Source organism: Pteronotus mesoamericanus, unplaced genomic scaffold (genome assembly GCF_021234165.1).
Source record: "Pteronotus mesoamericanus isolate MK-2021 breed Mesoamerican mustached bat unplaced genomic scaffold, CSHL_Meso_final scaffold_651, whole genome shotgun sequence".
In the NCBI taxonomy this organism is placed as follows: domain Eukaryota; kingdom Metazoa; phylum Chordata; class Mammalia; order Chiroptera; family Mormoopidae; genus Pteronotus; species Pteronotus mesoamericanus.
The window spans coordinates 1-279,706 of NW_026555325.1; the positions used below are offsets into that span (position 1 = coordinate 1).

Consider the following 279,706-nt stretch of genomic DNA (forward strand, 5'->3'; position numbering starts at 1 on the left):
CCCTTGAGTGTTATGAAGTGTCCTTCTGTGTCTCTTTTTATAGCCCTTGTTTCCAGGTCTATTTTGTCTGATAGGAGTATTGCTACCCCGGCTTTCTTTTCCCGTCCCCTCGCTTGGAATATTTTTTTCCCCAACCCCTTTACTTGCAGTCTGTGTAGGTCTTTTGTTCTGAGGTGGGTCTCTTCTAGGCAGCATATGTGCGGGTCACGTTTTCTTGCCCATTGAGCTACCCTACGTCTGTCAGCTGGCGCGATGAACCGATCACATTAAAGGTGATTGCTCGTAGGTACTTATTCATTGCAATTTGACCTCCTTCGTCCCCGTGTTCCTCTCTCCCTCACTCTTTTCCTTCCTCGTCTGAAAGCAGTCCCTTTAGCACATCTTGCAGCGCTGGTTTGGTGGAGGTGTGTTCTTCCAGCCTTCCTTGGTCCGGGGAAGTCCTTCTTTCGCCCTCCATTTTAATTGAGAGCCTTGCTGCATAGAGTCTGGGTGGCAGGCCTTTGCTTTTCATGACTTGGAGTATTTCTTGCCATTCCCTTCTGGCTTGTGGTGTTTCTGTGGAGAAGTCAGCTGCAAGCCTTATCGGAGCTCCCCTTGTTGCTTCCCGTTTGTCCCTTGCTGCCTTTGAGATTCTCTCTTCATCTTTGAATTTTGCCGTTTCAATGATGATGTGTCTTGGAGTGGGCCTCTCTGGGTTCCTCTTGATTGGGACCCTCTGTGCTTCCTGGACTTATGTGACTTTTTCTCTCCCCCAATGAGGGAAGTTTTCCATCATGACTTTCTCCTACAGGCTCCCTATCCCTTGTTCTCCTTCTTCTCCTTCTGGTACCCGTCTCATACGGAGATTATTATGTTTCATATTGTTCTGCAGTTCCTTAACACCTGTTTTTTCTTTTTGATTCTGCTTCTTTTTCCTTTTCTTGCTCTTCCTGGGAATTTTCTTCTGCCTAGTCCTCCAGCTGGCTGATCACATCCCTCGGCTTCCTTTAGCCTGCTTTTGATTCCTTCGCTGTGTTTTTCAACTCAGAAATCGTATTCTTCATGTCCTCCCTGTTGATGGTCTCTGTGTTGAAAGAGCAGAGCCAACGAGAGTCTATGTTGACTCTTGCTGAGAGCTCCTATGCCCTGTCTCATGGCGATGTACTTTGCAGTGAGTTCCTTGTAGCTTCCCTCTAGTGTTCTTGTAATTCTCACCGAGCTCATTGAGCTTCCTTATAACCATTGTTTTGAACTCGTTGTCTGATAGCTTACTTGCCTCTGTTTCATGGAGCACCCTTTCTGGGGCTTCCTCCTTTCCTTGTGATTGGGGGTTCTTCCTTAGTCCTCCCATTTTGGGGAGACTCTCCTTGCGCGCGTCTGCTTCTTAAATTGCCCTGTTTTGACTCCCCTCCCTGCCTTTGTGGTGTGAACTTCTGTCGTAGGAGACCTGTGTGATTCAGTGGTGCAGCCTCCTTGATCTCTTGAACTTGATGCTCTTGGGATGCCCTTCATGCCGCTTCTGTTGGCTCTCTGCATGTAACTGGGTTGTGATTGTTGGTGGGTCGTTCTTTGGTGAGAGTCACTGCACCCGCCATGTCGAGTTGCTGTCATGCCGGTGCTGCCAGAAGAAAGCACAAAGCCCAGGAAACAAACCCACACCCGCCAAAACAACTCCCGCCCGCTATGCCGCTATCGACAGCAAAGGTTCCAGTATGAAAAAGGGTGTAAAGAGACTCCTATAAGAAGGGAGAGCAAATATGGGATGGCCTACTAAAAGAAAACTGATTTTGAGAGGGCAGAGAGGGGAGCACCGGTAAGAGTAGGGAATCGGAGCAACGGGAGGAGAGAGAGAGTGAAACTTACATCATGTAAAAAAGGGAATGAAGAAGGCGGAATGGGGTAAGAGAAGGGAAGCCGATCGTACTAGGTTTCAACGGAAATTGAAAAAAATAAAATAAGATCAAGTGAGAGAGAGAAAGGGAAAGGGGGGAAGTAAACAAGGAAGAACAAAATAGGAACCGAGTTGCAGTGAAAGATCCACCACAGAAGTATGAACAACAAATGAGCTAAAATCAATGTAGGTGGCATGGGAATAAGAGGGGGGAAAAGCAAGAAAAGTAAGCTTAAGAGAAGTCTAGAGGAAACGGAAGTGATTGTGAGATGATGGAGGGAGAGGGAATACAAAGAGTGAGGAACGAAAACCAGGGCACGACAGGGCAAAGTTAACATCTGAGATGAAAGAAAAGGGGGAAAAGGGCAGGATGAGAGAGAGGAAAAGAAAAGAAAAAAGCAGCCTAAGGCGGGGCAAAACTACATTTGGAGCCGTAACAAAGAGTCAGAGAGGGGAACGGTAAAATTTGAGATTTGAAATACAAAATTTGTGAGGGTCTACATATGAGATTGAAAGACTGCAAGAACAGCTACCCTATGCACAACCAACGAGCAAAGATTGCTAAAGGTGAGGAGAGGACACACGTATTTTAAGAGCGGGAAGATGAACGTGAGATGACCATTGACCAGAAAATTGGTTTGGAGAGGCTGGACGGGTAAGAGTGCACAATGGAAACAAGTCTCAGCAAGCGAGAAGACAAAACTAAAAGTGAAAGGAACCAAAGGACAGAAGGGGGGTACTGTGGGGTAAGAGAAGGGGTAAGATATGTGAACTGACATAGGTAAACTACAGTATGAAATCTAGTGACTTAAGACGCACAAACTCGAAGGACAAGAAATGAATGTTAGAAAGCTGTGCAGGAAAGAAGATATCAGAAATCACGGAGAAGACCACGGTGGATTTCGTCTGGGGGGCATCTAGTATGTCACGTTGTTTCTTCTTCCTGGACCTGCTTCCGGTGATGTCAGACGGTGACCCCGTGGGACCTCAGGCAGCCCGTTGGAGACTGCCAGCCATCTACTGTCTGTGGCTGACTCCTTCAGTTGTTAAGCTAGTCCCTCTGCACTCAGCAGCCAGGCTTAAGCACCAGAGGGCGGGGCGGGGCCCCTCCTGGGGTCGGGGCAATGGTTTCCCCCCAGGCTGCTGCCCCTCAGGGCAGTGGTCTGCCTGAGCACGATGGCTGCTGCTGTATGGGGGCGCGACTCAGCCCCGGGATCCCGGCAGCTACCCTCTCAGTTCTCTCCCCCAGAGCCTCCATCCCCAGTCTCTCCTCAAAGGTCTCTAGTCCACTCCGCCCACCCCCACCCCTTGCTGGAGCCCAGGGCCAGCAGCTGCCAATGAAAATATATGCGTTGGCCCTTTCAGTGGCCCTGTGCGTCTCCAGCCAGCCGTCTCTGCTAGAGAGAGTCCCCGCTGCTTTTCGCAGCTGGCTGTCATCTGTGTACTTTGTGGGCTCTGGTGCTCCAGGCTGGGAATCCCGGCTTAGCCTTTCGACACCACACTTCTCAGGGGGATCCGACCGGCCGCTTACATAGCCCTAGGGCACTTCAGCCGCCGACCTGGGTGCCCAGCCAGCCCTCTCGTGTCTCCACCGCACTCCCTGCCAGTCACGTCACGCCGAAGCAGATTCTTCTCTCTGTCCGAGGTTATGAGGCTTCTCTATCGCTCTTGCTCCGTTGTTTGTTCTGGGTGCGCTTGTTGTTCCTCCACCACCGAGTTGTAATTCCAGATTGGTCCTGGGAGGAGGTTAGCGCAACTTCCGCTCACTCCTCTGCCATCTTCGATCTCTCCTATTAGGAAGCTCTTAATAACTGCTTTGGGTGTATCCAATAACTGCCTTTCACAATAATCATTAATTCTCGCAGCATTTTATTCCGGCACCATCATTTTCCGGTACCTAAATCATACAATTCCCCGGTGGAAGCATCTGGGCCTGGAGCTTTCTTTGGTGTGGGGTGGTTACTTACTGAGTCACTCTCTTTGAATGTAACTATGCAGAGCACCTATTTCTCCTCGTGTGAGTTTCAGTAGGCTGTGCCTTTGGAGGAACTGGGCCATTTCATCTTAATTATCCAATTCATGGGTATAGGCTTTTAAATAATATTCCTTTCTTTTTCCTTTCAACCGCCATGGGATTAGTAGCAATTGTCCCTCTTTCTCTTCCCACCATAGCAACTGCTGTCTTCTCTTCTTGGTTACTCTGGCTAGAGGTCTGTCAATTTCATTGATTTTTTTTTTTTTTAAAGATCCAGCTTTTGGGCTTGTGTTGATCTTCTCTATTAATTTCCTGTTATCAATTTCATGGATTTCGGTTCCCCGTTTTGGGTTTGTTTTTTTTTGTTTGTTGGTTTCGTGTTTGTTTTTGTTCTTTTTGCATTTCTTCCGTTTCACATCAGCTGTTTGCTGTGGCTATATACTGTAATCTAACTTCTTCAGGTGGAAGGTCAGATTATTAATTTTAGATATTTCTCCTTTGCTAACAGGAGCATTCAATGCAATCCCTTTGTTTTAAGAACTGCTTTTGTTGCGGGCTGCAAATTTTGAGAATGTTCATTTTCATCTAAAATATTTTAAAATATTTTCAAAAGTGTTGTTTTCTTTTGAGCGGTACGTCATTTTACAATGTGTCGTTTAATCTTTAAATATTTTGGGATTTTGCAGCCACCTTGTTAAATTTCTAGTGTAATGCCATTGTGGTCTGAGAAGATAATTTCTATGATTTCTGTCCTTTTCAACCTGTTCGGATCTCCTTTATGGCCCAGAATGTGGTCTACCTTGGTGAATATTCCGTGTGAGCTCGAGAAGAATGTATATTCTGCTGTTGTTGGCCGAGGGACTCTATGACTGCCAGTTAGCACCAGTTCATTGACGATACTGTTCATCTTCACAACATCCCCACTGATCTTTTGCCTGCTGAATCGGTCATCTGCTGATGGAAGAGCGTCTCTCCCTCTTCTTACATCACCAACCACCCAGATTAAACATGACCTCCTCTGAACTGTTCACATCTTCAGTGATCCAAAATAAAAATGCGGTAACATTCTTAGGAAGTGGGGTGAAGACCTCAACACAGCCATCTTTTCGGACAGGGGGTGGGGGTTACAATTCCACCCACCGTGGCATCATTCACAAGCCATCCCCGCCGAGCGGGTGGTGGGCCATGGGGCCTGGTGTGTGAGAGAGGGCCTAGCTCCAGAGAGAGCAGATACAAGCCCCAGCCTTCTGACCCGCCATAAGACACTGCGCTGGTACCCAACGTCTTCCTCTGCCCAAACGGGACAAACGTAAGTGCCAGCCAGGTTAATACCAAAATGAAAGAACGTGTGAAGTGCCCGGCATGGCGCGTGCGTGGTGCAGGGTCCATCGGTGTCCAGATGACCTGGACTAAGCGGCTCAGTGGGGACGAGTGAATGATCCGCCGTTGGACACAGACTGCACCGTAAGGTGAGGACACATCCTACGAGCCAGCATTCGTAGCGACGACCACCCAAAGGCCCCGTAACGAGAAGGGTGACTTTGAGATCTACCATCTCATCAAGGGCAGTGTTTCCCTTGGATGCCTTTCCCCCAAGGGGTCCGTGGAGGTAGTTACACTTGAAGGCCGAGTGGCCTTTGGGGAGGCGAGGGCCTGAGGTGGGAAGAGTGCAGCGCGTGCCAGGCCGCGGGGCTCTGCCGCAGAGCCCCTCCGAGTCCGTGTCAGTGTGGCCGGGGCGTGGAGGGAGGAGGCTGGGGAGCGAGGCTGCTGCAGAAGCGACAGCCAGGCCAAGAGCCTCGCCTGCCCGTTGAGGACTTTGGCCCGTGCTGAGTGATGGCGCAGAAGCTCTGAAAGGACTTCGGTACAGGAACAGAGGAGCAAGACTGGAGGCCGAGCCACTGGGAGCTCCGGCGGTCAGTGCGGGGAACCCCGCAAGAGCGGGCCGTGGCTCTGACCCACAGTGGCGGCAGCGGGGTGAGATTCCGCAAGTGACGTTGGCAGGACTGGCCGAGCCCTGGACGCCCTGAGGGGTCAGCTGCTCTGTCGTGAGAGGGAAGCACCAGGCCCGGGACCTGTGGCACGTAATCAGCCCCAGCACGGCCGCCTGCACCCCCAGCAGCCCCCCAGAAAGAGCACGGCTCTGTGCCCCAGGGGGACCCACACCCTTCCTGGTAGGTGACGCAGGGTGGGACAGTGTTTCGAGAGGAAATGCCCGTGACCTTTCTGGCTCGTGGCAGAAGGAAGGAGACTGCAGCAGCACAGTGGCCATTCTTGTGCTCGGGGGAGGATATGGGGGCCTCGCTATCTGTTCGGACGTCTGCCTTTGTCACCAGGCAGCCAGCGCCTGTGGCTGAGACGATGTCTCCATTCTAGGCCGAGTGCGTTACACTCCTCAGTCCTTTTTACTCTGTGTGTGTGTGTGTGTGTGTGTATGTGTGTTGTTAAAGATTTCACGTACTTCTTTTTAGAGAGAAGGAAAGAGGGAGAAAGTGAGGGAGAGAAACATGGATCGGTTTCCTCTCACACAGCCCGAGCTGGGCACCTGGCCCACAACCCGGGCACGCGCCCTGGCTGGGAAGCGAACCTGTGACCTTCTGGGTTGCGGGCGGGTGCTCAGTCCACTGAGAGACACCAGCCAGGGCCCACAGCTCAGCTGTTAAACTCAGGTGTGATGGGCCCATCGCGTCTTCATTGGCTCCAGGGTTTCGTGTTTGCTTTGAGGGCACTTAGTGCAGGTTAACTCAGGAGTCTTGTCCTCTTTCCCCAGGATCACACGAGTGTGTCAGGTGGGGCTCCGGAGGGAGGGGCCCGGGCCCAGGGGCTTCGGTGCACGCGAGTCAACATGCGACACACGTGAGAGAGCCTAGCCTGACCAGGCCTGGGCCGGGAGCCCCGCGGGCCGTGCCGACCCAGCCACAGCCCTCTCTGCTTGGACCCTGACCTGCTTCCTCCCCCCTCACAGGCTCAGGGACCTTTCCCTGTCTCCTGAGGCAGAACCCCGCGGCCCGTCCCCCGAGCCCCAGCACTGCCCGGATGAGGTCTCTCATGGTTCCCCAGCGCCGCCAGGTGTGCAGGGGTCAGCCCGGAGCGCCCCCGCCAGGCTGGGCCAGTGGGCTCTCTGGGGAGCTCAGCGCACGGCCCCACCCTGCAGCTGGCCAGGGGGAGGGAGCGGCCCTTCTCGCTTTCCCGTCCCCGTGTCCTGCGCGGGGCTCCGTCACGCTCTCCCCACGGCCCTGGCGCCACGGGGCTGTGATTGGCCGGCACAGCGCCCCTTCCCCAGGACCCGCTGGCATCTTGGGATGTTGGCAAGGGAGCCTCCATAATAAGGGCGCGTGAGGCGGGGAGGGCAGGGCAGTGAAGAGCTGGCGGAATCACGGATGGCAGACGATGGAATGATCCCGAGAGTGGCTGGGATGGAGCCCTGGGGCACGTGGGGGCGGTGGCATCAGATGGAACGGACAGGAGGGAGGAGGTGTGACAGGACTGGACAGCCGCTCTGGGTGGCTCGATGGGGTTCAGGCTTTCTGGGGCATTTGCTTGGGGACAAAGCAGCACCTGGAGAAGACAAGGGGTCGCTGGATTGGGGAGGCGAGTCCACTAGGACTCCAGACCCCCAGGTTCCTTAGCCCCAGTTGTCACGCTCATGGAAGTTCTAGAAAAATCATTCAGTCACATGTCGGGGGTGGGGGGTGTGGATTGGCTCCTTTCTGTGTCAGGTGCGCTGAGTGTGGGGTCCAGTGCTCGGTGATTTCCACCGTTGTCCTGGGAAGCCCAGAGCTCTAGAATTCCCGGCTTCTGAAGTCACAGAGACGGACAAAGGAACAGAGGCAGACAACTCAGATTCTGGAACCGCGTGCTTGGGTCAGACGCTCATTCTCTGCGTTGGCAGCGAGTCTGGTTCTGTGCGTTGGCAGCGATGAAGAAGCGAGTCTCCTTTGCCCCCCTCCCCAGACCACGCTCTCCCACCCCTCTTTCCTCTGCCCGACCCCTCTCACCTGTCTCCCTGTCCCCCTGCCCTCCACAGACCCGCGCTTCGGGGCGCCGGCCTGTCCCTCCCCCTGGCCCCCCACCTCGCCCATCCAGGTTCCCATCTGGCAGCAGCGGGCCTCGTCCTCTCCTGGCGGCCCGCAGGGCCAGCAGCGTCCGCAGGGCCTCCGGCGTCCGCCGCACCCCCTGGCCTGCCGATCCCCCTTCCCCCCTCCCGTCAGCATTGCCCAAATGGTCTGCGACAGTGTTCGCCAGTGTCCTCTCCTCCCAAGACCCCCCACCCGTCCCCCTCTGGCCCGTGGCCCCCTGGCCACAGGGTTCGCGGGCCCTACCCCACCTCCTGCCGGGTCACCCCTTCCCACCATCGCCCCTCCATCGGGCCGTCCTGCAGACGCGCCCCGGGGCCAGGAGCCCCCGCCGCAGGGCACCCGTCTAAGACTCAGGGTTCTGATGCCTGCTGTGCAGTGGGAGCCGACTGTGGAGGGAAGCGGCCACAGGTAATGCGGGTGGGCCCCCAGAAACCGCACCCCCAACCCCGTGCCGGCTCCACACTGAGTTCTCGGACATTTGGGTGCCATGCCAGCCCATGTCAGCGGGCGCGTGTCCCTCCTGGGGACCGGCCCCTACCCCACGCCCCAAACCAGCCTCCCTGGGAGCGAGGGACCAGGGGCCCCTCTGCAGAGCAAAGGCTGTCTGGGCGGGAGGTGGGGCGGGGGCCCTGTGGCAGTGGGAAGAGAGGGGAAGCCCTGCCGCGCGGCCCCGGGGCCTGGAGGCTGGGGGAGGTCGGGGCGCCGGCTGGGGCCAAGCGCCGCGGTGGCTGCGGTCCTGGGCGCTGAGAGGGCGGTCGCGGAGCTCCGCAGCTGAGCGGGCCCCCGGCGTGGCGGGGTCAGGGCCCTGTTCCTGCAGCCCCCCTGCGGGCAGCCGTGGGCCTCCGGGGCTGTGGGAGGCTGTTGCGCCTGGAGGAGAGGGAGAGGGCTGTCTGGAGGGGCCTCGTGGAGGCGTCGGGGGACCCCCACACCATCCTCCCCTCCCTTCCCTGCAGGGCCCAGGACAGCCAGGGCTCCTCCCGTTTCCCGCCCCTGGGAGCAGCAAGCAGAGGCCCGAGGGGCCAGACGGTGGGGACCCCGCGACCCAACTCTTCCGTGCGCCCAGCTGGCCCAAGCGGCTCCAGATCGGAGCGCCAAAATTCGGCAGCCCCTGGCCCTAGGGAGGTGAGTCTTGGGAGCGCCCACTGAGCCTGAGCGTCGGGAGGAGGGCCCCTGAGGACTCCCAAACCACTCAGGCTGCCTGCCCCTCCAAGGGGGCACGTCCCGGGCTGGCTTTCCTGACCCCGGGCTGCTGCGCTCAGGGTCCAGGATTATGCCTCCTTTTGGCCCCTGTAGCCTTCTCAGTTCCGATCACCGCCCTCCGGCGGCGGCCGGCGGGCAGAAGTCCTGCGCTGAAGGCACACCCTGCCACCGGCGCCCCCTGGCCAGGAAGCACGGCCTTTGCGGGCCAGGGGAGCCAGGCCCCGCCTGCCGGTGGCCCCGAGAGGCGAAAAAGATCAAGCGAACGCAGCCTGCCCGGACCCCAGCCTCGAGCTCTGCTTCCTACTGCCAGGAGCAGATGGGCAGCCAGGCAGAGCTTGAGGACCCCCTGCACGAGGCCCTTCCGGAGCGGTCAGCCCCCTTGCTCACTCTGTGCACATCCTGGCGGGGGGTGGAGGGGGTGGGCAAGGGGCAGGTCCCACCCCGAGTGGAGCCTCTGCGGGGCCCTGGGCCAGGCCTAGGCCAGAAGCCAGGCCAGAAGCCCTGCTCCAGGCACAGGCCCAAAGCCCCAGGAGCGACCCGCCCTGCCCGCCGCGCCCAGCTCTCGCTCACACTCCTGCGCCTGACTTCTGGCCCCCAGACTCCTCCAGTCCGATCTCTCTCTCAGCACACACGCGGCCGGTCTCCAAATCAGATACGGGTCGCCTGGGTCCCCTTCGACCACTCACGGCTCTGCACCCGCCGTCCCTGCCCGCTCTTGATGGGGCACATGGACGCACTCGGGCCTGTGTTACTGCCAGAGACCCACCTGCTTCGGGGGCGGGGGCGAGAAGCCCTGGCGTGTCCAGCTGAGTGAGGAAGGAGACTGCGCGATGAGTGCCCACGGAGCCTGCCGTGCCAGGGCCCGGCTCCTACCGCCCGGGGGCGCCAGGCAGCCTGCAGGATGCGGCCGGTCCTGGAGGACCGCGGAGGTGGACGGCTTCTGTGAACACCTCCCTGGGCCGCACCCACCCTTTTGGGTTTGGAAGCTTTCGGGGCAGCGTCTGGGGCTCCTGAGGCGCCTGCCTTGTCTCCCCGCCCAGCCTCTCAGACAGGCCTGACCAAGGACAGAGCCGTGAAACGTCTACGCAAGACACCAACGGCCCAGCTCGTGGGGGCCGTGGGCCAGGAGCCTTGTCCCCAAGAGGTCCTCCGCCCCCAGCCCAGGGCAAAGGACAGACTGGGTTCTCGGAGGCTCAGCCCAGGCCCCAGGGCTGCAGGGCAGCGGCGAAACCTGGGCAAGAAGCTTGCGGGGAGGGTTCCTGCTAGGCCGGTCCCCTCGCTCTGTGTCTTGCACACTTGCCCTCTCAAGAGATGCACCCGGCCTGCAAGTGGGGAGGCGGGGGAGCCATGTCCTAGCCAACTTTGCTTCCCAAGTGCTACTCGCGGGCGACGTTTTAGGAGCTCTCAAGGGAGACCAGGCCCTTCTGTCATCACTGAGAGCTGTTGCTTTAAAAGAGACCCGAGACCCGGGAGACATGCCGCCGGAGTCCACGTTCCGCTGAACACGGGATCGGACTTGGAGGCTTCCTATCTCCCCACCCAGAAGGAATTGCTGCCATTTCCTGAGGGACGTGAAAAGGACGCAAGGTCGTGAGATGCCACGGGGAGCTCCAGGCTGCCCCAGCGCCAGGAGGGCGGGCGAGGGTGCCAGGGTTCAGGGCCCAGCGCCCGGAGGCCCCTCGGAGCCCTGCTGCTGGGGGTCCCAGACGGGTTCGCTTTTCCCAGAGCTGCTAGACTGCGGCCTCAAGAGTGCGGGCAATCTTCCCTGACTGTCCGCCTCAGCCCGGGCTCCCGGCAGGGGCGCCAGTCGGCCCCCCTCCTCCTTCTGCCTTTCCTCCAAGTGAGAGAAAATATCTGTTGAAACCCTTTCACAGAAACGCGGGCAGAAGGCCCTGTGTGCCGGCCTGGCTCTATCCCTTTTTCGTAACCTGGTTTCAGAGAGATGATTTGGATTGTTGTTCTGAATGTGTTGTATAATGAATAAACGGTATGACGTGGTCTTCTGTGGAGACGATTGACTCCGCCGGAAGCCCATCCTGCCAGCCTCACCTCCTCAAGTGGCAGCTCAGGGGGCCCCGGCCTGAGCTTTGACAGGACCCGCCCCGACCCTCAGTATGAGAGTGACTCCCCGAGCTTTCGAGCGTTCAAACCCCTTGCTCTGCTTGGTGCGTCTTCTCTCTTCTGCGTGGAGGCCCAAGAGCATCTGTGCGGCACAGCGTAGAATTCGAGACACTCGCACTCACGTTCCCCTAGAGGAGGCCTTTGCCACGTGATTGTTTTCTTCTGAATGAGCCAAGGCAAGACTTTTTTCAGTGGCTTCCATGTTGGCCCAGAATCCCCCAAACAGGGCTTTGCTAATTGTTACGTGCTCTATTTTTATGTAACGTTAAGTCATAAGGCCCAGACCGAAATCAGGGCCGTCTTCCTCAAGGAAACCAGTTTAAAACTTTGTTCGATTTGTGTCTGCTTTGTTCACACACGTTTTAAAAGGTATCGATAAACTCAGGAGACCAGGGACACAAAAGGAAGACCGGGGCAACATGTTTTTGGCCAAGGACATCCAGCTCAGTTTGGACTCAGGGATCGCCCCCTCCAATCCTCTCCGTGGCAGGTGAGAGGAGGCATCCTAAATCCTGACGACTCGCCACGTGTCCCCCGGCCAGGCCGCCAGTCAGCCCATGATGCTCGCCGACCCTTAGTCCCCGAGCTTCTGATTTGAACCATCCTGGCGTGTCGGAAGGGGGCAAAGTACACCCCTTTGGGCCAAAGCCCGAGATGTGCCGTCACCTGCCCTGATGGTGCCCTTTGGTCTCATGAGGCCACCTGAAGCCTCCACTCTCCTGTCAGTCGGGTGCGCCGGTGCTGCCTGCGCTGCCTTTCCAGCTAAGCTGGCGATCCTGCGATTCACACCTGCAGGAGAGGACTCCTGCTGTACACTCAGCAGGAGGTGGGCTGCGTGTTTGCAAAACATACAGACAAGCCAGGAAACAGAAAAGGTCCAAGAGTGAGAGCTTGCGAGCATGTAGCCCACTCACAATGTACTGTGCGGGTAGAGAAGAACAGAGGTGATGTGAACGTGGGGGAGGGGTGTGAAATACTCGAGGCAGGTGACCTTGAGGACCTTTGAAAGCTGCCCTACGTGTGCGGTGAGGGTGACCTGGCCCAGGCCTGGGCACCGAGGCCCCCTGAGGACACCCCATCCGCGGGGGAATCACCCTGCGCGGAGCAGCCCCAGCAGGGAAAATGTTCGTGCGGGCACCCGTTGTCTCGGGTCTTCGCGCCACAGAGGGCAGACCTTGGGGCCGGGGGGGCCCCAGTGCCAGAGCCCGAGACCGGGCCGGGGCGGGACTGACCACTGCGGGTACGGGAAAGGCACTCAGAGTGGCGCCAGTTCGCACGATGGCCAGGAAGCCAGTGAGGTTCTCGCTCCGTCCCTCGGCTCCGAGCCCCCGACGGACTCCTGGAAAAACCAAGGCACCGGCCACGGAGTTCACGCGGGGAGGGCCCAGGTACCTTTCCTTACGGCTGGTGCACGATTTGAGCTGCGGTGGTTTTTCAGGGTTGGCAGCCAAGAGCACACGTCAGTAGCATTCCTTCAGTGATCGAGGTTTCCTCTCATGTTGGCCTCTCGCCAGGTAAAGGACCAGCAGAGGCTGGAAGTGGACGGCCTCCAGCTGGTGGGCCAGGGAAGGCAGAGCAGATGAGGGGCCGTGGCGGGGCCTGCCTTCCAGGAGGGATGGCGTCGCGATGGCAGAGGCCGGGGGCGGGAGGTAAAGGTGTGTCCCTCGTGCACGTACGGGCGGCGGAGCCCCAGGCCAAAGGCGACTGGCCCAGAGTAGAATGGACTCCTGGGGTAAAACGGTACCTCTGGAATGCATCCAAAGTTTTATTTCAAAAGTCTCCTGGCTGCGTCTTAAAGGTGTGGGGCTTTGGGACAGAAATCCTTCTTCGTCGGCACTGCTGCCTGTGGGATTTCTTCCATAGTTGCTGCGCTGAGCGTTTGCCAGACGAAATTCTCGACTGAGGCAGGGGGATATTTCTCTCTGAGGCAGGAGCAGAATATTTGGGGGGCACCTGGGCTACCCGGGACCATCACATTTGTCCCCCCGCCCCCGGAGTGTCCCAGTTTGGACAGTGCCTTATGACCGTCGCTCTCACGACCGTGGATTGCGATTTATTTTCAAAATCGTTGTAGATCGTTCCGTTTGGACCAGGCGTACGGTGTGATGACTTTAAGTATATGCTCACTGCTGTGGCCCCGTCACTACCGTCCGTCCCCAGGACGCCCTTCCGCGTGCAGCACTGAAACTCTGTGCCCGTTGAGCATCAACGCCCCACCGCGCCGCCAGCTCCTGGCCGCCAGCATTCGGCCTTCTGTCTCTGACTTCTCTAGGCATCCCATGTGACGGTAGTCGATCTTACAGCATCTGTCCTTATTCTTACTGGCTTATTCCGTTTAGCATGGTGTTTCAAAGCGTCATCCACATCATAGCACACAGCGGTTTCCTCCCTTCTTAAGGCTTTATTGTGCCTACGCTGAAATTCCATGTCATTTATCCATTCATCTGTCGGCGGACACTCCGTTGTTCCCACCTGTGGGCCATTGTGAACATTTGTCATGTGGCTCCTTTCCAAATTTCTGCATCACGGGATTCTTCTGTTTTCAATTCTTTGAGCCCCTTCCCTCCTGTCTCTGTTAGTGGCTACACCATTTCACATCCCCATCAGAGCAGAAGCGTTCCAGTATCTCCACATCCTTGGCCATGCGTGCTTTCGGAAATGATAACAATCACAAGTCATCTTACTGGGTGTGAAGTGGCATCTCACTGTGGTTTTACTTTGCATTTCTCTGATGGCTAGCGATGCTGAGCGTCCTCTAGTATGCCTCTCGGCCCTCTGTATGTCCTCCTTGGAGAAGTGTCTGTTCAGTGTCTCTGCCCGGTTTTTGAGTCAACTGTCTGTCTTCCTCGCGTGGAGTTGGGTGAGTTCTTTCCATGTTTTGGAGCTCCAACCCCTGTCCGAGGTACCCTTGGCAAATATATTTTCCCATGTGGTTCGTTCCCTTTTCATTTTGCTGATGTTTTCTTTAGCCATGCAGAGGCTTTTAAATTTGGTTTTAGTAAATGTCTTTCTTCTTTCCTTTCTGTCCCTTGCTCTAGGGGACATAGCGATGAAAATACTGCTGTGTGGAATATCTGAGATTTCCCTGCCTATGTTCTCCTCTAGGACTCTCACGGCGTCGCAACTTATATTAAATCCTCCATCCAGCGTGAGCTTATTTTTGTGTATGGTGTAAGTTGTTGGTCGAGTTTCCGTTTTTCGCGTGTAGGTGTCCGGGTCTCCCCACACCGTTTGTTGGAGAGGTATTCTTACTCCATTTTATGCTTCTGTCCCCTTTGTCGAATGTTAATCCACCACAGAGACAGTTTATTTCTGGGCTCTCTATTCTGGTCCGTTGATCTATGTGTCCGTTCTTTTTGATTGGTGGTGGTGTTTTTTTTTAAGACGAGTTTGGGAGTCTTCCGTCTTCTGGAATCTTTTGGAATGCTCTGAGAAGGAGAGGGGTTAGCTCTTCCTGAAATGTTCTGTCGTCGACTCTCCTGTGAAGCTGTCCGGTCCAGGGCTTTTGTGTGCCAGGAGCTTCTCGACGACTGCTTCAATGTCACCAGCTGCTATCGGTCTGTTCAGGCTTTCTGCTTCTTCTTGATTCAGTTTTGGAGGATTATATGTTTCTAGGAACACGTCCGTTTCCCCTAGGTTTCCCAGTTCCTTGGCATAGAATTTTTCGGGTGATTTCTTACAATGCTTTGTATTTCTGTGGTGTTAGTTGTCATTTGTCCTCTTTCGTTTCTGATTTTATTTATTTGGGTCCTCCCTCTTTTTTTTTTTTTTTTTTTTTTCTTTTCTTGATGAGCCTGGTGGAAGGTTTGTCGGTTTTGTTTCTCTTGCAAAGAACCAGCTCTTTCTAATCGTGTTTCAGTCTTCATGTCTTTGAATTCGGCTCCGATCTTGATTCTTTCCTGTCTTCTGCTCGCTCTGGGCTTCGTTTATTGTTGTTCCTCCAGCTCTTGGAGACGGAGGGTGAGGGTGTTCGTTTGAAATGCTTCTATCTTTTTGAGGTAGGCCTGTATTGCTACGAACTTGCCTCTCAGGACTGCCTCGCTCTGTCCCATTATATAGGTCTTGGGCTGTTGTGTGTTCATTTTCATTCGTTTCCAGAACTTTTAAAGTTCTTTCTTTATCTCTCTATCAAGGCATCCATTGTGTAATAGCATGCTCTTCAGTCTCCATGAATCTGCACGTTTTTGAGCTTTTCCCTTGAGGTTGGTTTCTAGTTTCAAGCCGCTGTGGTCCGAGAAAATGCTTGATATGATTTCCGTTTTCTGGAATTTGTTGACGCTTGTTGCCTGTCCTATCCCGTGGTCTGTCTTTGGAAATGTTCCGTGTGCATTTGAAAAGAATGTGTATTTTGTTTGTTTGGGATGAAAGGTTCTATACGTATCAGTTGAGTCCACTAGGTCTCATGCTCCATTCAGTTCCACAACATCCTTCTTGATGTTTTGTTTGGAAGGCCTTTCCATTGTTGACAGTGGGGTGTCACTATCATCCCCTACCATAAGTGTGTTGCTGTCTATATCTTTCTTGAAGTCCTCCACGATTTTCCTTATATACTTGGGTGCTCCTGGTGGGGGCGATATATGTCTACAATACGTTTATCTTCCTGATGGGTTCTTCCCTTGAGTGTTATGAAGTGTCCTTCTGTGTCTCTTTTTATAGCCCTTGTTTCCAGGTCTATTTTGTCTGATAGGAGTATTGCTACCCCGGCTTTCTTTTCCCGTCCCCTCGCTTGGAATATTTTTTTCCCCAACCCTTTACTTGCAGTCTGTGTAGGTCTTTTGTTCTGAGGTGGGTCTCTTCTAGGCAGCATATGTGCGGGTCACGTTTTCTTGCCCATTGAGCTACCCTACGTCTGTCAGCTGGCGCGATGAACCGATCACATTAAAGGTGATTGCTCGTAGGTACTTATTCATTGCAATTTGACCTCCTTCGTCCCCGTGTTCCTCTCTCCCTCACTCTTTTCCTTCCTCGTCTGAAAGCAGTCCCTTTAGCACATCTTGCAGCGCTGGTTTGGTGGAGGTGTGTTCTTCCAGCCTTCCTTGGTCCGGGGAAGTCCTTCTTTCGCCCTCCATTTTAATTGAGAGCCTTGCTGCATAGAGTCTGGGTGGCAGGCCTTTGCTTTTCATGACTTGGAGTATTTCTTGCCATTCCCTTCTGGCTTGTGGTGTTTCTGTGGAGAAGTCAGCTGCAAGCCTTATCGGAGCTCCCTTGTTGCTTCCCGTTTGTCCCTTGCTGCCTTTGAGATTCTCTCTTCATCTTTGAATTTTGCCGTTTCAATGATGATGTGTCTTGGAGTGGGCCTCTCTGGGTTCCTCTTGATTGGGACCCTCTGTGCTTCCTGGACTTATGTGACTTTTTCTCTCCCCCAATGAGGGAAGTTTTCCATCATGACTTTCTCCTACAGGCTCCCTATCCCTTGTTCTCCTTCTTCTCCTTCTGGTACCCGTCTCATACGGAGATTATTATGTTTCATATTGTTCTGCAGTTCCTTAACACCTGTTTTTTCTTTTTGATTCTGCTTCTTTTTCCTTTTCTTGCTCTTCCTGGGAATTTTCTTCTGCCTAGTCCTCCAGCTGGCTGATCACATCCTCGGCTTCCTTTAGCCTGCTTTTGATTCCTTCGCTGTGTTTTTCAACTCAGAAATCGTATTCTTCATGTCCTCCCTGTTGATGGTCTCTGTGTTGAAAGAGCAGAGCCAACGAGAGTCTATGTTGACTCTTGCTGAGAGCTCCTATGCCCTGTCTCATGGCGATGTACTTTGCAGTGAGTTCCTTGTAGCTTCCCTCTAGTGTTCTTGTAATTCTCACCGAGCTCATTGAGCTTCCTTATAACCATTGTTTTGAACTCGTTGTCTGATAGCTTACTTGCCTCTGTTTCATGGAGCACCCTTTCTGGGGCTTCCTCCTTTCCTTGTGATTGGGGGTTCTTCCTTAGTCCTCCCATTTTGGGGGAGACTCTCCTTGCGCGCGTCTGCTTCTTAAATTGCCCTGTTTTGACTCCCTCCCTGCCTTTGTGGTGTGAACTTCTGTCGTAGGAGACCTGTGTGATTCAGTGGTGCAGCCTCCTTGATCTCTTGAACTTGATGCTCTTGGGATGCCCTTCATGCCGCTTCTGTTGGCTCTCTGCATGTAACTGGGTTGTGATTGTTGGTGGGTCGTTCTTTGGTGAGAGTCACTGCACCCGCCATGTCGAGTTGCTGTCATGCCGGTGCTGCCAGAAGAAAGCACAAAGCCCAGGAAACAAACCCACACCCGCCAAAACAACTCCCGCCCGCTATGCCGCTATCGACAGCAAAGGTTCCAGTATGAAAAAGGGTGTAAAGAGACTCCTATAAGAAGGGAGAGCAAATATGGGATGGCCTACTGAAAGAAAACTGATTTTGAGAGGGCAGAGAGGGGAGCACCGGTAAGAGTAGGGAATCGGAGCAACGGGAGGAGAGAGAGAGTGAAACTTACATCATGTAAAAAAGGGAATGAAGAAGGCGGAATGGGGTAAGAGAAGGGAAGCCGATCGTACTAGGTTTCAACGGAAATTGAAAAAAATAAAATAAGATCAAGTGAGAGAGAGAAAGGGAAAGGGGGGGAAGTAAACAAGGAAGAACAAAATAGGAACCGAGTTGCAGTGAAAGATCCACCACAGAAGTATGAACAACAAATGAGCTAAAATCAATGTAGGTGGCATGGGAATAAGAGGGGGGAAAAGCAAGAAAAGTAAGCTTAAGAGAAGTCTAGAGGAAACGGAAGTGATTGTGAGATGATGGAGGGAGAGGGAATACAAAGAGTGAGGAACGAAAACCAGGGCACGACAGGGCAAAGTTAACATCTGAGATGAAAGAAAAGGGGGAAAAGGGCAGGATGAGAGAGAGGAAAAGAAAAGAAAAAAGCAGCCTAAGGCGGGGCAAAACTACATTTGGAGCCGTAACAAAGAGTCAGAGAGGGGAACGGTAAAATTTGAGATTTGAAATACAAAATTTGTGAGGGTCTACATATGAGATTGAAAGACTGCAAGAACAGCTACCCTATGCACAACCAACGAGCAAAGATTGCTAAAGGTGAGGAGAGGACACACGTATTTTAAGAGCGGGAAGATGAACGTGAGATGACCATTGACCAGAAAATTGGTTTGGAGAGGCTGGACGGGTAAGAGTGCACAATGGAAACAAGTCTCAGCAAGCGAGAAGACAAAACTAAAAGTGAAAGGAACCAAAGGACAGAAGGGGGGTACTGTGGGGTAAGAGAAGGGGTAAGATATGTGAACTGACATAGGTAAACTACAGTATGAAATCTAGTGACTTAAGACGCACAAACTCGAAGGACAAGAAATGAATGTTAGAAAGCTGTGCAGGAAAGAAGATATCAGAAATCACGGAGAAGACCACGGTGGATTTCGTCTGGGGGGCATCTAGTATGTCACGTTGTTTCTTCTTCCTGGACCTGCTTCCGGTGATGTCAGACGGTGACCCCGTGGGACCTCAGGCAGCCCGTTGGAGACTGCCAGCCATCTACTGTCTGTGGCTGACTCCTTCAGTTGTTAAGCTAGTCCCTCTGCACTCAGCAGCCAGGCTTAAGCACCAGAGGGCGGGGCGGGGCCCCTCCTGGGGTCGGGGCAATGGTTTCCCCCCAGGCTGCTGCCCCTCAGGGCAGTGGTCTGCCTGAGCACGATGGCTGCTGCTGTATGGGGGCGCGACTCAGCCCCGGGATCCCGGCAGCTACCCTCTCAGTTCTCTCCCCAGAGCCTCCATCCCCAGTCTCTCCTCAAAGGTCTCTAGTCCACTCCGCCCACCCCCACCCCTTGCTGGAGCCCAGGGCCAGCAGCTGCCAATGAAAATATATGCGTTGGCCCTTTCAGTGGCCCTGTGCGTCTCCAGCCAGCCGTCTCTGCTAGAGAGAGTCCCCGCTGCTTTTCGCAGCTGGCTGTCATCTGTGTACTTTGTGGGCTCTGGTGCTCCAGGCTGGGAATCCCGGCTTAGCCTTTCGACACCACACTTCTCAGGGGGATCCGACCGGCCGCTTACATAGCCCTAGGGCACTTCAGCCGCCGACCTGGGTGCCCAGCCAGCCCTCTCGTGTCTCCACCGCACTCCCTGCCAGTCACGTCACGCCGAAGCAGATTCTTCTCTCTGTCCGAGGTTATGAGGCTTCTCTATCGCTCTTGCTCCGTTGTTTGTTCTGGGTGCGCTTGTTGTTCCTCCACCACCGAGTTGTAATTCCAGATTGGTCCTGGGAGGAGGTTAGCGCAACTTCCGCTCACTCCTCTGCCATCTTCGATCTCTCCTATTAGGAAGCTCTTAATAACTGCTTTGGGTGTATCCAATAACTGCCTTTCACAATAATCATTAATTCTCGCAGCATTTTATTCCGGCACCATCATTTTCCGGTACCTAAATCATACAATTCCCCGGTGGAAGCATCTGGGCCTGGAGCTTTCTTTGGTGTGGGGTGGTTACTTACTGAGTCACTCTCTTTGAATGTAACTATGCAGAGCACCTATTTCTCCTCGTGTGAGTTTCAGTAGGCTGTGCCTTTGGAGGAACTGGGCCATTTCATCTTAATTATCCAATTCATGGGTATAGGCTTTTAAATAATATTCCTTTCTTTTTCCTTTCAACCGCCATGGGATTAGTAGCAATTGTCCCTCTTTCTCTTCCCACCATAGCAACTGCTGTCTTCTCTTCTTGGTTACTCTGGCTAGAGGTCTGTCAATTTCATTGATTTTTTTTTTTTTTTAAAGATCCAGCTTTTGGGCTTGTGTTGATCTTCTCTATTAATTTCCTGTTATCAATTTCATGGATTTCGGTTCCCCGTTTTGGGTTTGTTTTTTTTTGTTTGTTGGTTTCGTGTTTGTTTTTGTTCTTTTTGCATTTCTTCCGTTTCACATCAGCTGTTTGCTGTGGCTATATACTGTAATCTAACTTCTTCAGGTGGAAGGTCAGATTATTAATTTTAGATATTTCTCCTTTGCTAACAGGAGCATTCAATGCAATCCCTTTGTTTTAAGAACTGCTTTTGTTGCGGGCTGCAAATTTTGAGAATGTTCATTTTCATCTAAAATATTTTAAAATATTTTCAAAAGTGTTGTTTTCTTTTGAGCGGTACGTCATTTTACAATGTGTCGTTTAATCTTTAAATATTTTGGGATTTTGCAGCCACCTTGTTAAATTTCTAGTGTAATGCCATTGTGGTCTGAGAAGATAATTTCTATGATTTCTGTCCTTTTCAACCTGTTCGGATCTCCTTTATGGCCCAGAATGTGGTCTACCTTGGTGAATATTCCGTGTGAGCTCGAGAAGAATGTATATTCTGCTGTTGTTGGCCGAGGGACTCTATGACTGCCAGTTAGCACCAGTTCATTGACGATACTGTTCATCTTCACAACATCCCCACTGATCTTTTGCCTGCTGAATCGGTCATCTGCTGATGGAAGAGCGTCTCTCCCTCTTCTTATGACATCAGCCACCCCGCTTCAGCATGACCTCTTCTGAACTGCTCACATCCGCAGTGACCCTATATCCAAACGAGGTCACGTTCTGAGGAAGTGGGGTGAGGACCTCAACACAGCCTTCTTTTCGGACAGGGGGTGGGGGTTACAATTCCACCCACCGTGGCATCATTCACAAGCCACCCCCGCCGAGCGGGTGGTGGGCCATGGAGCCTGGTGTGTGAGAGAGGGCCTAGCTCCAGAGAGAGCAGATGCAAGCCCCAGCCTTCTGACCCGCCATAAGACACTGCGCTGGTACCCAACGTCTTCCTCTGCCCAAACGGGACAAACGTAAGTGCCAGCCAGGTTAATACCAAAATGAAAGAACGTGTGAAGTGCCCGGCATGGCGCGTGCGTGGTGCAGGGTCCATCGGTGTCCAGATGACCTGGACTAAGCGGCTCAGTGGGGACGAGTGAATGATCCGCTGTTGGACACAGACTGCACCGTAAGGTGAGGACACATCCTACGAGCCAGCATTCGTAGCGACGACCACCCAAAGGCCCCGTAACGAGAAGGGTGACTTTGAGATCTACCATCTCATCAAGGGCAGTGTTTCCCTTGGATGCCTTTCCCCCAAGGGGTCCGTGGAGGTAGTTACACTTGAAGGCCGAGTGGCCTTTGGGGAGGCGAGGGCCTGAGGTGGGAAGAGTGCAGCGCGTGCCAGGCCGCGGGGCTCTGCCGCAGAGCCCCTCCGAGTCCGTGTCAGTGTGGCCGGGGCGTGGAGGGAGGAGGCTGGGGAGCGAGGCTGCTGCAGAAGCGACAGCCAGGCCAAGAGCCTCGCCTGCCCGTTGAGGACTTTGGCCCGTGCTGAGTGATGGCGCAGAAGCTCTGAAAGGACTTCGGTACAGGAACAGAGGAGCAAGACTGGAGGCCGAGCCACTGGGAGCTCCGGCGGTCAGTGCGGGGAACCCCGCAAGAGCGGGCCGTGGCTCTGACCCACGGTGGCGGCAGCGGGGTGAGATTCCGCAAGTGACGTTGGCAGGACTGGCCGAGCCCTGGACGCCCTGAGGGGTCAGCTGCTCTGTCGTGAGAGGGAAGCACCAGGCCCGGGACCTGTGGCACGTAATCAGCCCCAGCACGGCCGCCTGCACCCCCAGCAGCCCCCCAGAAAGAGCACGGCTCAGTCTGTGCCCCAGGGGGACCCACACCCTTCCTGGTAGGTGACGCAGGGTGGGACAGTGTTTCGAGAGGAAATGCCCGTGACCTTTCTGGCTCGTGGCAGAAGGAAGGAGACTGCAGCAGCACAGTGGCCATTCTTGTGCTCGGGGGAGGATATGGGGGCCTCGCTATCTGTTCGGACGTCTGCCTTTGTCACCAGGCAGCCAGCGCCTGTGGCTGAGACGATGTCTCCATTCTAGGCCGAGTGCGTTACACTCCTCAGTCCTTTTTACTCTGTGTGTGTGTGTGTGTGTGTGTGTATGTGTGTTGTTAAAGATTTCACGTACTTCTTTTTAGAGAGAAGGAAAGAGGGAGAAAGTGAGGGAGAGAAACATGGATCGGTTTCCTCTCACACAGCCCGAGCTGGGCACCTGGCCCACAACCCGGGCACGCGCCCTGGCTGGGAAGCGAACCTGTGACCTTCTGGGTTGCGGGCGGGTGCTCAGTCCACTGAGAGACACCAGCCAGGGCCCACAGCTCAGCTGTTAAACTCAGGTGTGATGGGCCCATCGCGTCTTCATTGGCTCCAGGGTTTCGTGTTTGCTTTGAGGGCACTTAGTGCAGGTTAACTCAGGAGTCTTGTCCTCTTTCCCCAGGATCACACGAGTGTGTCAGGTGGGGCTCCGGAGGGAGGGGCCCGGGCCCAGGGGCTTCGGTGCACGCGAGTCAACATGCGACACACGTGAGAGAGCCTAGCCTGACCAGGCCTGGGCCGGGAGCCCCGCGGGCCGTGCCGACCCAGCCACAGCCCTCTCTGCTTGGACCCTGACCTGCTTCCTCCCCCCTCACAGGCTCAGGGACCTTTCCCTGTCTCCTGAGGCAGAACCCCGCGGCCCGTCCCCCCGAGCCCCAGCACTGCCCGGATGAGGTCTCTCATGGTTCCCCAGCGCCGCCAGGTGTGCAGGGGTCAGCCCGGAGCGCCCCCGCCAGGCTGGGCCAGTGGGCTCTCTGGGGAGCTCAGCGCACGGCCCCACCCTGCAGCTGGCCAGGGGGAGGGAGCGGCCCTTCTCGCTTTCCCGTCCCCGTGTCCTGCGCGGGGCTCCGTCACGCTCTCCCCACGGCCCTGGCGCCACGGGGCTGTGATTGGCCGGCACAGCGCCCCTTCCCCAGGACCCGCTGGCATCTTGGGATGTTGGCAAGGGAGCCTCCATAATAAGGGCGCGTGAGGCGGGGAGGGCAGGGCAGTGAAGAGCTGGCGGAATCACGGATGGCAGACGATGGAATGATCCCGAGAGTGGCTGGGATGGAGCCCTGGGGCACGTGGGGGCGGTGGCATCAGATGGAACGGACAGGAGGGAGGAGGTGTGACAGGACTGGACAGCCGCTCTGGGTGGCTCGATGGGGTTCAGGCTTTCTGGGGCATTTGCTTGGGGACAAAGCAGCACCTGGAGAAGACAAGGGGTCGCTGGATTGGGGAGGCGAGTCCACTAGGACTCCAGACCCCCAGGTTCCTTAGCCCCAGTTGTCACGCTCATGGAAGTTCTAGAAAAATCATTCAGTCACATGTCGGGGGTGGGGGGTGTGGATTGGCTCCTTTCTGTGTCAGGTGCGCTGAGTGTGGGGTCCAGTGCTCGGTGATTTCCACCGTTGTCCTGGGAAGCCCAGAGCTCTAGAATTCCCGGCTTCTGAAGTCACAGAGACGGACAAAGGAACAGAGGCAGACAACTCAGATTCTGGAACCGCGTGCTTGGGTCAGACGCTCATTCTCTGCGTTGGCAGCGAGTCTGGTTCTGTGCGTTGGCAGCGATGAAGAAGCGAGTCTCCTTTGCCCCCCTCCCCAGACCACGCTCTCCCACCCCTCTTTCCTCTGCCCGACCCCTCTCACCTGTCTCCCTGTCCCCCTGCCCTCCACAGACCCGCGCTTCGGGGCGCCGGCCTGTCCCTCCCCCTGGCCCCCCACCTCGCCCATCCAGGTTCCCATCTGGCAGCAGCGGGCCTCGTCCTCTCCTGGCGGCCCGCAGGGCCAGCAGCGTCCGCAGGGCCTCCGGCGTCCGCCGCACCCCCTGGCCTGCCGATCCCCCCCCCCCCCTCCCGTCAGCATTGCCCAAATGGTCTGCGACAGTGTTCGCCAGTGTCCTCTCCTCCCAAGACCCCCCACCCGTCCCCCTCTGGCCCGTGGCCCCCTGGCCACAGGGTTCGCGGGCCCTACCCCACCTCCTGCCGGGTCACCCCTTCCCACCATCGCCCCTCCATCGGGCCGTCCTGCAGACGCGCCCCGGGGCCAGGAGCCCCCGCCGCAGGGCACCCGTCTAAGACTCAGGGTTCTGATGCCTGCTGTGCAGTGGGAGCCGACTGTGGAGGGAAGCGGCCACAGGTAATGCGGGTGGGCCCCCAGAAACCGCACCCCCAACCCCGTGCCAGCTCCACACTGAGTTCTCGGACATTTGGGTGCCATGCCAGCCCATGTCAGCGGGCGCGTGTCCCTCCTGGGGACCGGCCCCTACCCCACGCCCCAAACCAGCCTCCCTGGGAGCGAGGGACCAGGGGCCCCTCTGCAGAGCAAAGGCTGTCTGGGCGGGAGGTGGGGCGGGGGCCCTGTGGCAGTGGGAAGAGAGGGGAAGCCCTGCCGCGCGGCCCCGGGGCCTGGAGGCTGGGGGAGGTCGGGGCGCCGGCTGGGGCCAAGCGCCGCGGTGGCTGCGGTCCTGGGCGCTGAGAGGGCGGTCGCGGAGCTCCGCAGCTGAGCGGGCCCCCGGCGTGGCGGGGTCAGGGCCCTGTTCCTGCAGCCCCCTGCGGGCAGCCGTGGGCCTCCGGGGCTGTGGGAGGCTGTTGCGCCTGGAGGAGAGGGAGAGGGCTGTCTGGAGGGGCCTCGTGGAGGCGTCGGGGGACCCCCACACCATCCTCCCCTCCCTTCCCTGCAGGGCCCAGGACAGCCAGGGCTCCTCCCGTTTCCCGCCCCTGGGAGCAGCAAGCAGAGGCCCGAGGGGCCAGACGGTGGGGACCCCGCGACCCAACTCTTCCGTGCGCCCAGCTGGCCCAAGCGGCTCCAGATCGGAGCGCCAAAATTCGGCAGCCCCTGGCCCTAGGGAGGTGAGTCTTGGGAGCGCCCACTGAGCCTGAGCGTCGGGAGGAGGGCCCCTGAGGACTCCCAAACCACTCAGGCTGCCTGCCCCTCCAAGGGGGCACGTCCCGGGCTGGCTTTCCTGACCCCGGGCTGCTGCGCTCAGGGTCCAGGATTATGCCTCCTTTTGGCCCCTGTAGCCTTCTCAGTTCCGATCACCGCCCTCCGGCGGCGGCCGGCGGGCAGAAGTCCTGCGCTGAAGGCACACCCTGCCACCGGCGCCCCCTGGCCAGGAAGCACGGCCTTTGCGGGCCAGGGGAGCCAGGCCCCGCCTGCCGGTGGCCCCGAGAGGCGAAAAAGATCAAGCGAACGCAGCCTGCCCGGACCCCAGCCTCGAGCTCTGCTTCCTACTGCCAGGAGCAGATGGGCAGCCAGGCAGAGCTTGAGGACCCCCTGCACGAGGCCCTTCCGGAGCGGTCAGCCCCCTTGCTCACTCTGTGCACATCCTGGCGGGGGGTGGAGGGGGTGGGCAAGGGGCAGGTCCCACCCCGAGTGGAGCCTCTGCGGGGCCCTGGGCCAGGCCTAGGCCAGAAGCCAGGCCAGAAGCCCTGCTCCAGGCACAGGCCCAAAGCCCCAGGAGCGACCCGCCCTGCCCGCCGCGCCCAGCTCTCGCTCACACTCCTGCGCCTGACTTCTGGCCCCCAGACTCCTCCAGTCCGATCTCTCTCTCAGCACACACGCGGCCGGTCTCCAAATCAGATACGGGTCGCCTGGGTCCCCTTCGACCACTCACGGCTCTGCACCCGCCGTCCCTGCCCGCTCTTGATGGGGCACATGGACGCACTCGGGCCTGTGTTACTGCCAGAGACCCACCTGCTTCGGGGGCGGGGGCGAGAAGCCCTGGCGTGTCCAGCTGAGTGAGGAAGGAGACTGCGCGATGAGTGCCCACGGAGCCTGCCGTGCCAGGGCCCGGCTCCTACCGCCCGGGGGCGCCAGGCAGCCTGCAGGATGCGGCCGGTCCTGGAGGACCGCGGAGGTGGACGGCTTCTGTGAACACCTCCCTGGGCCGCACCCACCCTTTTGGGTTTGGAAGCTTTTCGGGGCAGCGTCTGGGGCTCCTGAGGCGCCTGCCTTGTCTCCCCGCCCAGCCTCTCAGACAGGCCTGACCAAGGACAGAGCCGTGAAACGTCTACGCAAGACACCAACGGCCCAGCTCGTGGGGGCCGTGGGCCAGGAGCCTTGTCCCCAAGAGGTCCTCCGCCCCCAGCCCAGGGCAAAGGACAGACTGGGTTCTCGGAGGCTCAGCCCAGGCCCCAGGGCTGCAGGGCAGCGGCGAAACCTGGGCAAGAAGCTTGCGGGGAGGGTTCCTGCTAGGCCGGTCCCCTCGCTCTGTGTCTTGCACACTTGCCCTCTCAAGAGATGCACCCGGCCTGCAAGTGGGGAGGCGGGGAGCCATGTCCTAGCCAACTTTGCTTCCCAAGTGCTACTCGCGGGCGACGTTTTAGGAGCTCTCAAGGGAGACCAGGCCCTTCTGTCATCACTGAGAGCTGTTGCTTTAAAAGAGACCCGAGACCCGGGAGACATGCCGCCGGAGTCCACGTTCCGCTGAACACGGGATCGGACTTGGAGGCTTCCTATCTCCCCACCCAGAAGGAATTGCTGCCATTTCCTGAGGGACGTGAAAAGGACGCAAGGTCGTGAGATGCCACGGGGAGCTCCAGGCTGCCCCAGCGCCAGGAGGGCGGGCGAGGGTGCCAGGGTTCAGGGCCCAGCGCCCGGAGGCCCCTCGGAGCCCTGCTGCTGGGGGTCCCAGACGGGTTCGCTGTTCCCAGAGCTGCTAGACTGCGGCCTCAAGAGTGCGGGCAATCTTCCCTGACTGTCCGCCTCAGCCCGGGCTCCCGGCAGGGGCGCCAGTCGGCCCCCCTCCTCCTTCTGCCTTTCCTCCAAGTGAGAGAAAATATCTGTTGAAACCCTTTCACAGAAACGCGGGCAGAAGGCCCTGTGTGCCGGCCTGGCTCTATCCCTTTTTCGTAACCTGGTTTCAGAGAGATGATTTGGATTGTTGTTCTGAATGTGTTGTATAATGAATAAACGGTATGACGTGGTCTTCTGTGGAGACGATTGACTCCGCCGGAAGCCCATCCTGCCAGCCTCACCTCCTCAAGTGGCAGCTCAGGGGGCCCCGGCCTGAGCTTTGACAGGACCCGCCCGACCCTCAGTATGAGAGTGACTCCCCGAGCTTTCGAGCGTTCAAACCCCTTGCTCTGCTTGGTGCGTCTTCTCTCTTCTGCGTGGAGGCCCAAGAGCATCTGTGCGGCACAGCGTAGAATTCGAGACACTCGCACTCACGTTCCCCTAGAGGAGGCCTTTGCCACGTGATTGTTTTCTTCTGAATGAGCCAAGGCAAGACTTTTTTCAGTGGCTTCCATGTTGGCCCAGAATCCCCCAAACAGGGCTTTGCTAATTGTTACGTGCTCTATTTTTATGTAACGTTAAGTCATAAGGCCCAGACCGAAATCAGGGCCGTCTTCCTCAAGGAAACCAGTTTAAAACTTTGTTCGATTTGTGTCTGCTTTGTTCACACACGTTTTAAAAGGTATCGATAAACTCAGGAGACCAGGGACACAAAAGGAAGACCGGGGCAACATGTTTTTGGCCAAGGACATCCAGCTCAGTTTGGACTCAGGGATCGCCCCCTCCAATCCTCTCCGTGGCAGGTGAGAGGAGGCATCCTAAATCCTGACGACTCGCCACGTGTCCCCCGGCCAGGCCGCCAGTCAGCCCATGATGCTCGCCGACCCTTAGTCCCCGAGCTTCTGATTTGAACCATCCTGGCGTGTCGGAAGGGGGCAAAGTACACCCCTTTGGGCCAAAGCCCGAGATGTGCCGTCACCTGCCCTGATGGTGCCCTTTGGTCTCATGAGGCCACCTGAAGCCTCCACTCTCCTGTCAGTCGGGTGCGCCGGTGCTGCCTGCGCTGCCTTTCCAGCTAAGCTGGCGATCCTGCGATTCACACCTGCAGGAGAGGACTCCTGCTGTACACTCAGCAGGAGGTGGGCTGCGTGTTTGCAAAACATACAGACAAGCCAGGAAACAGAAAAGGTCCAAGAGTGAGAGCTTGCGAGCATGTAGCCCACTCACAATGTACTGTGCGGGTAGAGAAGAACAGAGGTGATGTGAACGTGGGGGAGGGGTGTGAAATACTCGAGGCAGGTGACCTTGAGGACCTTTGAAAGCTGCCCTACGTGTGCGGTGAGGGTGACCTGGCCCAGGCCTGGGCACCGAGGCCCCCTGAGGACACCCCATCCGCGGGGGAATCACCCTGCGCGGAGCAGCCCCAGCAGGGAAAATGTTCGTGCGGGCACCCGTTGTCTCGGGTCTTCGCGCCACAGAGGGCAGACCTTGGGGCCGGGGGGCCCCAGTGCCAGAGCCCGAGACCGGGCCGGGGCGGGACTGACCACTGCGGGTACGGGAAAGGCACTCAGAGTGGCGCCAGTTCGCACGATGGCCAGGAAGCCAGTGAGGTTCTCGCTCCGTCCCTCGGCTCCGAGCCCCCGACGGACTCCTGGAAAAACCAAGGCACCGGCCACGGAGTTCACGCGGGGAGGGCCCAGGTACCTTTCCTTACGGCTGGTGCACGATTTGAGCTGCGGTGGTTTTTCAGGGTTGGCAGCCAAGAGCACACGTCAGTAGCATTCCTTCAGTGATCGAGGTTTCCTCTCATGTTGGCCTCTCGCCAGGTAAAGGACCAGCAGAGGCTGGAAGTGGACGGCCTCCAGCTGGTGGGCCAGGGAAGGCAGAGCAGATGAGGGGCCGTGGCGGGGCCTGCCTTCCAGGAGGGATGGCGTCGCGATGGCAGAGGCCGGGGGCGGGAGGTAAAGGTGTGTCCCTCGTGCACGTACGGGCGGCGGAGCCCCAGGCCAAAGGCGACTGGCCCAGAGTAGAATGGACTCCTGGGGTAAAACGGTACCTCTGGAATGCATCCAAAGTTTTATTTCAAAAGTCTCCTGGCTGCGTCTTACAGGTGTGGGGCTTTGGGACAGAAATCCTTCTTCGTCGGCACTGCTGCCTGTGGGATTTCTTCCATAGTTGCTGCGCTGAGCGTTTGCCAGACGAAATTCTCGACTGAGGCAGGGGGGATATTTCTCTCTGAGGCAGGAGCAGAATATTTGGGGGGCACCTGGGCTACCCGGGACCATCACATTTGTCCCCCGCCCCCGGAGTGTCCCAGTTTGGACAGTGCCTTATGACCGTCGCTCTCACGACCGTGGATTGCGATTTATTTTCAAAATCGTTGTAGATCGTTCCGTTTGGACCAGGCGTACGGTGTGATGACTTTAAGTATATGCTCACTGCTGTGGCCCCGTCACTACCGTCCGTCCCCAGGACGCCCTTCCGCGTGCAGCACTGAAACTCTGTGCCCGTTGAGCATCAACGCCCCACCGCGCCGCCAGCTCCTGGCCGCCAGCATTCGGCCTTCTGTCTCTGACTTCTCTAGGCATCCCATGTGACGGTAGTCGATCTTACAGCATCTGTCCTTATTCTTACTGGCTTATTCCGTTTAGCATGGTGTTTCAAAGCGTCATCCACATCATAGCACACAGCGGTTTCCTCCCTTCTTAAGGCTTTATTGTGCCTACGCTGAAATTCCATGTCATTTATCCATTCATCTGTCGGCGGACACTCCGTTGTTCCCACCTGTGGGCCATTGTGAACATTTGTCATGTGGCTCCTTTCCAAATTTCTGCATCACGGGATTCTTCTGTTTTCAATTCTTTGAGCCCCTTCCCTCCTGTCTCTGTTAGTGGCTACACCATTTCACATCCCCATCAGAGCAGAAGCGTTCCAGTATCTCCACATCCTTGGCCATGCGTGCTTTCGGAAATGATAACAATCACAAGTCATCTTACTGGGTGTGAAGTGGCATCTCACTGTGGTTTTACTTTGCATTTCTCTGATGGCTAGCGATGCTGAGCGTCCTCTAGTATGCCTCTCGGCCCTCTGTATGTCCTCCTTGGAGAAGTGTCTGTTCAGTGTCTCTGCCCGGTTTTTGAGTCAACTGTCTGTCTTCCTCGCGTGGAGTTGGGTGAGTTCTTTCCATGTTTTGGAGCTCCAACCCCTGTCCGAGGTACCCTTGGCAAATATATTTTCCCATGTGGTTCGTTCCCTTTTCATTTTGCTGATGTTTTCTTTAGCCATGCAGAGGCTTTTAAATTTGGTTTTAGTAAATGTCTTTCTTCTTTCCTTTCTGTCCCTTGCTCTAGGGGACATAGCGATGAAAATACTGCTGTGTGGAATATCTGAGATTTCCCTGCCTATGTTCTCCTCTAGGACTCTCACGGCGTCGCAACTTATATTAAATCCTCCATCCAGCGTGAGCTTATTTTTGTGTATGGTGTAAGTTGTTGGTCGAGTTTCCGTTTTTCGCGTGTAGGTGTCCGGGTCTCCCCACACCGTTTGTTGGAGAGGTATTCTTACTCCATTTTATGCTTCTGTCCCCTTTGTCGAATGTTAATCCACCACAGAGACAGTTTATTTCTGGGCTCTCTATTCTGGTCCGTTGATCTATGTGTCCGTTCTTTTTGATTGGTGGTGGTGTTTTTTTTTAAGACGAGTTTGGGAGTCTTCCGTCTTCTGGAATCTTTTGGAATGCTCTGAGAAGGAGAGGGGTTAGCTCTTCCTGAAATGTTCTGTCGTCGACTCTCCTGTGAAGCTGTCCGGTCCAGGGCTTTTGTGTGCCAGGAGCTTCTCGACGACTGCTTCAATGTCACCAGCTGCTATCGGTCTGTTCAGGCTTTCTGCTTCTTCTTGATTCAGTTTTGGAGGATTATATGTTTCTAGGAACACGTCCGTTTCCCCTAGGTTTCCCAGTTCCTTGGCATAGAATTTTTCGGGTGATTTCTTACAATGCTTTGTATTTCTGTGGTGTTAGTTGTCATTTGTCCTCTTTCGTTTCTGATTTTATTTATTTGGGTCCTCCCTCTTTTTTTTTTTTTTTTCTTTTCTTGATGAGCCGGGTGAAAGGTTTGTCGGTTTTGTTTCTCTTGCAAAGAACCAGCTCTTTCTAATCGTGTTTCAGTCTTCATGTCTTTGAATTCGGCTCCGATCTTGATTCTTTCCTGTCTTCTGCTCGCTCTGGGCTTCGTTTATTGTTGTTCCTCCAGCTCTTGGAGACGGAGGGTGAGGGTGTTCGTTTGAAATGCTTCTATCTTTTTGAGGTAGGCCTGTATTGCTACGAACTTGCCTCTCAGGACTGCCTCGCTCTGTCCCATTATATAGGTCTTGGGCTGTTGTGTGTTCATTTTCATTCGTTTCCAGAACTTTTAAAGTTCTTTCTTTATCTCTCTATCAAGGCATCCATTGTGTAATAGCATGCTCTTCAGTCTCCATGAATCTGCACGTTTTTGAGCTTTTCCCTTGAGGTTGGTTTCTAGTTTCAAGCCGCTGTGGTCCGAGAAAATGCTTGATATGATTTCCGTTTTCTGGAATTTGTTGACGCTTGTTGCCTGTCCTATCCCGTGGTCTGTCTTTGGAAATGTTCCGTGTGCATTTGAAAAGAATGTGTATTTTGTTTGTTTGGGATGAAAGGTTCTATACGTATCAGTTGAGTCCACTAGGTCTCATGCTCCATTCAGTTCCACAACATCCTTCTTGATGTTTTGTTTGGAAGGCCTTTCCATTGTTGACAGTGGGGTGTCGCTATCATCCCCTACCATAAGTGTGTTGCTGTCTATATCTTTCTTGAAGTCCTCCACGATTTTCCTTATATACTTGGGTGCTCCTGGTGGGGGCGATATATGTCTACAATACGTTTATCTTCCTGATGGGTGCTTCCCTTGAGTGTTATGAAGTGTCCTTCTGTGTCTCTTTTTATAGCCCTTGTTTCCAGGTCTATTTTGTCTGATAGGAGTATTGCTACCCCGGCTTTCTTTTCCCGTCCCCTCGCTTGGAATATTTTTTTCCCCAACCCTTTACTTGCAGTCTGTGTAGGTCTTTTGTTCTGAGGTGGGTCTCTTCTAGGCAGCATATGTGCGGGTCACGTTTTCTTGCCCATTGAGCTACCCTACGTCTGTCAGCTGGCGCGATGAACCGATCACATTAAAGGTGATTGCTCGTAGGTACTTATTCATTGCAATTTGACCTCCTTCGTCCCCGTGTTCCTCTCTCCCTCACTCTTTTCCTTCCTCGTCTGAAAGCAGTCCCTTTAGCACATCTTGCAGCGCTGGTTTGGTGGAGGTGTGTTCTTCCAGCCTTCCTTGGTCCGGGGAAGTCCTTCTTTCGCCCTCCATTTTAATTGAGAGCCTTGCTGCATAGAGTCTGGGTGGCAGGCCTTTGCTTTTCATGACTTGGAGTATTTCTTGCCATTCCCTTCTGGCTTGTGGTGTTTCTGTGGAGAAGTCAGCTGCAAGCCTTATCGGAGCTCCCTTGTTGCTTCCCGTTTGTCCCTTGCTGCCTTTGAGATTCTCTCTTCGTCTTTGAATTTTGCCGTTTCAATGATGATGTGTCTTGGAGTGGGCCTCTCTGGGTTCCTCTTGATTGGGACCCTCTGTGCTTCCTGGACTTATGTGACTTTTTCTCTCCCCCAATGAGGGAAGTTTTCCATCATGACTTTCTCCTACAGGCTCCCTATCCCTTGTTCCCCTTCTTCTCCTTCTGGTACCCGTCTCATACGGAGATTATTATGTTTCATATTGTTCTGCAGTTCCTTAACACCTGTTTTTTCTTTTTGATTCTGCTTCTTTTTCCTTTTCTTGCTCTTCCTGGGAATTTTCTTCTGCCTAGTCCTCCAGCTGGCTGATCACATCCTCGGCTTCCTTTAGCCTGCTTTTGATTCCTTCGCTGTGTTTTTCAACTCAGAAATCGTATTCTTCATGTCCTCCCTGTTGATGGTCTCTGTGTTGAAAGAGCAGAGCCAACGAGAGTCTATGTTGACTCTTGCTGAGAGCTCCTATGCCCTGTCTCATGGCGATGTACTTTGCAGTGAGTTCCTTGTAGCTTCCCTCTAGTGTTCTTGTAATTCTCACCGAGCTCATTGAGCTTCCTTATAACCATTGTTTTGAACTCGTTGTCTGATAGCTTACTTGCCTCTGTTTCATGGAGCACCCTTTCTGGGGCTTCCTCCTTTCCTTGTGATTGGGGGTTCTTCCTTAGTCCTCCCATTTTGGGGGAGACTCTCCTTGCGCGCGTCTGCTTCTTAAATTGCCCTGTTTTGACTCCCTCCCTGCCTTTGTGGTGTGAACTTCTGTCGTAGGAGACCTGTGTGATTCAGTGGTGCAGCCTCCTTGATCTCTTGAACTTGATGCTCTTGGGATGCCCTTCATGCCGCTTCTGTTGGCTCTCTGCATGTAACTGGGTTGTGATTGTTGGTGGGTCGTTCTTTGGTGAGAGTCACTGCACCCGCCATGTCGAGTTGCTGTCATGCCGGTGCTGCCAGAAGAAAGCACAAAGCCCAGGAAACAAACCCACACCCGCCAAAACAACTCCCGCCCGCTATGCCGCTATCGACAGCAAAGGTTCCAGTATGAAAAAGGGTGTAAAGAGACTCCTATAAGAAGGGAGAGCAAATATGGGATGGCCTACTGAAAGAAAACTGATTTTGAGCGGGCAGAGAGGGGAGCACCGGTAAGAGTAGGGAATCGGAGCAACGGGAGGAGAGAGAGAGTGAAACTTACATCATGTAAAAAAGGGAATGAAGAAGGCGGAATGGGGTAAGAGAAGGGAAGCCGATCGTACTAGGTTTCAACGGAAATTGAAAAAAATAAAATAAGATCAAGTGAGAGAGAGAAAGGGAAAGGGGGGGAAGTAAACAAGGAAGAACAAAATAGGAACCGAGTTGCAGTGAAAGATCCACCACAGAAGTATGAACAACAAATGAGCTAAAATCAATGTAGGTGGCATGGGAATAAGAGGGGGGAAAAGCAAGAAAAGTAAGCTTAAGAGAAGTCTAGAGGAAACGGAAGTGATTGTGAGATGATGGAGGGAGAGGGAATACAAAGAGTGAGGAACGAAAACCAGGGCACGACAGGGCAAAGTTAACATCTGAGATGAAAGAAAAGGGGGAAAAGGGCAGGATGAGAGAGAGGAAAAGAAAAGAAAAAAGCAGCCTAAGGCGGGGCAAAACTACATTTGGAGCCGTAACAAAGAGTCAGAGAGGGGAACGGTAAAATTTGAGATTTGAAATACAAAATTTGTGAGGGTCTACATATGAGATTGAAAGACTGCAACAACAGCTACCCTATGCACAACCAACGAGCAAAGATTGCTAAAGGTGAGGAGAGGACACACGTATTTTAAGAGCGGGAAGATGAACGTGAGATGACCATTGACCAGAAAATTGGTTTGGAGAGGCTGGACGGGTAAGAGTGCACAATGGAAACAAGTCTCAGCAAGCGAGAAGACAAAACTAAAAGTGAAAGGAACCAAAGGACAGAAGGGGGTACTGTGGGGTAAGAGAAGGGGTAAGATATGTGACCTGACATAGGTAAACTACAGTATGAAATCTAGTGACTTAAGACGCACAAACTCGAAGGACAAGAAATGAATGTTAGAAAGCTGTGCAGGAAAGAAGATATCAGAAATCACGGAGAAGACCACGGTGGATTTCGTCTGGGGGGCATCTAGTATGTCACGTTGTTTCTTCTTCCTGGACCTGCTTCCGGTGATGTCAGACGGTGACCCCGTGGGACCTCAGGCAGCCCGTTGGAGACTGCCAGCCATCTACTGTCTGTGGCTGACTCCTTCAGTTGTTAAGCTAGTCCCTCTGCACTCAGCAGCCAGGCTTAAGCACCAGAGGGCGGGGCGGGGCCCCTCCTGGGGTCGGGGCAATGGTTTCCCCCCAGGCTGCTGCCCCTCAGGGCAGTGGTCTGCCTGAGCACGATGGCTGCTGCAGTATGGGGGCGCGACTCAGCCCCGGGATCCCGGCAGCTACCCTCTCAGTTCTCTCCCCAGAGCCTCCATCCCCAGTCTCTCCTCAAAGGTCTCTAGTCCACTCCGCCCACCCCCACCCCTTGCTGGAGCCCAGGGCCAGCAGCTGCCAATGAAAATATATGCGTTGGCCCTTTCAGTGGCCCTGTGCGTCTCCAGCCAGCCGTCTCTGCTAGAGAGAGTCCCCGCTGCTTTTCGCAGCTGGCTGTCATCTGTGTACTTTGTGGGCTCTGGTGCTCCAGGCTGGGAATCCCGGCTTAGCCTTTCGACACCACACTTCTCAGGGGGATCCGACCGGCCGCTTACATAGCCCTAGGGCACTTCAGCCGCCGACCTGGGTGCCCAGCCAGCCCTCTCGTGTCTCCACCGCACTCCCTGCCAGTCACGTCACGCCGAAGCAGATTCTTCTCTCTGTCCGAGGTTATGAGGCTTCTCTATCGCTCTTGCTCCGTTGTTTGTTCTGGGTGCGCTTGTTGTTCCTCCACCACCGAGTTGTAATTCCAGATTGGTCCTGGGAGGAGGTTAGCGCAACTTCCGCTCACTCCTCTGCCATCTTCGATCTCTCCTATTAGGAAGCTCTTAATAACTGCTTTGGGTGTATCCAATAACTGCCTTTCACAATAATCATTAATTCTCGCAGCATTTGATTCCGGCACCATCATTTTCCGGTACCTAAATCATACAATTCCCCGGTGGAAGCATCTGGGCCTGGAGCTTTCTTTGGTGTGGGGTGGTTACTTACTGAGTCACTCTCTTTGAATGTAACTATGCAGAGCACCTATTTCTCCTCGTGTGAGTTTCAGTAGGCTGTGCCTTTGGAGGAACTGGGCCATTTCATCTTAATTATCCAATTCATGGGTATAGGCTTTTAAATAATATTCCTTTCTTTTTCCTTTCAACCGCCATGGGATTAGTAGCAATTGTCCCTCTTTCTCTTCCCACCATAGCAACTGCTGTCTTCTCTTCTTGGTTACTCTGGCTAGAGGTCTGTCAATTTCATTGATTTTTTTTTTTTTTTAAAGATCCAGCTTTTGGGCTTGTGTTGATCTTCTCTATTAATTTCCTGTTATCAATTTCATGGATTTCGGTTCCCCGTTTTGGGTTTGTTTTTTTTTGTTTGTTGGTTTCGTGTTTGTTTTTGTTCTTTTTGCATTTCTTCCGTTTCACATCAGCTGTTTGCTGTGGCTATATACTGTAATCTAACTTCTTCAGGTGGAAGGTCAGATTATTAATTTTAGATATTTCTCCTTTGCTAACAGGAGCATTCAATGCAATCCCTTTGTTTTAAGAACTGCTTTTGTTGCGGGCTGCAAATTTTGAGAATGTTCATTTTCATGTAAAATATTTTAAAATATTTTCAAAAGTGTTGTTTTCTTTTGAGCGGTACGTCATTTTACAATGTGTCGTTTAATCTTTAAATATTTTGGGATTTTGCAGCCACCTTGTTAAATTTCTAGTGTAATGCCATTGTGGTCTGAGAAGATAATTTCTATGATTTCTGTCCTTTTCAACCTGTTCGGATCTCCTTTATGGCCCAGAATGTGGTCTACCTTGGTGAATATTCCGTGTGAGCTCGAGAAGAATGTATATTCTGCTGTTGTTGGCCGAGGGACTCTATGACTGCCAGTTAGCACCAGTTCATTGACGATACTGTTCATCTTCACAACATCCCCACTGATCTTTTGCCTGCTGAATCGGTCATCTGCTGATGGAAGAGCGTCTCTCCCTCTTCTTATGACATCAGCCACCCCGCTTCAGCATGACCTCTTCTGAACTGCTCACATCCGCAGTGACCCTATATCCAAACGAGGTCACGTTCTGAGGAAGTGGGGTGAGGACCTCAACACAGCCTTCTTTTCGGACAGGGGGTGGGGGTTACAATTCCACCCACCGTGGCATCATTCACAAGCCACCCCCGCCGAGCGGGTGGTGGGCCATGGAGCCTGGTGTGTGAGAGAGGGCCTAGCTCCAGAGAGAGCAGATGCAAGCCCCAGCCTTCTGACCCGCCATAAGACACTGCGCTGGTACCCAACGTCTTCCTCTGCCCAAACGGGACAAACGTAAGTGCCAGCCAGGTTAATACCAAAATGAAAGAACGTGTGAAGTGCCCGGCATGGCGCGTGCGTGGTGCAGGGTCCATCGGTGTCCAGATGACCTGGACTAAGCGGCTCAGTGGGGACGAGTGAATGATCCGCTGTTGGACACAGACTGCACCGTAAGGTGAGGACACATCCTACGAGCCAGCATTCGTAGCGACGACCACCCAAAGGCCCCGTAACGAGAAGGGTGACTTTGAGATCTACCATCTCATCAAGGGCAGTGTTTCCCTTGGATGCCTTTCCCCCAAGGGGTCCGTGGAGGTAGTTACACTTGAAGGCCGAGTGGCCTTTGGGGAGGCGAGGGCCTGAGGTGGGAAGAGTGCAGCGCGTGCCAGGCCGCGGGGCTCTGCCGCAGAGCCCCTCCGAGTCCGTGTCAGTGTGGCCGGGGCGTGGAGGGAGGAGGCTGGGGAGCGAGGCTGCTGCAGAAGCGACAGCCAGGCCAAGAGCCTCGCCTGCCCGTTGAGGACTTTGGCCCGAGCTGAGTGATGGCGCAGAAGCTCTGAAAGGACTTCGGTACAGGAACAGAGGAGCAAGACTGGAGGCCGAGCCACTGGGAGCTCCGGCGGTCAGTGCGGGGAACCCCGCAAGAGCGGGCCGTGGCTCTGACCCACGGTGGCGGCAGCGGGGTGAGATTCCGCAAGTGACGTTGGCAGGACTGGCCGAGCCCTGGACGCCCTGAGGGGTCAGCTGCTCTGTCGTGAGAGGGAAGCACCAGGCCCGGGACCTGTGGCACGTAATCAGCCCCAGCACGGCCGCCTGCACCCCCAGCAGCCCCCCAGAAAGAGCACGGCTCAGTCTGTGCCCCAGGGGGACCCACACCCTTCCTGGTAGGTGACGCAGGGTGGGACAGTGTTTCGAGAGGAAATGCCCGTGACCTTTCTGGCTCGTGGCAGAAGGAAGGAGACTGCAGCAGCACAGTGGCCATTCTTGTGCTCGGGGGAGGATATGGGGGCCTCGCTATCTGTTCGGACGTCTGCCTTTGTCACCAGGCAGCCAGCGCCTGTGGCTGAGACGATGTCTCCATTCTAGGCCGAGTGCGTTACACTCCTCAGTCCTTTTTACTCGTGTGTGTGTGTGTGTGTGTGTGTGTATGTGTGTTGTTAAAGATTTCACGTACTTCTTTTTAGAGAGAAGGAAAGAGGGAGAAAGTGAGGGAGAGAAACATGGATCGGTTTCCTCTCACACAGCCCGAGCTGGGCACCTGGCCCACAACCCGGGCACGCGCCCTGGCTGGGAAGCGAACCTGTGACCTTCTGGGTTGCGGGCGGGTGCTCAGTCCACTGAGAGACACCAGCCAGGGCCCACAGCTCAGCTGTTAAACTCAGGTGTGATGGGCCCATCGCGTCTTCATTGGCTCCAGGGTTTCGTGTTTGCTTTGAGGGCACTTAGTGCAGGTTAACTCAGGAGTCTTGTCCTCTTTCCCCAGGATCACACGAGTGTGTCAGGTGGGGCTCCGGAGGGAGGGGCCCGGGCCCAGGGGCTTCGGTGCACGCGAGTCAACATGCGACACACGTGAGAGAGCCTAGCCTGACCAGGCCTGGGCCGGGAGCCCCGCGGGCCGTGCCGACCCAGCCACAGCCCTCTCTGCTTGGACCCTGACCTGCTTCCTCCCCCCTCACAGGCTCAGGGACCTTTCCCTGTCTCCTGAGGCAGAACCCCGCGGCCCGTCCCCCGAGCCCCAGCACTGCCCGGATGAGGTCTCTCATGGTTCCCCAGCGCCGCCAGGTGTGCAGGGGTCAGCCCGGAGCGCCCCCGCCAGGCTGGGCCAGTGGGCTCTCTGGGGAGCTCAGCGCACGGCCCCACCCTGCAGCTGGCCAGGGGGAGGGAGCGGCCCTTCTCGCTTTCCCGTCCCCATGTCCTGCGCGGGGCTCCGTCACGCTCTCCCCACGGCCCTGGCGCCACGGGGCTGTGATTGGCCGGCACAGCGCCCCTTCCCCAGGACCCGCTGGCATCTTGGGATGTTGGCAAGGGAGCCTCCATAATAAGGGCGCGTGAGGCGGGGAGGGCAGGGCAGTGAAGAGCTGGCGGAATCACGGATGGCAGACGATGGAATGATCCCGAGAGTGGCTGGGATGGAGCCCTGGGGCACGTGGGGGCGGTGGCATCAGATGGAACGGACAGGAGGGAGGAGGTGTGACAGGACTGGACAGCCGCTCTGGGTGGCTCGATGGGGTTCAGGCTTTCTGGGGCATTTGCTTGGGGACAAAGCAGCACCTGGAGAAGGCAAGGGGTCGCTGGATTGGGGAGGCGAGTCCACTAGGACTCCAGACCCCCAGGTTCCTTAGCCCCAGTTGTCACGCTCATGGAAGTTCTAGAAAAATCATTCAGTCACATGTCGGGGGTGGGGGGTGTGGATTGGCTCCTTTCCGTGTCAGGTGCGCTGAGTGTGGGGTCCAGTGCTCGGTGATTTCCACCGTTGTCCTGGGAAGCCCAGAGCTCTAGAATTCCCGGCTTCTGAAGTCACAGAGACGGACAAAGGAACAGAGGCAGACAACTCAGATTCTGGAACCGCGTGCTTGGGTCAGACGCTCATTCTCTGCGTTGGCAGCGAGTCTGGTTCTGTGCGTTGGCAGCGATGAAGAAGCGAGTCTCCTTTGCCCCCCTCCCCAGACCACGCTCTCCCACCCCTCTTTCCTCTGCCCGACCCCTCTCACCTGTCTCCCTGTCCCCCTGCCCTCCACAGACCCGCGCTTCGGGGCGCCGGCCTGTCCCTCCCCCTGGCCCCCCACCTCGCCCATCCAGGTTCCCATCTGGCAGCAGCGGGCCTCGTCCTCTCCTGGCGGCCCGCAGGGCCAGCAGCGTCCGCAGGGCCTCCGGCGTCCGCCGCACCCCCTGGCCTGCCGATCCCCCTTCCCCCCTCCCGTCAGCATTGCCCAAATGGTCTGCGACAGTGTTCGCCAGTGTCCTCTCCTCCCAAGACCCCCCACCCGTCCCCCTCTGGCCCGTGGCCCCCTGGCCACAGGGTTCGCGGGCCCTACCCCACCTCCTGCCGGGTCACCCCTTCCCACCATCGCCCCTCCATCGGGCCGTCCTGCAGACGCGCCCCGGGGCCAGGAGCCCCCGCCGCAGGGCACCCGTCTAAGACTCAGGGTTCTGATGCCTGCTGTGCAGTGGGAGCCGACTGTGGAGGGAAGCGGCCACAGGTAATGCGGGTGGGCCCCCAGAAACCGCACCCCCAACCCCGTGCCAGCTCCACACTGAGTTCTCGGACATTTGGGTGCCATGCCAGCCCATGTCAGCGGGCGCGTGTCCCTCCTGGGGACCGGCCCCTACCCCACGCCCCAAACCAGCCTCCCTGGGAGCGAGGGACCAGGGGCCCCTCTGCAGAGCAAAGGCTGTCTGGGCGGGAGGTGGGGCGGGGGCCCTGTGGCAGTGGGAAGAGAGGGGAAGGCCTGCCGCGCGGCCCCGGGGCCTGGAGGCTGGGGGAGGTCGGGGCGCCGGCTGGGGCCAAGCGCCGCGGTGGCTGCGGTCCTGGGCGCTGAGAGGGCGGTCGCGGAGCTCCGCAGCTGAGCGGGCCCCCAGCGTGGCGGGGTCAGGGCCCTGTTCCTGCAGCCCCGCTGCGGGCAGCCGTGGGCCTCCGGGGCTGTGGGAGGCTGTTGCGCCTGGAGGAGAGGGAGAGGGCTGTCTGGAGGGGCCTCGTGGAGGCGTCGGGGGGACCCCCACACCATCCTCCCCTCCCTTCCCTGCAGGGCCCAGGACAGCCAGGGCTCCTCCCGTTTCCCGCCCCTGGGAGCAGCAAGCAGAGGCCCGAGGGGCCAGACGGTGGGGACCCCGCGACCCAACTCTTCCGTGCGCCCAGCTGGCCCAAGCGGCTCCAGATCGGAGCGCCAAAATTCGGCAGCCCCTGGCCCTAGGGAGGTGAGTCTTGGGAGCGCCCACTGAGCCTGAGCGTCGGGAGGAGGGCCCCTGAGGACTCCCAAACCACTCAGGCTGCCTGCCCCTCCAAGGGGGCACGTCCCGGGCTGGCTTTCCTGACCCCGGGCTGCTGCGCTCAGGGTCCAGGATTATGCCTCCTTTTGGCCCCTGTAGCCTTCTCAGTTCCGATCACCGCCCTCCGGCGGCGGCCGGCGGGCAGAAGTCCTGCGCTGAAGGCACACCCTGCCACCGGCGCCCCCTGGCCAGGAAGCACGGCCTTTGCGGGCCAGGGGAGCCAGGCCCCGCCTGCCGGTGGCCCCGAGAGGCGAAAAAGATCAAGCGAACGCAGCCTGCCCGGACCCCAGCCTCGAGCTCTGCTTCCTACTGCCAGGAGCAGATGGGCAGCCAGGCAGAGCTTGAGGACCCCCTGCACGAGGCCCTTCCGGAGCGGTCAGCCCCCTTGCTCACTCTGTGCACATCCTGGCGGGGGGTGGAGGGGGGTGGGCAAGGGGCAGGTCCCACCCCGAGTGGAGCCTCTGCGGGGCCCTGGGCCAGGCCTAGGCCAGAAGCCAGGCCAGAAGCCCTGCTCCAGGCACAGGCCCAAAGCCCCAGGAGCGACCCGCCCTGCCCGCCGCGCCCAGCTCTCGCTCACACTCCTGCGCCTGACTTCTGGCCCCCAGACTCCTCCAGTCCGATCTCTCTCTCAGCACACACGCGGCCGGTCTCCAAATCAGATACGGGTCGCCTGGGTCCCCTTCGACCACTCACGGCTCTGCACCCGCCGTCCCTGCCCGCTCTTGATGGGGCACATGGACGCACTCGGGCCTGTGTTACTGCCAGAGACCCACCTGCTTCGGGGGCGGGGGCGAGAAGCCCTGGCGTGTCCAGCTGAGTGAGGAAGGAGACTGCGCGATGAGTGCCCACGGAGCCTGCCGTGCCAGGGCCCGGCTCCTACCGCCCGGGGGCGCCAGGCAGCCTGCAGGATGCGGCCGGTCCTGGAGGACCGCGGAGGTGGACGGCTTCTGTGAACACCTCCCTGGGCCGCACCCACCCTTTTGGGTTTGGAAGCTTTTCGGGGCAGCGTCTGGGGCTCCTGAGGCGCCTGCCTTGTCTCCCCGCCCAGCCTCTCAGACAGGCCTGACCAAGGACAGAGCCGTGAAACGTCTACGCAAGACACCAACGGCCCAGCTCGTGGGGGCCGTGGGCCAGGAGCCTTGTCCCCAAGAGGTCCTCCGCCCCCAGCCCAGGGCAAAGGACAGACTGGGTTCTCGGAGGCTCAGCCCAGGCCCCAGGGCTGCAGGGCAGCGGCGAAACCTGGGCAAGAAGCTTGCGGGGAGGGTTCCTGCTAGGCCGGTCCCCTCGCTCTGTGTCTTGCACACTTGCCCTCTCAAGAGATGCACCCGGCCTGCAAGTGGGGAGGCGGGGAGCCATGTCCTAGCCAACTTTGCTTCCCAAGTGCTACTCGCGGGCGACGTTTTAGGAGCTCTCAAGGGAGACCAGGCCCTTCTGTCATCACTGAGAGCTGTTGCTTTAAAAGAGACCCGAGACCCGGGAGACATGCCGCCGGAGTCCACGTTCCGCTGAACACGGGATCGGACTTGGAGGCTTCCTATCTCCCCACCCAGAAGGAATTGCTGCCATTTCCTGAGGGACGTGAAAAGGACGCAAGGTCGTGAGATGCCACGGGGAGCTCCAGGCTGCCCCAGCGCCAGGAGGGCGGGCGAGGGTGCCAGGGTTCAGGGCCCAGCGCCCGGAGGCCCCTCGGAGCCCTGCTGCTGGGGGTCCCAGACGGGTTCGCTTTTCCCAGAGCTGCTAGACTGCGGCCTCAAGAGTGCGGGCAATCTTCCCTGACTGTCCGCCTCAGCCCGGGCTCCCGGCAGGGGCGCCAGTCGGCCCCCCTCCTCCTTCTGCCTTTCCTCCAAGTGAGAGAAAATATCTGTTGAAACCCTTTCACAGAAACGCGGGCAGAAGGCCCTGTGTGCCGGCCTGGCTCTATCCCTTTTTCGTAACCTGGTTTCAGAGAGATGATTTGGATTGTTGTTCTGAATGTGTTGTATAATGAATAAACGGTATGACGTGGTCTTCTGTGGAGACGATTGACTCCGCCGGAAGCCCATCCTGCCAGCCTCACCTCCTCAAGTGGCAGCTCAGGGGGCCCCGGCCTGAGCTTTGACAGGACCCGCCCGACCCTCAGTATGAGAGTGACTCCCCGAGCTTTCGAGCGTTCAAACCCCTTGCTCTGCTTGGTGCGTCTTCTCTCTTCTGCGTGGAGGCCCAAGAGCATCTGTGCGGCACAGCGTAGAATTCGAGACACTCGCACTCACGTTCCCCTAGAGGAGGCCTTTGCCACGTGATTGTTTTCTTCTGAATGAGCCAAGGCAAGACTTTTTTCAGTGGCTTCCATGTTGGCCCAGAATCCCCCAAACAGGGCTTTGCTAATTGTTACGTGCTCTATTTTTATGTAACGTTAAGTCATAAGGCCCAGACCGAAATCAGGGCCGTCTTCCTCAAGGAAACCAGTTTAAAACTTTGTTCGATTTGTGTCTGCTTTGTTCACACACGTTTTAAAAGGTATCGATAAACTCAGGAGACCAGGGACACAAAAGGAAGACCGGGGCAACATGTTTTTGGCCAAGGACATCCAGCTCAGTTTGGACTCAGGGGTCGCCCCCTCCAATCCTCTCCGTGGCAGGTGAGAGGAGGCATCCTAAATCCTGACGACTCGCCACGTGTCCCCCGGCCAGGCCGCCAGTCAGCCCATGATGCTCGCCGACCCTTAGTCCCCGAGCTTCTGATTTGAACCATCCTGGCGTGTCGGAAGGGGGCAAAGTACACCCCTTTGGGCCAAAGCCCGAGATGTGCCGTCACCTGCCCTGATGGTGCCCTTTGGTCTCATGAGGCCACCTGAAGCCTCCACTCTCCTGTCAGTCGGGTGCGCCGGTGCTGCCTGCGCTGCCTTTCCAGCTAAGCTGGCGATCCTGCGATTCACACCTGCAGGAGAGGACTCCTGCTGTACACTCAGCAGGAGGTGGGCTGCGTGTTTGCAAAACATACAGACAAGCCAGGAAACAGAAAAGGTCCAAGAGTGAGAGCTTGCGAGCATGTAGCCCACTCACAATGTACTGTGCGGGTAGAGAAGAACAGAGGTGATGTGAACGTGGGGGAGGGGTGTGAAATACTCGAGGCAGGTGACCTTGAGGACCTTTGAAAGCTGCCCTACGTGTGCGGTGAGGGTGACCTGGCCCAGGCCTGGGCACCGAGGCCCCCTGAGGACACCCCATCCGCGGGGGAATCACCCTGCGCGGAGCAGCCCCAGCAGGGAAAATGTTCGTGCGGGCACCCGTTGTCTCGGGTCTTCGCGCCACAGAGGGCAGACCTTGGGGCCGGGGGGCCCCAGTGCCAGAGCCCGAGACCGGGCCGGGGCGGGACTGACCACTGCGGGTACGGGAAAGGCACTCAGAGTGGCGCCAGTTCGCACGATGGCCAGGAAGCCAGTGAGGTTCTCGCTCCGTCCCTCGGCTCCGAGCCCCCGACGGACTCCTGGAAAAACCAAGGCACCGGCCACGGAGTTCACGCGGGGAGGGCCCAGGTACCTTTCCTTACGGCTGGTGCACGATTTGAGCTGCGGTGGTTTTTCAGGGTTGGCAGCCAAGAGCACACGTCAGTAGCATTCCTTCAGTGATCGAGGTTTCCTCTCATGTTGGCCTCTCGCCAGGTAAAGGACCAGCAGAGGCTGGAAGTGGACGGCCTCCAGCTGGTGGGCCAGGGAAGGCAGAGCAGATGAGGGGCCGTGGCGGGGCCTGCCTTCCAGGAGGGATGGCGTCGCGATGGCAGAGGCCGGGGGCGGGAGGTAAAGGTGTGTCCCTCGTGCACGTACGGGCGGCGGAGCCCCAGGCCAAAGGCGACTGGCCCAGAGTAGAATGGACTCCTGGGGTAAAACGGTACCTCTGGAATGCATCCAAAGTTTTATTTCAAAAGTCTCCTGGCTGCGTCTTACAGGTGTGGGGCTTTGGGACAGAAATCCTTCTTCGTCGGCACTGCTGCCTGTGGGATTTCTTCCATAGTTGCTGCGCTGAGCGTTTGCCAGACGAAATTCTCGACTGAGGCAGGGGGATATTTCTCTCTGAGGCAGGAGCAGAATATTTGGGGGGCACCTGGGCTACCCGGGACCATCACATTTGTCCCCCGCCCCCGGAGTGTCCCAGTTTGGACAGTGCCTTATGACCGTCGCTCTCACGACCGTGGATTGCGATTTATTTTCAAAATCGTTGTAGATCGTTCCGTTTGGACCAGGCGTACGGTGTGATGACTTTAAGTATATGCTCACTGCTGTGGCCCCGTCACTACCGTCCGTCCCCAGGACGCCCTTCCGCGTGCAGCACTGAAACTCTGTGCCCGTTGAGCATCAACGCCCCACCGCGCCGCCAGCTCCTGGCCGCCAGCATTCGGCCTTCTGTCTCTGACTTCTCTAGGCATCCCATGTGACGGTAGTCGATCTTACAGCATCTGTCCTTATTCTTACTGGCTTATTCCGTTTAGCATGGTGTTTCAAAGCGTCATCCACATCATAGCACACAGCGGTTTCCTCCCTTCTTAAGGCTTTATTGTGCCTACGCTGAAATTCCATGTCATTTATCCATTCATCTGTCGGCGGACACTCCGTTGTTCCCACCTGTGGGCCATTGTGAACATTTGTCATGTGGCTCCTTTCCAAATTTCTGCATCACGGGATTCTTCTGTTTTCAATTCTTTGAGCCACTTCCGTCCTGTCTCTGTTAGTGACCACCATTTACATCCCATCGGAGGAGTATAATCGTTCTATTTTCTCCACATCCTCGCCAATACGTTCTTAAGAAATGGTAATAATATGTCATCTTACTGGGTGTGAAGTGTAATCTCACTGTATTTTTTATGACATCTCCCTAATGATTATGATGTTGAACACATTTTCATTTGCTTATTGTCCATTTTTGTCTTTTTGTAGAAGTGTCTATCAAATCCTTTGCCTGTTTCTTAATCTGATTGTTATATATTTTGTTTTTGTTTTTGAGGTTACGAGTTCTCCATGTCTTCTTGGTATTAATCCCCTGTCAAATATGTCATGGATTTTGTTTTACAGATTTCATAACTTTCTTTCCATATAAAGTTTTGAGATATATAGTGTCACCACTTTGGCTCTTACTTAAATGATTCAGTCTGAATGAGAATTGTATTGTATAACTAAAAGTTAGATACCATGTTCAAGTTTATGTAGTCTAATATTACAAATTCTACTTTATGAAGCAATTCTTTCAAATTTATACCTAAAATATACTCTGTATTTTTCCAGATTTCTCATTGAAATCTTTACATTATGTTTTGCAGTATTTAAATTGTTTTCCTTAAAGTTTTCTCACCAAAACATTGTCTCTTAATCATCAATTCACTTCCCAAATTATCTGGTGGGAAGCTCTTAATAACTGTTTTGGAATATAAAACAAATACCTTTTACAATAATGTATCCAAGTATAACTTCAAGTTTTTCTATTCCTACTGGCAGTTCTTTCAGATTTTGCCTTATGTGTTTTGACAGTCTAGTGTTAGGAACATACACAATGAGATTATGTTTTCTTGGAGAATCGACCTTTTTATGATTAGATAATGTGCATCTTTATTCCTGATCATTTTCCTTCTTCTGAAGTTTACTTTATCTGAAATTAATATAGATACCCAGACTTCTTTTGGTTAGCTTGCATGGTAGACTCCACCCCTTTACCATTCTCCATCTTTTTACTTATTTAAAAACAAATGTTTCCTTTATTGTGGTAAAATACAAATAACATAAAATTTACCATTTTAAACATTTTCAGTGTGTATTTAAATTTAATTAAGTGCCGTCCTTTTGTTGGGCAGCTCTCCATCTATTCCTGAAATTTTTTCATTTTGCAAAACTGAAACTCTATACCCATTAAACAATAACTCCTCACCTCACCCCCTAGCAACCACCTTTCAACTTTCCTTCTCTGTGAATTTGACTCTAGATACCTCATATATGTGACATTATGCAGTATTTACATATTTGTGACTGGCTTATTTCACTTAGCATTACATCCTCAATATTTTTATCCATGTTGTATCATACATCAAAATTAACATCCTTCTCTAACTCTCTCCTGTTCGGGTTTTTTGGTTTTTTTTTTTATAAAATTCCAACAAGTTTATGAGCTATATCATTTTCCTTCTCTCTAAAGAATTCTTTTTAACATTCCTTGCAAGACATGTCTGCTGGCAACAAAGTCCCCCAGTTTTTGTTTCTCTGAGAAAGTCTATTCACTTTTTCAAGAATAATTTCACTGCATACAGAATTCTAGGATAGCGGGGTTTTTTTTTCTTTCCATACTTCTTGCTTGCTTGGTTTCTGACCAAAAAGAAAGTGCCAATGTAATTTTTATTCTTGTTCCTCTATAGGTACAGTTTCTCCCAGCACCGCTCCCCCAAGCTTTTTTCCTGAAGATTTTCTCTGGTCTTTGGCTTTTTGCAGTTTGAATACATTATCTCTAGGTGTTGATTATTTGGTATATATCCTGCTTCTTCTCTGTTATTCCTGGCTGTGTAGTTTGGTACAATTATTAATATTGGGAAATTCTCAGCCATTATTATTTCAGTTTTCTCCTTTCTCTCATCTCTTTCTGATATTCCCGTTACACACGTTACACCTCTTACAATTGCCCTTTTGTCCCATTTCTTTCCATTCTCTTTTCTCTTTGTCTTTCAGTTTTGATTTTTAGCATTTCTTTTTGTTCTTTCCTTAGAGTCGCCATCTTTCTGCTTTCATTACCCGTCTGTTTTGCATGTATCTATATACTGTTTCTATCAGAGCCCTTAACATATTAATTATAGTTATTTTAAATTCCTCATCTGATAATTCCAAAATTTGTGTCATATCTGAGTCTGGTTATGATGATTGCTTTGTCTCCTCAGACTATTTTGTTGCCTTTACCATGCCTTATAATTTTTTTGTTGAAGCCTGGATATGTTTGTGGTAATAGAATTTGAGCTAACCAGGTTTTAGTTGAGATTTTAGGTTAATATGATTCAGATCTGGGCTATGTTTAATGTTTGCTATAGCTATAGGTGCCAGAGACTTCAGTTCCCTCATTTAATTTTTTCTCTCTTCTGTTGCGTTTGCGTTTCCCTACAACAGCATCTTAAATAGAGTCTGTGTCTTTCTGCTCTCTCATTAGTAATTTACTTTCATTCCACTGGAGTCTGTTGCTGTGGTGTTAATGTGCAGGAGTGAAAAATGTTCTCCCAAAATTCGTATTCACCCAGAATCTCAGAGTGCGACCTTATTTGGAAATGGTCTTTGCAGGTGTAATTAGCTATGTTAATAAGGTCATTCTAGATTAAGGATACACAAAGAAATAAGGCCATATGATGATGGAGAGATTGAAGAGAAGCAGCTACAAGCCAAGGATTGCCTGCAAGCAGCAGGAACTAGGAAGAGCTGAGGAAAGATTCTTCTGTAAGGCTTTCAGAGAGAGCGCGGCCCTCCCAACATCTTGACTTTGGACTTCTAGCCTCCAAAACTGTGAGACAATAAACTTCTTCGTTTAAGCCCCATAGTTTGTGGTACTATGTTAGAGCAGCCACAGGAAACTACTACAGGAAGGTAATGGGGAGGGGAAGTTCTTTAATGTCATCATTAAATCTCGGTGGGCCTGAGACCCTGGGCCAGACCTTCAGAAGCATTTCTTGGCCTGTTTCTCCCCTTATATGAGACTGGAAGTCTGGAAGGGGCAGGGGCTCTCTTGTTGTCCTTCCCCCAGGGCAGATAAGGCTCTGGTGAAGCAGTTTCCCCTGTGGCTGGGCTTTCAAAATGATTACGTTTCCCATGAGCATATTTTAATGGGATGACTTTTCTCCTCTCCTTCCCTGAAACAAGGAGATATTTCCCCCATCTTCCCGTGATAACCTGGTTGGGGGCCTGGAGGTCAGCTCCAGGAAAGCGTGGGGCTGCTCTAAGACTGGAACCTTGGGATTTTTTAAATCTCAAGTCTCCAGCAATTCATCAAACTGTTTAACTTCCTACCCTCTGCTGCTCCAATGGCACTTCGGTTCCTGGTACATTGTGATTCTGTCTTCCTGTCTCTCCAGATTTCAGGGTGATGGTTTGTCTTGTGACATCAGGTCACCAATGGATCTAAGAAAAGTTGTTGATTTTCATATTGTTCAGTGTTTTTCTTGTGACGATAAGAAAGAACTTCTAAACCCTTTACATATAGGAGCCGTCTTAGGGTGGCTTTTTGTTATTCAAAACTATACATAGTTTTGCAATTCAATCTGCCTACTAATTCTTTTTTTTTTCTTTTTTAAAGGCATTTTTTTTTTTATCTGCTTAAGACTATAGGGAAAAGACATGGAGTAACAAAAATAAGAAACATAGAAAAGCTACAAAAGCCCAGGATCTTATAAAATCTCTCAGAGCAATGACTTTCTGGTCTGTGATTCTGAGTTCCCTTCTAGACATTTCTTTAAGTCTCACTAACATCTCCTGTATCTGACCTGGCCAATGGTGGTCGCTGCTCTTACTGTGCTGCCAAGCATCTCTTATCTTGTCCTTCTCAAAATTGTTTCTTGTGTTTTCTTGTTTTGTTGTTACTTCATAAAGAATTTGAGATCCTATTTTCAGCCTTCTCTGTCCTTGAGAGCAGCCTGATATCTTGCACACAGCCAGTCTGGGAAAAAGGACCATTGGTTGAATTGGGTTCTTTCCCCCATTCCCTGTCACATAAGCCCAGGCATGTGTCCATGTGTCCATCTTGTGAGCCACATGCCCACATGTTTGTCCTGTGAGCCATATGGCCATGTGTCCTTCCTGGCTCTGAAAGGGACAGGGAACCCTTTGGAAGAGGCTTTCTGAAACTGACAACTAGAAATTTGCCCAAACTGTCAATGCATGTTCATTATGGAAAACTTGGGAAATACAAGTAAGTAAGAAGAGAAAAATAATAATGATCCATAGTTGCATAGGCACTCTTTTGGTATAATTCCTGTTGCCTTTTTGCTCGGCAGTGCTAATGCTCAAGAGGCAGGATAAAGAGCTCTCTAAGAATCAATGAAGTTGAGGATCGCTATCTCTGCAATTGTTATGTATGTTTACAAAAAGACATGACACAATGGTTTAGGAATGTGACTGGGCAGAAACATGGCCTTTTGGCCAAATGTGTCTGAGCTCAAATCTGTCACTTAATGGATGACCACGGGCTAGTTGCTTCTCTGTGTTTCAGTTTCATCATCTGAAAAGTTAGACTAATACTGTCTACTGGCTAGTGTGGTTGAGAGGAACTAAATGACCTGGTGTACATCAAGCACTTAGCACAGTTCTGGGAACAAAGCCGATGGAGCAGTTGGAGGGAAAGAAGGGGGAGGAGAAGGAAGTGGCGACCACATGGTACAGGTGTTTACCATTGTACTTCTTGTGGAAGATTTGTTGCTGTTTTAAATGCGACAGTTAAAATGACAATTAAAAACTCAGGTTTCAGCTTATCTTCACAGAAGAATGTCAGCTAATAAGTAAGAAAGGACTAATAGAATTGGATAGTCACCATTTTTCAAAGACCCCACACCCCCAAAACAACTGATTAAATCAGTATCATAAATAGATATTTAAGCCATAGCTGAAAGGATGTTGGATACAAGATATTCACACAGTATCAAAGCATCACTTTGCAGATATTGTATTAATTACAATGGAGATATCTGTCAGGCATCACAGTAACTAAATGATCAAAGTTCAATTCATAAATAATGCAACAAACTAACATTATACAATTTTATCTCAGCAGTATTTTTACCAAAAAATAGTTAATATAATTCACATCATTGGGAAGTAATTATGCAAATAGAGATGGAGCAATAGTCCATAAGACTCATGTCAGTCATAAAAAACCAAAATGGTGGAGGGACAACTCTAGATAAAAATATACTAAAGAGTCGAAACAATATGTAAAACTTGATTAGATGTAGGATAATTGTTTTTTTAAAAAGTATATAAAGACATTTTAGAGACAATTGGGGCAATTTGAATAAGAACTGTCTATTATATATGTCTGTGTTAAATTCCTTCGGTGAGAAGCTGGTATTGTGGTTATATAAGAAAAGGCCCTTCTTTTCGTAGGTGCAGGTGAAGTATTTAGGATTGAAAGTGACCTTATGTCTGCAACTTACTTTCAAATGATTCAGCAAAAAAGATTGTATTTGGTAAAGGGTAAAAGGGTATTTGTCAACTTCCCTGCAAGTCTGATATTTAAAAAAATAAAAAATTGGACACAAAAACCCATGAATGTATGCTAGGAGAAGTCTTCCCACTGGTGTAAGTATTGGGACTCCCTCTTAAGAAGAGTTAGAGAGGCTCTGGCTTAAAGACACTGGCATAATTTTTTCTATCTGCATTTTACTGCACGTCTCCTTTTTGACATCTGATCTGCTAAGGGAAGTGTCATCATTCTCTACCCTTGAATTGTATTTGGTTTTGCTTTACAGTTCTAAGAAAATTTTCATTGAGATGGTATTTAGTGATACTACTAATGTGCTACTAAATTTAGACACTGGGACTGTCTCAAATAAGCTCAAGAGAAAGTGCAGTGAGAAAGAGTCTGTGTTTGGGTTGTAGAAATTTCACAATTATGTAAGGAGAGCAAGGAGTGTGTATGAAAGCCACTTTCTTATAAAACATCTGATCCATTGTCATATATGCCATCATAAGAACTCAGACCTGTTGACACATCAAGAAAATAAGAAGTTAAGGTTATTTTTACTGGGTGATCCCTTAAGAAATAACATGTAATCATGAGACAACTAACATCGTAGTGTGGTTTGTGTTGTCTTAACTGTGATAGTGGACTGTGAATTATTCTTTCCTTTGATATTCAAAGCAGATGGAGATCATCATTTCAAAGAAAAGATGCGTAAGTTGTGATGCCAGCTCTTGATGAGAGAGGAAATCACTGTTACTCTGTAAATGTGTCAGAATCATAGGAGGAGTTCCAGAGATAAATCTGTCCCTAAATGCAGTTGTATCAAGGGAAAAGACAAATTTCTTTTCACCTACCAATCCCAATGGCTTGACTCTGACTTCCTAGAGGGCTGAGAAGGACTGCTGGCTCAGGGAAAAGGAGTGCAGTGATTGATTAGTGCTGTCTCTGTTAGGATTTTTTGGAGTATAGTGGCATGCACACCGCATTTGCCATCTTTGAATTTCCAACACAAACTAAGCTGAATGCTTAAAAAACACTACAGCTTTCTAAAAATGATTTCTTAAAATAATCATCATAACAATAATGTAATAGCTATTGAGCCAGACACTATTCTAAATGCTTTATACATATTAACTTATTTAATAGTCACAACAGTTTGGTGAGGTAAATGCTATTATTATCATGCCCAGGTTACAAACAGGAAACTGAAGTCTTCTTCAGGTGTTTGTTCACCTCTCGGGGTGGCCTTTTCTGGCTATTTTTATTCCAGATTTCATCCCTGTCTCTGCCACTCCCAATCTCCCTTCCTGCTTGAATTTTCTCCTTTATTATTGTCTGTCTCCTCCCACTGAAATGTAAACCTCTGAAGGCAAGGATTTTTGTTTGTTTTGTTTACTGCACTATATCTAACAACTTTCCTAGGTCACTGCTTGGCACTGAACTGGAGCTCAATTAATCCTTTTGTGTGTAAGAATGAGGCTTAGAGTATGCACTGGCCAATGCGCCTCTGTTGGTTGGAGCGTCATCCCACACCCCGAAAGGCTGTGGGTTTGACCCCTGGTTGGGGCACATATGGGAGGCAACCAACTGATATCTCTCTCTCTCTCTCTCTCTCTCTCCCCCCCCACCCCTTCCTCTCTCTCTCAAAGCAAAAAACATATATATATATATATATTTTAGAGGAGGGTTAGAGGAGTAAATACCTTACCAGAGCAGACACAGCTACTTAGTGTTGAAAAGATGGGTATGGAGAAATATCAGGGTTGTCTGTCTGGTAGGAAACTAAAAGGATGTCAAAGCCCCAGAAGCTACAGAGAATCTCAGGTTTACAGACTTCAAGAGCAAAATGGAAAAAGAGCAGCTGATCTTTAAGTCAGAGAAGCTTCCAAACAGAGTAGGTGCAACTTGGGAAAGAGGTGCTGGGTCATTGCGTCTGCTGAGATGGAGACAGGACCATGGCCTGCCTCCCAGAGGGTGCCCAGAGCTAGAGCCACACCCTTCTCTGAAAGGATTTTTTTGCCCAAGACCAAATAGGATGGGAGATGTTGTCTGTGCACACAAACTACCGGGAGGCTTCTGCCAATGATGTGGAGAGGAAGGACATTAGACTTGCCTGAATGTTCATCTTTAAAATCAACAGATAATGGACCTTAAGAGAGTTAAGCCAAGTCCCCTTCTGGAGATACAGTGGCTTCCTGGCTGGAGCAAGGGCTTAGTTACTGGGGAAACACTAGAAAAGGACCTTCAGGGACCCAGTGCTACAGTCTGTCAGGGGGTAGTGCTGGGGGAACCAATCCCGAGGATGCATGCAGTCTACCTGGTGCTGGGGGCAGCTCTTGTGGACATGATTGTGGGGCTGTGAAACATTCAAGTCACAGAACTTGCTCAGAACTTACCTTTTGGTTATGGTTTGGCTTCTTGGTATATCAGCTCAAGAGAGATAAATTCCTTTTGATCAGAAGCTAGCCAGCCACCAGCCTTGGGAGCTGTGGTTCTCAGAGTGAGCGTGGCTAATGTGAGCTCATTCTGGAAGACCCACCCATTGGATCTCTGAGCCTCCAAGGCCAAGGACTGGCCCTGGGAACCTCCAAGGGCAGGTGGTTCCAGCAGACCTGGGGGACTGCCAGCCCTCTCTTCCTGGTGGAACGTAGACTCATACTTATCACACTCATGGTCTGTGTATCCTGGGTGCCTCCGGCCTCTACAACCTCCTGCCTTTTCATGCCCTCATTACAATCCCAGCAACCCAGGATGTACAGATTTTGCCAGGTTCTCTTCTCATGATGGTGTCTGGAAAGCTATATTAGTTTCCTGTGGCTTCTGGAGCAAATGACCACATATTCAGTGGCTTAAAACAACACAAATTTATTGTCTTATAGTTCTGTAGGTTAGGACTTCAACACCAGTCTCATTGGGCTAAAGTCAAGGTGTCTGCAGGGCTGCATTCCTTCTGGATGTTCCAGGGAAGAACATGTTTCTGTGCCTTTTCCAGATTCCAGAGACTGCTCTGCCCACAGTCCTTGGATCATGGCCCCTTCCTTCATCTTCAAAGCCAGAAACATGGATTGGGCCATTCTCACATTGTATCCCTTGTTCTCTTCTGCCTTCCTTTCATTGCTCTTGTGATTGCTTTGGTTTCACCTGGATAATCCAGGAAAATCTCTAGTTTTAGGGCAGCAGATTAGCAACATTAATTCCATCTGTAACCTTAGTTCCCCTGGCCATGTAACAGCATATTTGCATAATCAAATCTGGGGATTAGTATGTGGACAACCTTGAGGGGACCATTGTCCTGCCCGCCCCCAAAAGCCCCAAGAAACATTGCAGGATCCACAAAACCTTCTTGGTGGCTGCTGGTTACCATAGCCCGCGTCTCTCTTTCCTCACTGCTGGCCATCTCAGAACTAGCTTCTCTGCGGTGCACATTCTCCCTGAGCACTGCACCCCTAATTTCCCGAGGCCCAGTTGAAATAGGATGAGAATATCATAGTAACAACTGGCACCAGAAGTCCTCATAGCCAGGGAAGCTTCTCAACAATGGTTAGCGGGTGAATATGGGACTTGAGAATATGGGTGTCAGCATGAACTTGGACCACAACTCAGACGCTTCAAGTGCTCCATAGGAGGTAAGAGGAGAGGAGACAGAGAAGAGTCGTGCAAGCCGGGGTGGGGGAGAGGAGCCTGCCAGCAAGAGGCTGGGGTCCGTGTGGGGCCAGCCTGAGGCTGTTTCCCAGGAACAGGGGCCCATGGGCCCTTTTAGTTGTGGAAGTGTCTGACTGAAAAGCCAAAGGCGTGACATGAATCCTCTCTTCTCCTTGCAGCCCCCAAACTTCAAAATGCCCAGGACACTCATGACTATCTGTGAGCAGGAGGTCTTGATGGAACTCTGGGAAGAAGCAGGCACACATGGTGGCCAGAGGGGGCCATAGAGGTGGCAGCCAGGCCTGCCCTAGGAGCTTACAGAAAACTTGGGAGGTCTCTGGCTATCCTCAGACAATGAAACAGGACATGAAGGTGGGCTTTGTCCTTCTCCAGCTCCTTGAGGTCCAGGTAAATTAATTTCATCTAGTGCTCAAGAGTGGTGAGGCTCTGGAGAGACTCCAGCTGACTTCTGGATCACCTAGCTAAGACCAGCCTGTATCTTTTAATCACGTGCCACTAAAGGCTTGGAGATAACAGGAGGACATTGCAGCACAGAGAGCACTCAAAGTGGTTGTCAGATTTGCCAGTTCCAGGCACACAAGCTATGACGTCCCAGGCTGTTGCTTCTTTACAGGCTCTGTCCTGCTGCCCACTGTGGGATTTGCCTTTGACCATGCTGTTTCTATCTGAAGTCCAGCAACTACCTCCATCCCCAGTTTAATATTCTCTGGGCCCAAATAAAGGGGAAGAAAAGATTCCTTCTAATTGTCATTCTCAGAATCCCAGGCAATTCCAAATTGTAAGTGGCACAAAGTAAAGTGGATAGGTTCCATTCCTCTGGGTCAAGAGTAGGCTCATATCAGTGTTGATCAGAGCAGGGTCTCGATCAGTGTTGCCAAATTGCCCTCTAGAAACTTCATGAGGATGTCCTTCTCCTTCAACTTCTGCCAGCACTAAGAATCACCATGTAATAAATCCCTGCCAATTCAGTACGAAAAAACTCTCATTTTCATTTTTGGTTCTTTGATTACATGTGAAGAAGATGTGTTTTTAAAATATGTACGTTACCTCTTTTAAATGGGATGAGTAATAATGAAAAGCCTACTTCAAATATCACTGTGTCTCTTTTTAAATATGAGATGACATGTCAATTGGTATGAAGAAGGGAAGATGTCATTATGTGGGCAATTTCTGTTAACGGAGTGGAGGCTGGGGGTGGGGAGAAAGGAAAGAAAACAAATGATAAGCTAGGAAGGGGCATAGAGAAGACCAGAAGAAACAAAATCAGGGTAAAAGAGATTTTTAAAAATGTAGAATTGTTTTACATTTGTCCTGGGACCTGGCCTGGGAGACTGGTATAGGTGATGGCTGGGACACGCCACCCTTGTGACCCTCCTCTGCCACACGTGTCCTGGCCAGGGGGCCTCAAACTAAGTGACCTCAGGACCCCTTTACACTGTTAAAAATTATTAAGGACCCCCAAAACTCTGACTTATGTAGTTAATATCTATCAGTATTTACTGTATTAGAGATTAAAAAATATAAATATTTACATAAAAAACAGCTTTATGAAAAGTATATTTTCCAAAACCAAAAAGAAAAAAAAATAGTGAAAAGAAAGGCATTATTGTTACAGTTTTGCAAATCTCTCTGATGTCTGGTTTAATACAAGCTGGCTGGCCTTTCCTTTCTGCTTCTGCATTCGACCTGTTGTGATGCCACGTGTCACATGGCCTCTGGAAAACTCCACTCTATGCTCACGAGAAGACAAGCATGGAAAAAACTCATTATATCGTATGCGCCTTTTTTTTTTATTATAAAAAAAGTTTGACCTTTTGGATTCTCTAAAAGTATCCCAGAAACCCTTCAAGGGTACCTGTACCACATATTGAGAACGACTGATTTAGGCAGGGGGAATTGACACAAACTCTTACCCCTTATCCAGGAATGGGTATCTAACAATACGTCAAGGGCCATCAAGACATTCCCGCCCTTTGCCACAGTGATTCCCCTTTAGGGAATATATTGTTAAAGACTCATCCCCAATAGAAGGAACACTTTTTAAGTGATCTACCATTAAGGAGTGGTTAAATAAATCCACTTAATAGAATATTTTACAGCTTAAAATTATAATTATCAAGAATATGTACTAGCATGGAAAGAATACACATGGCTCTAAGCAAAAAATGCAAATTATAAAACAGATTCTCCACTATACCTACCAATTTCGGAAGACTGGATGTTTGTAGACAAAGCTTCAAAGGGAACAAGGGCAGGTTGGGTCTGTCTGACACAAGGGCATGGAGTTACAGGAGTGGGTTTTTGGTCTATATTTATTTTGATGTTTGCTCTTTTTCTTATTGTTTCTTTTCTTTTCTTTTCTTTTTGCAATAAGCAAAAACAAAAATAAGGAAATGAGAGCTCTCTAAATTATCTTGCTCCCCTAGGTCAGTGTGGTCTGACGGGAGCAGAGAAGAGAGTCACCTAGGACCGTAGACCTGCGGGATATATGGAGGGGTGCCATTCAGGGATGGTGACTTGATGTTGTTTCAGTGGAGACATGAGAGACCTTTGACTGAGCAGCTGTTATCAAAGTTATGCTGGCAGATGACAGGAGATCAGCTGTGGGGGCAGTGCTTTACTTCAGAAACAGAAGGAAGAAGCTGGTGAGGGCAACTGCAGAGACCAGCATATGTGGAGAGAACCAAGGGCCAGGGCCACACGTGTCTAAAGGAGCTGGGGGAGGACAGCTGGAAGGCTGCCAATGCTGGGTTAGTAGGGGCCTGGGGGGAGCTAGAACTGCAGCCCTGAGGGGGAGTTTGTTGGACACCAAAGCTGCCTGGGCCAGAGAGCTGGGAGGCCCAGGGCCGGCTCTGTATTTTGGGAAGCCCTCACTGGTAGCCGTTTGCAGGCCATGTTAGACTTAGGGGAGACTGTCGAGTTGAACACAGTGGAACTTAAAAAACAGCACTTGAAGTCCTCAAGTCCAGCAAGAGACTCAGTTTTAATGGCAAATGAATAGGGAGGGTGAAATGCGTTCTATTCCCCAGAGCTGAATGTACAACAAACTCCCTAATTGCACCTTGCAAAGCAGCCACAACCTTCTACAACTGCACATGTGCACTTTGATTGTGTTCTTGCCCTTCACGTCGGAGCAGGGGGGCTGCCTTACATGCAAGGTGCAGCTGACTAGCTTCAAGGTTGGCTGCTTCAGCCCCCATCATGATTTCTACCTTTCTCTCACCCCTGTTAAGGTCATTTCCTATCACTGTTATGAACACTTGTATTTTTCCATTTTCCTTTCACAGTCATAAAACAATAAGGACTAACTTTAGTAAAATGCCCCATGACCAATATGTGGTCCAGATCAAGAGAAGAAGGTGCACAAACAGCTTTTGGCTGCCAAGCAGGTGCTCCAGGAGATAGTTCAAAATGTCAGCTTGGCAGCTAATGGATCTTTCTGGGTTGGGTGTTGAAAGGGTGGAAGGTACTTGTCTGTTCTGTGGCCACGGGCATGAGGCTACTGAAAAGTAGAATCCACCAAAGTACAACATGGGAAAGTTCACAATAGGTTAGGCTGAGCAAAGTGCAGTATGAATCTATAATTATTACTTACTTTTGAGGGTTCACTAGAATAATATGTGACTGAGATGTTCTGCTCTCCAGTTTGGAGGTATATCTCAGTCAACCTCCGTAGAGTCCTATAAAACCCCACTGAACACCTACCTGCCCTGGTCCAGAGGACCCAGGAGGTCCCCAAGGGTCCAATAGGCTGTGCTGTGTGCTTCCATCTCTGCCAGGTGTGGGGCCAGGATGGGGAGGAACTCATCCTGCTCCACTGGGACCCCTGCCCAGCTGCCACAATTGACTTCCACCAACTGCCCTTCATGGATTTCTTCCCATATCCACTCCCACTGATCTCGCAACATCTCAGACTAATAATCCTTCGAGGGGCATCTCTTTTGGTCAGGATGTCCACTTTTTACTGCAACCACCACACCATCCGCATAGCTGACAAATTTAAAAGTCTTTAATTACATCTACCACACAATCCATACTCATTTGCCCAATTGTCTCAAAAGTGTCTTTTTAAAGCTGGGTGGTTGGAATTGAGTCAGGGCCCAAAGGAAGACACACATTACATTCTCTAACAGTCTCCCTTTCTTTTCCTTTCCTCTTTATGTCACTGGGTTGAAGAAACAGAGTCCTCTGTGAGTACATTCTTTAAAAAAAAAAAAAAGATTTTATTTATGTATTTTTAGAGAGAGAGGAGGGGAGAGAGAAATAGAGGGAGAGAAACATCAATGTGTGGTTGCCTCTCATGCACCCCTTACTGGGGACCTGGCGCACAACCCAGGCATGTGCCCTGACTGGGAATCTAACTGGTGACAGTTTGGTTTGCAGGCTGGCACTCAATCCACTGAGCCACTCCAGCCAGGGTGTGAATACATTCTTAATGCGCAGCAAGTGATTGAAATCCTCTCCCAGCACTCTCTCTCTCAATATACTCCACACTGAAGGCAGCTGCCTCCCTGAACTCACTTTCTTTCAGTTTCTTTCTCAAATCCCAACTACCTCATCTCACATACCCCCCAGCTTGGTCTGGAGGGTTTTCCTCTCCCACTCCTACCATCTCTTTGTGCAGATCACCTTGGTCTTCTTTAGTGTTCTCTCTGCTTAGCCCATGACCACGAGTTGTCATTGCAAAGGAGAGCCTGGCCTAAGCCAGCCTTCCCCTTAGCTGCTTGTGGCAAAAGGAATGAAGTTCCAGCAGCACGATGACAATTCTTGCTCCTGCTTCTCAGAGGAGGATATGGGGGCATTGTTATCTGTTTGGATATCTGCCTTCTTCACTGCCTGTGTTTGGGATGATGGCAGGGTGTAGCACAGTGTCTGTCCCTTGAGCGCATCAAGAAGGATTCCTTGTCGTTGGCCCCATTTGTCCATGTCCTCAGTTTGCTAATGATGGGGAAGGAGAGTGAGCCTTGCTGCTACTAACCTTTCCTAAAGCAGCATCCTCTACACACAAGGATGTGTTTATGTTAAACATGTGTCAGAAGAGTGACCGTGGCTCCTCTGGGGAGTGATGGGACACAGATCAAAACTTTTCTTAAGTTCTTCCGCTATTTGACAGTTTGAATAAATAATGACTTATCAGGGCTATTTATTCACTTTCCTCTTTCTCAGTCCTATTTTCGGCCCAGAACACTCTTTATTTTTGTCTGTGTTACATAATGAAGGAACTGCATTCTTAGTAACCCACTGTCAGGCCTGTGTTATGTTGCCCACAAGAAAAAAGGAAATATTTTTAGAGTGTGAATTTCCCAAACATTATCAACTATTCTGGGACTAAAGCATAACGTCAAAAGGGAGGATGGACAGGGCCCAGTGTTCTCTTGGGCTGAGGCTGAGCCCTGATCCTCAGAAGTTGGACTGGAACCCTCCCTCCCTGTCCTACTTGACCAGGTGGCAGGCGCCTGCCCAGGGTTCTATTTACATTTTCAGCATCAGATTCAGGAGCACAGGAATAATCTTGGGGTTAGGGTTAGGGTTAGGGTTAGAACAGTAATTTTTTAATTTCATTTTTTAAAAATTTACATGGATGTGTCTCATTCGCATAAGACATGTAGAAAGGTCATCTATCTTTATTTTTAAAAAACAACACTTTTAACAAATATTTCCCTAAAATAATAAGAGATGGTCAGCAAGTCATTCAACTACACGACAGAGGTTTAACTTAGCAATAAGACTGCTTATTGGAATATCTTGCAGAAGGAACCTGAAAATGTAATACTGCCACCTCTCTTTAATGAATTTTCAGTCGCGCTCAGTAATTATTTTCAGTAGATCATTAAGCAGAGAGAAAACTCGCTGTCTGAAACCACATACATATTTGAGTTTGGGTTCTCAAAACATAGGATGACTCCTGGAAGAGAAGGGAAACAGCCTGGATATGGATCCTGCTGCGTCCTGTCCACCTGCCACAATTCGGCCCCATGTGCTGAAACGTGGCCACCGTAGGAGTCTTCCCTGAGCCCATGGGTCCCCTGGTATATTCCTGGTAATCAGAAAAGACCTTCATATGGAAACAAACATGGACGTAGCAAGAAACCAGTGCAAATCTGCATATATATTTTTTAACAATTTAAAGAAAGTGTATGCTGGTTGGGGCCTCCTTTGGACTATTCCCTCAGACTCCCTGGGAGTAAACTGTCCTCTTTGCTCTGCTACCAGGGGTAATTGGGTAGAAGAGTTCGCAAAACCATAAATGAGTCAGGAAGTGAGAGCTCACTGAAACGTCCCCCAGCAATTAAGGCATATTAGGCCAATGACCTGTGAGTGCAAGTGAGGAGGTGGTCCAGGGCCCCACGCCTCTTATGTTCCTCTCCCTGAATCACGTCCAGGGGAATCACGTTACAAATTGGTGTAAGTAGAAACGAAGGAGGGTTGCCTGACCCTCTTGCTTTCTGCAAGTAAGGAATAAACGTTGTTTGGTTAAGCTATTCAGAATATTTTTTCTGATGATATTGTATTATGGTGGCAAATACTGAATATCCTAAGGGGGTTAATAATAGTAAAGAACAAAAGAAGTGATCTCACTGGCGTTTTTTAAAGACCACGTGGGCGGCCATATGGAAGGGGTTAGAGGAGGGTGAGGCTGGAGGTGGAGCTCCCGGGGAGATATTGGGGAATGCGGGGCTGTTACCCTCCAGTTACTTGGGTGCTACCTGTCTCAGAGTCAAAGGTACGTGCGTGCTGCAAAAACATTGTAGTGTCTTTGACTTGTTTCTCATGGAGAATATTAGATTGCTTATAGTTTAGTTGAAAGCTGCCTAAATTAAAGGAGCTGAAGCCGCTTGGAGCTCATGAAGGTTTGTCTCCTCTCAGGATAGGCCCATCTTTCAGGGACAGCATCCAGGGAAGTATTTGCACAGGCCTGGTGTAGGCCACCAGCCCTTGAGAAGGGCTTAGTGAGCCTTCTCAGCAAAGACCTTCACTCGCAGCACTTTTCCATAGGCCGAGGTTAGTCTGAGATGCCGTCATTGGGCTGTTAGCCCATCTTGGTGTCTGAGAAAACCAGTCAGACTGCCGTCTGCAGGAGGCTTCTGCTGGGGAGGGGGCAGACTTCTCAAGGAAACTTCAGCCAGGCATCCTTCCCCAGGAAGGGTCCCATTTGATAGTAGGAAAATGGTATTGTTTCAGGAACACAGATCTGGCTTTGGGGTCAGGGTGAGCAGAAGGGCACCAGATGAGGGCACACACCTCAGCCCTGTGTCCTCCTTCTCAGCTGCAACTCCCAGCTCCTACCAAATGGGAATGTTCCGGGCAAGGACCAAGGATTTGTTTGTTCAAATCAACCTAAAATTGAACTTTGAGGACTGTTACTGATTTGGACAGAGGACTGGAATAGGCCCTGCTGTTGCTGGCCTCAATTCTGAAGGTTACCTTGTGCCTCACGATTCATCCTTCTGGGCTGGGCTGCTGACAAAACGCCCAGTTCCAACCAGGAGCCAGCTCAGTCACAGTGGGACAGACTGCTTAGGGTTCTCAGAGCATTTCAGCAGGAAGATAATTCCTTTGCTCTCTTTCTTTAAAAAACAAAACAAACAAACAAACAAGCAAACAAACGGAAAATGTCATTGGGTTCCCATAGAGAAAGACCATTCTCCTTTGGAAGAGTATCCAAGAAATTACCCCAGAACAAATCTATTGGCAGGGCACCACTTGATCAGCTGAAAGACATGTATACCTCCACTGATAGTCTGGTGGCTTATCCTGGAAAAGGAGAGAAGGGGCTAGGAATCAGATGCTCCCTTGCTCCTCAGAGGAACAATGGGAAGAATCTTTGGGAAAATGTCCTGAGTTGTTAAGTGACTATTTATTATCCAACTTAAGTTTGCTAGAAACAATTGGCTCCTTTCTAATGTAAAACATTTATAAAAATGACAAGGGAAGACAGAAATCATGTCAATTAACCATGATGATTCATTTGGTTGCTATTAGTTCCGATCAATGAAACGGTTCATATAGCAGATGTCTTAGTGGGAAGTTTATAAATTGCAATTTGCTGAACACTGGAATTCCTATTTTGTTCTTCAGTTATCTTGATAGTTTCCTTCCAAGACCCATGGGCTCCTGAGCCTCTTCAGCAATATACCTACATATAAACGTCCATCTGTGAGGTGCAAAGACCTGGCCTGCCGCTGCTCAGTGTCAGTGACGGTTTGGGGAGGTAGGGAGCAGGGTGCCGGATGATAAAGTTACCAATAAAATAATGGGTTCCGTTCCAAAATGATGCCCCCAGCAGCCAGCAAGTCGGCATTTCCCAAGGATGAGTTTGCTGTGCTCTATAAACACCAGGACACACAACAAGAACACATTAAAGTGTAACCTCATGATGCTCCCCTGGGATACTTCCAGGCTGCCAAGTACTCCTGAACAGTGTAAGCAGGAAAACATCCCAGTTCTTCCAGTGGCAAAATGAGAAGATGTCTGCCTTTTATTTGCCATACAATTCCTAAGATTCAGGGCTGATTTTCCATAGTGGGTGAAGCATAATTGGAAATCCTGCTAGTTGGGAATCCCATCCACCTGCCTAAATTGGTCATCCAGTTTACCAACTGGTCAGGCCCACTCCCTATACAGCCCCCTCTTGCAAGCCACCCCCAGATACATTTACCCAGCCCTTCACAGCCTCTGTGCTAGTTAATCTAATGAATTGCTTCAGGTTAGCGCAGAGGAGGCCACAATGTCTCAATACATTGGGCAGCAGATAGGCAAGCTCTTTGAACCTGCTGTTCTGCACACTCTTGAAGGGCACCATTCCCTCTTTCTGTCATCCATTAAACCCTTGCACTATATATAATTATTAAATGAACAAGGGGAAGGGTCACTACAAAAGTACATTTACTAATATTTCTTTTACCTAAGCTATATATCATTTTTATTACAAAATATTTTAGATTTCCAAATACGTGTATGTTAGAAGGTACAAAGAATAATGATTACCTGTAACTTGAAACCTGGATTAGAAAGAGGACAATATTGAACTTCTAATGGCCCCTCCTTGATCACATGCCCCTTCCCCCACTACCCCCAAAAGGTAAGCATTCTGAGTTTTCTGTTAACCATTCATTCCCTTGTTTTTCTTTATACATTTACCACATAGAAATATGCTCCTAAATAACATGTTATCAGGTTTTCATGTCTCTGACCATATAAATGAAACCACAATGTATGTAGTCTTCCTGACTTGCTTGGGTTACACTTTCTTTGCTATCACTCATGCTGATGTATGTAATCTAAGTGTGTTAATTTCACACCTGTATAAATTTTATTGTGGAATGCATCTACTTTATGCATTCTGTTAAGAATGTTTGGGTTGTCCAGACATTTCACTACTACAAACAGTGCTCTGTGGATATCTTGGGAGGTGAATCCTCACCCACACAGGGTTTTTCCAGTGTATGTACTTGATGAGGGATCTGTGTCTTCAACTTTATGGGATAATGGCAAATTGTTTTCCAAAGTGGTTGAATAAATTTATCCCCACTAGTTTTGGGTGAGAGTTTCATATCCTTGCCAGCTCCTGGCATTGATAAAGATGCATTATTATTATTATTATTATTATTTACTACTTTGATGCATGTAAAATGACATATTATGGCTTTAATTTGCATTCATGTTTGTTATCTTTTTTTAAAATCTTCACTCCAGGACATTTTTTTCATTGTTTTTGTTTTTATTTATTTTTTTGGATGTGTGTTTATTTTGTAATTAACACATGTTTTAAGAGAAGTTTTAGATTTACAGAAAAAGTACAGAATTTCCATGTCACTTCAACCCTTCCCAAATGTTTTATAATAAAAACTTGTAACATCTGAGGTTTTTTTTTTTTTTTCGCTTCTTTTGACAGATTAATGTAAATCTTAAGTATCACCATGAAAAGAATGACCTTCAAATTACCTTTATGAAGAATTCAACACCTGATACTGGTTGGTGATTTCACAATGGCAGTATGCAAACAATCACATGGAAGTTTGTTAAAAATATAGGACTCCGATTTTGTAAATCTGAGCTAGAGTTAAAGGAACGGCATTTTTAACATAGCATCTGGATGACTTTGATGCAACAGGTCCAGGAAGTACATACTTTGAGAAACGCTGGCCTAGAAATTCTTATTCCCTTATGGAAATCTCTCTTGAAAGTTTAACACACCACTTCCACCCACATAAAGATCTGATGCTCCAATTAAAACAACAACAACAAAAAAGATTGTGTTCATTTTCAAATTTTGTGTCAAACGTCAGCATGGAAAGGATTCTTAGTAACTGGGACAGTCTATGGACCAATCACTAAGGTCCTATCACTATGGACCAATCAACACAACAAACTGAGTGACAGTTAAAAGTGAAATTTTTAAAAATCTTATATACCGTATACTTGTTTGGAGGTTAAAGATGAGGAAATATTAACATATCAAAGCATTCTAATATAATAGAAGATACAATGTCAATTATTGACAATACATTTTTTATACTGTATATAAACTTTTTTTGTACACATTTTGGTGAAATATATCTGGAAATTTTATTGAAGTTATTAGGTAATTGACCTTATGTGACACAATTCCAAAGACAAACAGAATTTGTGTCTGTGTATTTAAGAATAGGGTTCTGAATTATTTAGGATCTATTCTAAATTGTCCTACGGGCTGGTCACCAGTGTGTTGGACTGTAGTTCGAGAGTTGGAGATGAGCTTTTAGAATCTTACTAGTCAAAGTGTTGTTCCTGGACCAGCAACATGAGCTCTGTCTAGGAACTAGTTAGAAATACAGACACTCAGACTTCATCCCACATGTAATGAAACAAAATCTGCATTTTTAACATGATTTCCCAGATGACTCATCTGCACATAAAAATTTCAGAAAACTTTCTTGCAGCTGTTTGCATCCTGATCCTTCACAAATGTTTCCAGTGTTGGACTAACTTCCAGTGCTACTCTTTTTCCATATGCCCCATTATTTTATCTAATATGATCATCTCTTGCCCTTTGTTCTTATCTCCAAAAGGGAAAAAAAATCACACAGAGATTAAGATGGCAGAGGAGTGAATGGGAGTCACGCTGGCCTCCTCCCAAGACCAAACTGGAATTGTGACTAAATAGTGGAGAAATCACCTGGAAAACAATGGAACAATAGAGGGAGAGGAGCCTTGGAGCTGCGGACAGACAGTAGAATCAACTTTAACACATCCGAACAGGTGAGAAGTGCAGTGGAGGCTCGAGAGGGTGGACTGGGTGCCCGTGGGCACTAGCACCAGAGGGACATTGAAACGTCCAGTTAGCTTCCCCCGAGAACGGGGTCTGAATCAAAAACAGGGACCCCCCAAACTACAGCAGCTAAAATCAAGAAAATACAGACAAAATGTAACCCCAAAAAGCTTAGGGGTGCTCTCTGCCAGAGACAGGTGGCTGGGGATGCAAAGAGACATTTAAAGGGCCAACACAAAAATTGCAGTGGCAGCCACCCTCCTTGATCTCTGGGTAGAGGCGGCAGCAGGGTGGGCTGGTGCCTGGGATAATACTGGTGAGGAAAACTTTGTGTAGAGAACTGACACAGTGGCCGGTGGAGCCCCGGTGATGACTCACCTCCCACCCTGCAGCTACCATCTCGCTCAGGCATAAGGGAATCAATTAACCTGCCTTTTGTGTGCTCCACACACAGCTTGTGCATGTGAGCTAGGGGGTTGAGTGAAGACTGACTGGGAGAGCCTTGATGAGAGACTGGAGACGGAGGCGTTGGGGAAAGAACAGGAGGAGGAACCGGGGAGTCCCAACTCCCTCCCCGCTCTGTAGTCTCCATTGTGGGCTGGAAAGGTGCGCCCCCAAAGAGGCAGAAGAGGGACACGCTCCAACCAGACTGCCCGCGACTGAAACGCAGTCAGCACAGGTGGTGGGTCCTTGGTGGAAGGGGTCACAGAACTGCCCAGAGACCCCTGAGGAGAGACTGGAAACGGAGGCGTTGGGGAAAGAACGGGAGGAGGAACCGGGAAGTCCGGACTCCTTCTCCTTGCCATAGTCTCCATTGCACGGGAAGAGGCCACACCCCCAAAGAGCCAAAAGCCAAAAAGCACACATAGACACCCCAAAGCCACCCAGTGCAGGCGCACACACTTGCGCCGAGTGACCAGCGACGGTTGGTGACCGTGTGTGTGACCCGCGCGGGCTGGCGAATGCTTGCACCGGCCAGCAAGGCCTCCCACAGATTGGCACCGATATGGCCTGCAAGGGAGTGCACAGAGCAGCAAGGGCAGGCGTAAATTGACCCGCCTGGCCCGCGATTGCGGAGCCGCTCACAGAATTAGTAGATCCCAGGCCGAAGGGGTCACAGAGCTGCCCAGAGTCCCTGGAGGAGAGACCGGAGACAGGATTAACTGGAGAGACCTGGAGAGTCCTGGAGATGACTTCCTCCCATTTCCGTAATCCCCATTTGGTGAGGGCAAGCAACGCACCCAAAGAGCCAAAAGCGGGGAAAACACACAATAGAAGACCCTAAACTGACCAGTGCCAGGGAGCTTGCTGGCCAGGGGGGCCAGACCAGTACGCGAGGTCGCGAATAAGCCCCCTGGTCGGGGGCAAGCAATCACAAGCCCAGGCAAGCAGGGGATCCTGCTGCACCAGGGAGTGCGCTCAAGGAGCCCGCGTGAAAGTGCAGAGCGATCCCAAAAAATAGTCCAGGCCTGACGGAAGGGGTCACAGAGCTGCCCCAAGCAGGAGTCAGACAAAGACAGTAGACTACTGGACGGCTAAAACAAACAACCCAAGGTCATATATGGTCAACAACTGACATCATTAGAGGCAGGCCCAGAAAGAAAAGTAAAGGGAAAAATAAATAAATAAATAAATAAATAAATAAATAAATAAATAAATAAAAAGACCCACCTACTACCATAGAAGTTTAATCCACAAAGTCAGGAAATCTAGACAGCCCAATTGAAGCAGAATCAAAAATAAATAAATAAATAAGAAAATTACTTAAGAGACTCTCACAACAATGGGAAGAAAAAGAAGTTCCCCCCAAATGAGTGGAAAAGGGGACTTCCCACAGAAAGAGCTAAATGAAATAGAGGCAAGGGAACTATCAGATATTGAATTCAAAACAATGGTTCTAAGGAAGCTCAATGAGCTCAGCCAGCTCAACCATAACTATGAGAAACTGAAGAGAAACTATCAGGATCTTACAAAAAACTATATCAACCTGGAAAAGGACATAGAAACTATCAAGAAGACACAAGAGGATATGAAGAATACCATTTCTGAACTGAAGAACACCGTAGAAGGAATCCAAAGCAGGCTGGATGAAGCCGAGGATCGAATCAGTGAGATGGAGGATAAGGTAGAAAAAAGCTCCCAGAAAGAACAAGAAATGGAAAAACGACTCAAAAAGAAAGAGGCATTTAGGGAAATGCAGGACAACCTGAAAGGCAATAATATCCATATAATAGGGATACCAGAAGGAGAAGAAGAGGAGCAAGGGATAGAGAACCTCCTCAAAAAAGTAATGATGGAAAATTTCCCTAATTTGAGGAGAGAAAGGCTCTCATGGATCCAGGAGGCACAGAGGACCCCACTCAAGAGGGACTCAAAGAGGTCCACTCCAAGACACATATCATTAAAATGGCAACTATCAAAGACAAAGAGAGAATCCTCAAGGCAGCAAGGGAGAAGAAGAAAGTAACATACAAGGGGGCCCCGATATGCCTAGGAGCTGACTTCTCAACAGAAACACTACAAGCCAGAAGGGAATGGCAACAAATATTCCAAGTCATGAAAAGCAAGGGCCTACAGCCAAGGCTGCTCTACCCAGGAAGGCTCTCAATTAAAATAGAAGGGGAAATACAGAGTTTCCCAGAAAAGAGAAAGCTAAAAGAATACATCTCTGCCAAACCAGCACTCCAAGATATGCTAAGGGGACTGGTTTAAGAAGATGAAGGAAAAGAATGAGAGAGAGAGGAATACAGGTACAAAGAGAAAAGATGAGTAAGTTTCTATCGGTAATATCTCTCAATGTGAATGGACTAAATGCCCCAATCAAAAGACACAGGGTAGCTGAATGGATAAGAAAACATGACCCACACATATGCTGTCTACAAGAGACCCACCTCAGAGCAAGAGACCTACACAGATTGAAAGTAAAGGGATGGAAAAAAATATTCCAAACAAATGGGCAAGAGAAAAAGGCCGGGGTTGCCATACTTGTATCAGACAAAGTAGATTTCAAAACAAAGGCCATAAAAAGAGACCCAGAGGGGCACTTTATAATACTTAAAGGATGAATCTATCAAGAAGACATAAACATTGTAAATTTATATGCTCCCAATATAGGAGCCCCCAAGTTTATAAGGAAAATGTTGGATGACTTCAAAAAAGATATAGACAGCAACACACTGATAGTAGGGGATTTCAACACCCCACTGTGAAAAATGGACAGATCTTCCAAATAAAACATTCATAAAGATATTGTGGCGCCGAATGACACACTGAATCAAAGAGACTTAACTGACATATATAGAACCTTACATCCCAAAGAAGAAAAATACACATTCTTTTCAAATGCTCAGGGCAGTTTTTCAAAGTTAGACCACATGATAGGACACAAAGCAAACCTCAGTTAATTCAGGAAAATTGAAAAAACACCAAACTTTTTCTCGGACCACAAGGGCTTGAAACTGGAAATCAACCTCAAAGAGAAACTTCAAAACCTTGCAAACTTATGGAGACTGAACAGTAGACTATTAAACAATGAATGGGTCAATAATGAGATAAGAGAAGAAATCAAAAAATTTCTGGAAACAAATGAAAATGTACAGACAATAGTCCAAAACCTATGGGACACAGCAAAGGCAGTCCTGAGAGGGAAGTTCATAGCAATACAGGCTTACCTAAAAAAGATAGAAACATTTCAAATAAAAGACCTAACACTACAACTTCAAGAACTGGAGAAACAACAAATAAATCCTAGAGCAAGTAGAAGGAAGGAAATAGTCAAGATTAGAGCAGAACTGAATGACATAGAGACAAAAAGAACAATTCAAAGGATCAACCAATCCAGCAGCTGGTTCTTTGAAAAGATAAATAAAATTGACAAGCCTTTAAGCAGACTCATCAAGACAAAAAGGGAGAGGACCCAAATTAATAATATCAGAAACTAAAGAGGAGAAATAACAACTGATACCACAGAAATACAAAGGATCGTCAGAAACTACTATCAACAATTATATGCCAAGAAATTTGAAAATCTTGATGAAATGGACAAATTTCTAGAAAAGTATAATCTTCCAACACTGAAGGAGGAAGAAACACAAAGCTTGAACAGACCGGTAACAGCTGGGGAAATGGAAGCAGTAATCAAGAAACCCCTGGCACACAAAAGCCCAGGGCCGGACGGTTTCACAGGAGAATTTTACAAAACATCTAAGGAAGAGCTAACCCTGTCCTTCTCAGACTATTCCAAAAAATCCAAGAGGAGGGAAGACTCCCAGACTCTATCTATGAGGCCAGCACGCCCTGATCCCAAAACCAGATAAAGACCCTACAAAGAAAGAAAACTACAGGCCAATTTCGCTGATGAACATAGATGCTAAAATCTTCAACAAAATATTGGCAAAACGCATGCAGCAATACATTAAAAAGATTATCCACCATGATCAAGTGGGAATCATCCCAGGGATGCAGGGATGGTTCAATATACGCAAGTCAATAAACGTGATATATCACATAAATAAAAGAAAAGACAAAAGCCACATGATCATCTCGATAGACGCAGAAAAGGAATTTGATAAGGTACAGCACCCATTTATGATCAAAACACTCAGCAATATGGGAATAAATGGGGCATTCCTCAACGTAATAAAGACCATATATGAAAAACCTACAGCCAATATCATACTCAATGGGCAAAAACTGAAAGCTTTCCCACGAAGATTGGGAACACGACAAGGATGTCTGCTCTTACCGCTTCTTTTCAACATCGTATTGGAAGTCCTAACCATAGCGGTCAGGCAAGAGAAAGAGATAAAAGGCATCCAAATAGGAAAGGAGGAAGTAAAGCTATCATTGTTTGCAGATGACATGACAGTGTACATAGAGAACCCTGTAGACTCTACCAAAAAACTACTCAACCTAATAAGTGAATTTGGCAAAACAGCAAGATACGAAGTCAACATTCAGAAATCAAAGGCATTTTTATACACCAGCAATGAAATAGAAGAAGAAGAAATCAGAAAAAAAAATACCATTTGATATAGCAAGAAGAAAAATAAAGTACCTAGGAATAAATTTAACCAAAGAGATAAAAGACCTGTACGCAGAAAACTATACAACATTGAAGAAAGAAATTAAGGAAGACACAAATAAATGGAAGCATATACCGTGCTCATGGATTGGAAGAATTAATATCATCAAAATGTCCATAGTATCCAAAGCAATTTATAGATTCAATGCAATCCCTATTAAGATACCAATGACATATTTCACAGAAATAGAACAGACATTTCAAAAATTTATATGGAACCATAAATGACCCCGAATAGCCGCAGCAATTTGGAGAAAGAAAAACAAAGTAGGAGGGATCACAATACCAGACATCAAACTATACTACAAAGCCACCATAGTCAAAACAATCTGGTACTGGCACAAGAACAGATCCATAGACCAGTGGAACAGAATAGAAAGCCCAGAAATAAGTCCAGGTCTCTATGGGCATCTAATATTTGACAAAGGGGGCAGAAGCATAAAATGGAGCAATAATAGCCTCTTCAACAAATGGTGTTGGGAGAGCTGGATGGCTACATGCAAAAAATTGAAACTGGATCATCAGCTGACACCATACACAAAAATAAACTCAAGATGGATAAAAGACTTAAATGTAAGTCGCAACACCATCAAAGTCCTAGAGGAGAACATTGGCAGGAAACTCTCAGATATCCCACGCAGCAATTTTTTTCACTGATATGTCTCCTAAAGGAAGGGACATAAAGGAAAGAATAAACAAGCGGGACCTCATCAAAATAAGAAGTTTCTGCACGGCTAAAGAAAACATCAGCAAAATGAGAAGGGAGCCAACCGTATGGGAAAATATATTTGCTAATGATACATCAGATAGAGGTTTGATCTCCAAGATATATAAAGAACTCACTCGACTCCACTCCAAGAAGACAAACGATCCAATCAAAAAATGGGCAAAGGACCTGGGCAGACGCTTTTCCAAGGAGGAGATACAGAGGCCCCAGAGACATTTGAAAGGATGCTCAGCATCACTATCCATCAGAAATGCAGATCAAAACCACCATGAGGTACCGGTCAGAATGGCCATCATAAACAGATCAACAAACAACAGGTGCTGGCGAGGCTGTGGAGAAAAGGGAACCCTAGTACACTGTTGGTGGGAATGCAGACTGGTGCAGCCACTGTGGAAAGCAGTGTGGAATTTCCTCAAAAAGCTGAAAATGGAACTGCCTTTTGATCCAGTGATTCCCCTGCTGGGACTATACCCTAAGAATACCAAAACACCAATACAAAAGAATCTATGCACCCCAATGTTCATAGCAGCACAATTTACAATAGCCAAGTGTTGGAAGCAGCCTAAATGCCCATCAGTAGAGGATTGGATCAAAAAGTGATGGTACATATACACAATGGAATATTACACAGCAGAAAGAAAAAAAGAACTACTAAACTTCATGACAGAATGGACGGAACTGGAGAGCATTATGCTAAGCGAAATAAGCCAGGGGGCGAAAGACAAATACCATATGATCTCACCTATAAGTGTAACCTAACCAACAATACAAAGATGCAAGGAAAATAAGACCAGCAACACTGAAAGGAAAAGAAATCAACAGAGACAAGAGGGAAGGAGGGAGGGGGGGCGGGGAAAAGGAAGGGAAGGGGAAAGTCAAGGAACATATAGCAAGGACTCATGGACAAAACCAAAGGGGAAGAGCTGAGGGAGGGAAGGTGGGAGGGGCAAGGGAAAGTGGTCGGGGGTAGGCAGAGACAAATGTATTTGAAAACATAAATAAAAATAAATTTAAAAAACCACAAACATTGTTAATATCCAGTACTAACAAAGATGTGGGGAAAAAGGAATTCTCGTATATTTTTGGTGGGACTATACACTGATGCAATTTGGAGGGCAATATGGTAATATAATATTAAATGCATTAAAATTATGGCTACCCTTTGGCCAACCAATTTCAATTCTAAGACTTTATTCTAAGGAAATAATTATCAGAAGAAGAGAAAAAAATGTTATGTACCAGGGTGCTTACCACAGGGTATTTATAAAAGTAAAAGAAAAATGGAATAAAAATAGGGCTTGGTGAAATTAAGGCATATCAATACAATTGGATACAACACTCATTCAAAATGATGATGCAGATTTTAATTTGCTGATATGGAAAGAGGACCACAATATGATGTTAAGTGAATAAAAAGAGTCTGAAAATAGCATATAGTATGCTATGATTCTTTCCTCCCTCCCTGTCTTTCTTCTTATCTATCAAGCAATCATATCTAGATGTATATGCATGGCAATACATACATATGAAAAGCATATTTTACATTGGTTATCTAAACGGGATTGAATGATTTTAACTCTTTCTTCATATATTTCCTTACTGTTTGGATTTATTTTATAGTGAGCAGAGATGATGATGATGATGATGATGATGATATCCTCATCTGAGGATATGTTTATTGATTTTAGAGAGAGAGGAAATGCGGGAGAGAAACAAGTATGAGAAAGAAATATCAATCGGTTGCCTTCTGTACGCACCCCAACCAGGGATCAAACATACAGCCTAGGTATGTCCCTGACCTGAAATCGAATCTGCTAACTTTTGGTGCATGGGATGATGCGCCAACCAACTAAGCCATGCAGCTAGGGCAGATCATATTTTAAACAGAAGAAAACCCCAATAAAGCTATTTTCATTTTAAAACACAAACCCAAATCTCCTTAAATAAACATAGGTCATTTATATAATGCTTTCTGATGCTATGGGACCAATAAAACCTTTAATATTTTAGGGACTAAGGGAGTTCCAACTTGTGTTAAAGATGCCGCTGTGCAGCACGGCCTCACTCAGCTCCCACATGCATTCCACAGGGCGCTGTAACCACTCACCTGAGACATCCACCCTCTGTCCATTCTTGTCATAGACAGCACCTGTTGGTAAGTAAACAGAGCAGAGACTTGACAAGGGTTTTAAAGAAAGGTTTAACATTTTTTTGGTGGTAAAATATATATAACATAAAATTTGCCATTTTAAACATTTTTAGTGTACAATTAAGTGGCACTAATTACATTCACAATGTTGTGCAATAATTATTATCTTTCCAAAACTTTTCAGCATCCTAAAGAGCAACCTAAACACCATTGCTCCCTATTGCCAGCCCCTGGTAGCCTCTAATGTATGTTCTGCCTCTATAAATTTGCCTATTCAAGAAATTGCATATAAATAAAATCATAGAATATTTTTAAAAAATCACACAAATATTAATTAGGTAACTCACAGGCTTCATTTACAAGTTTCTCTTTTTTAGCCAAAGAAAACTTTTTTCATTGCTTTAAGAGAGAGAAGAGGGGAGACAGGGAGGGAGGGGAACATCTATCTACGTGAGAGGGAAGCATCATTCGTTGCCTCCAGTAGGCACTCAGACCAGGGATGATATGGGGTGTGTATGTGCCCGGACTGGGGAGGGGGATGGGATGGAACCGACAACCTAGGTATGCGCCCTAACTGGGAATTGAACCCTCAACCTTTCAGTCACAGGATGATGCTCCAACCAACTGAGCCACACCAGCTAAGGATGTGTAATATTAAAAAAAAACAAACACTAAACTAAAAAAATGCAGAAGTTTTCTTTGTCTTGCTCATTCAGCAACATTAAAAACAAGTTTCCTTGAAGCAGCTGGCATTCCACCACATGGACGTTCACAGCATGATCCCCATAGACAGAGCAGAACTTCAGGTTTGTAAAATGGAACTAAAGGTGCTATTTTTTCTACTCAGAAGTGATAGGCCTTTTGCGGGACTGAATGTGAAAGTGTTATTGCTTATAACTGCTGCTACTCCCATCCTTTCTGGAAACTATGCCTGCAAGATGTAACCACTCATTCGCATGCTGCCTGGTGGTCTCTAAGAAGACTACAGGGATCCCCTGTGGAGGCTTCTGTTTCAATAGCCACTTGCCAGCTTTCTACAGATTGTATGCTTGCCTTACAGGGTCAGGGTCCAGTCTAATCCAGTGGGCATTTTGGAAAAGGAAGGAACAGAAAGCCCTTCAATAAGGAATAGAAGGTGCCCTGGCTGGGTGGTCCAGTTGGTTGGAGCATCGTCCTGTGCACCAAAAGGCTGTGGGTTCAATTCCATATACGTGCATGTACCTAGGTTGTAGGTTCAGTCCCCAGTTGCAGTGTGTAAGGGAGGCGACCAATAGAAGTTTATTTCTCACATTGATGTTTCTCTCTTTCTCTCCCCTATCCCTGCCTATAAAATCAATAAACATATCCTCAGCTGAAGATTAAAAAAAGAAAAAGAATAGAAACTAAAACTAAACCAAACTTCACCTTACACATATTTTTTTCTGAGGCAGGAGTCTAGAGCTTTGCTAATCAATGATACAGTGGCCATTGCCACATATGGCAACTGAGCACTCAAAATGTGTCTACTGCAATGGAGGATATGAATTTTATTGTCAAATTTTAATTAATTTGAATTTAAATTATAAAACTGAAGCAGTATAATATTTTTTCTGTTATACACATTTTTGTTTTGGAAGTACTATATTTCAGTTTAACTGTTGAAATATCACCATCTGAATTGGTAAGTTCTGTCAGTAAAAAATACACACTTTTTAAACTAAATTTATTTAGGTAACATTGACTAATAACATTATATAAATTTCAAGTACACAACTTATAATTTGATAACAGTGTACTACATTGTGTGCTAACCACCAAAAGTCTAGTTTCCTTTTATTACCATATGTTAGAGCCCCTTTAGCCAGTTTGCCCTATTCCCACTTCCTTACCTCTGGTTACCACCATTCTGTTGTCTCTATGTATCAGTTCATTTTTGTTTTGTTTGTTTGTTACTTTATTGTTTTATATTCCACACATAAGTAAAAACATACAGTTTTTGTCCTTTTCTGACTTAATTCACTTAGCATAACGTCCTCAAGGTCCATCCATATTGTTGCAAAAGGCAATATTTCATGTTTTAATAGCCAAGTATTCCATTGTATACACATACCACATGTTCTTTATCCATTCACTGTTGATGGTATTACATGTTTTAGCTATTATAAATAATGCTGCATTGAATATAGTGGTATTTTTTTTATGAATTATTATTTTCACATCCTTCAGATAAATACCCAAAAGAGGAATTGCTGGATCATATGGCAGTCATGTTCTTAGTTTTGTAAAGGAAAGTCCATACTTATTTCTTCTGTTTTTGGTAATAACCATTTGACCATGTGTGAGGTGGTTTTGATTTGCATTTCCCTAATATTATAATTAGTAATGTTGAATATCTTTTCATATGCCTCTTGGCAATCTGTATGACTTTCCTGGAAAAATGTCTGTTCAGGTCCTCTGCCCACTTTTTAATGAGTTTGCTTTTGTTGCTGTTATTGAGTTGTATGAGTTCTTTATATATTTTTTAATATTAACCCCTTATCAGAAACATCATTTGCAAATACCTTCTTCCATTTGGTTGGTTGCCTTTTTGTTTTGTTGATGGTTTCTTTTGCTGTGCAGGCTTTCAGTTTGGGGCAGTCCCATTCATTTATTTTTGCTTTTGTTTCCCTTGTCTTTGGAGTCAAATTCACAAAAACACCTCTGAGACCAATGTCCAGAAGCTTAGTGCCTGTTTTCTTCTATTTACTTTATTATTTCAAGTCTTATATTCAAGACTTTAATCCATTTTGAGTTAATTTTTGTGTATGGTATAAGATGGTCTAGTTTCATTCTTTTCTATATGGCTATCTAGTTTCCCCCACACCATTTGCTGGAGTCTTTCCTTTCTCCATTGTATATTCTTGGCTCTTTTTTCCTCCCATAAATTAGTTGCCCATATACATGTGGGTTTATTTCTGGGCTCTCAATTATATTCCATTGGTATGTGTGTCTGTCTGTCTGCCAATAACATACTGTTTTGATTACTACAGCTTTGGAGTATAGTTTAAAATCAGGCAGTATGACGCCTCTGGCTTTGTTCTTTTTTCTCAGGACTGCTTTGGCTATAAGATCTTTGTGGTTCCATACAAATTTGAGGATTTTTTGTTCTATTTCTGTGAAAAATATCATTGGGATTTTGATAGGCATTTCATCGAATCTGTAGATTGCTTTAGGTAATATGGACATTTTAACATGGTTCACTCTTCCAATCCATGGAAATGGAATATCTTTTAATTTTTCCTGTATTTTCTTCAATTTCTTTCAACAGTGTCTTATAGTTTTCAGTGTATAGGTCTTTCACCTCCTTTGTTAATTTATTATGTATCTTATTTTTATTGCAATTGTAAATGTATTATTTTCTTAATTTCTTTATGATATCTTGTTAGTATACAGAAATGCAACATATTTTTGTATATTGAATTTATATCCTGAAAATTTACTGTTTTCATTTATTATTTCAAATAGTATTTTTGGTGGGGTCTTTAGTGTTTTCTACATATAAATGTCATCCACAAATTAGTGAAAATTCTATTTCACTCTTTCCAACTTGGATGCCCTTTATTTTTTTTTTCTTGCCTAATTGCTCTGGCTAGGAGTTCCAGGACCAGGTGAATAACAATAGCAAGAGTGGGTATCCTTGTTTTGTTACTGATCTTAGGAGAAAAGTATGTTAGCTGAGTGTTTTTCATATATGTCCTTTATTATGTTAAGGTACCTTCCTTCTATACCCATTCTGCTGAAAGGTCTTATTGTAAAAGGATGTACATTGTCAAATACTTTTTCTGAATCTATTGAGATGATCCTATGATTTTATCTTTCATTTTGTTAATGTGATCAATGCTGAATCATCCTTGCATCTATGGAATGAATCCCACTTGACTGTGGTGTATGATCCTTTCAATGTGTTTTTGTGTTTGATTTGTTAGTATTTTGTTTAGATTTTTTACATCTATGCTCACCAGAGTTATTGGCGTATAATTTTCTTTTTTTGTGTGATGTCCTTCTCTGGTTTTGGTATCAAGGTAATGTTGGCCTCATAAAACTAGGAAGCATTCTCTCCTCTTCAATTTTTTGGAAGAGTCTGGGAAAGATGGGTACTAAATCTTTGAATGTTTGATAGAATGCACCAGTGATGTCATATGGCCCTGTACTTTTTTCTTTTTTTGTGGGATAGTGGGAGGTAGGTTTTTTGATTACTGTTTCAATTTCTTTACTATTGATCAATCTATTCAGGTTTTCTCATTCTTCATGATTCTGTCTAGTAAGGTGGTAGGCTTCTGAGAATCTGCTCATTTTTTCTATGTTTTCCAATTTGGTGATGGCATGTAGCCTTTCATAGTATTATTTTATAATCCTTTGTATTTCTGTGGTATCTGCTGTAACTTCTTTTTAATTTCTGGTTTTATTTACTTGAGTCTTCTCCTTTTTCCTTAATGGGTCTAGCTAAATATTTGTCAATTTTGTTTATCTTTTCAAAGAGCCATCTCTTCTATTCATCTTTTTTATTGTCTCTGTTTTATTTATTTCCACTCTTTTATTATTTCCTATCTTCTACTGACTTTGGGCTTTAGTTGCTCTTCTTTTTCTAGTTCCTTAAGGTATAATGTTGCAAACTGATGTGAAAATTCTCAACAAAATACTAGCAAATAAAATCCCTCAGCATATTAAAAGAATTACACACTATGACCAAGTGGAATTTATTCTTGAAATGCAAGGATCATTCAACATACAATTATCAATTGATGTAGTACACCATATTAACAAAATGAAGGATAAAAATTCCATGATTATCTCAATTGATCCAGAAAAAAATTTGACAAATTTAGCATCCTTTCATCATCATAAGAATGTTTCAACAAACTAGGAAGAGAAGGAAACTATCTCAATATATGATAACAAAGATCATATATGAAAAGCCCCACAGGTAACATCATACTTAATGGTGAAAGGCTGAAAGATTTTCCTCTGAGATCAGGAATAAGACATGCCAATTTTAGCACTTGTATTCAACAGAATATTGAAAATTCTAAACAGAGCAATTAGCCAAGAAAAGGAAATAAAAGGCATCCATATTGGAAAGGAAAAAGTAAAATTATCTGTTTGCAGATGACATGATTTTATATGTAAAAAAATCCTAAAGATTATACACACACTCACACACACACAAAACTGTTAGAACTAATAAATAAATATAGCAAAGTTGTGTGATACAAAATCAACTTGCAAAAATCAGTATATTTCTACACACTAATAATGAATAATCTTTTCTGAAAAGTTAATTTAAAACAATTCCAGTTACAATAAAATTAAAAATAATAAAAAACAAAGAATTAACCAAGGAAAGAATTGTAAACGAAAAATTACAAACATTGCTCAAAGAAATTAAAGAAGACATAAACAAAAAGAAAGACATTCTGTATTAATGAGTTAGAAGAGTTTACACTGTTAAGATGTCAATACTAACTAGAGTGAGTCATTCTTATGAGCTGCTTAAGCCATGGGGAAATCAAATGAGTCTCAAAGATGCACATTGGGCTGGAGGGCGGGCATTGATTTTGAGTGCCGGATGGCTTCCAATGCCCCTGGGCAGTTTAGGAACCAGTGAATTATCTTTCCAGTTCAGGGATAGGATAACATTCATTAGGAACAAATTTTATCACTGTACTATGTAAGAAAAAAGGCATACAGTAATGAAACATGACCTATTCCTCATACCTCTGCTAAAAGGGAAAACATCTGGTCTCCCTCTGCCCTCTTAGGCCCTCCTCCCTAAAGGAGGCAGAGTGACTTAAGCCACTGGACCGTTTCAGAGAAAGCATAGAGGATAGGGCACCTGCTCCTTGTCTCTCTGATCAGCCTGTCTACAAGACCAGGGCTTTCTGTTTTGCCACTTTTATGAGCTAAGGACACAAGCCCTAAAGATAGGCCTGGGGGTCCTTTTCTCATTGACCCCAAGATGAAGTCAAGCAGCTGTGGAATGGGCCTTCCCAGGACAGATCAGGCTCCTGCTTCCTGCAGCAGGGCTGCCGAAGGTCCTGACCGGCACACGGGGGCTGCAAGTGTTAACTTAACTGAGGAGCAGATCCATGCCATGATCTCCCTATTTTATGAACCTCAAAATTTATATTCTGAATTTCATCTTTCTGATTCTCAGTCTCATTTCTCAACTGCTTCCCAATTGGGTGTGTGGAGAGAGGCATTAATAATTATCCTTCCCAATCCTCCTAATAGCAGCTTTCAAACAACGGTAGCAATATTTCATGTATGTCTCTTTAAATACTCATTTCATGAAAGCTGAGGCATGAGTTAAGACACAGTACTGAAAAGAAATACTGGGTGGAAAATGGGTAAAACATTTTGCGGGATTGTACAGGTGGCTCTAAAGGTGGAGTGTAGCAATCTGAAGTTACAACAAAGATGAATGCACTGTGTGTTCAGCTACCTAAACTATATATGTACACCAATGTGCTGAGAACTAGCCAGGGTCAGGCACTGCAGTTGTTTTTGTTTTTTTTTAAGCTCATTTTGTAGGTTGTCGTAACTGTATTAAGATCTTTCTTTAGCCCTGGCCAGGTGGCTCAGTTGGTTGGAGCATTGTCCCATACACCAAAAGGCTGCAAATTTGATACTTGGTCAGAGTACAGGTCAATTGGGTTACAGGTCAATTCCGGTCTCATCCCCGTCCCCGCACAGGACAGGTAGGAGAGGCAGCCAATCGATGTTTCTCTTTGACATCTCTCTCTCTCTCTCTCTCTCTCTCTCTCTCTCTCATCACTGGACACATTCTTGGGTGAGGATTGAAAAAAAAAAAAGATTCTTCTTAAAAAGACCTTAGCTGCCACATAGATACAGCTATTTGGGGTTTCTGTAATATGATGAACTCTGATGTGGGGAAGGCAAATGTATTAGAGCAGAGAGACTATGAGATATGAACATTTTAGGAAATGCAGAATAATTAACACTATTTTTAAGGTGTTTCATTTGATAGTTTCTAGGAAAAAAGCTAGTATTTACTAATGAGATAAAGCAACTTAGTAATTTCAGAGACCTAGGAAAAAAGCTGTTAAAGCAGAACCCAGAATGCCCTTCAATACTGGTGACCTTTCTCTATAGTAAATGTAAATACAATCAGGGTGGCAAAACAGCCTTACCAATATAAAGCAACTGACAAACTTCAGAGGAGAGAGGGCATTTTTCTAGGCATTGGCTATTCAAATAGATGTGTGCAGTGAAGAGGAGCTTACAATTTTCCAGTTTAAAAGAACAAAAGGTAGAATGAGAGACAGGTTAATAATATACAACACAAAGTGAGGTATTATTTCCACAACCTGTTTTTGAGGTTTGATATTCATGGTTCTGTAGCCCTTAAGTAAACATAATTTTTCCATTTTACTCTGAAGAGCTCAAGGATGTTGATTGCTTAGACATATAATTTCAAGTGCTTCATGCTTTTATTTCCAGAGAAACTGTATTTTAAATGTTTCACTCAAGAATCTGAGGATTTATTAGACACATGGACAGAAAATGCTCTTCCCCATTAACAGTTCATAAAATGTAAAACTGTACTTATTTGTCACAGGAAAATCTCTCCAAGAAATGCACCTTAGGCTGTGATTAATGCTGAGAGAAGGTTTCTTTAGGAATTCCAAATGAAATCTCCCCTATAGCTCCGGGGCTGCTAGAAGCAACTTGGTCGTTCCTCAGAGTTCCTGGAGATCACTGGCACCCAGTGGCTGTGAACAGGAAGGCCAGACTTGAGACTGGGCATGCATGGTGTGGGTGCCTGAGCCACCCTGCTCAGGAAGTCCTCGCCCCCCACCGAAACTGGCCCGAACCCTGCAAGTGGGCGCAAGGGCACAGCCTAGCTGATACACACAACCACCTCTCTCAGCTCCACCATATTTTCTCACAGCCCCATTACCCGGCTCTCCATTTCCAGTTTTGTTCCCTGGAAACAGAGCCTTTTCTTTTCTAAGCCTAAACTGCCTTTTATATCTTCCCTGAGGCTTTTCAGAGCTGGGCCCTCCATGCCACTGAGCCCCCCCTTAGTTTTTCACTTTATCTTATTTCCTGTGGCGGCAGCGGTTTTCTTCCCGAGGATGGGGGTAGGGGCAGGGGCGGGGACCGCTGGTTACTACTTTCTGCACGCAGATCCGCTGCTTGCCCTGACCCCGTCCGTGCCCTCTGTTGGAACTTTCCATTTGCAATCTATAGAGGGCAGCCTCTTTCATACTGTGAGGACGAAAGAGCAACCTCCCTAGAATGTCCCTGCAGTATTTATTTACCTCTGAGGTCTTGCTAATATCGATCTCTGTCTACCTTTATTTTCAGCCATGAATTCAGTCATAATGATTTGTCTCAGCGCGCCGCTCAAGTAAATTAGGTCAAAGCGGGGGCGGGGTTGGAGGGGGCGGTGAGAGCCAGGACACAAAGCTCTGACACAAGGCAGGGAGGTGTGGAGACGATCAGTCAAGATCCTGTATGGCAAATGCTCATTGTTCCTTACAGTGTTTTTCTTTCCAGCTTTATTGAGTCTAATTGACAAGTAAAATTGTAAGATGTTTAAAGGGTACAATGTAATCATTTGATACAATATGAAAAAATGACCACCATCTAGTTAATTAACATATTCATCACCGCACTTTTTTTTTTTTAATGGAGGGGAGAACATGTATATTCTATACTCTTAGCAAATTTTATTTATACATGTTATCAACTATAGTCACCAGGTTACATATTAGACCCTCAGATCTTATTCATCTCATAGCTGAAAGTTTGTACCTTTTTATCAAACTCTCCCTATTCCTTCACCTCCCAGTCCCTGGTAACCACTTTTCTACTCTCTATTTTTATGAGTTCAACTTTTTTTGGTGTTGTTTTTTAAGATTCCACATGAAAGTGATGCCACGTAGCACTTTTCTTTAGTAGGCTTACTTCACTTAGTATAAGGCCCTTCAGGTTCATGTTGTTGTAAGTTGCAGGATTTCCTTCTTTTTTTAAAGCAGAAAAAAATTGCACTGTATACATCTACTATGTTTTCATTATCTATTCACCTGTTGACAAGACACTTAAGTTGTTTCCATACCTTAGCTATTGTGAATAATGCTGCAATGAACATGGTGGTACAGATATCCCTTTCACATATTGGTTCTGTTTTCCTATGGACATATAGCTAGAAGCGGGATACTGGATCATAACATAGCTCTATGTTTAATTTCTTGAGGAACCACTGTACTGTTTTCCATAGTGGCTGCATCAGTTTACATTTCCATTTCCATCAACAGTGCACAAGGATTCCCTTTTCTCCGTACCCTCACCAACATTTTGGGTTCTGATTTGAATTTCCATGATGGTTAGTAAATTTTTATTCTTATTTTTTGCAATTGAGTTGTATGAGCTTCTTATCTATACTGGATATTAACCTCCTACTGGATATGTGTTTTGCAAATATTTTCTCCCATTACATAGACTGTTTTCTCATTTTGTTGACAATTTCCTTTGCTGTGCAAAAGGATTTGATATAGTCCCACTTATTTTTGCTTTTGTTGTCAGATTAAAAAAATCATAGCCAAGACAGATGTCAAGGAGCTTATTCTGTTTTCTTCTAGGAGTTTTATGCTTTCAGGTTTAATGTTCAGGTCTTGATTTGTGCATATGGTGTAAAATAGAAGCCAGTTTCATTCTTTTGCATGAGGTTATCTAGTTTTCCCAATACTGTTTATGGAAGAGAGTATCTTTTCCCATTGCATATTCTTGGCTCCTTTGTTGAAAAGTAGTTGCATATATATGCATGGGTTTATTTCTGAGCTCTCTATTCTATTCCATTGATCTCTGCATCATTTTTTATGCCAATACCATAATATTTTGATTACTGCAACTCCGTAATATAGTTTGAAAGCAGAGAGCATGATGATGTGTCCAGCTTTGTTCTTCTTTCTCAAGACTGCCTTGGTTATTGGAGGGTCTTTTGTAGTTCCATACAAACTTTAGGATTTTTTTCTATTTTTATAAAAAATTACATTATAATTTTTATAAGGATTGCATTAAATCAGTAGATTTCTTTGGGTAGTATAGCTATTTTAACAATACTAATTATGTAGATCCATGAAAACTAAATACCTTTCCATTCATTTGTGTCTTCTTCAATTTCTTTCATTAAAGTCTTACAGTCCCAGTGTACAGATCTTTTACCTCCTTGGTTAAATTTATCCATATTTCATTCTTTTTGATGTTCTTACAGTGTTTTTAATTTGAATTTTTGGAATCTGGCTAAGAGAGAGATCACCTTCATGGGTCATTTTTACTCCAAACCATCACACAGTTCCTGTATCTGAAAATGTGCTCACTAGACTTACCACCTTAGTTTGATCTAAAGAGCAAGCTCCACTCAAATCTGACCTACTTAGACCCAAGTCTCACTTGCAAACACCCTGTGCTGGAGGAAAAGCAGTGTGGAGATTTCTTAGCTCTCAACTGTGAGGAATCCTAGGTTACCCTGGCAACAAGGCAGAAAACTTTAAAGAGCCTGACCAGCAAAACAGAAAAAAGGCCAAAGAAAGCCCAACCTAATTTGTAAAATAAACAACACTATTTGATCTTATACAGTGAAAGTTATAAACTTAATAAAAATGCTAAAAGGAAAATTCATGAGTGTATAATCTTTCTAAAAATAAGTCCTCTACATTGTAAAACATCAGACACTGATTAAGATCGGAAAGTCTTAAACAAGGTTACATCCATATAGTATTCACAAATAGGTCTTTTGTGAATGCATTTCTTCCTTGAACCTGTATTTTGTGAATCTGTAGTTCTGATTCTTTGCATTCATGATTCTGACATATTACAGGATTATGCTCTGGCTTAGTTTCATCATCACCCTTTTATTTTTTTATATCAATTACATTTTATTTTTAAACATATATCTCAAACTGATCATGCTTTAATATAAAGTATTTTATCATCATCACTTCTTTTAAAAGAGATACCAGGAATAAACTTTTAATAAGACAGAATTTTAAAAACAAAAAATGATAACCAGGAGACAAAAGGTGCTTTGACAGTAAGCCTGGTTTTATGCAGGAGAACAAACTAAAAACTGAAGTGGCATTTTTTATTTTTAGTTGTAAGTATTTTTAACAATTACTTTACCCAGAACTCCTGAATTGTCCACAAAAAGCATGGGTCCAGTTAGCTTATTTTCAAAAGCATCATTTCAATAAAGACAACTGGCTAAGAAATTTTAAAAAAACACTCAAAACGTACCCCAAAGCCCTTTTTGGAGGCTTTTAGTGAACAAGAACCTCTCTTGCATACTAAGCAGGCTGGTCACACTTCACCCAGTATTCCCGAATAATGATGATTTGCTTCCCAAATTTCCCTTATGGTTTTGCAATGTTCCATTTTATATGCACAGCAGTCCAGAACCAATCCTAATCCAGCAGCATTTTGCAAGTAATTGAGACTATATTTTTCAAAATATTTTGCAAGTAATTGAGAGTATATTTTTCAAATACTATCTTTGCATAATACCATGATTAAGGTATAATAGGGGGGAAATGAAGGCTTAATAAAACCTTACTGAAACATAACTGAGAGTCCACATGAAATCAAGAAGATCACAGAAATATTTAGTACCATATCTCAGTATTTCTGTTAAGTAAAAAGGTATTGAACACTAAAAGCACTTAATATGAAAAGAGAAGTTGACTCTTGATTTTCTGAAAATTTTGACCCTTAAAATGTTAGACAAACACAAAAAAAATCGAGTTACATTCCTCTCCATGTAAACCATTTGTCATCCATTCATGTTTTTATACTTCATTTCTTCACCAAAAATCGTGTGATGTCAGATCCATGCTTTGATGCTAGAGATTGTCTTCTCATCTGGCTCCTTTCCTTGGCTTGTCTGGTAGTTCTCTAAAAGGTGAAAAATAGGAGTGTGTTCACATGCTGGGTAAAAGTACTAGCAACAAAAATCAAAAACTCTTTGTATTCTGCTAGTCTGGAAAAAACTATATTATCACCACATCTACTTACTAGTGCTTTGTCACTGGGGGTTACCAAACCACAAGCAGAGGACACAAGTAGCTTTGCTAAGTGCCCTGACATGCTAGGTTTCCTTAGGACCAGATGCTGAGAAGAAAACACATAGCTTTGGGGGATGTCTTGCTACCCAGTGAAATCTGTGAATCCCTTATTTGGGGTCTAGGAGAGGAGGTCGTGGTTCTCCTCATCCACGTGGGAGTCTGTAAGGCTTCTTGGGATTTCCCAGGAGGCAATGCATACAAGGTCCACCTCCTTCTTCTTCTTTGGGATTCCCAACCCAACAGCCAAACCAATACGGAGAAACAAAATGAGATAGAAAAGAACTGAATTCTTCTGCCATTCCCACAAATATAAATTTTCATGAGAACCTGAAAAAATTATTACAGAAGGAATAGCATTTCATTTGCAGTATCTTAATTCTCTTATTGATCTTAAATGTGCTAATGATGTGCACAGCTGAGAAACTGGATGACTTTTTCGACCAACTGGGGTCCATGTATGTTTGATGTGGTCCAGGAGGAAAGGTGAGGAAAGCAAAGAGTGTTCAAACTAAAAACAGACAAAAAACCTTGCCTATATGACATCATCCTATTTATGTAAAAATTACGTTTGTGAAGAGAGGAGTCTAAAATATTAAAAGAAGGCTAAGAAAATGCTCATACAATATGAACACTGGCAAAGTATCTGAACCGGTATCAAAACTATACATACAACTGATTAGCATTTTAAAGAACATCAGGGTCTTCAGTAAACAAAATGATGGCAGGCCATTCTTCTCCCATCACATGGGCACTAATTAATGCAGTTAAATGAGCACTCTCATTCGCTAATAAGAGGGAGGAGTCTGACAGTATAAACCTCTGAAAAACAGCTTGGAGATAAAAATATCAGACTCAAAAATAACCAAACACTTGACTCAGTGATATTTTAGATCTGAGAATCTATCTTAAAGAATGACCTCAAAACATAAAAAAAAGTGCTTGGCAACATTATGTATAAGAACAAAAAAGAATGTAAATAACTTAAATGTTCACTAGTATGGGAATGGCTAAAAAACTACAGTACAGATCTATTCAACAGAATAATGTGCAGCCATTTTAGAAAATAAACATTATGAATGCTTATTATGGAAACATGGGAAAATGCTTAAATTTGCCATAAGTGAAAAAAATAGATACAAACTTGCATATTGAATATAACCTTCTTTTTAAGATTATCTCAATAGGCATATATGACCTCCTTTTGTTGGACTGGCTGTTAAAAATTCATCCTAGTTAATAAATAATACTATGTCATTTTTAAAATAAAGATTTTATTTATTTTTAGAGAGAGGGGAAGGGAGAAAGGGAGAGAAACATCAATGTGAGAGAGAAATATTGATTAATTTCTTCCCTACATGCCTCGACTAGGGACCAAACCTGCAACCCAGGCATGTGCCCTGATCAGAATTGAACCGGCAACCTTTTGCTTTTCGGGATATGATGCTTAACCAATGAGCACACCGGTCAGGGCTACTGTGTCATTTTTTCCCTCTTGTTTTAGGCAGCAGGTAATTTCTCAAAGATGTGCCAAGGTTAATAGGTTTCATACTTTGGCCAGGAGGGCAATGTTTGCATGTCGAACTGAGTTGGTCCTAGAGACAATTTATTAATGTTCCTAGATATTTAAGGACATCCTTAGCTGCAAATGCAAAACTATGTCACTCCCCCAGTTCACCAAACTTCTAGTTTGATGGTCTGGGTCTCTTCAAGATTATGCAAATTGTATACTGTATTCATTTTCATCTAGGTGGTGGTAAAATTTCCTGGTTCTAGAATAAATTCAAAGGGAAGCAGCCTCTCTTCCATTTGTGACTGAGAACTTAGGTCTTGAGAGGAAACACCAGTGTTAGAAAGAAAGAAAATGCATCCTGGATCCTAAACCAGAGATATAGATTCATTGACATCATCTTCCACACCTGTATGCACAATGTGCAACTTACTGTCCCAGGATGGAGTCAAATGTATCTGAGAGCTTCACTGACCTCTCTGTGGCAGACTGTGCAGAGAGTCTGCAGGTTGTCCAGGGAGCACTGTCCTCCTCCACCGAACACTGGTTTGATGTGGTCCACCTGCCAGAAATGCCCTTCCCCTGGGTTTCTTATCATTTCATTAAGCTGCAATAAGAACACAGGATCAGCACCTTTTTACATACACTGTGGGAACTGTTGGTTTTGCATTATGCAATCATGTTTATACAGCAAAATCACAGGGAAAAAAATAAATTAAAGTGGCTTTTTAAAGCTTTTTTTTTGTGAATAGGAAAAAGCATCTAGGTTAGCAATTTGAAAGCAGTAAAATGTGTTCCTGAAAAAGTTATTCTTCTCTTACCTAACCCATTTTGAAAAATTACAAGCATGTAAGAAATATCAACAGTCCTGACAGATTGGGAAAAATCCATTGCTTCTGCACTTTTGAGCTACTTTATATAGTCACTAAGACAAAACTGAGAAAAGAGTAAGAAGAGATTAGTAACTTAAAACTTCTGAATATTACTGACTCAAAAAATCTTTAATTGTTGACCTAAATGCATATGTTACTATACTGATGACAGTTTAATATTAATAGTTACCACCTGGAACTTTTATGCTATTCACCTGAGAATCTCCCAAGTAACATGGACTGGTATAGTATTTCTAGAACAAAACTCTATAAATTGCATATTTTGAATAAATAAAGATGTCCATTTAAAGCAGGCATGACTTGGGCCAGTCCACATGTACACACTTTATATTTAAGCAATGATGACCTACATTCAAATGGAAAGTATTTTAACACTTTACCTAAGGTATTAAAACTCACAGCATAGCTGTGCAGTTGTTTAAATACTACAAAGATGAGTGTGAAGGTTGTTTTTATTTTTCTTGGTCTTGAACAAGGGAAACTTTATAACCAACTTCATGGTTGCCAGCCATGGGAACCAGTGTCATAGTTCTAAAGCCCTTCTAAGGAAACTTGTCAGACCTGTGACGTCACAGGGACCTGATAACAGTGCCCAGCCTGAGACGAGCCCCAAGTAGCAGCAAGCTGGAGCAGCAGACTTTGTTCAGTGGTGTTTGGCATTTTTAAGAGCAACTACCAATGGCAGTCTTATGCATTCAGCTAATGGCATATTCTTAGGGGAAAAAATCCATTTTGGTACTACCTTTCATAACCAATTCTTTTGCTTTGAACAGTCTCGTCTCTGACAGACTCTATGATCCAGAAGGTGTTTCTTTATTCTTCCTAGTAATTAACAAATCACTTCGGGCCAGTCTTCAACATCCTAAATTCACCTGTTGAAAGAGTCACTCCCTCTCTGACTGGTCCTCCCCCACCTGAGCCCTGTGCAGCTCCTTATCCTCTGAGCACTTTGTTTTAGAGGTATATTACATTACTTCTGCATTCCTGGACAGGCTGCTTTCAAGATATCTTTGACACCTTTCACTGTGTGTGTGATTGTGTGGAAGCCTCCACCAAGGCAGCAGACAATTGGAGTCTGGGTAACACCCCTGGGGTGGGTGCGATATGTCTCTCAACAATTAGACCAAAGGATATTTCAGGAACCCAGGATACCATTTAAAAAGTAGTGTATTTCCCTATTTCTCAAAGTCATGCTAATTCATCTATGTAGAAATGTTTATTAATTAAATCTGTCATAATTAAGAAATACTAGGTAAATAAAAATATACGATCTGCATTGGCTGGTGTGGCCCAGTGTTGAGTGCAGGCCTGCGAACCAAAGAGTCGCCGGTTCGATTCCCAGTCAGGGCACATGCCTGGGTTGTGGGCCAGGTCCCCAGCAGGGGGCGGGGGTGTGAGAGGCAACCACACACTGATGTTTCTTTTCCTCTCTTTCTCCTTCCCCTTTCCTCTTTCTAAAAATAAATAAATAAATACAATCTTTAAAAAATATATATATGATGTGACTAACTGGCAGGAATTTAATATTTTAGTGAGCAGAGAGTGGCTCAGGAGTGATTTTTTTAAAAAATTAAGCTCATTATAAAATTACACATCTTGCTTTAGTTTGAAATGTAGAACTGATGAGGTCACAACATTAGTAATCCAGTTGAGTTTTGGGAATCAAAGTGAATATTGATGAGTCTGAGAAAAACTGACATTGACCAGAAGGGACAGGGGAGAGGGATAGTGGGGGAAAGAAAGGGAAGCGTCTAGTCAAGAGACATGTACAAAGGAACCATGGTAATGGACAACAGGGTGGGGACTGACTGAGGGGACAGGTGGGAGGGTGCGGGGGCGGGGGTACGGTGGATGGGCAGGGCAGGGAAGAGCAACCAGGGGAAAATTGGGACAATTGTAAATGAACAACAATAAAGCAATATTTTGTCATAAACTGCTTCACAAAAATTATATTTTACAACAGAGGAACATGTATGTTTCCTTCTCATTGCACTGAACTACATTTTTAGGATTATCTATTTGTCCTTTGTCATTCAATATTAACACCATGAAAAGTGGAACAACTGGACCATAGGTGTTTCTTTGTTGTTTTTTTTTAAATTAAGTTTATTGGGGCCCTAGATAGGTGGCTCAGTTGGTTGGAGCATTTTCCTGTACACCAAAAGGTTGCAGGTTTGATCCCCAGTTGGGGTGTGTATAAGAGGCAACTGATATTTCTCTTTCACATTGATGTTTCTCTCTTTCTCCCTTCCTCTCTCTAAAATCAATCAAAAACATATCCTCGGGTGAGTAATTAAAAAAAATTATTGGGGACATGGAGAAAAAGAACTCGTTGTAAACTGCTGGTGGGAGTGTAAATTGGTACAGCCACTATGGAAAATAGTATGGGGGTCCTCATAGGTGCTTGTTGATGCAATGTATTACCTGTTAAGATCTCTTCCCCAAATAATTTATTCAGAATCTAAGTAAGCCTCCATATCTTATAACCATTATTATGGAAATCAGGGGGAGGGAGAAGCATGTCAGAAAATACCATGAGAATACAGGGAGACAAATCCAGAATGTGAAAAATCTTACAGGCAAATGATCCAGTTTCTTCAACAATCAATGGTATAAAAAAGGGATGGGGTGACATACAAGGAGGAGACTCAAAAATAAACCCCAAAATTATCTTCTGGAGGGCAGGTCCCTTGTAGTACAGGCTTCTCCTGCTAGTGAGTATTCTAGGAATCCACCTGTATCAGTGTAACAGCTGGCGTTGTTGTGAGAGGCTGTGTTTGGCCTCAGTGAATTTTTTTTTGAAGACTCAATGTGTTTGGCCATTTCATGATGGGTGACTTATGAGTGTACCTGCTCACACTGTGCTGAGTGTTCAGCAGTTTTTGATCAAAACCGGCATGACCCCCATGCCCTCCCCTCCCTACACACCTGATCTCACACCAAGCTACTTTTTTTCCCCTGGATGAGAAAAGTACTCAGAGGGAAACATTTTGCCAATATTGGGAGAAGTGTAACAAAAAACGGCAGAAGCACTAAAAGGCATCAAAACTGACAAGTGCAAAAACTGTTTTGATCAGTGGAAAAAAAGTCTTGAAAGGTGTATTGCATCAAATATGGAGTATTTTGAAGGTGACTGATGTTTAAATATGTAAGAATAAATACACAATTTTTTATAAATAAATCCTAGTTTTTTGGGGTCCCCCCTTGTACATTAAAGGGAGCGTAAGGGGCACAATGACTAAATGCAATGTGTGGGTCTTATCTGGATCCTAATTTGAACAAGTAAACTACAAAAAAATGTTTTTGAGACAATCTGGGAAACCAAATGTGGACTTACTGAAATCAAGAAATTATAATTGTGTTGGGTGTGATAATGAGTATTGGGGGTGTGGGATTATTAATCAAAGACAGACAGACAGAAAGAGGGAGAGAGGAAGGGAGAGAGGGAGGAGCTCTATCTGTGAGATATATAATGAAAGTATTTGAGGATGAAATTAAATGTGGTCTAAAATTTGCTTTAAAGTAATCCCAAGGGGGGAAAAAACATAATTGAGGTAAAGGATAGATGAAAATGAAGGCAAAATACCAACAACCATTCAAGTTGGATGATGGGTATATAGGTTCATTTTTCTCTCTACTTTTGTACATATGTTCAAACATTTCCATATTAAAATGTTAAAAGGTAAGCAAGTCAATACTCATCACTGAACACAATGCTGCCTCCTATCTGTCACACAATTACAAGTTACCTGTTCTAAAGGGAGCTTTGAAATCCAGGTAATATCCAGAAGACTCTTCCGCTGACTTATAGGAGCATCTCTCAGACGTAAAAAGAGTTCTTGTGCATTCAGATTACATAGCTGACACACACCATGTTCAATTTCAAATACTTTGGCTCGTAGGTAACTGTTATTAGAACGAATCCAAAACTCCTCCTGACATGTCAGAGAGCAAAACCGTGAATCCCAAGCGTTCATTTTACATTCTTGCTTAGTTTGGCTAGTGGACTGCTGACAGAGAAGGCAAAGTGGATTTCCTTCATTATCCATAGCTTGCAAATAGCCTTTGGATGTAGAAGGCTTCACACTGTGATCAGCTTGGGTTAGGCAGGAATTTAGAAATGGGAAACAGGCTCCATCTTCAAGAAAGTTTCTAGAATTGAACAAAACAGCTAATAAATACTTACATTAGTTAAATAGGCATAACTTCAAATAAAGGTCTTCAAAATTTCTATGTTGATAAACAGTAAACAAAGGACCCACAGATTGTATGCTTCAGTGTGGAAATGAAATGGCTACAGCCAGCACTCTATACTCCATGCCAAATAAAGGAAAGAATGGTGTTTTAAAAAAATAAATTTGAATACAAATATGCTACCTCTCTTGAGCATTTGGATATCTTCAAGTTAAACAATCAGATTTTGAAACATCTGAAGAAGTTAGAAAATTGTTCTTCAGGCTAGGAGAGGACAGGCTAATGCGAAACCCCAACTAAAGTTAGTGCTATCATGTTCTCCAAATGTCACACCCTCTTTAGGACAGAGAGGCCATTAGTAAGGCTTTCACGAACCCCGTCTTCTAGGCTCTGCTGCCCTACAGGAAACAGAGTCACACCTGTAAAGTGCTAGAGCCAAGTAGCCAAAAAATCTTGATAGAAATTAGAACTGAAGACTTGCTAAATATGTGCCTCCTAAAGGTAAACTCAGTTTTATTGACTTAAAATCAGAAAGGAAACAAAATAGGACATGTGCTCAATATGTGAGAATAAAAGGAAAAGGTGTATTACTCAATTATGTTGAAAGTCCTACATGGAAATTACAAATGCTTTGCCTATTTTCTATAGCTGCTTATTGAAAGTGTTAAAACAAAAACTTCTTAGGGTTGAAAGAGCTCACGGTAGGAGGGCAGAGCCCATATTTGATCTCAAGTCTCCTAATATCTTAGTGGCCTAGGGCAGGTCACTTGGTCCACCTGGTCTTAGAGTCCTAAAAATACCTTTTCCGTCTCTAATTTCTAAGGTGAGGACATCATGTGCCTCACAAGATTGCTAGGAGAATTGAAGAGCTACTATATTGTGAAAGTTCTTTATAACCTGTAAAGTGGCCACACAAAGGTAAAGCATTATTACAAAAACAAATACAAAGATTTAAAGGAGTGGTCTTAGTACTACTATGCCCTACTCGTAAATAAACCTTACTTTGTAGCTGTGTCCTGTGGCCTGGCCTCCTTTGTGATCAGACGGACATGGCCCCCATCATTCTTCACCTTGTCCATTGAGGCTGCAGCAACATCTTCTTTGGTTATGTATCTAAAACAAGGACATGCTAAGGAGATTTACTCCCTCCTGTAAGACTTTCTCTATTTCATGGTCACACTGCTCCTAGCAAAAGCCATAGGAGAGGCCCTGGCCAGGTAGCTCAGTTGGTTAGAGCATCATCCCGATATGCCAAGGTTGCAGGTTCAATCCCTGGTCAGAGAACATACAAGATTCAATAAATAAATGCATAAACAACAAATTGATGTTTCTTTTTCTCTCTCTTTCTCCCTTCATCTCTCTTTAAAATGAATATATATAAAAAATTTTTTTAAATGCACTAGGAGAAAAAGCAAGATACCATTTATTTGGTATGGTGATGCTGAAATTAGGAAACAAAATTTTCTCCCTTTACATTGGTCTCCACATGTGGGAAACACTCTTTCTTCCACATTAATTTTTTAAAGATTTATTTTTCTAAGAAACTCAAGAGTCATTCAATATTGTATGGACCAATTTTTACTTAGAGGAAAAAAGGAGTAGGTGTAGGCATAAGAAATGCTCAAATACATGCACAACTGGCAGCCTTAAATATATAGCTTACCACACTGCAGAAAATCTCTAACTGTATTTTTACCTTTTTCTTGGCCTTCTCTTCAAGGTTCCTCAAATCACCTCGACCAGTTATAATAGTGTGTATCAGCATGCCAGGTAAAGTGATTCTTTTTTTAAACAGGTTCAATCACATCTTCTATAATCTCAAGGTTGTTTCCATTATTATCAGCCCATATGGGGTTTATGGAATCATCCACTAAAGTGAAGCCAGTCTTGATGTGGGATTCAAAACCTTATTACACAACACTATCAATACCACACAATGGTTAGGGACTGGAAGTAAAGAGGAAAGTTATCCCAATTAAAGGTGACAGGGGAATTTAAGTAGATGAAATGCAATTACCCAATTAAGTCCTTTTAATTAGCATGGCCCAGTTTCTCTGGTAGTTAACAACTATTGTAGTTTTTTAAAAATATCAGTTTAAACATAAATTTCTTCACATTTTTGAGTACTTCATTTGGGAGCTTGACAATAAAATCAAAGTTAAATCACAATGGAATTACTGTTGTGCAAGTGTAGGCAAAATTTTAGCAATTTGCTTTTCTGTTGTTAGAGTAGATTTAATAATTAACAGATTTCCTTCTTATAAATTATTTTATTAATTTTTCAATTAGATGATACATACTGCACATATTTCAAAATTCAAAAGGCATGCAATAGTATATATGGTGAATAAGTTTCCCTTCCATTCCATTCTTCTTTTTACCTCCCCCAAAGCTACCTCTGTTGCTAGTTTTTAAGTTATCCTTTTAGAAATAGTTTACTTTTTCTGTATATAGATTATCCATTTTATTTATTTATCTCAGTATTTTTATGGACACATAACTCATGCCACTAAATTTAACATTTTAAATTTTTACAATTCAGTGCATTTTAGTATATTCACAAAGTTGTACAACCATCAGCACTACCTAATTCCATAACATTTTTATCACCTCAAAAAGAAACCTGAACTCATTAGCAGATACTCCCCATTATACCCTTTACCTTTAAAAACAAATGGTAGCATCATATACACACTAATCTTCACCTTGATCTTTTTACCTAAACACATCTCAGAGATGTCTCCATAGTAGTACACAGAGTTGTCCTATTTTTCAAATGGTTGCAATATTCCATTATTTGGATAAACCATATAATACATCTAACTGGTCTCTGATTAATGGGCATGTTGGTTGTTCCAGTCTCCGCTATTACAAACAATGCTGTCAAAAATATCACTATCCATGATATTTTCTACATATGAAATATATGTAAAATAAATCCCCAGAAGTAGAATTGCCAGGTCAAAAGTCTTGGGCACATTAAATTTGGATTGCTTTTGTCACATTGCTCTCATGTGGGTTTGTACCAACACACAGATCTACCAGGAACGAATAAGAGTAGCTGTGTCCTCACATTTTCACTAGCACAAGGCACTGTCAGTTAAAAACTTCTTGCTAATGGTGATAGGTACTTCATTATAGCTTTAAATTTGCATTCTCCTGTTAAGGGTGATTATCTTTTCATACATTTGCATTTTTACCACTTGTATATCTTAAAGCAATAAAGAACCACAGTGAATTCTTTTAAAATTCTCTAACTTGCCCTTTTAGTTCTTAAACTCCCCTGCCCCCATTTCTTCAACCATTTAATTCCCTTGACAAAGGCATTTCAACTAAAGTATTTCGGTGGATTCTAAGTAGATTCAAAAGCTTCCTGGCTTTGAGGGGAAAGGGTATATTAAGCTTTGCCTTAGGTATTATTCAATGTTTAAATGCTTAGAAACCTAACTCAGGAACTTTAAAAGATGCTGAGAAATCTATTCAGAGATTTAAGAACTAAAAATAATCTTTCCTACAAGAGTTTTAAGCACAGATTTTTGGAAACCGTAAGGAACAGATCAATCAACTCCAAATCATGGCAGGGGTTGAAAACTTTTCAAACATAGTTGTGAGTTAACAATATTTAATTTTCCACTAAGGTTTGTTAGGAAGTATATCAATTCTCAAAAGGATTATAGTAAATCCCAGTTTGATAAATAGGAAAGGGAGAATGTTGCCTACTAAGTAATTCTTGGATGAGGTTGTGAAGGGAGGATTGTAAGTTTTCTAAGAAGAGAGGAGAGTGTGTTGAGAGGAGTGTGTGCTGGAAAGCAGTCCACACCAGTAAAAACACTGCTCACCTCTAGGTTACTGACCTGCTTTGGAGATGAGCTGTGGCTAGCAGCTAAATAGCTGTCATCCTAAATCCAACAGGGCTCCCAGTCAATCATACTAGCCTCTGACAAATGGGAATTCACTTAGGAACCAAAACAATGGCTGGTGATCTTGGCTTCCATTCATATTTAAGAGTGAGCTACTCAAAAACTGACTGTAAGCCCTGAGCTTGGGTGGGCCTGAAAACTGGTGGACATTACCAGAGGATAATCTGGTTGGAGATTTAGCCATTGCTTTTGGGGGGATTCCTAAAAATCAGTATCTGTTTGTTTTTATTGTGAGGTCATTTCATTTTTTTCAGAGGTGAGTCTTCTAATCTTCTGCCTAGGAAATAAAATGTGGCTGCCAGTATTCTGGAAGCTGAGAAGAATGTGGAAACTGTTTAGTTTTCATATCATGCCTCTTCCTTTATGTTCACTGAGCCTGGTGCTTCCAAGCGTGATGCCCCTTTGGTTCAGCTTCTCTAGAAAGTAAACTGGTAGAACAGTGGGGGAAAGACATCCAATGTCTAACCTTCCTCATACAGACTTCCACACAGTGCTGCTGTGCAGCCCTGTCCTTCACACTTGCTTCCAGAGAGACATAGTTCATTCTATTTCACTGAGACTTGGCTTCCACGGCAAGAATCAGCATGCTTCCCCAAAGTACTGCCCCTCTACAGGCATACAAGTTCCCCTGTCATGGTTGTGCTGTCAGTTTCCATGGTGTCCTCCCTCTCTACGGTCTAGACCAAGGTTGATTAGAGCTACCTTTTTAACCTCTCCTCATTTTCTTTTCTCCTTTCCTGTTGCTAGTGCCTTAATGTAAGTCCTCATTGTTCCCCACCCCACCCCAGAGTTTACTACAAAAGTCTTTTAACTTGCAGAATTTTACAGACATCTACCTAGGATTCCTGTCTCCGGTATTCAATCATTCATCTAGACAGTGCTGTGAAGGGACTTTGCAGATGTAATTAAGTTTACGAATCAGCAGAACTTAAGTTAGGGAACAATTTCCAGGCACAAGGAATTCACACAATTTTCCTGGCCCAGACATGTAGGGGTAGAACTAGGAAGGAGCTTCTAGAAGCTAAGAGTGACTTTCAGCTGTCAGCCAGCCAAGAAACCTAAGTTCTGCCACCATGGGAAACTGAGTTCTGTTAACACCCTGAAAGAGCACAGCAGTGGATTCTTCCAGACTATCAGTAAGAGCCCCACTGGTCAACATCTTGATTCTTGCCTTATAGAATTTAGATAAGAGAAACTAGTAGCGCCAACTCAGACTTCTGACTTATAAAACCATGAGATAATAAATTACTGTTGTTTTAAGCATCTAGGTTTGTGATAATTTGTCACTGTAGCAGTAGAAAACTGACTCAAGGTGTCTCCCCAATTCAAGTCTTGCCCTGACAATCTAATCTTCCAATTGCTGTCAGAGTAGGCTCTTAAAAATACAAGTCCAATTATTTACTCTGCTGCTTGTTAACACAAGTGTTATCTGTAAGATATCATCAACATATAATTTTATAAATAACACTATGTGTCTAACTTTGGTTTGTATCAGTTTTATGACTTGCTTTTCACCTGATCAGCCATCTCTGTCAAGAGGTTCTTTAAGTGGCCATTCATGTCTGATGGAGAAGAAATAATGGGACATTTCTGGAAATGGCAATAAATTCAATTAAGAAGGGTATTTTGATCATGCAAAGAGAAGACCAATACTCCAAATAAGACTGTGGTTATAAAAATGAGAAAATGGAGAGGACTGGAAGAAGTATTGAGAAAAGTAAAATAGGCATCATGCTTTTTGTTATGCATGTGTGCACATATGTATGTGTAAGTGTATGTATGTATAAATACACACATATATTTTAAATGTATTTTTATATGAAGTAATATATGCTTGTGAGAAAAATTCAATCAGTACAGAAGAGGTTAGGCAGGAGTCCAAAATTGGTAGCTCATAAATACATCAAAGGGTTTTATTTGACTCATACAGTATTTTATTTTTAAATCTGAATTTAAATGATGTTACTTGGGTTATGTACTTTCCAACTGCCATCATTCTACCTCCTACTCCATCTTTTTTTAGTTTTACACCTGACTTCATTTGTTCATTTACGGTTCCTGCTTTGTTTTTGTCATTAGTTTGTGATCCTAGCATAAACTATAAAGCCCCTACCTCTACAAATCTACTAATCTTATGGTCTAGAGCAAGATTTCTCAATAGTGGTGCTATTAACATTTTGAAACAGAAAATTCTTTGCTGGGGAATGTAGTCCTGTTCACTGTGGGGTTTTATCACTATCTTAGGCCCCTAGCCACTAGATGTTGCCCTGTTGTATCCCTTTATTTTGACAAACTAAAATGTCTCCTAACATTGCCAGCCTGGTGGGTAAAACTGCCCCCAGTTGCGAACCACCGTTCTAGAGAAACCTCTGGTAAGATTTTCTAATGTATCCTTCCAGATACTTTCTATATTAATAATAGCAATTACATATATTTGTGTCTCCATCTTTTTTATACTTATTTTACCCTTAATAATTTATCACAAGTATCATTTCTTGTTTTCCCATATTAATATACCAAAGGCTATTTTGAAAGAACTAAAGAGACTTTTCACTGTGCGAGGATATAACTTAATCAACCACATCCTCTCATATACCACTGATGAATTTTTTTTTTTTTACCTGTGTGCATGGAAAATACTAGAGATCACAAAGTGATGATAGCATGCGGGGATGAAGAGAGATTATATGTGTATGGAGACAGCAAGAGCTACAGGGGATTTTTCTGCCATGCAGCTGTTGGTGCCTTGTTATCTCCTCCTAAGCAAGAGTAGGGCAACAGAACAGCTGACTGTGCTTCCTGAGAATCTGCTTCATGCCAAGGAAAGCTCTACAGAAAATGGGGATCACACAGAGGGATGCCTAGGTGAGGCAAAGATGACTATGATGCCAAGAAAGAAGAGTAAGTGCACAGAGGTTCAAAAGGGGCCTGTAATGATAAAGGCAAAACAGCTTCAAATGTAAGACTCTTACCCTTTCCTTTCATTTTGTTTTCAACCACAGGCATAATAGTTACCTCCCACCGCGTGGGTGGGGGTGCATCAAATAGAACCAGCTCCGCCACAGCAGGGCACCCAAGATTGACACCTCAGGAGCACAGGGCAGATGGGGCCCATGGGTGTGTTCTGCTGTTCTAACAGGGAAATGTCTTCCTGTTGTTAATAAGTGTCCCAGGCTGGGCAGGTCACAGGTGGTGCCAACCTGTGGCTCTGGCCTCTCTCCTGGTGAGTGAGAGTTACGGTGAGAAAGATGTGGACAACCTAATCTTCCCAGGAGATTTGATCCAATTCACAAAATATCTAATTATGTTGCTTTAAAATACGCTGTCATTTTATGTGTAATTTTCTCTTCATTCATCAGGATTTCATTAGCTGTTACATAAATGCCTTGGACCTCCCTGCCCCGCCCCCCCAGAAATGACAATGACAAGTAATTAAAATACAAAATAAAAAGAGAAAGACAACTCATACCTTTTTGTACTATTTTGTTTGGTTTGCTGCTTTGTGATCTCTTCGAAAGCAAGAATTGGGCTGCAGAATAGCCGTCCGCTTTTCCTGATGATTCTTTGCTTCATGGTAGTTAAACTACTCCATTCTCGAACAAACCTCAAAATCTGACACAAAAGGAGACAATGACAAGGGTGTATAGAGCTCAACAGTCACCTTCCTTTGAAGGTGAGGATACTTATAACATCAGAAAACTGATGTTTTATTATATCCCCCAAATAGGATTTTGAGTTTCACAATTTAAGCCTTTCTTCAATTTGATGCAAATTTCGTATCTTTCTGGTGAACCACATATGGCCAGTTGGGCACAGGTCTCTTCCAATCTGAAGACTCCCCGCAGGTGTGTTTCAGGGTCCCCAGCACACATGTCCAACACACATAGGGACCAGCAGCAGCACTGCGCTCAGTGAGACTGAAAGAGGCTTGGCTGCTGGAAGCTGTGGCTGAGGCAAAACTGGTCTTGGGGGCAGCAGGTGTGGCAGTCGTGACAGACTGACATACAACATCTGAGAATTGCTTTGTGCCCAAGGACTTAAGTAATCACAGGAAAATAACCATCAATAAACCTGGGACATTTTTATTAGAGTACTGTTCATCTTATTCGTCAGTTATAAGTAATGCTATTTTCTGGGACTGAGAATCAGGATTAGATGACACTAAAGAAAATAACTCACTGCTACCTTTTCCTTTAAGACAGATACAGACAATGTTTGATTCCCACTAAAAGGGCAAAAACACAGTCACTATTTTCTTGTAGAAAGTAGTACACACTGCATGCTGGGTCAGGCCCTGCGCATGCTGACTCTTCTTAGCAGTGCAGTTCAGCGGGTCATAGATAGGACCTGAGGCCTTCCTGGCAGGTACGTGGCCTGCAGCTGCTTGCTGGCGCTTCTGACAATGAATCAAGAGTCACCCAGCATGCTCTTTTAATCACTCTCAGAATTTGTCATTGTTAGAACTTAATCTTCAAAGATAAAATGTGATTCTGTCAGATACAACTATCGCAGTTGCTGGTCCTGTGAATAAGAAATTAAATGATGTGAGGATGATTCTATCCACAGAAAGAGCAACCCTGGGTGCGATCACTCACCAAGGAAACAGATTGCACATGTATTCTTAACACCGGGGTAATGCATAGGCACTGCCTGGACCGATTAAAATGCTACTAGTGATGTGATCCTGCAACAGGCCACAAAGTACTCGGCTTTTATTCAGTTCAAAATGGCCATTAAAATTACTCATATTTTAATTGAAAACAAATTCACAGAACTATTCTTACCAGGGAGCGATTTTGTTTCAGTTCAAAGCTTGCAGGTAAATCTTCCCAAAGGTCTAATTTTATATCCAAAGGAATGAAATTACAGTTCATCCTGTTTCCATCCTGATTATAGATTAAGAAGCATTATTAATCCATTTTGTGTGTAGGCACTAGTAATTATTTCAAAAGAATGATATTATGATATAATATGCCCCGTCTCCTGAAAGATAAACTGAGGTGGCTCATTCTAGACAAGATTCCACCCCACAGCTCCTCTGAAAGGACACTGAGCGGAGGAGGGCAGGTTCCCTGCTGCCCTCGCAGTGCCTCCAAGGCACTCACTGTTAAGGGTGAAAATACCATGCCGAAGGGTGTGGTCAGTTAAAGGCAAGTATAAACATGAAGTATTTCTTTTATAAAGGGGAAGAAGAATTTCTGTATATGAAAATATGTTATAGCAACAATAGTTGAACCCATATTCTAACATTCCCAGCTAAAAAGAAACACTACAGCTCCCACAGTCATTTTGAAAGAAACACACAAAAGTAATTATATGCAGATTAAACATTCAGATATATAGTTGTTATTCTAAACTCAGTTAGACTTGGGATTCAGGGTGAAACAAACAGTTCTTTAGAGTATACTGTTAATATGACATAAATTGCTAAATATCTGTTACTGCTCTTCCTTTTAAGGGGTACTCTTTTAGGTAGTGAACTGGGTTTTTAACCCAAATTTCTACTTTAGTTTTTCCAAGGTAAAAAGGAAATATTTCATCTCTACTGTAGCTGAGAAAAGACCTGTTTCATGTGCTTACTGTTTACAAAATTACCTGGTAATGGGACATGCAAGTATTTAGAATAGTCATAAAAATGCACTGGAAACCATTTAGAGAGATGTCAAGAACATGAGGAGGCCTCTGCTACACAGGCTGGGAGGCAGAGCCAGAGATGGGTCAGCAAGGCTGTCACTGTTCCTTCGCCCAGCACACACTAGCCTCTGTCAGGAGTTTGCAGTTTCTCTCCTGTTTCCACCCAAAGAGGGAAAAACACTAAACAGATGATTTAGGATGCTGAACATTCACTGTATAGAGTAAAAAGTTTAAGAGTTTAAGGGCTTCTGAATTTCTGTGGTGTGCTCCATCTCGAGTCCGACTTTCAGCCTCTTGACTTCAAGCTCACCTGGGGATCAGTTCTCTGTTATTCTCATGTGATGGCCTGAGACGCAGGCCTGGAGCTCTCTCCTCAAGGGGATGAGGGTGGCTCAGGTGCTTAAATCTGCCTCCAGGTGAGCAGAGGAGTCCCTGGTTCTCCTCCCAGGTCTAGACATTCCACACACAGTGCCCTGGGGTCCCAGGCTTCAAGAGGAGTATGCGGACTGGCTGGCTTTATTCTTGGTGTCCCTCCCATGGCTGTTGATCATGGCAGATGCTGTGGATTTAGAATGGAGGCTGCCTGGGCATTTTGTATTCACGATCCTCACAACCTCCTAATCTTCCACCAATGTCTTCTAATCTTCAGTTAGAACTGAAAATTATGGCATGGTACACCATCTATCTATTTCTATATTTGGTGTAGTAGGTAACGTGCAATTGAGTTTGGGCAGCTCCAACATTAAGTTATCTTTAAAAAGGCATTCTTCCCATAGAATGGCCCATCGGTTTAAAAAGTTTCAAATATCATTTTACTATAAAGATTAGAAATGTGAAACTGTAGTCCAAACAAAAGTATTTATAATTTCAGCAAGTTGTTTTTCTTCAAATATTCATCCCAGTTTTCCTAGGCCAAAGATTCTCACATGGCTCCCAAGATCCTTTCAGGGGATCCACAAAGTCAAAAGTGTTTCTGTAATAATAACGTAACATTATTTGCCCTTTTCATTCTCATTCTGTCACAATTGTGTGGTGGAGTTTTCCATGCACAGGTAGATATGAGAATCCCACTGTTTTCTACTAAGCCTTTAGCAAAAATTGCTAAAAATGTAAATATTCATTAAATATTATGTTTGTTTCAGAAAATACATTTTTCATGAAAATATGCTAATGATATAAATATGTATTTATATTATAGTTATTCTTAAAATAATAAATGAATATGTTTAAATGTTTTCTTTTTAATTTTAGATATAGTAAATATCAATAAATATAACTCACATAAACAAAAGCTCTTTGGGGTCCTCAATAAACTTTGAGTGCAAAGAGGTCTAAAGACGAAAAGTTTTGAGTTCTGCTAACCTAGGCTGTGGCAAGAATCAGCAATCTTATTTTTAAATTTTCATAGAGTTTAATGAACATGATGGGCAGGCTGAGACTTGCGTAAAGACGCTGCTGTTGCTGCTGCTACAAATGGTCAGCGCAGGAGCTAATATTTAATGAGAGCTTACTACGGCTAGGCACCGTGCTGAGTGCTTTGCAGGAATTAGTTCATTTTATCTTTGCAAAAACTCTTCCCCACATTTTACAGTTGAGGAAACTGAGGCACAGAGCAATTAAGTAAGGTGTCCAGGATTCCAGTTAGTGACAGATTTGAGCCAAGGCACTCTGGCTCTAAAGCCTGTGCTCTTAACTACTATGCTGTTTGCCTCTCTTTGATTTAACATCAGAATTTGATGATTAGCTTTAAGAAGAAAAGGAAGTAGATGCCAATCTCTTTGTTTATTAAATTAAATATTTCATTGAAACATGGAAAAAAAAAGGAAGTATTTTGTATGATTCAAGCTACAGAATCTGCTCGATGCTTACCTTGGTGTAAAGGTGAATCCGGTCAGTATTCTTACTTGCACAAAACATTAAGGTATCATACACTGGCAGAGTATCTGAACTCTTCAAATGTTCTAAAAATAAGATAAAAGAGTAGCTGAAGGCTTATCTGCCCGCTATCCAAAACAGTGTATTTTGATCTTCTGCAGATTAGAACGATGAAATATAGTTTTATCAAATATATGAACATACGTGACAAAGAACATGTATATGGGCTTGAAATAAAACTCATGGTAGGCCATCTCAGAGCATATTGGCTTATATGGGCACCAACAGCTTTGCACTTTTGCTAGTGACCCAAAAAGAAACAAACACATTTAGAATTAGTTGAGAAGTTACAAGTCAGGTATAAGGGAGAATTGCCTGCTACTAAGAATTAAGGAGTCTAGAAACTAGTCTTGCTAGAGCCAATTTAAGTCGAGCCTGAATGAGCACTGTTTTGATTATTGGCTGCAATATGGCTATGTCAAGGCCGACATAAGTGCCTGAATTCCTATGGCTTTGTGCCTCACATTCAAAAAGGAAGCAAGTGGACAAGCTTCTTTCCTTATAATCTATTTTTGTTTATTCCTTTCTCAGTTCCACTGACCAATATATTCTGTAGAGAAGATAGGGTCATCGATGCTGATCTAGATAGTAATTATAGCTGATGCTTATCAAATACTTACAATGTTTCAGGCCCTGGTCTGAGCACATATATTAACACCTCTCAGAAATAAGTAGTGCATTATACACAGGAGGAAACTGAGACACATTAACTTGCCCAAGGCCACACCATTAGGAAGAGGACTTAAGTCCAGTAACCTGGCTCCAGAGCCTGTGCTCTTTACCTCCACCACAGTTCCTCAGTGACCTTTTAAAGTATTTTCTCAAATCTTGAAGCATATGATCTGTTTGCAATACTACTTGGCAATATCATCATATTTTTATTTTTCTACTTAAAGCTACTTTACAAACTTGATTTGTGAATTATTCCCATATTGCACAAATTCAAAAATATACATTTCCCTCATACTTTTACATATCTGAAATTAGCATGTCTTACAGTCAACAATGGTGGCATTTTACAATCATTGCTGGCCAGGTGGCAGCTGTCAAGTAGTTGTCATTACCTGACCACACACGAGCTGTCATACTAGAATACTGTTGTTACTTCAATGTGACATTTGAGGTACATGTACTGTTGTTACTACATGTGTTGAGTTTATTTACTTTTAAAAGGTCTTCAATATGTTTCTCTATGATTTGGTATTAAAATGAACAGTTATCATGTACACCAAAAGAAATCTTAAATACAGGGCAGGACAGCATAAGTTTTATATTGAAAGGAGCAAATTTGTATCATTGGAGGAATACCCATTTCTTTTGCAAATGAATAACCAAGTGCCTCACCAAGGACCGAAGAAAAGGAGATCCCTGCAGACAGAGGAGGCTGTCTCATATTTGGATACTGAGATGTACTGAAGGGTTGCCTATTCTACGCCTAGCAAAGAAACTGAAAGCAGGAGAAGCTGCTAAATCCTTCAGAACAAATGAAAACAAGAGAGTGGGGTATGAATTGGTCTGGGTTATCATTAAGATATTAGCATATTTTGCCCTGGCATATGTGGTTCAGTGGATTGAGTGCTGGCCTGCAAACCAAAGGGTCACTAGTTCAATTCCCAGTTAGGGCACATGCCTGGGTTGTAAACCAGATCCCCAGTTGGGAGGTGTGTGAGAGGCAACTGATCAGCACTTTGATGTTTCTCTCTCTTCCTTCCCCTCTCTAAAAAAATAAATTAAATCCTTCAAAAGAAAAGAAAAAGAAGTGTCAAAGATCCTTAAAAAAAAGATATTGTCATATTTTAATTGGTAGAGTTTTTATTTCTTTCTTACTGTACATAAAATAAGTGCCTCTCAAAATTACTATGTCTTTAGGTTTAAAGAACTATGGTTGAAACACTCATGTGTAAAGATCAGATGTTATTCTTTGACAAAAAGCATTGTAGGAACAATTCCAAATCAGTTGATTTTCATTATTTCCATAAAGTATAATTTAATGGTTCAAGACTATAGATGTCCTTTGAAGATACAGCCACCTTCCAGAACTCCAGAATTCTCAAACTATAGTTCCAGTGTAGTGTGTACCACTTGAATTCTAAGAGCATATGTCCATAGAAAAAACATTATAACATAGTATGCCTCCTCTGTCTTCATTTTGTTTGTTTTTCATGGAAATCCATGTTAGAGGGGAGATGTGAGGCACATTGCTTGTGTGGAATTCTCAGCCCTGTAATCTGAGAAGTCTAAAAAGGAAGAGGAGATATACAGGTATATGGGGAAATGCTGGTATCTTCTGGAGTAGATAAGGCCCATCCATATTTCACTGGCAGAACAGAATTTCTAAAAGTCTAGTGATCTTTGAAAAGGGTGTGTAAATAAAGCTAATATATGTCCTGATGAAGGGACCAATTTACAACTAACAAGCCAGTACTTCCTAGCCACAGATGAAGAGACTCATAGTCCTTAAGTTTCATGTTTAGTGCACTGAGGGTATGCTGTCCTATATGAGCTTCATCAGAACTTGAGGGATTGTTGCAGCAGGAATAAGGAAACCAGAGACACAAAAGGTACACCCTACCTGAGACTACACTGCCTACATAAAGGCCATGAAAATTAACACACTTAAACAGGATCCATTCCAACACATTCTTTGGGAAGACCTGGAGGGATTAGAGGAAAGGAAGACTGAAGGAAGAAGAAAGGAGGACGTCTAGAGCTAGGAAATTCTTAAACGAACATTTTATTTTAAAGCTACATATTCAACTCCAAATTCTATCTGTGTTTTATAGTGACTAATTTGGAAGAAAAATTTCCAACAGTCCATCTCAACAATTTTGGGGTTATTATAAGAGCATCAATCAGTGAGTTACTATGGCCACTAACTGAATAACAAAGAAAATGCCAGCTGGCCCATAAAGATAGTGATGTATGACATATAGGCTGGTATTTGCCAGCCATCACAGCTATAAATAATAAATGGAATCAACAAAAAGTAAATAAATCTGAAACACTATATGGTTGGCTCCAAGTGCAGTCATGATTTATATAATCTTTTTTAAATATTAAAATATATATAATATTATTAGTCTCAGGTATGCAATACTGCAATTCAACATTTATATTTGTAATAAAGTGATCACTTAATTCATATAGCCTTGAAATTATGTTCCTTAAAAGCATTTTCTTTAATAAATACCCCAAACCCTAAATTTAAAATATGCCAGTTAGTTGTAGACATTTAAAACAAATCTATATGTAAAGAATCAATTATCTGCTAAGTGGCTGTTAATAATCTGTCAACCTTACTATTTGGCCCAAAAGAACCTCCCCAAACCACCCTGTCACTGTGTGAATGGTCCAGGCTTGGATGAGCCTGGGCAACAGGCCTGGGGCAGCATGTGCAGCTGTGTTCAGCCCTCTGTGGAATGTCTGAACGCCAACAGCTCTGCTCTTCCAGCCACCTGGTGTTTAAGTATGTGGTTTATATTTTTATTATAAATGAGAATACAAGGAACCCAGAACCAGGTAGTAATCACAAATCTACTAATAGAATTATGTGTCTAAGCACATGGTTACTATTTGGACACTGAAAATGGAAGCAAGTCTTACCATTGCCTGGCTGGGGCATGCGTCCACCTTCCTTCTCGATTTTTATTATTTCTTCCTTGCTCTCAGCCAACGATTCGGGTTCTGACAGTGCAAGAACTTGTTTTTCACATTCAAAATCAGTCCAGACTTTTCTGGATGTGTCTTTCTGAGAATCATCTTTTTCATTTTTGTTTTTATCCTGGGTATAGTTGAAGCTACCTATTTGTAGAATTATAAAAATCAAACAAATAATTTACACATAAATTTAGATAAAGTCATATTTACTCTAAGCCAGTGTAAAAAGGAAAGTTAAAGGAAAGTCATAGTAGTTCTTATAGAAAGAAACACAGTAAACAATGTTTGCCCCTTCTTTGGAAACATTTATTGGAAGTCATTAAATATCCAGTACTGCTCTAAGTACTGGAGAGGAAGCAAGGAGCAAGACAGGTAAATCCCTGCTTCCTGGAGATTCCATTCTAAGTGCTAGAGAAAGAGACACCAAATATAAACAAACAAGTAAATAGGGTCTTTTCCGATAAAGAGACTAAAGCAGGGTTTTGTAAGTAAGGAGACAGAGGCTTGGAGCAAAGGTCAGCGGGGCCAAGCTCTTGGAGGAGTCCCATTTGACCTGAGAGCTGTCCATGAACCTAGGAAGCCTGGCTCCTGGGCCTATTGGATAAGATTCTAAATGTAGCTAGAAATAGTTAGAGGGTTTTAGGTAAAGGAATACATTGATAAAAGATTTTAAAGGATCACTCTGGTTGCTATATAGAGAATAGCCACAAGGGAGAACAACAGAGAGGCTACTAAGATCTGGGAGAATATGGTGGCTCCCAATGGAATGGTAGCAATAAAGATAAGTTGGCTAGAACCAAAATAAAAAAATATATATTATACTTCTAATTCATAAAATATATATATAGATATATATATTTTAGAGGTTACACTGGTAAACTTGGTGGATTAAGTGTGGGAGGAGAGAAAGGAACCAAGAATGCTGACTATGTTTTCAGCATGATGTAGGGAAGATAGGGGAAGGGAAGATCTGGGTGTTGATGGTGAATCAAGAATCCCACTTTGGGTATGTTAAGCTTGAGGAAGCCATTAGACATCCAGGTGGACATGTTACATAGGTCACTGGATATAGCCAGTCTGAATTCAAGTTAGAGATATAAATTTGGGTGTATGAATAGTGAGATGTCAAGTATAAGCTCTAGATTTTAAGAACAAAGCATAAGTGTTACATATTGACAAATATTAGTGTTTACTGGTATGCTATACAAAATTTTATCTAATGTACTAGATCCTGCTTTAGCAATAAAGTATCTCATGACTCCAAAATAATGTCAGTTCACATTAATTACATAAATTGAGTGATTTAGCAACAAAAATTATAGTTTAATAGGGTTTTACATATACAGTTATGATTTTTCTTTGTGATGATGCCAAATAACAATGAAAGTTTATAGGACTGTAATATCCTAATGTTGCTCCTTTAATTTTTTGGATTCTGCCATTTCTTCAAAGTGTTATATGGCAGGCAAGGACTTAAAAATTTAGGTGGATAAGAATTAATTCTGCAATTCAATACTTTTGGAGTATATACAAATCAAGACAGGGAGTCACTATGCCAAGTTACAGTAATCTTAATCTATAACTGTCTTTTATATACAGTAATATCACTGTCAGTCAGAATATATATTTCTCTTTAATAAGACAGTTCCATGCCCACAAAAGGTATTTTGTTTTTGTTAGATTGCTTGAGAGTTTGCCAGTAACTTTCATTGTTACTCTTGGCCTCATCACAAAGAAAAATCATAACTGTATATGTAAAACTCTATTAAACTATAATTTTTGTTGCTAAGTCACTCAACTTATGTAATTAATGTGAACTGACATTATTTTGGAGTCACGAGATACTTTATTTGTATTGCCTGTAGCAGTTGGAAATTGAATGAGATAATACAAATTGTGAGAGAGATTATATGGAATAAAGCTTGTGGTTCCAATTAAGTTCACAGACAACAGGTGTCCATGTTACAAATATAACCACCCAAAGGGTAGAATGGTTGATTTTGGTAGAGAACACCCAGAATTGAAAGAGGAAAGACTCTGCTACTGATTACTTTTTCTTTCAAATCAAAGCTAAGATAGAGAGAAGCAAGGCAGGCAAGAAGGAACTAAAGTTTCAGAGCTTATAACTTAGCTGAGTCTTTGTTAATGTTAATTCTCTGAAGAATTCACATATACTGGAAAAGTAAATGTAAACAATTATTACAATAGATAAAATAAAATGACTTCTTCCACTTCCCAAAATTGTCAACTTGGCATTTGGAGTCACCATAAAATGATCTCTAAGATTGGAGAATTGGAGACAAATGGAATTATTAATCTTTTTCTTAAAACTACAGGTATTAATAATCATTTCAAAAAGAAAACATCAGAAAATGGCATCTTATGCTATGAAAACATACTGTGAGGTATGTTTATGATTTCTACTTTTAAAATAACATGTTTTTTAAAAAGAATAAGCTCATAAAACATATCAAATTGATTCTTAATGGAAGATCTACAGAGGAATTTTTATGATTGTCATGCATGACACATGGCACAGTATGTATTTTACTAGGCATAGTGGCTTACATTGAATTATTTTGCTATTTGAACAAAAATAATCTATAATTTCTTTAAAAACAAGTATCAGAGAGGAGAGGGTGGGGGGGACTGGATGAAAGAAGGAGAAAGGATTAGCTAAAAATATATACACAAAACACACACAGACAACAGTGTGGTGATAGCAAAAGGGAAGAGGGCAGGGCCCGGAAGAAGTAGGGCAAAGGGGGAGAAATGAGGACATCTGTAGTAGTGTCAACAATAAAAATTAAAAAATTAAAAAAAAACAAGTATTATCTACAGAGTAAAGAAAATGGCAGGTCTATGACTATAAAGCATTTTTGCTGCCATAGCAACATGGCTTCTCTTCCTGCCCAGTGAATTCACATCTTGCTGGTATTAATCAGAAATGTCCATTTGTGCCAAATTAATGCCATGTCATAGATGCTAGGAGATACGTATTCTTGGCAGAGCTAGGAGCTTTTTACACTCCACAAGGGGACGAATTCACTGCACTGTGTGAAGTTGTCACTGTAGCTTAAAGCTAGTTGGTGCCAAGTCACACTAGCCTCTGGTAACAGCAGTCATCTCTAAAACCACAGGTTATCTGAAGATGTCACAGCCAGCCCCCTCTGTGTACTCACCAGCACTGCCGTGAGGATGCCCACACATTTCACAGTAAGGTAACAATGCATTATTGATATAGGTGCAGAAACCACACTGCCAGTCCTTTCCAGGAACGGGTGGGGTGGTTGCCTGGGCTGGAGCTTTGGTTTGCCTGGGCCAGCATGGCTTCTCCTGTGGGGGACTGCAGTGGTCACCGGTGGTGACTGACTTCAATCTTTTAGCTTCAGGTTCAAAATTATTTTCATAATCAATGATATTTCTTGCAGATATTTTTCCAGGGTCTGTTGGCACTACAATATTTTTTTCATGGAAAATTCTTGATTCATCACAGGAGGTCACCAACCGACTATTTTTAGGTTTTGGTAAAAAGAATGATCGAATATCATGCTGTTTTTCTTTTTCAAACTAGGAAAAACAAACAGTTATCAAATTAACAAGCAATCTAACATGTTCTTCCTAAATAAAACAGTTTAACAAGCTGCTTTCATTAACCATATCTTTTATCTTTTGAATACATTGTTGGAAATGAATTCCATTTTGCTATGACTCATATATATATGTGTGTCCGCGCATGCAGAATACCATTAACACATCTACATACTTCCTGTGTCTAACATTTTTTAAGCACTTACAATGTGCCAAGCACTTTATGTATAACTAATTTAATCCTCATGCCTGCTCTGAGAGGCAGATACTATTATTATTCTCATATTTCAGATGAGGACACTAAACCTTTAGAGAAGTTGGGTAGATTGGCTATAGAAGTTTTAAAATGTACTTCATAAACCATTTGTTCCAAGTGTATATCAGGGAAAGAAGGAGAGACTATGTGTGGTGGCGTGGTTCAGCTGGTTGAGTGCTGTGCTGCAAAACAAAACGTCACTGGTTCAATTTCCGGTCAGGGCACATGCCTGGGTTGCAGGCCCAGTCCCTGGTTGAGGGGGGGTGTGGGAGGGAGGAAGCGGAGAAAGAGAGAGAGGGAGGGAGGTAAGGGGAGAGAGAGGCAACTGATCAATTTTTCTCTCTCCCTCCCTTCCCCATCTCTAAAAATAAATAAATAAAATCTTATTTAAATAAAAAGATCCTAGAAAAATGTTTTCACACCCAAACTATAAACACAATGTTCGTAAATAATATGTTCTTCATATTAAAATGTTCTTGACCAGGGAGAATTTTTAATAGCATTAAACTAAAATAGCTACTTTAACAGACACATTTTAATAATTATTTTGTTTTCAAGAAATATGTTTTTCTTTTCTAAGAAAAGCTATATCATTATCTCATGTTTTTAATCTTTTTTTCTATGTGCAAATCTCACCCACCTAGTTAGAGAAAGTGGGATACCTGTGTTTAGCTGATTAGCTAGCAGTTAAGGTAAATGAAAGGAATTAATTTTGGAATTGTCCTGCTAGGGCCAGAACTGGGTACCCTGGTGCGCGCGCGCACACACACACACACACACTATAGCAGTCTCCATTTCCAAAGATGGTCACACTAGCTTTTATCCCATTTCACATACTCTTCTCACAATGTAACACAACACACCTACATTTAAAGGTGGGGTTTGCGCTCCTCTCACTTGAACCTGGGTGGACCTCTGTAACTGTCTCAATCAAAAGAAGGCAGTGAAAGTGACGCTACACAACTTTGGAGGCTAGGCCATTGAAGGTAATAAGGCCTCCACTCGACGGCTGGCACACTATCTTTCTGTCTTTCCTTTCATGTCTTGGGATTCTTGCCTTTGAAGCCTAGCTGCCATGTTGTAGAGAAGCTCAGGCCACATGGAGCAACCATGTGTGTATGTTTAAGTTCACAACCCCAGATAGGTCCCCAGGTTACAGCCAGCATCAATTGCCAGACATGTGAGTGAATGAGCCTTCAGAGGGTTCCAGATCCCAGCCTTGGGATCTTCCAGCAAAGGCCCCAGGCACTGTGGAGAAAAAAATCTTGATTATACCTTGATTGAATTCCTCACCCATGAAAATCATCAGAAATAACACATGACTATTATTGTTTGAAGAAACTAAGTTTTGGGGCAATCTGTTATGCAGTAATGAAAAACAAGGACAGATACTACAGATAATGATAGCAAAAAATATATTATAAAGAGATTTTTTAAGTCCAATCTGTAATTCTTAGCAGTGCTGCATAAAATATAAAGATTTAGCAAATTCATAGAGACGGAGAGATTAGTGGTTACTGGGGGCTGTGGGAAAGGGAAATGGGGAGTTATTGCTAACTGGTTACAGAATCTCTGGGGTAATGAAAAAAAATTAAATATAATAGTGATGGTTGCACAACATTGTTAATGTAATATTAAGTGGCATTACCACTGAATTCTATACTTTAAATGGGTAAAAGGTCAAATTTTATGACTATATACATATATAAAATTTTAACTTCCCTCCCCCCAAAGAAATGGAAGGAAGGGAGAAGGGAAGGAGGAACAAAGATTTAGGCTGTTCCCATATTAGTAAAATTAAAACATATATTATAGAAAAAGGCTTCTTCCCCCATAACGTACTACTTTTATTTTATATGGCTGCTATTTATACATTCCCACATACTATAAAAAAGTTACCTAATTAGTTGTGGAAGTTACAGAATTTAGATAAAAATATAAAGAATGAAATAACAATGAAACAAGATTTTTAAAACAATGAAAAAGTGAAATTCTAAGAAAATGGTGGAGAAAAGCAGAGAAATTAGCAGACTTACTAGACTTTGGGGTTTAAAAAAGTAATGAGGGAAAAAAGATAAAAATTTAAAGAAAATGTTCCATTCTATATAATAGGACTACAAAGAGGGCTTGTAGGAATTTGAAAATATTAGCAAATATTCAGCAAACATGAACAAATTCTATCAGCTATTTCTAGTTAAACAGTGATGATTTTAAAATGTAGGTCAACTTTCTGAGTCTTTACATGTCTGGAATTGAGCCAATTTTGCCTTAATCCTTAATAGTAGCTTTACTGAGCATACAATTCTTAAATGTTTAAGGACATTGCTCTACTTCTTTCAACATTCAATGAGGCTGAGGATGATCCTACATAGATTGAAGCTTTTTCTTTGTTTTAGAGGCTTTCAGGACCTTTTTGTAATCCCCGGTGTTCTAAAATTTAACAGTATCTATACTATATATCCACATCTGTATCATCTATATCTATATGCCTTCTGCTCAGCACCCAGGATACCTTAATTTTGAATAGCGTTATCTTTAGCTCTTGGACATTTCTATTGTTCTTTGATGATTTCTTCCTCTTTCTAGTCTCTTTTTCTGGAATTCCTGTTAACAAGATGTAGGACTTTGACATTTATGTCTTTTATGCTCATATTTTCCTTCTTTGGTATTTTTACCTTTTAAACTCTCGGACTTTTCCTCTATTTTATCTTTCAACCTTTCTATAGAAATATTTTATTTTGGCAGTTATATTTTTAATTTCTAAAAGTTCCTTCTTGTTCTCTGTTCCTTTATCATAGTATTCTGATTTATTTATATTTGCAATATCATCTCAAATCTGAGGATAGTAATTTGGGTTTTTGAAAAGTCATCCTTAGAACCTCTTTTGTATTAGTTTATTTTTGTTTATCTTTCTTACCATACATGTTTCCTCCTTAAATGTCCAATGACCTTTCTCTATAAGAATGAAGGAACAGAAGGGTTCCCTGGGAACTCAGGACACAGGAGGCTTACCACCAAAAGAGCTAAGAGGACATACTGATTAAAAGTGGGGTGAGGAGGTTGGAAGGCCCAGAGTGATACCCAGACTCCTAAAAATATAATTTGTAACACTGTAGGATATTTTCAGCTATTGTAATAGGGAAAACAGAAAGAGAAATGGGTTCATTAGCAGGCACAAACAGAAGAGATAAGGAAATAAATGTTTTCTGACATGCTTGAGGACTGATGGGTATTGGAAAGTGAGGGCGCAAGAAGGGGGAAGTTTCGGGAAACAGGTGTGGAATTTAAGAGAAAAAGCCAACTGGATTTACCCATCTGGGAGCCACTGATGTATAGTGGTGGTTAAAGTCATAGGACTGCGTGTCACAATACATGGTAGAGGAGGAAATAAGGAAGGTGAAAATTAAGGACAGAAAGCAGAGAAACATTAAGGCTGGAATGAGGAAGAAATACTGAGAAGAAAACTGAAAAGAAACAGTAAAAAAGGTAGAAAAATCAGGAGAGTTGTGGCTTTAGTGTGTGTATTTCGGTTTTCCATTCATTATAGTAGGTGGTCAGTGGACACTTTCAATCAGAAAAACTCATGTCCTTCAGTTCCGGGAAATTTTCTATTATTCTTTTTCTTCTTGTATTTTCTGTCTTCTCTTTTTGTAATTCCTATTAGGCAAAAAGCTTCTGAACTGATCGTTTGACTCTCTTCACTTATTCTCACATTTTCCCATCTCTATTTGTTCTATTTTCTGTGTGATTTCCTCCTTATCGTCCTTCCATCCTTGTTGAGTTATTATATTCTGATATATAGGTTCACTTTCTAAGAGTTTTTCCTTGTTCTTGTTGCATGGGTGCAATACTTTCTTTAATTTCTTTATGAATGTTAATGGTAGTCATGGTCTTTTTAAAGTTTTCTTCAGCTCATTATCTTGTCTCTGTTCCTTTTGTATCTTTTACATGTTTGCTCTGATTGCTGAGTTTCATGTGAGAGGCTTTCTTCCATATACTACAATACTAGTCGAAGTTCCACGTGGGAAACTTCATGGAAGGGTCATCAGTGACTAGATGTTCCTGTCAGTCTCCATTGTTTTCTCTTAGTCCAGTGCATTTCTCCAGAAAAGGGTCCTCTAATCTTCTGCCCTGAGGACACAAAATACTGGCTACCAGTGACCTAGGAGCTGATCAAAAGAAGGGCTAAGGATTTCTCCATTAATTAAGGAGTCTTTCACTTAATATGTTTGTTTTCAATTTACTGTCTTAACTTACTCCCTCAATGAGTTCTTTTCCTAGATATAATTTTAAAGACATTTTGAAAAGAGGAGCAAATGAAACAGCTAAATAAATATAAAAATATAAAATAAAAAAATATAAAACTACAGGCCATTGTTACTTACACCAAATAATGCTTAAATGAAAACCAGAATCTTTTGTCCCATTCTACATTTTAAATAATTTGTTTCTTTAAAAACATTTTAGTTTCTCCATCTCCCCACCAAAATATAAAAGAAGATCGATTTTTTTTCAGATCTATTTATAAAAAGCAACCCTTCCCCCAATAATATAAAACAAAAAACTAAGAAATATTTCCAAAAAACTCTCAGGGCCTTAAAATATCAGCTTTTACAATTGATCTCTTTAATTAGGCTATTTTTAAAAGAACTTCTTTTACTTAAGCAAAGACTAATTTTGAAAGACAGCATTTGAGAAATTCTCATTCTTTGCCAGAGGCAGGTTGAAAGAAAAAGGTTAGTTAGTGCTGATTGTCAGTAGTCAGAAACTGATGCATACCTCTGCCACTACACAGGTATAGTTACAGTGCCCTGAAGTAATCAGTATAGGTACTATTGTGAAAGTACAGCTGCCTGGGAATTAATAAATGGAGGGTTTAGCATGTAAAATCCAGAAAAGAAGTGGGGTGAAAAGGGAATTATTTTATATTATTTCAGAAACCAAAGGAAATACCTAGAGTATAATTTTAGAAAAAGGAGAGGGGAAGATTAATCAGTAACAATGATTTTAGCTAAGGTTATAATGGCTAAATTGGACAATGATGAATATGGTTACAGGTAGTGAATGTTACAAGTTAGGGCACTGGCCACCAGCCTGCCAGAAGCTGTGAGGAGTAACAGGAATAAAAACTTCTTATGAGATGATCAATTAGAAACCTGATCCATATCATCAGTTATATTTTCTGATTATGGTCTCTGAGCAATCAGGCAGGAAGTTAGCTGATGAGTTTTCTTTGACACTTAGCAGCTATGACATAGTAAAACAGGTGAGAAAATCTCTTTGACATTTTCACAATAATTATACATGTTGAGTGGAAATGGAGAAGAGTCACAGGTTTACTTAATACAAGTTCTTAACTTGAGATTCATAGGCCTCTCACAAGACCTTGGACGGCCTTCAGTGAGCCCAAGAAACTCCTGGAATTGTCTACAAAATGTTGTCTGCATTGTATGTACATTTTTAGAGAGCAGTTCTTTACTCTCTCCATAGTCTCAAAGGGATTCAGGACGCAACAAAGGTTAAAAACCACTAGATTAGAATAAAATATCTGAACATGTACGTATGATTCAAGTAGCTCCATTTCTTTCCTTAATTTTCTAGAGGTAAAGAGAGGTTGAGGGCTCATATGTGAATGTACACATGGGTGGCGAACTAATTTTTTTTACAGGGAAACAAATGCATAAATTCTCTTAAATACTCAATGAGGATCCCTCTAGCTGAACTCAAATAATAATTTTAAAAAACCGAATACCAGAACACAGCACCTTCTATGCAGGTGTGAAGCATGCTTGCTTAGCTTATTTGTCACTGTAGCTGGGCTCTGAACAGCTTCCCATCAGAGAGCAAATGACATATAGTCAAAAAGGGAAACTATGAATGAGGTGAGTAGAAGAAAGTGTATGGACTGTAACAGTTAGGGATTTCTAGGAGATATCACTGTGCTGGCAGGACTCAAAGGTGTAATGTCATGTAGGTTAGCCTAAAACAAAACACACTATCCTTGACGATTTGAGACAGGAACATATCACTACCAAGTCCTCCTGGAGATTCCATTTGGAACATGCCAGTAGAAGAGACATTTTAAGTAACAAAATATTGACAAATGTCCGAACTCATCATGACTGTTCTTGTAAAGTAATAACTATAGTGACTCTTCTAATGTGATAAATAAGAAACTTACATGTAGGTGTTTCTAAATAGGAGGAGTAACCTGAGCTTACAGTTGTTTTTATCAAAAGCTTTTGGGAAAATATAGCTAAGTCAACATACCTATGTCATAGGCAATGTGGAAAATGGAAGAACATATTCTTCTCTTCAGTTATATTGCTAACACTCAGGTATTGTGTTCCTGTCTTAAGTTTAATATTATTTTTGAAAAACAAAAGAAAAAATATTGCTTTTGGAGAGAAGTGCTGGGAATAAAAACTGCAAAATGCTTAAGGTAGCAAAATGCATGTTTTTATGTGAAAGGTTCAGGGATCTAATATATTTGCTCTGTTTAGAAGTAAACCCACAGCTCTTCAGAGACAAATCCCCTGGCCATGATGATCGCATTAAAAGTCAGTTATTAGAACCAAAGGAGAGGAAAAGAAAGTTTAGTAAAACTCATAAAAAAACAATAAAGCACTTCAAAACCGGCAGGTATTCCAGCTGCAGCACATACCATCAATAGAAACACTGATGTAGGGTTGAATAGACTTAGATCAAATGGCATCTCTAGTAAAAACTATTACTGTCTCATGTCCTTCATCTCCTGTTCCTAAAAGAATTAACAGAAATTGCTGTGTTACAAATGGGGGATTGAGACATTTTGCTGGCCTGCACTGAAACTAAAAAGCCTTCACTACAATTTGTAAATATGACAGAGAATATAAAGTGACAAAAGTAGGGTTTTAATTATCAAACTAAAAAAAAAAGAATTAAATTTCTCCTAAAAATGACTTAATTTTCAGATACTGCAAAATGTTCATTTCCATGTAGTTAAATAAAATTTTGACAGTGATTCACTTTTGGGCACAAAAAGTGTTTCTCTGTAGGCACAGAGAAAACAAAACAAAACATTCTGATTAAAAAAACAAAATGGTAAAAATGCAAATGTTATTACTTATTTTTAAAGATGACATCAAGAGCAGTACAGGCAAATGTCTTTGGGAATGGCTCACTTCCAACAAGGGCAATTAGAATTTACAGAAAAATATTATATAATATAATGCAGAGACTGCTAGAATGGGACTTAGAGGCATAAGCTATTCAGAGCCTAAGTGTCACAATCTCTCCCTTTAGCTCTAAGCCTGACCTCTAAATGCCTCTTGGATGTCAGCTGACTGTTTCAGAGGCTCCTCAAACTCGAGGGTCCAAATGGACCTTTCACTCTGTCTATAAGCCAGCTCCTCTCCTACCTTCATAATCTCTTTGCTCTTTGCTGCTTACCAAATTAAATGTGGAGTCCTCTGCTATGGTTCCTCCAGTTGTAGATTAAACTGGATCACTTCCAATCACTTCAATTTCCCCTCCCCTTATCTACTTTTATGCCTCTGGTTAGGGCATCTCCCTTAAATACCTGTTTCAACCCCCTCTACTCTTACTGAACAATGCTATTAGTTTGGGTTCCACACAGGCCTCACTATGTTGAGTCTGCCCTGAAATGTCTGAAATATTTTCTTTTCTACTCAATTACCACTATCACTGTTAGGAGTTCAGGATGTTTACTGCCCAAAACCCCATTAGGGAATTCTTAACAAAGGAGACTTCTATATGTTAACAACATTACTAATGAAAAGGAACTGGCTTTATTACTGCCTGATGGCACCACAGTAAAATTTTAGTAAAAGGTGTATTAAAGAAACCAGCTGAAGGCCACGATGAGACTTCCCACTATTCACCCCAAATACAGCTGTAGAGAAGACTGTGGGGCCTGACAGGGCAGGTGCTTTTGCTCTGCTTACAGTAGAAACACAAGATCAGGAGAGGCAAGCCTCTGCGGAGGATAGCAACCCTGAGGAGGACGGAGGACGCTAACCTTGAACTGTGGTCCAAACAAGTTCTCAGGCTCTGAAAAATAGGATTAACACCACCTCCTCCTAAAGTGCTTCAATGTTCTATTTATTCCACAATTAATTAAGGGCCTAATTATTTGTGTAATGTGTACTAATTCTAATGCATCTAGTATAGTTTGGTAAGGTTATGAAGATAGAATTTAGAGCAGAAAGGCATGGGTTCAAATCCTAGCTCTACCAGTTACTGGCTATGTGCAGTTTACTTAACCTTTCTGAGCTTTAGTAGGGTATGGTAACATTATCTGCCTCATGATGTAGCTGTGAAGGTTAAGTAAGATCATGAGTGTTAAAGACTTAGCAAAGTGCCTGCAGGGAATAACCATTCAGTACATGTTAATTATTATTACTAAGTAAATTGAAGTCACAAAGGCAAACAAGACAAATGCTTCATAAGAACATTATATGATGTAAACAATGACAGATATTTGTACACCTTCATGACAATGAAGCTACCTTCTTGTCCTTATCATTAGGCTATTAGCAGACTAACTACATAATGTTTGCAGAGTGGTTTGAATTCTAAAATATGTATTAAATAAATACTTAATTTAAGGTGTGTTAGCTTCAAGAAACCAGTGCTTTAGCATATTAAGAAACAAGAGGTTTTGGATAAGAAAAACTTAAGACTTCATGATGTCACAGCTCCTGGGTTCAACTTTCTTTCTGCTGTTATCATTTTTTTCAACTGGACTGTGTGGAATATAAAGTTATTTTATATATATACGACAATTTCTTATTTGTATTTTTAAGCCCACAACAAAACAAATATTTCTTACAATGCTGGCATTTAATAAAAATGCAACTTTATAAATTTTGAGGGCATATTTTAAAATTTCATAGTTGTGTTCGAGAGCTCTCCTTTCAAACTACATACAATTTCTTTTTTCCAGCAAACCAGCAACCATCCTATATATTTTTCATGTCAATGTGGGTGTTTGAAATGTAAATTACTTTTGGAGAAGGATGTTCTAGAAGACCTGGAGGACAAGAGGCCAGGGACTTGAGTATGGTTTCAATAGAGAAAAGGCAGCAGTATGAGCCAAGTCAAAGATATGAATACTATGGCAGGGTATGGAAGGAGAGACAACCAGGGAGAAGTTAATGAGGAGAAAGGAAAACTGGGAGATATTGAACTAAGAGCCCACAAAATGAAAACAACTGGTAAGGGAAAGCAGAGACTACAGGTATGGTAGAATTTGGGAACTATCTGGAACTCTGTTCCAAATGGAAAGAGAATTGTCTGAAGTAACTAAATGGAAGCAGTTCTGGCTTACTGAGATTTGAAGAGAAATCAAACAGAAAGAAGACTTGTTCTAAGCAGAAGCTGGACTTGTTACCCATGCTAAAATCTTTTTCTCACCTATGAATTACTTATGTGCCAAGTTTTTTCTTAGATACTTTAAAATATTATAAAGTATAAATTAGATACTTGAAAAAGACCTCAGAAGCCATCTAGTGATCTAGGGACTCAACAACTGAACAAATGATGCTGCTGATTATCCATTTAGGGCCAAAAGAGAACGGTGAAATCCCCAAGGAGGTTAAGGGAAGGACCCAAGTTTCCCATACCTATAGCCAAAGGCAGAAATATCCCTCAGAGAATGGCAGTAAAAATGAAAATCAGAGAGAAGGAGGCTTTTTGAATACTCTGCTCAGTCTGTTTTATTCAGAAACAGCCTTTAATTGCTTGGAAATGGCAATATAGACTAATATAATCTCTATTTCTCTCCTTCCATCTGGAGACGACCTACTTAATAATTCAGTGGAAGCCAATGAAGGAAAATTAAAATACTTCAAAATCAAAAGTATTTAAAAGTCATGCACATTCAGATGTAGAAGAAATAAAGAAGCTTGAGAAAATGGATCACATCCAAGGCAGTGACCCTGGTGATGGACTCCCAGACAGGACTGACTTAAGAGGCAAACAGGGCTGCACAAAGGTACCTTTGCTCGTGGGGGTGGGATGCTTACTCTTCATTTGAGCTGGACTTCAATTTGAGTTTCATTTGGGTTAATAAATCATTTATTTTTTTTTAGTTTATTTATTTGAGAGAGAGAGACAGGAAGGGAGGGGAGAGAGAGAGAAATACTGATTTGTTGTTCCACTTATTTATGCATTCATCATTTTCATCCGGGATGTGCCCTGACCAGAGATGGAACCCACAACCCTGGCATATTGGGATGATGCTCTAACCAACATACGCTGACTATAGACAGTCTATTCTTTCGGCAGTGGAAGGTCCCCCTTCTTTGCCCCAGCTCCAGCCTCCAGCCACCCAGTAGAACCAATAAATAATTTCTTTATACCATGTAAATATATCTAGGATGGGTAAAGATTTGTGACCCATACATTTGTGTGGATTAATTCCATGCAGTTGATTATTCAAATATTTAACAACAGCTATAAAAGGGGCATTAACCAGTATTTGAAGCAGAGTTCTAGAGGCCACATGCTGTGCCAGATAATGGAGAGGTCCATAAGACCCTAGTGGTGAGGTTAGGGAGTGAAATGAGGGAATCGAAGAAGTGGCTGTTTACCAACCATCACCAAAATATGCAATATTTTAATAACCAGTACACTTACACTGGTATATACTGGTAGAATACCAGCCCCGGTTCCACACATTATTTTTATCCTAATAGCTGAATTATGTGACAGAAAGAGGATTCTGATTAAGAGAGGGGAGAGATAAAGGTAATAACATTCTGAAGGACACTGAACACCAGGGGAGAAAGAAGGCAGGAAATATCAAATTCAATAGAATTTTTTTAATCCTCACCCGAGAATATGTCCATTGATTTTTAGAGAGAGGAAGGGAGAGAGAGCACAAGAGAAACATTGACGTGAGGGAGAAACATTGACGTGAGGGAGAAACATCGATCAGTTGCCCTCCGTAAGTGCCCCAACCAGGGATTGAACCCACAACCTAGGTGTGTGTCCTGACCAGGAATTGAACCCACAACCTTCTAATGTACAGGATGACTCTCCAACCAATTGAGCCACACCAGCCAGAGCAGAAAAATTTTATCCACAAAAACTTCTGTCATTTTCCTCCTCCTCTTTCCCTCACCACAGGCCTCCTTGTCACCAGGATCCATTATCATACTACTATTAGGCCCTAGGTTAATTCACTGAAGACCAATTTGCCAAAATGACCAAATTTGTTGGTTTCCTAAAAATCACTTATGTACTTCACAGTTTTTGAATGTGATGAGCTGGCAGGAGTAAGAAGACTACGGGGAGCTAGGTATCCAGGGTACTTAAGCCTCCTGACTGTCTTCGTGCCCTCAGTTTATCCTCTCTTCGCCCTTCAGGCTCACTCTCTGCTCCGTGGTCTCCCCTTTGAACCTCTCAGTCTCACTTTCTCTAGGGCTGCTGGCCTGAGCTGAGTCATGGGCTGACTAAGAGACAGTCTGTTCTTCCAGCAGTGAAAGGTCCCTCTTCTTTGCCCCAGCTCTAGCCTCCAGCTGCAGCAGCAGAGCAATGGTGCAGAGATAAAATGAACATTACTTAGAATGATGATACTACAGAAATAGTCACAAGCTGTTAAAAGTCATCTAATTAGAATGGTTTTTAGATCAACTGTTTATAAAAAATAAATTTTTATTTGAACAAGTTTTTTAAAAAATGACAATTGGACCATTTGGTTAATTTGGCAAAGTTTAATTAAATTATAAATAGCCTAAAATGCTAAATGTAGGAAATAGCCTAAAATGCTAAATGTAGGAAAAAAATTAAAAGATTTTAAAAACAATCAGAAAGAAATCAGTATAAATAGAAAAATTCCCATGGGAAATGCTGATTTTGGCAACATTCAGAAGAAAAATATGTTTTTCAGTAAACTATCATTTTTAGGACCTTTCAACAAATTGAATATTTCTTAAAATGCATGAAGCTGGAAAATGTAAAGAGAAAGTGGTATGTGGCATTCCCATCTAAAGTCATTCAAAGCTCCTTTCACATGCTGGCCAAAAACAAACAAATCCAAAGCAAAACAAATGTTCTCTATATTGTAATATTTCAATTTATAGTCACCCTTCCTTATCCAAAGAACATACATCCCAAGATCCCCAGTGGATGCCTAAAACCAAGGAAGTACCAAACCCTATATACACTATGTTTTTTTTCTATACATACCCTTTCACATAAAGGAAGCACTGTCTAGTGCCTCTTTGACATATCTGAATTGCCAGCATCACTACTCTTGTGCTTTGGGGACATTATTATGTAAAATAAGGATGACTTGAATACAAGCACTTAGATACTGGGACAGCTGATCTGATAATCCAGACAGTTAAGTGACTAATGGAAGGGGCGCACATGTGCACACACATACACACACACCCCTACACGCCCCCCCCCGGCCCCCCCGCCGTGGAGATGCTAGAGAAAGGGAGACGATTCACATTATGGGTAGAAGGGAGCTGGATGGTGTGAGATTTCATCTCACTACTCAGAATGGTGGCACAATTTAACACTTATGAATTGTTTACTTTTGGAACTTTTCATTTAATGTTTTTGGACCACTCTTGACTCATGGATAACTGAAACAGTGGAAAGCAAAACTGCAGATAAGGAGGTAGAACTCTGTAAAACCATGTGTGCATAAAGCCATGCATTGGAAAATTTGTGCAAAATAACAGTAAACTATTAAGGTAAACACCTAATTCACGGAAGTAAGATTTGGTCAGGGTGATTGGGGGATATCTTTAACTTTATACAAAGATATATATATTTCTCTTCAGATAGACATAAAAATAAACTTTTATATATGTGGGAAGGTGTGTTTCAGATTTCAGATTCTTAATACTTGTCTTAAAAATGAACTTTCAAACATTGTTCAATAGTTAGGGAATTTTAGAGAAAAAACAAGTACAAATAATGGTTATATTTTTATAGTTTGAGTTATATATGTTTTAAATATATAGAATACCTGATTTTTAACTGACCAAAGTATAATGTAATAAATACTACTAAAAGCTGTTTTAAATTTAAAAAATTCTTAGAAACAATCCTATATTTTTTAGCAATACTTGACTAAAGGGCATTCTAGAATACCAGGAACAAAGTACTAGCCCTGCAAATAAGATACATAAAAAGTTTAGTAAGATTACACATAAAAATATTATGTTTGTATGGTAGTAAACTTTATATTAATTTTCAATTTTGTATTGAGAAAACATGTATAGACTTTAATTTTATTCCTATAATTCATGAGCAATTCTTTGAAAAATTAAATTGAACTCCCCATAACTCTCATACCATAATACCCCAAAATGGCTAGGAAAAAGAAGGTAGTTTGAAAGCAGATAGTCTAATGTATTATTTCTTATTCAGTTAATACATGTTCTCCAAATAGCACTTGTTACTGTACAGAGAATATAACAAACATCCACATACCCACTATTCACAATCTATAAATACTAACATTGTAATATTTACTTCTAATCCTTTTTATAAATAAAATATTTCTGATGAAGTTGCTATGACATTTTTACTCTTCCCTAGACCCATTCTCTTCCTCTCCGAGGCAACCAATTTTATAAATTTGGTATGTATTCTTCCAATTTATGTTTATATGTTTTATTACATATATATGTATTCATAAATACATAATATTTAAGTGCAAGTGTGTGTGTGCATATGTGTGCTAAGCATGTTAAGATGGCATAGTTTTCAAAATCTGGTCATATGTACAAATCTAAATCATTCATGTTAACTTCTAAATAGTATCTTATGACAATTTACATAGCCATACTCCTACTGATGGGTGTTCTCATTGCTTCCATTTTTTTTGCATTACAAAAGTGATTCAATAAATATACTTGTATATGTATCCTTATATACATGTGTGAGACTATATTTCTAGCAATGAAATTGTTTGGTTGAAGGTCATTTCCAACTTTACCAGATATTGCCTAATTGCTCTCCCAAGTATTTACAATAATTGATACTCTCACCAAGCATTGTATGAGAGTTTAGTATGTGAAATGCTCCTGAAAACTTTATATGTGAAATGTTTTCATTTTTGCCTATCCTGTGGGTATGAAGTGGTACTTCATTTTGTTTTAATTTATTTTACTGAACACACACACATACACATTTGTTCACTTTTGCAGAAAAGAAAATCTAGGAAAAGTTAAGCCAGAAACTAATAAAAATGGCTACTTACAGGGGATACATAGAAACAAAAATAGGGATGCCAGTCAGACTTCTCTGAATGCATTTTTTAATATAGCTTTGACTTTTGAACTATTTGTTTTAAATATTAAAAAATGTAAATCCTTAAAACCACACAGAAACAAATGAGCCTAAATGCCTATCAAATTGATAAGATAGCCATAAAGAAAAAAAAATTCAAGTAATGTTTGGACAGAATACGATGACTATATACTTTTAGTAGAACACATTAAAACTTCTAAGAAATCTTGAATTTTAGTTAGCTGTTGGTAGTGGTATTAGTGTAGTAATTTAAAAAGTATTTATATGTATGTAAGGGTAGAACAAATGAGTGAATATGTTGACGGTATCAGGAACCAGTGTTCTCACCTTTGGATAGTTAAATATAAATATTTATATTTGTATTAGATATATGGAGAATGTGGAGAAGAGTGTGGTGGTGCTGGATTTGAACTGGAGGTATTTGTATGAACTTATAACTTAATAATGCATACATATATACAGACATACATATACATACATACATACATATTTACTATCTATCCAAAACTGTATTTTTATACAAATAACTCTGTATATTGAAAACATTCCAGAAGCAATGACATCTCAGAGCAGTAAAAAATCATAATTTCTGCATTCCATTTGCCAGTAAAGACAGTGAGGGGTTCTTAAATGTCCAGTTCTAGATATGGGGTAGAGAAAATACATGGTGAATCTGGAATATATTGTTTGTCAGAAAGCAAAAGGCACTCAGAGATTTATAGAAACTTATTTTTTTGAAAAAAGAAGTTTTCAATAGTCAAAAATTTTTTTTAAAGTGAAGGATTATAACACATTAAATAACAGTAACAGAATTTCCAAGTTTAGTAATTTTTTTTTTTAATAAGAAGCCCCTTTTACAGAAAAATGCCAGGTAATAAATATAGAAGCAATGATGGAATTAGAAAAAAACACTGTTGTAGTGAGGCAGAGCTGCTTTTCATGTTTATTAGCTACTGAGATCTTCTCTGATGCTCACATTCTCTACTAATTGTGTTGTATTAATTGAATTGCATAAATTCTTTATATACTTTGGACATCGTAATGTAAATATCTTTACTTGATTTCTAACTTATTTATGTTAAATTTTGTGGCAAATTTAATATACCTTTCCCTACCCTCAGGGTCATAAAGATAGCCTCCTATGTTTTTTTCTGGGGTTGGTTTCTATTTAGCTTATTTTTTTAAAGGAGCTAACAGTGAGGCACTGATATGTAACTGTTGGAAGATACAAGCCACTTATGCAGTCTACTTCCATCAATGTTATCTTTTGTTTCTAAAAGGTTTTCAGCATGAGTAATTGAGGATTGTTATTTAAAATAATGTATAACAAAGTTATAACTTCAGGATATTTAAAAAATAAAAAAGAGTAAGTTATATAATCTCCTTACGTGAGTGAACAAAATTTCATTCCTGAGCTCTTCAGAACTTTCATTTGGTGTCCAAGTCTTAGCAAACTGCAGGAAATCCCATTTTTGCTTATCACCTTCCTCAGCCTGAAGTTGTTCCTTCCTACCATTCAATGTGCTCCCAGTAACCTGAGCCTATAGGATGGAAAAGCATATGGATTTGATGACATTCACCTCACAGCTGATATTTTCTAAGCAATAACTTCATTTTGCATTTGAATCACAAGCAATCCATTAAAGAAAATCATGCTATTTCAACATATCATGGACTGTAGTAATATAATTATTCATAATCATAACCATACTACCAGGTCAGTGATTCCTATTCTCATGAGGAAGAGGTCTTAACTAAAGAAATTATCCTATTTGCTTTTCTCATAAAAACTTTCACTCTAATATTTATAAACTTTGAAATTGAACTTGCATATGGCTGGCCATTTTAAATATCTATATGCAGTGCTTGAAAACTATCCTCTAATCCTTACTCAAATCCTTTCTATAAACATCCCTCAGGCTCAGAGAAGAGCTGACTCAGGGCACAGAGCAAGCCATGTCCCTCCTACCTCTTCTAGAGTCCAGGTACAGGGGGTCCTCTCTCCAATATTAGTTCTGAATTCAAGAAGCCTTCTGAGAAAGGGTTTGTTTTTACTTAATGAAAAAGACTTGGTGCTTGAAAGCATTATGGTTCCTTGCTAGCTAACTCCTCTAGCCTCTAAAATGATAGAAAAAGGGCTTGAAAGACAGTAGGAATACATGCAAATTTATGACCCTCTCTTATTACAGGGGATACCAGGTACACTACTACCAACTGAAGCCTTTTCTGAACTTGGTCTCTATTAACATTGGTATCTTAGTGTACTTAAGTATCCGTTGCCCGAAAACACTACAACTCAGCCTTTTGACTCATGTAGACTATGGATAATAAGAGTAAGTTGGTAACATGGTTTAAAGTCAAGCCTTACCTTGCGATTCAACATTCCCCACATAAGGGTGTCTAGAGTCCCATTTGCAATGAGGTAGTGAATATTCACAGAACTGCACTGTCCAATTCGGTGAGCACGGTCTTCTGCTTGCTTTAAATGTCCAGGGTCCCAGTACAACTCAGCAAATACAACATGAGTTGCAGCAGTAAATGTCAAACCCTTAGCAAAATAAAGTGAAGAAATTGAGATGTAAATAAACTGAGAATATAACATAGAGCCATGTATAGTAGTCTTTCTGAACACATTAAATAGACAAGAGGATGCCAAAGGACTTAAAAACAAATCAGTCTTTCATAGTAAGCCAAATTAAGAAAATTTAATTCATGAAAGACAGATGAAAACTGCTTACTGCAAGATAGTCAGGTGGATTACAAAACAAACATTTAAAATGTATTTCAAAAGTCAGTTTGATGGATATTATACACAAAATCACTTTATCCTCTGATGAAGACTGGATTCACATTACCACTGGAAAATCTAATATAATACATTATAAATGAGAATATAATTTGTAACACATGGTATCCATAGCAACTAGGCAGAGAGCAATGACAACTTCTATTCATTTAATTCATATTGCTATTCTATAAAGCAAGGAAATCATGTCTTCAGTCATACTGTTCCCTTCCTATGAAATTTCTTATGTTACATTCCAAAGGCCCTGAAGTTTACTGGCTTGTATCTCAATACATATAGCACAATTGCATTTTACATCAGTTTTAAAAAGTGCAACATTAAAACTATTAACTAAGTCTTATTTTATATGAAATAAGAAAATCTCCTCAAACTAAAATTGAGTAAAAAATGCATGATGTTAAAGCTGGCGGGCTGAGTAAAATATGAACCATGCTCATGCTTATTGCCACACAAAGGTGGTCGAAAGGAATACCTACCATCTTTTGAGAGCATCAACTAATCCAAGCTGTTGTTCACATACACTGGAAATTTTGACTCAGTGACTTTTGTGAGTGCTATGCTGTTTTTTTGTATGTTATTTTAACTTAGATGGTTTATATCACAAAACACGTCATACCAGCATTCATTAAACAGTGGCATTCGAGCTGAAAATTCACTGATGGTCAATCACTTTGGAACAGAAGTTAGAAGTAATAGAAAGAACCACCATGCTAAACTGTTCTGCTACTTAGGATAAGAAATGCCACAAAATATTAGTGATAATGTTGAAAAATAAGAACTATTTAAAGAAAGACACCTGTAAGCATATAAAAAGCCTCCCATAACCACATAAGGATTAAGAGAAAATATGCTGGCAAGATCAACATAACTCCAAGATACTACTGACCTACAATGGAAGATTCACATGCCTCAACAACAAAGCTATTTCTACTTTCCTTTATTCCTATGAAAATACTAGTATTCAAATATATGAATTTTGAAACATACAAGGTCTCTAGGAATATAGCTCTGAATAACATGTGAGTGCCCTGTGTAATTTTAATTTCAAAGTCTTTAATCAGGCCACTCTTAAATTCTCTTGCCTGGCTCCTCCTACATTTCTTCTCCCATATTATGAGTACTCCATTTCTAATTTTATGCTCTTTTTGATAATATGTTATATGTCTGGAATATTCTAACAGGTATAAAACTCAGATTACTGGAAGTTTAATCCAACATGAAGGAAATGTTGAGACAACACTCCTTTTGGTTAGAATTCCTAGTGAGTTCTAGAACCAAGCAAAATTGTATGTATGTGTTTGTTTGTAAATCCTCATGGAGTTTTTCTGTATATACAATTTTATACACATCAATCTGCAGACCTTTGGCTCTGGTTCATATTCGAGTCCACAGAAGATGCCAGATATGGCATATAACAGGATGGATGCACAGTAACATGTTCAATTATTTTTCCCCATGTTAAATATTCTGGCTTAGACATTTACATCAAAATATTTCAGAATATTAGTAGGAAAAAAGTCCAGAATGATTCCCTCTTCCACAGTGTGGCAAAGATTATTATTGTCTTCCCTAGTATCTACTCTTATTCCTTTGCAATGTAACACCTAATTTTTAGCATCGCTCCCTGGATAAAGACCACTTTTCCCAGCTTGCCTTAAAATTAGTTGTGGCCATTATACTAACTGCAGGTCAGTGAAATATCGCATGCCTTTCTCCAGCCAGTTGTCTGTATTGCAGACATGCTGGAGGAACTCTAGCAGCCCTCTTCGAAAAAAGATACCTACTAAGAGTGGAGAAGCAGAGAACCAGAAGGAACCTAAGTCCTAAGGGCTTTTTGGAACCACTGCACTAGACTTGGACTATCTACATGAAAGAATAAAACCCTACGTACTTAAGTCCATCTTAATTTGGATTTTTGTTTACTTGCAGCCAAATGTAATGCTAAGGGACAAACCAGGGGCACTCCATAAAGAATTCTCAGACAAAAAAGTTCTCATTCCTCAGGTCACCTTTCCTCACAGACTCTGATGAAGGTAGCCAAGTAAAGTAAGTGCTATAAGAAAGGGATGGGAGAATTCTAAGCAAATTCAAAGGAAGGAAAAACAGTCATGAAAAAGTATTAGAGTCAAATGAACTATATTCTTCTAGGAAATTCTTTCCTTGAAAATGTAGGAAGATTTCAGTCAGAGGTGTTGAGGTTTCCTGCTATTATACTTTCTAGCATTCTCAAAACAAAATGAATATTGATTATACCAGATATCAGATATAAAGTTATAATTATGGTTAATAGCTTTTTTATTACCTCAATGGCATTTTATTATCAATTTGAGACCTGAAATTTCTTACCTGACCAGCAGCCTGAATGCTTAAGATAGCCACACGAGTCTCAGGATCCTTTTGAAACTGATTAACCAGATGTATTCTTTCTGAAGATGGAACACTTCCATCTATCCTCACATAACGAGTCTGGCATTAACAAAGGAAACGGCAAAATTAGGACAAGCCCCTATGTACCCATCTTATTTTATATACTTTATAGCTTATTTTTATGTTCACACAATAAAACAGAAGCTGGTGAAGATGACAGGTTGGTAAATGTTATATAAGAAGAATCTTAACCAAATTTCTTAATAGCGTCTGATAACAATTTTATATTTTTTAATCTTTTAAGCCACTTGAGGGTAGGATATATGTCTAATTCATCTTCACACCATCATTGCAAAGCTCAATGTCTTGTACATAACAGGAGTTCCATTAATCATTACTGAATTAAGCTAATGTTGTCCCAGTAGAATTCTATGTAAATTGATATGCCAAATTAATGCTGGATCAGAGTAACTTTCAAGTTACAGAATCACTAACTCCAAAGTAAAAGTAAGATTAGACATGTCCAAAAGGAAATTGAGGTTTCTGTCCATGTTTTAGAAATTCATGAAGGGTGGTCTGTCTATTTCTGAAGTATCCCAATATTAACTGGGAAAATATCTTTTTAATGTACAATTTGTGTTTTCTTTTTTCACATTAAAAATAAACTTAAAAGAAAAATGTGTTATGATAATCTCCCTTGAGATGGGGACCAAGATAACCACCCACGTTTTTAAAAAGTAGGGAAACAATTAAGTACTAAACTGAAAAGTGCTGTCTTTTAAGAGTGATTTGGGTTGAGAAAACGGAGCAATCATTGTGTGTTAGAGTAGCTGAAAAGATCTTATTATTCAACTTTGTAAAACAAGTATAAGCCCTGAATTTAAATAATCTCATTTATTTATGTCCTTTTATGGAAAATATAGTCTTAAATTGTTGAAGACAGAAATATTCACTTATATAAGAAGACAGTCAAGTTAATCTTTAAATAAAATGTCCCTTATTAACTTCCTCTGTCTTCACAAAACAGATATATATTGGCCAGTAATCCATTTAATATCCATTAAAGGAGATTATAACATTTTCTGAAGGTCTTTCTAAAGAAAACACATTGTCAGACTCTAGAGTGTTGGAGAGAAATTCACTTCCAACATTGTTGTGACTACCTAACATTTTTAACTCTTAGTGATATTAAATGGTATTCTAAATATATCAGTAAAGCAGAAGTGAGAAAGAGATAGAATGTTACTCTTGGAATAGATTCCAATGGTTCTAAGGTATACTAGAATCAGAATAAGAAAATATTATGGATCTAATATTATTGTCCAATCATCTAATAATTATGACCAACTCTTCCTCAAAAGGTGTTTTACAGACACTATAAGATAATTAGTGAGAAAGTACATTTCAATGTATAGTACTTTATTATATTATCATAAATCTTTCAATAAAGGAAACACTAGTATTACGTTTTTGGTAATGTCAATGAACCTATTAGCTAGTGCTTGAAAAATCTATACTGTATAAAGTAATAAAAAAAGGATTTATTCTTCCATTTAAAAAAAAAAAAACAAAAACTACCTACACCATCAAGAGTAACTTAACATGCATATTAAGCTCACACAGTTTGTCAGGAAATTTCTTCTGGAAGATGCTACCATTGACACAGCTGTTGGGAAACAAGTTGACCTAAGAAAATGCAGGAAGGCCAGCAGGCTTGTTGGAGCTTACCAGAGAGATTTCCTGGGTGATATGTTATAAATTCACTTACACTAAATCTTAATAACCCTATTCTAAAGAGTTTAAAACATAGGGCTACAGCTGGGCACAAAAATCAGTTAAATTCATTCTTCCTTTCCCCTTGACATCACTCACGTTCCAGGGGTGCCTTTTGGGTAAACAAAAAAATTTAACTTTTAACTGCCTATACAAATCTCAAATGGTATATCCATGAACAAAAACCAAATTCACATCATTCCTATCAAGGCAGTAAATTTTAATCAATTCTGATCATTTGATCAGTGAAAGATTTTAAGACTGGTATGAAAGGCAAACTTTAATAGGATACCATGAACACAATATTAATATAATATCAGTATAATTTTCAAGAAAAATATCTAATAATTTATATGTCACTATGAAAAGCAAGCAAAAAAGTAATTATAAGACAATTGATGTTTGGTATATTAAAAATGTATATCCTATAAGTAATTTATAGGCAAGTGGTGACATACCTTGTTTTCTATGACTGCTTCTGTGCAAGCCTGGAGCATAATTACATGGTGAGCAAAAACCAGAAATTTAAGTGAATCATTTTGAAGCATCATCTTAATGTAATCCTTTACAGCACCAGCCTAAATATTAAAAGTTAAAACTTATTAATATCATAAAAGTGTTTATTAAATATCATTTTACTTTCTTTTAATAAATCAAGGAAAGCTCAAACATCAATAAGTTTTTATGAATTTTTAACTGCTTTGTTTTCTAAGTAGCCTAAGGAAGTAGAAGCTCACATAAAATAGTGGGAGAAAAGGGAGAAAAAGGAAAAAATGAGAAAACAAGAACAATACAAGAATTAGAAAAAAAATACAAGAAAACAGTTTCAGTGGAAAGTAGGTACTCAAGTAGACTATGATCAAGAAGAGGTTGGTGGTTTTGTTTAGTAGGTAATTTTCAAAAAAGCTCACATATAAGACAAAGTCAAATAGAGTTAAGGAGAAAATGAAAGGTAAAAAATGAGATGAATAGCATTTTTACTTTATAAAAAGGGAAGATTAAAGAAGAATAAGAAAGCTAGGACTAAAGCTTAATGATTAAGAAAAGTTGGTTATTGATTTTTTTAAGCTAAAAAATTTAAGTAGACTTACAAACAGGGCATTTTCAGAAGAAATGAAAAATGAGGAGGTTTAGTTTGTCTCCAGGATGGAGAAAGTCACAGAAGAGGCTATAGAGTAGTGATGACATAAGGAGTATAGAAGGAAGGTCTGAGACAATGAGGAGACACAATGAAACTGTAGGGTAGAAAAGGAAAAATCAAAAAGGTGCAGATTGAATAGGCTTTTCTTAGTTACCATGAGGCCAAGTTACCCAGTAAGAGTAAGAAATCAATATGAGATGAATCAAATAAAACAAATTTAAAGTGGGTAGCATGAATTAAAAAACATTAATATAGCCTCTTAACTGTTAAAAACTAGTTACTTTGAAATTTAGGGAAAAGAGAGTAGGCTGAACACATTTAACCTCCACTCTCATTGCTATATTTAAATAATAGCAATGAGTATAGGGAGAAAGAGAATTGGAGAAGGGTTGATAACAACACTTTAGAAGCTAAAAAAGTAGACAGGTGCCTCATAACTGATTAGCCAACCTAACAGTTCCTAAGCTGTCAGTATGAAAACCTGAGAAACACCTGGTGTACAACGTAGTAATTGTAAAAAGTTCAGGAAATGATACCTTTGGAAGGGGGATGGAGATGTGGCTAAAACAGGAAGACTGGTTGAAAGAATGTTTAAGAAGTTGATTATGTGCAACACTCACCCATACACAATAAGTGACTTCCCAACCCATCCTGGCAGAAAACTAGAGGTTTATTTTCTAGACAGGGTAAAACAGAGGGTATCTGGACGGATGGAGGAATCACACATTGGTGGTTGGCTATCCTATAAAAATCATGGGGATTAAATGAAAGTCACACAGTCAATGCTGAGACCTGCTCGTCTCCCTCAACCTTTTTACCCTCCACAACAAACAGCCTTACACTCTCTACACAGGATAACAGAATCATATAAAATAATTACTTTCTGAGGAATCTGACAACCCATAGAGAAAAGACTAAAGATACTGATATTGGGGCGTCCTCAGCAAGACATCCTAGTCAGGTCACCCTTTATTGAAGGCCACCATTTACAAGCCATATCCATAAACAGAGTCTTAGTAAGAGCATTTAGTGTCTTACTTGCAAATACAAGCAAACACACAAAGGTCACCAGGCATTTGGAGAAAACAACCTATATCAACACATCAACTATGAAGAGAGAAGAAAACTAGATGGGATTACATTTATAAACCAAGAAGAGTATGCTACAAAAAAGGAATAATTGGGGAGGAAAAGTATACTTTTACTCTTGGTAAAAGTATAACAGATTTAAAAAAATTCACTGGTTATTAAGCTGAGGAAATCATCCAGCAAGTAGGTGAAAAATCTTCCAGAAAAATACATGGAAAATCATTAAAAATATATAAAATATTATAAAATTAGAGGACCAGGCCATGAGGGCAACCTATGAATAAAAAGTTTTAGAAAACAGCATAGGTAGACACAGCTTTGCCTCCTTGTGCAACCATAGAAAGATTTACAACCAGATCTCAAAACAAATAACACCCAGAACTATCAGAAAGTTAAGCTGTATGGAAGCCCAGCAACCAAGGATTTAAAAAAGCCACATTCATCCAGACTGCTAGGAGGGGTGGAGTCACAAAGACGGGCGGAGAGGTGGTGTGGTGCAGAGAGGTGGTGGTCGTGGTGGCAGAATGGACAGTCCCACATTTCCCACATGGTGGATAAAAATTGGGAGGAATACTTTGGGAGCGAGTGAGGCCAGCCCCAGGCCAGACTGCACAGCCCAGGGTTCCAGCACCCAAAAGAGAAATACCCATTACGTCTGGCTGTGAAAAACAGTGGGTTTTGAGGTGGCAAAAGAAACTGCCAGATTTCCACAGCTTAAAGGGCCTTCATGAATTTAGAATGTACACAAACCCACCTACTCTGGGTTTCACCACCAGGGCAGCAGCTGGAAGGGTACCAGTTGCATATGGGAAGTGTGGCGAGAGCTGGGCAAACCTCCAGAAACCAGGGAGTGGCATTGCCTCCTCTTTAAGCCTTCCTGCCACACAGAGCCACAAAATGGTGAAGCAGTTTGCCCCACCTTGCCAATTACCTAACACTCTGCTCTACACAATTTACAGGTGCCTTTTCTACACAGTCCATGCTACTAAGACAGAGAGTAAAAGCAGCTCTACCTAATACACAGAAACAAATATAGGGAGGCTCCCAAAATGAGGAGGCAAAGAAATATGGCCCAAATGAAAGAACAAAACAAAATCCCAGAAAAAGAGCCAAGAGAAACAAAGATAGCCAATCTATCAGATGGAGAGTTCAAAAACACTGGAACTTCTTGAGTACAGCAACAACATTAAGAAAAAAATGAAGGTTATACTAAGTGAAATAAAGAAAAATCCATAGGGAGCCAACAGTGAAGGGAAGGAAGCCAGGATTCAAATCAACAATTTGGAACATGAGGAAGAAATAAACATTTAACCAGAACAGAAAGAAACAAGAATTCAAAAAAAATAAGGTAGGTTTAGGAACCTCTGGGGCAATTTTAAATGTACCAACATCTGAATCATACGGGTGCCAGAAGGAGAAAAGAGAAAGCAACTGGAAGTTTTCAAGAAAACTTATTTCAAGAAAAAAAGAAAACTTATTTGAATAAATAATGAAAGAAAATGTCCCTAATTTGGCAAAGGAAATAGACACACAAGTCCAGGAAACACAGAGAGTCCCAAATGAATTGGACCCATTTCCAAAGAGGACCACACCAAGACACATCATAATTAAAATACCAAAGGTTAAAGGATAAACAGAATTTTAAAAGCAGCAAGAGAAAAGCAGAGTTACCTAAAAAGGAGTGCCCATAAGACTCTCAGCTGATTTCTCAAAAGAAAGTTTGCAGGCAAGAAGGGGTTGGCAAGAAGTATTCAAAGTGATGGGAAGCAAGGACCTACAACCTAGATTACTCTATCCAGCAAAGCTATCATTTAGAATTGAAGGGCAGATAAAGTGCTTCCCAGACAAGATAAAACTAAAGTTCATCATTACAAAGCCATTATTACTAAAATGTTAATGGGACTTATTTAAGAAAAAGAAGATCAAAACCATGAACACTCAGAAGGCAACAAACTCACAAATATCAACAACTGAATCTAAAAACAAAACAAAACAAAAAAAGCAAACTAAGCAAAGAACAAGAACAGGAACAGAATCAGAGATACGGAGATCATTTGAAGGGTATCAGCCGGGAGGGGGAAGGGGAGAAAGGGGGAAAATGGGGGGAAAGGTGTAGGGATTAAGAAGCATGATTTGTAGGAACAAAACAGATGGGGTTGTTAAGAATAGCATAGGAAATGGAGAAGCCAAAGAACTTACACGCATGTCCCAAGGACATGAATTAAGGGGGGGATATTGCTGAGGGAAGGGAGGTACCAGGCGGAGCTGGGCAAAGGCAGAATAAGTGGGACAACTGTAATAGCATAATCAATAAAATATACTTAAAAAAAGTTCTAGAAAACAATACAGAGGAAACAGAAGAAAGTAAAGGAATAAAAAATGCTTTACAGAACTTGAAATAGCCTTGGCTGGTGTGGCTCAGTGGATTGAGCATTGGCCTATGAACTGAAAGGTTGCCAGCTGGATTCCCAGTCCAGGCACAAGCCTGGGTTGCAGACCAGGTCCCCAGTTGGGGGCTGGTGAGAGGCAACTGATAGATGTTTCTCTCCCTTTCTCCCTCCCTTCCTTTCTCTCTAAAAATAACTAAATAGAATCTTTTTTTAAAAAAAGGAAATAAGTTTCCAAATGTAATATGGAAAAGGCCCACTGAGGATTCTTCTCAGTGAATGAAAATGGACCCAGAGCAAGGTCCATCATGAAATTTTGGAACACTGGGGACAAAGAAACAATTCTATGAGTTTCCAGAAAGGGTAGAAAAATATTTCACAAAATCAAAATAGAATAAAATTTTTGAATTGCATTGGATAACTCAATATCAATACTAAAAATTCTGAGAGAAAATTATTTCCAACTAAGAATTTCTGTATAGCCAAACTGAAAATCAGATAATAAAAGGATTTTCAAATATGCAGGGATTCAAATAATACACTTTCTTAGGAGGCTACTGAAGAACATGGTCTAGCAAAACAAGGGGGTGAAAAAGGAAAAATAATGATATCAAATAAAGAGATAATTCAGCACAAGGAATAAATAAAGACAATCCCCAGGATGAGAGCTCTGCAGCAGACTGGATGGGCAACAGTCCTGTGTGGAGCTGATCAAAGGCTTCAGGTAACATTTCTTTACATAGACAGAATTAATAGAGTGCTAATGTTTAAAGATATTGAGAGCTAATTAAACCACTAGGGAAAAGTTTGAAGATAAATGATTGAAAATGAGTTGTAGAAGAAAACATATTCATAAAATATTGCATGATTCACCTATAAATATTATAGACATGGTTCTAATAATATACATGATGAGTATTAATCAAGCCAAAATTGGTATGTTACTATAAAATTAGTAAAAGTATAACCAAATCCATCCATCCATCCATCCACCTACTTATCTATCTATATATGTATCTACCTATCACTCTGCTGGGAGAATGGGAATACAGGAAAGATCTGGTTGTGAGGGTGGGGCAGTGAAAGAGCTGAAATTTTATCTTTCATATCAGAAAGCTAATTGATGACAGCTAAAATTACAAAGCAAGCAATACTACAAACCAAGAAGCAAGATAAACATGTAGGTGAGGGATTTGAGGTGAATGATAAAAAAATCAGCTGCAAGAATAGAAAGTGGTTGCCTTTGGGGAGTAAAGTTTAGGGGACTGTTATTTTTGAAATGGCTATTTCTTCTCATGAAACTATGACCATATGTGGCTTTGGTAATAATAAAAAATTTTTAAATGGGCATTTCAAAATTGATAAATATCTATTGGAAATTTGTGCATATGAGTATAAAGTCACAAAACCAATTTTGCAAGCTACATTTTATATGTCTAAATTTTCTAAACAATATAAATTCATCATACAATGAGACTTGAGGCTGTTAAGAACTTCAGCCTTGGATTTTAGTGCCTCAGAAAGTGGAAATGAAGCCCTCTCAAAAAAAGGACCTATAAATTCTGGATATGTTGCCATAGTAACTGAACCACTTTAATAAATTTCATGTTTGCTTAAAGAACTATATTTACTGTGATAAGCCTTTCAAAAAATACATGTCAAGTTGGACTATTTTTAAGGTACATTCTTTTATCCTCCAATGTAGACTGTATAATCACTGTACCCCAATCTCAGATGCTTTTCCTGCCTCTTCATAAAAAAGTCATTTCTACCAGAATCCTCCAATGATATCACCCCCTTCTTATTACAACCAGAAACTGCTGGTGCCAAAGCTCAAGCCCTCCGTTCCTGTCTCCTTCCAATCACTGGTTCAGAATAGTTTATGGTTACTATTAATATTATAAAGTTCAATTACATAATGGGCTAAACAGTCTCTTGGGACTCAACTTGTAACTTATTCATCATTGCAATATAGGAGAAAATGTGTTTGGAGAACCAAAATAACTATGTAACAAATACACTTTAGATTATTTTAGGGTCTTAGGTTGGGATTGCATAGGTTTGCATTCTAAAACATACAATACATGTATTTTAACTATTCTGATTTTATTCTGTTTAGAATTATCACTGCATTATCATATTTTAAGTTATTTGGGCATAAACTTGCTTTAGTGCACATTATATGGAATGGAAGGCACTATTAATGATCAGGTTATGCTGGTTCAGGTTTTATAGACTGCAGACAATACATGTATTCACAAGTCTATTTTATTTTATTGAAATTGGCCTATTTGTAATGTGTTTGTTAGTCAAAGATATAATTTAAATAATTAATGAGGACTACCCACTACATCTTATTTAAAGAAATGCAGAAATGAAGAGAATATACTATAAAATGTGTTTCTTAAATTTGTTTCAGTGAATAGGTGCACATCATACTTCTGAAGTAAAATTAAAGAAAAACCTACACTGCATTAAAGACCTATTGAAAGTTACCTGATTTTAAATTGTCAGCTTTTAATCAAATAATAAGAGAGAGGAAAAAAAAGACATCAAACCTGAGCTATGACAAAGACTCCTTGACCCAACTGTAGTTAGGCTTCTTTGAGCCCTCTTGTTGACTAGGCCTTAACCTTGGCCTTCAGAATCTGTCTTGTCCTTGCCAGGCTGGCTTAGTACATTCTCAGGAAGATTCTTGAGTTATAGAGAATGCCCCGACTTTTTATACCTGATCAACCTGTCGTATCTGATCAAGTTCTTCACATCCCACCTTTGATGTCCTTGTCCTTTTTTTTTTTAAGTAAGAATCCTATTAAGTCAGTTTAACAAGGATCCCTCTATGCTTGATGTCTCCTCTTAGTAATTTTCCATCCACCAACCCCCTTATCCTGCTGGTTGGCTATACAAGTCCCCACCTGCCCTTGTTGTATTCAGAGTTAAGTGCGCTCTCTCCTCAATTGCAATAGGGTTGATTTCTATTGCAATGATCTTGAATAAAGTCTTTCTTACCATTTTAACAAATGTCAGAATAATTTTTTTCTGTAATGGCTATAAATTCTTGATAAGGGAATGTGAATCCAAAAGAAGCTTCTCTAAGGTCTGAAGTCCTCAGACCCCAGACCAAATGCCAGTTTTATTTAGCAATCTGGTGGCCACAAACTTTAAGAAAAGCTCTTGAAACCCTTCTCAATCAATAAGAGGCAAATTGCAACTGGTCTAAGCAAGCCTACCACTTTTATGCCCCTTGCAAGTGATTCTAATAAGAAATGTGGAAAGTCTGCAGCAGGGTTCAAAAAAACTTCTCACTGACAAAGGGACCGTCAGAAAAGCTTTTCCCTGCTTTAGATATTATGGCTTGCATATGACACAAGAATTGCAGCAGTCATCTTGGGGTTACTATGGAGGCCACTGAGGACAAGTGGTGAACTAGGTCAGCCAAAGCAGAAAGACAGAAAAACCTGGGTTCTTAAAAAAACAAAACAAAACTTTACTGAGATACAATTCACAAGATATAAAATTCACTCATCTAAGGTGTATGGTTCAATTTAGCTTTTAGTATATTCACTGAATTGTGCATCCACCGTCATAATCAATTTTAGAATATTTTCATCACCCCTATCTCTAAGCAAACATGAATCTAGTTTATCCTTGTGGCATGGACTATTTTGGACATTTTATTTAAAAGGAATCATCCAATATGTGGTCTTTTGTGACTGGCTTCTTTATTAGCATAATGTTTGCAATCCATATTGTAGAACATATCAGTATTTCTTCTACTTCCAAGTAACATTCCATTGTACAGATATACCACATTTTATTTGTCTGTTAATCAGTTGATATCCTCTTTGGCCTTCTTGCTTGTATTCATTTATCCAGTTCACCTAACACTGTTTCTTATTAATTAATTTATTTGTGATAGTCAATTTGCCTTTTATCCTTTAAAACTATCTAAAATAAGGAAGCAAAGTGCCAAAGTCAAAGAGAATATGCATTGCCCTTCCCCACAGACCATCACAAAAGAAAGGCCAGGAATTTGCTTTCTGCTGTCCCTTCCACTTTGTTCTTTGTTCTTAATTTGGAAACCATTTCATCAGCCCCCCAAAATATTTTCAAATCTGGTAGAAGCCAGCCTTCAGGGAAAGACTGGTAGTTCCATATTATAATGTCAATGTTTTGGAAATTTCACAGAGCCCATGACAAAATTTTCCTATAGAAAACAATAGTTTCACTTCCAAAGGTGGTTTGGGTGAACTACTGTAAATGTTATCTTCTTACCTTTGGGCATGTTTATGGCTATATCTGTAAGTAAAAATATAACACTTCTAGTACATCCAATCTTTTGACATTAACCAAGTTCCACAAACAGCCCACTTTACATCAAGAAACAGAAGGTCTATAGCAGAGTGTCAAGAGAGCAACACCAATTTAATACTTAAACCAACACAATTTTCAGAGGAACCTGGGATCCTAAACCTTCCCACAAAACTTTTTGGAACAAGCCTTAACAAAGCAATCATTCTATTTCATCTAATCATTCTATCCAATATAGAATAGATGAGAGAGGCCATTCTCATAATGACATACTCCATTGGGTTTACTCAAAGTTAGAGAAAGTTAGAAGGTAAAACCAATAGTTATTATGAACTTCTAAAAAACTGTTTCAATGGAAGTTGATTTCATGGAAGTTTGGTCATAAAAGTCATTAATCAAAACAGCTAATCTAAGTCTTTTAAAACTGCATTCAATTGGATAACCGTCTCGATTTCTTTCCAGACTCCATCCACTGGTTATGTCAATAAGGCAATCAACTTTGTGCTACTAAAGCAGAGTCTGAATAAACCTTATTTGAGTGTTAAAAATTATAGCATGCAGAACACACAGACTTAAAAATTCTGTATTTTCTCTATGTCCATGCAAAGATGCAGTAATAGGGCAATAGGCACCACTTTAAATCCACAGTCGCTAACAACTATTTACATTTATTCAGCTATCTTATGGGAATGATAACTAACTGCATGTACTCTGGAGCTAAACTGGGTTCAAATCTTACCTCTATCACTTATAATCTGAGAATCCTTGGGCAAAACACTTCAACTGTGTTTTTGTTTTCCCATCTATAAAAGAGGGTAAAAAGTACCTATACTCCATAGAATGGTGATAAGAGTTAAATGAGTTAGTGCATAAAATAAGCTTGGAATAGTGCCTAGCACACAGTAAACACTGTAGAAGTATAAGCCTTATTATTACTCTATTTTTTCAGTCAATTGCAAAAACAACTTCAACCTTTACTGCTTTCTTCAAAATAGGAACCTCTGCCTCTTGGTTCTCAAACTTCCCATTTCCCAGAGAAATAGAATTTATTATCTGAGAATGCCCTTTCCTGACTTTTACTCATCATAATTTCCTTTCCTTTTTGTAACAAGAGACATACTTCTTTTCTTCTCTAAGGCAAATCCCTACACCTGTGATTCCAAACTTAACCATTCCTGTCACCTCAGAATCCTTACACCACTTGTCCTTCTCAAGTTGACCTTTCAGTTTAGTAGAGCCTTCCTCCTCCATTCCACAGGACCACGTAGCTAACATACTATCTTTTTACTCCTCTAAAATAAACATTATTTGTCCTAGGGAGCACCACATGGGGCGCTACGGGACCTGAGAGTTACTGTCCGGAGCCAGCTGAGGAGGGAGCGGGGCTCTGAATCCCGCAGCGCCCGTCCTAGGGTTGTCACGGATGGGAGGAGTAAACACAAGTCGTCACAAACACTTCTCTGTTTGCCAGGAGAGTGGACATGGCTGTTCCCTACCTCTGTGTCCAAAGGCTTTTATTGAGAACCATATGCACAGGGTTATGGATGCAAAGCTCATCAATCAATGTCAAAAGTCTATATTTACAGAAAACAGATAGAGATCATAGATAACAATTGGAGGAACACAAGAGATCTGCCTCAGGTCAGGGTCTATGAATAATGTAAAGCTCCTTCCCAGTATGAGCCGGTTATCATAGCTTTTAAGGGAAGAACAAAGCACGCTTCAAGAAACTTACTTCTAAACTTTTTGGGGACTGATTGTCCCCAAAACCATCAGATCCAGTTTAGGGCTGTACCTGCCTTTAGTATTGTTTCAAGCCTGAGCCAGGGGGGCAGGGCAGAGCCACCAAGAGATAAGGAGACTCCTTTCAGGCAGAACGAGGACCCTGGCCATGTCCAAGCCGAGCCGAGGGGTGCGGGCCTTTTTGCCCTTTCTCTGTGTCCCCTCAAGTCCTTGTCCTGCTGCCCATACCGGCCGATGTCTGTCTGAGGTCGTCTCTCCTCGTGAGAGAACATACCTGTCATCAACAACCAACCATCACAGGGCCAAGCGGGGTGATGTGAGGGATGCAGGGGCTGCGCCCCTGCTAGGGGGACAGGTTTCGTCTCCTCAGTGGCCTGTTTTCCCAAGGCCTCCTTGATTAGCTCCAGCCTTGGGGCCCTCTCGCCTGTCGGCAAGGCTGCAGTCCCTGAAACCAGGCAGGACGGTTCCCAACAAATATTGTTTTATTTGCACTCTAAAATAACCTTAGTGTTCTGTTTTCACTTTATTATTACTAACCATCTCCTTACTAACAAATAGGAGGCAGCCTGTGCCTGGTTCAGAGCCAGAGACCCTATCCTTAAACAAAAGAACTGGCCAGGAAGAGCACTCTTACGTCTCACAATATCCCAGTCCCTGTGCAGCAGAGATATCTCAGTGGCCTTACGATATCTCACTGCACATTATGAATAGAACTCTACCTGTGTTAAGCTGCTGAGGCAAAACAGCAAAGAGGAAATACATCTTGTGCATAATGAAACTGTGTTTAAAGCAATCTGCCTCTGAAAAAATTTTCAGGCACCTAGGAATGCTGCCATTCCCAGAATAACAGAAATTTAAATTATGGGTGGTTTAATTCTACAAAAATAACTGGCATTTCTCTTAAAGTGGTTTTCTCTAAAAATGAGATGTTGTTGTAATATACCAGAAAATAGTTAAAAGTTGGCTAAACCCCATACATTCCACTTATATCTGCTTTTTTCCTAGGAGAGTAAATAATATATTGATTCTAAGAGTAAATAACGTATTCATTCGTACTTACTGTATTCTCAATAAGTATTAAAAGCAATAAGAATAATGATATAGAAGAAGGAAAGTAATTTTAATTATCTGAGATCCCTCACCAAGTGACTTTTTACCAGTAAGAGTGATTATTTTATGTTCATTTTCTTTGTATAGTGTTTATCATAATTATTTATTGTTTATTATTATTTTAAACTTCTTATCATTAAGAAATATCTGAAAAAGAGATTATCAGTAATGTAATGACAAAACTAAGGACATAATAACAAACATACTTAAAACTTATACAGCCTCTATCCTCCTATGGAGTACAAGTACTTAATGTCAAAAGGCAGACCAGAATAAAGGTTTATACAGCACATGGATAACATATGTCAATACCGTAACTGCATGGCACTATATGTCAATACCATAACTGTATGGTACTATAGCACTGTATATGTTAGCAATTATCATATCTGTATGACCTAATTTGCTAACATGACCTAATTTGAAGCACCAGTACTATATTCCTGTCTGCCTAGAAGACACTGTAGGATATGAGAAAAAGAAGGGAGATGATTAGAGTAGAGAAAGAAATCTATCCTGGAGCTCTATAAAACCAGAATAGACGGAGACACATTTGTCTGGAAGGTTTTAGACATAACTCTCTAGAGCAAAGGAAGAGTATAGATGACCCACAGAGATACTTTCTAGCTCACTGTTCTCTAATCACAATTAATGAAGTGTTAAAATAGTCATATAAATGGATGTGAGTATTCACTTCCTCAGAAGAGATGACAAGAAAAAGATTTTACACTTTACACATTATTTATTATATATAGTATTTTAAAAGTTAAATAGCACAAATAATAGAGGTATATGCCTCCAAAATAGCATGTCCTATAAGTTACTACATATTACACAAATGCATTTACTTGAAAACTCATTACTTTCTTTAAAAATACTCTTACTCTTATCAAGATTTTCCAATTTAGATAAACTATTATTAGTTACAATTATCTTTAAATTTCTCAACATAATTGTTCAAATTATTCAATAAAGAGAAAAGTATTTTTAATATGATGTTGCACAGTACAAAAAATATTCTATTATCTAACAGCTTGTGCTTCACTGAGTTTGGCACAAATCATATTTAATGGGGGACTGGGCATAGCTGCATCTCCTGTTTTCCCAGTTTCAATGAATGGCACAAACATCAACCCAGGTGACCAAGCAAGAAATCTAGATTCTACTTTTCCCCTCCCCTCCATACTCAGTCAATCATCAAGTTACTTGATTCATATTTGGTTATATTGATTTACTATCTTAATTACTCTTGAATTCTCCCTTTGTTTCCAGTTAAGATGTGGTACAGTCACTGCCTTCAATTAGCTCACCCACTGTGAGCCTGATTTCCAGTGCACATCCCCACTGGATTCCCTGTCTAGAGGTTGCTTCTTCCAGTGAATTGTCCACATAGCTATAGTTCTCTCTCCAAAGCACTAATCTGTCCATTTTACTCTACTCCACTATATCAGATTCCTCAGAATCCCATGGAGAAATTATAATCTATGGACTGTGACCTTCATGATATGGTTACTACTCTCTATAATCTCCAGTGTAGTCTCTCTCAGAAATCCTTCGTGACACTGTGTTTTAGCTATGATGACCTACTTTTGGTTCCCTAACAATGCCATTTCTAGTTAATCTTTGTGAGTTTGCAAAAACATTTCACCTGTCTGAAATATATCGTATATTCCATCAGCCCCATCCCCTTCCTATTTTACTCCCCTCATTTTTTGTTGGTTAAGTCTTATGTCCCATTCCTTGGGATATCTTTTCCAAACACTTTTCCCACCTCCCCACCCCCTACCCCAAGACTAGGTCAGGTGTCTTCTCCCATATGCTTCCACAATTTCAAGTACTAAATATACTCTACTATAGTTGAACGTTTATTTTGCTGTCTTCCCCAACAGACTCAGATTCTTTGAGAGGTAGGCACTGTATCTTGTTTACTATGTCTCCCAGGCACCAAGCAATATCCTTGACACATAGTAAGCACTCAATAAGTATCGGTTGAACAGTCAGGAAAACAGCAAAAGGCATCTTCAAAACTAATTTGCATACAACACTGGACAATTTATAATATGTGGTATTTCAAAGGTCATTTACAAACTGGCTTGGGAAAACTGTAAACACATTTTCTTACAAAAACAATATTAAATGTAGTTGATAATTAGCTACCTTCTTGAAAATATATTTCATCTACAATATAGGTAAACTACATTATTTACAGTTATTATAGGCTATAACTATTGGATAACAGTAATGTTTATAGGGGGAAATGTATGAAGAATTCCAATTCAGAAATGCCATGAACTAATTATTTCTAGCTGCAACCCAGGAATAGAAATACATAGTTCCAATTTATGTAGGTGGTTGAGGACAGAGATTCTAATAGGGAGGGAATGAAAAATAACTAACACCTAGGGAACTGGAGTGGCAAGGGTTGGTCTTCTGCTGCCATTAATCTTTGGGAACATGTTCCAATCTGGGGATAACTGACTTTTCATCTCTTTTCTATTCCTTCAAGAATCCTAGTGTGACAGGATAGTAAGAAGCCAAGAAACTTCCTGGGCAAGAGGAATGAAGAAACTGAGACAAGATAATTAAACAAGGCTAAAGAGTTTGAGCAACTTGCAGCCAGCTAAGTGAATCGCAAAACCTTACCTGCCCTAACCAAAGACCCTTGAGAATAAATGGTTTATACCTCTCCTCCTTAACCAGAGAATACATAGCTTAAATCTCCCTGGCCTGTGAAATAGAGAACAGAGACACAGTTAATGTCATTTGTGCCAGCTAAACCCAAGGGCAGATGAAGTCAGGGGAACAAATAACAAAAACCCCATTAAAGGGCAGACAGACCCAAGATAAAAGTAAAACAGTATAGCAGACCAAAGAATACTCCCAATGCTCCCTTTGCACTCATTTTGACACAACAGCATATTTAAAGTGCATTTGGAAAGCTGAAGAATATTCTGCTGAAACCCTTATCTAAGATTCTCACCCAGAGAAAGATACAAAGCCCTCAAGACAATGATTCAATGCAGGCTTGCTCTAGAGCATGCCCATTAAGAACTTTTTACTTTCTCCTAAACTCTAAAGGTCCCCAGGAGACTTGCAGCCAGGGGAGCATCAGGAAGCAAACAGTGGCAGCTTGACTCAGGTTAACCCCCTGATCCTGTCTCCATGGCCCCCTATTCTCTGACTTTCAGGTGAGCTAAAAGGAGCCCCGCCTTGGCTCACTCCTTTCCTATAACTTTTCTGGGAGCCAAGGCAGAGCATCGACTAGGCTCTCTCCTGTTAGTTCTTCTACCCTAAGTCCTTTCTTTGTTTCACTATTCCCAGATTTAATAAAAGTACTCTTAAAATCACCTGGACTTGAGTTGTGAAATCTTTCCTACACAAAGTCAAGAGCCCACACACTACAGGCCAGCCTGAGAGAGACCTGCTCCAGGCCAGCCCCTGTCTGGTAACGCTAGGAATTAGGTGTCAGCTTCCTACTGACTATCAACATTACTGACTTCCGCCCTGGCTGGTGTAGCTCAGTGGATTGAGTGCTGTCCTGTGAACCAAAGGATCACTGGTTCAATTCCCAGTCAGGGTGCATGCCTGGGTTGCCCTGATCCCCAGTAGGGGGCAAGCAAAAGGCAACCACATTGATATTTCCCTCTCCATGCCTTTCCTTGTCTCTAAAAATAAATAAATCAAATCTTTAAAAAAACCCAACAAAACACTTCTGACTTCCAATGAGGTTTCTTATCACAGACAGGAAATTATGTAAAAGGTTCTCAAATACATTGTTTTCCCTCAAATAAGCATTCTGTACTCAGTATGCTAAGTACAAAGTTAAGCAAGCAAGCAAACAAAAAACAAGACAGCTATTAATGCTGTGAAAAATAACTCTTGTCAAAAAAAAAGAAATGTAATTATAGTCAACTGTGAAATGTTAAACTGAGTCATTACACTGAAAACACTGAACAATGATCAAACCAGAAATTACAATAAAAAATTATGATATGGGAAAATGAAGCAGGGTAAATGTACTGCAAACACTTTCCTCTAATCTGTATTTTACATTTACATTTTTATAACAGTGTCTTTTGTGTATCATACTTTTTAAAGCACCATAAGTTTTAGTCTTGAGTCTCATTTTTTCTCCTTTAAAGTATGTCTTTTACAGATGTTGAATTATAATGCTGTATACATTAAATTTATATGTTATTAACTAATGTTATTAAGTTTAATAATAAGAAAGTATGTATTTTTGTGTTTTATCTAAATATATTGCAACTCAAAGTTTGGGAATATTTTTATGTATGTGTGCTACTAAAATTTTTATAAGTTAGCTTATATTTATATCTTTGACCCACTTCAAGTTAATTTTTATGTATGGTGTGAAAAAATGGTCAAAGCTCTTTTATTTTCCTTTAAGAATATCCAATTGCCCTAATACTGTTTGTTGAAAAACTATTGTTTTTCATTGATAGTTATTTCATTCCCTTTCCTAAAATCAATTGACAATCTACATAAAGGTCTATTTCTAGACTCACTTTTCTGGTTCATTAATATAAATGTCTCTCCTTCTGCCAATACCACAAAGTCTTCATTACTGGAACTTTATAGTATTTATATCATGCCATATGGGTCTTCCAGCTTTGTTCAGAATTACTTTGGCTATAGTAAGTCCTCTGTGTTGCCTCATAAATTTTATATTCAGCTTGTCAATTTCTACAAAAAAGACTACAGGGGTTATGATTAGCATTGCATTAAATATAAAGATTAATTTATAGAGAACTGGCATCTTAGCAATATTAAATCTTGTTGGGAACCGTCCTGCCTGGTTTCAGGGACTGCAGCCTTGCCGACAGGCGAGAGGGCCCCAAGGCTGGAGCTAATCAAGGAGGCCTTGGGAAAACAGGCCACTGAGGAGACGAAACCTGTCCCCCTAGCAGGGGCGCAGCCCCTGCATCCCTCACATCACCCCGCTTGGCCCTGTGATGGTTGGTTGTTGATGACAGGTATGTTCTCTCACGAGGAGAGACGACCTCAGACAGACATCGGCCGGTATGGGCAGCAGGACAAGGACTTGAGGGGACACAGAGAAAGGGCAAAAAGGCCCGCACCCCTCGGCTCGGCTTGGACATGGCCAGGGTCCTCGTTCTGCCTGAAAGGAGTCTCCTTATCTCTTGGTGGCTCTGCCCTGCCCCCCTGGCTCAGGCTTGAAACAATACTAAAGGCAGGTACAGCCCTAAACTGGATCTGATGGTTTTGGGGACAATCAGTCCCCAAAAAGTTTAGAAGTAAGTTTCTTGAAGCGTGCTTTGTTCTTCCCTTAAAAGCTATGATAACCGGCTCATACTGGGAAGGAGCTTTACATTATTCATAGACCCTGACCTGAGGCAGATCTCTTGTGTTCCTCCAATTGTTATCTATGATCTCTATCTGTTTTCTGTAAATATAGACTTTTGACATTGATTGATGAGCTTTGCATCCATAACCCTGTGCATATGGTTCTCAATAAAAGCCTTTGGACACAGAGGTAGGGAACAGCCATGTCCACTCTCCTGGCAAACAGAGAAGTGTTTGTGACGACTTGTGTTTACTCCTCCCATCCGTGACAACCCTGGGACGGGCGCTGCGGGATTCAGAGCCCCGCTCCCTCCTCAGCTGGCTCCGGACAGTAACTCTCAGGTCCCGTAGCGCCCCATGTGGTGCTCCCTAGGACAAAATTTTCTGATTTGCAAATGTGATCTATCTTGTCATTATTTAAGCTTTGCTTTTGCTTTGCATTCTCTAAACAATGTTTTGTAGTTTTCAGTGTATATATGTTGTTGAATTTATCCTAAAGTAGTTCATGTTTATTGATGCTATTGTAAATTGTGTTCTTAAAATTTCAATTTCTAAGTTTTCATTGTTAGTATATAGACCTACAAATGATTTTTGTACATTGAACTTGAATCCCTCAACCTTGATAATTCACTTATTAGTTCTAGTAGCTTGATTGTCCTGGGCTTTCTATGTAGACCACCAGGTTATCTGTGAATATAGATATTTTTATTTATTCCTTTCCAATATTCATTCCTTTTATTTCATTTTCTAGCCTTATTACATAGTTTTAAGAAAATGTTGGCTCAATGTTGAAAATGTGATGAGAACAGTCTCTATTGTCTTGTTTCTAATCTCTGAGGAATAGCATTTAGTTTTAGAGGATTAAGTATGATATTAGTTGTGTTTTTCATAAATGCTTTTTGTTGGAATGAGGAAGTCCCTTTCTAGTCCTACTTTGTCAAGAGGTTTTACCATGAATGAATGTAAAATTATGTCATATGAATGGGGTAATCATATGGTTTTCCATTTTTACATCATTATTTTGTGGTAAATCAGTTATTGATTAATCTTAAATCTTATATTGCTGTTATACTTTTTTTACATATTGATGAATTTGATATGCTGATATTTTGTTAAGGATTTTCACGTTCATGAAGGATACTGACCTATAGTTTTCTCATGATATGTTAGTTTTATCTTGGTATCAGGGTAATGCTGGATTTACAAAATTATTTCGGAGGTATTGGTGCCCTTTCTGTTTTCTAAAAAGTTTCAGTGGTTCGTTTTAGTTATACACGTATTTAGGACTAATATCTATAATTGATGAATTGATTCCTTTATCATTATGTAAATCTCTTTTATTTTGGTAATATTCTTTGTTCTGAAGTCTACATTAGCTGGTTTAGTGTATTTATTTTAGGTTTCTTTTTATTATTGTTTGCATGATATATCTTCTTTCAGCCATTTATGTTTAACGATTAGCCTTCATATTTAAAGTCATCTTCGTGTAGGTATTTAATTTATGCAATCTGACAATTCCTTCCTTTTAACTGGTGGATTTAGAGCATTTGCATTTAATGTACTTATTGATATAACTAGATTTAAAATTATCATCTTGTTAGTTGTTTTCTATTTAATCCAGTTGTTCTTTGTTCCTTTTTCTGCCTTCTTTTGGATTAACTTAGAATTTTTTCTGTCAATAGATAGCTTTATTGCATCTACTATATTACATTTTAAAACTTTTGAAATAATTTTAGACACACCAGGGGTTGCAAAAACAATAGAGTTCCTGTGTATCCTTAACCTAGACACTTCTAGGAATAATTTCTTATATAACCATATTAAAATAGCAACACCAGGAAAATCACATTGCGATCGTATTATTTTCTATCATTATAAATATATTGTTTTGAAAATGTTATAAAAATAGTGTCAGGATTTATGTAAACTTTGAGACTGGCTTCTTTCACTAAGTATAATGCTTTTGAGAATCATCCAATTCACTGTTTATCAATAGTTCAAACCTTTTCATTGAGTATTCCATTTTTGATGTACTACTACAAGTATAAATCTAAGTTTTCATTTCTCTAGGATAAATATCCAGGACATTTATAATTTCTATGACTACATTTTATCTCCACTACTGGCTTATAAACTGATTGGAAGAACTTTTTTTCAGATACTGTTTTATTATTTTTTTAATTTCTAGCATTTCCATTTTACTATCTTATAGTTTCCATATTTCTTCAGAAATTTTCCATCTTTTCATGTCTGTTACTTTCTCTACCACATCTCTTAAAATATCATTTATAGCTTTTAAAAAATTTCTGGTGTAATAGTGCTACAATCTAGGTTGTTTCTCCATTTGTCATTATTGATGGTTTTATCTTTTAACAATGGATTTGCTTAGTTTTAATTAATTTATTTTTTCATAATTTATTTTTCATGCTAGACATTATGTCTAGAAGAACAAGACTGACTAAGATAAATGATATATATACCCAGAAATGGGCATACTTCTTTTTCTGTCAGGGTGAGAGTATTGATTTGTAGTAGGTTCCCTTCTTACATTTATCTTCTTGCACCACAAACTTGAACTCTCCCAACAACGGGACGCTTTTACCTTGTGATAGTGTAGAGCAAGGGTTTTTCTAAGTGTTTCAGCTGTATTATTAATTTTCACCAGTCCCTGCACGTTTGCACTATAAATAGGTGTCTCTCTCCCCCAGTAGATGGACCTTGATGATTTCTCAGTGTTGGGGTACAAGACCATTGTGTCTCCAGGTACCAATTCAGTTCCATAGTATAAGGTAGGCCCTTTGCTCCAGCTGAATCTTGGGAATGGGACTTTCCTACTGTTTCTGACCTTTCCCCTGTGGTAACCAAACTACATGTTATAACTGTGAGTGCTCCTGGGCAGGAGAGATGTTCTTGCCCTTCCTCCAGCAGTAACAAATTTCTGTCTAACATCAGTGAAAGGTCTTGATTTCACCAGTTTCCTGTCTAATCCCAGGGGCAGACAGCTTTTGTTTCTACCTAGCCCCCAGAAGCAGCTGACCCTGAACTGGGCTTTGGAGACTGGGAGGTGGGGTTTCGCTTTTCTCACAATGGCTTAAAGCTTTTGCTTAGTATGAGAAGAGTCCTGGAAATAAGGAGGGGCTTTATGCTTTTATTCCACCAATGGGGGGTGCTCTCTGATCTTCTAGACAGCACCAGGTAGAGGCCTATGGAAATAAAGCTTGTAAGTGAGGGTGAACTCCCTGTGTCAGGACTCCTGATATTTTGAGTTGTCATGACAATCCATGCTCAGCCTTTATAATTTTGTTAAATTTTAGCTGTTTTTTTCTTATCCACTTTTACAGAAGCCACCTTCTTCCTAGCTCAGATCTGCCAAAAGAAAAAATGTTATATGTCTGATCTCTCCTTTCAACAAATGAAGAAAAGAAGAAAGTTTTCCCAATCTATGAAAGGGCATCTATGAAAAACTTAAAGACAACATCACAATTAATAGTGAAAGACTAAATGTTTTCTATCTAAGTCTGGTAACAAAGCAAGGCTGTTCAATCCTATCACTTCTATTCAAAATCATATTTGTGTTCTTTAATGTAATAGGCAAGACAACTAAAAGACATATGGATCATAGGGAAGAAATAAAAATGAAAGTGTCTTTATATACAGACAAAATGATGCTCTATGTAGAAAATCCCAGAGAATTTACAAAAAAGCATAGGAACTAATAAGTGAGTTCAGCAAGGTCACAAGATGAAAGGTCAATGTGATGAAAATCAATAATTCTATATTTAACAATAAAAAAGTATAAATTTAAATTAAAAAAAATACTATCTACAAGAGCATAAAAGACATGCAGTACCTAGAAATAAATCTATCAAAAGGTATTCAAGAAAACAGAAAACATTGCTGGAAGAAATTTAAGACCTAAATTAAAAATGAGAGCTACTCTTTTCATGGATCAGGAGATTCAATACTATAAAGTCAATTCTTAATACCACCTCACACTTGTTAGAATAGCTATTATCAAAAAGACAAGAAATAACAAGGATTGCTGAGGATGTACAGGAAAGGAACCTTTGTGCACTGTTGATGGGAATGGAAATTGGTGCAGTCACTATGGAAAACAGTATGGAGGTTCCTCAAACAATCAGAGCTAGAACTACCATATGGTCCAGTAATTCCACTTCTGAGTATTTATCAACAGAAAATGAAAACAATAACTTGAAAAGATATATGCACCCCGTGTTCACTGCATCGTTAGTTACAGTAGCCAAGATATGGAAACAACCTAAGTGTCCATCAGTGGATGAGTGGTTAAAAAAAATGTGGTATATGCATACAGTTAAGTATTATTCAGCAATAAAAAAGAAGGAAATTTTGTGATTTACGAGAACATGGAGGGACCTTGAGGGTATTATACGAAGTGAAATAAGTCAGATAGAGAAAGATAAATACTGTATGATCTCACTTTTATATGAAATCTTAAAAACATATTAAGCTCACAGATACAGATAATAAATTAGTGGTTGCCAGAGGTGGTGGTGGTGGGGGCAGAGAAATGGGTGAACGGGAGTCAAAAGGTACAAACTCCGAGTTACAAGATAAATGGGTCACTGGGATATAATAATATATAGCATGGTGACTATAGTTAATAATATTGTACTGCATGCTGGAAAGTTGCTAAGAGAGGCAATCTTAAGAGTTCTCATCATAAGAAAAAAAATTGTAAATATATATAGTGATGGATGTTAACTATACTATTGTAGTGATAATTTTTACATATACACAAATATCAAATCATTATGTTGTACACCTGAAACTAATATAATCTGTGCCAATGATAACTCAATTAAAAAGAAGTTAATTCTTCCAAATTAATCTACAGATTCAAAACAACACCAGTCAAAATTACATATACTTAACAAGCTAATTTTTAACTCATAAAGGAAAACAAAGAACCTCAATACACAAAACAATTTTGAAAAAGAATAAAGTAGAGATGAATACTATGTGATTTCAAGACTTACTATAAAGATAATCCAGCTACTCTAGTGTTCTATAAGGTTAGTTGTACATATCAATAGAACAGAAGAAAGAGTTCAGAAACAGACCCACATACACATATATAACCAATTGATTTTTTAAAATAAAACTGCCAAAATAATTCACTGAGGGAAAACCAGTCTTTCCAACAAAGAGTGCTAGAACAAATGAAAATCCACATGCATACAAAACAAAGCCAAAATAAATTACCCCCCACCCTCACTTTTACCACATTAAAAAATTAACTCAAAATAGTGATAGACTTACAAATATAACCTAAAAGTACCAAAAAAAGCTATGGTACTTTTAGAAGAAAACATAGGACACAATCTTTGTGAGTTTGGATTAAGCAAAAATTAATTAGGACTCCAAAACACAAAACATAAAAGAAAAATTTGATAAATGGGACTAGTTCAAAATTTAAAATTTCCGTTTTCAATAACAATGCTAAAATAAAAATGGAATCCACAGACTTGGAAGAAATACTTGGAAATACATGTTAGAGGACTTGTATGTTAAATATATAAAGAGCTCTTATAATACAATATAAATATGGGCTTGATAAGAACAGACACTTTTTAAAAGAAAATGAATGGTTAAAAAGCATATGAAAATATGATCAATGACATTAGTCATTAAGAAAAGATAAATGAAAATAACAATGCAATACCACTACATACCAGAATAGCTAAAACTAAAAAGACTGATAGTAACAAGTGCTGACAAAAAATTTCAAACTGGAAATCTCGCATAGTTGCCTATAGGAATGCAAAATGGTATATCCCTTTGGAAAATAATTTGGCAGGTTTTTTTTTAAGATTATATTTATTTATTTTTAGAAGAGAGGGGAAGGGAGGGAGAAAGAGAGGAAGAGAAACATCAATGTGTGGCTGCCTCTCACGTGCCCGCTACTGGGGGCCTGGCTTGCAGCCCAGGCATGTGCCGTGACTGGGAATCGAACTGGTGACCTTTTGGTTTGTAGGCCAGTGCTCAACCCACTGAGCCATATCAGACAGGGCCAATTTGGCAGCTTTTTATACAGATAAACTTAGGTTTTTCATAATACCCAGCAGTCCCATTTTCAGTTATTTACTCAAGGAAAATAAACAATGTCCATACAAATATCTGTACATGAATGACTATAATAGACTTACTCATAACAGCCCAACCTGAGAATACTCCACATGGCTATTAATTAGAAAAGGAATTAAAAAATTTTTATAACCATACATTGAAATATTATTCAGCAATATAAGTAAAAAAGTTAATGACATGAAAAAACATGATCAACATTCATTACATTGATCTTGATCAGCACTTTACATTAAGTGAAAGAAGCCAGAAATAAGGCTACATATTATATGACTCCATTTCTGAGACAGTCTGGGAAATGCAAACCTATGGTGAAAGAAGTAGATCTGTCTAGACTGCCAAGGTCTAGAGGGGTGAGTGTAAGGGAAATGACTTCAAAAATGCATATGAAAATTTTTTGAGAGTAACGAAAATATTCTTTAGCTTGATTGTAGTGTTGCTCACTTGACTGTATATTTGTCAAGCCTCGTCAAACTATACATTTTAAAAGAACAAATTTCAGTATATGTAAATTATACCTCAATAAACCTCATTTAAAAATTATGTTATAAAATATTTCAAAACTGGAGAGAGATGACACTCACTAGGATGTTTAAGTACCACCACGCTTCCAAAAACAACATGTGATAAGTCTACTTAATAGGCACACTGAGATTTAAAAACTCTTAACTTTTTAGATAAACACATGAGCACATCTATCTCTGTAGAAAACTAAAAATAAAAACTAAAAATAAAAATATAATACCAATTAAAAATAATCGACAACCAAAAAAATTATATGTAGCAATTATGTAATAAAGCCATAGAAAAAGCTGATAAAAGGATAAATAGATGTATGTCCTTTAAAGTATAACATCATCAAAGTGTACCCTTAAACTAAAAAGGATCAATATATGGATGGGTATAATGGTGTCCAATATACTATTTTATTTTCTTTCAATATGCCTAAATGTTTTAATTATCAAGAGTTAAAAATTAAATGGCAAAAACATATTGTAATATGTAAATAAGCTGTTTAAGGAAAAACATTAAAATACGTTAAATAATTTGTATCAAGGCAAACACATGTTGGCCCAGCAATGAGTACCTTGGCAATAGCAGTTTGTTTAAACATGCGAGTAATCAACCCCATAACAGTCTCAGTGGCAACTGAATTTGAAGATCTTATTAATTTTTCCCACTCTTCAAAGCTGGTACTCAATTCCTATATGGGAGAAAATAGCAATGTGTAGAAATGCAACATAAAGAACAGAACAATTAATGCAGTAATTAATCATATCCTACCTTAATTTTTATATATAAAGATATAAAAAGAAAACTCCCAAAGATGCCAATGTGTTCATTTAAAAACCTCAACATGGGGGCAGGTCAGTCACATGTTCGCACCAATGGCAGAAAGTTAATGACAAGCTGTGGGTGAAAACCAAGTCCTTTGCTAACATCATAAATCAAACAATTGCAGCTTCCTCTTAAGGGGAAACATTTTGCAAAGTAAGCATAAAAATGTAAATCCATAAGAAAGCAGGGTAGTTGAAAATATATATGGTAGCAAAGTATTTTTGTAAGTTATGATTTTATTTAGATAAGCATAAAGACTGGGAGCATATTAGTTAAATAAACACATAATATAAACATATATTCTCTTTTATTTTTCTTTCTAATGCTAAAATAGTGGATAAAGAAAACTGGATTTTATTTTTCCAATAACATATTGCTCAATGTTTACAGAATGCTTACTCTAAGATTTCAAAATAAAACAATGCAATAAACAGTCTTTGCTAACAAAGTTATGTACGGACCTGAAGACATTTCAGAGAATATATAAGCATTGCACTACCCAAAATGTAATTTCGCTTTCTGATATGTTTAACTTCACATTTTACATGATCACAGAGTTTTAAGATTTCAAGAATAGGACCATATATAAGTTATTCTAGAGGACAGCTATTCATACTTAAAAAAAAAAATCCTAATGGAGGAAACACAACTTCCCTTGCTTCACACCCCACAGATACTTAGAATTCTTAATACTAAACCTTTGTTGTAATTGAAATACTTTCTATATTCAGCAAAAACATATTTTAATCACTAGGATACCAAACCTTTTCACATTTTTAATGACTAAAGTTAAATTCTTCCTGCTCACTTCTCGAAATAATACAAGGCTAATTCACATGTTCTATTAATTAAACCAATATTAAGAAAGCAGACTTTTCCTTCTGTAAAATATGAAGTACATACAATCTTTCTTAGTATAATTTAAAATTATTTAAAATAAGGCTTCCAATCAAACAAGTGTTCTCACCTTGGCTGCTGCTGACGGAAGATCAAAAGGAATACGCTGTCTGATTTTAGGGGGCAGCTGGGTTAAAACTTCAGTCTTTAGTCTTCTAATCATTATGTCACTTAATAACTGATGAAGTTCATTAAGATTTGATGCTCCCCTACAATCCCACTGAGGCCTTTTACCAAAATATCTGTTAATATGAAGAATAAGCCTGTAGCAAAGCTTAATGCTAGAGAAAGAAAACAATTTATTCAATGTGTTCTTCCTTTTAATAAAAAGCCATGACACTGCTTTAACTGTTATTTTTTAATGCAAAGTAGTTTCAAAAAGATCAGCTTGAGAAATTGTAATGAATAAGATTATACATCGCTCTCAGCTAAAAGAAAACTACTAGTGTCTAAACACAGTGTTAACACTGAGTTCATGCAAGTCTGGAATGAATGGTAGCTCTGACTACCATTGGCATTTTGAGTGGGCTCACACATGGCAGGCACCATGTTTAGCAGATCTAGCCCTAACTAGCACTGTCAGTACACCAGCCAGTCAACAACCAAACCACTTAATTCATTCTCATACCCTCTAGAAGGAGATATTATCTCACATTGATAGCAAAGGAAATTTTTTTTTTTTTAAATTAATTTATTTACTTTTTAAATACATTTGTCTCTGCCTTCCCCCCCCTCTTTCCCTTGCCCCCTCCCACCTTCCCTCCCTCAGCTCTTCCCCTTTGGTTTTGTCCATGAGTCCTTGCTATATGTTCCTTGACTTTCCCCTTCCCTTCCCTTTCCCTGCCCCCCTTCCCTCTTGTCTCTGTTGATTTCTTTTCCTTTCAGTGTTGCTGGTCATATTTGCCTTGCTTCTTTGCATTGTTGGTTAGGTTCTGCTTATAGGTGAGATCATATGGTAGCAAAGGAAATTTTTTAAAAAAACAACAAAACACCACAAACACATTATGAAAGAGTAGGAGATGAAACAGCAGAGGATAAAACATTTAGAAGTCAATGGAGATAGACAAGTGGTCGCTGACTTGGTAAAAGTAAGGAAGCTACAACTTAAAATGCTTGCAAAAGGTAACTTATCTTCTACACCTCCAAGAAGATGAGGAGTTGGAAGCACCAAGGGCGGTGGCAGGTGTTAAGACAAGGATTGAAATCTAAATATTTAGGTTTAGTGAATCTAGTAAACTTTTAGCTGGCCTAAAAACATCCTCCATCATTGTAACAAAAACACTTTCCCAGAAAATTCCCAACCATCTTCAAAGGGCTCATTCTATTGAAATTTAGCGGTTAGAGAATTAATTAACAAAGGAAAAATTCTTGTTAGTCTGTACTGTCATTGCTAATATTAATAATGAACTAACTATCATTTTAATCTTAAAAGCAGCAAGAGAAAAGGAGACAGTTACCTACAAAGGAGTTCCTGTAAGACTGTCAGTTGATTTTTGAAAGAAACTTTGCAGGAAAGAAGGGGCTGGCAAAGAAGCATTCAAAGTGATGGAAAGCAAGGACCTACAATCAAGATTACTCTATCCATCAAAGCTATCGTTTTGAATGGAAGGGCAGATATAGTGCTTCTCAGACAAGGTAAAGCTAAAAGAATTCATCATCACCAAGTCCTTATTACATGAAATGTTAAAGGGACTTATTTAAGAAAAAGAAGATCAAAACTATGAACATTAAAATGACAACAAACTCACAACAATCAACTATTGAATATGAAAAACAAAAACAAACTAAGCTAACAACCAGAATAGGAACAGAATCATAGGTATGGGGATCATTTGGAGGGTTATCAGCTGGGATGGGGAAGGGGGAGAAAGGAGGAAATGGTGCAGAGATCAAGAAGCATAATTGGTAGGAAAAAAACAGACAGGGGGATGTTAACGATAGTATAGGAAGGGGAGAAGCCAAAGAACTTATGCGCATGACTGACCGACATGAAGTAAAGCGGGGGGGGGGGGGGGGGTTTGCTTGAGGGAAGTGGGGTACTGGGTGGATGGGGGCACAGGGAAAAAAAACTGGCACAATTCTAACAGCATAATCAATAAAATATACTTAAATAAAATACAAAAAATAAAGTATGTGTCATGATACTGTACACAAGAGATAATATCATGTAGCCAATGAAAATTATGATTTTAGTTATTGATATAGAAGATATCCTAAAAATAGTGTTTCACAAAAGAGTGTATTACAGAAGAGTATGTATAATATGGCTGTATTTAGATAAAATTGCCGATCACCTGCCTGCCTATCTATCTATTTATCTATCTATCCTTATGTTCCTAAGCAGAGAAGCTATCTAGAGAGAAAGTTACCCAAACACATTAGTAATGATTATCTCTGGACAGTGTGATTTCAGTTGATTTTTTACTAATTAAAATTTTTTCCTTTGATTTATTAAGTATAAATCATCTTCCCAAAAGCAATAAACTTTCTGTAACTTAGTAAAAACAAAGGAAATAAAAAAACTTATAAAGACAATTTTAAACCATGGGACAAGGTGTTGCTAAGTGAAATTAGCAGATGATAACATTACAATCAGAATCTATTAAAACTAAAAATTATTAGATCTTTAGACAAGGTAGAAATAAAGAAAAAATGAAAACAATTTACTTGTTAGTATAGGTAGATTATAGTATTTTTCCTTTCCACTTTTATTGTTATAGTGTTACATGATTTTATAGTTTTATTGTCAAAAATACATATATAATTATGTATAGTTTATAAGTTCTTACTCATATTAAGATAAAATCTACTCCACTGTTAAGTTGCACTACTTGATAATAGTTTTTCCCTTTTAGGCCACAAAGACAAAAGTCTAATTTTCCTTCAAAATGAAAGATCTTTAAATATTTAAATACTTGTTCTCTCTAGGTCTTCTCTTTTTCAAATTCCTAGAGGCTTCATAAGATAAGGCACTATGTCTTACTCATCTCTCTGCTGCCAGCAGCTCTGAAATAATGTCTTAAATATAGCAGGCAATCAATAATATTAGTCATTTGTATAACTGAATGTTGAAATCCCCTTATTCTGGCCACCCTTTCCAAGATATGTTTTCATTTGTTAACATGCTTCTTAAAATAGGACTTTCAGTTCCCCCTCAATTCCCTGTATTCTTTGTCTCCAGTGACCTTGTAAAATCTACTCCAACCATTCATTCCATTCCCATGCCTATATACAGTCCTGAAAAACAGCTCTACCTGATAAATTCAAACTAGCCCCCATCATTCTAGCTCACTTGTTAATTTATACGCACTATATCTTCACTATCTCATCAGGACCTTTATGTTAACTGACTGCTCCATTTTCACCATATCCATAATGTTCTTCTTGTCTTCACATCCATTCTCACCATGTTTTCATCTCTGAGTCCATAATTAGCTTTGTTGTTATCTTTATAATATAATTTCCCTTGTCCAATATCCATGCATCACAAGCTCATGAAAGAAAATCTTTGATGTTTCCAACTATAAGCCTTTCCCAAGCCTGTACCTTGGCTGCTGGGTGCTGCTTGGGAAACTGTACCTTAGGAAAGACTGGTCCCTCTACAAATATAGAATTACTGATTTCAAATGGTTATTCAGTGCTGCTACCAATTCTAACACACTAGTCTTGTTATCTCATGCTCCCATCAGGCAAAATTTCAAACCATGTCAACATTCATCAATTTTTCAATTTTTTAAATGTTCATCAAATTTTTAACCCTCCACTTTTCCATTTCTTTGAACACATGACTGTCTTTTCTGTTTCACAGATAAAATAGAAACCACCATATGCAAACTCCCTCAACTTCCCACCACCTCAGAAACTATGATATATTCTCAATAATACTATGTGGCCACAAAAAGGATGGAATTATTTATGTATGTAGGAAATAAAAACAAATAGGAAAGCACTCATTTATGTTTATAATATACTGCCATTTATGTAAAAAATATGTTTGCTTGAAAATACACCCAATTTCTGTGGAAAGATTAAAGACTACATACAGAAAATAAAAAACTACACAGATACAGGCTCCAGCACAAATAATGCCCCTTCTTTATTACAAAATCTTTTATTACAAAATCAAGGCATGTAATTCTGTAATATAACAATATCACATTCAAGCACACCATATGACATTTTAGGTGAAATGTTCAAATTGCTGTCCATCTCATGTGAGACATTAACGTCCCCTACCAACCACACTCAAGCAATCTTTACTTCTGCCGGACCCTGTATTTGCCTAAAAGAAGGTAACCTGAGGTAAAAGGGAGATTTTTCAAAGTATATACTCAGAACTATTGGTTTAGAATTTTGAACCATGTGAAAATACTGTCCAAAACAAACAAACAAAACTAGTAAAAAATGATGCACATCGCTTTCTTGCTTTAAAATCCCACAATCATGGGCTGGGTGGGAGGTATTTAGGGAGTTATTATTTATTGGGCACAGAGTTTCGGTTTGGGATGATGAAAGAGTTCTGGAGAGAAGGATGGTGGTGATGGTTGCACAACATAATTGTACTTCTTTTCACTGAACTCTCCACCTAACAGTTGCTAAAATAGTGTATTTTCTTAGGCATATTTTATTGTAAAATATATCCCCACAATACTGATAACTGAAACACAAAACAAAACACTGTTCAATGCTTCTTATTGCTATTATGATAAAGAACAAGACTCTGACCAAGACTCCATTAGCTCAAGAATATTTAGCTGAACTAGGCTTCTTTTAGTTTCTCAAAGGCACAGCAGTCCCTTACTTTAAGTCTTAGCATATAGATTTCTCTTCCTGGAATGCAAAGAAATAACTATCATTCACAGGTTGCTTTCTTTTGTCTTCTGTTGCTTAATTAGTTAACTCTGCTAAACTCTGCCATAGCATCCTTTACTTCCCTTTTATGACACTCATCACAAATACAATGATCTAGTTAGCTGAATTAAAAACTCATTGAAGGCTGGGACCATGTGAGTCTTATTTCCTAACACATACTTGATGCCTAGCACATGGCATAGCATATAACAGGTACCCTATAAATGTTTTTTGAATTAACGGATTAATTCAAAATTAAACCATACTCCAGATGTGCGCTAATTAATGAGTGGAGTAGGACCAAACCCACTCTGGATGTTTCCTTGATTAATGTGTCCTAATATTACTTTAAATTATTTTTATCAGTTATTACAGACATTGGACTTCCATTGAGTGTAAGGAAATCTTTTTGAACTAAACTACTGATAATAGGTGGTGTCTTCTCAAATCTCTTCCACACATAGCAGACTTCCTAAGCATAAGTGCTGTATTTATCCCATTAATTTTTCTCTAATTCTTTTTCAAACTTATCTCTGCCATGTAATACATTAACTATTTCTCTCAGATTTGAGCCATTTGCAAATGGAATAGACCTGATCTCTAGTTAGCTATGGATGAGAATTAAATGCGATAGTGCTGAGGACAAAGTACCATGCACTTGGATAAGAGACATTTACTGAAGCTGACAATGACCTATCAATGAACATTTTGGGGGGAACGCTATACATATATTTAATAGGTATTACTACCCCGACTTTTCCCTTTCATGAAAATTTAAAAAACTATTTCTCCTATGAGACGGAACCAGTACAAAATAACAGTGATGGAGAAAGTTTAGAAAATTTGATAAATTACTATAAAGATATTCTGGGGTATTCTTAACCTTTAAGCACGATATCAGGGAGGGCACATATGTCTTTTCACAGTTTTTGAAGGTGGCTGTTGAAACAGGAAGCTTGGCTGGATTATCTATGTGATCTCTTTTTCTATGTAAAAGGACATTTATAAAAGTCACAGTTCCTTAAGTCGTTCATTTAAGCTTGCCAGATACCTACAAAATGACAGAGGGGGACTGGGTGATCTGTAAAGTCTTTCCTATTTCTGAAGTGCTAATGGTTGACAAATGAATGTGCTGCCCTCTCCAAATCATATTGGTATGCATATCTTCCTCTAAATATAACCTAGTAGAGTGAATGATGTAAGGGATTTTTGGATATGGGATGCTTTGATTGAGTAATACTTTCTCTGTGTCTCTCAAATCAAAGGTGGTCACTAATACTCTGACTTCTGATCTCCAAACCACATCACATTAGTACACTTCTGCTTGATATCACTTACTTAATAAACTTTATAAAGGCCAAGTTATATTTTCGCTCAAGCTTTATTTTGAATATGGCCATGACATTTCAAATATAAAATATAAGTCTAGAACTGAATAAATAACCATAATCTGCTTTCTGCAAAATTATAATGTGAAAATGACACCTTCATAGAATGAGAACATTATGGAAAAAATTTAACATTCCACAGACTAATTTAGAATGCCAGGAAGTGCCTCAATCTGAATCAGAGCCTATGAAATCATAGTGCTTTCAAAGTAAAGAAGTAAAAAAATAACATAAGACTTTTGAAATGGAATCTGGAAGAAAATGCCATGTGAGAAGCATGGCAATCTTGAAATGGTTTTCTCTAGTAAACAGTAAATAGGACACAATCTCCCAATCATAAAGCACTTCATAAAGATAAACTTTTCTTTGAAAGAGCATTTGTGTTAATAAGCAAGAATGGAAAAGGCATACCCTTTTGCTGTCATATGACAACTTTTAATCCAGTTAATATGTTTGTTTTATGTAGGCAAACTTTTGGCATTTATAGTCTTCAGGAATTGCAACTAAGGGTTTGCCAACAATATCCAGAATATTGCCTACTTGGCATTATATTTTAAAACTAATTACTATTTTTGTAGAGAAAGAGTGACTATTTAATAGCAACCTTGGGCCAGGACACCTTAATGATTTTTTTGTTTGTTTGTTTTGAACATTTTTTTTCTTGTCAATCCCTTCAGGTCTTCCAAATGAATAATACCAGTGGTAAATACTGAAAATTTTGCCTTTTTCTTTCTAATATTTACCTCATTTTACTTTTGAGTACATGAACTGATTAGTGTCTCCAGAATAAAGGTCAACTGTGGTGACAGGGAACCTCCTGGTCTTCATTTTGGTGTTTCATGTAATGGTGGTAAAGACTATACATAACCAGGGATGGATGCTGAATTCTATCAAATCTTTCTCAGTATATATGGAGATGATAAAGACTTTCCTTGTGTTGTTAACATGGCTAATCATATTAATACATTATCTAATTTTAAACTATGCTTGCATTCCTCATAGGAATTCCATTTGCCTATGGTTAATATATTAGGCCTCTTAATCAGTTTATGTATTATACTAATATTGAAGATTTCTACATTTATATTCTCAACTAGAAATGGTCCTTGTTTAGATTTTTAAATTGACAGACTTAACTAGAAAATGTCCTTGTTTAGATTTATACATTTATAGTCTTTTTAAAAAAGCTACTTATTTAGTTATTTATTTTCAGAGATGGGAAGGAAGAGAGAAAGGGAGAGAAACATCAATGTGTGAGAGATACATAGATTGCTTATCTCTTGCACACCCCAAACTGGGGACCTGGCCTGCAACGCAAGCATGTGCCCTGAACCAGAATTAAAGTGGCAACCTTTTGGTTCACAGGTCAGCACTCAAACCACTGAGCCACACCAGCCAGGGCTACATTTATAGTCTTAAGAAGAAAAGGTCCTTGTGTTTTGTTTTGTTTTGTTTTGTTTTGGTTATTTTGTCTTGTGTAAGGAACTGACATCACAAAGAGCTGATTTCTATATTATATAAAGATTTCCATTGTACCAATAAGAAAAAAAAAAAAGGCTGACTAGGAGGGGGCAAGGAGTGAATGGAAGTCACATGGATCTCCTCCCAGGACCAAGCTGGAATTACACTAAGTTGTGGAGAAATCACCTGGAACAAATAATTGAACAGCAGAGAGAGAGAGAGAAACCTTAAAACCTCAGACAGACACAAGAATCAGCTTTAGCACAACCTGACTGGTAAGGAGTGCAGTGTAGACTTGAGAAGGTGGGCTGGGCACCCACAGGTCGCAGTGCCAGAGGGACATTTAAGTGGCTAGTTGGATCACCCTGAGAAGAGTGGGGTCTAAACCATAAGCGGCGACCCCCAGACTACAGCACCAGAGCCCAAAAAGTACACAGATAGGAGCCAGCTACGAAAAGCAGCAGAATTGCTCTCTGCCAGAGATGGGCAGCTGGAGACTCAAAGAGCCATTTAAAGGGCCAATGCATAAATTTTAATTTGCAGCCACTTACCCTGGGCTCCCCCAAGAGTGGACTAGCATGGGCTAGAGTCTCCAAAGGAGAGACTAGGGACAGAGGCTATGGGGAGAGAACTGAGGGAGCAGCAGGCGGGATCCCAGTGCTGGGTCATCCCCCATACAGCACCAGCCATCTTGCTCAGGCAGACCACTCCCCTGAGTGGCATCAGACTGAGGGGAAACAACTGCCCCAACCCCAGGAGAAGCCTTGCCCTGCCTGTGGTGCCTAAAACAGAAAGGTGAGTACAGAGCGACTAGATTAACAATTGAAGGAGACAGCTACAGACAGTAGATCCCTGGAAGACTCCAACATACTGCCTAAGGTCAGATGGGGTCAACATCTGACATCACCAGAGGCGGATCCAGAAAGAAAAAACAGTGGTAATACTAGAGGCTACCCAGATGAAATCCTCTGTAGTCTCCATGATTTGCGATATTTTCTTTGTTACATAGCTTTTTAACATTCATTTCAGGTCCATCAAGTTTGTGCATATTAAGTCATTAGTTTTTATACTAATAGTTTATTTCTCTACTTTCTTATAATAGTCTTAATCTCTTTACAGCCTTTATAATACTAATTCATTTGCTGTTCATAGTGGCATTGCAGAGGGCAGTTATTTTTGTAGATGTGGGTTTGCTTCCAGGGCTTTGTGGTTTTGTTTTGGCAGCTCCTGCACAAAAACACACAAGATGTGGTGGGCAGAGTGATCCTAGCTCAACCTGCTGCAGGGAAGAACCCAACAAAGACGTCTGAACAACAGTCAAAACCCAATTACTTCCAGAGAGCCAACATAAACAGCAGAAAAGGCATCCAAAGAGCATCAAATTCAGGAGATCAGGGAAACTGCACCACTGAATCTCACAGGACTTCTACCATAGAAGTTCACACCACAATGTCAGAAAGTCAAAACAGATCAATTTAAGAAGCAAGAAAAAGAAAGAAGAATCTCCTAAAAAAAGGGAAGACAAAAAAACAACCCATACTCAAAAGGAGAGAAATAATCCCCAGAAAGAGAACTAAATGAAATAGAGGAAAGTAAGCTATAGGTATTGAGTTAAAAATAATGGTTGTAAGGAAGCTCAATGAGCTCAGTGAGCTCAGGGATAATTACCAAAACTGCACAGAAACTACAAGGAACTTACTGCAAAATATATCACCATGAAAAAGGACACAGAAACTATCACTAAGAGGTGAGAGGAAATGAAGAATACAATTTCCGAATTGAAGAAAAAAGTGAAAGGAATAAAAAGCAGACTAGATGAAGCAGAGGATCCAATCAGAGAGCTGGAGGACAAGGTAGAAAAAAAAAAACCCAAAAAGAGCAAGAAAGAGCAAGAAAAGAAAGACTCAAAAAAGAATGAAGAGAGGTTAAGGGAAATGCAGGACATCGTGAAACATAATAATGTCAGTATAATTGGGATACCAGAAGGAGAAGAAGAGTAGCAAGGGATAGAAAACCTGTATGAAAAAGTAATGATGGAAAACTTCCCTAATTTGAGGAGACAAAACGTCACACAAATCCACGAAGCACAGGGAGTCCCATTCAAGAGAAACCCAAAAGGCCCAGTCCAAGACATAATGAACAAGGCAAATATCAAAGACAAAGAGAAAATCTTAAAGGCAGCAAGGGAGTAACAGGTAGTAGCATACATGGGAGCCCCATGAGGATAGTATCTGACATCTCAACAGAAACACTACAAGCCAGAAGAGAATGGCAAGAAATAGTAGAAATAATGAAAAGCAAAGGTGTGCAACAAACACTACTCTATGCAGCAAGGCTCTCAATTAAAATAGGAGGCAAAATAAGGAGTTTCCCAGACAAAAGAAGGCTAAAACAATACACCTCAACCAAACCAACAATGTAATAAATGCTAAAGGGACTGCTTTAAGAAAAGGAAGAAAAACACTGAGAGAGAGAGGAACACAGGTACAAAGAGAGAAAATGAATAAGTACCTATCAATAACTTTAAATGTAAGTGGATTAAAAGCTTTAATCAAAAGACATAGGATAGCTGAATGGATAAGAAAACATGACTCACACATATGTGACCTACAAGAGACCCACCTCAGGACAAAGGACCTACACCGACGGAAAGTAAGGGTAGGAAAAAAATGTTCCAAGCAAACGGAGAGGAAAGAACAGCCGGGGTAGCAATGCTTATATCACACAAAATAGACTTCAAAACAAAGGCCATAAAAGGAGACACAGAAGAACACTTCATAATACTCAAGGGGAGAATCCATCAAGAGGACATAACCATTGTAAACATATGCACCCAACACAGGAGCACCCAAATATATAAGGAAACTCTTGAGGACGTCAAGAAAGATATAGACAGCAACACGCTGATAGTAGGGGATTTTAACACCCCACTGTTAACAATGGGTAGATTTTCCAAAGAAAATATCAACAAGCATATTGTGGAACTGAACAATGCACTAGATCAAATGAACTTAACATATATATATATAGAACCGTTCATCCCAAAGAAACAAAGTACACATTCTTTTCAAATGCACATGGAACAGTTTCAAACAGAGACCACAGGATAGCACAGAAAACAAGCCTCAATAAATTCAAGGAGATTGAAACCATAACAAGCATTTTCTCAGACCACAAGGGCTTGAAACTAGAGACCAACCTCAAGGGAAAAACTCAAAAACATTCAAACTCATGGAGACTGAATAGCATGCTATTAAACAATGAATGGGTCAATAATGACATCAAGGAAGAAATCAAAGTTTCTGGAAACAAATGAAAATGAACACACAACAGTCCAAAACCTATGGGACACAGCAGAGGCAGTCCTGAGAGGGAAGTTCATAGCAATATAGGCCTACCTGAAAAGAGAGAAACATTTCAAACAAACAACCTAACCCTACATCTTCAAGAATTGGAGCAACACCAACAAACAAAGCCCAGAGTGAGTATAAGGAAGGATATAATCAAGATCAGAACAGAATTAAATGACATAAATACTAAAACACAATTCAAAGGATCAATAAATCCAGGAGCTGGTTCTTTGAAAAGATAAACAAAATCGACAAAGCCTTTAAGCAGACTCATCTAGAAAAAAAGGGAGAGGACCCAAATCAATAATATCAGAAATAAAAGAGGAAATTACAACTGCTACCACAGAAATACAAAGGATTGTAATAAATTACTATAAACAATTATATGCCAAGAAATTTGAAAATCTGGGTGAAATGGACAAATTTCTGGAAAAGTATAACCTTCTAACACTGAATGAAGAAGCAGAAAGCCTGAACAGAGTGATAACATCCGGTGATATTGAAGCAGTAATCAAAAACCTCCCACACACAAAAAGCCCTGGACCATATAGTTTCACAGGAGAATTTTACAAAACATTTAAGGAAGAGCTAACCCCTGTCCCTCTTGGACTACTCAAAAAAATATAAGATGAAGAAAGACTCCCAAACTCTTTTTATGCGGCCAGCATCATCCTAATCCCAAAACCAGATAAAGACACAACAAAGAGAGAAAACTATAGGCCAATGTTGCTGATGAACATGGACGCTAAAATCCTCAACAAAGTATTGGCAAACCACATCCAGCAATACATTTAAAAGATCATCGCTCATGATCAAGTGGGATTCATCCCAGGAAAGCAAGGATGGTTCAATAATCAAAAATCAATAAACTTAATACATCACATAAATAAAAAGAAAGACAAAAAACACATGATCATCAATAGATGCAGAAAAAGCATTTGATAAGGTACAGCACCTGTTTATGATAAAACACTCAGCAAAGTGGGAATAAGGGGGGGACAGCTCAACATAATAAAGGTCATTATGAACTACCTATAGTCAACATCATATTGAATGGGCAAAAACTAAAAACTTTCCCACTAAGATCAAGAACAAGAAAAGGATATCCACTTTCAGCACTTCTATTCAACACAGTATTGAAAGTCCTAGTCACAGCGATCAAACAAGAAAAAGAAATAAAAGGCATCCAAATTGGAAAGGAGGAAGGAAAACTGTCATTATCTGGTGATGACATGATAGTATACTTAGAAAACCCTATAGACTCTGCCAAAAAACCACTCAACCTCATAGGTGAATTTGGCAAAAGAGAGGAAGACAAAGTCAATATTCAGAAATTGAAGGCATTTTTGTATACCAACAATGAAATATCAGAAGGAGAAATAGGCAAAACTCCCATTTGTTATAGGAACAAAAAAAATAAAGTACCTAGGAATAAACTTAACCAAGGAGGTAAAAGTCCTGTACACAGAAAACTACACAACACTGAAGAAAGAAATTAAGGAAGACACAAATAAATGAATGTCTATACCATGTTTATGGACTGGAAAATTAACATCATCAAAATGTCCATACTACCCAAAGCAATTTATAGATTTAACACAATCTGTATTAAAGTACTAATGATGTATTTCACAGATACAGAACAAACATTTCAAAAATGTATATGGAACCATAAATGACCTGCATAAATAGCTGCAGCAATTCTGAGAAAGAACAAAATAGGAAGGATCATAATACCTGACATCAAACTATACTACAAGGCCATTGTAATCAAAACTGTCTGGCGCTGGCATAAAAACAGACATGTAGATCAATGGAACAGAATAGAGAGCTCAGAAAGAAACCCAAGTCTCTTTGGTCAATTAATATTTGCCAAAGGGGGCAGAAAACTAAAATAGAGTAAAAATAGCCTCTTCAACAAATGGTGTTGGGAGATCTGGACACCTACATGCAAAAAGATGAAACTCGACCACCAACTTACACCATACACAAAAATACTCAAGATGGATAAAGGACTTAAATAAAAGTCATGACAACATAAAAGTTCTGGAGAACATAGGCAGGAAACTCTCAGATATTTCCTGCAGCAATATTTTCACCAATACGTCCCCTAGAGCAAGGGACATAAAAGAAAGAATAAACAAATGGGATTTCATCAAAATAAAAAGCTTTTGCATAGCTAAAGAAAACATTAGCAAAATGAAAAGAGAACCAACTGTATGGGAAAATATATTTGCCAATGATACCTCGGACAAGGGTTTGATCTCCAAAATATAGAAAGAACTCACACGATTCCACTTCAGGAAGACAAACAATTTAAATAAAAAATGGGCAAAGGACCCAAACAGACCTTTCTCCAAGGAGGACATACAGAGAGCCCAGATATATGAAAGGATGCTCAGCATCACTAGCCATCAGGTAAAACCACAATGAGATACCACTTCTCACTGGTCAGAATGTCCATCATAAACAAATCAACAAACAATAAGTGCTGGTGAAGTCGTGGAGAAAAGGGGACGTAGTACGCTGTTGGTGGGAATGCAGACTGGTGCAGGCACTGTAGAAAACAGTTTTAAATTTCCTCAGAAAGCTAAAAATAGAACTTCTTTTTTGACTCAGCAATTCCACTGCTGGGATTATACCCTAAGAATCCCGAAACACCAATTCAAAAAACCTATGCACCTCAATGTTCATAGCAGCACAATTTACAATAGCCAAGTGCTGGAAGCAACCTAAGTGCCCATCAAAATATGAATAGATCAAAAAGCTATGGTACATTTACACAATGGAATACTATAGGGAAGAAAGACAGAAGGAACTCCTACCCTTCACGACAGAATCGATGGAATTGGAAAGCATTATGCTAACTGAAATATGCCAGGCAGTGAAAGACAAATACCATTGATCTCACCTATAAGTGGAACTTAATCAACAAAACAAACAAGCAAGAAAAATATAACCAGCAACATTGAAAGGAAAAAAAGAAAAACCAACAGTAACCTTAAGGGAGGAGGTAGAAGGGTAATGGGGAAAAGAAGGGGAAGGGTCAAGTCAAGGAACATGTAAAGAACACATGGACAAAGCCAAAGTGAAGGATTGAGGGTAGGAGGTGGGCGTGGGTGGGACAGGGGAAAGTGGTGGCAGGAAAATGGAGACAACTGTACTTGAACAATAAAAAAAGTAAATTAATGAAAAATAAATAAATTTTTAAAAAGCTGGTAAGTTTAGTAGAATGAAGGGCAGGAAATATGAACAATTAACCGAAAGAAAGCACAAATGACTGTTACATGTATGAAAAAATGACTGCATTTAATAATATAAGACAAATGTGTATTAAAACTACTATCAGAGCACATTAACAAGAATAAAATAATTTGTATTAGAACATGTTGGCAAAGTGTGGGGAAGGAGACAATCTTATTGCTGGTGGGAATATCACTTTATATAACTTCGGTGGAGAATAATTTGTAGAAATATATAAAATATAAAAATGCAATTTCTACTTCTATAAATTTATATTACAGATTTATCCCTTTGTGTAATATGAAATATTAAAATAGCTAAGAATTATTGAGTGCTCACTGTTTTCCAGTCACTGTTCAAGGCCTTCATAAATACTAACTCATGTCAGTCTCGTAATAACTCTTGGAGGCAGAAATAATTATTCTCTGTTTTTAGAGCTGAAGAAACTAAGTATGGGGAGGTAAAGTTACTTCCCTAATATGAAACATCTGGTAAGTGCTGGATGTGAAAATAAAACACAGGTGGTGTACATCTTGTCTTGCATGTTCTTTGCCACTATACTACCCTTCACCATGTGCAAGGATATTTATTGATGCATTGTATGCTACAGATAGATACCACAAACAAATGCCTATTCGCAATAGGCTAGGTAAATAAATTACAATGCATCCAAACTGGATCACATTCAGCATTTAAAAGGAATGCCAACTACTGGTCAAGATGGCAGTGTAGGTAAATGGGGTACTTGCATCCTCCCACAACCGCATCTAAATTACCACTAAACTACAGAACAACCATCATTCAAAACCACCTGAAACCTAGATGAATGGAAGTCCTACAACTGGGTATTTGAAGAAAAAGCTACATTGAGACTGGTAGGAGGGCTGGAGATGCAGACAAGTTGGTGCCATGCCCACACATGGCAGATAAAAATTGGGTGTGATATCACAGCTGCGGAGGTCCACTCTGAAGAGCAAGGGGTCCTAGTACCACACCAGGACCCAGCAGCCCAGGGCTACAGTGCCAGAGAGGTCCCCATACCTTCTAGCTGTGAAACCCAGTGGGGATTGTGGGCAAGTGAGGCAGACGGATTCTAAAGTCCCAGGCAGTTCCTTTTAAAGGGCCTGTGCATGGACATACTCTGACTCACTGTCTCTGAGCTCAACAGAAGCTTGAAAGGTACCACGTACCTACTGGGATGAACAGAATTGTCTGGTATCAGGGCGAGAGGTCAGAGAGGGGGAAGCTTTCTGTCACGCAAAAGTGCTGCCAGAGTCACTGTTCCTTTTCTGAGCTCTCCTACAACAAAGCCAGCAGGCAGGCTCCATCAACCTGGCTCACACCATTCGCCCCAACCCGGTGATTCCCTGTGACCTCGTATCACCCAACTTGTGGGCCCACCCACGCTGTTTCCAGTGACTATCCCATATAAATGGCCCATCTTGGCTCATGCTTCAGACTTTCATAAAATCTTTCAAATGATCACTGTCTGGCCTCAGCGTGTCTAGTATTTCCCACTAAGTGGCCTCAGTCTAGCAGTAGCTGGCCTTGGTTCACAGCCTGGCCTCTCCTGGGCCCCTCCAAGCCCAGCACATGTAGCAACCATCTGCAGATCACTTTGTAGCTCATGCTAGGTGGCCCCAGGCAGAACATAGGTGGTGGCTGACCTTGGTCTGCAGTTCCGGCAAGGTCCCAGAGATACTGCACCTGGTGGATGGCTTCAGAGCACATCAAAGCACTACCCAACCCAACTACCTCAACAAGTGACACACTCAGGGGAAGAATCAATAAGCACCAGAGACCTGCTGAAGTAAGTCCTGCTCTGTGGTGCAATCCCTGCACATCTGATCCTCCACAGTGGTTAGTGGTTGCAGCCAGTCCTTGCAGCTGTTCAGCCTGGGGGCAAATCCCTTCATTGAGATGCCAACAGCAATAAAAACTCAACTACAACAGGAGGGTGTACATAGTCCACACTAGGGTGGCAGGTTGTACCTGGAGTTCCCGGCTTGGGTGAATGGGGAGGCCATGCCACTGGAACCTACAGGAAACCTACTATATAATGTCACTTTACGAAGTCTGGGAAACATAGCAGCTTTAATTCCACAGAAACCAACACAGGGAGACAGCCAAAATGAGGAGACAAAGAAACATGTCCCAAATCAAAGAAGAAAACAAAACTCAAGAAAAAGAACTAAACAAAATGGAGACAAGTAATCTACAAGATGCAGAGTTCAAAACACTAGTTATAAGAATGATCAATGAACTTAGTGAGAACTTCGTCAGCATAAACAAGGACATGGAAACCATAAAAAAGAACCAGTCAGAAATGAAGGATACACTAACTGAAATGAGGAACAATTCACAAGGAACCAATAGTAAAGTAGATGAAGCCAAGAGTCTAATCAATGATTTGGAATAAAAGGAAGCAACAAAACAATACAAAACAAAACCCACCCACTCAGCAAAAATTTTAAAAAATCTAAAAAAGTGAAGATGGTGTAGAGTCTCTGGGGCAGCTTCAGAGACATCAACATCTGTATCATGGGAATGCCAGAAGAAGAGAGAAAGAAATTGAAAATGTACTTGAAAATATAATTACAAAAAACTTCCCTAACCTAGTGAAGGAAATAGACATAAAAGTCCAGGAAGTGCAGTAAGTCCCAAACAAGATGAACCCAAAGAGGTCCACACCATGACACATCATAATTAATATACAAAAGGTTAAAAACAAAGAGAGAATCTTAAAAGCAGTAAGAGAACAGCAGTTAGTTACCTACAACAGAGCTCCCATGAGACTGTCAGCTGATTTCTCACCAGAAACTTTGGCCAGCAGGGACTGGCAAAAAATATCCAAAGTGATGAAAAGCAAGAACCTACAACCAAGATTATGCTACCCAGCAAAGCTATCATTTAGAATAAAGGACAGATAAAGAGCTTCCAAGACAAGAAAATGCTAAAGAAGTTCATCACCCCCAAACTAGTGTTATATGAAATGTTAAAGGGTCTTCTTTAAGAAGAAGATAAAAAATATGGAAAAAATAAATTAAAATACAATCAAAAAATAGAAGATAAAAAATATGAAAATAAAATGACCATAAATACATATCTACCAATGATAGAATCTAAGAAAACAAAATAAAGGGATGAGCAGAACATAAACAGAATCATAGATACAGAGTACATTTTGATGGTTGCTAGATATGAGGCGGGGATATGTGAAAAAAGGTGAAGGGATTAAGAAGTACAAACTGGTTGTTATAGAATAGTCACAGGGATGTAAAGTACACTATAGGAAGTATAGTCAATAATCTAACAACTATGTATGGTGTCAGATGGGTACAACATTTATCAGGATGTTCATTTAGTAAGTTATATAATGTGTAATCACTGGGGTGTATACTTGAAATTAATAAAATGTTCTAAGTCAACTGTAATTGAAAAACGTAAAATGATTTAAACAAGGAAAAAAATTATTTTTAATTAATAAAGAATGCCAAAGCTCTTTCAGTTACTGATTGGAAGGATATGCAGAACAGTGTATATACATATATATGTAGAAATAAAATTAAATACTATTATACATATATAATTGTATATGATTTTTCATGCATAGAGTATCTCCAGAAAATACACAAGAAACTGCCAACAAAAAGGAAATGGTTGTCTGTCACTTTTCTACAATGTGCATGTTCATCTAATTAATAAAAATGAATCATTTCAAAAATAAAATAAGTGGAAGGTAAAAAATAAAAATAAAGAAAAACTGTCATTATCTATTTACTTAATATATAGGTCATTACAAAAGGTTTACTTGAAGAAATTAATCCAGAGCTACCACAATCTGAAAACCAGTGGAACAAGGAATGACTAATAAAGCTTAATGTTCACAGTAAATATGTGACGATTGAAGCTTATAGAAAGTAGGTTCATCATACCTGACATGTGCGTTACAGTATCTTTTGGCATAGTCTGTCCAAGTTCCAAATTTTTGTGGAAAGAGAGCTTCAATCTGCATAAAAAGCTGTAACAACAGGAGTGTTCTCAATGTGTTGTAACATTCTTACTAAATTATTATTACAGTGATAAATCCAGTTTAAAAAAATAGTAAAAAGTCAAAAAGGAAATCTAACTTTCCTTGCTCAAAGTCCCTCCTTCTCCTGCATCTCCCCATTCCTTCTATCCTATTCTTCAGAGATAACTGCTATCTTTCTTCTTAAATATACATTTATGTATTTTCTATGCCTATATACATATATGTATGTATTCTATTTTATTCATATACATAGGACCATATTATACAACTAGATTTTGTCCCAAAAACATGACTAAGACATCATTAAAGCGCATATACATTCATTTTTAGTTTTAAAAATTATATAAATAATGTATTACAATAATAAAGCACTGTTTAAAGGATACATAGGAACTCATTTTGTAGATGTACTGTAAAATGCTTAAACAGTCTCTTATTAGTGGTTATATAGGCTGTTTCTAGCTTTTATGTAATTATAAAAATTAATAACTTAATGTAGGTCTGTATGTGTGTATGCATATATATTAATATATGTAGGAATAGTTATATATAATATGTAGTATTTATGTATAATATATATAGTGCATATATATATATATATATTTATGTAGTTACATTTACATTTATTTATCATCTGTTCCTCCATCTGCTTTTCTACAAGATGGGTTTGTAGGATATGTTTTTAAAATTGAAACAGGTGGGTTTAAGGTAAATGCTTTCATAGACAGGACTTTCCTGGGTTACAGTGACCCTTACAGATTCATAAGAGTTTCACTCATTGTTTCTTCTTCCCAGCCCTTTAACCACTCCATACCCTAACTGCCTCTCAGAGCAGTAAAAGCTAAATGGGCATGACATGCCTTATTCCATCATTCTAAGTAGATGTTTTATTCAGTCTGCACATAATTTTCTACCTTCCCAAATGTGGATCTTAAGGTGAAAGAGAAACAGAATAAGATTATTCAATACAGTATAAAATATATATAAAGATATATAGTTATAAAAGATAAAAAGTTGATTCAACTCCAATCCTAAGGAGTTTATAATGTAAACAGACTAAAAAAAATGAAGATTAAGGCCACAGAACAACCAGAAGAACTCAAATGTTATTTACAAATTTATACCTGATATGAAAACCTTATAATAAAGGAAAAACTCTTTTTAAAAAAGCAGGTATTCACAAGCATGGCTAAGGTTCACATGTAAATAGATAAAAAGTCATAGTGAAAGACATATTTAATCATTAACAGCCATCTAGAAATTCCCAAAGTACTCTTCTGGCATGTGAAGCATCTAATTTAAAATTTTGCAACAGGCGATCTATTCAATTTTCTGTGTGTGTGTGTGTGTGTGTGTGTGTGTGTGTGTGTGTGTGTGTGTGTGTGTGTGTTTAAGCCCAACGTATAAGGATTTTAATACCTCTTCAGGCCTTCCCAAAGCTGGAGTTCCTGTAAGAAGAATGGCTCGTTTGGCTTTCTGTACTATTGGCAATAAAATCTTGCTGCGACTTGCATTTCTGGACTTCATGTAGTGTGATTCATCCACAATCACTACATTGAAGTTTTGATTATTCAGTGTGTCTATCAAAGCCTCTGCATCTGTCGTTAACAGACCATAACCCAGAACTGTCACTTTGCTGGTTGATATTCTCCTACAAAGGAAAATTCATGCACTTTAAAAATATTTCAGTAATCATTTATCAGAAACAATACAACTTTTTGGTAAGAAATACAAAGAAAAAAAGAGAAGAATAAGAGATGGTACCACTACTGAAACCCAATTTTGCTTAAGATTTTATAGTCTTCAACTATAATAAACTAGAATCCAAAATTTAAAATTTGGCTAATTAACTCCAATTTTTTTGATTAATGGTCTTTGGAAGGTTTGGACATCCTGCAAGCCATAGTTTACTATGATAAGAACATTACTTTCTGAGAACATTTGCTTCCATGCATTTATGATCATGAATACAGTGGATACTGAAATATTCATTGAGTATTCCACAAAGCCTTCCCACAAAGAGAATAGGAGAGTTTTTTAAGCCAGGTGCTATTGGAATTTTGAGCAGGACAATACTTATTGCAGGGCTGTCCAGTTACCCCGCAGGGCATTTCACATTCCTGGACCCTCCCATTAATGAACAGTGGAGTCTCTGTCTTGATGACAACAAAAATGCCCCTGGTCCTGCGATGCTGAAGCGTGGGGAAAACACAGGGTCTCACCTCATGCAGAGAAACGCTGTGTGAAAGTGACTCTGATCTTTGGAACTATCTCTGTAATTTATACATCTTTATCATACTGTACTTTAACTATTCATTTACATATTTATTTCCACTGTATATTGTAAGATTGGTGAGAGCAAGAGATGTGTCTTATTCATTTTTGTGTGTACAGGGCTATGATCCCAATTAGTATGGAAAATTATATAATTAGACAAATGAAAGCAATAAAAATAAAACATGTCACTTTGCATTTTCTATATCACCATTGAAAATGGCATATAGTGCTCTCAGTAAACATGAACTATTATTATTGCTGTTGTTGCTACTATTATTAAGATATCATGGTCATTATTGTTTTCAGATTTTTTTTCTTTTTCCTTTGTGTTACAGAAAAACACTCTCAATAAATTTTATATTCAAAAAAAAAAAAGAAAATAAAGGACAGAGTCAGTCTTCTGCACTTCTCTACCCTCTAATAAAAAAGGAAGAGCTCCTAAATAGCCAGTAACAACAGAGAAATCATGCTTTTTGTTGTTGTTGCTTTTTCATAATGACATCTACATTTTAAGCCCTGGATAAATCTACTTAATATAGACACTTACTTGGTATATACCAATATTTGGCACTTTTGTCCCCATAAATATTAAAAAGTTGTTCTTACCCAACATCAGTTTTATTCTGAATAACACTGATTTCTTCTGGACTTAACTCTGGGATCCATTTCTCTATTTCTTCTGTCCAAGGGTACCTCAGAGATGAAGGGACCACTATTAAAAGAGGCCACTCCTCCTTATAGAAGTAAGCGATGGCAATTGCCTGGATTGTCTTTCCTAGACCCATCTAAATTAAAAATAAATAAATAGGTAGATAAATATAAAGGCTAAAATAGTTTTAAAGAAAATATCAAATATTTTATTTGAGTATTATTATTAAAATAATTTTCCAATGTAAAACCAGTTGAATTACACAGTAAATTAAATGTTCAAGATATGATGACCATTAAAATTCATTGGAAAAATTATTATTTTCAAACCATTTCTGCTTGAACTTAAAGACAAAATGACCACCACTTTAAAATACTAACTATACTGGTTTCATGTAACTTAATTTTATACAAACTTATCTGCCCATTTAAAATTTCTCCTCTTAGAGAACAGAAGAGCAAATGCTTTACCTTTATACTACAAAATCCTGTTATTTTAAAGCTAAAGAAAACTCTAAATCATCAACATTTTTAGAGGAGAAGTAAGGACATGGTGGTTAAATTATCTATTAAACCTAACACTTAACTGGTTGCAAAACTAGTATAATGTCTGAGGCCCAGGTGTCTGGTGTCCTCCCACTTGATTGTTTCACACTTATACCATACTGTCCATCTCTAGGCTGTGCCCATTTAAAAATTAGTTACTACATGACTGTTTATAAAGGTCTCATCCTGTACGTCTACAGTTTAGGAGATGGCCAAGAACTTGAGGGTAATATGTATGCAGGTTTGTTTTTTGTTTTCTGGTCTTCCCCTCAAGTTTCTTCCTTTCCTACATTTTTCTCTTTGTGTCCCAATGACACAATACATAGTTTGGGAGCTTGACAGAGCAGCAGTCTCTCATAGAAACAGATAGAAGCAGCCTGTTTCAACTATGTGGCTTATAACTTTAAGAAGTGAAGGAATTGGACATTCACGGAAGTATACAGGCAGCTGAAGAAGAATGGAAAGCTGACCAAAAAACTATGGTACATTTACACAATGGAATACTATGCAGCAGAAAGAAAGAAAGAGCTACTACTCTTTACAACAACATGGATGGAACTGGAGAGCATTATGCTAAGTGAAATAAGCCAGGCTGTGAAAGACAAATATCTCACCTATAAGTGGAACCTTACCAGCAAAGTAGGCAGGAAAGGAAAATATGACCAGCAACATTGAAAGAAAGAAGAAACCAAGAGGGCTGGGAGGGAGGTAGGGAGAGGGGCAGTAGGGAGAGTAAGGGGAAGGGTCAGATCAAGGAACAGGTATGAAGGACACATGGATGAAGCCAAGGTGGGGAAGGATTGAGGGGGCAGGTGGGGGTGGATGGGGCAGGGGAAAGTGGTAGCAGGTAAATGGAGACAAATGTATTTGAACAATCAATCAATCAATCAATCAATCAATAAATTACCATAAAAGAAAAAGAAAACATGGGTGCTACTTTCTTTGTCACCTGAGGGAAATTCAGCCACAGAGGACTGGCTCACATATAGAGAACTCTCATCTTAGACCCACTCCATAAGTCCAATAAAATACCAAGCTAGTCTACTTTTCTTCTATTCTTAAGGCATTTTTATCTAATTAGAAGCCTCCCCTGCTCTCCCCTAAAAGCTTTATTATGTGAGCAATAAACTTTATCTTATCCCATAATCATCTGTACAGCACCATTATTCTTGACATCTGAACCAAAATTTGATGGAAGAGGACACCCTCCTTTGAAAAGATGACTATAACAAAGGAAAAACCATTTTTTAGTATATGTTAATAAGCAGGCATTGTGATTTATGTAAATAATTTTCCTTCAGCTTTGTTAGCTTGAGTGAAAAATAAATCTTAGAATCTGATTAACTTGAGATCACTTGAAAAAAAGATTTTCTGCAACTGCATAACTAAAGATAAACACTGTACTCCTTAGAGAATTCACCTAACAAATGAAATCCTAATAAATTTTTATCTGGTTATCTTTCCCAGTAACACCCAACTTTTTATTCAGCATCTCTTCAGTTAAGAGGTCATGTAGTTAGGGGATAAGCAAGATGGCAGAGAGGTAAACCAAAGTCACACTGATCTCCTGCAAGGACAAGTTGGAATTACAACCAAATTGTGGAGGAATCACCCTGAACAAGCAACTGAACAAGAGTGAGAAAGAAGCTTATAACCTTGGACAGACAGAAGAATCAACTTCAGCACAACCTGGCTGCCTTATTAATATGGATCATTTGCTGCTCATAATGGGATTGCAGGGGGGAGTTATTTTTGCAGATGTGGGTTTGTTTCCAGCACCTGCACAAAAACACACAAGACTTGATGAGCAGAGTGACCCTCAGTCAACCAGCCGGAGGGAAGGACCCACCAAAGAACGACCCAACAACAGGTAAACAATTAACACCCAAATACTTCCAGAGAGTCAATATAAATGGCAAAGAAGGCACCGAAGAGCATCAGGTTCAGGAGATCAAGGAGACTGCACCACTGAATCACACAGGTCTCCTACTATAGAAGTACACACCACAAAGTCAGGGAGTCAAAACAGATCAATTTAAGAAGCAAGAACAAACAAGAGGAGTCTCACAAATAATGAGACAAAGAAAAAAACCCCAATCAAAACGAAAGGGAGAATCCTCAGAAAGAGTGCTAAATGAAATAGAAGCAAGTAAACTACGAGATATTGAGTTCAAACCAATGGTTATAAGGAAGCTCATTGAGCTCAGTGAGAATTACAGAAAACTACAGGGAAACTATGAGGAACTTGCCGCAAATTATATCAGCATGAAAAAGGACACAGAAGCTATCAACAAGAGCCAATAGGAAATGAAGAATACAATTTATGAATTGAAGAACACAGGAAAAGGAATCAAAAGCAGGCTAGATGATGCAGAGGATTGAATCAGAGACCTGAGGGACAAGGTAGAAAAATATCCCCAGAAAGAGCAAGAAAAGGAAAAAAGACACAAAAAAAATGAAGAGGCATTTAGAGAAATGCAGGACAACCTGAAACATAATAGTATTTGTATAATAGGGACACCAGAAGGAGAGGAAGATGAGCAAGGGATAGAAAACCTGTATGAAAAAGTAATGATGGAAAACTTCCCTAATTGGAAGAGAGAAAAAAATCACATAAGTCCAGGAAGCACGGAGGGTCCCAATCAAGATGAACTCAAAGAAGCCCATTCCAAGACACATCGTAATTAAAATGGCAAATTTCAAAGACAAAGAGAGAATCTTCAAGGCAGTAAGGGACAAACAGGAAGTAACAGAAGGGAGCCCCAATAAGTCTAGAAGTTCTCTTCTCAGTGGAAACAATACAAGCCAGAAGGAAAAGGGAAGAAATGTTCCAAGTAATGAAAAGCAAAGGCCTGCAACCCAGACTACTCTACCCAGCAAGGCTCTCAATTAACATGGAAAGTGAAAAAAGGAGTTTCCCAGACAAAAGAATGCTAAAACAATACACCTCAACCAAACCAACACTGCAATATATGCTAAAGGGACTGCTTTAAGAAGAGGAAGAGAAAGAGTGAGAGAGAGAGGAACACAAGTACAAAGGGAAAAAAATGAAGAAGCACCTATCAATAATAACATTAAATGTAAATGGGTTAAATGCTCCTATCAAAAGACATAGGATAGCTGAATGGTAAAGAAAATTGACCCACATATATGCTGCCTACAAGAAACCCACCTCAGAATAAATGATCTACACAGACTGAAAGTAAACTATTAGAAAAATATTCCAAGCAAATGGACAGGAAAAAAAAAGCTGGGGTAGCAATACTAAATCACACAAAATAGACTTCAAAACAAAGGCCATAAAAGGAGACACAGAAGAACACTTCATAATACTCAAGGGGAGAATCCATCAAGAAGACATAACCATTGTAAATCCATATGCACCCAACACAGGAGCACCCAAATATATAAGGAAAATATTGGAGGACTTCAAGAAAGATACAGACAGCAACACGCTGATAGTAGAGGATTTTAACAGCCCATTGTCAACAATGGATAGATCTTCCAAGGAAAATATCAACAAGCATATTGTGGAACTGAACAATGCACTAGATCAAATGAACTTAATATATATATATAATATATATATATATATGATCAAATGAACTATATATATATATATTATATATATATATATAGAACCGTTCATCCCAAAGAAGCAAAGTACACATTCTTTTCAAATGCACATGGAACAGTTTCAAACAGAGACCACAGGATAGCACAGAAAACAAGCCTCAATAAATTCAAGGAGATTGAAACCATAACAAGCATTTTCTCAGACCACAAGGGCTTGAAACTAGAGACCAACCTCAAGGGAAAAACTCAAAAACATTCAAACTCATGGAGACTGAATAGCATGCTATTAAACAATGAATGGGTCAATAATGACATCAAGGAAGAAATCAAAGTTTCTGGAAACAAATGAAAATGAACACACAACAGTCCAAAACCTATGGGACACAGCAGAGGCAGTCCTGAGAGGGAAGTTCATAGCAATATAGGCCTACCTGAAAAGAGAGAAACATTTCAAACAAACAACCTAACCCTACATCTTCAAGAATTGGAGCAACACCAACAAACAAAGCCCAGAGTGAGTAGAAGGAAGGAAATAATCAAGACCAGAGCAGAAGTGAATGACACAGAGACTAAAAGAACAATTCAAAGGATCAACCAATCCAGGAGCTGGTTCTTTGAAAGGATGAACAGAATCGACAAGCCTTTAAGTGGACTCCTCAAGAAAAAAAGGAAGAGAATGCAAATAAATAATAACAGAAATGAAAGAGGAGAAATTACAACTGATATCACAGAAATACAAAGGATTGCAAGAAATAACTATGAACAATTATATGCCAAGGAATTTGAAAACCAGGATGAAACGGGCAAATTTCCAGAAAAATATCAACTTCTAACACTGAATGAAGTAGAAGCAGAAAACCTGAACAGGCTGATAACAGCTGGTGAAATAGAAGCAGTAATAAAAAAGACTCCTGGCACACAAAAGCCCTAGACTGGACAGTTTCACAAAAGAATTTTACAAAACATTTAAGGAAGAGCTAACCCGTCCTTCTTGGACTATTCAAAAAAAATCCAAGAAGAGGGAAGACTCTCAAACTCTTTTTATGAGGCCAGCATCATCCTAATCCCAAAACCAGACAAAAACACAACAAAGAAAAAAAACTACTGGCCAAGATCGCTGATGAACATGGACACTAAAATCCTCAACAAAATATTGGCAAACCGTGTGCAGCAATACATTTAAAAGATCATCCATCACGATCAAGTAGGATTTATCCCAGGAACACAAGGATGGCTCGGTATTCACAAATCAATAAACATAATATACCACATAAACAAAAGGAAGGACAAAAAACATATGATCATATTAATAGATGTGGAAAAAGCATTTGGTAAGGTACAGCACCCATTTATAATAAAAACACTCAGCAGAGTAGGAATAAAGGGGGCATAACTCAGCATAATAAAGTCCATATATAAAAAAACCTACAGCCAACCTCATACTCAATGGGCAAAAACTAAAAGCTTTCCCACTAATATCGGGAACAAGACAAGGATGTCCACTTTCAACACTTCTATTCAACATAGTATTGGCAGTCCTAGCCACAGCGATCAGACAAGAAAAAGAAATAAAAGGCATAAATTGGAAAGGAGGAAGTAAAACTGTCATTGTTTGCAGATGACATGATAGTGTACACAGAAAACCCTACATACTCCACCGGAGAACTACTTGACCTAATAAGTGAATTTGTGAAAGCAGCAGAATACAGTCAATCTTCAGAAATCAAAGGTGTTTTTGTACACCAAATATGAAATATCAGAATCAGAAATCAAGGGGAAAAATCCCATTTGCTATAGCAGCAAGAGAAATAAAGTACCTAGGAAAAGGAGGTAAAAGACCTGGACCCAGAGAACACTGAAGAAAAAGAAATGGAAGCATATAATGTGTTCATCATTGGAAGAAATAACATCATCAAGATGTGCATACTATCCAAAGCAATTTATAGATTTAGTGCAATCCCTATTAAAATATCAATGACTTATTTCACAGATAGAGAACAAACATTTCAAAATTGTATATGGAACTGTAAATGACCTGGATAAATAGGTGCAGCAATTTTGAGAAAGAATAACAAAGTAGGAGGGATCACAATACTTGATATCAAACTACATTACAAGGCCACTGTAATCAAAACAGTCTGGTACTGGCATAAGAACAAAGACATAGATGAATGGAACAGAATAGAGAGCTCAGAAAGAAACCCAAGTCTCTATGGTCAAATAATATTTGACAAAGGAGGCAGAAGTATAAAATGGAGTAAAAATTGCCTCTTCAACAAATGGTGTTGGGAGATCTGGACACCTACATGCAAAAAACCAAAACAAAACAGAACAAAAAAAAAACTTGGTCACCAACTTACACCATACACAAAATAAACTCAAGATAGATAAAAGACTTAAAGTCACAACACCATAAAAGTCCGAGAGGAGAACATAGGCAGGAAACTCAGACATCCTATGCTACTTTATTTTCACCAATATGTCCCCTAGAGCCAGGAACATATAAGAAAGAATAAACAAATGGGATATCATCAAAATAAGAAGCTTCCACACAGCTAAACAAAATATCAGTAAAATGAAAAGGGAACCAACTGTACGGGAAAATATATTTGCCAATGATACCTCGGACAAGGGTTTGATCTCCAAAATATAGAAAGAACTCACACGACTGCACTCCAGAAAGACAAACAATTTAAATTAAAAATGGGTAGAGGACCTGAATAGACACTTCTCCAAGGAGGACTTAACAGAGAGCCCAGAGATAAATGAAAGGATCCTTAGCATCACTAGCTGTCAGGGAGATGCAAATTAAAAGCACAATGTGATATGACTTCACACCAGTCAGAATGGCCATCATAAACAATTCAACAGACAACGGGTGCTGGTGAGGTTGTGGAGAAAAGGGAACCCTAGCACAGTGTTGGTGGGAATGCAGACTGGTGCCGCCACTGTGGAAAACAGTCTCGAATTTCCTCAAAAAGCTAAAAATAGAACTGCCTTTTGACCCAGCGATTTCACTGCTGGGATTATACCCTAAGAATCCCGAAACAGCATTTCAAAAAAACCTATGCATCCCAATGTTAATGCAGCACAATTTACAATAGCCAAGAGCTGGAAGCAATCTAAATGCCCATCAATAAATGAGTAGATCAAAAAACTATGATACATTTACACAGTGGAATACTACACAGCAGAAAGAACGAGCTCCTACCCTTCACAACAGCATGGATGGAACTGGAGAGCATTATGCTAACTGAAATTAGCCAGTCGGTGAAAGACAAACACCATATGATCGCACCTATAAGCGGAACCTAATCAAGAAAACAAACAAGCAAGAAAACTATAACTAGCAACACTGAAATAAAGAACAAACTGGCAGTAGCCATAGTGGTGGGTGGAGGACGATAACAGGGGAAAAGATGGGTATGGTTTTCAAGGAACATATATAAAGAACACATGGACAAAGACAAAGGTGGGGAAGGATTGAGAGTGGGAGATAGGGGTTGGTGGAGCAGGGGAAAGTGGTGGTGGAACAATGGAGACAACTGCACTTGAACAACAATTAAAAAAGGGAAAACAAGATCATGTACTTTAATGACTAATAGTGATTTATAAAAATTAGTAAAATACATAGCAACATAAAGTAAAACAGTCAGTTGCTAACTTTATTATGCTTTTTGCTAGTGATTGTTCCTTTCGGGGGCATCACCCAGTAAAAGATAAAGTTGATGAGACACACCCAACCAAAACATGAGTCCAAATTGGAAAATAAAAGTATAGTAATGCAACCTAATGCTCCTATTAAGCAAAGAAATGATATATAGCACAGGATATCTAAGTTCCATGTAAACTTTTTAAGTAATAAAATAATTATCTGAAACTATTTTTTTCCCTAGAAACAAACTTTTAAAATGTACTCTTAGTCTATTTGATAAATGGTGTGGGAATAACTGGACAGATACATGCAGAAAATAAATAAATAAAACTAGATTGCCTTCTTATAGCATACAAAAGAATAAACGCAAAATGTATAAAGACTTAAATATCACACTCGAAATGATAAAAATCCTAGAAGAAAATATAGGCAGCAAAATACTGGATATTTCTCATAGAAATATTTTTTCTTACATATTGCCTTGGGAAAGGGATGCAAAAGAAAAAATAAACAAATGGGATTATAGCAAACTAAAAATCTTTTGCACACCAAATAAAACTATCAACAAAATTAAAAGACAGCCCTATGAATGGGAAAACATATTTTCTGATACATCGAATAAGGGGTTAATATCCAAAATTTATAAGGAGCTTATAAACTGAATCCTCAAAAAATAACCCAGTTAAGAAATAAGCAAAGGACGCGAAAAGACACTACTCCAAAGAGGACATACAGATGGCCAATAGACATGTGAAAATATGATCAAAATCACTAATCATCAGAAAAATCCAAATTAAAACCACAATGAGATATAACCTCATACCTATCAGAATGGCTATAATCAACAAATGAACAAATGGCCAAGTGTTGTTGACAATGTGGAGAAAAGGGAACATCATGCACTGTTTGTAGGAATGCAGATTGTTGCAGCCATTGTGGAAAGCAGTATGGAATTAACCTCCAAAGTTAAAAATGGATCTGCATTGTAACCCAGCAATTCCACTTCTAGGAATATATCAAAAGAAACCTGAAACACTAATTTGAGAGAATATATCTGCTCCTATGTTCATTGCAGTGTTATATACAATAGCTAAGATTTGGAAGCACCCCAAGTGTCCATCAGTAGATGAGTGGATTAAAAAAGCTATAGTATATTTATACAATGGGATATTACTCAGCTGTAAGAAAGACTTTACTCTTTGCCACAGCATAGATGGACCTGGAGATTATTATGCTAAGTGAAATAAGCCAGTCAGAGAGAAAGACAAGTACCATAAGATATGATCTCACATATATATGGAATCTAACAAACAAAATAAACTAACAAAGTGGAGACAGACAGACTCATGGATACAGAAAACAGTTTGACAGCTGTCAGAGGAGAGAGGGTTGGAGGCTGGGTGAGAAGGGAAAGGGATTAAGAAAGAAAAAGGCACATGGACACAGATAGCAGTAGAGTGGTTGCCAAAGGGAAAGGAGGTTGGGGGAGGCAGAAGAGTGTAAAGGGGTGATAAATGGTGAAGGAAGGAGACTTGACTTAGGGTGGTAAATACACAACACAATATGTACTGTAGTATTGTGTATCTGAAACCTATATAATTTTATTAACCAATGTCACATCAATAACTTCAATAAAAAATGTACTTAGATTTCAGCATTTTGCAAAGAATTTTAAATAGCATAATATTCAACTATAAAAGCAATAACATGGCAAGGAATTTAGATACAAAGAAATAACCACACTCGAGAACTTACAGCCTAGGTGGAGGCATAGGCAGATAAATTTTGCCTCCTTGCACAACCAAAAGAAGGACAACAACAAATATAGAAACAAAAAACAACAAGAACTGCCAGAAAATCAGACTGTATAGAAGTTAAACAACCAAGCAGTTAAAAAAGAAACATTCATCCACACTGGTAGGAGATGAGGAGATGGGCAGCTAGGGCATAGAGGATGCATAGCAAGACAGGAGCTGGAGGACTGAGCGAGCAAGGTGGCCACTGGCAGACTGGGTGGTCCCACATTTGCATGTGGATAAACCAGGAGAAACAACTGGAGAGCAAGACAGACGCACAACCCACGGTTCCAGCACAGGAAAAAAAAGCCTTAAAACCTCTGGCTGTAAAAACCTGTGGGGGTTGCAGCAATAAGAGAAACTCACAGGAGAATTTGTTGGAGAGACCCACAGGGTCCCAGAATGAACACAAACCCACTCACCCAAGAATCCACAACAGAAGGGCCCAATTTGCTTGTGGGTAGCAAAGGAAGTGACTGAAAGCCAGCCTAGAGCCGAACAAGGGGCATAGTTCCCTCTCTGACCCATCCTCCACATACAGAGCCACAACACAGCGATGTGGGTTGCCCTGTCCTGGAGAATACTTGAGGCTCTGCCTCTTACAATATAACAGGAGACACAAGACAAAGAAATATGGTCCAAATGAGAGAACATATTAAAACTCCAGAAAAAATACAATTAAACGATGAAGAGCTAGCCAATCTATCAGATGCACAGTTCAAAACACTGGTAATCAGGATGCTCATAGAAGTGTTTAAGTATGGTCACAAACAGGAAAATGTGAAAGTTATGCAAAGTGAAATAAAGAAAAGTATACAGGGAACCAGCAGTGAAAGGAAAAAAACTGGGATTCAGATCAACAATTTGGAGGAGAAGTAAGAAATAAACCTTCAACCAGAACAGAATGAAGAAACAAAAATTCAAAAAAATGAGTTGAGGCTTAGGAACCTCTGCAACAACTTTAAACATTCCAGTATCCGAATCATAGGGGTGCCTGAAGGAGAAGAAGAAGAGCAAGAAATTGAAAACTTATTTGAAAAAATAATGAAGAACTTCCCCCATCTGGTGAAGGAAATAGACATGCAAGTCCAGGAAGCTCAGAGAATTCCAAAAAAGTTGGACCCAAGGAAGCACCACACCAGGCCACATAATAATGACATTACCCAAGAGTAAAGATAAGGAGATGCCCTAGCTGGTGTGGCTGAATAGACTGAGTGCCTGCCTTTGAACCAAAAGGTCACCAGTTTGATTCCCAGTGTAGGGCACATGCTTGGGTTGCAGGCTGGGACCCCAGCAGAGGGCGAATGAGATGCAACCACACATTGATATTTCTCTCTCTCACTTCCCCTCTCAAAAAATAAATAAATAAAAATATTAAAAGATAAGGAGTGAATCTTAAAAGCAGTAAGAGAAAAGGAGGCAGTTACCTATAAAGGAGTTCCTATAAAGTTATCAGCTGATGTCTCCAAAGAAACCTTACAGGCAAGAAGGGGATGGAAAGAAGCATTCCAAGTCATGAAAGGCAAGGACCTAAAACCAAGATGACTCTATCCAACAAAGCTATTATTGAGAATGGAAGGGCAGATAAAGTGCCTCCCAGATAAGGTCAAGTTAAAGAGTACATCATCAACAAGCCCTTACTATATGAAATGTTAAAGAGACTTATCTAAGAAAAAAAAGATCAAAACTATGAACAATAAAATGACAACAAACTCACAACTATCAATAACTGAACCTAAAAACAAAATACAAACAATCTAAGCAAACAACTAAAACAGGAACAGAATCACAGAAATGGAGATCACAAGGAAAGTTTATTAGTGGGGAGCGGGTGGGGGGAGAAGGGGGTAAAAGGTACAGAGAATAAGAAGCATAAATGGTAGGTACAAAATAGACAGGGGGAGGTTAAGAATAGTATAGGAATTGGAGAAGCCAAAGAACTTATATGTACAACCCATGGATATGCACTAAGCGGGGGGTGGGGCGGATGCTGGTGGCGGGGGTGCAGGGCAGAGGGGAATAAAGGGGAGAAAAAAATGGGACAACTGTAATAGCATAATCAATAATATACTTTTTAAAATATTTTAAAAGAGAAAAAAAAGAAATAATCATACTCAATAGGTGGTTCAAAGCTCTTGGCTATAACTTTGATAGAATTAAAGTGGAACCCTCCAGTGTTCATTACAATTGAGGCTAAATCATCTACTAAGAATCAAAGCCTTGGCTCTACAATAGTCCTACTGTCTAGGTAACTATTGTACATAAAAAGAATTAAATAGAATACTTTAAGGGTAAATTTTATAAATACTTTTCAAAATAATAAATCACTTTTACTTAGAATAATTTTAGGTTTTCTTTTTATTTTTTTGCAAAGCTTTTAGTTTTTGCCCATCGAGTATAATGTTGGCTGTAGTTTTTTCATATATGCCCTTTATTATGTTGAGGTATGCCCCCTTTATTTCCACTTTGCTAAATGTTTTTATCTAATTTTAGGTTTTCTTAATGCTTTATTCTATAAAATTATTAAGAGCAATTAAATAACCATGATCCTAACTGACAGATATAATTCCAGTTTCAATTTTTTAGTATTAAATTAATTTATTGCTATAACACTGAACAGCAAAAAACCAAATATATCCAAAGTAATTGGCTGTTTTCTTGAAATTGAATTTATTGGGCTGACATTGGTTACTAACATTATGTAAGATTCAGGTGTACAATTCTGTAACATATCATCTGTATATTGTATTGTGTATTCACTACCCCAACTCGTCTTTTTTTAATCACAATTTATCCCTCCTATATCCTCTTCTCCTGCCCTCAACCCACCCGTTTCCTTTTGTTAATCACCATATTGTTTGTGTCTATGAGGTTGCTGTTACTTGGTAGTTTTTATGCAAGAATTGTGTACCTAAGATACCTGCTGATTGAGAAATTTTTGAAACTGAAAAATTTTCCGGTTTTAAAGCTATAAGTAGCTTGTACCTTTTGGGACAGGGACATGGGGGTATCTTTAGAATATGTGGCCTGTTTTTTCTAGAAAAGACTCGTTTGGAAGACCCTTTTAGGTAAGCAGATTTAAATTCAGATTTAATGAAAACTAAATTAATTAAATAAACCACGTAAGGAAATGACATGCTGAAATCCCGTTCTATTATTTAAAATTGTGAAGAAGGTATGTTTTAGAAAATCTATTTTCCTTATTCTTCTAGATTAAGTTATAATTTTCTTTCCTATAGGGAAGTTTAGATGGTACATCTGAAATTTTTTTTATGTGTGTGTTTTTTCATTTATGTGTTATTAGTTCATAGGAAATAAGGAACAAGGAACAGACCATAAAGATATGGACACGTAGGCCTGATCTTTTCTTTATTCAAGACTAAAGAGTCCAGAATAGAGAATTTAGGATCTAAGATGGCAACGGAGTAGGTGGAAGATAGACTCACTTCCTCCCAGGAACAAACTGCAATTACAACTAAATTATAGAATAACCAACTTGAATAAACAATGGAAGACCAGGTGAAGAAAAGTCTTATAACCAAAGGTTCACAGGAGAGGCCACAGTGAGACTGGTAGGAAGAGCTGAGATACAAAAAGGGCTAGCATTTCTTCCATGGGTGGTGGCTGAGGTTCAGTAGGGAAATTCAGCTACAGAGGCTCCCCCTGAGAAGTGTGGGGTCTCAACTCCAAGGCAGGCTATGCAGACCATAGCACCAGAGCTCGGAAGAGTCATCCACATTGCTGTGAAAATCAGTGGAGATTCTTTCCCCCAAGGAGAAGCAGGAGACTGCTAGAGACATAGGCAACATCCTAAAGGGCCAATGCACAAAATCTTGTTTGCACTCACCCTGGGCTCTGGTGGAGAAAGGGCAGAGCAAACTGAAGTCCATAAGGAGGGACTGGGATTTGTGGCTCTGGAGACAGAGCTGAAAGGACAGCCACCAGGATCCCTGTGAAGAGATATTCTCCATACTGCAGAAGCCATCTTTCTTGGGTGGAGCACTCCCCTCCATGTGGCATCAGCCTGGGGAAAGACAACAGCTCCACCCTCTGGATTCCCTGTTGCCCCGCCTGTGGAGTTTGCACCCTCTATGGAGTCAGCTACTTGGGACAGGGTGTAGAGATCCGGGCAGACTCAGGGGAGTCAGTGAATAAGCTGTGTGGCTTTAGAGGAAGGGGCATTCCCTCCAGTCTCCCATGGACCTGACTGTGGCCTCCTCATCAAAGAAGATCCACTAGCACCACTCTCCAGGCTCCCATGGGCCCCACCCTTCTCTGATGGTCGGATCCTCTTTATGGGTGGGAGCAAGCTTTCTCCTGATGGGAAAACACTGGATCAGGTGATGTTAGAAAGGATGTTGGCCTTAGAAGGAAACAGAATGAGAGGAAAAACTTCTCTAGAATGAGATATTGATGCCCACCTGGGGGATAGCAAAAGTAAAGCAGTGAAAAGGATCTGTAATGGACAGAGGGGCTGGACCTGAGCAAATGTACTTAAAGATTAGCCATTTCTAGTATTAGCAGTTGAATGTTATACTTTTAATATTAGTTTTATTCTTCCCAAGTCTCTAGGAAAGTTTTATTAAAAGTCACATCTTTACAAACAGGATAAAATGTCATCAACAGATGAATCTGAGTAAGAGTAATATGGATATCTTTTTTACTATTCATATTTTTGCAACTCTTGTATAAGGATGAAATAACTTTCAAATAAAAAGAAAGTTACAGGTCTACAACCCATATCAGCTATACTGGGAGCAAGGGCAAAAGGGCTGACCTATTTCAAAAGGAGGGGCCAAAAGAAGATGACACTTAACTATTCCAGACATTGCTAAAAGAAGAAAAACTTCTACATTATTTTAAAAGTCAGCATAACACTGATGTTAAACTATGAAATGCAGCACAAAAGATAATCAAAGCTCAATCTCACATGTGAGTATTAGTGCAAACACTTGAAGTAGACTACTGGAATACAGAATTCAGTAGACCATTAAAAGAATAACATGACCATGAGAAGTTCAAGTCTAGGAATAAAAGAGTTGTCATATGATAATCTTTAGATGTCAAAAGGCAACTAAAAATATTCAACTTTCATTTTTGATAAAAGCCTTTTATTATTAACTATTACTAAAAAGATAATCTCCCCACATGAGAAAAAGTATGTATCTCAGCCAAAAAGGCTATATATCATGCCTAATGGAGAAAAAAGCATTTCCATAAGTATCAGAAACAGGGGAAATAAATGTGAGATAGAAATATTAGAACAGAGAAGCAAAATAGCTGCAAATAATGTGACCAAATACTTGTAAACCAAAAGAATCAATTAAAAAAATATTATTACTATTGGTAATAATACTTAAGTATCACTTATAGAAATTAGGTAAATGGCTAGTTCAAAATTATGAAGAAAGTAAGTTTGATACTTGGAGGGAATAATCAAAACAGAACAATAAAACAGAAGAGAATACAGAAGAGGCCACATACATATGGGAACTGATTATATGATGAGGGTGTCATTTTAAGCCAATGGGGGAAAAAATTGTTTATTCAATTAATGCTATTAGGAAAATTGACTAATGGTGGAAACCAGAATGTTATCCCAAAATATTCCACTTTGTCTTAAAAATTATTTTGAGTTGAAGGCACTTAAGAAACCATAAATACAGAAAAACTCACCCTTTCCTGACTTTTAAAAGGAGGAAATAATCCTTCTTTTACTGGAGATAGGTCCAGAGAAATTGTTTATCTTCCTGCTTACCTCTTCCCTGTTTACTACCCCTAACTCAAACCCCTTTGTCTTTTAAATTATTCACAAACTTACTGCTTCTTTGTTTAAAGGTATAAAACTTCCTCATCTGGTCACTTTTGTTTTTATTCTCTTGTGAAAGGTCCCATGTACATGTTAAAAAGGCCCCAACATTTGCATGCTTTTCTCCTGCAACCTGTCATTGTCGGCTTAATTTTCAGACCCAGCCAGGGACCCTAAGAAGGTCAAGGAATATCCCCACCCCCCCACCCACATTAACCATTTCAAAAATAATAAAATTGGGTCTTCACCTCACTCTAAGATCATTTCCAAATAGATCAAATATTTACATATTAAAAAGGAACACATAAAAGTTATAGAAAAAAGCTGTATGAAAACAAAAACTCAGAGTAGACATTTTTATTAATTATATCAAATCCAGAAAACATAAAGGAAAATGCAAACAGAACTAAATGAAAATTTAGAATTTATATACCACAAAGAGAATGTAAAAAATGGAAACAAAAAATTTATAATACAAATGACAAAAGGCTAATTTCCTCAATTTATAAACCATTCCTACCCAAAAGTGGGAGGGGAGGACAAACTATCAACAGAAAGATGGAGTAAAGAAATGAACAACCAAGTCATAAATAAATGTGTTTAACAAACATAAAAAGAAGTTCATTTTTGCTCATAATTATAAATGAACAAATCAAAACTGTGAGAAGTTTTTTCACTTGCAGAATATGATTAACAAAAACTAAAGATGTGATAATGCTGCTGGAAAAAATATGGGGAAATAGGCACTTGTGCACTGGCATAGGAATACTGATTTGACAATAGTCATATATTATTTATTTGACTATTAATAGTCAAATAGTCAATAAATATTCAGCAAGTCCAAGATTTTTTTTTTTTATTTAGTGCCATAATTGCACAGAGCACTAAGTTGATCAAGAAGGTCCCAGTTAGAGAAATTTTGGTACATTGTAAAAAAATGAGTAAACAGAAGCGTTATTTAAAATGAAGAAAGAATAGGAGAATCAAGATGGTGGAGGGGTGAGTAGAAGGCACACTGACCTCCTCCCAGGACCAACCTGGAGTTGCAACTGAATTGTGGAGCAATCACCTGGAACAAACAACTGAACAATAGCAAGAGAGGAGCCTTGTAACCTCAGGGACAGAAGAATCAGCTTTAGCACAATCTAACTGGTAAGGAGTGTGGTGGAGACTCAAGAAGGTGGGCAGGGCGCCCACGGGCGGCAGCACCAGGATATTGAATCCAGTTGGATCCCCCTGAGAAGAGCAAGGTCTGAACTAAAAGCGGGGATCTCCAGCCCACAGCACCAGAGCCCAAAAAGTACACAGAAAACAGCCAGCTGTGAAAAGCGGCAGGGTTGTTCTCTGCCAGAGACGGGCGGCTGGAGATGCAAAGAACATTTTAAGGGCCAATGCATAAATTTTTATTTGCAGCCACTTACTCTGATCTCCAGCAAAGGTAGGGGCAGAGTGGGCTAGAGATACCTGAGGAGAGACTGGGGAAAGTGGCTTTGGGGAGAGAACTGAGAGAGTGGCTGGCGGGATCTCGGTGCTGACTCATTCCCCATGTGGCAGCAGCCATCTTACTCAGGCAGAGACCACTCCCCCTGAGTGGCAGCAGCGTGACAGGACCCAACAACCCCACCCCCAGGAAGGACTCCACCCCGCCCCGAGTTGTCTCAGGTGGCCTGCTGAGTGCAGAGTGACTAGATTAACAGCTGTCGGAGACAGTCACAGACAGTAGATTCCTGGAAGTCTCCAACAGACTGCCTAAGGTCAGACAGGGATGACATCTGACATCATCAGAGGCAGATCCAGAAAGAAAAAACAGAAGTCTCCTACCATAGAAGTTCACACCACAAAGTCAGGAAATGAAGACAGATCAATTTAAGAAGCAGAAGCAAAAGAGAAGAGTCTAACAAATAATGGGAAGACAAAGAAATACCACCCACTCAAAGGGAAAGGAGGAATCCCCAGAAAGAGAACTCAATGAAATAGAGACAAGTAAACTTTCAGATATTGAGTTCCAAACAACAGTTCTAAGGAAGCTCAATTAGATCACTGAGCTCAGAGAGAATTACCAAAAACTACAGGGAAACTACGAAGAACTTACTGCAAACTATATCAGCATGAAAAAGGCCATAGAAACTATCAATAAGAGACAAGAGGAAATGAAGAGTACAATTTCTGAATTGAAGAACACAGTAGAAGGAATCAAAAGCAGGCTCGATGAAGCAGAGGATCAAATCAGTGAGCTGGAGGACAAGGTAGAAAAAAACTCCCAGGAAGAGCAAGAAAATGAAATAAGACTGAAAAAGCAAGAAGAGGCATTGAGGGAAATGCAGGACAACCTGAAACATAATAATATCCATATAATAGGGATACTAGAAGGAGAAGAGGATGATGAAGGCATAGAGAACCTGTTTGAAAAAGTAATGATGGAAAACTCCCCTCATTTGAGGAGAGAAAAAGTCTCATAAGTTCAGGAAGCACATATGGTCCCACTCAAGAGGAACCCAGTGAGGCCCACATCAAGACACAGCATCATTAAAATGGCAAATATCAAACACAAACAGAGAAACCTGAAGGCAGCAAGGGAGAAAGAGGTAGTAACATATAAGGGAGCCCCAATATGGTTAGCAGCTGACTTCTCAACAGAAACACTGCAAGGGAGTGGCAAGAAATATTCCAAGTCATGAAAAGCAGAGGCCGGCAACCAAGACTGCTCTACCCAGCAAGGCTCCTGACGCAAATGGAAGGCGAAATGAGGGGTTTCCCAGACAAAAGAAGGCTAAAAGAATACACCTCTGCCAAACCACCACTGCAAGATATGCTAAAAGGACTGCTTTAAGAAAATGAAGAAAAAGAGTCTATGAATACCCAGTTCCTTTCACAGGCACCAATACTTAAAATTACCAATATTTTTAATACTTATTAACCTGTTTGTGACAATGTTGTTATTTTGTTACTTTATTATTTGTTGAAACTAAACCTGTTTTTGTATATTTCTTGCCTATTTCTATTATTTTTAAAAAGCTTTAAATTATTTTTTGGTGTTCTTTTATCCATTTTTTGATTAAATGTTTGTAGAATTTTTTCCCTAAAAAAAAAACAAAACACAAAACAAACCATTAAACCTTTTTTAGATGTGTTGCAAATACTTTCCTATTCTATTACTTGTCCTTTAACATTTTTTATATGTATATTACTGTACAGTCTTAAATGTTTAATATAATCAATATTTTACTATATAGAGTTTGGGTTTGAATATTTTACTTCAGGGTAAGAAAAATATTAGTTTGTGTTTTCTCCTAAAACTCCTTAGATTCTACATACTGATTTTTAACTCACCTGAATATTTCTTGTATAATGTGTGAAATAGGGCTCTATATTTATTTCAGGTAATAGTGGTCCATGCACCTTATTTGTTGAATAAGCCTTATTCTACCCATTGATTTGAAATATCAACTTAATCATATATTACATTGTTAGACAGATACATACATTTGTCTCTATAGTGCTCATTACATTTCATGGATCTACTTGATCATTTTTGTGCTGGTGTCATGTTGGTTTAATTACTGAGAATTTATAATGGTTTTAAATTTTTTAATATTTTATAATTAACTTTGATATTGAAAAAAATGAAATCGATCTGCATTTAAGAAAGGAAAAGAAAGGAAGGAAGGAGAGAGAGAGAGATGGAACTCCAACCTTTTGCGATAACATGGATGGAACTGGAAAATATTATGCTAAGGGAAATAAGCTAGTTGATGAAAGACAAATACCATATGATCTCATCTATAAGTGGACTCTATTCAACAAAATAAACTAACAAACAAAATAAACCACAGGCATGGAAACAAGGAACAAGGCTTAAAGTGACCAGAGGGGAGGGGGAAAGAGGACAATGGTGGAAAGAAGGGGAAAGGACTAGACAAAGAACATGTATGAATGACCCATGGACATGGACAACAGAGTGGGAAATGACTGTGGGAGCGGGTGGTGGGGGTGGCATGGGTGGAGTGGGGTAAAGAGGGAAAAATTGAGACAACAGAATAAACATGGTTTATAAATTAAAATAAAATTAAATTAAAATGAAGTAAGAATGTAATGGGGTGCAGAGCGTATCCCTCCCAATCTTTGATTGGGGGAAGGGAAGAGTGTATGGTACAGTGTTTAAGACACATTGCATAACAATGGCAAGTTAATAGCCAGGCCTTCCAGAAGGGAAGAGGGCTGCTGCCCAGGGAGAACTGTGTATGTGACTGTGAGAGTGCTCAGGCTATGTTACCTGAGTGGAGATTATGTTAGCTGGGTGGAGATTGTGCAGTGCCTGAGCCAGATGGAAGGCGGGTTGCCCACTATGGATGTCCGCGTGTTGCTGGGAACTTTTACTCTGACTAAAGATGGCAGCCAAAAGAAGGTTAAAGATATGGGGAACTGGCAGAAATGACAGACACTAACACATCATAGGAGGGGCCAGATATGAATTCAGGCAGGAAGTTCTGGGCTGAGCATTTAAATGAGGGCAGACTGAAGGAGAAGGGCCTCTGTCACACGAGGTCTGGAGTGTAAGAGAGAATGTCCACCAGGAGACCTGAGAGTTAAAGAGAAAAGCCACATGGCCTGGAGTAAGAGACAGTCTGAAAGTCAGAAGTCCAGTGAGTCACCAGAGCTGGCAGTTCAGCAGCAGGGGACCTGCTCAGCAACCCAGATTTGAGTCTGGTTGGAGAAGATGGAGGCAGAGCTGTTGGAGCTGTGGGGACCTGTCTGGTCACCCAGATTTATAAGAGATTCTTGGAGCCAAACTGTGACCGGGAATGCTGAGTTACAGACTTCGGCGTTTCTGAAAGACTGTATCTCTGACTGGCATAGCCTGTCAGGTAGGAAGGACTGTGTGTTTTTGTGTGGTTTTTTTAAAGGGAGTGAGACTTAATGGCAGAAATCTGCCATTATTCTAAATCTGTATAATCTTTAAACAAACAATTCCTTTCCTTTTTCACCAAACTCTTGCATTGGGAGTCATGCTTCTTGGTGGCAGGCAATCGAACCCCACAACTATTTCAAAACAGCACTGGTAGGATTCTGTAACCAGAAGGCCAGAAGGGAACACTCTCACACCCTACACTGATCCTGAAACACAACAGGAAGAACTCTTTTTTGGTAATAGCCCTCTCAACTTCCACTTCCTTTCTATAAGAGTTTCCTCTCCTTCATTTTAGCAGGCTTGCACATGGACTCCATGGTTGCTGTTTCAGATTGCAATTCTTTCTAGTACCAATAAACCCATTTGCTGGAGAAAAACATCTGCCTGACTTTTTGTTTAAAATAAATAACATCCATACAATGAGGTATTATATACTCATCTTTTAAAAAGGAGCATATATCTATGTGCTGATATGGAAAGATAAGTCTCGGGCTGCAAAAAAGTATATTGAAAAGATAAATAGTATGGTGAATATGAATCATATAGTGAGTATATAGAGGGAGACTAGAAGAGGGAGGAAGAAAAGAAGAAGGAGAGGAAGGAAGAGAGGGAAGGAAGTAGAGTGGAAGGAACTGCTAATAGTGTTATCACTGGAGGGTTAGACTGCAGGGATAGAGAAGGAAGGAAAACAGACTTTAAACTTTTATTTGTGGGGGACAGTAAAGGTCAGAGAAAGAGAAACTTTTTAAAAAATATCCAAGAGACTTTGAGATATAGCAAATTTCTGCTAAAATGTGGACATCAACTATGACCTTATTATAGTCACAGTCTACTGATGTATTCTGACATGGTAGTGAAGATTTTGGAGTAAGGAGAGCAAGTGAAGGTAGGGAGACAGGGATGAAGAGGGAGAGACAAATTAGGCCAGGTGGCTTAGTTGGTTGGAGTGTCATCTCATAGGCCAAAAGGTTGCGGGTTCAATTCCCAGTCAGGGCAAATATGTATGTTGTGTGTTTGGTCCCCATTTGGGGCATATATGGGAGGAAACTAAACTGATCAATGTTTCTCTGTTACTCTCTTTTTCTCCTTCTCTCTCCCTTTCTTTCTCTCTAAAAATCAATAAACATATTCAAGTGAGTATTAAAAAAACACACATATGTGGCTGTAAAATGAAAAAAAAAAAAACAGCTTTTCACAAAAAAATTTGTCAGACCTTTACTGGAAGATATATGAAGAAGCAAAAAATGAAAAAGCCTTGGATTGCATGATTTCTGTCTCCTGCTTCTGCTGATTATCATTAGGTCAAGACTCAGTGTAAGTCACTTTTCCTTAGTGTACCTGGATTTTCAATCTGTAACAATGGGGAGACGTTACCTTTTATTACTCATTTCAAGGGAAAAAGTAGGAAGATACATACAGAGTAATTAGTGTTTCCTGGGGAAAAATAATTTCACCCAGTAAAAGAAAGAACAATCCTAATATTTTGAGTTTCAAAACATAGAAAGAAAAACAATAAATGGATTACAGTGTTTTAGAAAAATGTTAAGTTATATCTCTAATGTGGAGAGCAATGTTTTTACCATATTGAAAATCTTTAGTGATGTTTACTAAACAGTAGCTCAATATGACAACACAAAATATGCCTCCTTAGAATAGAAGTTACTTTGAACTGATTATTTTTGAAAAAAGGGCAGATACAGAAAAAACTTTGAAGATGGAGAAGTTACCCTATTTTGTAAGAAAAACATAAATTTATGAAGAAAAATCTCTATTTGTAAGAGTGTTGCTCCTTCTCTGTACCTGGAAGGGTGGATGACTCAAAAACCACAAAAAAGTCTTAGCAATGGGTAAGGCCTAGACTTAAATCTGCCTAACAAGCCTTACCCTGGTTCACCATGCTTTACCTGGTAACTTCCTATAACTGACCTACATGAATCTTTCTCATTTGTTTATCCAAAGATGGTATTTGAGGTGGTGGCTTGGGACAACTCAGGGAGTTAACGCATTTTTTCTAAGTATCTCCCTGTGTATGTGAAGTGTACAGGTTAATCAACTTCTGTTTCTTTTTCTCTTGTTCATCTCAGCCAAGAATTCTGAAGGATAAAGGCAAAATTACTTTTCTGCCTTTACATTCATATTAAATCTGAAAGAGTCACAAGACATAATAAAAATGAGATACATAACTATAATGTGAAATGCTCAGATAAATATGCATTATTCATTCAACTGGCACCATTACTAAGATGAAATGTGAATAAATAAAAGATAATAACAGAATAATGTGGGTTAATAATGCTCAATAGTTTAGAATTAAATTTTCCTTAAATTTTTGTCTTTTAAAATTTGTTTTATAAAATTAAAATCAGGTGAACAAACTATATTAAGGTTCCATTCATTTTCTCCAGAGGTATTATAGGATTAGTGCCTTGGGGATTTCTTGAAAATGAGAGCCCAACACAACATAAAGAACATCATATATAGGTGCTGAAAGGAAAAAGAAAGAAATGGTAAGGGGGAAAGAAAAGTGGCCCAATCTTTTGGTTATGTTCTAGGTTCTTAAAATCATGAACCATTTGTATACAAGTAAAAAATTCAGACTTCAGGACACCAACTCCCTAAATTCTGATTCAAAAGAACTGGACTTTTAAAATAAGAACACCGGAAGTGATTTTTACATGGATGGCTCTCAGGATGCATTTGAGAAGTACTCTGAAGATTAAATGTTGAAGAAAAAAAAATCTTGGAGAGTGTTTTGTCTAATTTTTGGCCATTTTCTCCTCCGGAGGAAAAAAAAAAAGATGAAAGAAGAATTAACACCTTCAGGGTTTTATTATTTAACTTATTAATTTCTGGGGGATTTTGTTCCTTGATTGATATTCAATTATAATTCAAATTCCAGATAAATACAGTTCTTTCTACTTTGCTATGTATTATACAGAATAGCCTTTATAAATCTAAATTGCCATCATGGTTTGTAATTTGGAGTCTTGATCTCACCATTGTCAGTAAAGAAAATTTTCAATAAATATGCATTACCTCTGTGAAGCAGGGAAAAAAAAAAGCACCAGCTTGGCTTAAACTTAATAATCTATTTAGATGAACTAACAATTTAATAGAAAAAGACTAATTTTAAAAGTTTAATAAAAGCTGTTAAAGGGACTCTAATTTGTATATTGCTTCGATTATATGTTATTTTAGGTAATCAATTAAAGTGCGATATTTAAGCAACTATGATAAAAACTGTTTAACAGAAGAATAAATAACTTACACCACTAAAATTTCTCATAATGAACACAGGAATCAAATACAGTATAATGCATTCTTATAGAAAAGAAAAATATATGAAAAATATGAAATATTTCATGTTATATAATAATACTGTAAATATACTGATCACAAATGTATACAAAGGAGTCTTTCAGAAGTATATGAAAACAAGGACTAAGAAACAAAGAGCAAACAGTAAACATTTGTATTTGGCAAACTGATTATTGTCATTAACAATCATAGATCAATTCAGCTAAAGCTTTTGTAAAAGATGAATAAATCACTTGTTCAGCATTGTAAATAATTAGAGTGTGGTGCTATATATCCTTTTTTATGTGGCAATACTATAATTAATTTGAAGACATAAGACTTGAGAATAAAGAATCTTGTGTTAAAATCAGATTACTATATATGAATAATACTTTCTTCAATTACAGAACACAAAAAATTGTGGTGGAAGTGAAGTAAATAAATAAGGCCACCACTTATTTATGACAAAAGGAAAATTACCTCTGCTTTCAAAATAAAGGATCAAATGTAAATCAATCAATAGCTAAGAGACAAAATTTTTGCAAGGTTATTAGAATGCTTTCAATTGAACAAGTACTTGTATTAATCTGTCACTTGATGTGTTAATACACAGCAATCACTTTAGAACCATTACAAAACAACTTGAAATCTCGATCCAATTAATTTCTGAAAATGTTAATTGAGCAATGTCAGATATTCACTGCTTAGGTTAGGTTTAAAAAAAATTTGGATGTTTGGTTGTCCTAAAAATTTTGACTCTCCAGGAATACATTTCCCACAGGCTTAAATAAATAAGATTTCAAATAGAGAAATATTATCATTAAGTAAATAAATTTCTAAATTAAGCTGTCTCATTTTAAAGCTTGAAAGAAGAAAATTATATTACAACTTTCAGGAAATGCAAAAAAAGATTGAATTATTCTACTAAAATTTTGGGTCACTGAGTAAAATTAGATACAGATTAAGAAAGATACATGCTTCACATCACTGTAATTTAGAAGAAGGCACTAAAAATCTAAAAAACAGTTCTTAAACTTTTAAAAGCAGTGTAAGCTTTTTTTCCAAAGAAAACATTACCCAGAAACTCATCATTTATAGAGCCAAAAAAGCAAGGCAGCCATGACTGAAGTAAGTAAGGTAGGGTCCTCACCTCCCCATATCCTTCATCTAACCCCAGTTGTGTGAAATAGAATTCTGTGATACAGTTCATGAACCATGAAATGTTCCCCAGTCAATAAACTCAATTTTTCTTTTTTTTCATTGCTGGTTTTCTACTTACCTCTTCTTGAAAGCCCACCTCAAATTTACCTCCTTCACAAAGCCTCTGATTTAAGCTAGAATTAATGATTTCTTATATAAAAGTACCATAGAATTTATATTATAACCTTCACTTCCAATATTTCTAGTATCCTACCTTTTACATCAATCACATAGAGATACTCCCCCCTACCTTCCATTCCTGACAAGAAGCTTCTCAGAAGGTAAGCATGTTTTTTAAACTATATTCCTAGGAACTTATCAAATAGAAGACCCTCGATAATATTTATTTGTTGAATATAGTAGTAAAAGGTAGGTTAATCATTAGCTAAAGGAAAAATGGCTTTAAAAATGTTCTAATGTAACGAAATAAGACCTGGACTGATAACAATCCCTAGCTGCCCTCTATGAAAAGTTTGGAGCCTTTATGTGTATTCATAATTGTTCAATTCCCAGTGAAGCAGTGGCTCCCTTGAGATTTTAAATTTTGTGGAAATATAAGCCATTATGAAAAAGGAAAAGCAGATTATAGGCTGATTTTAATTTTAACCACTCGTCCTGATTTTAAATAATTTCTATTCATTAAGAACAATCCATTTAATAAAGACCAGTGAGACAGGAATGTTTGCAGCATCCTCCTTACAATATACTAGTTAGTGTTAATATATAATAACAGTGATTTAGAGTGAGATAATGGCAGTACTGCTTTGTGCTTTTCAAATACCTATGTGAATAGCAAACATTATATTCCAGGAAGGAGCTTTGTGTCTCACTCTATCTGCACAGAATTTAACTCACCACTGCTTTCACCTCTTTTCAATTTGAATTTTGTCCAAGACTATTTAGAGAACATTGTAATAATCCAGCTGTGTAAAACAGCAGGAGCAATAAACAAAATTACATCAGCCTTCAAAGAAATTAGGGTAAACTTCATTAAAATTGAAAATGCAATCAGTTGCATTTGTATGTTGCTATTGCTCAAGATAAAAAAATTTGAGACTGAAGAATGACTTGAAAGACAGTAAGAAAACTCTATAATAGACATTTTAATAAAGTTTAAAAAAATCCCCATGCTCCAAAACTCACTTAAAAGAATTTTTCTCCATTACCTTCAAGGTCTAAGTATAACTGAAGGTGGGTAGTAGTGGGTTGTGGAAATAATTTAAAGTACTGGTGACTAGTAGACAAAATGTCCAAGTTCTTTGTCTTTCCCTCTCTTTTTCACTCATTCAGAAGGCATTAATTGGAAATCTACTATTCCCCAGACACAGCTAGGTAGACATGGCTTGAGTACTAGGAGTTTCAATCTATGGGAGAGGAGCATATAACTACAGCAAAACATAATTCAAACTACTGATAGAAGTGAAAGCACAGAGCAACCAAAAAGCACAAAGGATGTGATACAGAGGAAGTAATAATTAAAGAAAATCTTGTATGATGACTTTATTAGATGGACTTCAGAAAGCACTGAATACAAATGGAAAGCATTTAATCAGAAAAAAGAACAGCCTATATACAGATATCAAAGCATAAAAACAGCATTTGCGAATAGTAGAAAAGGGGAAATGAAAAGCTCTATTTGTCCCATAACTTACACAAGGAATCTTGTATTATTATTCCCTACTTTACACAAGGAAACTGAAGCTCAGAGAGATTAATTAACCTGTCCAACATGACACTGATAGTAAGTAGGAGATAGTACAATAAGTAGAGAGATTAAAATGTCACTGGAATTTATGCTGGAGAAGAGCCGAAGAAGAGAATGTAAGAAAGAGGTAGTGGCTAGCTTATGAAGTGCTTTACTCTATAGGAAACAGAAAGAAATGGAGAGTTTTAGGACTATTACTCTAGTGGGAATAAATAATGGCTGTTTTCATTTGATTCAGCTTTGACCTTTAGAATACAAAAGGAACACTTTTGAATTCATTTTCTGAGATCAGTATTACCCTACCATCAAAAAACAAACAAAGTTATTACAAGAAAGGGAACTAGAGACCAATACCTCTTATGACCACAGATGTGAAAATCCTCAACAAAGTATTAGCAAATCAAATCAAACAGTGTATAAGAATTACATAACATGACCAAGTAGAATTTGTCCTAAGTATGTAAGACTGGTTCAGCATTTGATTATCAATAAATGTAATCTACCACATCAATGGACTAAACAAGAAAAAAAAATCATATGATTTTATCAGTTAAGTCAGAAAAAGCATTTGATAAAATCCCAACACCCATTCACAACAAAAGCTATCAGGAAACTAGGAACACCAGGGAATTTCTTCAATTTGGTAAAGAATATCTACAAACAAACCCTACAGCCCTGGCTGGGTTGCTCAGTTGGTTGGAGCATTGTCCAGTACACCAAAAGGTTGCAAGTTCAATTCCTGGTCAGGGCAAATACCTAGATAGCAGGTTCGATCCCTAGTGGGGATGCATACAGGAGGCAACAGAATGATGTTTCTTTCTATCATTGATGTTTCACTCTCCCCCTCCTGCCCTTCTTCTCTCCTTTCCTCTCTCTCTAAAATCAATAAACATATCCTTGGGTTAAAAAAACAAAACAAAACAAAAAAACCTACAGCTAACATCAAACTTAATGGAGGGAAAGGAGACTCCCCATTACATAGGGAACAAGGCAAGGATTTCTTATCTCACCATTCCTATTCAATTATACTAGATGAATTATATACACAAGAAAAGGAATTAAAAGATATATAGATTGTAGATATGACATTGTACATAGAAAACCCAAAAGACTCCATAAAGAAAAAAACAAAACTCAGAACTAATAAACAAATTCAGGAAAGTTGCAGAACACAAAAACAATATTTGAAAAATCTGCCCTAGCCAGGTGGTTCCATTGGTTGGAGTGTCATCCTGTACATGAAAAGGCTGCAGGTTTTATTCCTGGTCAGGATACATACCTAAGTTATGGGTTTGCCCTGGTTGGGGTACACAAAGGAGGCAATGGATCAATGTTTCTCTCTCACACTGACATTTCTTTCTCTCTTTCTCTTCCCCCACGTCCCCTCTCTCTAATAATAATATCTTCGGGATTAAAAAAATTAAATCTGTTGCACTTCTATACACTAACAAGAAACTGCCAGAGATACTAACAATCCTATTTGCAATTACATCAACAACAATAAATTTAACCAAGAGGTGAAAGATTCATACATTGAAAAAATTAAAACATTAATTTAAAAAAATTGAAGAAGACTCAAATGAATGAAAAGATATTCTGTACAAATGACTGGAAGAATTAAAATATTAAATGTCCACACTACCCAAAGCAAACTACACAATGAGTGCAACCGCTATCAAAATTTCAACAGCATTTTTCATAGAAATAAAAAAATTTCTAAAAGTTGTATGGAACCACAAAAGTCCCCAAATTGCCAAAGTAATCTTGAGAAAGAACAAAGCTGAAAACATCACATTCCCTTACTTCAAACTCTTACAAAACTATAGCAATCAAAACAGTGGAGTACTGATATAAAAAGTGACACATAGATCAATGGAAGAGAGTAATGAGCCCAGAAATGTGTGTAAACCCACACAAGCATATATGGTGAATTAATTTATGATAAAGAAGCCAAGAATTTATTGGGTTGCCAAAAAGTTTGTCTAGTTTTTCCTGTAAAATAAAAGACACATTTTTATTTTCACCAATAATGTTATTGATTTGGATATTTTGAGCGTGTCAGCTATCTCCAATGTGGTAGAATGTTGATTGTACTTAATTAATGTCTCGATTTGATCACTATCAACTTCAACAAGTCTACTCGACTGTGGAGCATTGTCCAGTGAGAAACCTCCACCACAAAACTTTGCAAACCACTTTTTATGTTCGATCAGTCACAGTACTTTTTCCATATACTGCACAGATCTTTTTTTGCATTTCAGTTGCATTTTTACCTTTCTTGAAACAATAAAGCATAATATGCTGAAAATGTTGTTTATTTTCTTCTATCTTCAATGTTAAAATGGCTATACAAAAATTCACCAATTTTGAGAAGTTTTTTTAAAATGCAGGCTAATATGCATTTAAAAATAAGCTGTCACAATACAAGCTAACAAAAATTGTTTTGAATGAAGTTAAAGATAGGTAAGCACTACTAAAGCCATCTTACAGAAAAAAAAAATGAACTTTTTGGCTAACCCAATAAAATGGAGAAAAAACAGGGTTTTAAATAAATGGTGGACAGCCACATGCAAAAGAATAAAACTGGATCACTGTTTCACACAATACACAAAAGTTGGATTAAGGACTTGAATGTTAGGACCTGAAACCATAGAGCTAGAAGAAAATATAGGCCCTAAGCTTCTTGATATCTGTGTTGGTGATGATTTTTTAGATGTCACACTAAAATCAAAGGCAGTAAGCAAAAATAAACAAGTGGGCCTATGTCAAAATAAAAAAGGAAACTGTCATCAAAATGCAAAGGAAGCCTACCAAAAGGGAGAAAAATATTTGCAAATCATACACCTGATAAGAAGCTCTAATCCAAAATATATAAACAATTTATACAACTCAAAAGCAAAAACAAAACAAAACAAAACGCCCAACCAATCTGATTAAAACATGGGTTCTGGATTTGAATAGACATTTTTCCAAAGAAGACATACAGACAGCCAACAGGTACATAAAAGATGCTCAATATCACTAATCATTAGGAAATGCAAATCAAACCACAAAGAGATATCACCTCATACCTGTTAAAATAGCTATCATCAAAAAGACAAGAAATAACAAACGTTGGTGAGAATGTGGAGAAAAGGGAACCCTATACACTGTTACTGTTGATGGGATGGCAAACTGATATAGACACAATGTGTAATTTCCAAAAAATTAAAAATTGAACTATCTTATAGTTCAACCATTTTATAATCCACATTTCCACTTCTAGGTATTTATCCAAAGAAAACAAAACAAAAACCCTAACTCAAAAAGATATCTGCACCCCCAAGTTCATTGTAGCACTATTCACAATAGCCAAGATATGGAAACAACCTAAGTCTCCACTGATGAATGAATAGATAAAGAAAATGTTGTATATATTGATCCAAGATGGCAAGGAGTAAGTGGAAGCTACAGTAACCTTCTCCAGGACCAATCTGAAATTACAACTAAATGTAGAGAAATCCTTCTGAGTAACCAACTGGACACTAGCTGGAGAAAAACCTTATAACCACTGACAGAGGAAACAACTCCACCACAGTGTGACCAGTAGAGAGTGTGGAGGAGATGCAAGAGGGCTGGCTGGGCTCCCATGGGCAGCAGCTGAAGTCTTGGAGGGATATTTTGTGGCAGGGAGGTTCCCACTGAGAAGTGTGGGGTCTAAATCCCAAGCTGGGCTTGCCAGCCTACAGCACCAGAGCCAAAAAGGAACCCAGATATCCTCCAGCTGTGAAGAGCAGCACGGTTTCTGTCTTCCAGGGAGAGATGGCTGAAAACACAGAGAGTCTCTTAAAGGGCCAAAGCACAAAATTTCATTTGCAGCCACTTAACCTGATCACAGGATCATATCAATAGATTCAGAAAAAGCATTTGGTAAAATCCCGCATCCACATGATCAAAACTCTCAGCAAAGTAGGAATAAAGGGAACATACCTAAACATAATAAAGGCCATATATGACAAAACTACTGCCAGCATCATACTGAAAGGGCAAAAACTATAAGCATTCCCTTTAAGACTGGGAACAAGAAAGGGATGTTGGCTTTCACCTCTCTTATTCAACATAGTACTAGAAGTCCTAGCCATAGCGATCAGACAAGAAAAAGAAATAAAAGGCATCCAAATTGCAAAGAAAAAAGTAAAACTTTCATTATTTACAGATGACATGAAACTGTATACATAGAACCCCAAAGATGTCACCAAGAAACTACTAGAACTGATAGTTGAATTCAGCAAAGTAGCAGTATACAAAATTAATATCCAGGAATCAGTTGAATTTTTATATCCCGGTAATGAACTAACAAAAAGGGAAATTAAGAAAACAATCCCATTCACAATTGCTTCTAAAAGAATAAAACACCTAGGAATAAACTCATCCAAGGATGTATTGAAGAAAATATAAATAAGTGGAAGCACATACCATATTCATAGGTAGGACAACTTAACACCATTAAAATGTCCATACTACCTAAAGCAATCTATAGATTCAATGCAATTCCTATCAAGATTCCAATGATGTATTTCACAGAACTGTAACAAATATTTCAAAAATTTATATGGAACTACAAAAGGCCCCAAAGAGCAACAGCGATCCTGAGAAATAAGAACAAAGTTGGATGAATCACGCTATTTAATGTCAACCTACACTACAAGTCCATAATATTCAAAACAGCTTGGTACTGGCATGAAAACAGACACGTAGATCAATGAAACAGAATAGAGAATCCAGAAATAAACCCACACTTTTATGGTCAATTAATATTCAACTAGAGGAATATTCAAGAGGAAGCAAGCACATACAATGGACTAAAGATAATTTATTCAACAAATGATATTGGGAAAATTGGACAGGTATGTGCAGAAAAATGAAACTAGACCACCTTTTTATACCACACACAAGAATAAATTCAAAATGGATCAAATACTTAAATGTTAGATCAGAAACCATAAAAATCATAGAAGAAAACACAGCCAGCAAAATCTGAGGTATTACTCTCCGAAATTTTTTTATTGGATATATCTCCCCAAGGAAGTGAAACAAAACAAAAAGTAAAGAAATAAGACTACATCAAAATAAAAACATTTTGTACAGCAAAAGAAATCATCAAAAAAATCAAATGACAACCCACAGAATGGGAAAATGTGTTCGCCCATACCTCTGATACGGAGTTAATATCCAAAATTTATTAGGTACTTACAAAACTCAACACCAAAATACAAAAAATTCAATTAAAAAAATGGGCAAAGGACATGAATAGACAGTTTTCCAAAAAAGAAATCCAAATGGCCAATATACACATGAAAAGATGCTCAATATCACTAATCGTTAGAGAAATGCAAATTAAAACCACAATGACATACCATCTCACACCTGCCAGAATGGCTATCATCAATAAATCACCAAAGAACACATGCTTGGTGAGGATGTGGAGAAAGAGGAACACTTTTGCACTGTTGGTGGGAATGCCGACTGGTGCAGCTACTGTGGAAAGCATTGTGGAGATACCTCAAAAAATTAAATATAATTCTGCCTTTTCACCCATCAGTCCAACTTCTGGGAATATATCAGAAGGAACCCAAAACACTAATTCGAAAGAACATAAGTATGCCATTGCTCATTGCAGCATTATTTACAATTGCCAAGATATGGAAACAGCCCAAGTGTCCATCCGTAGATGAGTGGATAAAACAGCTATGGGACATTTACACATTGGAATTCTACTTGGCTGTAAAAAAAGAAAACTTTATCCTTTGCAACAGTAAGTATGGACCTGGAGAAAATTATGTTAAGTGAAATAAGCCAGTTAGAGAAGACAAATATCATGTGATTTCACTCCTCTGTGGAATCTAATGAACAAACTAAACTAACAAGCAAAACAAAGACAGGTTCATAGATGGACAGCAGATGGCAGCTAGTGGTCAAGGGGAAAGGGGTGTAGGAATTGAGCAAACAGGAAAAAGGATTCACAGACAAGGACAACAGTGTGGTAACTACTAGGGGGAGGAGGTTATTAGGAGATTTAAATGGTAATTTAAAAAATACAATAAAGATTAAATAGAAAAAATAAGACTTCCAGTCAAGATGGCAGTGTAGGCAGACATGGCTCACCTCTTTGCACAAACACAATAAAATTACAACTAAAATATAGAACTGTTGCTCAGACCCTACAGAATTTCAGTTGAATAGAATTCAGACAACTACGGCATTAAAAAAAACCACATCCATCCAGATTGGTAGGTGAGACACAGACATGGAATGGGCTGGTCCCACATTCACGTGTGGTGGATAAAAATTCAGGTGGGATACCTCAGGAAGGAGGAGTCCCACCCCCACATCAGCCTCCCAGTCCAGGGTTCCAGTGCCAGGAAGATAAATTCCCAAAACTTCTGGCTGCAAAAACCAGTGGGTATTGAGTCAGTGAAAGAAATTTCTTCTGAAGCCCCAAATGGTTCTCTTAAAAAAACCCACACATGGACTCACTTACTCAAACTCACTCCCTCTGGGCTCTAGAACCAGGGAGGCAGCTTGAGAGGCACCAGTGGCATGCAGGAGGAGGCTGAAGTGTCTGGCATCAGTGTGAGCAAAGGCCATTGTCTCTTTTCTGGGCCCTCCTCCTAAAGAGCAGGCAGACTGGTTTCTAAGATTCCATCAACCTGGCTAACACTGTTTGAACTGCCTTGGAGATCCCCACAGACTCTGCCCCACCCAACTTACCGGCCTACCCATGCTGCTTTTCCATATGAAAAAACAAAAAGCAGCTGGCCTGAGTGAGCTCAAGGGCTGGAACTAGCAGCCTAGATTCACAGCTTGGCTTTACCTGGAAATCCCCAAGCCCAGCAAAAGTAGCAGCCATCTCAGACTGCTTTATAACTCAGGCTGCATAACCCTTGGGGCAAAACACAGGTAGGGGCTGATTTAGGCCTGCACCACCTGGGAAACCCGATGGCCAGCATACCCAGGGACAGCTACAGACCATATCAGAGAACACCACCCTGCCCCTGCACAGCTCATCCTCCACAGACGGTGGAGGTTGGTGATAAGTGGTCACAGGTAGTCCTTGCAGCTGACTGGCCTGGGTAAATCCCTCCCATCAATCTGCCAACAGCAACCAAAGCTCAGCTATAAGAGGAGGGTATATTCAGCCCACACAAAGGGCGCACTTTTAATACCCAGCTTCAGTGACAGGGGAGGCTGTGCCACTGGACCCTACAGGACACTTACTACGTTAGGTCACAGCTCCAAGTCATGGAGTCAAAGCAGCTCTACCTAACACATAGAATCAAACACAAAGAGACGAAAAAACATGGCCCAAATGAAAAAACAGGTCAAAACTCCAGAAAATAAGCTAAGCAAAATGGAGATAATCTTTCTATCAGATGTAGAGTTCAAAACACTGGTTTTAAGGATGCTCACAGAACTTAATGAGGACCTCAGCAGCATAAAAACGATCCAATCAGAAATGAAAGATTCACTAATTGGAATAAAGAACAATTTACAGGGAAACAACAGTAGAGCAGATGAGGCTGAGAATCAAATCCACGATTTGGAACATAAGGAAGCAAAAAATAAGCAATCAGAATAGCAAGAAGAAAAGAGAATCAAAAAAAATGATGATAGTGTAAGCAGCCAGTGGACAACTTTAAGTAATTCAACATTTCGCTTCATAGGGGTGCCAGAAGGAGAAGAGAAAGAGCAAGAAATTGGAAATCTACGTGAAAATATAAGGAAAGAAAACTTCCATAGTTCGGTGAAGGAGACAGATATGCAAGTCCAGGAAGCAGAATCCCAAACAAGATGGATGTAAAGAGGTCCACCCCAAGACACATTGCAATTAAAATGTCAATGGTTAAAGAAAAAGAGATGGGAGAGGGGGTGTGGGAGAATGGGTGAGAGGTGTAGGGATTAAGAAGTACAAATAGGTAGTTACAGAATAGCCATGGAGATTTAAAGTACAGTTGTTTAAGAAAGGGAGTAGTCAAAGAACTTACATACATGACCCGTGGACATGAACCGGGTTAGGATATTGCCTGAGGGAGTGGGGGGTGCTGGGCGGAGGGGAGATAAGGGGAAAAATCAGGACAGCTATAATAACAAAATCAATAAATTTAAAAAATAAAAAACAAATAAATATAAAAATAAAAAGAACTATCAAAAAATAAAAGGAAAGAAAATGTGGTACATAGACTATTATTCAGGCATTAAAAAATAAATAAATAAATCCTGCTATTTGTAAAAACATGGATGGACCTTGAGAGCATTGTGCTAAGCAAAGTCAGACAGAGAATGACAAGTATCATATGATTTCACTTATATTAAAATAAAAACCAAAACTGAGTTCAATGATACAGAGAACAGACTTGTGTTTGCCAGAGGTGGGGGGTTGTGGGTGGGTTAAATGGGTGAAAAGGATCAAAGGTACAAACTTCCAGTTATAAAATAAGTTATAGGGATGTAATGTACAGCATGGTGAGTGCAGTTAATAATACTGTACTACATATTTGAAAGTTGCTAAGAGAATAGATCTTAAAAGTTCTCAACACAAGAAAATAAAATTTAGTTAATAATGTGGTTATTTCAAAGTATATACAAATATCAATTTCTTATGTTATATACTGAAATTAATTTGTCATTTATACCTTAGTAAAATAAAAGAAAATTACTGATGAAAAACCTCAAAGACATTCTAAATAAATGGAGACATATTTTGCATTTATGGACGTAAGTGTCACATTGTTAAGGTTTCTTCCCAGCTTCACATATCAATTCAACGCAATCCCAATCAAAATCACAGCAAGCTGGTTTGTACAGGAGGAGGAACTGATTCTAAAATGTATATGGAAAAGGTGAAGGAATTAAGTACAAATTGATAGTTACAAAGTAGTCACAGGAATGTAAGGTACAGCATAGGCCATGCAGTCAATAATATTGCAATAGTTAAGTATGTTGCCAGATGGTTACTTGAAATATTGGGGGATCACTTTGTAAATTATATGACTATCTAACCATTATGCTGCACACTTAAAATTAATATAAAATAATATTGAAGTCAACTGTAATTGAAAACTAAAATTTTTTAAAATATATGTGGAAAGGCAAAGAAACAAGAAGAGCCAACATAGTACTGAAGAAGATCAAAAAAGCTGGACAACTCACACTACTCAATTTCAAGAATTACCATAAGGGTACAATAATCAAGAAACAGATCAATGGAACAGGAGAGAGGCCCCAGAAATAGACCCATACAAATAGTCAACTGATCTTTGACAAGGAAGAAATGGTAATTCAGTGGAAAAGAACAGTATTTTCAACAAAAGGTGCTGGAACAACTGGACTTCCATATGTAAATGCATTATAAATACATGAAACAACATCACTGAAGGAAGCAGAGGAATAAAGTACTGACCTACATAATTTGGGAATTGAGTTGAATCTGTCAGAATAAATATAAAAGGAACTGTACGTAAGTACTTCATGCTGGTTGTTAATTTTCTTTCCCACAAGGGCACAGTTTCACAATGCTGAAACCACCATACATGTATACTGGAATTTAACAGTTACATAAAATAGATGGCACATGGTTGAAGCCAGAATTCTCACTGTTGAAGTGGGAGGTTACAAATAGGTGAAGATGGGAGCTAGGATGATCCATGTGTAATTGATTAGAGTTGGAGACATCAGTATGAACTCATGTTTGGTTTAATTACAGATACAGATGGTTACATATGTATTTATATAAACATGTGTATATACACATATTTGTATATACACATTTATCTCCTTGCTCTGTCAGCTGAAGGAGCTAGAAGAAATGAGACTCTAGTACAAATGAGTACACCTGGAACCTAGCTCCTGGTTCTAATACCCTTCTCCAAAGAAAGGAACAGGGTTTCTTGAAGAAATGACTGATTATGGTACTGGTGCAGGAAATACTCAAGATGAGGCCGTAACATCTTGTACTGCCAGAAAGTAAGAAAATGCTAAAAAAAACAAAAACAAATTATAAACACCCCAAAAACCCAAAGAAAAGAGCCAACAATGAAGAGGTTATGTCAAAGGGACACAAGACTGAATTCAAGAGCTTCCAATGGACAAAATTTGAATAATTTGAGCAAAAAAAAAAATAAAGTAGTACTGGATAATAATCCAAAATATAAAATAAAAATCCATAAGTCCATTCTGGTTTAAATACACAATAAAGTAAATTAATAAATTCCAATAACTTCCATATTTACTCCATCTTTATATAAGTGGAGTTTAACTCCCCAGTCCTTGAATATGAGCTGCATATAGTCACTTTCTTTCAAAAAATAAATATGGAAAGAGAGAAAACAATAGTAGCTTTATAGAGGAGAAAATCTGACAAGCCAGGTGATCACAGTTAACATCAACAAAGGTAAATCATATAGCATGTGCTTGATATGACATGATGACAATAGCACTTTAACTCTGTGGTCTTCCTCCAAAAATACATTACCCTAGTCTGTGGAAAACATCAGACAAATCCCAGTTAAGGGATATGCCAAAAAATACTGAACCATTAATTCTGAAAACTGTAAAGATCTTCAGAAACAACTAAGGTCTGAGAAACTGTCACATCCAACAGAAGCCTAAATAGATATGACTATTAAATCAATGTGCATCCTGAAAAGAATCCTGGAACAGAAAAAGGGCATGAGAAAAAGAGTGCAAAACTCTAAATGAAGCATGGCCTTTAGTTAATAATATATGCCTAATTGTTTCTTTAATTGAGACATTTACATCATACTAATCTAAGATATTAACAATAGGGGACTCAATGTGGGATATACAAGAACTCTGTACAATCTTCACAATAATTCTATAAATCTAAAACTGTTTTAAAATTTAAAATTTATTTTTACAAAAGGATATCCATAAACTAATAAAGCTTGCCTTAAAATATGGAAAGGAAGGAAGCAGGCAAATGTTACTGATTTAAAGGAGTACATATAGTCTCACCTAACCAGCACAAAATTTTAATGCTATCACCTCATTCTAACATTCAGCTTAGTTGATTTGAGCACTCTGTCTTACACACTCTTCTGTCCTCAAGAACCCTGTTTCAAAATAAGAAAGTTTGGTACCTGGAAACTTAGTATAGAACAGTAATAGACAGAGAGACTTGGGAGCTGGATTATGTCAGATCAAGTATCAGTTACTAGCATATTCTAGCTGTATACTCGGGCAATTTTACTTAATCTCTCTGCACCTCAGCTTTCTCATCTGTAAGAGAGTAATAAAATACCCCATAGAATTATTGTGAGCATGACATAAATTAATACATGCAAAGAGCTAAAATAGAACCTAGAGCATATGTGTTAATCGTTAACAATTCAATCAGTTCATTCATTGAACAAAAATGTGCCAACAACCAAGAAAGGTTAGAATTCTAAAGAGTAAGAGCTCAAAGGAGGATGCGTTAAATTCAACTTGGCCTGGTAAAGGAAAATTAGGATTTGCAGAAGCAAATAGAATAAATACTTACATCTCAGCTTATTTTGTCAAACCACACTAGGCTTATATATGTGTAAAATGAAAACTAATATACTTCACGTCTAGTTTAGTTTCCTATAAGTTAACCTATAAGTTAATGTTAGCAAAGTCTGAATCACAATATAAATTCTAAGATCTTCTTTGTAGAAGTAACCTTTGGAAGGGGGTTTCTTCATTGTTTCCAGACACCTACACATTTCTGCCTGCAGAGAAACTGACAGGGTTTTTTCAAACTTGACTTCAGTCTGCAGAAACACTTCCATCAGCAATGAAATGGTCCCATAGCCTCCCCCATCAAACTCCTCTTCCTGAGAAGCACTTTGACCAAAAGAAAAGCATCCATAATAATGAATACAGGGTCTCTGGTCCAAATATTTATATATTACTATGTTACCAAATAGCCACAAAAGAAGCCAAGCCAAGTAGCTTGGTCATGACAAAACATTCCCTTTTCTTTTGCAAAAGGGAAAGAGTACCTTATTTGGTATTCTGCTCTGCCCATCCCCAACGTTTTCTCAAATAACAGGAAAGAAACTTTAAAAATTGTGTGCGTATGTATATGAGTATATATTTTGGGAGGGGGGAGGCTAAAGTACCAAATGAACAAAAATGTTAAGTAGGACTTTTCTGAGTTTGATAATAGATACTAGCAAAAAGAGAAGAGAGAATCCATGTACTGACAAAGTTTTGTACATTATGACCCAATATTAGGCTACTTGTGTAAATCCAAGATGTTAATCTCATTTCCTTAAGTAAAAATTAACATTAAACATTTTTATAAAAACTAAGTTTCAACAAAAAAATAATAGCCTTTAAATACTTATCAAATAAGGTAGAAAGTATATGTTTAATATTTTTCCCCATCTATATCCAACAAAATTACCTTGTTTGTGTTAATGTGAAATTATTTTTTCACACTTAAAATCTTTAAAGAAAATTTTAATCCTCACCTGAGGATATGTTCATATTTTTAGAGAGAGAGGAACATTGATGTGCGAGAGAAACATTGATCGGTTGCCTACCGGAGGTGCCCCAACTGAAGATGGAACCTGCAATCTAGGTATTTGCCCTGACTGGGGATCAGATGTGTAACATTTTGGTGGATGGACGATGTTCCAACCAACCAAGGTGCCTGGAGAGGCTCATTTAAAATCTTTTTATGAGTAAACATTTTCAATAATTTTCAACTGGAGAACAACAGAACAAGCACATGGTGGATTAAAAATAATTAATGAAAAGCAATTAAGATAATAGTGCAATAGCTTGACTACAGACTATGGTCTGAATTCTGTTATTTATGGAATACAAATTCACAAGACTTTCTGTATATTTGCTACATATTTAATTGCATTAAACCAAGAAAGGGAGAAAAGGAAGTAATTAAAAGAGTTTAAGTTATTTGCAAAGTTAATTTTATTAAAAGTTATAGCTTTGTTGATTACCCAAAGTATAGTTTTATAACTGAAATACCCAATGATCACACAATTGGACAATTAAACAAAATATAAATCATCATTACAACTTAATGATTACCTTATGCACTGTAGATGATCCACAAAGGCCGAGTACATTAGAAAAAGATAATAGTGGAAAAATACAAGAAGGGGTGTAATACCAGTGAAGGAAGTCATTTGTTTCTAAAACTAGGGAGGAAAGATCACAACAAACAGCTAAATTACACAATACTCCAAGAAGGTATTCAAGTGTCTAAAAACAGAGGTTCAATAACAAAGCTATAAACTTGCTTTCCTAAGGCTTTTAGCTATTTGATGAATCAAATAATTCACCATATCAAACTATATTTTTTAATTTGAAAATCAAAAGGTGGTTGACCTCCAAATTATAAACTGCATTTTTCTCTGACTCTGCCACAATTTTGTGATAAGGGCAAGAGAAGGAGAAGAGTATTAGGGAATAGAATAAAGGTCAAACCAGAGTTCATATAATTGACATATGCACAAGTTCTTTCCACTTCAATATTTTTAATTTACTAACGTTTATCCACACTAGCTCAGTAAAGATTCCATAAAAATGGCATCTTAACTCTACCACTAACAAGATATCAGTGATTGTGAGCTGTGATCTTAAGACTTAACAATTCAAATTGTTTATTTCTTTTAAACTGATTCATCCTTTTTAATTTTTTTAAAAGTTAATCTTTATTGTATTTTTTGCTACCATTTAATCTCCTTATAACCTCCCCTTCCACTCACCACACTGATGTCTATGTCCATGAGTCCTTTCTCCTTTTTGCCCAATCCCTCCAACCCCTAACTTCCCTACCCATTAGCTATCATCCTGCTCTCTATGAGACTGTCTTTAATTTGCTTTTTAGTTCAATTTGTTCATTAAATTCCACATAGGAGTGAAATCATATGCTATTTGTCCTTCTCTAACTGACTTATTTCATCTAGCATTATGTTCTCCAAGTCCATCCATACCGTTGCAAAGGATAAACTTTTCTTCTTTTTTTTTTTTTACAGCTGAGCAGTATTCCATTGTGTAAATGTCCCGTAGTTGTTTTATCCACTCATACACTGATGGACGTTGGGCTGCTTCCATATCTTGTCGATTGTAAATGACACTGCAATGTACACAGAGGTGTTTATGTTCTTTCAAATTAGTGTTTTGGGTTCCTTTGGATGTGTTCTCAAAAGTGGGACTACTGGGTCAAAAAGCAGACACATGTTTAGTTTTTTAAGGTATCTCCATACTACTTTCCACAATAACTGCACCAGTGTGTATTCCCACCAACAATGCAAAAGTGTTCCTCTTCCTCCACATCCTTGCCAGCAGGTGTTCTTTGTTGACTGATGATAGCCATTCTGACAGGTGTGGGGTGATATCACATTGTGGTTTTAACTTGCATTTCTCTGATGATTAATGACTTTCAGTTTCTTTTCATATGTCTACTATCCACCTGTAGCTCCTCTATGCAGAAGTATCTATTATGGTCCTTTGCTTATTTTTTAATTGAGTTGTTTGTTTTTTGGTGTTGAGTTTTTTAAGTTCTTCATAAAATTTGGATATTAACCCCTTATTAGATATATCAGCGAATACATTCTCCAATTCTGTGAGTTCTCTTTTTATTTTGTTGATGATTCCCTTTGCTGTGCAAAAAGTTTTTATTTCGATGTAGTCAGATTTGTTTATTTTTTGTTTCCCCTGTCTGGTGAGATATATGAGATAAAATATTGCTATGAGCAATGTCTGAGATTTTGATGCCTAGGTTTTATTCTACAATTTTTATGGTTTCAGGTCTAACATTTAAGCCTTTAATGCATTGTGAATTTATTCTTGTGTGTGGTATAAAAAGGTGTTCTAGTTTCATTTTTCTGCACATATCTGTCCAATTTTCCCAACACCATTATTGCATAAATTATCTTTAGCCCATTGTATGTGCTTGTTTCCTCTGTTGAATATTAATTGAATATAAAGATATGGATTTATTTCTGGGAGATCTATTCTGTTCCATTGATCAAAGTGTCTGGGTTTTGTTTTTCTTTTTTTTGCCAGTTCCATGCTGTTTTGAATACTATGGCCTTATAGTATAGTTTCATATAGGGTAGCATGATCCATCCAACTTTGTTCTCTTTTTCGGGATTGCTGTTGCTATGCGGGGTCTTTTGTGGTTCCATATAAATTTTTGAAATACTTGTTCTAGTTCTGCGAAATATGTCATTGGAATCTTTTTAAATTGTTGTTCAATTATAGTTGTCCCAATTTTTTGGTATCTTCAAAGGAATTGTGTTGAATCTATAGATTGCTTTGGGTAGTATGGACATTTTAATGATGTTAATTCTTCCTATTCATGAACATGGTATGTATTTCCTTCTATTTCTTTCTTCAGTATCTTTTAACTTTCTGAGTACAAGTCTTTTACATCCTTGGTTAGGTTTATTCCCAGGTGTTTATTCTTTTTGAAGCAATTGTGAATGGGACTGTTTTCTTAATTTCCCTTTCTGTTGGTTTGCTATTGCCATATACAAATGCAACAGATATTCTGGATATTAATTTTGTATCCTGCTATTTTGCTGAATTCATTTATCGGTCCTAGTAGTTTCTTGGTGGAATCTTTGGGGTTCTCAATGTACAGTATCATGACATCTGCAAATAATGACAGTATTACTTTTTCCTTTCCAATCTGGATGCCTTTTATTTGTTCTTGTCATCTTATTGCTGTGGCTGGGACTTCCAGAACTTTGTTGAGTAAGAGAAGTGAAAGGAGACATCCTTGTTTTGTTCCCAATCTTAAAGGGAATGTTTATAGTTTTTGCCAGTTGAATATGATGCTGCAGTAGGTTTGTCATATATGGCCTTTATTATGTTTAGGTATGTTCCCTCTAACCTTATTTTGCTTGAGAGTTTTTATCATAAATGGGTGCTGGATTTTATCAAATGCTTTTTCTGTATTTATGGATATGATCTTATGATTTTTATCCTCCATTTATGTGGTGAATCACATTTATTGATTTATGAATGTTGTACCAACCTTGTATTCCAGGAATAAACCCCACTTGATCATGGTGTATGATCTTTTTGATGCATTGCTGTATTTGGTTTGCTAATATTTTGTTAAGGATTTACCATCTATGTTCATCAGAGATATTGGTATGTAACATTCTTTCTATATAGTGTCTTTATTTGCTTTTGGAATTAGGATAATGCTGGCTTCGTAAAATGAGTTTGGGAGCCTTCTTTCTTCTTGAATTTTCTGAAATAGTTTGAGAAAGAAAGGAGTTAGTTCTTCTTGGAATGCTTGGTAAAATTGACCTGTGAAGCCATCAGGTCCAGTGCTTTTGTTTGTTGAGAGTTTTCTTTTAATTACTTCTTCAATTTCACAAGGTGTAACCTCTCTATTCAGATTCTGTGATTCTTCCTGATTTGGTTTTGGAAGATTGTATGTTTCTAGGTATTTTTCCATTTCATCAATGTTGTCCAGTTTTTTGGCATATAGTTGTTCATACTATTTTTTTTACAATCCTTTGTATTTCGTTAGTGTCAGTTGTTTTTTCTCCTTTTACATTTCTGAATTTATTTTTGGGGGTCCTTTCTCTTTTTCTCTTGAATGGTGTGGTTAAAGGTTTGTCAGTATATTTATCTTTTTTAAAAAGCAGGTCTTGGACTCATTGACCTTTTGTATCACGTTTTTAGACTCTATTTTGTTTATTTCTGCTCTGATCTTCATTTTTTTTTCCTTCTTTTCACTTTGGACCTTGTTCGTTTTTGTTTATCATGTTCTTGTAAATGTGAAGTTAGATAGTTTATTTGAGCTTTTTCTTGTTTTATGATAGGCCTGTAATGCTATGATTATCCCCCTTAGAAATGCTTTCTCACTGACCCACAGATTTTGGATTGTTTTGTCCTAATTTTCAGTTGTTTCAAGGCATCTTTGGATTTCTTCCTTAATCTTGTTGTTGACCCATTCATTGTTTAATAACATGTTATTGAGCTTCCATGTCTTTGCATGTTTTTCGGTGTTCTTCTTGTGATAGATTTCTAGTTTCATAGCATTGTGGTCAAAGAAGATGCTTGATATGATTTCAATCTTCTTGAATTTATTGAGACTTGTTTTGTGCCCTAATATGTGGTCTATCCTAGAAAACATTCCATGTGCACTTGAAAAGTATGATATTCTGCTGCTTTGGGATTAAATGCTCTGAAGATATCAATTAAATCCATTTGATGCAGTGTGTTGCTTAAAACCACTATCTTCTTGTCGATTTTCTACCTTGAAGATCTATCCATTAAAGTCAATGGGGCATTAAAATACCCAATTATGACTCTATTTCTGTCAATCACTCCCTTTATATCCATGAAGATTTGCTTCACATATTTAGGTGCTACTATGTTGGGTGTGTAAATTTTACTAGGGCTGTATCCTCTTGATGGATTATCCCTTTATCATTATGTATTGTCCTTCTTTGTCTCTTACTGTAGCCTTGGTTTTAAAGTCTATTTTTTTTGGATGTAAAAACTGCTATCCTAGCTTTTTTTCCTTTCCATTTGTACAAAATATCTTTTTCCATCCCTTTACTTACTCTATGTTTATCTTTTGATCTGAGATGGGTCTCTTGGAGGTAGCATAAATATGGGTGTTGTTTTCTTATCCATTCAGATACCTTATGTCTTTTGGTTGGAGCATATAAGCCATTAACATTTAAAGTGATTATTGAAAGACACATATATGATGCCATTTTATTGTTAGGCAATTTTCCTGTATTTTTTCTCTTTTTCTTCTTCTTTTTAAAGTAAGCCCTTTAACATTTGTTGCAGTGTTAGTTTGGTGTTAACAAACTCCTGTAACTTTTTCTTGTTTAGGAAGCTCCTTATTTCTCCTTGGATTTTAAGATAGTCTTGCTGGGTAAAGTAGCCTTGGTTTTAAGTCCTTGCTTTTCATCACCTTGAATATTTCAAGCCACTCTGTTAGGCCTAAAATGTTTCTGTTGAGAAATCAGATGACAGTCTATTCGGTGCTCCCTTGTAGGAAAATATCCTGCTTTTCTCTTTTGGCTTTTAGGATTCTGTTCTTGTCTTTAAGCCTTGTCATTTCAATTACGATGTGTCTCAGTGTAGGCCTCTTTAGGCCCCAATTGTTTGGGACTCTCTGAGCTTGTGTGTCTTTTTCCTTCACCAGATAAGGGAAGTTTTCGGCCATTATTTCTTCAAGTAGTTTCTTGATTCTTTGCTTGCTCTCTTCTCCTTTGGGTGTTCCCATGATGTGGATGTTGTTATGCTTCATGTCCAAAATGTTTCTTAAGCTCTGCATTTTTTATTATTTTTTTATTTTTTAATATATATTTTATTAATTATACTATTACAGTTGTCCCATTTTTTTATCCCCTTTATTCCCCCCATCCTTAGTTTATGTCCATGGGTTGTACCTATAAGTTCTTTGTCTTCTCCATTTCCCTATAGTATTCTTAACCTCCCCTTGTCTATTTTGTACCTATAGTTTATGCTTATTCCCTGTACCTTTACCACATTTTCCCCCCTCCCCCTTCCCTGTTTTACCCTTCTTAGTTTTTGATCTTCTTTTTCTTAGATAAGTCCCTTTAACATTTCATATAATAATGCTTGGTGATGATGAACTCCTTTAACTTGACCTTATCTGGGAAGCACTTTATCTGCCCTTCCATTCTAAATGATAGCTTTGCTGGATAGAGTACTCTTGGATGTAGGTCCTTGCTTTTCATGACTTTGAATGCTTGTTGCTAGCCCCTTCTTGCCTGCAAGGTTTCTTTGGAGAAATCAGCTGAGAATCTTATGGGAACTCCTTTGTAAGTAACTGTCTCCTTTTCTCTTGCTGCTTTTAGGTTTCTCTCCTAATCTTTAATCTTGGGTAACTAAATCATGATGTTGTGCTTCGTTGGGTCCAACTTTTTTGGGACTCTCTGAGATTCCTGGACTTTCTGGAAGTCTGTTTCCTTGGCCAGATTGGGGAAGTTCTCCTTCATTACTTTTTCAAATAAGTTTTCAATTTCTTGATCTTCCTCTTCTCCTTCTGGCACCCCTATGATTTGGATGTTAGATTGTTAAAGGTTGTCCCAGAGGTTCCTAATCCTCTCCTCACTTCTATAAATTCTTGTTTCTTCATTTATTTCTGGTTGAATGTTTATCTCTTCCTTCTGCTCTCAATCATTGATTTGCGTCCTGGTTTCCTTCCCCTTACTGATGGTTCCCTGTATATTTTTCTTTATTTCACTTTGTATAGCCTTTGCTTTTTCCTCCATTTTGTGACCAAACTCAACCAATTCAGTGAGCATCCAGATTACCAGTGTTTTGAACTGTGCATCTGATAGGTTGGCTATCTCTTCATTGCTTAGTTCTGTTTTTGGAGCTTTGATCTGTTCTTTCATTTGGGCCATATTTCTTTGTTTCAGTGCACCTTTTATGTTGGAAGGGGCACAGCCTTAGGTATTTGCCAGGGTGGGGCAACCTAGGTCACTGAGTTGTTACACTGTGTGTGATGGAGAGGTTTGAGGGGGAGAGGTTTGCTTGGCTCTTGTCTGGCTTTCAGTCACTTCCCCCAGAACCCACAAGCAAATTGGGTTCTGCTAGTGCTGATTCCCAGGTGGGTGGGTTTGTGTACATTCTAGGACCCCATGGGTCTCTCCAACGGACTCTCCTGTGAGGCTGTGAGTTTCTCCTACCACTGAAATGCCTACAGGTTACTTCCAGAGGTTTTGAGGCTTTGTTTTCCAGCACTGGAACCCTTGATTTTCGCGGTATGTCTCACTCCCCAGCTGTTCCTCCAGTTTATCTGCACGCAAATGTAGGACCACCTCGTCCACCAGCTGCTGCCTCACCTGCCTGATCCTCCAGCTGCAGATTTGCCACACATCCTCTCCATCCCCACTGCCCATCTCTGCCCCTCCTACTGGTCCGGGTGACTGTTTCTTTTTTAACTCCGTGGTTGTTGGAGTTCCATACATTTTGATTTTCTGGCAGTTCTGGCTAAATTTTTATTTTAAATTTGTTGTTGTCCTTCTTTTCATTGTATGTGGAGGTCAAGTGTATCTACCTACACCTCTGTCTTGGCCGGAAGTCTCATTTTTTAAAATTTATTTTTCTTTTTGCTGCTCTGCCTCCATGTTTTTTTCAAACTTGTTTTCCAAAACACTGATTCTATCCTCTGCTTCATCTAACTTACTGTTTATTCCCTCCAGTGTATTATTTATTTCCAATATTGTATTCTTTATTTCCGACTTGTCCTTTTTTATAGTTTCTATGTCTTTTTTCATGCTGTTGAGTATCCTTAAAATCACTACTCTAAACTCTCTGATAAATTGCTTGCCTCCATTTCATCTAGTTTCTTCTGGAGAATTTTCTTGTTCTTTCATTTAGGGTCTGTTTCTTTGTCTTCCCATTTTGGCTGCTGGTTTGATTTTGCCACCTTAGTTGATAAACTAATCAGAAAAATAGACTTAAGCTGTAATCAGCAGCCACGTTTAAGCACCACAGAGCAAGGCAGAGTAATTCCTGTGGGCGCGGCTTCCTTTCAGGCTGATGCCACTTGGAGAAGAGTGCCCTGCCTGAGAAAGATAGTTACTCAGCACAGGGATCCTGGCAGCTGTTCCCTCAGCTCTCTCCGCAGAGCTACGAACCTCAGACTATCCTAATTTGTCTCTAGTCCACTGGGCTCTCCTTCTGCTGGAGACCAGGGTAAGTGGCTGCAAATGAAATTTTGTTTGTTGGCCCTTTAATGGGCTCTTTGCATCTCCAGACATCTCATCCTAGCAGACTGAACGTGTATTGCTTTTCACAGCTGGATGTTATCTGGTGCTGCAGGCTGGGGATCCCAGCTTGGGTTTTAGAGCACATCCTTCTTAGGGGACCACCCCGCTACCTTGCCCCGGCCACTGAAATATCTCTCCAGAACTTCAGTTGCTACCTGTGGGAGTCCAGCCAGCCATCTCATGCCTCCTCCACACTCCCTACCGGCCATGTCATTATAAAGTGGTTTCTTCCGTCTGATCTTGGTTATAAGGTTCCTGTCCAGCTAGTTTTAAGTTGGTTATTCAGGAAGATTTCTCTATCATTTAGCTGTAATTCCATATTGGTCCTGGGAGGAGGTTAGTGTAGCTTCTACTTACTCCTCACCTTGCATCTCCCATACTGTTTATTTTTGTAGCCTGTTTTTGTACTCATTCATAAAATAGGGGATTTTTTTCTTAATTAACTTATTAACAGAATCTGATATAATAAGCCCTGTAAAGTCAGACAGGTGTAGACGAACGAGAGTCTTTAAAATGCTGGTGAAAGAAGAGAACTATGATGGACACAAAAGTGGTGAATTGTTTTTTAAGTACTGAGGAAATAGTAAATGGTTCTTTTAAATTTATTAAAAAATAAGAATGGCTTTGAAGGAAGATCACAAATCACTCAACATGTGACAAGTGCTATTTCACTGTAAATAACAGGGGACAAGGAAAAGCAATTGGTACAATGAAAAACTCTAGCGAGGTAAGGGTTCATCATGAATTCTCTATAATCCTTAGTCTAATGTTAACTGAAGAGAAGATAGGAGTTTGTTGGAAAATAGAACAGTTAAGGTGCTGCTTAAGTGTTTATTTCAATCCATGAATGATTTCATAGATTTGAGGTCTATTCAAATTTCTAAGACATCGCAATGAAGAACAAGGTAGCAATGATAAGCCATAGCTGCTAGGACATTCCCCATGAATTGCTTGTGAAGATGATTAAGATGGTGTTACATTTTAAAATATATTTTCTGTAAATATAAAACTGGTCTGCTTACAAAATTTATTTATATACACATCCATACAAATATCACACACATATATTTTATAGATGTTATATAAAATGATTATACCTAATTTTGAGATTTTTTTTAAAAAGATTTTATTTATTTACTTTTAGAGAAAGGGGAAGGGAGGGAAAAAGAGAGGGAGGGAAACATCAATGTGCAAGAGATTTAGTTGCTTCTCACACGTCCCCAACTGGGGATGTGGCCCACAGCCCAGGCATGTACCCTCACTGGGAATCAAACTAGGGACCTCTCAGTTCACAGGCTGGCACTCAACCCACTGAGCCACATCAGACAGGGCTAATTTTGACATTTTCTGTGCTGAGTTTACATTCATATTTGGTACAAACATATTCAGGGAGTAAAATATACACCTCTTTCAGTCATTTTGGGCTCTCAAATTTGTTAATTTATTAAGAGCTTTTTGGAGTTCATCCTATTCCAAAATAGAAATTTGGGTTGTTTCCCATGTGTCTATATCCTATCTCTTCAATAATATTGTTGAAGTCCTTCACAGGCGATGACTACGTTTCTAACTATAACATCTAGTGTAAATAAATGCCTATACAAATATAATAAGGGTTCAAACTAAAAACTTACGTAGTTAAATATCAGCATGAATCAAGCATGAACCTATATCAACCTTTTGCATAGCCATCATATTCATGCTATACTCTTATTCATCTTTTTCCTTAGAAGAAACTATGAATATAAACCATTTGTCGGTCTATATGTAACCAAAACAGAAAGACAGTTCATTGACAGAATCTTTTATGGTTCCACTTTTTTTTTAATTCAGTGTTTATTTTCTTTTTTTAAATATAGCTTTAAGGGTATATGTTTTGTTATTATATGATTTAAAGGTATCATGAAAACAAAAGCACATTTCTCAAACCGATGTTAAAATTGGAACTTTGTTGATTTACATTACTGTGAGAATGCATGTAAAGTTTATCCTTGTTTATATAACAAGAATTTCAATTTCAGTGAGAAAACATGAATGTACAAGTACATGCCACTGAAATGTATCTAATTGTTTAATGGTAATAGAATTCCATTTAAACATTAAGTTTTATAGGAAACAATTAACCTTTAGAGCAAATTCTTAAAAATTTAGCTTGTAAGCAACAAGTATTATGACAAGTAGAAAAGAATTCAATTTCATTTGGGGTACATTTCAAAGCATATTCATGTTTACCAGGCCAACAATATAGAACTTTGTATCACTAATATTAATAACATGTTCCAAGTACATACCTTGCATACACCTGCACGTGCACACACACAAACATTTATTCTCATTCTTATTCTTTCTACACCACTTCCCATCTTCCCCCCTCCTTCTTTCCATATATAGAAATATAGTCATATGGAAAGACAGAAAGTACATGATAAATAGTAGACACTAAAAATAAATGACATAAAAATAATAAAACACTTCATCAGCCACCATGCACCTTAAAAAAAGAAAAATAAAATCAAATTAATCTCTTAATTATTAAAAATCAAGCATTTTAAAAGTTCTGATTAAGTTGTTTCCCACAAAATAGTTTACAAATGTTAAAGTACGAAGCCAGAGAGAGGTGTTTTTAAGTGTGCACAAGAACATGGGCCAATGCTGATTTTATAAGACTCCTCAGCTGCCAATGGCAGATGGCTCTGTGGGAGTGAGAGCTTTGGATTTGCTGTTCCCCACTGCCAACCCGCAGAGATATCTAAAATGACCCTTCAAAAATATGAGCAAAATGGCAAGTGACTGTACCAATGACTTCCCTCCTTACCATTAAACCTTAAAATTGGTCTTCCCCAGAATTTAGAAGAATGCTCTATTAAAGTGCAAAATAAATGTCAACTACACATCAGTATGTTATACATATAATTACATATGCTATATTATACATGCTAAACCTATTTTTAAGCTGAATTTTGGGTTCTACTATCATTGTGCTAAATTTTCTCTATCCTTCCTTATTAGCTATAGGAGTAAATTCTATTCACTAAAAATTGATGTTAGGGGCATAAACTGAGGTCCTAAGTAAATGAAAAAGCAAGGAGCAAAAAGAAAGAATAACAGATATGGTCAGGATCATGAGTGGTCCCTTAGAGGTAGTGAGTACACTACTGCGAAAAACTAACCTCTTAACAGAAGGGATTTCCAGGCAACCCAGAAAATATTGAAAAGTTATAAAAGTCTGAAAACAATGAAGTCTCTATTTCTACTTTTTCTTCCTTTTTTCCCCCAATGGTCTTAACATTATATAGTTTTCTTTTAACATAGAACACAAATTAAGAATTTGGTAATAAATATATTATCAAGGAATAAGTTACAGTTAAAATGGAACTTTGTTCTTAAAAAGAAAAAAGACATCAGGCTACCTAATAAGTATTTCTAAAGGAAAATAGAATGCAAATACTTTAACTGAAATTTAAATCACATGCAAGAGTAAAAAATTTACTTCATTCTTTTCAAACAAGCCTAAAAAGTAGAAATAAAAAAGCAATACTCTGAGAAACATGATTTATTTTCAGCAAAATTCATGTGTTTACCTACTTTTCCATTTTAAAACCCAACTCTAATCTAATAAAGATGTTATTTGAAGTATATGTTATTTATTGCCTACTATATGCCTGTCACTGTTCTAAGTTTTAGGAATGTAGCAGTGAGTTAAAAAGTCTTTCTCTCATAGAGGGTGACTAGAATAAGACAATAAACAAGCACATGATTCCCATGGTGGTAAGTTCTATAAAAAAAAAAGAACTAAATCAGGGAAGACTAGAATAGGGAATGTAGAGGAGAATCTATAGCATGGTCAGGAACATTCTTTATAAGGCGATTTGGAAAGATTTGAGCAAGACATAAAAATAATGAGAAATGGAATTATAAGAAAACCTGGAGAAAGGGTATTCTCAACAAAGCGATCAGCAAGTCCAAGGATCCTGAGATAAGATAGTTATAGTTTAAAAACGACAAGAAAGTTAACGTGAAATGCAGTGAAACAAAGAAATGGTGATGATGATGATGATGATGATGATGGTGGTGGTGGTGGTGGTGGTGGTGGTGGTGGAAGGCAGCTAGACTACTGACTATGGAGAACCTTATAAGCAATGGCACAGAATTTGGATTTTCTTTGCATCCTCTGGAAAAAAGCAATATTTCACCTTTTAAAAAGATTACTCTGGCTTATAGAGAGTAAACTGCAAAGGGCAAGAGCAGAAGCAGATAGCAGTCCGGAGAGACCAGGAGAGAAACAAAAATGTGTGATGAGTAGTATAGGTGGAGGTGGTGAGAAGTGGTCAGTTCAGGTACTTTTAAAAGTACAGCCAATAGGATTTGATGATCAATTAGGATGTGAATGTAAAAATAACAGAAAGAAATCAAGAATGAATCTGCAGATTTTGGTTTGAGCAATTAACTGATAAATGGTGATGATGCCATTAATTAAGATAGGAAAGGCTGGGAGAGAAATAGGTTTGGGACAGCAACCAAAAGTTCAGTTTGGACATTAAGCTATGCGATATTGATCATATATCCAAGGTGAATGGTTAAGTAGTATATATGAGTCAGGGGAATGGTAGACCTAGAGATACAATAAATTTGAGAGTCTCCAGAATTGTAATAAGTGAGGGTACAGGATATTCTGAAACATGACAACTTGACTGTGGCTTGCCCCAATCTATGTTCAAATCCATGTTCCTTAACTTTTTAAAATCAAGCATCTGTTGACACCTGCAATCTGCTGGATAATGCTTACAGTAGGGTAACATAAGAGCCAACTGGTATGCAGCTAAATTGCCCTGTGAGTGGCTAACAAACTGAAAAGCAGCATGACAGCTCTAGGCAGAAACTGAGGGCTGTGGATCACTGGAACAGATTGGCTTTCAGGTATCTGAAGACCCCCGTGAAGATAACCTTCAATCCCTCTGAATATGCTGGATTTTCCTAATTGAGGTAGGTGGGTCTTCCTACTTTGGAAGCTAGGAGAGTTCAAGTAGGTTAGAGAGTATTAGGCTTCCTTCACGTGTTTCTAGTGGGCTGATTCTCCTTACACTTTAGGCACTATTCACATTCCAACTTACAAAACTCTTGCTGTTAAGGATAGTTCAGCAACTGTACCTGATTTCCAATGAGCCATCATAGAAAAATAACCGACCATGTGAAAGGCTCAAACATTTGAAAGAGCAAAATAACAGTGAATAATCAGAACACATATCTCGTGAAAGAAAAGTGCCAGAGAAGAAAAGCACGTGGACAAAAACTGTTTGACCACTGAAGTAAATTCTAATACAACACACACACACATACACACCTAAAGCTCAAGGTCATAATTATCAAACTAAAAAGAGTAGATAATTTTTTTAAAGAAAATAATGATCATTATTGACATCTAATAAGTAGACTGGAGGATGAAGCGCAAGGATTCTCTCAAAGCACACTTTGAAGGAAAATAAAGACTTGAAGGATAGACCTTGAAAACTAATATGTGAGATGTTATATGAAGGACAGGCAACAACTAAGTAAATAATAAAAGAAAATTTCTCGCTCTGACCAGTGTGTGCAGCTGATCTGGTTGGGCATCACTCTGTTTGATTCCTGGTCAGGGCACATAGCTAGGTTGAGGGTTCGGTCCCCAGTCAGGGCATGTGCAAGAGGCAACCGATTGATGTTTCTCTCTCACATCAATGTTTCTCTCCCTCTCTTTCTCCCTCCCTTTCCTTCTCTCTAAAAATAAATAAATAAAATCTTTAAAAAAACAGAAAAGAAAATTTCTCTGGGCTGAAGAAACATCTCTGGTAGATAATTGGAAAGGGTAACCAAGCTTCAGGCTGGGTTGATATGCATGAAATTAATGGATAATGTGTATTATAAATGAGAACTCTAGAAGCAGAAGTAGCACATTCTAGAAATGAATATGCAAAATTGAAGGGTGCTAACAAAGAAGAGAGGTGTTAAAAGTACAATAGGCCCCTTTTATCTGTGGGGGATATATTCCAAGACCCACAGGGATGCCTGAAACCTCAGCTAGTACTGAACCCTAAATACAATGTTTTTACCTATACATATCTATAATAAAGTTTAACTTATAAATTATGCATATAAGAGGTTAACAACAATAACTAATAAAATAAAACAATTATAACAATATACTGGAATAAAAAGCATGTGAATGTGGGGCCTCTCTCTTTCTCTCCCCAGTAATTTTTAGATTTTTCACTCCAAACGTATTCCTGAAATCTACATAACCATTCCTGTAGTAAATGGCTTGGTGTCACTTGTTTCACGGGATCCCTTGCTGAAGTCTTCCCGTAGGGTCAATGCTTTCTGGAGCAATGCATTGCAGTCAGTCAGAACACATTTCCTGCTCTTGTCTTCCACCCACTAATTTAATACCTTTTCTATCTTAATTAAGTAAGCACTTATGCACTGTGGCCATAACTTTTGTAGTTTGAGGGGTGACAGCAAAACTAGTACAAATTTCTATTTCCTTCACAATTCATTTTGAGGTGGGGGTGGCTTAACTTTTGCTAAGATTTCAAGAACATAAGAAAACCATAAAAATTAGTATTCTTGAAGTTTCTGAGATTCAAACTGAATACTTACTTTTTTTTAGAAATTACAACATTCTAAATTAAATTTTATATTATATTTGAAGGGAGAAAAAAAAAAGAAGATTCATTTTTACCATAGATCTTAGTAACCTCAGCATATGATTTCTTTTCTTTCCTTACTAAGTCGAGAACTTCCACTTGGAGGAAGAACTTTACAAAGTCTTCTCTTTGGCACATCCAAATTGCCAAGCATGACAACTCTTGTGTTTTTAAGCCGCTACTAAGTAAAATATTAACACAAACACTGCACTACCACAACAGTCAATCAATGACTAACGGGTAGCATGTATACTGTGGGTACTCAGGTGGGATGGGGCTGGATGTCACAAGGTTTTATCACACTACTCGGAGCAGCACAGCGCATGATATAAAACTTATGAAATGTTCATTTTTGGAATTTTCTATTTAATATTTTTGGACTGCATTTGACTATTGGTAACAAACTATGGAAATTAAAGCCTTGGATAAAGGGTGGGGACTAATGTATTTACAAAAGTAAGTGATAGGTTAATTTTGGCCCACGGAGAATGATTTGCACTCTTGTTTTAAGGGAGTCAGAATTCTCTTTTTAAGTGCTGAGTCTTCATTTGGATTATAATCTAAAAAAATATCACTATAAGAATATTCTGAATTATCTAAACAACTACTTTAAAATCAGGTGTGTGTATATTTGGTACTCTCTTTTGCATGTAGAATTATATAAAGCATATAGTCTCCCATACACACCCACATCAAATACTTCTTACTGTAGAATGTTGAATGAATAAATGCTTTTTCAATAGTTAGAAAAGAGAAATATGGAATACTCCTGAGGAAACTGATTTTTTAATTTCAAACTTTAAACTTCATTATCAGTAATATGAAATGAAGAGTTTTACTCTTCTTGATTGCAGTATGGCCATATACCTGTTTGATACAGAGTTGAGTAATGCCTCATAACTGAATTCTTCATGTGATAAAGGTGGTTACAGCATTTCCAAACTACTCTTCCTTAAAATCGGCCTTGTAATTTGTGACAAAGCCTTATGTTGCTTTCCCCAAATCCCTTCTTCACCTTTCCTTCACTAATAGAACCCTGAGGGTGGGGTCTATGTGACCAGCTAAAATGCTCATTTTCCAAGCTCCATTTCAGGAAGTGTGACACACTATGTGGCCAAGGAGATAGCAGAAGTCACTGGGTGGTGATTCCAAAAACACTTGTTAAAATAGGGTCAACTCAGTTGGCCAGTGCCCTTTTTCCCTCTTCCTTTCTTCCTGCATCAAACAATGATGCCAGACTTGGAAATGTAACAGCTATCTTTTGACCTACCAGGAAGGAAAGGAGATTGCAGAGGTATGGCTGGGATATCTTGGCTGCTGCTGCAGCATGGACTAATTCTCAACTTCCTGTTTGGGGGAGGGGGCAAAATGGTCCACTCTGTTTTAGCCATTACTATTTGGTTTTTCATTCTGTGTAGCTGGACTCAATCCCCTATCATTAATAAACAAATATAGAATATGGACACAGTTTAAATGCTAAATAGTCATGAAGCTATTTCTTTTACCATAAAATACAACAGCATCAATTTAGTTTCCACAAAATAACATCATCCATCATATTAAATTAATAGTGTTAAAATGAATTGTCTTTATTGTGTGGTTTACTCTTAACTTTATAAATGTGTTTTCATTTAAAATATATTCTAAAATCTATATGCATAAGGAATTTGGACCTAGTTTGGGATTTGTGCTCAACATCGTTTTTAATAAACAATAGGGCTTAGAGGGAATTTTTGCCTTTGAAATGAGTTTGATGATTACTCAAGCATGAGGACCTGCTTGAGGGTGAGAAAGAGACATTCATTCTGAATCCAGGCAATATTTCACCATGTCTTTCTCCCTTTAACATTTATTGCACATTTGGATAGAAGTGACTACTTCCCTCTTCTGCCTTACAGTGCATACCCTGACAGGACTTCTACCATAACATCAGTAACATGTAGTACACTTACTTTCTTATGCCCAGACTAAGGGCCTAGCACTACGCCTGGTCCTCAGAGTTACAGTTGGTAAATAACTAAATCAATGTGTACCTGGTAGTTATTGAAATTAAAAAAAAATTATATATATACATGTCCTGATTCTCCTCCACATCTCCACAAGAGACTGTAATAGAAGTGCACAGGTTTTATTAACATATAATTCAACAAATCCAAAAACCAGGCAAAAAAGGAATTCATAAAGGATAGTGCCCTACTATATTCTGAGAGGCTCTCAGTTTGTAATAAAATTATTTAACTTATTTCTCCATCTACCTATCAACATTTAATTATCAGTGAGGCACTTATCTTTATTAAGAAAGCAAATTTGATACTGGGGTGGTTTTTTTTTTTACCACTTATAAACTCATTTTATTTATTTAAAAAAGATTTTATTTATTTTTAGAGAGAAGGAAAGAAAGGAAGAAAGAGAGGGAAAGAAACATCTATCCATTGCCTCTCATACTCCCCAAACAGGGGGTGCTGGCCTGCAGCCTAGTCATGTGCCCTGACTGGGAATCAAACCTGTGACCTTTCAGTTTTCAGGACAATGCCCAACACCCTGAGCTACACTAGTAAGGGATATAAACTCACCTTAGACTAGATCAAGCAGACCTGACTTACTTCTTAGTTACTTTATATATAAATTATATTTTTGTTTGTAACTCCAAAATATTATAATGAATGTTACTAAGTCCTAAAAAGTCTCTACTAATTGCAGAAATAATAAACATTTTTGACCTGCAGCTTTATAAACAAGAATAAATAATTGTATTAAAGCTAATGTGATATAATGGCCCAATGGAAATTATATATCCTGAAAACAATAATTCTCTCAAAACAGCTGAAATACATCTTTTTAAAAACCACTTTGGAGGATGCAGAGACATTTCCTATTTTGATCTTTATTAGTAAAAGTTATAGGGTAATTTTGTGCTAATGAAGTCAGACTAACGAAGCATAATATTTCCAGGATAAAATCCAGCATTAGAGACTACTTTAATTTTTTTAAAGCTCATGAACAAAAAAGCAATTCTTTTTAAAACTTCATCTGGACTTTACAAACAGGAATTTGTTTATAAAACTCTGTATCTGTTACATACTTCGAAATTTTCACAGGCGTTTATGTCCTCCCTGTATGTGACTGGTGTTTCAAAATGGGTAAAGGGACTAAAACAAAACACTAAATGTTATTCCAATTTGTTTTTCAAAGTCATACACAACAAATGTGGGTTGCTTTACCTAAAGTCTTTCTCCTCGTATTTCCCTATTACAGACTCTAGAATTCTTTGGTTATACCTTCCATGTGCTTCTGAATGTTGTCTGGAACTACTTATGATGACAGAGTAGAAAGATGACATGAGTTACTGAAATGAACCACCTTGGAACCATCTACTCCTGCATTTCTTGTTGTGTATTATGTGGTATATTAATTTTCTTTATTGATTAAGCCATTTGGAGTTGAGTTTTTACTCTTGCACTGCACTCTAACAGAATCAATGTTTATAATACCAGTTTTTAAAGTCAATCACATTTCCTTCCATTTATAATGGCTAATTTGAAGCTACTGTCCTCTGTTACTCCCCTATATCCATTGCCAGTATTTACTCACTGACAGTAAACATAGTTACTTGGTTTTAATTGAGCAGAATGCATCTTCACCATTATAACAACAATAAAATTTTTAGTATATTTCCATTTACAAAGTACTATTTTACCTCATTTAATCACAGTTCAGCTTACTTGGCTTAGCTTAGTCATTTCATAAAACAGCTGAGACGAAGAAGCTGGGTATAGATAGAGGTCTACAATATTTTAAATTTCATGCTTTCAAATAAGAGCAGAATGTTAAGCTTTTATAGAAATGCACCAGACTGATTTGATAAGCAACCAAAATAAATTGTGTTGTTTTCTAAAATTTTATTTTAACAAAATTTCTGACCCAAGAACCCACATGTCCATCAGATGAGTGGATAAAACAACTATGGGATATTTACACAATGAAATATTACTCAGCAGTAAAAACAGAAAATTTTACTCTTTGCAACAGCATGGGTGGACCTGGAGAACATCATACTAAGTGAAATAAGCAGGTCAGAGAACAACAAATGCCATATGATTTCACTCATATGTGGAATCTAATGAACAAACTGAACTAACAAGCAAAATAGAGACAGATTCATAGAGAGCAGGCTGACAGCTCTTAGGGGGTTTAAAGTGTGGAGGGATCTAGCAAAAAGGAAAAAGGACTCATGGACATGACAACAGCATGATTGCAGAGGGGAATGGGGATGTAAAGGGGATAAATAATAATGGAAAAAATACAATAAAAATATTTTTTAAAAAAAAGAATCACAGACTCAAATCAGTTTTTTAGATAGCCCCTTTAGGGATTTTTTTTTTTTTTTTTTTTGTATCTAAGTCTTAATTAGATTTAGTTTCAAATATCAACATGCAATGTATGTCATAATAACTTCAGGATATCCAGTAAGAAATGTCCAAAAAGAGGTTATAAAAGAAATGTCCTAAAAGCCTTAGGTACAGATTTAGGATATGTACATGGATGGTACTTAAAACTATGAGAATGGATAATAACTTTAGAACTTTAGGTGGAGGATAAAGAGAAAAATGACTTAAGACTGAACACTGTCTAGGCTGGGCAGAGGAGTATGCATCCAGAAGAGGCAGAAATTAGAACTAGGAGGAGAATCAGAAGCACCCGGAAGATCCAGGACAGCTTTTCCCGGAGGTGGTTGTTCTATCCCAGGCTATGAAAAGGCCAGGCTGCACCAGCGCTGAAGCTGAAGGTTTACAGACTACATATACTTGTCATTTGCCAAAGCAATAAAAAACAGATTTTTTAAAAATAATTTCAACCTCAATATTTTCCTTTTCTTTCTCATGTTACATGTTAGTATCATGTTATAATACTGTACTGTGCATTTTGGGGATTTTATACAGGACCACAAAAGGTATAAATCATATTTATTATTTGTAACATATATAAACTTGTACTTACAGAGAACATTTTTGGAAGGCTACACAAGAATTTGGTAATTTTGTTGCCTTCAGAACAGCCAATATCTTGGACACACTTGAGGAATAGATTGGAGACTCTCCACTTTTGTACCTTTTGAATCATGTACATATGATGTATTCCAGCTCCAAAAATAAATAATATTAAAGCTAAACAAATAAATGCCATTTTATCACGTTGAATTTTTACAGTTACGGGGGGAAAAGTATTTTAAGACATTGTTGTGGCTGGAAAAAATGGTTTGACTTCATGGTCCCTGTGGCTAGGTGTGTAGGGCAGAGTAGGTGGAGTTTATTAAAGTAACATTGTTAGCATTGGTCAAATACACCATACTGAAGAGTGGTATGGTGTCTAATACGATGTAGTATTTCATGAACCATTTATATGTGAAATGATTGATTAGTGCTAATAGCTTACAGATGAACATCCAAAAGTTTATTATCCTTATGGTACTTAGTTCTCCTCTGAGGCTGAAACATGCATGTGGTAGGTTAAGCAGATCCTGTTTTCAGGTACAAAGTGCTGAATCCTGTGCTTATGATTCAAATCACGAGTGTTCATATTATATATATTCACCTCATTAAATTCTCAATGTAATCAAAATATTCTCTTGGAGATTTCTGCTGTTTATTTTTTTTACAGACGATTTATTCAAAAGAGATATGGGAATTAATTACAGAAAAGGTGATTTATTTAATGCAATGATATTGGAGAAAAGCTTCAGGTTAAACACAAATTGTTCCGTTCTGAGAGTCTTGGATTAAAAATTTAGCTGGTCTGTAAATGATTCTCAGAAACGTATAATGCTCTACAGTTTTCTCTCTGTGTGAGAATTTGGGTTAAAAATAGTAAATACTGAGCATGTTTATCCAAAGATAAGGCTGCTGTACAAACTGGACCATCTATGACTTGATATCATATTCTAAGTGGATGATTAATGTAAGGAAACTCACGGCTTTGAAAACAACTCAATGAATGTAAAGTTGCTTTTTGATGTCTGCAGCAATACTGGATAAATTATTATCTGAGCAATTAACAATGAATTTGGAACAAAGAACACTTTTTGTAAGAATGGAAAACTGAACTGGTTTTAAAATTCAGATAGAATTGCATAGCTATTAGCACACCAAACTAGGTTTGGCAAATAAAATGGATATTCTTTAATGAAGGAAGTTTTCTTAAAAAGCTGTAGGTAAAGTCTCAGATTGTATTTGCCATTTCTCAGTGGGAGAAAAGGCTGTTTTTATTTCCATGGATAATTGTGATTATGGGCAGCTCATGTACAAATTAGACTTCAGTTTCATTCAAATGTGCAAAATTTCTATGAAGTGAGAAATTGTATTGGCCATATTTTCCCTTTTTAAATTGTGGTAGCATATTAATGTACCCATTAGCCATCTTTCTTGTTTTTTCTGTTTTTTGGTTTTTTCCCCCTCACTGTTAACTCCTTGCCTGCTATTCAGGTTTCCAACATGATCTATAGCTATGATCTTATGTTTAATCTTTTTTTTCTTTTTTGGCTCTCAAATTCCTTTCTGATTACTCTATATATAGTCTCCATTTTTACTGCCCACAACCTTCTTAACCACTTTTGCATAATGCTTGCAAGTGAGCTCCTGATAACTTAGTATGGTAGCATTATTTAGCCCGCATCCTTTGCAACATCTTTGTGGAATTTGGCACTGTTAATCCATTTACTCTGTTGTGCCTGGGTTTCCATGGGCTTCTTACACCCTGATTCTTGTTTTGTTCCTCTTGGAATATATCTAGTTCTTTCCCTTTGCTTTCTAAATGAGAATGTTTCCCAAGGTTCTTGCCATGAAAAATTTCTGCCCTCTTTTTACAATTTACACGTAAGTACACCATTCATTTCTACTTCCATTATCATATTCATGCAGAGCTCCTTTCTCATTTTTATTTATTGTCTTGATTTGATTCCCAAGTGTCTGATCCACATTTATATATACCTACTAGATGTTATAGAGTCAATAAGATTTGTTGGCTTATTATACTATTCTATATTTTGAAGTATATTTTATTGATTATGCTATTATAGTTGTCCCAATTTTTCCCCCTTTGCCCCCTCCACCTGGCACCCCCCTTTCCTCCATCAATCCCCACCTTAGTTCATGTCCATGGGTTGTGCATGTAAGTTCTTTGACTTCTTCTTTTCCTATGTTATTCTTTTTTTTTTTAATTTTATTTATTTTTTAGAGAGAGGGGAAGGGAGGAAGAGAAGGAGAGAAACATCACTGCATGATTGCCTCTTGCATGCCCCCAGCTGGAGACGTGGCCTGCAACCCAGGCATGTGCTCTGACTGGGAATCAAACCAGTGACCCTTTGGTTCACAAGTGGCACTCAATCCACTAAGCCACACCAGCCAGGGCCTATGCTCTTCTTAACATCCCCTTGTCTGTTTTGTACCTATCAATTATGCTTCTTAATCCCAGCACCTTTCCCCTCATTCTCTCCCTTCCCTCTCCCAGCTGATAACCCTACAAATGATCCCCATACCTATGACTCTGTTAATTTTCTGGTTGTTTGCTTAGTTTTGCTTTGTTTTTTAATTCAGTTGTTGATAGTTGTGAATTTGTTGCCTTTTTAATGTTCATGGTTTTGATCTTCTTTTTCTTAAACACGTCCCTTTAACATTTCATGTAATAATGGCTTGGTGATGATGAACTCCTTTAGCTTTACCTTGTCTGGGAAGCACTTTATCTGCCCTTCCATTATAAATGATATATTTGCTGGATAGAGTAATCTAGGTTGTAGGTCCTTGTTTTTTCATCACTTTGAATACTTCTTGCCAGTCCCTTGTAGCCTGCCAAGTTTCTTTTGAGAAATCAGCTGATAATCTTATGGGAACTCCTTTGTAGGTATTTATTTGCTTTTCTCTTGCCCCTTTTAACATTCTCTCTTTATCTTTAACCTTTGGCATTTTGATTATGATGTATGTTGGTGTGGTCCTCTTTGGGTCCAATTTGTTTGGGACTCTCTGTGCTTCTTGGACTTGTATGTCTATTTCCTTCACCAAATTAGGAAAGTTTTCTTTCATTATTTTTTTCAAATAAGTTTTCAATTTCTCGCTCTTCCTCTTATCCTTCTGGCATTCCTATGATTCATAAGTCAGCACATCTAGAGATGTTCCACAGGTTCCTAAGCCTACCCTCATTTTTTTGAATTCTTGTTTCTTCTTTCTTTTCTGGTTAAATGTTTTTTTTCCTCCTTATGTTCCAAATCATTGATTTTAATCACAGCTTCTTTCCCTTTACTATTGGTTCCCTGTGGATTTTTATTTATTTCACTTAGTATAACTTCCAATTTTCCTTTATGATTTTGCTGTACTCAATGAGTTATCTGAGTATCCTTATCATCAGTGTTTTGAACTCTGCTTATGATAGGTTGGCTATCTCCATTTTGTTTAGGTCCTTTTCTGGGGTTTTATTCTGTTCTTTATTTTGTGCCATATTTCATTGTCTCCTCAATTTGGCGACCTCTTCGTGTTTGTTTCTGTGTATTAGGTAGAGCTTTTTTCACTCCTTTTCTTAGTAGCGTGGCCTACTATGTAGAAAAGGCACCTGTAATTGTGTGGGGCAGAGACCTAGGTAATTGTCAGGGCAGGGCAATCTGTTTCACTGCTGTGGCCCTGTGGAGGTGGGGAGTAAGGCTTGGAGAGGGGACAATGCCTCTGCCTGGCCCCTGGGGATTTGCCTGGCACTTGCCCCATTTCTAGTCACTTTATCCTCTTCCTATAACTGCTGCCCCAGTGGTGAAAGCCAGAATGGGTGGGTTTGCATATGTTCTAAGTCTCTGTGGGTGCTTTAAGAGGTGAAAATCTGGCAGTTTCTTCTGCTACTCCAACCTCCATTGATTTTTACAGAGGTAATCAGGGAGTTATCTTCCTGATGCTGGAACCTTGGCCTGTGCGGTCTGGCCTCGGGCTTGGATTGCTCGCTCCCAAGATGTCCCTCCTGATTTTTATACACCACAGGTGAATGTGGGGCCATCCATTTTGCCTCTGTTACCCCCACCACCTCTCCGCCCATCCCCACAACTCCACCCCTCTCACCCACCTGGATGAATGTGGCTTCTTTAAATCCTTGGTTGTTTGACTTCTACACAGCTGGATTTTTTGACAGTTCTGGGTGTTGAGATCTGAGTTTTAAGATCTGGTTGTAATTTTTTCTATGGTTGTGCAATGAGATGGTCTGTGTCTACCTACACCTCCATCTTGACCAGTAGTCCACTATTCTATATTTTTAAAAATCTTCTCTGGACCCTAGTTTTCCTGCCAGTTACTACTATGTTTCTTGGCTCCCCTGTACAGGATAATTCCTTCAGACAGTCATATTTACTTACTCTCTACTCGTCCTCTCTTCCCGTTCTCTCTTGATCCCACTCAAGTGAGGCTTTTGTCCCCTACAATTTTAATTAAAGTTGCTCTTGTCAAAGCAATTATCTCTTGCCAAATCACATGCTCAATTCTCAGACCTTGTTTTACTATATTTATCAGCATTTGCTATAGTTGTTCATCCTCTCTTTCTCAAAACAGTTTATTTGCTTGACTTCTAGGGCACCACCTTCCTGCAGCTTTTTGCAATACAGGATACTCCTCTGCAGTCTGCTTTGCTGGATCTTTTTCCTCTTTGAGACCTCTTACTGTTGGAGTGCTCAGTCAACAGATAGCTGTCTTCTCTTCTCCCTATACTCTTATTTCATAGGTGATCTCATTCAGTCACCAGACCTTAAATATTATCTGCAGTTTTGCTTTCAGAGGTTTTAATTACCTGCAGTCCAAAAATATTTAGTTTAAAATTCCAGAAATGAACAATTTATAAGTTTTAAATTGTGTGTCATTCTTGAGTAGCATAATGAACTCTGTCACTGCACTACTACAGCCCTCTTGGGATATGAATCATCCCATCATCCAGCATATCCATACTGTATACTCATATAGCTGCAGCCTGTTAGTCACTTAACACTCTCAGTTAGCAGGTGATTACAGTATTGCGATGCCTGTGTTCAATTCACCCTCATGTTACTTAATAATGGTCTCAAAGCACAACAATAGTGATGCTGATAATTTAATAAGCCAAAGAAAAGCCTTTGTTAAGTGCTCCCTTTCGAAAAAAAGGTAAAAGTTCCTGACTTAATAAAGAAAGAAAAAACAAGTCATATGCCAAGGTTGCTAAGACCTACAGTAAGAACAAATCTATCTGTAAAATGTGAAGACAGAAAAAGAAATTCATGCTCATATTGTTAGTTTTGGTGTCAGACCTCAAGCTGAAAAAGTTACAGATACAATTTGTGATAAGTGTTTTGTTAAGATGGAAAAGGCATTAAATTTGTGGGTATGAAAACATAAACAGAAAACATGTTCTAATTGATGGCAACATGTTGTACCAGAGAGCATTGAACCTACAGGAAGACTTTCGCAAGGGATCCCCTGAAATAAGTGACACCAAGCCATTCATTGCAAGTAATGGATGATTACAATAAGATATTCTGAGAGGGACCAAATTCACATAACTTTGTGAATTGTTATAATTATTAAAGTGTTATAATTATTCTGTTATATTACTTGTTGTTAATATTTTACTGTACCTAATGGATAAATTAAACATTATCATGGATATGTATGTATAGGAAAAAACATTGGTACTACCCACTAGGGGTCTTGGAACATATCTACCAGAGATAACGGGGTAGAGGACTGCTGTAACATTTTATTGGAACACACTCCTGTTCATTCATTTATATTATTTAATGGCTGTCTTTGTGCAACAAGAACAGAGTTGAATAGTAGTGACAGAGACTGTACAGCATGCAAAATCTAAAATACTTATTGTCTGGCCCTTTATAGATAAAGTTTGCCAATCTCTGACTTATATAATATATCCATGAACCACCTTTTAAGAATTAGTGAACTGAAGAAAGTCTCTGATACAGAGCCAAACGGTTATGAATTTGATGTGGTATGTCAAACCTTTCTATTCAGACTGGAAGAAACAAAATGTGGACTGAAAGAAGAGTGAACACACAGAGCCTATACCAAAAGATGTAATTTTATGAGAATACGTTCAAAGTACTACGCTTGAGTATAAAAACAGAACTGTTATAAACTCAGAATTAAGGAATACTTTCGTATTTCCTGTTAAAAGAAATCAGATTCCACACACAGAAAGAGCTACAATGTCACAGGGATAGCCAATTAGAGAAAAAGTGTCTCAAATTGATAGAATCTGTTTCAATCCCACTGTTCAAATACCCAAATCCTTCTCTTTCAAAAGCATATTATCAGCATTCTTCACAATAGTTCTGAAACTACAACTCAATTATAAGTAAACACAGATGATAAAGCAATGTAATATTTACATAACATTTTTATATCATCTTATAATTTAATATACCTAAAAAAATATGCTGTCTAATCTTGTATGCTTTTAAGAATATAAATTGAGTGTCTATAAAAGCCAATCTTGGAGTTCAGCTGTTATAATTAACCAACTACAGTTTATAGGTCTTCACCTTCATTTCTTCCTGTGTGCAGCTTAGTGAATAAGAACTATCTAAACCTTGAGTCTGTGGTCTTATTTCCTACAACACGGTACATATTTTAAATATGTCAATTTTAGCCGATGGCATATTTAATGTTACCTGTTGAATGCACCCTTTCAGATCTTACATTTGAATCTTTAATCCATTTTTTGTTAATTTTTGTGCATGGTGTAAGATAAGAATCCAATTTCATTCTTTTGCATGTGGATATTTGGTGATCCCAACAAATAGGAGGACTGGTTAAAAGTGTATGAAACAACTAGACTCCCAAGTTCTCCAGATGATACAATGTCCTCTCATACACTATTAAAAGTCTGAATTTATCCTTTCAAGAGGTGAAACAGAGTGTATCAATAAACAGAGATAGGTCACTGGACATTTAAGAACAGCTAATAATATGAAAGACAATTCAAAACACACAGAAAGATTGCAAGCTGAAGGAAAATAACTCAAGGAAAGTTGTCATTAATATCCTCAGAGAAGAGATCTCTAGATAAAGCTAGAACAGAATGCTAGTAAGAGGAAATACTCAGAAACAAAAAAGAGCTCTTGGAAATTAAAAATACAATAGCAGAGATTAAAAGCTTAATAGAAGAACTGGAATTCTCATAAAATTCTCATAAAAGAAGTAAAAATGAAAATGGATTTAAAAACAGGAAAAAAAGAGATCAGAGCATTAAATGACCAATTCAAGGCATCTATTATCTAAATAATGTGGGGGGAAAAGAGAAAATATATAAATAATATTAATAATTATTTTAAAATTTCCCAACTAAAGGGAACAAGTTTTCATACTGAATTGGGTCAGCTAGTACCTAGCACAAGATATGAATATAACTCAATAGAAAATGCCTAAAACTGGAAAAAAAAGAAGTGGCACCATAAGCACACTACTTAGAGATGTAGCATGAATAGCTAAAGATTTAAAGACTTGAAAGTGATAGCTTTGAGGAATTAAAAACTGTAGAGAAGAATGTTGGGGGATACCAGGAGATGGCTGTTTTTTATAAGAGGCTTAAGAACTGTTTTTCATAGGAGACTTTAAACTATAAATACATAATACTTTGATAAAAATAAAAAGTCAATTAAAAATAAAATTCAAACTTTTCCTGTGAGTAAAAAGAAACCAGTTACAATGCAATTGTCCAGAAGTATTCATTTCTTGGTTAAGAGAACATTAGTTTCTGAATGACTTGAATATCACAGAAACTATGCCTTTTCTCTGTTGAATTCAAGTAACCTGCTTTAAGGACATTAATGAACAATTATTCTAGAGAGTTCAACTCAGTTCAACAAATATTTGCTGAGCTCCTAATATGTGATAAATTCTAAAGATAAAAAGACAAAATCATCTTAAGATGAAAAGGCCTACAGTTCAGTTCAAATTAAAATGTGGAAATATTTATTCAAACAGATGTAAGACTGTCATATAAAATATGAGGTAATGTTATTCTAAAGGGCATACATATGACCCATTGGAAGAACCTATAGATAGAAAAATCCTAGCTCAATACTAGTTTTCCCATAATAAGAATAAACCAATTCAAGATTCACTACAGAACTACAATAATCAAATCAATGTGGCATTTGCCTAAGGATAAAAATATGGATCAATAGAATAAAGTTGAGAAATAAACCCACATATGCAAAGTCAATTGATTTTAGACAAAGGTAGCAAGGTAATTTGATGAGGAAAGGACAGTCTTTTCAACAAATGGTGCTAGAATAACTGAACATGCATATACAAAACAAAACCCTCAAACTCTATCTTACACCATATACAAAAATTAAGTTCAAATGGATTATAGAACTATATATAAAAACTAAAACTATTAAATCTGTGCAATGAAAATAGGGAAAAAAAATTTGTGAACTTGGATTAGGCTTTTTCTTAGATAAGACACGAAAAGCACAAACTACTGAAAAGAAATGATAAATGGGACTTCATCAAAATGAACATCTGTTCTTCAAAAGACAGTGCTGAGACAAGCCACAGGATATGTAAAAAACAATAAAGGACTTGTATCCAGAATATATAAATAACTAAATTACAATAACAAAAATATAACCCAATTTTCTTAAATGGGCAAAAGATTTGAATAGACACTTCAACAAAAATGTACAGATGGCTAGAAGGTACCAAAAAAATGTTCAATATCATTAGTCATCTGAGAACTGCAAATTAAAACCACAATAAGATAGCATTACACACCTACTAGAATGGCTAAAGTTAAAAACGATTTATAATGCCAAATGTTGGCAAGTACACAGAGTGACTGGAACCCTCATATATTTGCTGGTGGGAATGAAAAATATTCACCAACATTAAAAACTAGCACAGTAGTCTTTTACAAAATTAAACATACATTTACCATATGTCCAGCAATTGCACTCCTAAGTATTTACAGAAGAAATAAAAACACGTCCACACAAAGACCTGCATATGAATATTTATAGTAGCATTATTCATAATCATGAAAAACTCTAAACAATGCAAAATGTCCATTAGTAGGTGAATGGCTAGAAAAATTCTGGGACATCTATACAATGGAATATTATTCAATAAAAGGGACTGACACAGTCAACAAATGGATCAGTCTCAAAAGTATTATGTCAGAGAAAGAGGCCAGACACAAAATGTTACATATTATATGATTCCGTAGTCTAGAAAAAAACAAAACTATAGGGAAGGAGTGTTGCCAACAGTCAGAAGTCAAGGGAGGGAATCCATTACAAAGGGGCACAAAGGAGCTTCCTAGAGTGATGGAGCCTTCTCCATCTTGATTTTGATGGTGGTTACACAATTGGATAAGTTTGTCTAAACACATCAAACTGTACACTTTAAAAGGGTGAATTTTATTATATGTAAATTATGCCTCAATAAACCTGTCTTTAAAATGTATTTTAATAAGCAACTATTATTGCACTAGCAATAAAACTGTCAGTGAGTTTCAAATTTTTGAAATCATGTATAAAGCTAATGAAAGGCAATATGTTCTATATACTTATGTAATTTTTAAGAGAAATAGTCTTCTTGACCTAAGATTTTAAAAGTAACAGGAGGATGTCAGAATGAATAACTAAGAAGAACAAAGAAGTCAAGGAAACAAAATAACACGTTTGAGCATCTCTCAATTATACAATCGGGATTTTATTTTTGGTTGTTAAAAAAATCCCAAATAGACTATAAAAAAAATAAAATTCAAGTATTTCTAGAGGAAGTTTTAAATAAACATTTATTTGAAAAAATAAAACATTTATATGAAAGTGGGGATTTTTAGTGCTGTCAATAAGTCATAAAAATAATATTTTTTGCTCTAAAATTTTAAGTCAAATAATCAATATAAAAACAAAATCTAAAAATCATAGTACAGGGAAATTGTATAAGGATGATTTTCTGACAATACTAAGAAAGCATGGCTCTTAAGGCTGGTAAACTTTGCAGTTTTAAGAGGTAAAGGTAATGGATAAGCTGAACTGATAACATGTATGGATGCTAGGTATTTTCATAGGTGGGCACTGAGGTAGATCTTAACCTTTAAACCAACCATTCTTCCACCCCTTTCCCTCCTCTAAGCTTTGGTTACCCAAAGAGTAACATTTGAAAAATAGGAAAGTCTTATGTGAAATGCCTTAACCAATTCCAGAAAGGAGCAAGTAAAAAAGTGGGGAGAGGAGTCGAAGAGCTATACCTTCAATAAGAGGGCAACTTCCTGTTGCAGAGGCTGGCAAAAATGTTCTATGCCATTGTTTCTAGTTATCAGGAGGAGATACTTCCTGACTGCAAATAGCCATAGGTATTCGGCATAAGGAGTTTGTGTCTCTGAAAATAAGGCCAACCTAGACTAAAGTGCTTACTTCTCCCTGGTTCCAATAAGACATTATTGGGTGAAACAGCAGACTTTGCATATTTTACAGGTGGGGAGATCATGTCAAGTGCCAGGGTTGGTGGTTTAACCCATTCAACCTGACTGGAATTCTGGCAGGTCCAGGTGAACTGAGGCAGATCACACAGGATGCTATGTGGATAAGAAAGAAAGAAATCTCCTGCAATATAGGACTTTGAAATAAATCAGAGTTAAATGAGTAGTTGGTCAAAGATAGGACACACGGACTTACTCCTTTCAGGGAGCACCCTGTAGTAGAGGCTTAAAATTCTCAGGCTCAAATTAAAAACACCAGTTGAATCTGACAATCAAGGACAATTTTTTTTGGAAAGCTGACTGAGGGCAACCTCATTCAGGATTGACCATGAGGAAACATATATTAATGCCCAAACACTGACAAATGAATTTAAATCTCTTGTCAGTTTGTTACTCTGTGGAGAATAAAGTCAAATATCTGCCCTCAAAATAAAATAGGAAGGTTATGAGTAAACAAAGAGAAAATAAAATGGTACGAAACCTAAAGAGGTGAATTAGAATGGAACTGGGATTGGAGAGCAAAGCCAGAATTAGATGACATGTCCTGAAATACATGCTTGTGGGCAAGTAGAGGGATAGTTTAGGAACTACCTAGAGGAACACGGGGTCCACCAACTAAAATGGTGCAAAAACACACCTCAAACATAGGGCTAGAAGTGAAGATAAAAAGGGACAGAATTTGCCTTACAGTTTGGATATCAAAATCAAAGCCTGATACTCTTTATACCCTCTGATTATTATTCCCCAGGTTGCTGGGAAACATGAGAAGACATAGGTTAATTTTTATATACCCAGAGCTTTATTATCATCAATCCTGTTTGGTCATTTAATATCAAGTGCACTGACTTCTGGTCAAGATGGAGGTTTAGGTAAACATGCCTTGCTTCCTCATACAATTACACCAAAAATTACCACTAGACTACAAAACAAGTATCACCCAGAACTGTCAGAAAATCGAGCTTCACAGATGTCTGACAACTAAGGATTTAAAGAAGCCACATTCATCCATATGGGTAAATGGGGCAAAGACACAGAGATGAGTGGAGCGGTGCTGAAAGGTAGACAGGTACGGAGATGTGGAATGGGTGGTCCCACATCCACATATAGTGGGTAGAAATCAAGAGAAATACCTCAGGAACAAGGGATCCCAACCCCAGACCAGACTACCCAGCCCAGGGTTCAAGCACCAGGAAGATAAGTCCCAGTAATTTCTGGTTATATAAACCAGGGGGGATTCGGGCAGTGGAAGAAACTGGGATTCTCAGGAGACTCCACTTAAAGGGCCCACAATGGACTTAGGACTTACACAGACTCACCCCCCCTGCGATTCAGCACCAGGGCAACAGCTAGAAGGGCACCAGTGGCATTATGGGGAGAAACTGAAGTGACTGACATCAGGGTGAGTGCTACAAGACAGCTTCCTCCCCTTCAAAACTCCAGAGGCCAGGCAGCGGCACTGTCCCCTCTTCAAGCCTCCCCACAGAGCCACAGAGCAGAGACACAGGTTGCCCTGCCTTGGCAATTACTCAAGGCTCCACCCGATGCAACTTACTGGTGCACTTTTCTACAATAGGCCATGCTAGTAAGACAAGGAGTCAAAGCAGCTCTACCCAATACACAGAAACAAACACAGGGAGGCTGTGAAAATGAGGAGACAAAGAAATATGGCCCAAATGAAAGAACAGAACAAAACTCCAGAAATAGAACTAAACAAAATGGAGATAAGTAATCTATCAGATGCAGAGTTCAAAACACTGGTTATCAGGATGCTGAAGGAACTCACTGGGTACTTCAATAGCATAAAAAATACCCAGGCAGAAATGAATGTCACATTAAGTGAAATAAAGAAAAATCTACAGGGAACCAACAGTGAAGTGGATGAAGTCAAGAATCAATGATTTGGAACATAAGGAAGAATAAGCATTCAATCAGAACAGCAAGAAGAAAAAAGAATTTAAAACAAAATGAGGATAAGCTAAGGAGCCTCTGAGACATCTTCAGATGTACAAACGTTCGAATTATAGGGGTGCCAGAAGTAAAGGAGAAAGAGCAAAAATTGAAAACTTACTTGAAAAAATAATGCAGGAAAACTTCCCCAATTTGGTGAAGGAAATAAAGACATACAAATCCAAGAAGCCCAGAGAGTCCCAAACAAGAAGGACCACACCAACATATATCATAATTAAAATGCCAAAGGTATAATAAAGGGATAATCTTAAAAGCAGCAAGAGAAAAGGAGACAGTTACCCACACAGGGGTTCCCATAAGACTATTGGCTGATTTCTCAAAATGAACTCTACAGGTAAGAAGGGGCTGGAAAGAAGTATTCAAAGTCATGAAAGCCAAGGACCTGCATTCAAGATGACTCTATCCAGCAAAGCTATCATTTAGAATGGAAGGGCAGAGAAAGTGCTTCCCAGACAAGGTAAAACTAAAGGAGTCCATCATCACCAAGCCATTATTATATGAAATGTTAAAGGGAATTATATAAGAAAAAGAAGATCAAAATTATGAACAATTAAAATGGAAATAAATTCACAACAAATTCAAATAGATTGAACCTAAAAAACAAACTAAGCAAACAAGCAGAACAGTAACGAAATCTATAGAGAGATGATAGATAGATAGATAGATAGATAGATAGATAGATAGATAGATAGATATAGATCATTTGGAGGGTTATCAGCTGGGAGTGGGAAGGGGGAGAATGGAGGAAAGGTGAAGGGATTAAGAAGTACAAATTGGTAGGCACAAAATAGGGAGATGTTCAGAACAGTATAGAAAATGGAGTAGCCACAGAATTTATATGCATGACCAATGAACATGAAGTAAGGGGGGAAATTGTTAGAGGGAATTGGGGTACTGGAGGGAGGGGAGCAAATGGGAAAAATTGGTACAACTGTAATAGCATAATTGATAAAATATATTTGTAAAATATTAAGTGTACTACACAGGCCCAACTACATATCTGTAGAATACAAATTAGTCCAAGCTTCACTACCCATAAAGAAGCCTAATGATAGAGGGGTATGCTACCTATGCATTCTTAAAACCCCCATAACACTTTTATAAAGAAGAAGCTAATTTTATGCTTATTTTCATAATCATTTAATATCTGACTGCAATTTCCTTGGCAATAGATCCTAAATTTATTTCAGGCAACTCTACTAGCAGAAAAGTTCTGCTAGTAGATAGGCACAATAAAGTTCATAGCAGTACTCTTCATAATGGACTAAAACTGGAAACAATATAAGTGCCTATCAACAGTAGAATGGTTAAATTGTAGCATATCCTTAAAACAGAATTCTACACAGCAATGAGAGCAAGCAAACTACAACTATACAAGAAGATAAATTTCACAAACATAATATTCAATGAAGGAAGACAAAACAACTGAGTGTGAAATGTATGATTCCAATAATGTTCAAATGCAGAACAAAGCAAAAAAAAAACATAAAATAAAAAAAAAAAAAAAAAAACCACCCAATGGTTTTCAAAGACAGGATTGTGGTTGGAAGAGGAGGGCAGTGACTGGAGGCAGCACGTTCTGGACTTTTTGAGTCTGGACAATACGTAATTCTCTTCCTGGATGCTAGTTAGATTAGAGTGTAGTGTTCTCTTTGTGACAAATTCACAGAACTGTTCACTTATAATGAGGACCCTTTCTTTACATATGTTATACTTTAACAGAAAGCTTACTTTAAAAATTCTGTAAGAAATTCCCTAAAAAGGTCTTTTTTAAGTTTAGAATGATTTTTAAATGCAACACACATCCTAATTTATTGATTTCATAAATTTTTATTCTCATAAAGAATATTTTATTATTTCAAAATGTAAGGGAATTATAGTTTTCTATGCATTAATATTTTAAAGCATATTTTATTGATTATGTTATTACATCTGTCCCATTCTTTTCTCCCCTCTATCTCCCTCCACCCTGCACCCCCTCTCTTATCAGTACTTCCCCTCTTAGTTCATGTCCATGGGTTGTATATACTAAGTTCTTTGGCTTCTCCATTTCCTATACTATGCCTAACCTCCCCATCTATTTTGTACCTACCAATTATGCTTCTTATTCCTTGTACCTTTTCCCCCATTGTCCTCTCTCTCCATCCCCACTGATCTCCCTCCACGTGATCTCCATTTTTGTGATTCTGTTCCTGTTCTAGTTATTTGCATAGTTTGTTTGTAATCAATGTAGTTCATGAACATAGACTTTATTTTTAAAGATCACTGTAGGGCAAATGGAGGCAATCTGGCTTCCTCACCAAGGTGTCTGGGGAACTAAGATAAATAGTATTCTCATAGTCTTGAGACTGGGCCCAGTAAGTACTCCCATAGCCTAGAGTGGACTTGCTTGCACAGAATCTCAACCTGGTTTGGCTCCCTGCCAGCTTCATCTGTTTCCAGCATATTAAGAGGTAGGGGTTTCCTGCTAAGAGAGATACAAGGGCCACACAGACACAGGAGAGAGAGGGGACAGGTGACATGCAGTATGACACCAGCTTGCAGCATGCATGGATCACCCACCCCAGAATAAAGGCATGTCTGACATCCCAACGGCTCTGTGAATATGCTTCCATCACTCTGAATCCCATGAACCTGTACAGCCTTGAAAGGCAGAAACATAATCACATAGTACAGAAGAGCATACAATGAAGAGCAGCTGTCCCCACCTTCATGCCTTCTCATCCCCTAGCCCCAAAATTACTCCTGCAAGGCAACCTTGACAATCTTAATTATCATGCTTATTTTGTGATTTCATTATTCATCAAATTCAGATATTATCTACAGACTTCTGTGGAAACAGAAAACCATAAACTCATATTCTTTAATTCTAGCCTGACTACACAGTATCTCTGAGGTCCGGGCACTAGGGTCCAGTAAACAGTTGTTAATGAAGAATTTTAAAAAACAGAATACTAATTTTTGAGTGTTCCAGGTGATTCTAATGCACATCTAAAACTGATTTCTTAGTAACAGGAGAGGAAAAGGTTGGAATATACTTACATTCCCATTACTATAAAATTTAAAACCATAATCACTTTGTATCTTGCATTCAAAAAGTTCAGGTTCTGCTAAGTAATTTGGTAAGAAAGACAAATGACTTTATTTAGTCATTTGAAAGTTTTATTTTGATGGTTTAAGGGTTATTAACAATTAATCTCGTGTCTAAAATATTTGCAAGCAGAAACTATATTTACTGAAATGTCTTTAATATAAAACTGTCTATTCACTAAAAAGAATGTAAACTATGTTTGCCATAGGAAGTGGATTTTAACATCCATATACTTTATTCATAATGACCTCACTGATCTAGCTCTAATTAATTCAATCTTTATGAAAAGACAGTATGGATTCTCATAAACTTAGGAACACAACTAAAAGGACATTTCCTCTTTGTATATAAAATAAAATGACTAACAGACTAACTTTGAAACAAAATGTAGAATTTGATTTGTCATATCCCACTGCTAAAATAGATTTGGCTTCCCACTAAGAAAAACTTGTCTCAGTATCAACACCCTCCTACCTCACCTCCTCCTTTTTTTCCAGCGAGCTAGTTATAAGAATGATTATACTATTGATTGCATTTGTAACCTGACAGACTATTTCAGTTTTTAGTCTTGGTTCCATAAACTTGAGATGACTGGTTCCCAAATTCGAATACACACTGAAATCAGCTGGCAAACTTAAGAACAAACAAACTGATACCTAGGTCCCACCATCCAGGATTTTCATTTAATTGATATGATGCAGCAGTTTGGGCTTCAAAATTTTCAAAGCTTACCAGGTGATTTTAATATGCAACAGAGTTTGAGAACGGCTAGAGGGCAAGGAGATTTTAGAAGTAGCCGTCCTGCCTGTCCTTCCCAACTTCTGCCACATTATTTTTTACATTTCTTAGGATGATAAAATATAGGTTATATTCTATAATCATAATTAAGACTTTCATAATTTGGAGAGAAATTTAATTCCTTTTTTAAAAAATGAAAATAGAGCATGTACAATATTAGAGTTTATATGAATACTTCTCATGGCAGAACAAGAAGTATGCTCAGGTTACACTTCTTTCTGTATGCTACCTCAGGGTCAGAAGTACTTATATTTCATTAACTTCTCATAACCATATTGCTTTGAGTCTACCTAATACCTGGACATTAATTTTCTTCCCTATTTTGTTTTTTTTCCTGAACTTTCTGACCATCTTGCTCATTTTTATTGAGATAAGAAACCTGTCTACTTCAGCCACTTCTGGCCAAGGTGGAGGCATAGGTAGATATACTTTGCTTCCTCACACAACCAAAGGAAGGACAGCAACAAATTTAAAACAAAAAATAACCAGAACTGCCAGAATATCAAACTGTATGAAGTCCAACAACCAAGAAGTTAAAGAAGAAACACTCATCCAGACCGGTAGGAGGGGCAGATATGGGCAGCCAGGACGGAGAGGATGAGCAGCAAAGAGGCAGCTGGTGGACTGGGTGGTCCCTCATTTGCGAGTGCATAAACCAGGAGGAACAGCTGGGGACAGACGGCGAAGTCAACAAACACAGGGTTCCAGTGCTGGAAAATAAAGTTTCCAAACCTCTGGCTTTAAAATCTGTGGGGCTTATGGCTGCAGGAGAAACTCCCAGCCTCACAGGACACTCATTGGAGAAACCCACAGGGTCCTAGAAAGTACATAAATGCACCCACCCAGGAATCAGCACTAGAAGGGCCCAATTTGCTTGTGGTTAGCAGGGGAAGTGACTGAAAGCCAGCCAAGAGCTAAGCAAGTGGCACTGTTCCCTCTTGGATCCCACCTCCACATACAGCGTCACAACTCAGTGACCTGGGTTGTCCTGCCCTGGTGAATACCTAAGGCTCTTCCCTTTACAATGTAACAGGAATGCTGAGACAAAGAAATATAGCCCAAGTGAAAGAACAGATCAAAGCTCCAAAAAGAGAACTAAATGAGGAGGAGCCAGCCAATCGATCAGATGCACAGTTCAAAAGACGGGTAATCAGGATGCTCCAGAATTGGCTGAGTATGGTCACAAAATGGACAAAAAAGTGAAGGCTATGTGAAGTGAAATAAAGAAAAATATACAGGGAAACAAAAGTAAAGGGAAGAAAACCAGGACTCAAATCAACAATTTGGAGCAGAAGGAAGAGATAAACATTCAACCGGAACAGAATGAAGAAACAAGGATTCAAAAAAAAAAAAAAAAAAAAAAATGAGGAAAGACTTAGGAACCTCTGGGACAACCTCAAACAATCCAATATCCTAATTATAGGGGTGCCAGAAGGAGAAGAGTAAGAGCAAAAAATTGAAAACTTATTCAAAAAAATAACGAGGGAAAACTTCCCCAATCTGGCAAAGGAAAGAGACTTCTAGGAAAACCAGGAAGCTCAGAGAGTCCCAAACAAGTTGGACCCAAGGAAGCACACACCAATGCACATCATAATTACATTACCCACAATTAAAGATAAGGAGAGAATCTTAATAGCAGCAAAAGGAGACAGTTACCTACAAAGGAGTTCCGATAAGACTATCGGCTGATTTCTCAAAATAAACTCTACAGGCAAGAAGGGGCTGGAAAGAAGCATTCAAAATCATGAAAGCCAAGGACCTGCATCCAAGATGACTCTATTCAGCAAAGATATCATTTAGAATGGAAGGACAGATAAAGTGCTTCCTAGGTAAGGTCAAGTTAAAGGAGTCCATCATCACCAAGGCTTTATTATATGAAATGTTAAAGGGAATCGTATAAGAAAAAGAAGATCAAAACTATGAACAGTAAAAAGACATAAACACAACTATCAACAACTGAACCTAAAAGAAAAAGAAAAACCAACTAAGCAAACAACTAGAACAGGAACAGAATCACAGAAATGGGAGATCAGAGGGGAGAGAGTAGGGGGGAGAATGGGAGAAAAGGGACAGGGAATAGGAAGCATAACTAGTAGGTAGAAAATAGACAGGGGGAGGTTAAGAATAGTATAGGAAATGGAGAAGCTGAAGAAGTTAATATGTACGACCCATGTACATGAACTAAGGGAGGGGGGGAGTATGCTCGTGGGAGGGGGTGTGCAGTATGGAGGGGAATAAAGGACAGAAAAAAAATGGGACAACTGTAATGGCATAATCAATAGATATGAAATAAAATTAAATTTTTTAAAAAAGAAACATGTCTATTTCAACAGTCCCCATATTATCCTGCCTGTTATTAACTTGAGTTTATCAATTTTTATTCTAGTCCTCTTAGAGACAACTAAATTCCTACTTTAACATGGTCTGATTGCTTCTCTTAATGCAAGAGAATCAATGGCATCTGGAGCTTGTGCTCACTGAACTTTAGGGTCAGTTTCACTGGTTATTTTATCCTCTCTTGGTTTTCTTTTTTTTTTTTGTAATTGTTGTTCTGCTTGTTCATTTATTTTCTGTTTTTTATTGTTTGGTTATTTATAGATATATATTTATTGCCATTTTATTGTTCATATTTTTGGTTCCTTTCTCCTTCTTAAAGAAGACCTTTCAACATTTCATGTAATACTGGTTTGATGGTGATGGATGCCTTTAACTTTTTTTGTCTGGGAAGTTCTTTATCTGTCTGATTCTAAATGACAGCTTTGCTGGATAACATGATCTTGGTTGTAGGTCCTGGCTTTTCATCACTTTGAATACTTGTTACCAATCCCTTCTGGCCTGCAACTTTTCTTTTGAGAAATCAGCAAATAGTCTTATGGGAGCTCCCTTGTAGGTTGCTAACAGCTTTTCTCTTGCAGCTTTTAAGATTCTCTCTTTGGTCTTGACTGGTGTGGTTCAGTGGACTGGGCATCATTCTGCAACCCAAAAGGTCACCGGTTCAATTCCCAGTCAAGGGACATGCGTGGGTAGCGGGTCAGATCCCTGGTTGGGGGCATGCCAAGGGGCAAGCAGTCAATGTTTCTCTCACATATCAATGTTTCTCTCCCTCTCTTTTTCCCTACCTTCTCTCTAAAAATAAATAAATAAATAAAATTTGAGAAGACTCTTTGTCTTTAACCTTCGGCGTTTTAATTACAACATGCCTTGGTGTGTGGGCCTCTTTGGGTTCATCGTGTTTGGGACCCTCTGTTCTTCCTAAATATTTGTATCTATTCCCCTCACCGGGTTAGGGTACTTTTCCATCATTATTTTTTTAATACATTTTCAATTTCTCACTCTCTCTCTCTTCTTTCTGGCACGTTGATGATGTGAATGTTGGTGTGTTTAAAGCTGGCCCAGAGACTCCTTACACTAGCCTCATTGTTTTGAATTTTTTTTCTTTTTGTTCTCCTGATTGGGTGGTTTTGATTCCTTTTATTCCCAATTGCTATTTTGATTCTCAGCTTCATCTAGTTTACTGTCGATTCCCTATAACTTATTCATTTCAGTTAGTCCATCCTTCATTTCTTATGGGTTCTTTTTTATGGTTTCCATGTCCTTTCTTATGCTGCTGAGATTCTAAGTTCAGCCACTCTTCCCCTAAGTTCACTAAGCATTCTTTTAACCAGTGTTTAACTACTGAATCTAGTAGATTGCTTATCTCCATTTTGTTTTCTTTTTCTGAAGTTTTGTTCTGTCCTTTCATTTGACAGGTTTCTTTGTCTCCTCATTTTGGTAGCCTCCCCATGTTTGTTTCTAAGTATTATACAGTGTTGTTACATCTCCTGGGCTTGATAGTGTGACCTAATATAGTAATTATCCTGTACAGTCCAGTGGCACAGCCTCCCCTACCACCCAAGCTGGGCACTCCAGGTGCACCCTTTCCCCTATGTGGTCTGTATAACCCTCTTGTTATAGTTGAGCCTTGATTGCTATTGGCACCTCAATGACAGCGATTTATCCCCAGGCCAATGAGCTGCAAGCACTGGCTGTAATCAGGGTGGAGAATCTGCTATGCACAACTTACTTCAGCAAGGCTTTGGTGCCTCCTGATTATGCCCCTTGAATATGTTGTTGTGGAGATGGCTGTGTGGTTTTCAACATGGTCTTAGGCTCTCCACTGGATGCACTGGTTCTGGGGCCTTCCATGAGGTGCAGGCCAAGGCAGCCACCACCTGTGTTCTGCCCAGAGCTACCAAGCATGTGCTGCAAAGCAGTCTGCAGATAACTGCTATTTGTGCTGGACTTGGAGTTACCCGTGAGAGGCAAACTGTGAACCAAGGCCAGTTACTGTAACTGGTGGGCCTGGGGCCACCTAGCAAGAAGTAGGGGTCATAGGAGGCTAGATATTGCATGTTTGAGATTTTAGGAAAGTCTGAAGCATAAGCTAAGACAGGACATTTATATAAAAAAGCCACTGGGAACAGTTTAGGTGGGCCCAAAAGTTGGTGGGGCAAGGTGTCAATGTATCACCAGAAAGGGGAAAACAGTGATAGCCAGGTTGATGGAGATTCACATACAGCCCCTCCCTGCTGGCTCTGTCAATAAAGGGCTCAGAAAAGGAACAACGGTCTGCATCAGCACTTATGTCTGGGAGATAGTTTCCCCTCCAACTCTTGTTCTGATGCCAGACACTTCAGTTCTTCCCCGTATGTCTCTGGTGTTTTTAGAGCTGCTGCCCCACTCCTTGAACTCAGAGGGACTGAGTCTGAATAAGTCTGTTCTCTGGCCGTTTTAGAATAACAAACTGCCTGGGATTACAGGAGCTCTGTGTCTCACTCAGCCACACTCAGCCACACTCAGCCACATCCCTGCTGCTTTTCAAAGTCAGAAGTTATGGGGACTTCTCTTTCTGGTACTAGAAGCCTATACTGTGGGGTGGGGCTTGATGTGAAGCTGGAAACCCTTGTTCCTCACGGAGGGTGGTTATCTGCAGCTGACATACCCTTCCCAATTTTTATCTGCCACTCATAGGTACGAGACCAGCCTGTTCGATATCTCCACCCCTCCTAGCAGTGCTGATGAGACTTCTTCTTTATATCCTTAGTTGTAAGACTTCTTGTTTAGCTACATTTCAGGTGGTTCTGAATGATGGTTTTTCTGCAGTTTCATTGTATTTTTGATATGGTTGTGGGAGGATGTGAGTGCTGCATTTATCTGCACTGCTATCTTGACTGCTACTCTCTTAGTTTTCATCCTTGTTTTGAAAAACTCCTCAATTATCTCAGAGATAAATGTTACTTATCTCTTCATTTATCTTTACATATTTTCACGTATGAAAATGACTTTATTTTAAACTCATACCTTCTATAGTTTGCTTGGGTACTGAATTCTAGATTAAACTTCCATTTTCCTTCAGAACTAGGATGAAATTGTCTCACTATCTTGTGGTATCCATGCTCCACTACCTTATAAATCCACTATATTTGATAAGTTGTAGACTTTTGTTTCTCTTCATTAGAAGCGTTTTGGTATCTTCTTTATAATCTTGGTATTTTGAAATTTCACAAGAATGTGTTCCTTCATTCTATGTGGTACTCAGGAAGACCTTTTAAACTAGAAATTCATGCCTTTCTTTACCTTTCACTATAAATACCCCAAATTCATTGCAAGCTTAAGTGCTAGGAACTGTTTTAGGTTCTAGGATGATAGTAAAGTACAAATTCTGCACTCATACAACTAAAATTTTAGTGAGAAATATAAAGAATGAACTAAATAAGAAAAATAGTATATTAGATACTTATTAGTGCTATGGTTAAAAAATAAAGCAAGAAAGTTAAATATAAAATATTGGGTAAGAAGGCGTGGAAATTTAGATGGGGTGGCCAAGGAAGGCCTCACACAGAAGTGAATTTTGGATAAAGACCTGGAGCAACTAAGGCATGAGGATAAGTATGGGGGTAGAGGTAGGCCATTCTAGGCAAAAGGAAAATAAGTACAAAGGTTCTGAGGTCTTAAGGAGCAAAGTGGGCTGAGTGAGGGAGAGTGCAAGGTTATGAAGTTAGAAAGGTAAGGGGGAGCAAGGTTCTGTAGGATCTAGAAAGTCTTGGTAAGGACTTGGGCTTTTACTCTGAATGTGGTAAGATATCCATTAGGTGAATCTGAGCAGAGGAGTGATAAAATCCCATTAATGTTTAACAGGATCATTCTGACTGTTCTACTGAGAACATATATGGAAGGATAGTTACAGAAAACAGTTGGAAGCTTACTAATTAATATCAGGTACAGAGGATGGTGACTGAAATGGTAGCAGTGAGGATGGTGTGAAGAGGATCACATTTTCTGCATATTTTGAAAGTAAAATTGACAGGATATTCTGATGTGGTGGACATACAGCTTGAAAGAAAGGAGTCATTAATCAACCAACCCAAAGTTACTGGCCTGAGGAAATAAAAGAATGAAGACATCAATAACTGAGATGAGGTAAACTGAGAAAGAAGCCAGTTTCTGGTAGCACAAATCAGGATTTTGTTTTCAGCCTCATTTATGTTTGAAATGTCTATTAAACATCTAAGTTGGATACGAAGTAGGCAGGCAGATGCATTGATCTGAAGAGTAGGGAAGAACTCTGATCTGGAGTTACATGTTTAGGAGCCATCAGTATATAGATAATATTTTAAGTGTTGAAACTTGATGAAATCCCCCAGGGAAGGCATAAAAAGAAAGAGGGACTGTCCAAGGACTATGGTCTAGGATACCCTATCATTTAAAAGAAGGAACCATGAGTAACAACTGCAGAAGCTACTAAGAAGAGGTATTTGAGAAAGTGATATCCAGTTATGATGGTATGAAGAGGTCACTAATTCCCCTCCACACACACAGAAAATTGTTACACTGTACATAATTTTAAAAGCAATCATTTTAGGCCTAAAGATTGATGCAGAAAAAAATGAAAACATTATTCTTAAAATCATATGAAAGCTTCAGACAAGAAGAGCAGAAGTCTGTGGCCTTTTTGCCTGAGGCTGATCCCATCTGCATTACCCTCCTCACACCTCAGGCCTGTTGGCAAGAATAGCAGTTTCCTTGGTTTAAAGCTAGTAAAACACACATAACATAAAATTTACCAATTTAAATGTACCAGTTTAACTGTACAGTTCAGTAGTGTTAAGCATATTCACATTGTTGTATAACCAACTTCTAAAACTTTTCATCTTGCAAAACAGAAACTCTGTACCCATTAAACATTGTTCATTTCTCTTCCCCGCCCCCGGCCCCAGCCCCTAGCAACAACCATTCTATTTTTTGTCTCTATGGATTTGATTTCTCTAAAAACAGTAGTTTTTATCACCATGGGGCTGGCAGTGAAAACCAGTAGCTTTTCTGCCAATGGGGATGGACTCAGAAGTGAAGGACAAAAAACTCATGGCTTTGCCTTTTAAAAATGGTGGACCTACCACTTTAACATTTGCCAAGCAACAGCCAGAATATATAATATACCAGAATAACATTTTTAAAGTTTTTGCTGTATAATAAATATATTGGAATTAGCATTAGATGTCAGCCTCAGTAATAATTATGTAAAAAAATATTGGATTTCTGCCTTGAAAGTGTATTAACTTATTAAAAATACAAGTAAAAAAAATAGTGGACTTAAATGACAAGATCAGAGAAAATCTGCAGCTCCACTATATCCAAGGTTGTGATTCCAGCTGGGGATGAGCAGTAGACAAACCAAAAATTAATTGGGATATGCTACAAATAAAGAGAGTTGTGAAAGGGCTGAAATAAGTTCTTCATACAGTCCCTGGCTGACTTGGAAACTACAGACACATGCACAGGAGAGACACCAGAGAGCCTGGTGAAAAGATAAACTAAGAAAGGCTTGAGAAATGACTGCAATTTTGAAAAAGAACCTCAACGCACATATAAATTGTTAGGCAGAAGGTGGAAGTTTTAAGAGCTCAAGGTTTTTACATAGTTCCCATCTAAATCATTGGCTGATAACAACACTGTATAGACAGAGGGACAACACCTAGGAATCTAGGCTAAAAAATAAAAATAAGAATAAAAACATTAAGCAGAGACATCATGGGCTTTACACTGTGGGCAACAAAGAATATAAAACAAAATCCAGATCTGCTATATTACAAAAAATGTAGTTTTCAAACAAAAATTACTAGACATATAAATAAATGAGAAAAAAAAGATTAGATAATAAAAACTGAGTGGGCCCACATGGTGAGTTTAGCAGATAAAAAAGTCAATATAGCTATTATAAATATGTTCAAAGAATTAAAGAAAAATATGATGACTATTATTCAATTTGGATATCTTAATAAAAATATAGAGATTATAAAAAATAACCAATTGAAAATTCTCAAATTGAAAAGTACAGTAACTAAAGTAAAAAATTCCTCAAGGGGTTTGTGGAATGCAGAATTCTAAGATGGTTCTCCAAGATGTACACACCCTGCATAAACACAGAGGAGTGATCAAAGGGTTCATAAATTATAGCAATGAGAAGGAATTGATGGCATTAACCTCAGAAGATGGAGTTTGCACTCTGATGAAAAACTAATGATTTATAGGTCTCAACTGGAAGCTAGAAGAATGTCAACACCATCTGCTGGCCATGAGGAGCTTTAGATATGGACAGAAGAGCTTGCAAACATTACATGGAAAACTACAAAGTGTGTGTATTGGGGGGACCAAAAATTTACATAAAATGTTTGCATAAATGTAAACATGCACGTGAATAGTAGCTAACTATGGCAAGTTGTAGTGTCTAAAAATGATTGCATCAGTAAATCCCATTGTATGAAGTTCTTTTTCTAAGGTGATGTTGACACTCCTCTTTAAATTAGGTGGGTATATAACTACAGCCAAAGTAACACTAGGTAACTTCCAAGAGTCTATCTAATTCTTTTTAGATGCTTGTTCTTGGAATTCAGTCACCATGCTGTAAGGAAGTGGAGACGTCCCAGACAAGAGCCTGAATCAACTGCCAGACATGTGACTTTGAAAGCCTTCAAAGTGACTGCAGCCCTGCCACTTCTGGATGGCAACTGCCTGACACCTGCTTAGCTGAGACCACCCAAACCTCGAAACCATTAGAGATAATAAAACAGTAACTTATTTTAAGTAACTAAGCTTAGTAATGATTTATTATACAGCAATAGCTCATCGAAATAACAATCACTGACCACCTAATCTGTTCCAGGCACTGTGCCAAGCGCTTTACAATTATCATTTTATATCAACTACACAACTATTTATTTATCTATTTATTTTCCCAACCACACAACTATTTAATGAGTAGGTGTTATTATCCACTTTTTGTAATGAACAAAATAAGATTAACAGAGGCTGAAAAGGCCACAATGGTGGTAGAGCTGATACTGAAACAAAGATCTCCCTCACCCCAAAATAGGGGGGTTTTTTTGCATTAGAAATTTCCTATGATAATAACAACCCATTTATTGTATATGTCACTTGCTTTTTGAAGCATTCCACATATCTTAACTCCTTTAATCCTCACAAATGCCTATGATATACATAATATTATTATTTTCCTTTTATATATTAAGAAATTGAGGAGCAGAGAGCTAAAGGAACTTGCTCCAAGTCAAATAGCTAGTAAGTAGAAGAGGCACCATTAAACTGAAGCAATAAGGTTTTAGAACCTTCTCTTATTGCCTTTATATTATTCTTAAAATCACAGAAAGAGTTCAAGCAAAGATGGAGACTAGATTTTTCCTGCTACTTAAAACAACCCAAAAAGTAAACAATGGCTTTTAAGACACTGGACACGAAGCAACAAAGGGCAGTGATCCCTGAAAGACAGAAATCAATGGATGTGAGCTCTAAAAGTGCCAAAGCTTACTACCTGGAGAAAGCCTCCAAGAGGAACACAGGCACAGCTTAGTAGTCTCCCCAGTCTCCCTGAGTTGACAAGATGGTGAAGTGTGGGGATACCAAGAAGGTTAAATTTCACGTGGCAGAGTACTTAGGTGGAAAGAACTGCCCAGAGAGAGCTCCAGAGATCTACAGAGGGTCCCCTCCTTGGCCAAGTACTAATCAGGGTGTGCCTATGAGCAAAATACCTGAATTTAAGGAAACAATCACTTGGAAGGTTAGAGGGAACAATACCCAGACCAGGAATTGTTCTTGCTTATAATTCACAACTAAGTAATGAACAAAATGCCTGTAAATTAGGTTAGGGGACAAGTTATAATGAGAAACATAATCAGTATTAATATTATAGATTATGGTATTATAGTTCAGCACTAGCAAGTATGAGCTTATAAACGGAAAATACTGTATTAACACTGACCAGACAACTCTCAGTAGACTCTTTGGCATAAAGACATTAGTTCTTAAGTTAAACAAATTATTCACATAAGGGTTCTGCCATTTTCTGCCTAAGAAATATTAAATTTGTTGAGCCCAGTTTACTCTTTACAAAACACAGACAACAGTATATGTCTCAAAAGATTGTTAGAAGGATTAAATAACTTAAAACATGTAAATCATTTAGTAGAATCTCTAGGCAAAGTAAGAATTCAATAAATATTTCTAGCCTGGAAAAGACTGAAGTGGATGCAAATTCAGATGGAATTTAAAGTAGAATAAAAACATTAATTACATTATTTAGTCAATTTTAGATACACTTGTACATATATATAAATAAACTGTGGTGTCATGCATAAACATTTTAAGGACTGAACCAATACACAATTTCCACAACAAATCTACTGGCGTAGGGGTCTTTTTTACTTTGGTTGATCATAAGTACTACAAAGCTCCTACTTTCCTATAAATGAGGCCAGAAGAGTCACTTTAAAAACTTGTTCCCAAAGGCTGTGTCCAGTTACAGAAATAATCTAAGGCTACAATTCCATATGACTAAGATAAATACACATATAAAAGTACACATAGTATTTAAAAGCCTGTGTTTGCTTTAAAAAACATCTAGTGGGGAGTTAGAGCTTGAGGGATCTACTGGGGTTGGTAACTATCAAAGCTGATGGGTACATTAAAATTCATTATATTACTACCTTTCTGTGTGTGTGTGTACCTATATACACATACATGAAAAGATCTTACTTTACACATTTAAAACAATATCAAAAGAATATAACATAAGTAACTGGAAAATTTTATTAGATTACTTATAACATTCTTGTCTTTGCATAAAATGCATTAGGTCTTGCTTAAAACTGCCAATTATCCCCTGCTTTTTCTTTTATTTTTCTACAGAAATATATGAGAAAGTTTTTCTTGACTGACATAATCATTGGCCACTGAATCAACTTCAGAATTATAAGTTTGGGACCTACGCTTAATTCTGAGAAAATCAAGTGTTTGGACCTTAGAGGGAGAAAAGTTCCAAATCCATTCATCTATAAAGCTATGAGCTTCTACATGTTAAAGTTTGCTGTATCCATGGGAGACAAAATATCCACAATTTTCATAATTTTACAAAAATATGCTATAATCATTTTCAATAGACTGGGAAGGTCAATTCTTGAAACCAAATTGAGGTGTTATCACTGATACAAACTTATACAAAAAGAGTTTCTCAAAGGAAACACTTCTTTATTTGCTTAACACTTTTCCCCTTCAAAGAGTAGGAGAGCTGAGGTAATCCAACTTACCCAAACAAGTTTCCACCTCCTTTTGTTCTTTTCCTACTTAACAGACTCAGAACCCTCAAACGTCTTCAAAGCCAAGGTAAAAGCCAGTGATTGCAGGTGGGACAATGTGGAGGGCCAGGCATCTATGTCACACTATTCTATTTAAGAGCAGAGGTTGCAAACTGGCAGTCTGGCTTACAAGAGTATCTGCTTTGACATGAGTGATTTTGTCAATTCACATTAGTTGCTAACATTTAACACAACGGTAGAGGAGAATAGAATGGAAGGAAGGTTATAGCTGGAATGGTCCTCTCCAGTTCCTGGTGGGCCATAGGGCTGTGGTAATAATTTCTGCATGCATGCATGGATAACTCTTTTCATTCTGTTGATGAAGAAAATGATCCCTAAGAAGACTTATCAAAGGATGCCCATTCAAAATAGCTCAGATTCAAAAATTCTTAGTTGCCGTTATGTTTTAAAGTTCATGTAAACACTGCTCCCTTAGCTGACAGTTACCTAATTTTGCCATCGTCCTACCATCTGTTCTATGGGAATTTAATAAAATCTATATCCAGGCATACAAGTCTGATTTATTAAACATTTATTTTCAGTTGACAACTCTGGAGGTGGGTGTTAGGGGATTGGAGGGATCGAGCAAAAAAGAAAAAGGACTCATGGACACAGACAACAATGTGTTGATGGTGGGGTGAGGTGGAAGAGGGTATAAGGAAGATAAATGATAACAGGAAAAAACACAATAGAAGGAAAATTTTAAAAACATTTATTTTCAACTCCATATATACATACATATATATATGGAGTTGAAATATATATATATTTCGTAAATATATATATATATTCAGTTTCATGTTCTGCAAATTGATTCAATCTACCAAAAGAATAAACATAAATTCAGAAAAATTATGAAATGTCATTGATGCATTTGTTCACCAAATTACCTCTGGCCCAGCCAATCTGTGTTTACATTCTGAGAATAATGATGAACTGTCACTTGACCTAAATTATTACACTTTAAAAGGATTTCATGAAAATATTCCTAAATGAAGAAAAAATTAAAGTTAAAATTGAAATTTAAAAAGAATACCCTGATATATTTTAGAATAAGGTAATTAAAGTATAAAGTAGTAAGGAAATAGCATATTCATTGAGAATATTTGTTCCACCATATCATAAATATTTACTGAGTAGCAAAAGTAAAGATGATGGTTTCATTTAACAAATATTTTGCAGACCAAGTAACTAATAATCTATATTAGGTATGTGAAAAGAAATATCCATTAAGTGCTGACAACTCAGAGTCATTAGGATAGTGAAGAAACATGTTTAAAATGACCTTTTGGAATAATATGTGGATTCTTCTTCTATATGGTATTTCCTTAAACACTGTGTTTGGTTTGCCCGAAATGATCCCATAAAAACTCCCACTGTTAGTGAATGCACATTTGTCCTTTAAAACCCACCTTAGACATTAGTTTCCTGAGAAGCATTCTCAGATCACCTTTGCTCCATGCTTCCATCTTAATCAGTATGTCTCTGTACCTTGAACATGTTTCTATTGTGACATCTAGCACACTGTAATACAATTTTTTATGAGTGTTCTGCTACTTGGCAGTGTATTTCTTGAAGATAAGACAATATCTTATTTATTCTGTATGCCAAGGGCCTCTCTGTGCCCCAAACTAGCTATTTAGTGGATATTTATTTGAAGTAACCTAGAGGGAGGGAGAGGAACAAGGTACTTGAAACCTGATTTGAGGAAAACCAATTTAAGAAACAAAGTCCAGTTCTATGAAAATGTCATTCCAATTGGAATTACTAGAAATCAGTTTTTACCTATAGGGCTTACTTTTTACCATTAAGATAAAAAGATAAAATTTAAAAATCTCACAGATCTGACAGACATATTTGCAAACAATGACTTTATTGGAGAGAGCTAAGGATCAGTTGTCATAAACAGCTTAAATTCTACCTCTGATACTACGCAACACTGGGAAAATCATCAAGAATTACCCACTTCAACTTTCTCCATACAGTAGGAGTAACATCTAAGAGAAGGTCATAGAAATTAAAATGTAAATGAAAAATAAAAATGCTACTAAATCCAAGCAATGATTACCACAGGTACAAGTATGATTGATTATAATTCAAAATTAAAACTCTGAGGTCCTTGCTGATCAAATGAACTTTTCATTAGATAAGAAAAGGCTCAGGAAGCATGGCAAATCAATAGTTTTCTATGTGTGACAAAGTCTAATTAAAATTTAATCTGATACACACACAAAGATAAACATACAAGGTTTAAAAAATATTCTAACACATTCCAAAAGAAGGTGGGTTTTAGTCTCTTGATTTTAGCTAATTAAAAAAAGTGAAGTACAGGGAAGTGAATTACTTCAAATTCTGAATCAAACTTTGGTCCTAAAAACAATGATTTCTTTTTTAATGGTACAAAAATGTTATTTCATTTTTTTTAACAGAAAGATATTCACCAAGGCAATGAAAGAAATTATAAAGATTTTTTTTAATGAATACAGCTCCATTAAGCAGCCTGCTGGAACATGATGTAAAAAGAATTGGCACATATTGGCTTTTTCAAGTGTGGGTGTCCCGGTATTCTTGGGATTTTCACCTACTCATATGAGTCAGCTTTATATAACACTGTAACATATAATCTGCCTCCTACTCACAAGCCAACACTTCAGAGATAACATCTCGCCATTAGTTATTTAAGGAATATGGTAACAAGGAACATTTTAATATTATATAAAATTTGCAAACAACCAAATTATTACTATGTCAGCAACAAGCTCCTTGGATTCCAAAGAACTATTACAATGTGTTTTAGTAACAATTTTGGGGAACATGTTACAAAAAATATGTAAATTGCTTCACTGTACCCAATACCATAAATTTATTTAAAAATCTAGATGTTTTAACAAGTATTACTCATTTTTGTACATAAAGAATATCGAGTAATTAGGCAGTGATTTAGCAATTACATTCTTATTGAGGAATTATTTCTGTGCCTACTAAAGATAAATAGAAGGGTTCCAGTAAAGTAGGATTGAAAGTAGGAAAGTTTTCTTCACAGTATATCAAATATTCCATTTCTGAAGAGTAATGTGTAAAATCAAATAATTACAAATATAAAGGGAAATATCCAAGTTGTTTTATTGTTTAGGCTAAGAGTTTTTAACTTATAGCATTACCAGAAAACGGGGATTCCATGAGTAGTTTGAAAATTATTACTATACTAAGATATTTTCCATTAAATTATTTATCATGATGAGATAAATTTAGTTTTCTTTCACTGGAAAGAAGGAGACTCCAAAGGAAGCAAGGAAAGGAGATAAGAATAAAGGATGTAATTTAAAATAGAAAATAGTGGGAAAATAAAGATGATGGAGGAGTGAATGGAAGTCACACTGACCTCTACCGAGGACCAATATGGATTTACAATTAAATTGTGGAGAAATCACCTGGAACAAACCACTGAACAATAGCACAAGGGGAGCCTTATAACCTCCAACAGACAGAAGAATCAGCTTTAACACAACCTAACTGGTAAGGAGTATGGTAGAGACTCAAGAAGGCTGGCGGGGCACCCATGGGAGCAGCGCCAGAGGGATACTGAAACAGCCCCCTGAGAAGAGCAGGGTCTAAACCATAAGTGGGGATCTCCAGTCTACAGTACCAGAGACTAAAAAGAGCCCAGATAACAACAAGCTGTGAAAAGTGGCAGGGTTGTTCTCTGCCAAAGACAGGCAGCTGGAGACACAAAGAGCCTTTTAAAGGGCCAACGCATACATTTTTATTTGTAGCCACTTACCCTGGTCTCTGGCAAAGGTGGGCACAGCGTGGGCTACAGACGCCTGAGGAGAGACTGGGGAAGGTGGTTTTGGGGAGAGAACTGAGAGAGTAGCCAGTGGGATCTCAGTGCTGACTCATCCTCTATGCAGCAGCAGCCATCTTGCTCAGGCAGACCACTCCCCTCAGCCGCAGTAGCCTGAGGACCCAATAACCCCACCATCAGAAGGGACTCAGCCCTGCCCTGCAGTGTCTAAGCCTGACTGCTGACTGCAGAGTAACTAGATTAACAACTGAAGGAGATAGCCACAGACAGTAGATTCCCAGTCTCAAACAGATTGCCTAAGGGCAGACCTAAGGGCAAACAGGGTCAATATCTGACATCATTAGAGGCAGGCAGATCCAGGAAAAAACAAAAACAAAACAGCAGTCTCCCACCATAGAAGTTCACAACACAAAGTCAGGAACTCAAGGCAGATCATTTTAAGAAGAAGAAGCAAAAAAGAAGAGTCTCACAAATAATGAGAAGGAAAAGAAACACCCTCCAAATGAGGGGAAAGGAGGAATCCCTATAGAGAGAACTAAATGAAATAGAGGCAAGTAAACTTTCAGATATTTGGTTCAAAACAATGGTTCTAAGAAAGCTCAATGAGCTCAGTGAGTTCAGACAGAATTACAAAAAACTGCAGGGAAACTACAGAGAACTTACCTCAAACTATATTAGCATGAAAAAGGACACAGAAACTATCAACAAACACTAAGAGGAAATGAAGAATATAATTCCTGAATTGAAGAACACAGTAGAAGGAATCAAAATCAGGCTAGATGAAGCAGAGGATCAAATCAGTGAGCAACAGGATAAGGTAGAAAAAAGTTCCTAGAAAGAGCAAGAAAATGAAAAAAGACTCAAGAAGAATGAAGAGGCGTTAGGGAAACGCAGGAGAACCTGAAATGTAATAATATCCATACAATAGGGATATCAGAAGGAGAGGAGGCGGAGGAAGGGATGGAGAACCTGTTTGAAAAGGAGATGATGGAAACTTCCTTAACTGGAGGAGAGAAAAAGTCACACAAGTACAGAAAGTACAAAGGGTCCCATTCAAGAGTAACCCAATGAGGCCCACTCCAAGACACATCATCATTAAAATGGCAAATATCAACGACAAAGAAAGAATCCTAAAGGCAGCAAGGGAGAAACAGGTAGTAACATACACAGGAGCCCTGATATGGCTAGCAGCTGACTTCTCAACAGAAACACTACAAAGCAGAAGGGAGTAGCAAGAAATATTCCAAGTCATGAAAAGCAAAGGCCTGCAACCAAGACTGCTCTCCCCAGCAAGGCTCTCAATTAAAATGGAAGGTGAAATAAGGAGTTTCCCAGATGAAAGAGGGCTAAAAGAACACACCTCCACCAAACCAGCACTGCAAGATATGCTAAAGGGACTGCTTGAATAAGATGAAGAAAAAGTGTCTATGAACACCCAATTCTTTTCACAGTTACCAATACTTGATATTACCAATATTTTTAATACTTATTAGTCTGTTTGTCACAATGTTGTGTTATTTTGTTACTTTATTATTTGTTGAAACTAAACCTGTTTTTGTATATTTCTTGCCTATATCTATTATTTTAAAAAACCTTTAAATGACTTTTTGGTATTCTTTATCCACTTTTTCATTAAATGTGTGTAGAATTTTTTCCCTAAAAAAACAACAAAGACTATTAACCCTTTTTTAGATGTGTTGCAAATACTTTTCTATTCTATAATTTTTTTATATGTATATTACTGTCAATATTTTACTTTATAGCTTCTGGGTTTGAATATTTTACTTCAGGGTAATAAAAATATTATTTTGTATTTTTTCCTAAAACTCCTTAGATTTTACATTTTGATTTTTAACTCACCTGAATATATTTGGCATAGTGTGTGAAATAGGGCTCTATATTTGTTTTATTTCAAGTAATCATGACCCATGCACCTTATTTGTTGAATAAGCATTATTTTCCCCATTGATTTGAAATATCAATTTAATCATATATTACATTGTTAGATATATATATGTTTGCTTCTAGAATGCTCATTTTATTTCATTGATCTACATGTTTATTTCTGTGCTGGTGTCATGTTTCAATTGCTGACACTTTATAATGGATTTAAATTTTTAATATTTTATAATGGATTTTGACATTTAAAAAATAAATAAAATCAATCTACATTTAAAAAAAAAGAAAGAAGGAACTCCTACCTTTTGCGACAACATGGATGGAACTGGAGAATATTATACTAAGTGAAATAAGCCAGCTGGTAAAAGAAAAATACCCCATGATCTCACCTATAAGTGGAATCTATTCAACAAAATAAACTAACAAACAAAATAAACCACAGGCATGGGAACATGGAGCAGACTGAAAGTAACCAGAGGGGATGGGGAAGGAGGACAATGGTGGAAAGAAGGGAAAGGGACTAGACAAAGAACATGTATGAATGACCCATGGACATGGACAACAGTGTGGGAACTGACTGTGGGAGTGGGGGTGGGGGGAGGGTGGTATGAGTGGAAGAGGGTAAAGGGGGAAAAACTGAGACAACTGTAATAGAATAAACATGATTTTAACAAAATAATAAAAATATTAAAAATAAAATAAAATGGCAAATAGATACAAAAATGAATCCCCTCCCTTAGGAACTCAATAGTACTATGAAGATAAGCACCAACTGTACCTCTAATATAAAACCAATTTAAAATTAAAAATATTGTAGTAGATGACCTCACAGAACAAGAGTCATTTCCACCTTACACAATCTACTCAAATTTGACATGACCTGTTTAAAGCCCACAGTTGTAACACACAGCTGGGGTTATTTCAGGTTACTCACATTGCTGCTATAAGACCTTTTTCTTCCTGGTCTTGGATCATAACATGTCAGAATCTACAATATCACAGAATGCCATGTCAACATTCCATTGCAATGTGAAGCTGCGATATTCTTATAGAAGGCAGGACAGTAAAATAGAAAGAATACCTGCCTTAGAGTGAAACAAAATTAGGTCCACATCTCAACTACATCTTTAGCTTATCGGTTTTATATGTCAGACAAATTATCCTGAGAGTTAAGCAAACAATGAGCTGTTGGTAAATTTTTTATAAGGGAACCTCTCTGAGCTTTAGTTTCTTAATGGGTAAAAGAAAGCTAGTAATAACTACATACCTAACAGGGATGTAACCCTATACATATACATATTTTCTCTCTTAATATTGAATTCACATACCTACTCATTCCCATGCCCTAAGAAAGTGTACTATATAATACTACTAGTACAGCAATACGTTTTTATTGTGGATTTATGTTACATAAAATATTTCAGTTTAATCATTTTAAAGTGTACAACTTCAGTGGCATTAAGAACCTTCTCATGTTGTATAACCATCACCACTATCCATCCTCCATACTTCATCATTTCAAACTGAAACTCTGTAAAAATTAAACAATAACTCTACATAACCTTCTTCATCTCCCCAGTCCCTGGCATTTACAACTCTAGGGGCAGAAATTGAGCCAAACAAGTAAGGATTATAACACTACAAAAGCAGTACAATTAAACCTCAGTTCTTGAACATCTTGGTTCTCAAACAATTCAGTTTTCAACAAAATAGTTCACAGAAAAAATGTCTCAGTTGTCTAACAGGACTTTGGGTCTCGACTCTCTACCCAACAACCCTTTCATGATGTTACCTGTATGATCAGTCAGGCAACTCTCAGGCAACAAAAACAAAGGAGATTCCATTTTTGAACAAATTGCTTTTCAAACATTTCTCCAGAACGAATTAAGTCCGAGAACCAAGGTTCCATTGTATATCTAAATGTGTAATATAACAGAAATTCTCCAATTTTAGGAGAGAAAAGAAAACAGTGAAAGATTTTAGGTTGTCATCAGAAGTGATACCTTTAAATAAAGAATGCAAATTTCTACAAAAACATCTCATACTTTTTGTAAAAGCCTATAATACCACAATGTCTTCTCTTCCTTCAAACACATAATTAAAGTAAGTTGTTCCACCAGAATTTCCAGAAGAAATGAAATACAGTTTATTTTATAGAACACCATCTATACACATCTATGTAACAATGATGGTGTTCAACGTTAACCCTAATAATTCATTCAGTGACAGGCATCTTACATCTTATCAGATGTGATTAAGTGAATGACATATAGCAAACCTTATTCAACTGTATACTAAAAGTTTCTTTTTTTAAGATTGTATTTATTTCTGTTATTAGAGAGAGGGGAAGGGAAGGAGAAAGGAAGGAAGAGGAACATCAATGTGTGAGAGATAACATCAGTTGGCCACATTTCACAGGCCCCTAACTGGGGACCTGGCCTGAAACCCAGGTATGTGTCCTGACTGGGAATCGAACCAGCAATCTTTCAGTTCACGGGCCAGCGCTTAGTCCACTGAGCCATACCAGCCAGGGCTGAAAATTTCTTATATTAATAAGTTTTTTATTTACTTTTAACCATGTATATCCAGACATATATACAAATAAAAATTTAATAATTACCTAAGTAATGCATCTAACACTGAACAAGGTGGAACACAGGTTCAAAAGTTAAAAGCATGGTTATTTATCATCCTTGAAAACAAGGCAAAACAAATTGGTTTAACAAAAAAGTTAAATATTAAAAACAGCAACAATAACAACTGAAGGAGTGTAACCAGAAAGAATACTTTGACTACACATCTCAGTGAAACAAAACAAAAAGACAGGACGGAGTTCCAAAGTGAAGGGGATGCTTGCATTGCCAAGTCAAAAGTCCCTTCTTTGCATCAACAAGAAGATAGGTATAGACAGACAGATAGGATATTTCAGGGTCCAGTCTGGCTACAACTGGAGAAGTAAAGGCAAGGCTCCATGACAAACCCCAAATGGCAGGGAAGCAAAGCGAGGCCAGGGCAGGAGTGAGAGACTTTGCAGGGTTACTATCCTGCTATGTTTATTCCAAAAGAATTATATCACACACAAAAATAGTGTCATAAAGAGAATAGGTATTAGTTTCCAACATTACTCTAGCTCTCTATAAGATGATCTTTCGCAAATAGGCTCAGGAAGAAACATTCCTCATTGAAAGATGAGTAGCAATTTTTAAAAAACGCTACAAATATAGGAAGCTATGGCAAGAAACATAGAAATTAAAGGTGAACTGATAAGTAAGAGAAGTAAAAGAAAAATAGACACCACTGAGATGAAAACCAAATGGGAAGAGAAGAGGAAACAGGCACTGCTAAAAACATAGAAAAGTAAACATAAGACAAAAATTTTCAAAGGGAATAAAGGCCAAAAGAATTTTAGAAAAAAATAAAGAAAGAAAAAGGCAGAAAATACAAATAACATAGATAACAGGCCAATATGAATCAACAAACATAAGCATACTTAGTATCTTCAAAGAAGAAAATAAAATAAAGGAACTGAAAAATTATTTCCAATGTAATTCAAGGAAAGTTTCCAGAAATAAAAGAAAAATGTAAATGACAGATTAAAATAATATAGCACGTCCAGGAAAGAGACATATAAGCATCAACAACAAGCCACATTCTATTACTGATTACCAAAATGGATAAGGAGACAAAATAAATAACTTTCAAAGAGTAAAAAATGAGGTGGCACTCAGACTTGCCTACAACAAAGAGTAGAGCAATGCTTAGAACATGAACTAGAAAAAAAATGGGACTGGGGAATTTCTTACCTAGTTAATTTGTCATTTAGTATAAACTCAGTAAAAAGACAGTTAAAATGAAAGAAATTGGGGAACTAACTTCGCAGTAGACTGCCTAAAAAACTTTGAGAAGATAACCACAACCAAAGAACACTATGCAGAAACAAAATAAACTAGAGGGAAGCAGTGAAATAATTTAGCTGTTTAAATAATCAGTGTACAGAAAAGAATGTAACAGTTATAGGCAATAACACAAAAATTATATACCTAATAAGAGTAAAGAGGCAAAAAAGCAAAAATCATTTAAATTTGGTAAAATATATGTATATTTTATAGGAACAAATTACAAGTATTTTTAAAGATACAAAGATGAACATCAAGAAAAATTAACCAGTTAATATGATGTGCTGGGAAAGAACAACAGAAAGGGAGAAAAAGGCAATTTACCAAATGTTACTATATAAAACTGGGAATAAGAAAACACAGCCTAATAAAATAGAAAACCAAGTATATTGTATAAAGCTGTAAGTTATAAAGATTAAGAATGGATTCAAACTCCAAACCCTTCAAATTACTAAAAGCACACATTAAACACGAACACTTGAATGGCACAGTCATATACAGGGTGGGGTATAACTAGCTTTATAGTTGTGAATATGCAAAACAGAGTTTATTCTTGTTCTATTATTTATTAATTACTGTATAATTTTCCATACGAACTGTAAACCTACTTTTGCCACCCCCCCCACCCTGTATTTAGTGGATTACCTAGTGATTATACAGTAACATAGTTTTAGGAACAGAAACCATAACAAATACTATGATGACAGAATTAAAACCAAATATAGCTTTAATGTCAATGAATGAAAGTGAAATTAATACTACTTAAAAGAAAAGATAAACTGAATCACAAAGTGAAATCTAACATTGGAATTTAACTCATCTAAAGAAAGTGGTTCAAAAATGTTGAAAACATAAAAGACAGTTAAAGGCATCCTAGGAAAATATGGTCGGAAATAGTTGTTGGGATAGTAATCATAGAAGATGAATTTTATAGTATAAAAGGAAAGAATTAAGTAAGTTTATAAGGGTGTTTTATAATGATAAAGAGCATAATCCCTATATGGCCTATATTCCTCAAAAAATATGCCAGTGTCATGAACAACTGTGGAACTTGTACTAAAAAAAATGCTGAAAAGGATATTATTGGTACAATTGACTACATATACGTAGATTAAAGTATTGTATAGAAGTTAAATTTCCTGCTTGTGATAGTTATTGTTATATTTTTAAAAATAACTTTTTCTTTAAAAAATTTTTAAATTTATTGATTTTTAGAGAAAGAAGAGTAAGAAAGAGAGAAACATGGATTTGTTGCTCCACCCATTTATGCATTTATTGGCTGATTTTTCTATATGTTCTTACCAGAAATTGAACCCACAACCTTAGCCTATTGAGACAATGCTCCAATCAACTGAGCTATCTTGCTAGGTGTTGGGGACCATTTTGTGCGGTACCGGGAATTGTAGCCCCGCGGGAGCCAGGCCTTGAAAATGACCTGTAAGTCTCGACCAGAAAACTGGGAATGCTGGGAGGCAGACATGATCTGATGCTAACACCAAGGATTCCCATGGGAAATCTGGCCTAAAGAATGCATTGTATCCACTGAAGCTTGTTCTGCTTTGCATTGCCCTGAAAAGGAAAAACCAGATGTTTAAATTCCAAACAGGAGTGAATTCCTAAATTCAGGAGCCATACCTTAACAATTTTCTGACTTCAGCAGGTCTAACAGACCCTGGCCTGAGGCAAATCTCTATTTCCTTCAATTGTTATCTATGATCTCTATCTGTTTTCTGTAAATACCCACCTTTAGGCATTGATTGGTAAGCTTTGCGTGGAAGCTGTATATCCCTGTGCATAGCATATCGCATAGCATATCGTTCTCAATAAAAGCCACTTCAGAGAAGGGCTCCGGACATTCTCCACTAGAGGGAATCACCATGCCCTTTCCTTGACAGACAACTAGTGTCTGGAACGACTAGTTATTTCATCTGAAAAAACTGGAGGACTCCGCGGGATGGGGTCTGCCACAGTCAGGGCTAAAAATAATTGTTTCTGTAAACTGAAATTATTTCCAAATAAAAATTAACAAAATAAAGACAGCATCAAGCAACTATAAAAAATACATTCTGATGATAGACACCAGACCAGTGGTTGCTTAATTCAGGGGGATGGAGATGATTAGAAAGAAGCCTCTAGGTAACAAAAGTGTACTAATCTTGACTGAGGTATTTTAAAACACAGGTGTATACATATGTCAGAATCCATTGAACTGTAAACCTAAAATCTGTGCATTTTGTAAATTTAATTATACCTAATTTTTTAAAAAAGCCAATAAGGTAACTTACTGTTTAGCATGAGATAAAAATTAATAATCACAATTCATAATCATAAGCCTGCCAAAAAATGAATGTGAAGTTTTGAATTTAAACTGCCTATATGTACCTGGAAAACACTAAACTAAGAACTTAATTTTGCAAATCCTTCCTAAAAGAATTTACCCATTCTTTAGGTCTCTTACAGATTCCCAGAGATTAAGATTACCTAAATATTAAAATGAATTTTTCAAAAGGTTTTATTTTTAGAGAAAGGGGGAGGGAGAGAAAAAGAGAAGGAGAGAGAAACATCAGTTGCCTCTCACATGCCCCCAGCCAGGGACCTGGCTGGCAATCCAAGCATAGGCCCTGACTGGGAATTGAACAAGCAAACTTTGAGTTTTGCAGGATGATGCTCCACCCACTAAGTGACACCAGTCAGGGCTAAAACAAAATTTTTAAAAATTAGATTTTTATATTGGGAAATGAATCATCATCATCAATAACAAAAAGCTTCCAAAGGACTTCAGATATGTATAATAAGTATGTGTAAATATTTACAGAAATAAGAGATAGAATTAAAACATGGCAAGAACCAAGATACTATCAAAATAACTAGGTAGAAGGAACTGTATATTCTAGGACTTAAAAATACTCTGACAAGAACAGAATATAAAATGTTCCTATTTGCCAATTACAAGAAAGGAAAAGAAAAGGACTGACTGTTCTATGACATTAGTCAGATAATCTCTAAACTGTACTCTGAAATTCAGCAAATCCCTAAACCCTCCAGCTTTTTAAAGGTCTCTGGAACTCCCCAAAGCCTGATACAATACCAACTCTTTGCTTTGTTTCAAGAGATTGTATCTGACAACCATAGTTCTCCCTTGCTTAGCAAGTAATAAATTCAACTTTACTTCAGACACTTTGAATGGGTTTTGTTTTTAGATATTTTCAGTAGTGGTGTCTTCCTTAAGGGAATTCAATAGATTTATTTAATAGACTGGAATAAGAATATGGGTAAACAAAAAAAGAATCCACCTGAACCACAGAAATTTTAAAAATTAAGAAAAGAAGAAAAAGAAGAGATAGTGGGACAACAAGAAAAGATCTAACATGATTAGAATTAAGGAAGAGAAAAAAAGGACAAAGTAATTATAGGAAGAGACAGCAACGAAGAATTTTCCACAATTAATGAATGATATCTACCTGCAGATTAAGCTATAAATGCAAAGAAAATCACACCTAGAAATATTATAATAAAAGTTTTGGATAGGCAAAGAGAAAGTCTTAAAATTAAAAAAAAAAACAGCTGGAGAGGATAAAAGACAAATTATAACAGCATAAAAGAATTAAATACCT

At 40.0% G+C, this 279,706-nt stretch overlaps 2 protein-coding genes across 2 annotated transcripts; one reads left to right on the top strand and one right to left on the bottom strand.

Annotated features, from left to right (window-relative positions):
- The first annotated feature begins 38,588 nt into the window (after positions 1 to 38,588).
- Positions 38,589 to 41,643, top strand: LOC129061760 (basic proline-rich protein-like). The gene is made up of 4 exons (XM_054562524.1): positions 38,589 to 38,856; positions 39,580 to 40,039; positions 40,449 to 40,754; positions 40,926 to 41,643. Exons 1-4 carry the CDS (start codon positions 38,589 to 38,591, stop codon positions 41,641 to 41,643), a joined length of 1,752 nt encoding a protein of 583 aa, XP_054418499.1.
- A 44,015-nt stretch (positions 41,644 to 85,658) lies between these two features.
- ZRANB3 (zinc finger RANBP2-type containing 3) lies at positions 85,659 to 229,260 on the bottom strand. The gene is made up of 19 exons (XM_054562338.1): positions 229,246 to 229,260; positions 179,456 to 179,634; positions 177,992 to 178,223; positions 176,475 to 176,560; positions 158,317 to 158,488; positions 157,099 to 157,215; positions 133,238 to 133,357; positions 130,986 to 131,105; positions 128,202 to 128,381; positions 127,222 to 127,374; positions 110,889 to 111,276; positions 107,653 to 107,850; positions 103,984 to 104,075; positions 101,265 to 101,366; positions 99,950 to 100,092; positions 93,563 to 93,673; positions 92,116 to 92,518; positions 87,949 to 88,080; positions 85,659 to 85,796 (listed from the first exon to the last, which is right to left on the bottom strand). Exons 1-19 carry the CDS (start codon positions 229,258 to 229,260, stop codon positions 85,698 to 85,700), a joined length of 3,042 nt encoding a protein of 1,013 aa, XP_054418313.1. The 3' UTR covers positions 85,659 to 85,697.
- Between the last annotated feature and the right edge of the window lie 50,446 nt (positions 229,261 to 279,706).

What these genes read in the sequence shown, in the direction of transcription:
- LOC129061760 (XM_054562524.1), top strand. Translation starts at nt 38,589, where the DNA reads ATGAGGTCTCTCATGGTTCCCCAGCGCCGCCAGGTGTGCAGGGGTCAG. An exon ending in GTGGAGGGAAGCGGCCACAG is followed by an intron (nt 40,040 to 40,448) that starts GTAATGCGGGTG and finishes CTGTTCCTGCAG; the next exon opens with CCCCGCTGCGGGCAGCCGTG. An exon ending in CAGCCCCTGGCCCTAGGGAG is followed by an intron (nt 40,755 to 40,925) that starts GTGAGTCTTGGG and finishes TGGCCCCTGTAG; the next exon opens with CCTTCTCAGTTCCGATCACC.
- ZRANB3 (XM_054562338.1), bottom strand. An exon ending in TTCCGTCAGCAGCAGCCAAG is followed by an intron (nt 157,216 to 158,316) that starts GTGAGAACACTT and finishes TCTCCCATATAG; the next exon opens with GAATTGAGTACCAGCTTTGA. An exon ending in CCACAGGACACAGCTACAAA is followed by an intron (nt 92,519 to 93,562) that starts GTAAGGTTTATT and finishes GTTCAATTCTAG; the next exon opens with AAACTTTCTTGAAGATGGAG.